General features: G+C 43.2%; 4 protein-coding genes across 6 annotated transcripts; 1 reads left to right on the top strand and 3 right to left on the bottom strand.

Moving 5' to 3' along the window:
* Positions 1-9,871: 9,871 nt before the first annotated feature.
* On the bottom strand, positions 9,872-157,793 carry EIPR1 (EARP complex and GARP complex interacting protein 1). Of its 2 annotated transcripts, XM_075269117.1 has the most exons (9): positions 157,655-157,793; positions 129,936-130,019; positions 125,534-125,666; positions 86,852-87,008; positions 53,978-54,077; positions 36,423-36,559; positions 21,324-21,491; positions 17,368-17,535; positions 9,872-10,447 (listed from the first exon to the last, which is right to left on the bottom strand). In XM_075269117.1, the coding sequence occupies exons 1-9, from the start codon at positions 157,694-157,696 to the stop codon at positions 10,273-10,275; spliced, it is 1,164 nt and encodes a 387-aa protein (XP_075125218.1). In that variant the 5' UTR covers positions 157,697-157,793; the 3' UTR covers positions 9,872-10,272. The 2 variants fall into 2 exon arrangements, with proteins under 2 accessions (XP_075125218.1, XP_075125219.1); XM_075269118.1 differs by lacking the exons at positions 125,534-125,666; positions 129,936-130,019; positions 157,655-157,793 and adding an exon at positions 93,275-93,332.
* A 120-nt stretch (positions 157,794-157,913) lies between these two features.
* TRAPPC12 (trafficking protein particle complex subunit 12) lies at positions 157,914-238,278 on the top strand. 2 transcript variants are annotated; one of them, XM_075269110.1, is made up of 12 exons: positions 157,914-158,012; positions 159,440-160,626; positions 174,116-174,232; positions 186,297-186,410; positions 188,248-188,386; positions 196,416-196,528; positions 198,227-198,299; positions 216,862-216,935; positions 228,130-228,228; positions 234,829-234,938; positions 235,770-235,857; positions 237,870-238,278. In XM_075269110.1, exons 2-12 carry the CDS (start codon positions 159,445-159,447, stop codon positions 238,110-238,112), a joined length of 2,352 nt encoding a protein of 783 aa, XP_075125211.1. In that variant the 5' UTR covers positions 157,914-158,012; positions 159,440-159,444; the 3' UTR covers positions 238,113-238,278. The 2 variants fall into 2 exon arrangements, with proteins under 2 accessions (XP_075125211.1, XP_075125212.1); XM_075269111.1 differs by having other exon boundaries at positions 157,962-157,985.
* Positions 238,279-250,509: 12,231 nt separating this feature from the next.
* On the bottom strand, positions 250,510-263,157 carry ADI1 (acireductone dioxygenase 1). The gene is made up of 4 exons (XM_075266797.1): positions 262,985-263,157; positions 255,642-255,761; positions 253,137-253,316; positions 250,510-252,128 (listed from the first exon to the last, which is right to left on the bottom strand). The coding sequence occupies exons 1-4, from the start codon at positions 263,102-263,104 to the stop codon at positions 252,009-252,011; spliced, it is 540 nt and encodes a 179-aa protein (XP_075122898.1). The 5' UTR covers positions 263,105-263,157; the 3' UTR covers positions 250,510-252,008.
* Positions 263,158-268,271: 5,114 nt separating this feature from the next.
* RNASEH1 (ribonuclease H1) lies at positions 268,272-281,428 on the bottom strand. Its single transcript, XM_075269126.1, has 7 exons — positions 281,331-281,428; positions 275,864-275,907; positions 274,874-274,964; positions 274,165-274,219; positions 272,932-273,016; positions 269,371-269,495; positions 268,272-268,461 (listed from the first exon to the last, which is right to left on the bottom strand). Exons 1-7 carry the CDS (start codon positions 281,366-281,368, stop codon positions 268,384-268,386), a joined length of 516 nt encoding a protein of 171 aa, XP_075125227.1. The 5' UTR covers positions 281,369-281,428; the 3' UTR covers positions 268,272-268,383.
* Positions 281,429-288,358: the final 6,930 nt, after the last annotated feature.

The raw sequence follows: 288,358 nt of genomic DNA on the forward strand, positions 1-288,358 counted from the left end.
TCGTTTTCTGAAGATAACAGAAAAGAAAGACTGTCAAAGCACAAAGAAGCCATCACACTCGCTTCAATTATACGTGTGTAGCCTATAAAGCACATTCAGCTCTCAGACAAAACCTGAGAAATTAGGCATGAAATAATATATGACACATGAAGAGGCGAGAACAAGACACATGTCCCAGATAGGAGTTAATGTTAGAGTACAAGCACCTTTATGCTTACGGAATGAAACAGAAGCCGCCGTTGCCTCCTCAGGAGCATGATCAATGAAAAACATCTGAATGTATGCGCTATACAAAGCATCAAGGGGAAATCAACCCTGAAGGAAAGATAATAAACAATGTGCCGGAAATTATGTGCAGTATATGTATTATTAGAGTCAAGTCCGCTGCGACTCCTGGTCACCACAGATTTAGGCGGTATAGAAAAAGTTTTAGGCCGGCGTAGAAGAAAGGCTGCAAAGTAAGAATGCTTTCAAAAATAAAAGAAAAATCAAGTCAATATTTGGTGTGGAGGTGATGTTATGGCGCCCACAGAGCCCTGATCTCAACATTATCCAGTCTGTCTGGGATTATATGGAGAGACAGAAGGATTGGAGCAAGCCTACATCCATAGAAGATCTGTGCTTAGTTCTTCAAGATGGCGGGAACAACCAACCTTGCCTAGTTCCTTCAAAAACTGTCTGCAAGTACCGAGAAGAATTGATGGAAGGCAAAGGTCACACCAAATATTGTTTTGTGCGTAGATGGACAACAGGTGTAATTTAAGGTACAGAGAGCACAGCTGAAACAATGGAGGAAATGTCATGGACCAATGTGTAGGGTCATCACAGTTATGGTTCTTTGGTCAAGTATGAACAGGTAAACTTATTTGCAAAGATGAAAAGGTCATGCTTGGTCAATAACAGGATGTCACACAAGACAAGTTAGTTGGTAAACGCAGGTCAAGGTCAATACATAGGAAATACAGTAACACACCAAAAAAACCTGGACATCAACATCAAAAGTCGCATTACTGCATTGACCAAGCAATGACTGCACTATAGGGTGACATTTATATCTCAATTTTTACGATAATGTTATCAATTGTGACCTCTTGAGAATGCGTCGGCAGAAATGGCGGTCTAGGCCAAGATGCTGTAAGGTGCTATAGTCTTGTCAACAAGTTCAAGTCTGCTCCTCATCCTTAGGCTCTCCCTCTTCTCTTTTCATACAAGTACGGTGACAGCATATGTCAGAGAATACCCCTGACATGTACCTCCGACTGAAAACAAGACATGAACAGAGCCTAATTTGGATGTGAGTGGAGCAGGCCCTGCTGTGCAGACAGCGTACCAGACGGCCAATATGTGCTCAAAGATACCAAAAACTCATTTGCAGAATTTCAGTTTGTTCAGACAAAAATACCAATTTGAATAGAAATGGTTTACTATTTGTGTATTGTAGCTTATGATGCTTATTTTATTCAGGTCAACACTCAATGATTGTCCTCAGAGTTATAGCAGATCTAGGCATAAAGATATACACCTTAAGTAGTCTTCCTGCGCTCCCCAACACAGACCTGATGTGCATGTGTTCTCAATAAGGAGAGGGCAGTAAGTGGGTGCCAGATATTTTTGGGTAGCCTAATCTACCCCAAGAACACAAGGAGTGGGTGTTGACATTTAGCATCCTGTATCCTTCTTTCCTCCAACATCACCTGTCCTTTGAGTTGAGAGGCCCTCAAACACGTCCCCTTTTGTCCCTCCTCAGGTCAGCTTATGGGCGCTGGGGAGTCTTATACGTGTCGTATTATCTTGGATACATGTCTTGTCATGTATTTTATCTTAGAAATCAAAATCAGCAGATTCGGACAACTTTTGTCTTACTTAGGGTTGAGTGATCGTGATCGGAATTCCGAACACGATCTTTTTATGTGGGATCGAGATCGGTGATCTTTTCCCACAATGCTTTGCTTAGCTTTCACACTGAGTATACGCTGTATACTCAGTGTGAAGGCTCCGCTGCAGTTCCATAGGAATGAATGGAAGTAGCCGGCACACAGCCTTAACCCCCTGCGCGCCGGCTGCCTCCATTCATTCGAATGGGAGGCTAAACTAAACATCTCTAGCAGCTACTTACCTCTAGAGATGGCTGCTCCGGTGCGCTCCTTCTTCTTGCCTCGCTGCCCTGCCTCCCAGTGTTTAAAGCGCTAGGTAGGCGGGGCTTGTGGCTTAGGAGAGTTTGGGCGGGTACAGGGTGGGGAGACGTGACGTCTCCCCTCCCAGTACCCACCCACACTCTTGTAACCCGCCCACACTCTCCTAACCTGGCAGGAAGGGGGCAGCGAAGGGAGAAGACTGCAGCGTGGAGCGGCAGCGAGGACAAGAAGAAGGAAGGCACCGGACCAGCCATCTCTGTAGGTAAGTGGACACCAGGAGGGACTAAGTAGCCAGAGGATTAAAAAAAAATCCTCTGGCTACTTTAGTGATTCACTACACAGCGTGGATTCTAACAATTGTTAGATTCCATGCTGTATAGTGAATAGGATTGCTTTTAAAATCCGATCTCCAATTAATAAAAAAATCCCATTGACTTGCATTGGGATCGGAATTGGGATCGAGATCGGGTTCGAATGAAAAATGATCGGAAATCGGATTTTAAAATTGATCCTGAAAAGTCAAGATCGGCTCAACCCCAGTCTTACTGTATATGCATCAAGGTCTTTAGTTAAATCTACAATAGTAACCAAAGTGTTCGTAGCATGGAGCCCACTGACTTTGTGGGGTCCACGCCAAACCCCATGGCCACCTTCAACTGTGTTGGTGTCTGCAGGACACCAATACAAGTAAAATACATAGTAGAGGAAGAAGCCACTATGTTACTTGGTAAAATCTTCAGGTCTGTGCGTACAAGGTGCGGTAGCAACAACTAAGACGTCTACTTCCGAGAGTAGCAGGCACGAGGACATCTCTGCATTGTGTTTCAACTCAAGGATGCAGATGTCTTGTAGGCTGTAGGCCTGAAGTGTCTTGTGGCCTACAGGTTAAAGCCGAAAACGCAATGAAAGGAAACAGAGCGGTGACTCCATACATCAGAGGGTTGGAGGTAGAACAATTGTTATTTTATTATTTTCACATTTGGGAACATTATTTACATCTGACGGCAAATGAGGCCTTATAAATATAATGGGAATTAGGTTAGGTCATCAATAAAAGATCAGTGGAGGTCCAACATGTGGAATCCCCACGGATCAGCTGTTTCAATAGACCATGATGCATGTGCAAGTACCATGATCTCTCAAACGTGACTGTACTGCAAATTTTACAGAGATAGGTCACAGCTGGGAGAAATGGTCGTGGTTGTCCAGACAGAAGAGACGGGAAATTGTGAAGGATTACAGTCAGAGACATCGCACGTAAGTCACTAAATGTAACTGCTCTGTATGGTCTGCAGAGCCCAGTGGAGAGCTGATATATACCACTATATGGTTGGGGGTCCACTTGTATGTATTTGCCCCCCCCCCTCCCATGCTGAAGTCCCAGCTGGCCTCACAACAGTAACCTTGTAAAGCCAAGTCATGCACGGCTCTATTCACAGGTTATTAGCGTGGTCTGTAGTGGTCGGCTCTCAGAAGAATTAGTTCTCAAGGCTTATTGATCGCTGTTACCTACAGCTCATCTTTTCACACATTATCAAGGTCAGCTCATTGAAGCATGTTATGTCTCAGTAATAAAAAACAGGTATACATGAATTCACACTTTATATAGATTTAGTAATAAAACAACACATTGCATTAAAAACAAGAATTTTACTGCAATGTCATAAATGTAACAAGTGGGTTTTGTGAACAAGCCAAAATAAGGAATGCAAAAAGTTACTATTAAAGGGTCACTCCCTCCTAACAATGGTAGATCTTTAGGATGGAAAGGGTTGCAATGGGGAAAGGGGGGAAGGGGGGGGGGTAGCCTTAATTTTTACTGTAATGGGAATGCCATAAGCATGCCATGGAATTGATTATACAAGTTCTTAGCATCTGTTAATAGTCACAACTGCACTGATCCCCGCACAGTTGTAATATTTTCTCTAGCCCTCACCATTCCTGAGCAACAGGTGCGGTTAGTTTTTTAGCATGATGTGCTATTTTTGGCTAAATTTACATGTGCGCTGGAGTCTCCATTGCAGAAATCGATGGAGGACCTTTCTCTCCGCTTTTTTTTTTTTTTTTATACCTGAAGGACCCCATTATAGTCTATCGGGTCTTTGGGCTCTCAGTCGTTCGGGTCTAATGCTGGACCCCAATGTGGGAGAGCAATGAACAAATGTGAACCTAGCCTAAGCTCTGTAATGTCAGAAGGGCGGTGTCAGGCAGGGGGCGGTGATTCAGAGGCAGCCAGTGTCAGAGCTCAGAATTACACCCCATGTCTGTACCTACCTGACACCACCCTACTGACAGTACAGAGCCTAAATACCATATCAGGCACCAAAACTAACAGCACTAATTGGTCAGGAATGGTGGGGGCTAGAGAAAAAAATTCCACTTGTGCCAGAACCAGCAGAGCACCGCCTAGTAAATGATTTAAAGAACAGGACTTGTTGGAGGTGATGAAAGATCTTCCTTAAGGAGAGATCTAGGCTTTGCACTTTCAGTGATCACAAAACAGGGAACCTCTGTAATGCTTACAAAGGGGTAACCACTCTTTTTTCCACCACCTCTATGTCACGATCAGCATAGACTGTAACATAAAGGAGTTAAACCGCTGGGAAGGGTTGCTCTAATCTCCACCATTAGAATAACAGCACCACTATGGCTGAAAGCCGCACTCCTGCTTTTCAGTCTATGGGTCAGGACATATAATTTGCAAGAGGACTGAAAGCCGTTCATGCCAAACTACAGTAGAAGGTAGATCAGGAGACCTCAAACTTCATACAAAGCCATTTAACCCTTACACAATGGCAGTTTAGCAATATTTCACACCTTTATGCAGACATGCTTTAACTGGCAGAAAACTGAACCTACCAGGGATGTTCCCGGATTACTCTTAAAGGTATAAATAATGGGGCATTTTTTCTTTCAGATGAACCGAGCTCCATCTAGTGCCACACGTTCTCACCGACTGATTTAATGGGGAGGTAACAAAGGCCGCCATGAAACTATAACCGCTATCACTATTTAACCATCAGGGGCAGTACAAAGATGCAGCTTATTTGACAGCACACATTTTGCACTGGGGCTTATGAGTCCAATGGCTGGTAGCCTTCCTTATGCCAGCATACAGGTAACTTTCAATCACTGTGGGGACTGAGAACAGAGTTAGATACACTGCAAGCTATACAGTCTTTTCCTACAAAACTACTGTATATATCCTTGCTCATCTCACTTGACTGCAATGAAGGTTTTATGCTTGGTTCACATTTATATTGGTATTCCGTCCGGGGGAGTCCGCATGGGGACCCCCTGAACGGAATACCAAACGGAATTGCAAGAGGTGAATGCACATGGACCCTATAGACTATAATCGGGTCCGTGTGCTTGCTGCGCGTTGCCCGCACGAGTCATGCGGACAGGAAAGTAGATTGTGAACTACTTTCCTGTGCACATGATCCCTGTGGAGATCTAGCGGCAAGCAGATGGACCCCATTATAGTCTATGGGGTCCGTGTGCTTTCACTGGCACACTGCTTGCAGTTGCGTTCGGTATTACGTTCTGGGGGGTCCTCATGAGTCTGGGGCTCAGCTGTAATACACGACAGAGCCTACAGACAAACAGAGGCGCTCTGCTAACGTCTGTTTTAATACATACTATTAATAATATATTCCTCTAAATATCCTAATTCTAAAGCATCTCTATTCTATGCTGTTCCTCTAGTAACCCTCCTAGAAATGTATGAATAAATTGACAGCTGGGTGTGGCCCTCCATAGCCTGATACTGACCAATAGGAATTACCCTTGCCAGACAATGTAGAGACACACCCAGTTGACAAGAAGAATGGTAATGTCTACGTGACGATTTCTAATAGGAATAACAGAGGACTGGCACACCATAGAGGAATAGGTAACAATGCTCCAGAATTGATATTTCATGGCGCATACAGGTATTTACTGGAACAGATATGTCAGAAGATGTACATGGGTATGTCATTCCTAAACTGAACGTGCCTGAATGTTCATCGTACATTTAACTCAAGTTATAAAAGTGGCAACTACATAAATAACATATCTAGATATAGTCCATAGAATATAGAATGAGTTTATTTCCTTTGTAGCAGCAGATGTGAGAGGCATTTCTGACATTCAGCATATTCCAATAGAGTTATATACATATAGTAAGTATACCATTTATTAGCAAAATGAAGATGGTAGTGGATGAGCCAGACAGTGTATGTTCATAGGGCAATATTGGTGGTACAAGCTTACATAGTAGGAGTTATACATATATACAGTACAGTACAGACCAAAAGTTTGGACACACCTTCTCATTCAAAGAGTTTTCTGTATTTTCATGACAATGACAATTGTAGATTCACACTGAAGGCATCAAAACTATGAATTACCACATGTGGAATTATGTATTTTACAAAAAAGTGTGAAACAACTGAAAATCTGTCTTATAGTTTAGGTTCTTCAAAGTAGCCACCTTTTGCTTTGATTCCTGCTTTGCACACTCTTGGCATTCTGTTGATGAGCTTCAAGAAGTAGTCACTTGAAATGGTTTTCACTTCAAAGGTGTGCCCTGTCAGGTTTAATAAGTTGGATTTCCTGCCTTATAAATGGGGTTGGGACCATCCGTTGTGTTGTGCAGAAGTCAGGTGGATACACAGCTGATATTCCTACTGAATAGACTGTTAGAATTTGTGTTATGGTAAGAAAAAAGCAACTGAGTAAAGAAAAACGAGTGGCCACCATTACTTTAAGAAATGAAGGTCAGTCAGTCCGAAAAATTGTGAAAACTTTGAAAGTGTCCCCAAGTGCAGTTGCAAAAACCATCAAGCGCTACAAAGAAACTTGCTCACATGAGGACCGCCCCAAGAAAGGAAGACCAAGAGTCACCTCTGCTGCGGAGGATAAGTTCATCCGAGTCACCAGTCTTAGAAATCGCAGGTTAACAGCAGCTCAGATTAGAGACCAGGTCAATGCCGCACAGAGGACTAGCAGCAGACACATCTCTACAACAACTGTTAAGAGGAGACTTTGTGCAGCCGCAGGCCTTCATGGTAAAATAGCTGCTAGAAAACCACTGCTAAGGACAGGCAACTAGCAGAAGAGACCACAAGGAATGGACATTCGACCAGTGGAAATCTGTGCTTTGGTCTGATGAGTCCAAATTTGAGATCTTTGGTTCCAACCACCGTGTCTTTGTGCAACGCAGAAAATGTGAACGGATGGACTCTACATGCCTGGTTCTCACCGTGAAGCATGGAGGAGGAGGTGTGATGGTGTGGGGGTGCTTTGCTGGTGACACTGTGGGGGAGTTATTCAAAATTGAAGGCATACTGAACCAGCATGGCTACCACAGCATCTTGCAGCGGCATGCTATTCCATCCGGTTTGCGTTTAGTTGGACCATCATTTAATTTTCAACAGGACATTGACCCCAAACACCTTCAGGATGTGTAAGGGCTATATGACCAAGAAGGAGAGCGATGTGGTGATACTCCAGATGACCTGACTTCCACAGTCACCAGACCTGAACCCAATCGAGATTTTTTGGGGTGAGCTGGACCGCAGAGTGAAGGTAAAAAGGGCCAACAAGTGCTAAGCATCTCTGGGAACTCCTTCAAGACTGTTGGAAGACCATTTCCGGTGACTACCTCTTGAAGCTCATCAAGGGAATGCCAAGAGTGTGCAAAGCAGGAATCAAAGCAAAAGGTGGCTACTTTGAAGAACCGAGAATAAAAGACAAATTTTCAGTTGTTTCACACTTTTTTGTTAGGTATATAATTCCACATATGGTAATTCATAGTTTTGTTGCCTTCAGTGTGAATCTACAATTGTCATAGTCATGAAAATACAGAAAACTCTTTGAATGAGAAGGTGTGTCCAAACTTTTGATCTGTACTGTATATATATATATATCTATCTATATATCCTTTGCCAGTAATGCCCTAACTGCAGTGCCAGAACCCCTATGGTGGTGCCCATAACTTTTACATTGACCGTTTATATACTTGTACATTCCACCAACTAATGCTGAGTAGAGGTGCATACACCATGAGGAGAGGTAAGAACTTTGCCCCAGGCGGCATCCTTCCCTGACTGCATGGGGTGGGGAAGGGGAGGCAGAACTGTACACATATAAGGTGCATTTGTGCACTTTACCAACTGTAACATCACCTGCCCGTGGTTGCTGGAGGTGAATTTATCACACATTTTTCATGACACCTCCCAAGGCACTTTTCACAAAAGTGGGTGAGGTTTTACATGAGAGCTGTGTCTTCCATGGACCAAGGAATTTACAAAAATGAATACCAGAAACTGCAGTTGATGATAACACAAACCCATGCCACCATATTATTATCAGCAGTGAATTTGGGACCTAGTGTATGTTCCCACAAAGGAATTTGCTTAGAGAGAAAAAACTTTCTTCAGGAATTTTGAAGTAGATTTCGGAAACGTATTTTGAAAACTACTCCAACTGCTTAAAAACTCTCCAAAATCTGCCTCCTATTTACTTTATTAGTACTTTCAGCTGGAATCCAACTGAAGAACGAGTAGGATGCTTCTTATTTCTGCTAAGGGTCCATTCACACAGTTTTTTGGTGCTGATTTTGATGCTGAATCCGCATCAGAATCCACATGGAAAAAAGCCTCCCATTGACTTTAATGGGTTCCGTTTTCTGCTAAAGGAACCCATTGAACTCAATGGGAGACCATTTTTCCACGTGGATTCTGACACGGATTTAGCATCAAAATCAGCACCAAAAAACTTTAGCAGAAAAAGGAACCCATTTTAGTCAATGGCTAAGGCCCCACATTGCGGAAAACCAACTTTTTTTGTTGCAGATTTTGCTGCGGTTTTTTGAGCCAAAGTCAGGAGTGGATTAAAAGGGTATTCCCATAACTCTTGTTCTGTAGCCTCCAGGCTCTGTGCTCTCTTCACTTCCTGGATTTCTGGGCACATTGGTGGGCGGGGTTTCACTTGCTCTGCTGTTATGTTTGCAGTCAGTAATGAGGGATTGGTCGTAAATGCATTACCACAGTATAAAGCTGATGTGGAAACTGATGTAGCAGAGCTGGATTTGAGTCAGCTTGCATTACATACAGAGGTAACGGACTCCTTATCTCAGCCCTTATCAGCCACAATCAATTAAACTGGCTGATAAGTGGAAAAGCTGAATATAGCACAGTGATCACGGAGCTCACACCTCCCCCCTTCCCTATCTGAGGAGCTCCTTTGCTTGTCATCCAAACCTAGCAGTATCGATAGGATGCTTTTCATGGGACAACCCCTTTAATGTAGAAGTATAAGGGCTTCTTTTATATTTCCCATTCCTTTTGTAGCCATCATGGCTTTGGCTCAAAAAAAAAGGAACAAAATCTGCAACAAAAAAAGCTGCATTTCCGCAACGTGGGGCCTTGGCCAATGGGAGGCTTTTTCACCACGTGGATTCTGACACAGATTCAGCATCAAAATCAGCACCAAAAAACTCTGTGTGAATGGACCCTAAGTGAAAAGATAGGGTATCAGAAAAAATCAATCTCCCACTGAAATAAATAGGAGAAAGATTATAGGTGTTTTTTGGAATGGGAGCCAAATCACAGTCCAGAAATATATTGTATATTGCTTAAAGGAAATGTACTCTTATTTTTAAAAAAATTAAATCTGTTATTTTTAGGGTGTGAATATATCCTAAAAATGTCAATCCTGATTAAAAAAAAATTAAAAAATTTGCCCATTTTTAAGCACTACACAGTATATTATCTGGCCCATGATTTATCTCCTCCTCCACATAGCTATAATTCACACATCATCATCATCTTGTACAGTATATACAAAAAAGTTTCCATGTGCCCCATAGCCTCATCAGATACACCCAGTTTCCGATGACGGAATAAAACCAAATATCTAGATGACAGACTTAGCTGACATCTATTTCATTAGGATAGAATATCCCTGTGTCTGAACACAACAATCTAAAAAAGGTCAGGCCCGGCCCAAGATGCGGTCATTTATTACAAAGCTCTCCAATAAACAAATATAATAACACATTTCAGATGCTCGTCTCTCGAGTCTCCAAATTACAGGAAATAAGCTGTCAGTGACATGCAATCACTTCAGCGAAAAGCAAACGAACAAATTACAGCAGTATGTTATATTTGAGTGCTCTTGGGACTCGGTTAATAACCAGCCTTCCATCATAACTTAAGGAAGCAAAGAGCCAGGGGTCTGCGGAGGACCATTCCACGGCATACACACTGTCTTCATGCTCTTCGTAGGTAGCTATTATACTGTCCTGGAGAGGCTCTTTTGTTCTAAGAGGGAAACAAGAAAAAAACAATTAGCCGAAAGGAAAAAAATTCAATGTCACGTACTTGTCGAATGTGTAATTATAAGCATGGAACAAAAATGACAGCAAGTCTCAAACATCATCGGGACATCCTGAGGTCATCAATCTCGTAGATGCTTTATACCCATTGTCTTGTATTCAGAAGGAGAATTTTCATTTGCTTGGGCACTTTAACCTGATTTATTAGAAGAATGGATGGCTGGTGATAAAAAGTTTTAAAAAATATCATCAGAGACTGTGGAAAAGATCAAATAGTGTACTTGCTTGGACTGTGCCACGCTCCTAGGAATAGTCCACTGTGCTTCATGTTTTGAATTGTTTTGATATGCGCATAAAGCTCACAACTATTCCCTGTGACCTGGGAAAGAAGCTGAGCTCTGGGATATATAGGGTTATATGATAGAGGAGAGAAGCTGAGCTCTGTGATATATAGGGTTATATGATAGAGGAGAGAAGCTGAGCTCTGTGATATATAGGGTTATATGATAGAGGAGAGAAGCTGAGCTCTGTGATATATAGGGTTATATGATAGAGGAGAGAAGCTGAGCTCTGTGATATATAGGGTTATATGATAGAGGAGAGAAGCTGAGCTCTGTGATATATAGGGTTATATGATAGAGGAGAGAAGCTGAGCTCTGTGATATATAGGGTTATATGATAGAGGAGAGAAGCTGATGTTTGTGATATATAGGGTTATATGATAGATGAGAGAAGCTGAGCTCTGTGGTATATAGGGTTATATGATAGAGGAAAGAAGCTGAGCTCTGTGATATATAGGGTTATATGATAGAGGAGAGAAGCTGAGCTTTGTGATATATAGGTTATATGATAGAGGAGAGAAGCTGAGCTCTGTGATATATAGGTTATATGATAGAGGAGAGAAGCTGATGTTTGTGATATATAGGGTTATATGATAGATGAGAGAAGCTGAGCTCTGTGATATATAGGATAATATAATAGAGGAGAGAAGCTGAGCTCTGTGATATATAGGATTATATGATAGAGGAGAGAAGCTGAGCTCTGTGATATATAGGGTTATATGATAGAGGAGAGAAGCTGAGCTCTGTGATAAATAGGGTTATATGATAGAGGAGAGAAGCTGAGCTCTGTGATATATAGGATTATATGATAGAGGAGAGAAGATGAGCTCTGTGATATATAGGGTTATATGATAGAGGAGAGAAGCTGAGCTCTGTGATATATAAGGCTATTTAGTAATTATAGATGAGCAAGTGAGAGAGGCCCAAATAATTCCTGAATAAAGACTGAATACTCTATACTACCGGGAATATTCCACAACCTAACACGATCTAGTATGGCATACAAAGTAAATCACAATCATTTTAGCCAATATAAAACCTCCACACAGTGTAACTATGATAATACCCATCTACAGGGAAAGGGAAGACATATTTATACCAGGTAGTGACAATCACTGATGGAGTTAGGCTGGATTCACACTAGTGCTGGAGTCTCTGTAGGAGACTCCTCTGCTGAAATTGTCTAAAATCGGCGGGGAGAAAAGTCCTGCGAGGAGGACGTCTTGCTCCACCGGTTTCAGTGTAAGTCTGCGGAAACTGTGCGGACCCCATTACAAGCCTATGGGATCCGCAGGTTTCTGTGTGTAACCACTTTTTAAGCAGATAGGGTTTCAAGGGGGTTTCCCCCTTGAATATGGTTGGCTCCCCTTTGTCTTATCCTGCCCTACACAGGCTACCTGACAGACCAGGGCCTTATTATATTAACTGATAATTTGGGAATGGTGGGAACTAGAGGAAAAATTCCAACCTCGCTAGAATCAGTGGAGCAGCAGCTATTAAATGATGTAAAGGGCTGGTGAAGGTGCTGAAAGGTCCTCTTTAACCACTTCTGGGCGGCACGTTAGGTATATTTGTCTGGGTAGTGGTTTTCTTGTTCTGCAAGGATGTACCAGTATGTCCAAGCAGTTTCAAGGAGCGGTACGAAATCATGCAGCTGCTGAAATGGGAGACAGCTTTAACTATGGCTGGAACTCCCATAGATAAGCCAGGGAAGAATTATTACCGTCCCTGCCTTCCCGATCGCTGTGTGCAGAGCATTCAATGAATGCTGTATACACAGCTATGGTCACCACCATGATGCGGCTGCCCTCTGACCCGGCGGTCACGCGATCTGCCCGGGATCAGAGACTGTTAGAGCTGCTGGTTCCTACGGGATCAGCTCTATAGTTATGGGCAGGAGGCTCTATTCCCCCTGCAACTGGGGCTAAATGTACTAGTCCCAGTTACAGGAGAGATCACCCTCCCCTCCCCCCCCCAAAAAAAAAATTGTGATCAGGTGTTAAAAAAAAAATTAAAAAAAAATAGAAAATTAAAAAGCTAAATTTAAATAATTTTTTTTTAAAAAAATTAAAATAATATGTCAACAACACACCCTTATTAATGGTTGTAGCCCCACCCCCGACGACGCTATACAAAATAAATATTACCGTAACGGAGAGGAAAAAAGCTTTTATAAAGTTTTTTTTAATAGTGCTTTGTGCCATTAAATTAAAAGAAAACGAATAGTGAAAAACAGACCCGTTTTTTCCTACTTTTTTGTTTATATTTTCCCAGATAAAAATAAAAAAAATTAAAAACACATGCAAAAGTAAAAAAAACATAAAAATACAGCCCTGTGTGTGACCAAAACAAAACAAAACAAAAAAAAGACAGAAATTAGTTGAATAACTCAAATCTTAAAAATGTTACGGCCCTCAAAATGGAACATACAAATAAAAATGAAAATCTATCAGATCCTGATCCACAAATTGGCCCGGTACTGAACTGGTTAATGTCCTATTTCCTTGAACATCTTGTTAGGTAGAAAAACAAGGAGAAAACCATTATTTTCCAGGTTTACACCAACCATACATTCTGTAACACATGAACATATGTCAGATTCTAACCCCTATAATAAGGCAATTACAAAGTGCAAATGTCGATTCTTTATATTCAATATACTGTATACTCCTCATCTCTTACAGTGTCATGTTGCTTAGGAACTAAGTGTATAGTGGCCCTGGTAGTTCTGGTCTTCTGTGACCCGATCCATACCACTCCAGTATGGATTGTGAATTTACAGATACACGCTTAACACCTTCATTTCCGCCTCCAAATTGCACATGGACTGAAAAGCAATATATTTCAATTTGTACAATTGTGAACAATTGGGAAAGACTTTTGTATGGGTATGATTCATTCCCAATTTGCCTAAATGATGATATTCCTGGCTGTAAATACTTGATTTGCACAATATATAATGACTTATAGAGAACTTTTTCACCACCTCCCCCATACACAATGCTTTGCATCCTTCAATAGGTGTCGCTCAACTTATTCTGCCGCCAGTTGGAATTTTTTGTCTAGCCCTAACCATTCCCAAGCAATCAATGTTTTTACTTTCAGCACAATTGCGCTCTCTGATGTCAGGTGGGCACCCCCTGTGTTTCTTTTACAGCCTAGGACAGCCCACTTGACAATAGAGAACATAATGATTGCTTGGGAATGATGGGGGTAAGGCCTCATTCACATCTGTTTTGGTAATCCGTTCGGGGGAGTCCGCATGGGGACCCCCCGAACGGAATACCAAACACACTGGCAAATGGTGTGCAGTGAAAGTATATGGACCCCATAGACTATAATGGGGTCCGTGTGCTCTCCGCACGCTGCCCTCATGGAACATGCAGACAGAAAAGTAGAAAATCACTGCAGACAGGACAGGAGCCTTTACAAAAGGCTTCCGGCTGTCATGACAATGTGATGTCAGCCCTGGAGCTTGCTCCAGGGGCCGGCAATCATCGGCAAAATGGTGGCGCCCACGCACTGCTGGGAAAATGGCGCCTCGCATAGCTTTGATCGAGGCGCCAGAAGGGTTAATGCTTGGGCACTGACCGTGGGCATCAGCGCATGGTGTCTGTTGTATGAAACAGCAGACACCAGATGGCTATAGCGGCCACCTTAGTTAAACACCCGGCATCTTCCATACTAGTATGGCGGATGTCGGGAAGAGGTTAAAGCGCTACAATTCCCATGAAACCAATTTCATTAAAAAAAATCATGAAATGCTAGACCACAATCCACAAAACAACAACTCGGTGGCTACCCAAAGAAACATATAGGGCAGACATCTCGTGACAGAGTATCATAAACTCATATTGTTTTTCAATAATGTCCAGTAAAGAGAATATGGCCGGACACATCTGTAGTCCACGCCAGTCTCACTACTAGAAGCCGATGAGAAGGGTAAGAGAAATACATTTATAGCCTGCTGTCATTGATTTTAGTTTGTTCTTAGCATTATGGTAAAATTCCCATGTTAAATACAGTGTGAAATTGTTCCAAATGCTTTGTCTCCAATGTCTTCCTTTGCGAGTATTTGCAAAAACATTTTGGTTATTGGGCTTTATCGCGGCTTAGAGCTGTTCCGATATTAAAACTCTGTGAAATGGGCAGGCTTGTACGCATGCAGCGTCTTATGCCGCTACCTAAATCTCCACTTTTCTTGACATTAGCAGAGATTGAATCTTTTCAAAGAACGCTTTATCAAAGCCCTTACATGGCAGGATTTACCTCATGTCTGAGGCCACATTTATTCGGATTTGCAGCAAATGACGCCATTGGAATTGTATTAAACCAGCGTGTATTAAATGAGGTCAAAGATATTCCATACAAAGTGACATAGAAATAATCAATAGCTAACAGGCCATTATTTTTTTTTTCCTTTTAATATATGAAAAGCTTTCCTGATACTAAGCGATGCAGGTTAAGGAGGGTTGTCCGTTTTGGAAAATCTCCTTTTTGTTCGCAGTGTCCGCAGATGACAGACTGATCGTAGGGAGTCCCGCGGCTGGAAGCCCTGGCGATTGGCTGTAATCTGTTAGTCAACTTGGCAGCAAGTGCTTAATTTCTCTGCAATATCGCCACAGGGAAAATGAAGCATTACACAGTATCTGTTACATAGTCACTGACATCTCCACAATCTATGCATAAATCAATAATACAAGCAAATGTAAGAAACTGTGTAATACATCGTGTTACGGAAAAATGTTTGTTTCTTAGAGTGTAACTAAACTTTGGTACAACCTTTGATCATTCTGGCAGTACACTGTCTACCAATAAGTATTTGGACACCCATGCGAATGACGATATCTGTCGGGTCACGCCGTCCGCCGTTAAAGAGGACCTTTCACCACCTGGGGCACACGCGGTGTTATATACTGCTAGAAAGCAGACATGGGAAAAATATGCAAATCTGTCTCCCAAGATGTAAACAGGGAGACAATGCCTCTGTTATGCTGCCCTCTATAGCAAGCACCCTGAACATCATGCCCGACTTCCCAGAAGTCTTCACTGCATAATGCAACCGTAGCTGAGAAATTGATTTGGTTATAACCTCGCATCATGCAGTGAAGACTTCTGGGAAGTCGGGCATGATGTTCAGGGTGCTTGCTATAGAGGGCAGCATAACAGAGGCACTGTCTCCCTGTTTACATCTTGGGAGACAGATTTGCATATTTTTCCCATGTTCCCTTGCAGTGGAGCAACTATGGCTGTATAAGTCTCCACACACCTGAGAAGGTGGTCCCTCCCTAAGGATAGACGTTACCCCCATAATATAGAAAGCAGACAGTGACTGAATTCACCGCACTGTTGACTTTCCCATTCTGTGCCTCCGGTGAAGAGCTATTGGTGCCGGTACCGTAGCTCTTCACAGTCAGAAGGGCGTTCCTGACAATCAGTCAGGAACGCCCTTCTTCACAGCAGCACCTATAGCGCTGTACTGTGAGAGCGGTGAGGAACGCTTCCTACCCTCCTGATAGTGCTCATCCATAGACGAGTACTGGGGGGGGGCTTTCTTCACCATACTGCAGCTCAAATTTTTATTTTATACTATATTCTGTATGTTCTTTCGTACTGCAGAATATGTAGGACAGATGTAAGAATCTGCTCACTGCCACGTGATTAAATCAATAGTGACAACATCAATATGTTATTCAGGACAAACACATCATCTGGAAAAAAAAGTCAAGAGACTGGGACAAAAGGCTTTGTAAGATTACAATATTAATGGCCTATCCTTAGGATACCCTTAGACTATCAATATCGGACCATTCTGACTCCCAGCACCACCACCAAGCAGTTGTTTGATGAGCGGTGTAGCATCTTCATTGCTGACAGACACCAGAAAGCTGTACACCTAGTAGTGACTGCTGTGGGTACTGCAGCTGTATCCCGTATAAACATCCCCAGGTTCAGCTGATTCAGTGTGGAAGGTAGGATTCCCAATTAGGACTCCTGATTAGATATTGATGGACAATTTTAGAGAGAGATCATCAAATTGCGATCTTGGAAAGCCCAATTAAATGTGTACTCCAATCTCCAGGCTCATATTTAATCTTGTAGCCCAAGTTAACTCGAGTGTTTTATCCAATCGCTTTATCTATCTTGCACTGTGTTTTGAGTGTTTACTACTCGCTGCATAAGTTTCAGACCACCATTGCTATCTAGCAGCAGTGGCTAGGTTAGTGACATCATTCCATGGTTAGAGCCACCTCAGTTCTCTTCTTTTCACTGTGACTGACAGCGAATTCCAGTCTCAGGAGCCTGACCTATAAAAAGCACAGACTAAGCCAACCTACCAACTTGTCACTCAGAACAAAACGTGGAGAGGAGAGGAGACAGGAGAGCGGATGAAAACCTCAGATGAGAAAACCCCTTTAATGTAAGACTTCCAAATAATTTAGTGTTTTCAGGACCATATGTAAATAATGTATACCGTGAATGTGACCTGCAAAGGTGAAGATCCAACCCAAGAAGGCAAACCATTCAAGTACAAGTAGTTAGCAATCTTTCTTTCTTAACTTACCTCTCTTCATGTTGATTGTCTTCTTGGTCGCTTAGATCTTCATCATCAACAAGGTGTCCAAATGGCTCAGAAGAAATGGAGACCATGTTTGACAGGATTACACGACTGTCACTGCTCCCTGTCAAGACCAACTGATCATGGGAATGGTTGTACCTGACACTCCAAACCCTGAAATTGCAATAACACCAATAAGTATATTCTCCCATAAGATACAACATTGGGCACAGAGAAACACACATGTACAATGCCGAGCAAATGGTCCTATTCTAATCAATACAACATGTCTCAGTAAGGCTGGATTCACACTTGCTTTGGGGACTCCACCACAAAATCCGCTTAAAATTATTGGAGTCAAAAGTTCTGCAAGGAAACTGGGCAGACCCCATTAAAGTACGGGTCCTCATGTGGATCTGAAGGATGAAAATTGGAATGCTAGTGTGAGCCTAGTGTAAGCTAGGTAACCTAGTCTCTCCATGCCAGATATCAAACTGGGTGGGAGATTGCCCATTTTTCTTTTTCAAACTCTGGAAACCCCTAAAAAAAATAATTTCTGGGGCGACCTTACAAATATATATTTTTTTTTTACCAAAAGACAAAAAACGTCCTAAGGCAGCAGATAATGTTGCATGAAGTCATACAGACATCTTCCCAACCAGAGAATCAACATCCCGTAATGGATTTCCAAGGCACTGCTATTGGGAATCACTTATCTAGGGGGACACTTTATCTGGGAATGACTATTTCACTGACTTCTTTAGAAACAAAAAACAGAGTCACACGTACTGTTGCCTTATAACAAATGAACCCTTTAAGGGGTTGTCCAGTAAATATTTTTTTAAAAACTCCCAGTTTATTTTCTGGTAGGCAGTCTAGTGTTTAGACAGTATGTGACTGCACAGGCCAGTGACAGGCTCCAGTGGGAATATGATTGGCCACCTGGAAGGGCATTGTAGGGACCAGAAGGGTGAGGTTGGGCTGGATCGGGGGCGGTCATAGTTACTTTATTATTATAATTCAGACCTAGCAATTTTTAAATGTATTTAATAGATAAACCATTTAATTGCGATCAAACCAAGGCGCAAATTGCCTAAATTTTGCATTTGCTCCCAGTATTTGTGCTCTTATCCTTCACATTTTCAGGTTTTCTTCCACATTTTTTGTGTTCTTGACATAGGGCTGTTAAATTGTGATCCCATCTAGAGACAGGGGCCGTATGGTGGGTGAGTATACAGTTTGTAGAATATTTAATGTAGAATTTTAAAGTAGAATTTAAAAAAAAAAATAAATATCTGAAAATAACCCGTTTTTATTATCTTGAATCCCGAAGCATCCCTTGCATTTCTGTTTATAGCGACCCTATTCTTCAAATATACACGGTAAAAATAATGATTTAAAAAAAAAAATCCATAGTATGACATGTGTTAAAAATATTTTTCTTACACTCAACTGTGTGAGGTTTCCATAGAAACCCCCGGCTGTACAAGGCCCTGGGGAGTCGTCCATTTTGACCTTCAAGACAGACACATCATCTGCTAACGTCTACTGAAAGAAGCTCCGAATCCTCATTTTATTGGAAATAACCTAAATTATATTATTGGATGCATTCTGGAACAACTAAAAATACTATAAGGCAAGCAGCCATTTTTGCTATCATATTAATCATACAGTGATATCCTTCTTAAAAAAATTGGGTTACCTTTATTTTTAATGTTGAACTTCACGATGATATCTTAAGTGCAATTGTAAAGTAATAATCAACTGAAGATAATATATATGTAAGGTCAATGGGCTGACCCTGTAGTACCTTTCCCAACCACTACACAGTGTACAGAGTTTTGCAGTAGGTGCAAACAGCTGATCTACAGGGGTGCCAGGAGAGGGATCCTACTCTTGGATGTGCTATTGGTGACCTATTCTAACAATAGATAGTTATACGCACACAAGTCTTGAATGACCCCTTTAAAGAGGACCTTTCATGTCCTCAGGCACATGCAGTGTTATATATCGCTAGAAAGACGACACTGCGCTGAGATTCGGCTTTCCCGTTATGTGCCCCGGAGCTGGAGATATTGGCGCCTTCCTGACAGTCTAACTGGGCTATGATGAACTTTGGAGCAATAATGCCATTGCCATTGGTCCATAGAGGTAAATGTCTATGCCCTCCATGACCCAAATATTTAATATATATATTGACAAAAAAAAGCTACATCTCAGCAATGGAGGGACTAGCTGTTTGTATGTATGGAAATCTTTTCAATATGCCAACAAAATGGTCTTCCATTGTTCTCCTCTTCTCTAGAATGCTCATGCATAACCAATGCAGGCATAGAGATAGAGGTTTGTGATTGCATCTGGACCTTGGAACATGAAGGGGCCCATAAGTTCCCCCTGCCTCTTAGGAGGCAAGTACTATAGATGACATGTCATATTTTAGATGGAGATACAACTAGAGATTTTGCACAGAGCATCAAGAAACACCTCTGGGTAGGGACTATTAGACCTTGTAGTGTACCTCCAATTTTAAAACAACTTTTCACAAATAAATACCGTATATACTCGAGTATAAGTTTTTGTGCTGAAAAAGTGCTCCTCGGCTTATACTAGAGTCATTACGGTAATTTTCTGCTAGCACGCCAGGAACGCAGTGCGGGCAGTGCGCGGCAAGCCCACAGACCCCAATATACTCTATGGGGCCTGTGCGTTTGAACTGCACAGCACTTGCAGTTGCGCTTGTGTTTCGTCTGTAGGGGTCCTCATGCGGACATTTACGGATGGAACACAACAGCATGTGTGAACCGGCCCTTACAGACCCGGCATCCGGACCCGGCATACAGACACCGGGGCGGGTGCCAGGGCCGCAGCATCGCCACCCCCAGTCCTCAAGCTCAGGGAAGGGGCAGACAGACAACCAAAACACCCCCTCCCCTTCCCCAGCAACTACTGCATCCAAAAATTCTGGCCAATTTAATTTTTGAATTTTTCCAGTAGCTGCTGCATTTCCCCCCTAGGCTTATACTCGAGTCAAAATTTTCCCAGTATTCTGTGGTAAAATTAAGGGCCTCGGCTTATATTCGGGTCGCCTTATACTCGAGTATATACGGTAATACAGGTGAAAGTAAAAGACTGTGTAATATATCTTATTGAAGAAAAATGCTTCTTTCTCCATTTATCAACCGCTTTCCTGCCGCTCCCTTCACCTAGACTTTTACTACTAAGAAAACCTGTATCCAAGATGGAGATGAACTGTCACAACCTAACACCCAAAAATAGATAACAGACTGACTGATAGGAAGGGGAAGGGAGGAAAGCAGTCTGACAAATGGAGATAAAAGCATTTTTCATTAATAAACTATATTACAAATTTCCTATATTCATTTATATTATTAATTTTTGAAAAATTGCTTTATAATTGGTGGTGCACTTTAAAGCATTGGCTATAAATAGCCTATGCTTAATACTCAATACTACCAAGTGAGGAGCCATAGCGAGTCATGTTCCATCAACGGTTGAATTTTACGGGATATTTCAACACAATTTTATGCCATAACCTTTTTTGGGGGGACCAATAAATAAGATGGAGTGTTGAATGACCAGTGTAAAAACCCCGGTCACTACAAATATACCCATCCCCTCTCCAAAGATACAATATTAGCCACGTGTACAATAATCTGCACTGTAAATTTGGATATTGTGTAATATTGTAAAAATTGCATTGAAATCCATTACTGCCATGTAGCATGTAACACGCAAGTGGAAGAGACACGTCCACACACTGCGTCTCCTTCTGCTAATCCGTCTAGTTGTGTGTTTAGTCTATTGTTTGCTAAAACACATACGTGTTGAGTTTGCTGGGCTGCCATCTGTGCCTATATCTAAGCGGCATGATGTAAATGGAACAGCTTGCTTTGCATACAACAGAAATAAACACTGTGAAACAGAAGCCCTGCAAGTCGTACCAATGAGAATGTTCCTCTAGTGTTTTCACTGGCTCATTAACATTCCTGGTATCCCAGAACTTCACTTTGCAATCATCTCCACAACTGGCCAAGTAGTACTGTTTGTTGGGATTGAAGTCAAGGTCCCGAACCAGCTGTCCATGGGCATTGTCTATGCAGTAGATCTGTCTGGAAAAAAACAAACAAATCACTTTGTGTAACCTGTGCCATCGCTAACAATACACAATGAAATTTCTCCAGGAAGCGTATCTGGCACCGCCAAGGCTGAATTGAAGCCAGGCATGAAGAATGCAAAACGTCTTCTTAGAATATGAATCATTGTTACATTTTAATTATTGAGCTGAGTTACAAGTGAAAGCCCCCACTGCATGGCCATAGAGTCTAATATAGCGGATATTACATGATGTATACCAGGACCCATTATATTAACCTAGCGTGCGGATAGATAGGTTAGGGTCATCTGCATCAAATAGTGGTTACCCCTTGTGACTTGGTGCCAAGAGATCACTGCTTTTGTCTTTGGAGCAACAAAGGTAACACCATTTACTGCTTTGGAGCAAAGACAATGCTCCCATTGCTCAAAAGAGCTCATTTGCATATTGGCTAAAATGTTGATATCTTGGCAAAGAAGGCAGCGATTCACAATGGGAAAACACTGTTAATTCAGATGATCCTAACCTATGTATATGTGGGTTGGGTTGACTTGTTGTGTTCTGGTGACAGACTCCCATTAAGGGGCTGTATACTTAATTAGAAATGGGCTTTATGGCGTTGTTCACAAATCAAGTCAATATTGTGAGGACAAGGTGTGACATTCATGACAAGCACTTTGTGATTTCTGCGCCATTTTATTCCCTAAAGGAAAATATTGGGGCAAATTTATGGAACCATCGACACCAGTTTTACTGACGCAAAAGGTGAAGAAAAACAACCCATGCTCACCTGTCCCCGGTGCTCCAGTGTCTTCAACCAAAGTCTAGTCCTGCCGGTCCGGAGTCTTGGTTCGATGGAAGTCTCCACCGCACGTGACCACTGAAGCCAATCAATGGCGTTAGTAAAAGAGTCAAGACGTAACTCGCAATGTCACCTGTAATGTCCTGTGTCCTTTCCTTAGGTCGCTGACTGGCCTCAGCAGTCACAGGTGGTGGGGACTTCTGCTAAAATAAGACCCTAGAGCAGCAGGACTAGACCCTGGTGGGAGACACAGGAGACCCGGGAACAGGGGACAACCCCTTTAGGGCCCCTTCACACGGTGTAAGCGTGCCGCTCATTTAGACACGTATACACGTGTCCGAGTGCAGCGCTTCAAAACAGAGCCCATTGATTTCAATGGAAAGAGCACGTATATGCCGAAAAAAAGTAGAGGCCACAAAAGGATATGCTCACATGTTGCACGCAATTCTCAATCAGATTACAGTACCAGAAAAGTGAACTAAATCTGATGTATGCACTACAGAAAAAATCTGCAGCGAAAAATGACCTGAGGTACAAATTTTAAATCTGCAATAAGTCAACGCAAATAGTGAAATCTGCAGCAAATCCAGAGGATTCCTGCAACTAATCTTTAGAAAAACCACAACATTTACTCCTGTGGGAACATACGTTTAAAAAGGAATAAAAATATTAAAATGGATTGCCTGTATGAGGATAGTCTTGAAGACAGATAAAGGGGTGTAGGGAAAAAAAACAAAAAACTCCCCAGTGTTACCAATGTCTACCAATCCGAAAATATCAAAAGTGAGTATCTGGCTAGTTGTTCTCACCTGCACTAGATGTTATGCAAGACTAGTGGAACAGGGACCATTACACTAGTGTGCAAATTTCTGTGGCAGGCAGGAAGGAGTTAACTGCATCGTGTTCCCCCTTCCTTCACAGAAAATAATACGATAGTAAGATATTTTAGAATTTCGGCTATTCCCGACTCAGTGTGAGCAAAGACAGAATTTCCCAGACAAGGTCAAACCTGTGCTTTGAATGAAATAAAGGAAACATAAACCCTCAGTCAAAACCGCCATAGACTTCTCAGCCCTCTCTATGAAGGCCTTAAAGGAGCAGTAAACCTGCACAGAGCTTGTGAGCGCTGTGTAAAGTGCCGATTTGTCATGTCTTATATTAACAATATAATATCGCATCTTATGGTTACTCGTTTTCTGAAGATAGGACGCTGATCCCGAAATACATTCTGCTTGTTATATTTGGAGTCAGGAAAGAATTTTTAGCCTAATATGGGTCATTTAGTATCTTCCACATGGAAGTTTTTACCTTCTTCTGGATCACTATTGGAGTATGGGTTGGACTTGACAGACCTAGATGTTTTTACCAAAATCATAAGTTATCATATGTAGGTAACGATATACATACATTGAGGCCTATCCTATCCTACTAATATTATAAATGTGAAAGTTTGTGCGTTGGATGTTTGTTACTCTTGCACGCAAAATAGACAGAATGGATTTGGATGAAATCTAGCACATAGATAGTGTGGACTCTCGATTAAACATAGGCTACTTTTTATCTCGGTAAATGACATGGCTTCACGACTGTTATGAATTTATATTCACATACTATATTAAACTGCTCTTGGCAGCAGCTGATAGAGCCAAATCTGTTACCTCTCTATGTAAACAAATGGATAACACTGAGTCCATTCTGTAAAAGCAAACAGAAGACTCTGCATAAATAAGTCTTCTGTGTCCTGTTGAGGAAGGAGGGGGAGACACAAATACAGAAAGTCAGAAGCAGACTCTGGACGTAGCGTGTTCAGACACTGACTTGTGAAAACACCTTTAATACAAATTGGAAGCTTCCCAATTTTAAACATGTCGAGGAAATGAAAAATCGAATTTGTTGCAAATTCCCAGAAAAAACAGAGCTATGAAGGTAGCCAGAAGTTAACAGACTTCTACTCAAGTGGAGCTGGCGAGGATTGAGCAAGCTAGGTGTCAGCTGCTCTTAGACCAGACGAAACGCTGGAGCAGACAGATCAACAATGCCAACAATATGCTCGTTATATGGCGTCCCAGAGAGCTGCTGAGATGCCGGAACAATCACAGGTACAGCGCAAGGAACAAGTTGAGCGGCAGGCCAGATTGAGAGCTGCTAAAACACAGGAGCAGATCTTTTCAGACCCCAGAGTATAATAATCGGAGGCCGACGGTGGGTACCAACATAATAAACTATGTTACTTACCTATCTCCACATCTGCTGCAGTTCTTGGTGGTGTCGGCCATCTTCAATGAAGTCCAGGACGTCACATGACCTGGGACGCAGGCTCGGGTCATGTAACCTCAGGGAGAGTCACAGAAGTAGGCCCGAATCTGCCCGGAGAGGTAAGTAACACGGTTTTTTATGTTCCCTTGCCTCCCCTGAACCCCTGATCATTATATATGAGTATAATAATAGTGTTTGTGTGGCCCGTGGCGACACTTACCGATCCCGGTCACTGCCAGGATCGGTAAGTAAATAGGGCCCATTACCGGTTGGAGTAACTCCAGCCGGTAACGGCCTATTAAGAAAAGAAAAAAAACGCAGCAGTAGCGGATTTCGCCGGGCCCCCTAATGTCCCGGGCCCTGTGGCAGCTGCTACCTCGGTGATTACGCCACTGATTCCAGCACAAATTCCTACGTGTGAACAGCCCCTTATACATATCACCTAAGGGGGATTGTCTCAGACTACTAAAGCTCAGTGTGCATAGAGTAGTCTTAGACGCTGCAGGCCATTTTACAGCAATAAAGAGGGGGCTGCGCACTGGATTAAAGGAGAGTGGATACCAGGAATTATATGCAATTATAGTGATATTAATATTACAAATTGGAGCGTCACTTTAAGGTTTGGTTGAAGAAAATAGCTTGAATTTCCAAAGGCTATATACACTCACCGGCCACTTTATTAGGTACACCATGCTAGTAACAGGTTGGACCCCCTTTTGCCTTCAGAACTGCCTCAATTCTTCGTGGCATAGATTCAACAAGGTGCTGGAAGCATTCCTCAGAGATTTTGGTCCATATTGACATGATGGCATCACACAGTTGACTCAGATTTGTCGGCTGCACATCCATGATGCGAATCTCCCGTTCCACCACATCCCAAAGATGCTCTATCGGATTGAGATCTGGTGACTGTGGAGGCCATTGGAGTACAGTGAACTCATTGTCATGTTCAAGAAACCAGTCTGAGATGATTCCAGCTTTATGACATGGCGCATTATCCTGCTGAAAGTAGCCATCAGATGTTGGGTACATTGTGGTCATAAAGGGATGGACATGGTCAGCAACAATACTCAGGTAGGCTTTGGCGTTGCAACGATGCTCAATTGGTACCAAGGGGCCCAAAGAGTGCCAAGAAAATATTCCCCACACCATGACACCACCACCACCAGCCTGAACCGTTGATACAAGGCAGGATGGATCCATGCTTTCATGTTGTTGACGCCAAATTCTGACCCTACCATCCGAATGTCGCAGCAGAAATCGAGACTCGTCAGACCAGGCAACGTTTTTCCAATCTTCAATTGTCCAATTTCGATGAGCTTGTGCAAATTGTAGCCTCAGTTTCCTGTTCTTAGCTGAAAGGAGTGGCACCCGGTGTGGTCTTCTGCTGCTGTAGCCCATCTGCCTCAAAGTTGGACGTACTGTGCGTTCAGAGATGCTCTTCTGGCTACCTTGGTTGTAACGGGTGGCTATTTGAGTCACTGTTGCCTTTCTATCAGCTCGAACCAGTCTGGCCATTCTCCTCTGACCTCTGGCATCAACAACGCATTTCCGCCCACAGAACTGCCGCTCACTGGATGTTTTTTCTTTTTCGGACCATTCTCTGTAAACCCTAGAGATGGTTGTGCGTGAAAATCCCAGTAGATCAGCAGTTTCTGAAATACTCAGACCAGCCCTTCTGGCACCAACAACCATGCCACGTTCAAAGGCACTCAAATCACCTTTCTTCCCCATACTGATGCTCGGTTTGAACTGCAGGAGATTGTCTTGACCATGTCTACATGCCTAAATGCACTGAGTTGCCGCCATGTGATTGGCTGATTAGAAATTAAGTGTTAACGAGCAGTTGGACAGGTGTACCTAATAAAGTGGCCGGTGAGTGTACGTGCATTTTTACTATAGAGGAATATCTCTAGCGCTTTGTGCCTTCTAAATACGCTAAAACCATAGACCTTGGTAAACAGAAAAAAAGCAAACACATTGGAGCAGATAATGTACAAAGACAAACATATCTGCAATTCAGGATTTCAGGTTAAAGCAGGACATACATATCTGAATATAAAAATCTCCCCCCACTGTTAAGGCAACAGCCGCTATAGCAAAGATCTGTCTCCTCAGTTTAGTGATAAATTACTGTGTGCAAAGGGGATAATCGCTAGCTTAAAAAAGCTTGCACAGACCTCTGTTGCTATAGCAACGCATGTGTATAACATCACTCCGGCACTTATCAAAATCACAACCAGGACTCGGGGAAAAAAAATAAATAAAAAAAAGTCTTCTTTATTAGAAGCTCTAAGAATGTCGTCTTATGACGGTGTACACACATAATAATCGTATCCAGAAATGAGAGCATCTGGCAGGATTAGGGGCGTAGCTGGGGGTGCAGCGCTAGTCGTCAATGCCAGGCCTCAGACCCCGAGAGGCCCGGGAACATGTAACGCATACCACTACTCTAATGGCACAGGGTAAAAAGGGACCCTATTATAGACTTTTCATCGGGGTCCTGGGATTTCAAGCTACGCCTCTGGTTACTGTAATGGGGAGGGGGCAAATAATGTGCCTTCGTTTTATTGCACTGGTTCATTAATACAAAGCCGCCTTATAACACTCCATATCTGCGCCTCATTAAGGGCTCATTCGCACATGAACAAAGGGGCGGATTTTGACAGCGGATTTCGCTTCAAAATCCGCCCCTTTACAATGGTGGTCTATGCAGACCGCCAGGCTTCTTTTTTCCACTAGCGGCGGGCTGCTGCTAGCGGAGAAAAGAAGCGACATGTCCTTTCTTCAGGCGGAAGCCGCGGCGCGCTGGGCCGCGGCTTCCGCCTAGCGGCAGCACCCTCCTATGTCGGCTCGTTCATTTGAGCCGACATAGGAGGGGAAAGCCGCGACCGTGGTGGTCGCGGCAGGCGGGTTTTGACCAGAGAGAGACGCGGCTCACCGCGTCTCTCTGTGTCAAAACCCGCGCGGGCGCCCCACGTGTGAACGAGCCTTAAAGGGGAATTACTGTTACAACAAGTTACCCCTCTGTATCCAGAGTGTGTGGGGATGTAACTACCGAGGTAGCAGCGGCAGTAGCTGCCACAAGGCCCGGTTACAGTCGCTACCGCTTCAATTTTTAATAGGCCGTTATTGGCTGAAGTACGTCCAGAAGGTAACGGGCCCCATTTATTTACGGATCCTGGCAGGTGCCGGGATCGGTAAGTGACGCCTCAGGTGGGTCGGTGTCTTCAGCATCGATCTGGGGGGCCCCATGTCAAAAGTTCGCCACGGGGCCCCGCCATTCCTAGTTACACCACTGACTTTACTTCAGCTAGCTCTGGCACTCCCATTGAAATTAATGGCGGGGGATGTCTATCCTGATCCACCCAGTTCTCCTGGCTGGTGTGGATCTCTACGATCAGCCATTGTTTTTATTGTTTTTTTTTACACCTGTAATTCGATGTTGACCATCTGACTGTGCAACCACAGTAAATTTAATTGAGAAAGGGTATTTCATCTTTATGAAGAAATCCTCAAGCCTCTGCTTAAATGGTCACTAACTTTTCAGATTATTTTCAGTTCATAGAGCATGCGATACTGGACCAAAATGTAATACACTTTAATTAAAAATATGGCCACTTTCTGTCTGAAAAACCGCTATAAGGCTAAGGCCCCATGTGGTGAGCCGCAACCAAAAAGCACTGCGGAAAAGACTGTGTCGAAAACGCATCACATTTTTTTCCACAGTGCTTTTCACAGTTACGCTAGGTTCACACCTGCGTTCTTCTTTTCGTTCTGTGCTTTCCGTCTTCTGCATGCCAGAAGACGCAAAGCACAGACCGGGTCCGGCCGTGAGCGGCGGTGAGCGTTTTATGCTCTCCGCCGCGAAACCGGATTTTTTTATCCGGACACAGAGTACTGCATGTCCGACTCTGTGTCCGGATTATAAAACCCGGTTTCGCGGCGGAGAGCATAAAACGCTCACCGTCGCTCACGGCTGGACATCTCTCTCACCCATTCAAATGAATGGGTGAGAGAGACTCCTGCAGGTTTCCGTCTCCTGCCTCTGTTTTAGGCAAGAAACGGAAACCTGCAGTATGGAGTTCACAACGCAGATGTGAACGAGCCCTAAGTCCGCAGAGTTTTCTTCTGTGGACTTTGTCGTTATTATATCTATATGGAAACAAGAGCTTTTCCGCAGGTATATGTGAGGTTTTTGAAATCGCAGCAATTCTGCTGCGGATATTTTTCTGCAGTGTATGGATGGGATTAGCTAGAATCCCATCCACTTTGCTGGTACTGTAAAGGGTGTGTTCAAACGCATTTTTTTGCAAGCAGATTTTGACGCGGAATCCGCCTCAAGATCTGCCTGCAAAAACATCTGCCATTCATTTCAATGAGAATCACTAGAAAAAAAAAATCACTAGTGGGAAAAAGAAGCAACATGCCCTATCCGCCCGTGGATTCCACGGTTGAATCAGTTGCGCTTTCCACGGCTCAAGACACCCTCCTGCTTAAACCCATTTATTCATGCCTAATCAGGCCTTACCCTAAAATGCTGCGGCCAAATTGCAGTCTTCTCACAACATGGGGCACCGGCCTTAAAGTTCCTGTCATTAGGTGTATCCCTTCAAGCTAGTTTGCAGTTCACTCCTTGTTGCTAGCCAAGGTCTGTCCATAGATACATTAGTTATCAAGACTGTTTCACAGTGAGTGGAAGGAGTAGGGTTTGGTCTCTTCATACAGATTTATTGTCTTCATAGCTTGCATAAACAAGCCTGCAAACTGTGCTGAGCAAAGGACTGAACATTCTGCACATCTCACAATGTGATAAAAGTCTTCTTATGTACTTCTATCTAATTTTGTCAGCTTGCGTTATGTCACAAGAAATATTATTCATAGACACCAAGCAGTATTTCTGACTGTGTTCAGAAGATTTGTTCCCTGTATTTTAGCTGCATCATGCCTGTATCTGCAGTTCAGTGTTCCTGGATCTCCTGTATTATGGTCACTTGGGCTTTTATCAACTGTTTGTATTGTACAGTTTTTCGTGGCAGAATTACACATAAAGAAACCAGTAGTATGAGTAATGGATAGGGGAGGGGCAGACTGCTCCATCTTGTACACGTCCACAGCCTCAGAGACCAATGCGAAATGTTCTATAGCCATAAAGACACCATGCTTATACTTCAATAGAACGGGCTGCACAACAGGAACCCATCTATAATTCATCTTTTCACGTCATTATTGGAAATATGCACATATTGACTTTTAAAGGGAGTTGGTCATGCATAGGGTTCTGGTGACAGACTCCCTTTAAAATCCTCTACAGCTCTAGTGCTCACATTTGCCATTTAGAAGAAATTGACAGATATGATTTATAAAGGTGCTCTTATGGATAAGTTTACATAAAAAATATACCACACGCCAAGATTATACAGCATGGAATGTTCCATGAACCGATTTGAAATAACAGATCAGTTCTTGACAGGATTTTAACACATCAACACCTTCATTATGGCAAGTAGCCAAATTGAGTAGCCCCAAGGCTAATCGGTATGAGAATCTGTGGAAGTATAAACTGTAAAACTGTGCCAGAAATTGGGATTTCTGCTGTGGATTGCACTGCAAACACAAGTGAAAACTGTGTTGCCCTAAGCGTATGTTCAAACAGAAGAATTTGGGGCTGATTTTGAGGCCAATTCTATGTCAAAATCAGCTCCAAATCCCATCCAAAAAAACGATAATGAAAAACTTAACATTTATTCTAAATCTCCCTATATTATAAAAATGAATTTCTGTCTGTCTGTCTGTCTGTGCTCTAATGCGAACCAAACGACTGGACCGATCTTCACCAAATTTGGTACAGAGACACTTCAGGTATCCGGGAAGGTTTAAGACGAGACTCCAACTCGCTCGAACGTACCGTTGCTGAGATACAGCATTTCAAACACAGTGCCCCCCCCCCTTAGCCAATACAAACCTGCAAGACTTTCACTCATATTCCAACTGCAATACACACAGTCACTCCACATGCACAATACAACACTGATATCCAAACTGAGATACACGCATCAGAGGATTAGATACACAGATCAGCACACAGTATCACACACCAGAGGATTAGATACACGGGTCTGCACACAGTCCCACAAACCAGAGAATTAAATACGCACTTCTGCACACAGTTCCACACACTGAAGGATTTGATACACGCGTCTGCACACGGTTCCACATACCGAAGGATTAGATACGCGCGTCTACACACAGTTCCACACTCCAGAGGATTAGATACGCGCGTCTGCACACATTTGTACACGCCATAGGATTAGATACACGCGTCTTCACACAGTGCCACATGAAAAGGATTAGATACGTGCGTCTACACACAGTTCCACACGCCGAAGGATTAGATACGCGCCTCTTCACACAATACCACACAGGGAAAGATTAGATACGTGTGTTTGCACACAGTACCACACTTTGGAGGATGAGATACATGCCTCTGCACACAGTACCACAAGCCAGAGAATTAGATACGCGTCTCAGCACACAGTACCACATGGGGGAGGATTAGATACGCGCGTCTACACACAGTACCACATGCCATAGGATTATATACGCGCGTCTGCACACAGTACCACATGCTGGGGGATTGGATACATGTGTCTACACACAGTTCCACACACTGTAGGATTAGATACGCACCTCTTCACACAATACCACACAGGGGAGGATTAGATATGTGTGTGTGCACACAGTACCACACTTTGGAGGATTAGATACATGCCTCTGCACACAGTACCACAAGCCAGAGAATTAGATATGCGTCTCAGCACACAGTATCACACGGGGGAGGATTAGATACGCTCATCTACACACAGTACCACATGCCATAGGATTATATACGCACGTCTGCACACAGTACCACATGCCGGGGGATTGGATACATGCTTCTACACACAGTTCCACACACTGTAGGATTAGATACGCACCTCTTCACATAATACCACACAGGGGAGGATTAGATACACGTGTCTTCACACAGTTGTACACGCCATAGGATTAGATACACGCGTCTGCACACAGTACCACATGCCGTAGGATTAGATACGCGCGTCTACACACAGTACCACATGGGGGAGGATTAGATACGCACCTCTTCACATAATACCACACAGGGGAGGATTAGATACACGTGTCTTCACACAGTTGTACACGCCATAGGATTAGATACACGCGTCTGCACACAGTACCACATGCCATAGAATTAGATACGCGCGTCTACACACAGTTCCACACTCCAGAGGATTAGATATGCGCGTCTGCACACAGTTGTACACGCCATAGGATTAGATACACACGTCTGCACAGAGTACCACATGCCGTAGGATTAGATACACACGTCTACACACAGTTCCACACTCCAGAGGATTAGATATGCGCGTCTGCACACAGTTGTACACGCCATAGAATTAGATACACGCGTCTGCACACAGTACCACATGCAGTAGGATTAGATACGCGACTCTTCACACAGTACCACACAGGGGAGGATTAGATACGTGTGTGCACACAGTATCACACTTTGGAGGGTTAGATACATGCCTCTGCACACAGTACCACAAGCCAGAGAATTAGATACGCGTCTCAGCACACAGTATCACACGGGGGAGGATTAGATACGCGCCTCTTCACACAATACCACACAGGGGAGGATTAGATACAGGCCTCTGCATACAGTACCACATGCCAGAGAATTAGATACGCGTCTCAGCACACAGTTCCACATGGGGGAGGATTAGATACGCGCATTTGCACACAGTACCACACGCCAGAGTCATTAGATACGCGCGTCTGCACACAGTTTCACTTACTGGAGGATTAGATACGCGCCTCTTCACACAATATCACATGGGGAGGATTAGATATGTGCATCTGCACAAAGTACCACACCAACAAGAATTAGACACTTGCATCTAAACACAGTACTACACGGGGAAGGATTAGATACAGCTTTACTCCAGGTATCCATAACAACTGATCACAGGTTTTTCACTGACATCCAAAATGAGATACACATAATCACATGACGCTTATGGACATACACACAAACCACATACAAAATACACCAGTGCAAAATTGGACAATTCTTATGGGGCCACTACACAAACATAAAATGTAATATACCCGTGCGAAGCCGGGTCCTCCCTCTAGTATACTATAAAATCGGAGTAAAAATACTCAATGTAATGACGTTAATGCTAACTACTCTTGGCAAATTATTTGGTCACGTGCTGCAAAATCCTTGACTTGTGTGGCATTCAGGGAGACACTATACAAGCTCCTTATGCAGTGGTTCACACTCCCTGAATCCCACAAGTATACTGGAGGCGCCTCTCTGGGGTTAGCACGCTCTACCAGTCCTCTGATACTTGGATTCTGGAGGGGGATCAGGGGAATCACCAATAGCTTGTTCATCCAGGGCGTTCCCCTTGATCCTCTGACTTAGTTACTCAAACAGCCCCCTTCGACAGATGGGTAAGAAGTCCATCCGCTTATTTCTATATCTTTGCACAGCAGCCAAAACTCTAAATTGCAGTCCTTGCCCACCCTTACCCCTTTGGACACCGATTTTATAGCCAGGGTTAAGGATGTACGCAACCTGGATGGAATACGTAACGGCCTCTCTGAACAACACTGTCCCCGCCATTGATGCTCTTTGGGCCTCATGGGAAACTTATTGTACATTGTAAAATTTCTGACATCTCTGTAACCGTTCTTCCCCTCTCCTGGTTCACTGCCCTTCCTTTCTTTTCCTTGTATATTCCCATGTGTGTGTCCTCAGTCCTGTTTTTTTTTTATTGTTTTTTTTGATGACTGCCCATTCATTTGTTTTACTGTATAATGCCTTGTCTATTTCACCATTCTTTTTTTTGTTAGAACATTTTTTTTTCAAAAACTCTAATAGTAACCACTGAACTCATTATCTGCATCACATTGAGTATTTTTATTCAGATTTTAGAGTTTATTTAGAACTAGCTGTACCCGCGACTTCGTCCGCGAACCCTCCATCCTTGCACGAACCATGTGCAGCGCGGCCTGTTAGCTCCCACTTCCTTTTCTTGTGGCCGCCGCGGGTCCATCCCATACCCTTGTGTGGCGGGACCCCACAGCTTCGCTGCTGTGGCCCCGACTCCCCCCCTAGCAGCCACCCATGCCCCCGGCTCTCCCCTCACCTCCCACCTGTGCCCCCCCCCCTTTAGAGCCTACAGTGACCTTCCACATCGCCCCCCGGCCCCAACAACACCCACCTGTGACCCCAGTCACCCTCCCACCTCCCCCTTCAACCTGTGCAATTGGCCTCCCTCCTACTCATCCTTGGCCCTCTGGTCCCAACCCCCCCCCCACCAAACAACCCCCCCAGGGGCCCTCCCTAACCCCCAGCACCAGAACCTCCTCCAAACCGCCAACCCCATCCTGAATCTGACTCTCGCACTTGTCAATGGGATTCAGAGACAGATGCAGGATATGAAAAAAAAAGTGCCCTGTTTGTTCTTTCTGTGGATTCCGTGGCTAAATAAGACACATAACCTGTGACACGAGTCTCAAACTGAGTAGTGGCATTGTTGGCACACAGGGCCGGAAAGTAGAGAAGAAACTAAGGTGAAAGAATGTCTTAAAATCCTCTTCTCTTTCCGATATGTGAATGGTCCCTATGGGCGCATGTTCATAGGGAGGAGCTGTTTTTGAGCTGTAAATCTGGAGATGGATTTTTTTTTTTTTTTGTATAACCATTCAAAATTTGCTGTGGATTTACTGCAGTTTTCACCCCTAGACTGAAAGAAGTCAAATTTGCAAAGAAAATCCACAATAGAAACTGCCATGCTGTGGATGTAAAAATCAATTTCCATATGGAAAATCTCTGCAGCATGTAGATGAGGTTGTTGAAGTCTCATGTTCTTTGCTGGCACTGTATTACTTCTGTGGATTTTCGGTCTGCAAACCCTTAGCTAATACACTACAGGTGCAAGTGGCCGTAATATCATGTGTTGCAACTATGGGCAGACGAATGGGAGCTCCAGCATAGACAGTTAATAACATAGATCAAAATCTTACTGGAGAATTTCAAGCTCTGCTGAGAATCTTCCAAATTTACTTTTAGGGTGCAAAACAACTCATGGAGGTGGTCACAATACAACACTAATGATCATCCTAAAGCAGCGGTTCTCAACCTTGCTTGAGGTACCGAACCCTCCAGTTTCATATGCACATTCACCGAACCCTTCTTTAGTGATACACAAAATGAAGCGTGCATAGGGCCTAGGGTTCAATCGAACCCTGGTTAAGAACCACTGTCCTACAGTCTGCAGGTCTCTGCTGCCTCAGCTTAGATCAGTGGTCATGACACCAGCTTAAGAAGGGAATGAGCTGTAAGCCACAGCAATATAACAGTCATATCAATCTTGAAAAACATCTAAATGAACCCATTGGCACTTCTTTGAACAAAGAATTTTTTATTTTTTTTTAAATACAAAAACAGCCTCCAGTAACAAAAGTATAACTGGTCTGTTGAGGTTCTGGTATTTATGGACCCCTTCCATCAACTACCAACTCTCCTACTAGCCACCGCGCTACTCATTCCAGTACAGCTGGAATTTTTTTTTTTTTTTTTACTCTAGCCCCCACCATTCCTAAACAATCAGTGCTCTTTGTTTCAGCATTCAATATACTCTCTACTATCAAGTGGGCGGTCATCGGCTGGAGCAGATAGTCTGGGACTGCTCAACTGACAGCAGGATAACCAACGTGATTTTGTTCACATCGGTTATTTCTTTTTGGTTCTTATAATATTTCTGAGGTTCTACATGTAATTTCATTTGGACCAAAAATTTTCGAATCTGAACTTCTATTATTATACTCCTAGGTAACTTCAGACCTCAGGGTATTATAAACAGAAGTCCGGGGCAGTTATCAAATGTAAAAAAATAGTGTTATTCACATCTCCTAGGCTCTCTTTGGGGCTTCTGACTGATGTCAGGGTCCTGAGGCCTGTGATTGGGCCTCAGCGATCACAAGGAGTCGTGACGCATAGACGCAATAGACCCAATCACAAGCCTCAGCGATTCCGGACGTCAATCTGAAACGCCGAAGAGAACAGAAAGTCACGTCAGATCCCAGTGCCTCGGTTCTGCTGAATTTGGTCTGCTGAGTTCGCTCAACACATACTCAAACTGTATAAGGGGTGTGGTTTAAAAAGGTCATGACCTAAATAATCGCTATTAAGGTAAAATGCCCGATTAATCAAAATATTGATTTAGGCCATAATCGCCCCAGCCTAGTAGAGAGCCCAATTACAACATGTGGTAGTCAAACTAAGCACTGATTGCTGAGGAGCCATCGTGGGGCTAGAGGAAAAATTCCAACTGTGCAGGAACTCAAAGAATTCAGGTTGGTGGAGGGCGTTGGTGAAAAGTTTTCTTTGATGAAAATTCATAAGGAACCCTAGCAGGGGCACTGAACACTTGTGCGTACGGTTTTACCAAGTACTTGGGTTCTCAAACGTCTGGAAAAAAGTGAATGGTTTATCAATATACTATATTTGTACAGCTCTAAGGGGCTGTGTGTAGTGTCGGACGTCAGAGTTCTTTTTCCTTTACAAAAGTGATCAAACGTTGACAACTACATTTTCTTTCTTACACTCAGAATATAGATCTGTGGAAGTATTTTATTCCATTTATTTCTAAATGAAATGTTGTAGCTTGAGGCACGGAAAATTGCAAAAATCTAATCAGAACACAAGAGGCCGGATACTATACGAAGGCAAGCATTTTCGAGAGTCTAAGCTCATTGACTGTCAAGTTTATGTCCTGAGTACTTCTTGTGAGCAACAAGCTCATTTATTACCTCATACTTCTGATGTCCCAGCCGCGGATGGCCGTGTCGTTGGCTGTAGCAACTTGGGTACAATTGTGGTGAGGGCTCCATCGTCCGGAAGTAAATTTCAGCTGCCCTTTCCCTTCTAATGTCGCAGAACTTGAGAGCTGAAGAAGAAAAAACAAACAGTGTACCAAGTGTGGCTCAAGAAGAAGAGAACAAAGGGGTTGGCCAGGCGGATCCCTCCAGGGCCCTATAACGTTTTTTTTTAGCATTAGACTTAGGCTATATTCACATCTATATCCACATTGAGGAATTTGGAGTTTATTTTCAGGCAGAATCTGCTTCAAAATGGTGTCCATCAGGAGTCTGGAATCTTTCTACCATTCAATAGGAGTCATGATGGACACTTTTTCCAGTGGCTTGAAAAAGCTCAATCTGGTCATGGTTTCCATGGCACGAGGTACCTGCTTGTTTAGTCCCATCATATATGAGGCTAATCACCAATAAAGTGGCAGCGGAAAGCCAAATCTCAACTTCAGCTCTATGCCACAGATTCTACAGGGTAGGATTTTGGATTGGATTTTGAGTGAGAAGATCATCTCAAATTCCTCTCCATGTGAACATACCCTAAACATTCAGCGTATGAATGTTGTGAAAAAACTTTGCTAAGAGGTTTGATTAAAATCTCCTAAGGGCGGGTTCACACCTGCGCCCGGTCTCTGCTTTCAGGTTTGTGTCTTCTTCCGAGAGAAACTGGACAGGGGACGGAAACCCGCCGATCAGTTTTCAAACCTATTCACTTGAATGGGTTTGCAAAGTGACCGCCCGTGAGTGTCTTGTGTCTCTCCGTAGCAAAAGTTTTTTTTTTTCTAAACCGAACACAAAGTCCTGCATGTTTTTGTGTCCGGTTAAAAAAAACGTTTCCCCGCGGACAGGCAGTAGACGCTCACAGGCGGTCACTTTGCAAACCCATTCAAGTGAATAGGTTTGAAGACTGACCGCCAGGTTTCCGTCTCCTGTCTAGTTTCTCTCGGCAGAAGACGGAAACCCGAAAGCGGAGACCGGGCGCAGGTATGAACCCGCCTTAACTGAGGCTGGGCTCACATCTGTGTCTGGTATGAACCCGCCTACAAACCGTTTTAAGAGAAAAATGGTTTGGAACAAAAAATATTCCAAACAATTACACAATACGGATACCCCAATCCGTTTTATTTACACAGATTCGTCAATGGATGTCTATTCAAAAAAATCAATGGGTTTTAATCTGGACAGTTCGAAAACAATTTTTGAAGAATATATTTGCTGAACGCAGAAGTGAACTGGGTCTTACAGTGAAGTGCAGGCCTGTGTGTCTCCATGGTTACAGACTACAATCAAGCCCTGTGTAGTCTGACGCTGCTATCATAGTCTCTTGTATCATGCTACTGTACTTTACTGTATGCAAGTGCCTAAGAAATATTGGCAATAAGAAATATTCGCAAGGAGGATTACTAACGGATTATACCGCACTAGGTCTTTTTGTAGTCTATGAAACTTAAACGGATTCTATCATTAGAATTGCATATTTTACTACTAACACGTAAGAATAGCCTTAAGAAAGGCTATTCTTCTCTGCGCCACCGTTCCAATGATATTCCCGGTTTTCTGCATATGCAAATGAGTCTCCAGACAACATAGGAGGCGATCCTCCTGCGTTCAAACAGCACTGGGGTCGTCCTCTGTGCTGCCTGAAGACGGTAGTCAGCTCTGCGCATGTCTTGTTGGCCATTTTTCTGTGGCCGCTACAAGAGTGAAGGCGATCACCGGAAGAAGATGCAGGAAGACCTGTGCGGCTGCAGAAGAAGAAGGGCGTCACTGGAGAGTTTTCAGGCAACAAAGAGGATGCCCCCTGTGCTGTTTGAGCGCAAGGGGACCGCCCCCTGTGCTGTCTGGAGACTCATTTGCATATTACCAAAACGGCGGCGCGGAGAAGACTTCTAAGGGTAGGAGAAGAATAGCCTTTTATAGCGATAGAATCCTTTCAAGACACATGGGCCTGCGTAGCATCTGAAGACAATAAATGGTGTGTATTGACAGGTACTCAAGATTTGCAAAATTGTTTCATTTTTTAATTTTTATTTTAGATGGACCATAGCTGAGAGATAGACATAGCCATAAAATTAGAATATCCTTTTGTTTGGAATGCGCTGCAGTATAAAGAGGTACATCAAAAGTCAACGTGGGGGCAGAAACAAATTAAAACCTGATGGAGAGCACGAAAAAAAAAGCCAGTCACAGTGATTTATGAACACGAATCTCAGCCGGCAGATAACCCATGCATTCAGTGATCTTGGCAGAGTTACCCGGGTAATGTTTTCACAAGGATGAACTGTTCTTGAATGATCTACGAGGCACAAATATGCTTTCCTTCAAAACCAGGCACGCGTGTCTACATGTTCGAACTCCTCTCCCTGAGCCTACAGCGCCAGCCAGAACCTTTTTTTTTTTTTTTTTTTTTACCCTCCCCATACGGAACGCTGATGATTTGCAGTCTATCATTAATAATACAAAGCAGCATTGCAACCTGCCATTACGAAGAAGGATTGCCATGCCTCATCAAGTAAATTGACATAATGTGACATTAGTTTAAATGGATTTAGCTTCCAGTGCATTCATTGTGCTTTAATTAAATGCAACTTGCTCTGACACTGCCCACCCTCTTCATTACTAGACGTCTGAGCTGTGAATGTGTCCTGGAGGAGATGGGTTAGAGACTATCATATACCAGCCGCAGCATATAATGTGTTCACACCAAGGGCCACGACGTTGGATTGCTCGGAATTTCTGACAGCTTCTTGTCCTACAAGAATTCCAATTTTTTTTTTTTCTATTAATCGCACCAATTTTTCCATTTTCTTTTTTGTTTACTTTACTTTTTTTTTCCTATTATTGTAAAGGTGACACAAAGAAAAAAAAAATTGGAGATAGTATGAACTTGGCACATTGTCATTGCATATCGACAGTAACTAATAACAGCAACAACAATAGCACATGTGCCTAACAAGAAAGCTGACTTGGATGTACTGTGAATTATGTGGCGGTGTCAAGATCATCAGTGCTTGAAGTGTGAGATTTTGTTTTTCCTTCCACAAACCAGAAGCTCGGGGAAAATAAATGAGAGCAATGCCTGCTGTAAGACTTGGTGTTTACATGTGTTAAGGAAGCCTTTAAGAAATGTTTACATAATTGGTTCCAAATGAGTTGAAGAGCTGGATCCTCATGAGTATTCGTGCAGCCCACGATATAACCAGATCAGTCCAAAGACTACTGATATTTTTAAGACGGCCGGTATTCAAACATGATGGACGACCAAATTTATCGTGAATCCTGGTTAGGCTCTGTTCACATCTGCACTGTGGTTTGCATTACAGAAGTAGGGAAGTATAATGTGAATGTCAGAACCCAATGTACAGAAAGATAGATTAGGGCCACTTCAATCAGATGGGGTTTTCCCTTGTAAATTGGTGCCTCCATTGCCAAGATATTGACATTTTTGTCAATATGAAATTTAGATCTTAGGCCCGGTTCACATCTGCGTTCAGGGATTCTGTTCCACTCTCCCAGAGACACCAGAGTCTTTGGGGTCCGCAGGTTTCCTAAAGTAACCGCTTTTTTATGCGGATTAGGTTTCTGTATGGGGGGCTCCCAAGTGGACCCCCGAACGGAAACCCATGAACAGATGCGGAGGAATAATGAGGGTGTTATCACTCATTTCGAGCAATGAGAACACCCTAGTTCTTCCAAAGGGTTCATTTGAATATTGACAACAATGGTGATATTTCAGCAATGGAGGCAGCGATTCACAAGGGGAAAGACCATTTGATTCAGCTGAATCTGACCAATCTATCTGCAGGGCCGAGTTGATATGCTGGATTGCGGATTTGTGCCATTGTGTTTGCCATGTTGGGCTCACATTACTTGCATTAATATGCTATGAATATGTATATATGGTTAGTAATATATTTCTGCATTTGTCTCGGCTCAGTGGGTAGACACATTACCTTATTTAGGTCTACCATATTGACATTACTGATAACATACGGCCGATTTTTGCACTTTATGCCCACTCACTCACTCTTAGGTTGAACGTGAATTGGTGGAGGTCATGAAAGGTCCTCTTACCATATTGGTATCTAACCATATAAGTCAGTCTGTTTTCTTGACCACTTGCCAGTGGACACAACCATAAATGCAGAAACTTTGTATAGTTTAGGAATGTCAGAAACGCAGCCATGATTTCCTTATTATAGAGACATTATCAGACAGGGACACTTCACGTACGAGAAGATAAACCTGCCAACCAGCTTCTCAGAACTCTCTGTGTGCACTTTGCATTAGTAATCTTACCTGCACAGGAATGGACCAGCCTGCGGACAATGTGCAAACAGTAGTTTGAGAAGTTGGTAGCTTTTCTACTGCATTGAAGAAAGAACTTAAAATCGGGGGAACCACAACATAAAGATTAAAAAGGAGGCACCAGGTATTTTAACTATTATATATCCATTGTACATTTTTTACTGTAAACTGGAAGATCACTTTAATTAATGATATGTTAATTTGGAATGAAAGGGGTTCTCTGGGGTTATAAGACCAATGTCCTCTCCATTGGATAGGTAATCAATTGAAAATCCATGAGGATCAGATACCTGGAAAACCCTTCCCAGAATGAGCTGCTTAAATCTACATCAGCACTCCACGAGTGCCACTTCCACTTTACAGCCCATGTGATGCTAGGATTGGTTACATGACCTGTTCAGTCCAATTCACAATACTAGAAGTAAGCTGCAATACCAAGCACAGTGTTTGTACGGCACAATGCTTTCTTTCCAGTGCCTAGGCCACAGCTTTCATATGAACGCTGATTGAGTGTTGGATCCCTGTTGATCTTCGATTGAGGACCTATCAAAATCTTATAAGCTTGGAGAAACCCTTTAATAATGACCATCCCAATTCCAATTGAAACACACCAAGCTTTCCCAAGGGGGGGACCCTTGAGCAATGTTTCACTCCAAGGGCCAACCTCCATTGCCATTGTAAAGAAGCCGCAGGTTTACTATATTACTGAAGGTGGAAAACAAATTCAGGTAGCCATATTTTCTCCCTCAAAAACATTTTTCTGGTGGACAGCTTAATGTGCCACCCTGCCAAGCTTCTTTGGGATGGGTAAAATAATTCTGAAATTTCTACAGTAAAAGTAATGGCTCTATGTTTGGGTCATTAGACCCGTAGTTGGGATATGGTTTATGGTATGGTTGTAATCCAGTTCTTATAATGCGGACAAATTTTGACCATGCAAATCCAGCCTAAAGATACTGGAATCCTGGTTTCTTCTGTTCTTCTACTAAATATATTGTGGCCTCTGCATGAATCAGATGAGTTCTTACATCAAATACTGGGGCAACTAACTGTGTGACCATTTTTAACACCTATCAGTTTTGTAGTCCAGTCAAACAAGACATCCGTCACGCAGTGCTCATCCAAGACAGATGCCAATGGATAGGTGTAAATAAATCCTTATAATAAGTTTATGGCGTAACTATCTACTAGCTCGTAGTTTTGAGCAGAAAACATTGCCAGTACTGGAGGGACATTGTAGGGGGCTGAATTTTGTCTTAAGAATACTGGGAAATATCATTTTATACATAGACACTACACTGCGGGGTCTGATGGCAGGTTTCTAAATGTTGTCACCCCTGCAGAGAGCCTGATTCACGAAGTAACAGATGAAATTCCTGGCTTACGGGGTTTATGGAGATCAGGAGGGAAGAAGAGAGAATGTTTTTGTAAATGCTCCGTGGTGTTAGCTTTTCAAACACATTTATTGCAGGTTTGTTTCTATCATCTACAATGGAAAATTGAGTTTCCTAACCTTAAAACGTTTCCTAGCTTTTGTCTAGCACAGGATGGCGTCTAAGCCTTGTATACTTGCATGCTGGCTCTCTATACAGGCTATAGGTTTTGGTGTTGCATTTAGCATTTCTTGAGGTTCCTGTTGTTTTTTGGTTTTCTAGAGCGCATTTTCAAGTATTCTGAACTGCCCCAGTTCTGTCAAAGTCACTTCCCAGCGTACTAGTGAGCTACACGGGTGTGATGGTACAATATACATGATAGTACACTTCAAGGAGTATTTCAGCTATTAAAATTCAAGCTCTTTCTATATGACAAGTGTTAGATTAGGAGGGTTCTGACTAGAGGGACCCCTACTGATCATTGAAATAAAGGACCCAACATGTCCATACTGAGAGCTATATAGAGAAGCCGTCAGTTGTTCTATGCAACCTTTTAGAAGGGGGAAGGGAATATCCAAATAGGTCTTCCTTGGTGGAAAAGGGAAACTTGCTGTAGCACCACTTTTTGGAAGATCAAAGTTTGGAATTCTTGAAACCTAGAGGCATAATCTGGGAATAAAGTCAAAAGGAAAAAGAACCCATCCATAGACAGAAGCTTCGATGTAATTCCCTCTCATTAGTGCTAAACAGGGCTTTTGCTGACTGGGTTAGGGATCCTACATGTGGATAAGAAGTAGGGTTGGGCAAGTAATCAAAAAATAACCAAAATTGATTATCAACCAGGATTATTTCAGTTCAGTTATTACAATATTTGAAGTTTCAATTGGACCAAGCATGTCTAAACCGAAACTGATACTATTATACTCTGGGGAGGCCGAGCGTTGGTGATCAAATATGAAAAACAGTGTTACTCACCTGCCCTGGACTCCAGTGGCTCCCTGTTCCTTTTGATGCGTCTGCCTGTTGTCAGTCACATGGTTCACTCAGCATTGTGACGCTTACATTTATGTGTCACTATGCCATATGATACTGAGGCTAAATGACAGGCCTCATCGGTCCCTGATGTCAGCCAAAAGCACCAAAGACAGGGAGTTGAGCCGGAGCACCAGGAGAGGTGAGTAACACTGTTTTTTTTTTTATGTTTGTTCACCTCTGCTGGGTCTCCACTTATTATATTCTCAGGTCTCAAGAGACCCCACAATATAATGGTAGTTTCAGTTCCACTATATTCAGTACATTGCAAACTGGTCTCTTTAGAGGCAATTTCTCCTTAATGAGACATAACACCCCTTCTGATCCTTTTTGAGAGGTACACTCTTTTTGTGCCTACCAGTGAAATGCCATTTTACATTCCTTTGTTGTTTAGACTTAACTTTTATAGAGAACAATAAATAAACATATTTTTTTGCTAATACCTTTAAACTATCCATAAAACAACTGGTTTACAATGGTCTATATTAAGCTTTAAGGATGCAGCCTAGTTTGGGACATGAATACTAAGGCAACTTCTTGTTTTTTCAATCTACATCATTCAAAATTCCATCAGTAATGCTAACGAGGGCTATTTTTTGTAACAAGTTATATTTTTTAGGGTACGTATAATGTTTTGTTTGGCTGTTTATTAATGTTAGGGGGAGACTGCGTGAAAAACAGATTTCTGTTTCCATTATTTTTTTGCGTTTTACAACATTCCTTTTTGTTAAAAATGACCGTAATTATTTTCAGTTGGGTCACTATAATTACAGTAAATACATGTTTATAGGTTTTTTTTTTAATGCTATAGCACTTTAAAAAAAATAAAATGAAAAAAACACCCTATATAGTGAAATATAAAATTAGTTTTGGACACCATATTCTAAGTTTTTTTTTTATTTTTTTGCTAAATGATCTGTAGGAGAGTTTTTTTTTTTGTGGACGAGCTGTAGATTTTATTGTTGGTACCACTTTGGTACATACAAGTTTTTGATTAATTTATATTTCTTTTTAGGGGACATGACCAGAAAACAACTTCCCACGCTCGTATACAAGACTTCTCCCTAGTTGCACCACTTCTCTGGAATGCTCTACCCCGGACAATCAGATTAATTCCCAATTTCTACAGCTTCAAGCACAAATTAAAGACACATCTTTTCAGACAGGCCTATCACAATTCTTAATGTAAACCCTTCTGTACCGTCATTAGAATTCCCAAAATTTAACCCTCCTCTGTCCCCGCTCCCACATTACCCCACATGATATGATGCCATTGCAGGCTAACTCTATATGTCCAAGCACCATCCACATGTTAAAGGACACGACTGGTGACGGCTCATACAGTTTTATGTTTGTGTAGTGACAGTCACCTCTATTACAAAATTGTCTGACCTCTGTATAAGCAATACCGCCCCTGCTACCTCTTGTGTCACCCCCTCTACCTCATAGATTGTAAGCTCTTGCGAGCAGGGCCCTCAGTCCCAGTGTGTGAAATGACTTTTTTTGTAATGTATCTTTCTGTCTGTACTTGAACCCTACAAATTGTACAGTGCTTGGGACTTGGACATGCAGTTCACTGTACTTTTCAAGAAATGACTGCTAGGTCTTGTTTACAGCAGAGCATTCAGGGAGTTAAACATATTGGATTTATGGAAATTATCTAAAAGAAAACTGTATTTTTTGGCCATGACAATCACTCTCAGTGCAGGCTTTATTTCTAGCAACAGAATACAGAGATTTTTAAGTTTTTCTTTTAGACAATTTCATAAATGATCTTCTCACAGCTCCTATGCAGACAGTGTCTACTACATTTTTATACAGGCCTATGTGTCTTCATGGTTACAGACTACAAACAGACCCCATGTGCAGTCTGATCTGCAGTCACGCCTACTCTCTTATTATATAGTTGTTTGTTTTGTGTATGTATATATATATATATATATATATATATATATATATATATATACATATATATATTTGAAAGGGGTCAGGGAAAGGTATATAAGTGTCACCAGCTGAATGTACATATTTAATAACATTCAGTTCCCTAAATTGTAATTCCCATTTCATTTATTTTTTGTTATTTTGTTGGGGGTTGTTTGGTGAACATTTTATATTATACTTCGTTACCGTATATACTCGAGTATAAGCCGACCCGAATATAAGCCGAGGCCCCTAATTTTACCATTTAACTTATTGACTCGAGTATAAGCAACAGCTACTGGAAAATTTCAAGAATTAAAATAGATACCAATAAAATGACATTGACTGTGTGGGTTACTGATATGTGAGAGACCTGGGGGTAATAATTATTACATTAAACATCATTAAGGCATTTTATTATTACCTCCATATGTCTCTCACATATTAATAACCCTTGTATGGGGCACAAAGGGGTTAATGTAAGGGACATGATGGAGTTAACTGCTATTAATGTGAGGTACATGGAGTTACTAAAACTAAATTAATAACCCCAAATGCCTGACATTACTAGGCAGAGTAACCCCAGTATGTACCTGTGTGTTTTACTTTCACTTCACTCTCATCTTCCTCTCCTGGATGCAGACACAGGGACAGGGACCTGCCTCCTCCCGGGCACAGAACTGCAAGTGAAGGGGGGAGTGTCCTTTTATCATTAATGTAGCAACCACTGAAGGACACTCCCCCTTCACCTAATGTATGCAGGTTATTGCAGTCTGTGCTGCCTGACTCGAGTATAAGCCAAAGAGAGCTTTTTCAGCATAAAAACTGTGCTGAAAAAGTCGGCTTATACTCGAGTATATACAGTAACCTATCTAACTTTCTTCTAATAAAAAACAGGGTCTAAAACTCTAACTTTGCTGCTGCCAGGAAAAATCTGTACACATTTGTATTGTCAGTATGTAGAGCTGTAGCATTTGATTCACTTCAAATGGCTTTGGCTCCTGTTTTATGCAACCTGGACAAATGGTTCATGTATCATATGAAAGCTGAGATTGAAAATTACATTTCTGAATGGTTTCTGGTTTTTAACTAGCTGTTTTTTTGAATGTTAAAAGCCAAGAAACTTTCATACAATACCAGAACCATTTTTCTAGGCTTTATAAAACAGGAGATATAGCCTTTTGAAGTAACCCTCGCATCTTTGGTAAATGCTACTAGATAGTGAATTCAGTATGGGTGTACAGGGCAGACTTTCCTTAAATTGTAATTACCACTTCATTTATTTTTTATTATTTTGTCAGGAGTTACTTGGTGAACATTTTATAATATACTTAGTTAACCTATCTAACTGTCTTCTAATATAAAACAGACTATACTATTCACCCTAACAACCTTCTACCTGAGCTGCTGCCAGGAAAAATCTGAACACATCTGCTGCCAGGAAAAATTTGTACACCTCTGTACACTTTACAGCCAGTGTTCTATTAAAAGTAATTTAGACAGGTTAATAAAGTATAGTGAAAAAAATGTCTACCAAACACCTCCTGACACAAAAGCAAAATAAATAAATAAATAAAAAATATCAGAATTTCAATTTCAAATATAAAATTTTCACCCCACCCCACCCCCCACCTACTCCCAGGAACACCCCCAAATAACCTACTTTAGTGTGAATTTGCTTAACACTTCCCCTTTTCAGCTCCACTCAGCCAGATTGCTACAAATCAGGATTGCTGGCATATAAGGATGTGCACTGTGATCCGAATTGTTTAGAATTCTTTCTTCAGGGGCATTTCAGCTTGTAATAAACTACGTTTCCAATTTTATTTTAAAAAGGGAAGCAATTTTAGTGATAAAAAAACAAAAAAACAAACATACAAAGAACCAGCACTTTCCAGGGCTAAAAAAATCTTCTTTTATTGTTCCATCCACAGTAGGTAAAACCAGCAGTATAAACTATCCAAACAAAGCACCCCATTCCTTTCTGATGCGTTTCTGACTCACACTGAGTTCATAATATTGTTTTTACCCCCTGTGGATGGAACAGTAAAAGAATATTTTTTAGCCCCGCTAAGTGCTGGTTCTGTTTATTTCGTGTTTATCCAGCCTTCGGATCGTCTTTTTGACCTGTGAACTTCAGAGATGATTTGACTTCTCTTCTATAGAATTCTATATCCTATTTTTATTTTCCTTAATATTAATGATAAGCCTACTTTGGACATTGTTGCCCTATGTGCAAGAAGGAACTGGCCATTAACAGGGCATACAATTGTGGCAAGTTGACTTTGGGATCTGCCGTCTCAAAACTTGACCAAGTTGGTTCACAGAAGATGTGTCACAATGTCCATTCGGTCTAAGTGAACAAGCCCATGGAATTCAGAAACCAGACACTAACTTTGACTGGGGTCTTGTTTTTACTATCCTGTTACTGATATACGGACAGGTGATGGAGAGGTAGGGTAAACCTCCCAGACCAAGAGGTTGGTAGATAATGGAAGGGTGACTAGGTCTTGACAAAACTAAAATTTAAGTAGATCTCAACTACATCATCTCAAATTTTGACCAAAGCAAAGGTAAGCACATCTTGAATTATCTTGAATTTCCTAAGACGTAGTTAGCAATTATTTCCATTGGATCAATAAACACATCTAGCTATGATCAATGGTGCACTGAAGACAAGAGACACTATAAAACATGTAACCACAGGATCAGACTACTTATATACGGTTTACCTAACACGTATAGAAGGACTAATTTTGGGACAAAAGGCAACACTTGGGCATTTCTCGTCTGCATACTCATTCCATAAAGGTCTACCTAAGTTACACCCACTACGTCAGTGCTCGGTATCTTCACTCTGTGTATTGGATTATTGCCTTGACACAGGCACCATGGACTGCAGAATACAGACTGGACTCCACCATTGCCCAGTGTTTAAACACTGTTAAACCATCTCCAGGCTTGGCCTTGGATTACTATCGTGTGACCCAGTTATCGGTTGTTTCCTCTACAGACTATCTCAAGCTTACATTAGGCTTCACGCTGTTCTGGATTGCAAACATTCCCAGGGGTCATTTCAAAGGTTGTTTACGGTTGCTAGAAAAACTTCCCGCTTTGTGTATACTTTCATTTCTTGAGAAAATCATAGTTAAATGAAACCCATAACATCTAAGATGATGTTCACACTGTCATCATTATAAACAGAAGCCCTAGCACCAGAGTCAATAGAGCCTTAGATGTTTCATTCATTTGTATGATGTCGACCTGAATCGACCGTACCCTGGATCCAAATGGCAAGCGGTGGAGATGACTTCTAATGGGGGTCTCTTGAGGTTTTTGTTGTTTTGAAGGCAGAAATAGCATTGCATGTGGTGGTACTCTGATGGAGGTGTTACACAGCAAAGTAAACAGTTCACAAAGTGACAGATTAATGCAAACCCAAAATATCCAAGTAGGAGTCAACTAAGGCTGGGGTCACGTCCACATTGTCATTTTAGGGTTTGTGTTCCGTCATAGCAGCAGAAAGCCAAAATGATGGTCAGATATGTAAAATGATGGGCAGCAATCGTACCTGGCCAAGTACTCTGACACATAATGGGATCTGTCAGGGGAATTATCTGTCATTTCAACAGAAAATATGGTGCGAGACATGATATTTTTGCCAGCAAATATGATGGAATCTGCAAAGGAGCAGATGTGAACCAGCCAAATATACTGGCGATGATTGACCCCCATAATCTCGTGCTTCAAAGGCCAATGTATATACAATATAGATTAATCCCAAACTAATTTCCAGCAAGTTAAACATTATAATAGGAGTTATCAAGATTCGAACATTGATGACCTATCCTTTGGAATGCCCCAAATATTTCACCGGGACAGTGCTGCAGTATCCAAACTCGCTGCTACAGTATGTACAGTGAGTGAACATACATAAACAATACCGCAAGCCATGATGTCTTTGGACTGGTGTCGCACTCCCGTAGATTTAATATTGATGGCTTATTCTAAGTATAGGCTATCAACATTAGAAACTGGATAACCCCTTTAAACTAAAAATCAAAGGGGCAAAGGTCTTTGTGGTTGCCCTTTAACCTCATGTTGCAGCGGTGGAGTCGGTCCAACAAACCCCCAACTCCTATATTTTTCCACAATCCGACTCTGACTGCTTCGTAAATGGCTGACATCCATGGTCAGTTAAAGTTGGAGACCTCCTCTAATTCACAAAAAAGTTAGTGTCTGAATTCCTATGAAAGTAAATATGACAAACTAAACATCTAATTAATTATAGAATATCAATAAGTGCATAATATAATTAAAAATATTTTCTTTATATTGAAGCTGGAATGTTTTTTTTTAACCGACTCCACCCAAATCCGGCCCTGACTCTGACTCCACAGCCCTGAGTGGAAACCTAATGGTAACTCCTCACGAGGTGGATAATATCAGTCACCAACTTAGCAGCAAAGCATGTCATCCTATTAATATTATATCCTATTAATATTATACATGTGAAAAGTTTGGATGTTTGTGGGTTTGTGTGTTTGTTCCTCAATCACACCCGAACGGCTGAATGGATCTCCTCGAAATGTCGCATACACCTACATATTGGCCAGGAAGGGGTAATAGTCTACTTTAAAAGTGTCTCACTCACCCCAAAACGCCACCGAGACCCTCCAAAGTTGTCTCCTGCTCCGCTGTCGGCCAGGGCATGACGTAACCGCAGAGACTTACACTCAGCTGCTATTGGTGCATGCCGGTGTGTGGGCAGGATAGGGAGCCAGCACAGCGGCCCATAGGTTGCTGCCGAATTGTGGGCGTGGCCAGCACATGGAAACCCATCGCTGCACATGGCGGCTGCCAGCATCTCTCTGAACACTGCTGACATGCCGGCCGGCCACACATTGCGTCAGGCTGGCGTAGCATGCAGCAGCGCATCCAGCCCCAACAAGCCCAGCCGCACCTACCAGCGAACTGTGCAGCCGGGAACACAGACGCCACGGGAAGTACCGCACATGCTCACTGAAGCTGCGGCCACAAGACACACACCTCCCCAGTATGTAAATGGTGAGTGCTGCGGGAATAGGGATCGGCGGGATGCTTAAGGGAGGGGGTGGTGCTGGTGCTACGGGTTACGAAGGGGGCCGGGGGTTGCGGGTTTGGCAACAAAGGGCAGAAGGTAAGTAGGGGGGCCCCCCACGGCCCTTTCCTTGCGGCTGGCGCGGGCCCCTCCCACAGCATTGTGGGCCGGAGGTGCACCAGTGGGGCCCCGGCCCACGATGCTGTGGGAGGGGCCCACGCTAGCCGCAAGGAAAGGGCCGTGGGGGGCCACGGGCGGCGCTACCGGTGGTTCGCGCAAGGGTGAGAGGACAGCGGATGAAGTCGCGGGTTCTAGCTAGTAGCATATAAGAATCAAGACTTGGTCTTGGATTTGGCTGCAGATCTCCTTGGATTTTTCCCTACTGCACTGCAAAGTAATGCAAATGATCTTATGGAAGATGATAATCTGCGGTGAGATTGATATAAAACAGCGTATTATGTACTGATTTTCTTACAGATTTTTTTCTCCTCCATGAGGACTGGGTTTAGAAAACCCCATCCACCTGTTCTGTGCTGTCAATTGCTGTTGATTTGCAGTGTGGAATCTTCAATGCAAATCCACAGCAAATCTTCAATGTGTGAACATGGCCTTAGTTTGACAAACATTATCAAAAATCCAATTAATATGCGGAAGCCTTCCTGTTCTGATTGATATCGCAGCTCCCAGCACTAGTAGCACAATTGTATTTAGAAAGTGTGGTGACTGTCACACCGCAGACCAGCTGACTGCTCCATCATCTCTGGGGAAACACATTTCACTCATCTCACAGACAGACTGCTAGAAAATGCTAATTTTATTTCAATCTGTTTCCACTTCTGCTATGAAAGTATTTTTTGTCTGTTTGAAAAATTAATGAGAAATTCTCACCAAAAATTATTTCAGATGCAAGGGAAAAATCCTTCCTCGATTTACATATGTAAGGATATTATTGTCTTTTCTTAGGACTGCCAAGCTTCATTGAATTGCTCTCCCGGTACGCGGTGAGGATATGCTTCATAAGGCAGTCCATTTCTTCCAAACATACGTGTAGATGGGTGCAAAGCACAAATTAATGGAGCAAAACAAAGAACAAACTGGCTTACTTAACCTCTTGTACTTAAAAGCCACCATTGCCATAGAAACACATGACTTTTACATACGTCAGTACCTACCTTGAGTTAAAAAAAAAAATTGCACTGTCTCAGTTAGCAATCTATATTTCTTTATTTATTTTCAGACCCCGATAGGAAGTTTTAAGCCACATCCTAGTCTCCGAAACAAAAATATATAATGATCGATGATCCGCCTATATTCAGCAAATTGGTTTGCCTGTTCCGGCGTTTCGGTAGCTCTTAAGCTGTCCTGCTGCTGAACTTGTTCCTCATGCCGTGACTGTGATTGTTCCGGCATCTCAGCAGGTCGCTGGTGTTGTTGGTGTTGGTGATCCGCCTGCTCCAGCGTTTTGGCAGCTGTACCCCGTGATTGTTCTGGGATCTCAGCAGCTCGCTAGGATACCATATAATGAGCGTGTTGTTGGTGTCGATGATCTACCTGCTCCGACGTGTCCATAGCTGTCAAGCTGGCCTGCCACTGAACTCGTTCCTCACGCTGTGCCCGTGATTGTTCCAGCATCTCAGCAGCTGTCTGGGAAGCCATATAATTAGTGTGTTGTTGGCGTCAATGATCCCCCTGAGCTCCGCTTGAGGAGAACTGTGGTGACTTCTGGCTACGTTCCTAGCTGTCGTTGTTTTAGAATTTTGCGACAAATTAGATTTTCTTTTTCCTGACATTTTTAAAAGTAGCAAACTGCCAATTTGGATTAAAGGTGTTTTTTTTTCCAGTGGGTTATGGAGCAGATCAGATAATATGCAAATGCATGTACAGAATGGACTGAGAGTTAGCTGGGTGTTTACACAGAGAGATAACAGAGAAGTTTTATCAGCAATCTCCAATTAACTGAGATAAGCTGCTGCCAAGAGCAGATTAATATAGTATATGAACATAAATTCATAACAGTCGTGAAGCCATGTAATTTACCGGGATAAAAAGTAGCTTATGTGTGAATCGAGGTTACAAACTATCTATGTGCCGAATTTCATTCAAATCCGTTCAGCTGTTTTTGCGTGATTGAGTAACACACAAACTTTCACATTTATAATATTATATTAATATTAATATTATTATATTATATATTATTTTATAATGTTATATTATATATTATATTATATATTCTTAGTAGGAAGGATAGGATATGTACTGGGTGTGTGGTCTGTGTGTCCAGGATGATGCTTTATTCAATAACTATTTTGTACAAACAGCTTTGTCCCCTTGGTGCTGCCAGACACTGATGCAGAGGAGTATCACCCTCACCCCTATGAATTTGCCGTTAAGGGATTTGCTTTCTCTTCCTTTACACTTAAACACAGTTTAGATCTCCATACACACAGGTAAATACAGTAGTCTGGAGACTAGTAGCCCTTGCATCATAGTGATCTATATACAGTAGGCAGGGAGATCATTATAGTACATCATTATGATGCAAATAGTCAAAGTCTATGTACTACATTCAGTCCAGGAAATGTGGGCAATATATGGTCCAGATTTTCTGGACAGCATTTGCCCATGTGCATGTTGACTTAGGATTTTTCTTTTCCTCCTGCACGCAGTCTTGTGAGTGCTTCTTTTCTATCTACAGCCTGTGTGATCTGCTCTGCCTGAAGACATGGATGCCACCCCCATTTCCACATTGATCTGCTGTAATCTTCCTCTCTGCTGCTATCTGTAACACTGGAATCAGGGAGGGGTAAAGCAAATTGAGCCAACAGACATGACAGAACTCTGCTTCCTGCACTACGTCAAATGCAGCAGGACAGCCAGCTAGGTGAAGGACTTAACTAGACCCAACACAGCCATGATTGTGACTAGTGTTACATTATTACGGATGTTTTCTCCTTTAACTGAGGAGGTACTTAATATTCCCCATATTTCTTGAACTTTTGGAAAAATATAAAAAACAACTCTAATAATAAAAAATAAAAATAACGAAACAAACAAAAAATCCCTAATAACTACTGCCCAACTGTGTACAAAACCATAGAAATTCACCAAACTATGTCAGATATATCAAATTAGATAGTAGACAATGGAAGACATAAATATCAATTCTATTTTAGGGTTCTTTTGTGTTATAAAAGAAAAACAATGATCCTGACCATAAGAAGGTCACAAGTTCAGGTCAAATACTGTGGCCCTTTCATGGTTTTATTTTGGATAACACCACTTCTAGCTACCCGCTGTGTAGGTAACACAGCTCCATTCTAGTTAACGTGGCTGCTGCAGGTCCCTGAACAGCTGGAGATGTAGCAATATGCCATTACTTTCTGTGATAGGAAAACCCCTTAAAAAGCGTACAGTATCTGTCTAGAAAAACAAGCGCAAAATCACTTTGATAATATGTGGAATAAAAGCTGAAATTCTCAGCAGCAAGAGTGCACTTTGTCACAAGAAAGGTAGCTCACTATTCTACTAACTGGCCCAAAAACAGCATGGAAGTGGTTTAGACGTGATTTTGGCTGTGGTAGACTCCCTTTAAAAAAATACAGGGTAATGTACACAGCAGCCTGAATTCTGCAAATAGTAGTGACGCTGAGATTCAGTGGATCAGTGAGCTACTATAAATAAATCTAGAATCCCCCTGCCGACTCCCACCTTTATTCAAGCGACATGACAAGTGCAACACATATAGAAAGTACAAATCTAGCTTTATAAGGGTTATTTACCACAGCTTTGGTAGAGCTTTCTTGTAAATCCCAGATCATCAAATAGTTGTCGGCCAAAGACATCACTTTTTTCCCATCGCCCAGTGGTTCCCAAGTGACACTAGAGGAAATAAGGACAAATATGTAAGGCACAGATATGTTGAAAAAATAAACAGATGTACACTATAGATATACTGTGTATCTCTTCTATATATAAAAATGAGTTTCTGTCTGTTTGTTCTTTATGCGCAGCCAAACGATTGGCCTGATCCTCACCAAATTTGGCATACAGGTACATCAGGTGTCCTGGAAGGTTTTAGACTGGGTCTAAGCTCTCTAGGACGTACCGTTCCTGAGATACAGTGTTCCCAAACAATGACCTGCATTAGTCAATACAAGTCTGCAAGTCTTACAGTCATATTTCAGCTGCCATACACACGGTCCCTTATCAGCCTTTAGATTTCCCATTCTTTTTCAAGCCACTCCTGACTATGGCTAAATCTGCACAGCAAGATCTGCAACAGAAACAGCTGCAACATGGGGCCTTACTCTTAAGGTAAAAGTACACAATGTAAAAAGCTTTGTATGTAGCATTTTTTGTATAATTTTTTTCATTGTCACATTGTGAAAGCCAAAACGTTTTTTGTTTTTTTTTCAGTCTATATACCTGCTTGAGGGCATGTTATTTTTAAGATAAGTTTCTTCATTTTGGGTTTCCTATAACTCACGGGTACTCAACAGACAGAAGACGGTCCAAACCCAGACTTCAGCCAACAGCTGCCCAGACTCCATAATAACACTGACAGTGGACAGGAGAAAGACTGATCTCCCAACCTTTGACCCTTCTGTACTGATGTGCAAATGTAGCAAATGTCCCTGTTGTCCACACATCTATCCTGTGGATAGGCCATCAGTATGAAAAAAACTACTTAGGGCTGGAAAACCCCTTTAATAAATAATAAATCTTAGTAGTATATATTAGATTTATACATGGATGAAAAACATGGGTACAGTTTTGCATTATTATTTAAGATAACCTAGATGGTACAGTCGTAATTTACAACAGCATCTAAGGGGTTAAATGCCCAGGATCAGAAAGGATAGCAATACCATAATCTTGGAAAACCATTTTAATTAAGAAATTAATTTCAGTAACTTTGCATATTCCAGTCTCATTTATGTGAAATCTAGGCCAAGAAAAGGTAAAAGTTATTTTTTCTAGAAGTTTTTGTAACTCTAGTATTTTCATTCCTCCTGATTGGTACAAGGTAAAATCTAGATGATGAAGATTGTTTCCTGTAGAGCTATCATAATCTTCAGTATAGGAGTCTCACATATCAATACACTGTAGTGATTGGGGACCCTGCTCCTCGGTGACCCTACTCCTCGGTGACTGATGTTCTCCAGTCTATGATTCCCATAACTCCACTGCTCCAATCACACACAGTTCTCTTCCCTTTATAGAATAACACAAGTGCACAGGTCAGCACTCTCACAAGATCACAACTCACATTCTAAAAAAAGATGTGAACAGAGTGCGGTAGGGGCAGGTAACACTACTCCCATTAAGTTAGGAAGCGTGTGGATGTGCAAAAAAAAAAGTTAAACTTCTAAAAAATAAAAAAATAAAAAAAAGTTATATCTTATTGTGTGGAGTTGTACTTCTAGTTACAGGCCTAGTCGCCAACCACAAAGTGTTAATTTAAATACCATCACCTTATGGGTCATTTATACTAAATTTTATCGGATACTATATTTCCTTATGCCCTTTATTTTTAGAGTCCAAATGTATTATTTATTTAGTGCAAATGTTCTAATGATGTAGAATATTAATGGTTAATTCTGCCTTGGTCAGAGCTTAACTGCTGTAGGGGTAAGACCACACAGTCAAATGGGGCAAAGGGCCGAAATGCCACAAGATTTTGAAGGTATCTACCTGCAAAAGAGGGCAGTCATATGTTACCGCAGGTGGACAGGAGATTGCATGGTCTCACGCTAAAGTTGTCCATACATAGTAGATGTGTATCGGCCAAACCTCCATATTGTGATTGGACCAGATGAACATCTAATGTGTATGTGGCCCTGATACATATTTGACAGTCATCTAATAAGATGCACACAAGATGATGGTCTAGTGTCAATTTCAATTGACCGATTGCTTTGTTCTCAGGGGTAAGCTGCTGCCAAAGGAGTCTGGTAAGACCTGTAGGTCAATGAGAATTCGGCTGACAGTTATCTAAGGAAAGGTCCACACCTGTCCCTGGATAATGTTTGGGGATTCCGGCCCCCATTCTGCTTGAAACCCGGCACAGGTGAGTACATTGTATAGCCGGTTTTAATCTTCAGATCTCTCACTCACCATGATTTCCTTGCAGCTCTTGCTTTCCATTTGTTTCAGGGTTGATTCCAATGCAGTTCCTAACCTAGGCTTGTCTTTGATGCTCTTTTTATTTGTTCTCTTAGATCTCCACTTGGTTCTTGTTGCACTTCCTAGGATATTGACCTCTACATTGTTCCTGACTATGACCCCTCTTTAGAGGTATTCTTATCTTGCGGACTATGGTAGAGGAATCCTAGCTAGATTCTACTTATATTTATCTATTTATTAGGTTGTATCAACTCTTGAAGTTATCCCCGATGAATAGGATTGCTAACAGACTGCTGGGACCCCCACAATCCTGAAATCAGGGGTCCAGTCTCCCTGTCTTGATGGAACAATAAGCTGAGCATGCGCCCATTTACTTTCTATGGGAGTGTCGGAGATAGTCAACTACAACGCTTGGCTATTTATGGTAGTCCTGTAGAGAATGGAAGTAGTAGCTGGGTAAATACCCCATCTATCGCTCCATCAGAATGTCAATTTTATGGATCGATAGGGGTTCCCTTGTTCGGACCCCCATCAATCATGAAGTTGTCCCCTATACTTTCGATAAGGGATAACTTCAAGAGGTTGGTACAATTTCTTTCAGCAATATTACCACTTTGAGATTGCTCTTGAGATTGGAACCTAGGGATTCCCTGTCCCTGCAGTCCAGATACAGGGGTTAATATATAGGGGTAAATACCCAGGAAATTCCTTACAGGGGTTGTCCCATGAAAAGCATCCTATCTATACTGCTAGCTTATGTGGATTTAAGACTTTTCCTAAATACATTGCTTTATCAAAACTGCTTTGTTTGGCTGCTATCTTAATTTATTCACTTCATTGTTGACACTGCGTTTCTATGGCAATTGGGCTTATCTGCTCATTTCCCAAGTGATGTAGCTGCCTGATCTCAGGGAGGGAGGGAGGGGCTGACAAGCAACGGAGTTCCTCAGATAGGGGAGGGGGGAGGTGAGAGCTCCGGGATTACTGTGCCATCTATCTTCAGCTTTTCCACTTATCAGCAGGTTTAACTGAACTTGGCTGATAAGGGCTGAGATAAGGAGTCCGGTACCTCTGTATGTAATGCAAGCTGACTCAAATCCAGGTCCGCTACATCAGTTTCCACATCAGGTTTATACTGTGGTAATGCATTTACAACCAATCCCTCATTACTGACTGCAAACATAGCAAATAGCAGAGCAAATGAAACCCCTCCCACCAATGTGTCGAGAAATCCAGGGAGTGAAGAGAACACAGAGCCCTGCAGGCTGCAAAACAAGAGTGATGGGAATATCCCTTTAAACTCTGCACCTCTGTTTTGCCAGAATTATTTAGAGCTTTTATCACTAACACTGCCATAACAATAAGTTTTTCTATCTCTGAAGAAGACAATTGATTGGACGCTACCTACTCATTTCCGTGATATTACTGCTCAACCTCATTGACTTTTATTAAGCAGCCAATATGAGGTCCCACGAAAGGTCAGTCAGCTAACTACGTGGAGAAAGCTGCTAAATTATGTAATTCTGGAGGGACGGAACTGCTGTACTAATGAACGTCTCAGAAGACTTTTTGCTTTAGAAATCCAGACCAGTACCTGACAGACAGAGGATTGTCACATAAACTTAAAAAAATAAAAAATAAATAAAAAAAAACATGATGTACTGAAAAAATATTTCATTTAGAAATGACTATTCCCAAATATTTGACAGACCGATGACAGATGCTCTTTTAAGTGGTTTTCTACATCTCACAAACCTCTCACCATTGAAATAAATAGCCTTTGAAAAGCCAAACTTTTACATGGCTGTTTACAGTGTGCTCGCCTCAAACCACTTTACACCGAGATATTGACCTATGTCATGATCAAAGAGAATCGCTGTTGTCATAGATGGAAAATTTCAAAATGTCTAAAATTGTGTCTATTCATCTACGTTTCTACGTCCGAGCAGTCTTCTTACTTAGTCATCCTTGTGTTCATCCTCTGCAGGTGCACGTCTTCATCTTGGCCTCCGGTTACACCCGGTCTGTTATATGGCTCCCGGTGGAACCTATTGATTATAGTGGCGTCCCCTGGGATTCTGACGTAGTTTTGACACCCTGCAGTATTCTTGCCAACAAACACGACAAATATGCCAATGATGGCTCTGATGGCGATGTGAACAAAGGGGGAATTTACTAACACATCAACACCACAAAATTGGCAAAGAAGTGGCACATTTTTGGTGCAGGGCAATTTGCATCAAAATTTGTGCCTTTTTTACCTCTCTTGCTACTTTATATAAAAAGTGGGCAAGGTGGGGACACATCGGCCCATCAGATTTACTATAACTCACACCAGCAAGCTATGCTAGAGTCTCAGAAAAACTCTATCAAGGAGAAACACAGTGGTTCCGTGGTTAGCAATGCAGCCTTGCAGCGCTGGAGCCCTGGGTTCGAATCCTGCCAGGAACAACATCTGCAAGGAGTTTGTATATTTTCCCCTTGTTTGTGTGACTTTCCTCCCATTCTACAAAGACATACTGATAGGGAAAAATGTACATTGTGATCTACATTAAAAAAAAAAAACAACCCACATGAATATTGAGTGTAGCTGATAAATGTACCATCTCTTCCATGAGAACGACACCCTAGAGACACACTAGGTTTTTCATGCACATGTATGATTAGGATTTTTTCATCCACATGTATGATTTAGGGTTTTTTTCCCCCCATTTAAAAGGCCACTAATTTTTCAGACTACTTAGTCTCATTTAATTCATCATTCTGGACCAAAATGTAAGGCACTAGAATTAAAACTGTGGCTGCTTTCTGCCTGAAAAACCTGTCTAAAGTTCCTGCCACTAGGTGGGTTGCTTCTAGCTAATTTACACTTCATTCCTTTGTTAAACGGGAAAATGATCCATAGATACTGTGAATCCATCTTGCTTATCTAATGTAAGTGGAATGTGGGCAGTTCTTTTCTCTCTTCACGCAGTGGATGGAGAGGTGAGGGGTTAAATTTCCTCACAGCCTGCACACACCTGTCTGTAAACTGTTGCTCTATGCAAAGGAATGAAGATTCTGCAAATCTCACAGCTTACAATGCAAGAAAAGCCTATCTATGTACTTGTATCTACTTCTGGCTAATCGTGAGGACACATCCATCACAAATTCTAGCCTTGATGTCAGTGAAAACAAAGACTAAGAATGTGCCCAGAAAACTATAAACCATGGGTGGGAGTAGAGACTATTCTGGGCCCAACATTTCAACAATAGGTCCATCAGAAATCAGTACCGACGCCGCAATCTTGCTAGTACAATTTGCCACCAAGAAAGTAATTTACTAAAGTTTATGACATCAGACGTGAACATCATAGCAGTAAAGAGGCATGAAATATAGAATATGACATGATGCAGCAGTGGGCAGGGTTATGGCTAATGGGTGGTCGCTGAGCTCCACCTGGATGCTCTTGAGATAGAACAATCCATATTTTCCTCCTCTCAGCTTGCTTCCTGTCAGCGTTTCAGTTGACTATCCAGCCAACCGGGGGGACTTTTTTTTTTTAATTTAATGCACTGCAGCAGGAAAGCACTCTTGTGGAAAGACAAGAGCATCCTGGATGGCTAATTCTCTCTGACTGATTTATAATTTGCGAAAGATGATGTGACCTTTAAAACCCGCCAGGCTGTTCTCGCTGCCGCTGTTTTCTCCTGAAAATGCTGCTGATGCTGTTCACAGGATTTCCACTGAGTGCTTTCTTGCTCTAATTTATCTTCCTGCAAAGGATTTTAGTGCCTGCTGTCTCTCCCTGTCTTGCTGTGCTTAGACCGTGCATATAAGCAGAACACGGCTTCATCTTTCTTCTGTCCTTAACAGCCTCAGTTTTTACCACACTTCACAGCAAGAAAAGCACTGCTGACGTACTGGCTCATTTTACTAGGGTAGTTACCGCCAGAAACCAATTCCTTATCCTCGCCACCCCCAACTTTATATAGGTCACCGGCGCTGTGTGCTATATCTGGCAGAGGTAAATGGGGGGCTTAAAGGGATGTAAAAATCCGACATGGAAAGCTAATAAAAGTGCTGTCTAAAATAGATCCGCTAATACCATTCTCACATATGTACATAAGAACTTCTGGAAATTGTCAGAATTGGAGATGTGTGACATAAAGTAGTTCCCATGGTGGCAGACATTTTCTAGGACCATTAAATGTAGTAAATTAAGCCCTTACCCAGCTTAAATAGGACCTGTCACCTCTCTGAACATGCCTACTTTACTAAATACTTGTATTTCCTAGAAAATAACAATTCTGGAACGTAGTTTTTTACAACTCGGCACTATGCTGTTCCTCTGTTATTTCTCCTAAAAATGTTAGAGCTAAATTGACAATTAGGTGTTACCATTCCCCTTGTTTAAAGGATGTGTATATACATGGTCTGACACTATCGGCTCCCACTGGACTACCATATATACTTGAGTATAAGCCGACCCGAATATAAGCCGAGGCCCCTAATTTTACCACAAAAAACTGGGAAAACTTATTGACTCGAGTATAAGCCTAGGGGGGAAATGCAGCAGCTGCGGGAAAATTTCAAAAATTAAAATAGTCGGAGTTTTTTGGTGCAGTAGATGTTGGTGCTGGGGAAGGTGAGCTTGAGGACTGGGATTTTTTCCCCCCACTTGGAATTCAGTCTGGCTGAATATTGGGTATCTGCAGTGCTCCTATTAACCCCTTCCCGATGGAACAGGAGCACTGCAGATACCATATATTCAGTAGACCGGGCATTTTCAGACACAGGGATACCTAATGTGTATGTGTATCACAGTAAATTTCTTTTGTATGTATTCTAGGGAAAGGAGGGATTTAGAACTTTTATTTTTTTAAAGCTTCTTTTTTTCCCACTATTTTATGGGAGATTCTATACATTGATATTGCAGCTGGTCATAGACCACCACCTAAAAAAAAAAAATATATATATATTTTTTTTTTTGCTGACTCGAGTATAAGCCGAAGGGGGTTTTTCAGCACAAAAACTATGCTGAAAAATTTGGCTTATACTCGAGTATATACGGTATGTAGAGAGAACCCTATGTTGTAACACCCTGATATCACCCTGATTTCTACAGTGAATGATACATTAGAATGCCCCAAAATTGCTGTTTACTTGGGAGAAAAGTATTTACAATAGCAGACGTGCCAGGTCATGTGATAGAAATGCCTTAAAAGGATTTTCCATCAAGTCACTCCAGACCTACCATGTTCTGCAGCGAGATGGTTCCATTCATTTTCATGTGGTTCTGATGCAAGTATAAAAACAAGACTTCTACAAAATAGTCAGCTTGAGGTCCGAGCTATTGAACCCCCCATTACTTGATCTGCCATCAATGTTGACCATGTTGGTTGTCACGTTGCCTTCTTTGGGGAAAATAACACTAAAGACAACTGAATACACAGAGGACAAACATGTTTTCTCCCATAAAATTACAATGCTGGAGCATTTTTAGAATGTTGCATTGTCCCATTCATATCTTATTCCTCCTGGAAATGTATATAGAAATGGACAAGTGGGTGTTACCATTTCCCTTGGTAATGAATAGCTCCCACCACACTCTAGCATGGTCAACAAAGACAGAACAGCGTCAGACTGTAGGTAGGTGGCCCTCAGGGGAAAGGGACCCACTTAGCTGTCAATGCCATGCTTTTCCAGGACTGACGAGACAATGTAAACCTATAACACAATACGCCCCAGAATTGTTATTTCATCGGGAATATGTTACAGTGTCACTGCATTTATTATTAGCTATGCAAGTAATCCAAACTGTTATTGCTGATGTTGTCCTCCATGTCTAGCACCTGTACCCATGTTAAGTACCCGCACCCATGTCTATTTCCAGTTTCTGTAAACAGTGCAGAGATCATAATACTATATGTCATTTCTTGGCACTATTAGGATGAGGTCACCAAAGTCCAAAAAGCTGCAAGAACTAATGCTAAAAACATTGGAGAAGGTAATAGGGGCATGGTTAACTGAGGCCTGGTTCACATCTGCGTCGGTAATCCGTTCGGGGAATTCCGCATGGGGACCCCCCTGAATGGACTATGAACGCATTGGCAAGCGATGTACAGTGAAAGCACATGAACCCTATAGACTATAATGGGGCCTGTGTGCTTTCAGCACGGTCTCTGCGTGGAACATGCAGACAGAAAAGTAGTTCATGATCTACTTTTCTGTCTGCATGACTTGTGTGGAGACCGTGCAGAAAGCACACAGGCCCCATTATAGTCTATAGGGTCCGTATGCCTTCACTGTACATCGCATGCCAATGCATTCAGTAGTCCGTTGGGGGGGGGGTCTCCATGCGAACTCCCCCAAACGGATTACCGACGCAGATGTGAATGAGGCCTGACTGTGAGTGATGGGGGGGAAATAGGGTTAGTGTATGACAGAGGTGGGTATAGGGGGCAGATTAAGTGACAACAGGGGCTGCTGTATGGAGCAGATTATGTGAGAGGTAGAGAAGGAGCAAAGGAGACAGTAAAACAAGGGGGTGGCTCTTTGGTAAATCTGAAGCCACATGGTAGTTCTCAAAAGTATCTGGAGGCGGCAAAAAAAAACCAAAAAAAAAAAAAAAACCTCCCGTTTACATAGAAACCTATGCTAAATAAAAGAAGTCACACTGTTGAAAAAGGGAAAAAGCAAGATAAGGAAACACATTGTGAGTAGGCAACCATTACTATTGAAAAGATGATTCACTATAATTCAGACACTATGATTCAAGTGCCTTTAATAAACTATTTAATAAAACCGACATGTCAGAAATTTCAGCAAAGATACTAATAAAAACCTGCACGAAAAAAAAATCACAACTAGCAATACTTTTTATTTTTACACACACAAACCAATGTGAGCTGAAAAATCCCTGTAACGTAAAAGCACAGCAACGTCTACATTGGTTCCATTCACTGACCTCAATACTTGATGCTTCCTTTTTTTCTTTTTGTTACTTTACATAGGTTAAATGAAATCTTACTCCTATATAACGCGTGCATAAAGTCTAGAAAGTCACACATCTACTCGGAGGTCACCTTGTATCAGTGTCTGGCCATCAGCACACATTATTTTGCAGTAGTTGCTCCGCTCGCACAGCTCCTATCAGGAGACCTGCAATTTACTAGGTTCCCAGCTGTTCCTTCCATAGACGGCACTTTAACACACCGCCGTTCCATTTGCTCCTCAGGACTGAATGAAAAGCATACTGATTGGATCAGTCACACGTATTCCTCTGCCACACATATTCCTTCAGTCGTTAACTTTACCGAAAATTACATACAAAGTCTACCAGGCTGGAGAACCTAAACAAATATAGCAGAGGAGGAGAGAGGGAGAGGATGTAATTCAGTCTGGATTTCCATTCCCACCATGTGCATCCTATCTATGACCTTTTTTCAGCGAAATATCATTCAAGACTCAATACTGAGCTGTCTAATATTACCCCAACTTAATCCATAGTAAAAGCTGCATGCACAGAGCTTAAAGGATTGTCCCATCTCAAGGATCCTATCTATACTGGTAATTTATGAAAATTGAAGACTTTTCCTAAATATATTGCTTTAGAAATTCTGCTTTGTTTGCCTGCAATGTGACCTTATTCCTTCCATTGTTTACATAGTGTTTCTATAACCACGGACCTGGGAGATAGGACAAGTGACGTCACTTATTCAGTGCTGGCAGGACAATCCATTCAGCTAATTGCAGTTTGCTGATAAAGTCCAGCCCATTATCGCTCTATGTCAACACACAGATAAAACTGAGTCCATTCTGTACAAAAATCTGAAGATTATATGATCCTGCAGAAGTGTTGTTTGTCCTGTTCAGAAGGGGAGGGGGGAAATACAGGAAGTGAGAAGCAGACAGTGCAGGCAGCCTGGCTGAAACACTGAGATGGGAAATTCTCTTTAGGCTAAGGCCCCACGTTGCGGAAACACATCTTTTTTTGTTGCAGATTTTGTTGCATTTTTTTTAGCCAAATCCAGGAGTGGATTGAGCAAAAGGGAGACATATAAGAACTTCCTATGTGTTTCCCATTCCTTTTGTAGCCATTCTTGGCTTTGGCTCAAAAAACGTTGTTGTTCTGACTCATATTCTTATTTGTTAATAGTGCTTTTAAGGTACCCATAAACATAAAAAAACATTACTCACCCTTCCCCAGACCTCTGCTTCCAGTTACAGTAGGTCATTTCCACCAGCTGATGTTAGCAGTAACATCCTATCCCATATGTGCTAGGTAACTGCTGCAGCTAACCACATGCCTCAGTGGCACGTGAGTGCTGTTATATGCGGTTCGTGAAGTGGTGGCCACTGCAGACTGTGTGTGACTGAAGCGGCCACCTGGCACAACAGCTGGTGGACTTTTAAACTGAAGAGTGGAATTTCCACCACTGGAAAGGGAGGACAGGGGTGACGTGAGTAATGGTTTGTACACTCATCCTCATATACAATCGGGCTATAACGTGTTAGTGGTTTCAGTGGTGAATTAGCCATGGAAACCGTGGCAAGATCAAACAGGACATTACTTTTTTTTAGCATGCTGCATTGCCCTTCACTGCCTTTTATCGAAAACAATGGTAGGCAGACTTCAGAAGAAATATGGAGTTGATTTTCAGGTGATATCTGCCTCAAAATCATTTCCAAATTCCTACAAATTCCTCTGTGGGAAAAAAAAAGGGGGGCATAATAATCGATGGCATTACAGGATGTCATGTTTTTTCCATTCTTTTGGTCCTGCAAGACACTAAATGAACGGGCTTATCCCAATTTCCCAATGAATGAAGTGTAACAATATAATAGTATTCCAAATTGTTCATTTTTTAACAAAAGCAAACAAGATTGTCTGGGGTGAACTAAAATAGTTGCCGGTCTGAAGACACCCTATAGTATAACAGATGGAGCTCAAGAGAAGTGCCAAAAGTAAAAAAACACTCATACTCACCTTCTATTATCTCTCTCGGTGCACCATGCAGTATCCGGCGATCTTCTGGGAGCTTCATGACACTCAGTGAGCCCATGTGATCGCTGGTGGCCCATTCTCAAGCCTTAGCCGTGGCCCCAGACTGATGATGTAATAGAGGACATCACAAGGAGAGTGCCAAATGCCATGAGGCAGCCCAAGAGAGGTAATGGACGAAAAGAATGAAACCTCCCCTGGGTCTGCCTTTATTACACATTGGGGGTTTTCCACTTTGATATGTTTGTCTTAGCAGCTAGACATTGGATAGATAGGTTCCTAGAAGCCCTAGAAGTGTCCTACACTATTCTACATAAATTTGTTCATCCTGAAACGAGTCGGGACCCGAACCGACAAATCCAAAATGAATCTTGAGAGGTTTGCCCATCTCTATTCTTCGACAATTATTGGTTGACCAATGTAAATCGGACATGTCTACAGCTATATCCTATCAAAATGTTCAGAACAGGGAAAAAAGTTGACAGCTTCGCGGATGAAGTCCCATTACAAACTTTTCTGCACCTCTATTATATAAGTCATTTCAAAGGACTACCGAGGAGGATCCTACTATACAGCTGGCTCAATATGGAGGAGGTTCAACAAGCTAAACATTTAAATGAGGTCAATGAGAGAGAATGTGCATTATGGCCTTGTTTACGGAATATTTTATGGCTGGATTTATTTTAAGAACACCTCATCGCTGAACCAGGTGCAAGTCATTACGAAGTTTCCTGTATAGTTCCTGGCAATTAAACATGGCTGTACACTATGCTTTATGTTCACGCATTACAGAGATGTACCAAGTGCTAGAAAGTTACATTTCCATAAAGAATTGAACATAATGGTCCGGTTTATTTTTGCACCTGTTCTTCAAGGACAAATATAATTTACTTAAAAACTGAGTAAAAACCTATTACCACTGTTCAGAGCCACTTTTTGTTAATTGGATCACAAAATATCACTTAAGTCCCATGTTCTGTAAGTTCTGATGCCTCCTTCACCCCTTATGACGTCCTGTATTGGTGACTACTATGGGTACACATGTACAATGAAAACACCACCAACAATAGGGACAGATATGATTAGTGAACTTAAATATCTGTGTTTAGAGCACAGCTCCAACTTTCAACATCATTTTAACCTTTACATCTAAAGATAGTTTATTAAATCTTTGAATGCTTTAAAGAGGACCTTTCATCACCTCGTTTGGCTCCAGTTCTTAGCATCTGTTAAAGGGGTTATCCCATCACAAGGATCCTATCTATACTGCTAGTTTATGTGGATTTAAGACTTTTCCTAAATGCATTGCTTTATCAAAACTGCTTTGTTTGGCCGCTATCTTAACCTCTTCAAGACAGAGCCTAAAAGTACCTAGATGACCAGGCCTCATTTTTCAAATCTGACATGTGTCACTTTATGTGGTAATAACTTTGAGATGCATTAACTTATCATGGTGATTCTGAGACTGTTTTCTCGTGACACATTGTACTTCGTGTCAGTGGTACATTTTGGTCAATATGTTTTGTCTTTTATTATGGAAAAATAGGAAATTTGGTGAAAATTTTGAAAAAAATGCAGTTTTCAAACTTTGAAAATGCATGCCTTTCATGTAGAATGTCATACTACCCAAACTATTTCATAAATTTAATTTACATATCTCTGCTTTATATTGGCATCAAACTTTAATTGCCCTTTCATTTTTTTTCAGATGTTATAAGGCTTACAAGTCAAGCAGTAATTTTCCAAATTTGTAAGAATTTTTCCAACACACATTTTTCAAGGGACCAGTTCAGTTCTGAAGGGGTCTTGAAAGGCCTCTCTAATAGAAACCCCCATAAATCACCCCATTCTAAAAACATCACTCCTGGAAGAATTCAAAACTGCATTTAGGAAGTTTCTTAACCCTTTCAGCATTTCACGGCAATTAAAACAAAATAGAGGTCAAATTTACAATTTCAATTTTTTTTTCACTAATATATTCATTTAGCCCTAGAATTTACACATTCACAACGTGTTAAAGGAGAAAATGCATTCTAAATTCTATTAAGCAATTTCCCCCAAGCATGAAACTGTCCCATGTGAGAAAGTTAAATGATGTATGGCCACACTGTAGGGTCCAGAACAGAAGGAGCGCTATTGGGATTTTGGAGGGGAGATTTTGCTGGAATCTGTTTCAGGCACCATGTCGCATTTGCAGAGCCCCTGAAGTGCCAGAACAGTGGAAACCCCCCCAAAATGACACCATTTTGAAAACTAGACCCCTCAAGGAATGTATCCAGGGGTATAGTGAGCACTTTGACCCTACGGGTGTTTCACAGATTTTTTTTACCATTGAGACATGAAAATTTAAAATTATTTTTTTTCTGATATAATGTCACTTTAGCCCACAATTTTCCATCTTCAAAAGGGGTTAAAGGAGAAATTGCAACCCACATTTTGCTACACAATTTCTACTGAATGCAACAATACCCCATATGTTCTGGTATACTGATATACAGACACATGGCAGCACTCAGAACGGAAAGAGCGCTAATCGGGTTTTGGAGGCCAGATTTTGCTGGAATCATTATCAGGCATTATGTCCCATTTGCAGAGCCCTCAAGGTGCCCAAATAGTAGAAACCTCCAAATTGTGACCCCATTTTAGAAACTAGACCCCGTGAGTTATTCATTGAGGGATATAATGAATATTTTTACTTCATAGGTTTTGAAAAAATTTGCGTCAAACAAAAATTTTTCATATTTTTTACACAAAAGTGTCATTTTAAAGGCAGTTTTTTTTCCCCATAATGCATGAAAATGAAGAGAAACACCCCAAAATAGATGTCCCCATTTCTCCTGTGTTCAAAAATGTACACTTTGTGGCCCTAATCCTATGTATGGATGCACGCTAGGGCCCAAAAAGGAGGGAGCACCAACTGGATTTCAAGACACAATTTTTGCTTCAAAATGTTTCAGGCCCATTGTGCATTCAAACAAGATTTGAGTTACCAAAACAATTGAAAACCCCCATAAATGACCCCATTTTATAAACTAGACCCCTTAAGGTATTCATGAGGGGTACAATGAGTATTTTGACCCTATAGCCGTTTCACAGATTTTACTAACCTTGGGATGTGTAGGATACAAATTACTAAAATGTCCCTTTATCTCCAAAGTTTTTATTTTCACAAGGGGTTAAAAGAGAAAAAGCCCCCACAGTTTGTTACACAATTTCTCCTGAACACGGCAATACCCCATATGTGGCCATAATCTGCTGTATGGGTACATGGCGGGGCTCAGAATGGGAAGAGCGCTATTTGGCTTTTGGAGGGCAGATTTTGCTGGAATACTTTTCAGGTGCCATGCTGCATTAGCGGAGCCCCTAAAGTACCAATACAATGCAAACCCCTCAAAAGTGACCCCATTTTAAAAACTACACCCTTCAAAGAATGTATCATGGCGTATTATCACTTTGAGCCTAAAAATTCTTCCCAAAAATTAATGTACAAAATGAAAATTGAAATTTTTAAAGAAATATGCCATTTCGGTGCCCAATACGTTGCACCCACTTTGTGTTGTCAGAGACCTGCACTCCTAAAACTATTACGTGGGCCATCCCGAGGGGCAAAAAATGATATATGTGGGTGTAAACTGCTGCTTGGGCACACAGCAGGGCTCAGAAGGGAAGGAGCATTGCGCTTTTTAGCTTTTGGGGTGAAGATTTAGAGGGACCCTCTGGGCGCCATGTTGTTTTTGTAGAGCCCTGGAGGCGACAGTAAACTGGAATTCACCAAGAAGTGACCTCATTTTGTAGGGGCATTTTTAGGGTCTCTGCAAATATGATATGGTGTCCAAAAACGAAGAATCTAAATCTGCACTCCAAATGCACATATTGCTCCTTCACATCTGTGCCCTGCTGTGTACCCAAATGGCAGTGTATGCCGACATGTATGACACTGGTGTACCCCAGATAACGGACTTAATGCCATATGTGGGTAGAAATGGCTGTTTGGGCACAGAAGGGAAGGAGCGCTATTTTGGTTTTTGGCGCACAGTTTGGTTTTAGGACACCATGCCACTTTTGCAGAGCCCCTGAATTTCCAATAAAGTGGAATCCGCAGACATGTCACCGCATTTTGGACACTACCCCACTGATGGGATTTATGCCGGGCACAACAGCTTTTAGAGCGTTCATTTCCGATACAAGTCGGGCACAAAATATTAGGCACTGAAATGACGGATTCCTGGAAAAAATTGTTATTTTTACCTTTCACAATCAGCTGCGTATTCATTTATGGATAATAAGTTATAGCAACACTTGGGGGTTAAAAATGTTCTCTGTACCCCTGGAGAAATCCTTCAGGGGTGTAGTTTCCAAAATAAGGTCTCATATCAGGGGATTCCACTTTACTCTGCAAAAGTGTCGTGGCATTAAAAAACCAAAACCGTCTGTGCTCCAAAAACCAAACAACCCTTCTGTGTCCGGCTGTGCCCCTATATCAGTTTATACCCACATATAGCATTACGTACAGTATCCCGGGTACACCAGCGTCATACATGTGGCATAAACTGCAGTTTGGGCGCACAGCAGGGCGCAGAAGGGAAGGAGCGCTATGCGGCTTTTGGAGTGCATATTCAGATGTTTGGTATCTGGACGCCATGTCATGTTTGTAGAGCCTGTAAGGTACCAGAAAAGTGGATTCCCCAAAGGAGTCACCCCATTTTGAAAACTGCACCCCTCAAAGAATTTATCAGGGGGTGTAGTGAGTATTAGTATCCCAGACGTGACTGCACAGCGGATGGCGAAGAGGGAATATATAAGCTGTGCGGAGGACATTACAAACACCAAATTCCCTACTATGTCCCAGTAGCTCCTATGATTGGGGGAGTCACTCTGGGGGTCATTTCTGGTGTCTGTTCCCTCATAAGCTCTAAATCTGGAGTGTCCGCTGATACTCGCTCGCACAGCTTAAATATTCCCTTCCTGCCGCAGCCAGTTCTATTCTAATGATTTTTCCTGCTGATGTGGCCATATAAGGGCTTGTTGTTTGTGGGATGAGATGCATTTTGTAATTACACCATTTTTGGGTGCCTACAATTTATTGAATACATTTTATTAACTCTTTTTTTGCTGGATTAAAAAAAATAAAATCAATTCTGGCATTGCGTTTTACCTTTTAAATTTTTCGCCATGCAGCGTACCTTATAAGTAATATGTGGCCTTTATTCTGCGGGTCGGTACGGTTACAGCATGCAGCATACAGTATAAGTAACATTTTATCTTTATTCTGCGGGTCGGTACGGTTACGGCGATACCTCATTTATATTTTTTTATGCGATACTAATTCTGCAGAACAAAAACACATTTGGGGACAAAATCAGAGATTTTTGCATCGCCATCTTATGAGAGGCGTAACATTTTTATTTTTCAGTTGACAGTGCTGGTTGAGGGCTTAGTTTTTGCGGGACAACCTGTGCTTTTTATTGGCACTGTTGTGGGGTGATTATGACTTTTTGATCACTTTTTATAGCATATTTTTTTTTAGGTGAGATGGCGAAAAAGGACTACTTCCGACGGGTTTTTTCCTTTTTTTTCCCCGACGTTCACCATGTACATTGAATATTGTTTCCGTTTTATTGTACAGAATGTTACGGACGCGACGATGCCAAATATACATTGTTTTTATTAATTTTTAGGTTTTTTTTTATATAATTCATTTTCTATTGAATAAAAATGAATTTTGGGGGCTTTAAAACTTTATAAATTTTTTTCAAACACTTTATTATTTATTTTTCACTTTTTTTCACTTTTTTTTCACTTTTGTATGTGTCCCTTTTAGGACACTTGATTCAGCAATGATTTCATTGCTGAGTCAATGTTACAGACTGGAGACACAGGCTGCACGTGTCTCCAGTCTGTAACAGGAAGCCAAGCGATGTAGACGCATCGCTTGGCTTCCTTAGTACCTGGCAGGGTCAACCAGGTAACGGGGGGCTCATGCAGCCAGGGGTCACTGGTCAGACCCCAGGGTGTATGTTTTACATATCGGCACCCCCCGATCTCCCCGCGGGGGGTGCCAATAACATCGCAGAACCGCTTCAGTTACACTCTGATCGGAGACCAGCTCCGATTGGAGTACATCGGGCACAGTGTTAGCTATAACATATAGCTAACACCTGCTACAACAAACTGCAACAAACTTTCCTTGACATGGCTGCTACATGATCGGGACCTGAATCTATCAGGTCCTGATCATGTCTCCGTGGACCCCAGCAGCTATTAACGCTGGATCCACGGAGCTCCGGACCCTTGGGGAGACCCAATCCCCATTTTAAAAGGGTCAGTTTATAAACGTCGGCGCGGCACAGAGCCCAAGCCGCGCCGACGTTTATATACAGTGGGCCGTTGTGAAGCGGTTAATTTATTCACTTCATTGTTTTCACTCCGTTTCTATGGCACTTGGGATTATCTGCTCACTTGTCAAGTGATGTAGCTGCCTGCTCAAGGGGAGAGGGAGGGGCTGGGAGCAGCTCTGAGCTGTTTAAGAAGCTCCACTACTTAAATGATACCGATAGAGGAGGTGAGAGCTCCAGGATTTCTGAGCTCTTATCAGTCGGTTTAATTGAATTTGACTGATAAAGGCTGAGATAGGGAGTCCGTTACCTCTGTATGTAATGCAAACTGACTCAAATCCAGCTCTGCTACATCAGCTTCACACTGTGGTAATTCATTTACTACCTATCCCGTGCAAGTGAAAACCCTCCCACCTATGTGTCGAGAAAAGCAGGAAGTGAAGAGAGCACAGCAGCCTGCAGGTTAGTGGACAAGCGTCATGGGAATACCCCTTTAAGGGCTCATTCACATATGAGCCGACAGCGGAGGGGAAAGCCGCGACCACGATGGTCGCAGCACGCGGGTTTTGACCGCGTCTCTCTTGGTGTCAAAACCTGCGTGGGCAGTTCACGTGTGAACTAGCCATAATAGTCACTGCTCCACTTATTCTGGTACAGTTGGAATTCTTTCTCTAGCCCTCACCATTCCCGGACAATCAATGCAGTTACCAAAATTACCTGTGGTTGTTTTTCAGGAATGGTGGGGGCTAGAGAAAAAATTCCAACTGTGCTGGAATCAGTGGAGCGGTGCCTTTACACAAATGCTAAGAACTTGAATTGGTCGATAGCAGTATCAGGGTTTGTGTTTAGCAGGATGAGTTGTGATCTCTAATGGTCACATTTTGGGAAACATATGAATGAATTTTTTTTATTTTTTTTTTTTTTTTTGGGGGGGGAGATTAATGGGGGAAAAGCCTGCAATGTAGCCACTGCATTTTGAGATATGTTTTCTTGGAATTCACTGAGTGGTACAAGAGGCATGTGAACATTATTCTGCATCCCGTTACAAAAGCAACTTTATGCAGCTTTTCAAATGTTTTAATACTTTTATACTAAATATTTGTTTTTAAATATTCTTGGTGTTACTACACTCTGATATATATTTGTTTTTATTTACTTTTTGTTTCCATCCCTCTATAGGATTGTATTTCTTGATTGCTTATTTGATACACTGTACAGCGAATGTATTGCAGTGCATTCAACCTGTCAGTGTATCATTGCAAGGTGGCCCGTTAACCTTAGGGTGGGACCTAGGGTGTGACATATTTCAAACCTGGGGGTCATTATTAGTCCCCAAGCTTTCTCGGCAACTCATCAACGTTCTTTAATAACGTAGTGGGGTTCCTGTGGTTTGCAAAAGGAGTAACCCTACTTCTATAAAACCACTTAGCGAAGATATTACAATCACTATTGACCACATTTAAATGGTTAAAGGGCCAAGATCAGAGTTCATGAACAAGACTTCCAAACAGCAGAGACCAGACATGGCGAGGATGATGCAGCAGGGGCATTAAAAAAAGATGATCAAATCTGCACAATATAAGTCTACGGAGAAAGCCTCAAACCAGAAAGACATCTGTACTATAGAGAGGCAGTTTTCTTTCACAACACAGATTGACTATTAGGAATTACTATCCAGCCTTCTCCTGTTAGTAATGAGTTATTTAAAGAGGACCTTTCATCAGACCGGGCACATGTAGTTTTACATACTGCTGGAAAGCTGACAGTGCGATGATTCAGCGCACTATCGGCTTTCCCGATCTGTGCCCAGTGTAAAGCGCTATCGGTCCCGGGACCATAGCGCTTTAGTGTCAGAAGGGCGTTTCTGACCATTAGCCAGGAACGTCCTTCTGCCTCGCGGCGCCTATCGCGCTGTACTGTGTGAGCGGGGAGGAACGCCCCCTCCCTCTGCTCACACAGCTCGTCCATAGACGAGTATTATCAGGAGAGGGAGGGGGCGTTCCTCCCCGCTCCACAGTACAGCGCGATAGGCGCCGTGAGGCAGAAGGAAGTTCCTGGCTAAGTGTCAGAAACGCCCTTCTGACTGTAAAGCGCTACGGTACCGGGACCGATAGCGCTTTACACCGGGCACAGATCGGGAAAGCCGATAGTGCACTGAATTCAGCGCACTGTCAGCTTTCCAGCAGTATGTAAAACTGCATGTGCCCGATCTGATGGAAGGTCCTCTTTAATACTTTAGACAGCCTCATGTCTCTGTCTTTATCTTCCCCTCTCCATACACTTCATTGTAAACTAAACTGCTTGTGTATTGATTATGAATCAAAATTAGAGATGAGCGAGTACGCTCCATAGAAATGAATGGATGCACCTGGTACTTCCGCTTTGACGGCGGCCGGCCGCTTAACCCCCCGCGTGCCGGCTATGTCCATTCATTTCTATGCGAGCATGCTGTTCGGATCGGCTGATCCGAACAGTACTCGCTCATCTCTAATCAAAATCACTAGGATAAGAAGGTAAGACAGGAGTCTTAAAAATGCAGGCCCTTTTCTTGTTATTCTATGCACTCAATAGAAGCAGTGCTATTTTACAATGCATTGCTGGTAGTCCAAGACCCCTAGGGGTTCTAAAAATTGTTATTAAAAAAATAAAGAAAAAAAAAAAAAATTAAAAATTCAAATGACCAACCCTTTCCGTAGAAATAAAGTATAGAAATAAAGTATAGAAATAAAGTGAAACACATACACATTAGGTATCCCTGTGTTTGAAGACGTTCAGTCTACAAATTATTTTTTCCATACCGTAGAAGGGAAAAAAAAAAATCAAAAGAGCCAAGTCACTGTTTATTCGCTGCTTCGCCTTTTATAAAAATTAGAAGAAAAAGTGATCAAAACAATAGACCTTCCCCAAAAATGGGGAATTATAATATAATAAAAACAATAAAAGCACATATGTCCATGCGAAAAAAGAAGACTCTGTATATGGAGCTCTGTATACGAAAATATACAAAAGTTAAAGGTGTTAGAATATGGAAACTTCAAGAAATTAGTCTTTTTTGGCAAATTTAATTATTTTTTTTTTTTTTTAAAGAGTTAAAAGTAAAAACAAACAAACAAACAAAAAAAACAAGTTTGGTATCTATGGAATTGTACTGACCCATAGAATACAGTTGACACGTCACTTTGGCTGAACATTGAACACCATAAAAATGAAGACTATAAGAAAGTCGAAGTCAAATTTTCCAATTCCACCCCATTCTGAATTCCTTTCCAGCTTCTCAGTATATGGTATGGAATATTAAGCGGAACCACCACGAAGTACAATTGGTTACGGAAAAATTAAATGCTCCTATGGCTCTATGAACAGAAAAAAACAAATTATGGGTATAATGTCACTCCTTAAGGAGAGACCACCTATTAGGTGTGTGGAGACTTATACAGCCATAGTCGCTCCACTGTAAGGGATCATGGGAAGAATATGCAAATCTGTCTCCCAAGATGTAAATAGGCAGACAGTTCCTCTGTTATGCCGCTCTCTATAGGAAGCAACCCTGAACATCATGCCCGACTGTCCCAGAAGCCTTTACTGCATAATGTGGGATTTTTGCCAAGTCAGTTTCTCAGCTACGGACGGCCGTTTCGGTCTGATTGGACCTCGTCAGCATAGCGTAGACATTATCCCCATAATCTGGTCTCTCAGACTCTCACTTCTACCAAGTCAGTTCTCTCTACGCTGCGCTGACGAGATCCAACCAGACCGAAACGGCCATCCGTAGCTGAGAAACTGACTTGGTAAAAATCCCACATTATGCAGTAAAGGCTTCTGGGAAAGTCGGGCATGATGTTCAGGGTGCTTCCTATAGAGGGCAGCATAACAGAGGCGCTGTCTCCCTATTTCCATCTAGGGAGACAGATTTTCATATTCCTCCCAGAAAAATCAAAAAAGTTAAGGGGTTTGGAAGGTAACGAGTCCAAAACAAAATTGGAAAACTGAAAAATGGCTCCGGAGGGAGGGAGTTAAACAAGATTCTGTCTTCAGAACTACATGTCTCTTTTAGAAATGCCAAGAAACAGCAAATCCTGTGTGAAATTTCTGCTCCAGACTGTCTGGGATCCACATTTTCTAGGTATTCTAGATCTAAGCCTATTAACACGTACATTTCACAAGGTGTCTTAACAACAGAATTTAACACTGTTAGCTTTACACCTAATTGGTAATGAACAGTTTGCTTTTTAGGCCATTACGCACTTACGATAAATATGGAAATAGAGAGACGTTACTCATACATGTATATTTACAAATAGCGTAAATAATTCCATCCGGGGACCCTGTAGGTGGGCCGCTCTATACCGAAACCCCATGGAAAGGAACATGTCATATGTTAACGAAAATCTGCTCTAAATTTCTATTTTTTCTTAGCTCTATTTGCCATCTGCTGAAGTCCATACCATTTTCACCTCTCCACTTTCATTTCGTATCCAGATGCTTACGGTAAATTATCACCTTTTATTTCGCAGCCTTCATTCTCATCAACTAACTCCTCTCGATTCGTTCCTTGCTCACGGATAGCCGTAGAAATAAGATGTCCTATTTCTTTTCCAGTGTCCTGAGCAAACTCCTTGTGCGGTCGATGCGTGCAACATCACGGCTGCCTATTAAGATGTAATTTATCATGGGACCAATCAGTGCAAGACCAATGTTCTTGTATTATAAAGGCTTATGTAGCCTTCAATTACCATGACAGTGGGGAGAACATCTTTTTAATAAAAGAGTTATATCCAATCTATTCATTAATTCTGAACTCAAGTAACTTGCAAAGTCATATCAAATGTTGAGGAGCACGGATTTATCTCCGAATTTGTCACCGTAGCCACAAACCGCAATATTAAAAGGTTTATTACCATCTTAGGCATTAAAAGTATAACTACAGGGTATGTGGTAAGTGTCTACTAAATGCGGGCCCCACGTATATTCAGAACAGGGAGTCCTCAATCCCCAAATCACCTGCTGAGTCAATCGCGAGGCGACGCACCAAAGTGGAAAGTGAATGAAATGGTGGTCCATATATGCACAGCCTCTTTCCATTCCATTGTTAGCACCTTTCCATTCATTCGTTGCCTCTAGGCGGTAGCTGGCAGCAACCTCTTCAGGATGGCCAAGGATTAAAGGACCCTGTGCTAGTGATAGCAGAGACCCATATCTATCAAACATTTAAAGGGAACCTGTTAGTGCTATTTGGAGCAGTAAACCAATCACAGGTCCTTGAGGGCTGCAAATAGCCTACTCCTATCCCTGTTGGTGCCTACATAAAAAAAAAATAAAAAAAATAAAACTTTTACGTTATACAGTATTTGAAAAAGTCTGAGCACTGTGAGAAAGTGACAGGCAAAGTGCTGAAGTCCCATTATATCAGCCCCTGATTCCTGACTTATGTGTGGTCCAGGGCGGGTGTGAAATAGGCTTCAGTCCAGGTGTGGGTCATGGGCTCATTACTGGGCCATAAGGCCCTGCTGAAGGCTGAAGAGCCTGCACGTTAGGGCAGGTCCAGGGAGTGAGAGGAGGAATCTGGGTCTGTCCTGTTACTCTGAGACTGGTGAGACAGTGTTGCACTTATTTGATTGTTCCTGCGGTTGTTAATAAACCACACGTATAGTTAATTACTTTTTAGTTAGTTGCTCAGACGAGCAGGATTTCGTTTCTTATTGTTTTGCCTGTTTTATTTCGAAACAAACCTGTTTCCTGCATATTTTGTGTCCTTGTCTTTGACTGGTTGAGTCCGCACCACTGCTGCTACCAAGCTACCTTCCTCATAGTATATATATATATATATATATATATATATATATATATATATATATATATATATACATACACACACACTTTACATGCTCACCCAAAGCAGCTGAAGAGCAACAGAGCTCTGATATAGTAAGAATTAACCACTGCACAACTGCATGGACAACAAAAGGTACAGAAGCACCTTGGAAACAAATATAATAACTATATACCAGAATTTAGGTCACTACCATTTTCGTTTAGTCCCTCTGGTTCTGCCAATAGCTGCTAAATTAATAGACTCCCACAAATGGAAACCCCATCCATTAGTAAGATCCGCCAGAGCATCCATTAAAGTCAATGCATGTCCTTTGCTTCTGACGGACAATACAATGCTTCATTTTGTTGAGGACATGAACTGCGGTTTCCCTGGCGATAGCAGCTGAAGAGGGGAAATTGGCTCCTAGTGGCGGAACCCCTCCTGTGATCAGCTTGGCTTTGGGGGACCCTTTATTTCAAAAGGGGTTATATCTACAATGTAGCAACACTTAGCAGAATAAAACCACGGGAGACAGGAGGAAGACACAATGGATTTATCTTGCTTGACTATTTTGAAATCAAAAGAGCAGAAATCCATTTCTTTGACTTTTTTTTTTTTTTACTTAAATCAGCAGAAAACCTGTTTTTTTCCACTTCCTTCCACCTGATGATTTAAATGGCAGCGTCTGAACAATGCTGTTCAAGGAGAATCAGAGACGTTGGCTATTAGTAACGGTGCCATCAACTCTGATAGCAGAAATTCACTAAATTGTGACAATCTTGCGCTGAATGGCATTGATGCAGGGTGGCAAATAAGGATATGTGGGAAGTGACCTGCATTCAAGGTTAATGATTCCACCGATACCTTTCCTACAGCTTCACTACTACTTAGCCTCCATATGCTCATGTATAAGGAGTCACTAAAGAAAAATAATGGAAATTTCTACATCTGGGACAAAAATAATTCGGCAGCGTTTTGCTTTTCGATACTAAAAGAATATAATATATTCTATTTGTCGTAACAGCATGACCCTACTCTCCAGTGTATTTCACAGGTAGAAGCTACATATAGCAAATTTCTACAACAGTGGCCGCAAAAAATACCATTAGTTATTAAAGGGGGTATTGCACAACAACAATTCCAGCAAGCTGAGAAGTTCCCAAGGATTATGAATTGCACCTACAGAGTAATATAAAGTAGTATTATATACCGCCATTCAAATGAATGGTTGCACGATAATACGCGGACTGCCTGACTACTTATTGTTAGGGGCAATTTCGATCACAGAAGGCACCATAGAAGGCCGACGGATAGGCACAATACTCGATACTGGATACTGTATGTTCTTATTAGTCTTTTATACACGCAATGAAAAAAAAAATCACCAAGGAGTTGTTGGAATGGAATTAATCTTTCTATGGGTGAATGCAATGTTTATATATAATATATATATATATAATTACAATATTAGAATTTAAGAAGTTTATTGGGGGAAACTGTACAATTGAAAAGAGAGTTGAGTACTTTGCTGGGCTGCCTATAGCTTGGTACAAGTTGAGATGAGGTTGGGCATGGAGATATATAGACTTCATATTGAATCCTGCGCCACATTTGTTCACAGATGTTATAACTGAGTCTGTAGATCCTGCATGCTTGTAGGTTGCGGAATCTGGCGTCCCAACTGGTCCATAAGTGTTCGCTAGGTGATAAATCTGTGGCAGGCCATACAAGAGACATTCCTGGAAAACCCTTGCGAGGTAACACACGTGGCCGCAGGATGTCCTGCAGATATATCGCTGAGCTGGGTCCCTTATATTACCACTAGGGGTGACTTACTGTTGGATGTGATGGCTCCCCAGATCATCATACCAAGGTCAGGGCATTCTCTCACTCCACAGCAAAGGCAGGATTGAAGTTTTCACCACAAGTTCTCCATACTCAAACCTGACCGCCATTGCATCAGAACAGAACCTGGATTACTCGCTAAAGACAATACAGTCCAAGACGGTAGCAGAGGAGGTTCCTTGTCACAGCACTATTGCAAAGAATGACGGACACTGGCGGTCAACGGTAGGACATGTAATGGGTGCCATGGCACCAAATTTCCTTCTGCTGACTGTCTGCTGAGTGTCTAGATGATGGACAAGGAAACAGTGGGAGCTGCCCTTGCTTGTCTGCAGATCAGACAATCCTCTATACTTTTGGTCTGTCTTGCTTGTCCAAAGCCTTTACACCATGTTCTCCCCTAACCACTGCTCCCAACACCTCTTAACAGCTAGGTCAGAATAGCCTAGATAATGGGCAATTCATCGAAACGCCCATCCTGCTTAGTCCAATGACGCTCCACCTTCCAAAGTCTGTCAACTGGACAAACTATCTTTGAGTGTGGCCTGTGTAGCAGCAACGATCTCTCACCAACGGGTACACTACCCAAAAGTAGTGTAGGCAGTAGAGGAGAGCACTTGAGGTCTTCTTTTGGCAAGACCCAGCGTCTAATCAGACTACACCTATATTTAATTAGAGATCTGTCGCTTCTTTCAATGCATGTATGTAAACGCACAAACTTTTTACACTCAACTCCCACCTGCAATTTCTTAGTTGGAGTGAGATTATCACCATGCTAATGTTATGGAAGGTCAGAGTGTATAAGCCTTTGCAAAAAAAATAAAAATCCCTTGCCAGCTGCAGCAGGGTTCTTATTGTCTAGTATTTTACTTTACTTTGCTGCATTCACTTTTATTCTATATTCCCAAAGGTCTCTCTACCACATTTACAATTGTTACGTCTACATTCTGTTACAGACAGAAGCAGCTGACCCTAAATAAATAATCCCTTTGGTTAGATCATAGACTTCCATATATATCTACAATTATCATACCATTTTAATTTTTATGACATAACTGGGCTGATGCTTGTGAAAAGAATCTCTTATAGACATGGACAAAACCCAATGTTCTCGTCAACACGGTGATGGGACTTTGCCATTGCTTGTATTAATCTACTCATACGCATCAAGAAGTCCTCATAGACATTAGATTATTCACCAATCCTTGGAGACACTAAGCTAGGAAGGAAAAAGAGATTAAGGCTGGATTCTCTCGAAGCTTTACATTTTTCATGGTCATATTACATCCGAGGGGCATCTGTTTTGACGGATCTCTCGGTGTATTAATGAACTCATGAAAACGGACAAAACAATTGGTCATGTGAATAGCCCGCATAAGCTGAACTGGACACCTATCTCCATTGCACATGGCCGTGTCCTAGAGTCTTTTACTTCATGTATGGTGTGTGGCTGTGTGATTGTTATTTGGTTTATTTATTGTAACAGCTAGTTCTGGTTTATCAGGGATATATCAGACTTCACTGATTGATGACATTCTAAGGATACCCCCTTTTAAAGGCATTTTCCAGGCTTTATAATAGATGACCTATCCTTAGAATAGGTCATCAATTAAAGATCGGCAGGGATCCAACACTCAGGCCCCAGGCAGATCAGCTGCTTGGAAAAGCTACAGCATTCAGGTAAGCACTGAGGTCTCTTCAGTACAAACCAGCAGAGCTCATTCACTTGAAAGGGACTGGAGCTGCGATCAGGCCATGTGACCATGATGTTACAAAGTGTATAACATCCATTTCGATGAGAACATGGGGTCCTGGATGTCGAACCCCCCACATATCTTTAATTGATGACCTATCCTCAATTATGTAAACAATTTAAAAGTCCACGAAAGCCCCTTTAGGGTCAGTTCACACGTGAAAACCGCCTAGCTTATTTGTGCGAGGTAAAAAACCTCGAGGAGTTTTTTTGACGCTGTTTTTTGCATTCCACGCGGTTTTTGACGAGGTTTTTGACGCGGTTTTCGCTAGCGGTTTTCGCTAGGGTTTTTTTTTCCTATATGTGCTATAGAAACTGCAGGCGAAAACCGCGCGGTTTTTTGCAAAAAACCGCACGGTTTTGTGTGCAAAAAACCGCGCGGTTTTTTACCGCGCGGTTTTCGCCTCCCATTCACTTCTATGCAATTCTTCAGGCGTTTTCCGCCTGAAGAAAGGTCATGTCGCTTCTTCAGGCGGAAAACGCTAGGAGGAAAAAAAAAGCTAGTGGTCTACATAGACCACCATGTTAAAGGAGAGGTTTTTGAAGCGAATTCCGCTGTCAAAAACCTCCCCTTTGCCCACGTGTGAACTAGCCCTTACTTAGCTTGTAGGAGACTATCAGAATATTATATCATCATCATCTCAAGGTTCCTATGAGCTGCTTCTTAGATCCCTAAAGTGGCATTAGGCTTTTCGCCTTGACTTTATTTCTGTGGCATTACACAATACCTTAAAATAGCCAAGTGCTTGGTTCTCTTTGAAAACCTGTGCGAGAGCAGAAGATGCCGCTATACTAAAATGCCAAATGACAACTAAGAACAAAGGCTCCGGCTCACTCCTGGGAAAAACCTCTACCTGCGAATCTGCAAGGATCAGAGCAGCTGTAAGAATAACTTAACCTACATAGAGCACGAGGCTGCCCCCTGCACCCCTACAGTCACCCAGCATTTCTATACAAGCTTTATTGCAGGGTAATGAATTATTGCAAGGTCTTCAGCAGAATTATCACTAGCCCCTGACTACTGATGTAAAATATGATTTACACTAAAAGGCATTAGTGCACTCACCTCTGATCAGATAGGCATGTATAGCTGACGTATGCCTGGTCGCAGAGGCATAACCTGAAGTTCCTGGGCCTCAATGCAAAATTTGTAATAGGGCCCTTACCATCCTTGTGTCATTGAGAATACTGGGGCAGAAGACCTTTGTGGCCCCTTAGAGTCCAGAGCCTAGTAATGACTGCGGTCTCTGTATCCTCTGCTACAGCATGGTCCATCCAAAGGATAAAACTGGATGTGAATTGGTTTAGAATGTGAAATATAAGCAAATAGAACTACACTTTCTTCACAAACCTGTGTCACCTCTGCCATGTCAATGCTCATATATATATTTGCAGCAGATGTTTCCATTACTAGTGACCACAGTACAGTTACAGAATACTGGTGACCAAACAATTTGTTCGACTTAAAGTGTCCAAACACTTTCAATAGCGTTTGGCTGAAACTAGAGATAAGCGAACACTGGAGGAATAGGTTTCAGCTAGAGATGAGCGAACACTGTTCGGATCAGCCGATCCGAACAGCACGCTCCCATAGAAATGAATGTAAGCACCTGTGACGCCGGACGCAGGCAAAGTCAGCATCACAGGTGCTTCCATTCATTTCTATGGGAGCGTGCTGTTCGGATCGGCTGATCCGAACAGTGTTCGCTCATCTCTAGCTGAAACCTATTCCTCCCAACTTCCCCATATACATGCGCACTCGACTTGGTCAAGTATGTGTGGGTTCTGGATGAGGAGAGGGAAGCACACTGCTGCAGATACTGCCGATATCAGCTTACTTTATATTAGAGTAAATCTCTTAGGGTAAATTCATGGAAGGAATATGCTGTGGATTTGCGGTAGATTAAGAATTACTCTTCATTTTCCAATGTAGATTGTGAGCCCACATAGATGTCACGATGTACATTTTTCCCTATCAATATGTCTTTTTGGAATATTGGATGCAAATCCATGCAAACACGAGAACATACAAACTCCTTGCAGATGTTTTTTTTTGCGCTTGGTGGGATTTGAACACCAGGACCCCAGCGCTGCAAGGCTGTAGTGCTAACCACTGAGCCACCGTGTGGCCCCCTCTTCTCACTTCCTGTATTTCTCCCCACCCACGTTGCTGAACGACACTATGAAGTATCACAATACTTACGCAGATCAGATAATATTGACATACTTGTAAAGAATGGATTCAGTGTCATCTGTGATTTTACATAGAGAGATAATAGACTGGACTTTATCAAGAAACTGCAATTAACTGAACTGATTGTCCTGGCAGAGTAGTGAGTGACGTCATTTATCCTGTCTCACCGGTCTGTAATTAGGGCAACGCTGTCTAAACAATGGGAGAAATAAGTTCACATAGCAGGGAAACAGAGCATCATTTCTAAAGCAATATATTTAGGAAAAATCGTCAATTTACAAAAGCTACCATTATAGATAGGATCCTTGAGATGGGATAACCCCTTTAAGGTCCATTTACTTTGAGTGCCGTGGGTGCAAGCACCGACAGTTGATATAATACAGCGATAGGGGTTCATTTACACAGGATGACATTAAGTACATGGGGAGAGAACGGTTTCTACACGATTCCATGGATTATTGGCAGCACATCCCTGTTCACACAACATTACGTGCTGCCAATAATCCTGCATCTTTTATGCCACGGGCATTCGGCCCGTACACAGCTGCTGAAGCATGTGGCTATACCCCAAACTAGGCCAATTATAAATGCTTGTCCCAATAACAGGGCATTAACTGCAATGTGCTACGGCTAAGATCGTTACATAAGTGCCGAGTAGTAAATACACGATAATACACCTAAATCATCAATTACAAGGAATAAAAAATGACGCACATGTGGAAAGGGTTAATGGCTCATGTAATCCCTCCCTGCTGGGAAGCCAAGCTGTAAACAGGACGCTGTCTTTCCTAGTACTGGCCATTAACAGTGACAAGAGGATGAGATATTTTAAAAATAAAATAGGACAGCAATAAAGGGAAACCATAGGAACAGCAATGTGTTCTCGCCAATTACTTTGCTGCTGGGTCTTTTCCTGTTGCCCGCTGAGCAAGATTTTTAGTCTTTTTTTTTTATTATTTGTTGGGAAATTCAAACAGAACAGGTAAAAAATGTCACCGCCAGGTATGTGCCTGCATGATCCTACTATACACCTGGGACTCCGAGAGCAAAATCCTCCTCGTGTCATTAGTCTTCTCTGTTCCAGCACTGGTGTGAAAGCCAAGAGAGATCAGAAGCATTGTCTAAGCCGGGAAATGAGGCCACACAGAGCAACAGTCTGAAGGGAGGATACAACTCATTATGTGGCGGGTATCAGAGGTCATGGCAGCGCCAGTCACCCAGATAGAATTATAACATTATTACAAATGGGGCACCGCACACAGTGCCCCCCACCCTCCTGCTCATGGTGTAAAGGGCACCATTACCTTGTTGTACTTTTTGTACACTATACCTATGCTATTCATCACATAAGTGTAAAAGGTACATGTATTGTATACATACTGTATGCATGACCAATGCCACCAATGATTGGCATGAGGTCTCTGTTGTGGGCTGGAGGCAAATACAGTTGAATGGATCTGACAGTAAGGCTAAGGCCCCAACGTTGTGGAAACGTTGCTTTTTTGTTGTTGCAGATTTTGTTGCAGTTTTTTGAGCCAAAGCCAAGAATGGCTACAAAAGGAATGGGAAATATATAGAAAGTTCTTATACTTCTCCCTTCTGCTAAATCCACTCCTGGCTTTGGCTCAAAAAATCGCAACAAAATCTGCAACAAATAAAGCTGGGTTTCTGCAACGTGGGGCTTTAGCCTCAAGGAGTTTTTCAGATAGGTCATCAATATCAGATCACTGGGTTCTTACACCCAACACCCTTGTGAACAGTTGCTGATACACATAGAATGGGGCAAGGAGCAGACGAGTAGTGTGTATTGGTCAAACTAGGGTGTTGCAGATCAGCTCCTGTTCAAGTAAATGGAAGTTAAAGGGGCTCTATCAGAAAAATCATGCTGCTAGAGCCCCACATATGCGTGAATAGCCTTTAAAAAGGCTATTCAGGCACCGTAAAAGTTATATTAAACTACCCCCCCGTTTTAAACTAAAACCCTAAAAAAGAATATGATCTACTTACGCATCGTGCACGCTGGGCGGGCATTCAGGGTGTGTCTTCTTCTTCATCCACGCCTCTTCTTCCTCCGATGTCCTCTGGTCCCGTCCTCCTCCGGCGCTCGCGAACTGACACTGATATAAAAAAAATGGCCTCAGCGCATGCGCAATAGCATGCGGCTTCTACTACGGCTACTGCGCAGGCACCCAGGCCATTTTTTTTTTTATCAGCGTCAGTTCGCGAGCGCCAGAGGAAGACGGAGCCGGAGGACATCGGAGGAAGAAGAGGCGTGGATGAAGAAGAAGACACACCCTGAATGCCCGCCCAGCGTGCACAATGTGTAAGTAGATCATATTCATTTTTAGGGTTTTATTTTAAAACGGGGGGGGGGGGGGGGGGGGGGGGTAGTTTTATATAACTTTTACGGTGCCTGAATAGCCTTTTTAAAGGCTATTCACGCATATGTGGGGCTCTAGCAGCATGATTTTGCTGATAGAGTCCCTTTAAGCTGCAGTAACTCCATTCAGCCACTACACAGAGAACAGAGCTGTCTGCTTCCTGCTCCAATCTCTGTGCAACAGCTGCTGAGAACAGCTGATCAGTGGGGTGCTGGATGTTGGACCTCCTCTGATCCAATATTGATCACCTATCAGTAGGATAGATCATTAAAGTGGTTTTCCGGGCAGAAAAATAATAATAATTTTTCAAAAAAGGTCTGTTAGTACGATTTATAGGTTAATAAGTGCAAACAAATACCTTTAGCAGTGTTATGAGTGATTTCTGGGTTTCTCTGGGAGCTCCTGGCATCTTCTGCATTTGTTTACTTGGGTAGCTTCCTGTTCTGTCTTCCTACAACTACCATGAAGCACTGCGCTACACTCAGAGCTGACTCTCATCCCTCCCCCTCCCTGATTTCCTAGCTAGCCCGCCCACTACTAGCCCTTCCCAACTAACCAACTCAGGAAATTGTGTGAGTGCTGTGACCTCTTCACTATTTACACTACATGGCATTGGTTTCCTAGAGGTTGTACAATGTGAATCCGGCCTTGTCCAATTCACTTCTGTGGGGTGTAGCTGTAATTGCACTGCATGGCTGTCATGACTCTGATAACATCGTGGCATTCACATGAGTTCCCCTTCACACAGCTCTTTAGTGGGGGCCCCACTGATCTCTTATTAATGACAACTCCTTTAACTGGGATATCCATTTTTGACATAATATTCCAATGAAGGAGTCTGTCCCCACTGTATCATAACAGGGGGTACTAGTGCAGCATGGGTTACCCAAGACGGCTATTATGCAAGGAACAGCCATAATACTGAACATATTCATGGAATTCTTTGAAGGTGCGGTGCGTGACGAAAGGGTTCAGAGCACCCTGACCCTCCCCTCCTGTCCTACACTGTGCTTAGCACAGTAATACTAGTCTTACCTAAAGAGTTCCTTTAAATAAGACTAACTCTGTTGAGTGGCAAGCATTATACAGGAATCGAAACATTAAGTGTTCTGCGGTCTACTGGAGAAGTAATCCATTTGGCTATTCCTATCCCATTACTCTCAGATCACTCTTGTAAAGCTCTTCAAGAAATATGCTGTTTGATACGTGCAGATTATTACCAGGCCATATTGCTTTGGGCGTCGTTGTCAAGGTGACACAGAAGCTCCAAGGTTTGGGTGTTGTTTGATGAATCATCGGGGACTTCATGACTACCTGCCTGCAGTTCTTTTGGTATCCTCCACACCGCCGCACAAGATGTGACTTTGCTGTCTGAAGCTGGAAATAAAGAGAGAAAAAAAAACTCAGATCAGTAGATGTAGCGCAACACTTGGAACGACCGCACTCACAAAGCACAGGAGCCATGCACAGCTGTTGCTTGAAATATTTAAGGCCTTATTTTTTAATAAGCGGCAGAATGCAGAGAGGAGATAGAGGGGAAAAGCCTGAAGTCGCCAATCACGTCTCCGCAGAACTCATAATTTGCATATGTTTAACCCAGTTTCTCCATGTTCTGAAACCAGTGCTCATGTCTTGATGAAAATTTAATTCTTCTTTGGGGGGGAGTTGAAGGGGAACCGAATTCCCAACCACCATCCTTATTTTTGTTATGCAAATGAAGGCGGTTGCTAAATTGGCTCTTGTCAAGCAAATGGTTTTTGTAAGAGTTATAACTCAATTACTACCTGTATAGCAAAAAAAAAGAAAAAAAAAACCCTCAAACACACACAGTATAAATTCTGTACTCTGTATGACATTGCATTTCGGTTGACCCTTCTCACTGTGTGCACAGCACAAGAAGAAAAGTGATCTCTTCATAACAGGAAGTGTCAGTGCCATTGCAAAGCTCTAGGGCCTAGGTGAAAAGAAGGTTTGTTTAATGTAAAAAGCTACATGGAGAATTTATTCTTTTCTTTTTTTTTTTTTCTTTTTTGGTAGAGTTGGAAGGGACCTCAAGGGCCATCGGGTCCAACCCCCTGCGAGTGCAGGTTTTCCTAAATCATCCCAGCTATATGTTTATTCAGATTCCGCTTGAAGATTTCCATTGATGGAGCGCCCACCACCTCCCGTATTCGTAAAAACCCCCCGGAAAAAAGTGTTTTTCATATACCAATGTTTTTTCCCCTACCAGTGGTTCTCTGGGCCTCACTGGTCTCCATTTACCCAGCGAGACCTGATGTGTTAATATCACTATAACCTGTATATTGTACAATTGTGGCACAGATGAGACATGTAGGGTGGTGTAGAGAGATTTTAGGGAAAAGGTTAAGAGAGAAAAGCATATTGTCACTTGGTGTTTGGTTAAAGATATATATATATATATATATATATATATATATATATATATATATATATATATATATATATATATATATACACACACACACACACTTTATTTACCTACTTTACTTCCTTTTAGTATAAAAAAGGCTCTAAAGGCCACCCTAGCAATGCTCTAACTGTGCAAAAGATACAGCTCATCCTGCACACACAGAAGGGAGAGTCATCATATTGTACGCTGGTCTTGATGTCCCATACACCAGTGTAAAGAGTGACTAAATTATTAGGTGCACCCTCTGAGTGTCCTTGCACCTACATAAAATATACCACTTTTGGGGTGTAAATTACAATGAATGTGGCACACAGCCCCCGTCCACTTTTGGAAAAGCAGCAAAGCAGAGGCACTTGGTACTATCCTAGTCATAACTGACGTTAAATAGCTGTATATCATCAATTTGGAACTATTTTACCCCCAAAAAAGTGGTGTAACTGTCATGATGCGTCTTCTACCCACTATATACAGATGTAGGAGTTGCCTGGGGGAGTGTTTCACTATAAATAACTGTATGTCCAGTTTTATATCACTTAGAACAGTAGTTCTGGTGTCATGTGAAAGCAGATCAAGATTGAACTGTATATAAAGCTCTCATTCCAATGATATTTACCTAGCGATATCTCCATTTTTTTATAGTTAGAACCACTATCTTGGTATATATAAAAGAACTTGACTGGTACAGTGATAACCTCACTGGTATAAAAGCAAAGATACAGCTATTTTAGGCGAGACCACCCCCCTTGCTAACTGCTACATCTGTACATACTGGCAATACACTATTAGGCAGATTTATTGAACTGTCTTAGAACGTCCCTGCATTCGTGTACAAATCCGTTGGTAAAGAATCAAGACGACTGACTGGACAAAATCTTTAAAACTCAGCAAAAATGTTGAACTACTTATATTTACATGTTTAATTTTTAATTGTCTACAAAGCTAAATAGTTCATGGTCATGTGATATATACGGTCCATGGTCATGTGATATATACGGTCCATGGTCATGTAAAATATATGGTTCATGGTCATGTGATATATACGGTCCATGGTCATGTGATGTACACACAGGTGCACCGCTCGTCACCGGGCAGATGTCTGATTACTGTGCTGTGACTATAACAAGCTGTGCACCCGTGTGTACATCACATGACCATGGACTGTATATCACATGAATATGTAGAGATCTACAGAACCATGAGGCATTGATACAAAGAGTATATGGGAATATTGGATAATGTTCTATTATGCAAACAATAACAGCTGTCTCTTAATATTGGTCTGAAACTGGAATCTTCTTTAACCTCTACCGCCATTATAGAAGATTATACAATGTCCTTCAACATTCAGTGAAACAGACTGGATATCAAATTTAATATCTAATCCGTTCAATGAATATTCCATTGTGCGAAACAACACATTTTATCATAGAATAATTCCATACTATTCAACTAACACATATACACTATGTGATCAAAAAGTATCCGGACACCTGGCTGAAAATGACTTACAAGTTGGTGGCGCCCTCCATCGGTAATGCTGGAATTCAATATGGTGTTGGCCCACCCTTAGCCTTGATGACAGCTTCCACTCTCGCAGGCAGATGTTCAATCAGGTGCTGGAAGGTTTCTTGGGGAATGGCAGCCCATTCTTCACCGAGTGCTGCACTGAGGAGAGGTATCCATGTAGGTCGGTGAGGCCTGGTACGAAGTTGGCGTTCCAAAACATCCCAAAGGTGTCCTATAGGATTCAAGTCAGGACTCTGTGCAGGCCAGTCCATTACAGAGATGTTATTGTGGTGTAACCACTCCGCCACAGGCCGTGCAGTATGTACAGGTGCTCGATCGGGTTGAAAGATGCAATCGCCATCCCCGAATTGCTCTTCAACAGTGGGAAGCAAGAAGGTGTTTAAAACATCAATGTAGGCCTGTGCTGTGATAGTGCTACACAAAACAACAAGGGGTGCAAGCCCCCTCCATGAAAAACACGACCACACCATAACACCACCGCCTCCGAATTTTACTGTTGGCACTACACACGCTGGCAGATGACGTTCACCAGGCATTCGCCATACCCACATCCTGCCATTGGATCGCCACATTGTGTACCGTGATTCGTCACTCCACACAACGTTTTTCCACTGTTCAATCGTCCAATGTTTACGCTTCTTACACCAAGCGAGGCGTCGTTTGGCATTGACCTGTGTGATGTGTGGCACCCAATCACCTGACCACGTGCAAAGTCCGTGAGTTCTGCGGAGTGCCCCATTCTGCTCTCTCACTATGTCTAATGTCTACTGAGGTTGCTGATATGGAGTACCTGGCAGTAGGTGGCTGCACAATGCACCTAATATGAAAAACGTATGTTTTTGGGGGTGTCTGGATACTTTTGATCACATAGTGTATATACACATTATATTAGAAGTGAATATAAGAAATTTTGTACTATATCTCATCAGAGAAAAATGCTACTTTCTTCACTTACCAGGCTCTTTTCCTGCTCCTCCACCCTCTCTTCTGAGCGGGTCACTGACACATCTCTGCTGCAACTCACTGAAGTATCAAATTGCTTGTGCACATAGAAGTCTACGTAGAGGGGATGAGGAGGAGCCACGTAGTGAGGTAGAAAAGAATACAGATAGAGAGGCTGCAGCAGCTAAACTGGAAGTTTTCTATCTCGCCCAACTACTTTATTCACATTACTACTGGTCAGTAGTTCTCTATAACAATCTTTATTATAGAACTGCTACTTCTGAACCAGGGAGGGAGTTTGGGAGCAAAAAGACCCTATTTCCCCAAATACTGTAAATGGAAGACATTACTGTAATTAACCTTCACCCACCAGCTCAAGAAAAAAATTCAGCCTGCAGAGGGAAAAACTACTATATACAAGCCATATAATGGCCAGAAATAGTGTCGACCTCATGTACACACATAAGGCAGTTTTCCCTGAATTTTTGTTTAAAGGTTAGGTACAATTTAGCTTCACATCTGTGCATGGGTTTCCATTCAGGAGGTCTGCTTGGGGACCCCCAAATGGAAACCTAATCCACATAAAAAAGAAGTTACCTTAGGAAACCTGTGGACCCCATAGGCTATCATGGGGTCCATGTGGTTTCTATTCACTTTCCACCCAAAAAGGGAGAAAAATGCGGAGAGAAAAGCACTGCTTGTAGTGCTTTTCCGTCCTCATTTTTCATACGGAGAGGGGAACAGAATCCCATTAAGGAGTACAAGCGCTGATTTGAACTAAGCCTTAAAGAGGACCTGTCACTAATTCTAAAAAGCCCAATGACATACCATTCAGACAATCTATTCATCATTGGGTGTAGAAGATATTGGTGTTGAAACTAACGGCACTGATATCTCCAGCATCTGGGCGCATACTGGGAAAGTCGACTGCACTATATAATACCGCACATCTCTGAGGATATGACAGGTCCTCTTTAAGAGCAAAAATAATACAAACAGCTTCCCTACCCCAAATCCTGGAAAACCATTAGAAAAAAATCTATGTAAGACTAATCTGTTGTCCGCAGGCTGTCTGGGTCATTTGCTATGTAGGTGTAAATAAATGGTCATATAAGAACTAGAGAAACAGTGCAAACATTTATATCTAGTAAGTAGACATCTTTGGCTTCTACAAGCACTATACCTCCCTGCATCATTAGTTTACACAGTCACATTAATGTGACCACCAGTCAAAATCCAGAATAACCACATTTGTGGACCGCTGTGAGACGTGCAGGAAGAGAAGGGATATTGTGATGATGATCACTGGGATGTTGAGCCATGCCGACTCTAGTGCCGTGGCCAGCTGCGCTAGGTTACGCGGTTGAGCATCCATGGCGCGAACAACCCGATCGAGGTGGTCCCACAGATTCTCGACTTGGTTCAAGTCCGGGGAATTTGCTGGCCAAGGGAGTACGGTAAACTCATCCTGATGCTCCTCGAACCACGCACGTACAGGGTGAGCTTTATGACACGTCGCATTGTCCTGCTGGTAGATGCCATCATCCTGAGGAAAAACAATTCGCATGTAGGGTGAACATGGTCTGCAAGGATAGATGCATACTTGTGTTTATCCATTGTGCCTTCCACAATGATGAGCGCACCCAGATGACTGATGACACGCGCCTTCTGCGATTGGTTATTTAACGTTGACATCAAAAGTAGGCGGTGGTCATATTAATATGACTGGACTGTGTATTTTGCTTACTTATATAGCGCCATTGTATTCCACAGCGATTTGCAGGGATATTATCAACACTGCCCCATATAGGGCTCACAATCTAAAGTCTTTATCTTCTATCTATGTGTCTTTGGAGTGTGGGAAGAAACCCACACAAACACTGGGAGAATATAAAAATTCCTAAGGCCCGGTTCACATCGCGAATGGAAACCTAATCCACATAAAAAAGCAGTTACCTAAGGAAACCTCCAGACCCCTTAGACTATAATGGGGTTCGTCTGGTGTCCGAACAAAAAATGCGGAAAAATGCTTACAGGACTTTTCTATCCTCATTCTTCATGCAGAGAGGGGAACTGAATGGCCCGAACGCAGATGTGAACAGGGCCTTACAGATATTATCCTTGGATTCAAAATCCAGGACTTCAGCGCTGCAGGCAACACTGCTAACCACTGAGCTACCGTGTTGCTGCATACCTCGCCGTCCTCCCGTATAATACACAACTTCCATAGTGTCTCTGGTATTATCATCAATCTCCCAAAAAAATATCACCCCGTATGAGCGCAAACGTCACCCGCCATGACAGATCTGCCCAGTATTTGATCCCTTTTCACCCGTCTTTACCAGAACTATTAATATATGCCTTTCCTTCTTCGTTTTTCGCCTATGTCTAGCAATGCATCCATCACGAAATCCCCCGATGGAGCAAGTGGCACAGCAAATACCATCGCCGGCCGGCGTTGAGAGCGCAAGTCACGTACTTTATAATAATGCTGAAAATGATAATTATGAAAAATGCTTATTGCTGGCTCCCACCATGAATTAGGAATAGGAAGTGGAAGATTTGGACAAACATACAGTGGTACGCTGCCCCCCCCCACCCCCACCCCCTTTATTTCTTTCGCTCCGGCAGAAAGGATTAAAGGGTTTTGTGTTGAATATTCTACATGAAGAATATGCTGGATAACCGGCCTGGATCCTGATTATAGCTGTGCGGGGACTCGTTAGCTGGCATTACCACTCACAGCTGTTCAATCATCCGCCTTTTGTTCCTTACAGCCCCTCACGCTGGGTAACCCTATGACTGCCAGACGCCGCACCGCTCAATGCATTTGTGGTCTGGAGCTCTTGCAGAGCCGGCGGGGTGGCGGAATGCAAGAGCTAAGCAATTTTCTGTCAATGCTGTCTAATCTTATCCACATTACAGCAGTGAGGGGTGGATGGCAGAGCGGCACTCCAGTTTATACAAAGAGCAGGTACAACACACTGTAGATTTCTATTTCTTTTTTCATTGCAGTGTCTAGACGGGGGCTGTTATCAAGAGAGGGGAAAAAAAAATTGAATATCTGATAATGCACGACAGGTACGGATCTCCATACTGTTCTGAGAGCTATACGTGAAGCAGAATACTTGCTGTTCAACTAGATGTAGATTAGTGCGGGTGGCGAGGAGCAAATCTATATGTAGATTTAATGCCATTTTAAAGCAGCAGGTTGCAAAGGGTTAAGCAAACTATCTGATCCTCTTGTACTATCTATCTATCTATCTATCTATCTATCTATCTATCTATCTATCTATCTATCTATCGGCTACTATTTGGCTTGACCACCCTTCAGAGGAGGAATCCTGGAAGTGATGATACGGCCCCCACAGAGCCCTGATCTCAACATCATCCAGTCTGTCTAGGATTACATAAAAAGACAGAAGGATTTGAGAAATCCTACATCTACAGAAGATCTGTGCTTAGTTCACAACTTACCTGCTGAGTTCCTTCAAAACCTGCAAGTGTACAGAGAAGAATATATAGAAGAATACAGTCCTATGAAAAAGTTTGGGCACCCCTATTAATCTTAATCATTTTTAGTTCTAAATATTTTGGTATTTGCAGCAGCCATTTCAGTTTGATATATCTAATAACTGATGGACACAGTAATATTTCAGGATTGAAATGAGGTTTATTGTACTAACAGAAAATGTGCAATATGCAATAAACCAAAATTTGACCAGTGCAAAAGTATGGGCACCTCAACAGAAAAGTGACATTAATATTTAGTACATCCTCCTTTTGCAAAGATAACAGCCTCTAGTTGCTTCCTGTAGCTTTTAATCAGTTCCTGGATCCTCGATGAAGGTATTTTGGACAAACAATTCAAGTTCAGTTAAGTTTGATGGTCGCCGAGCATGGACAGCCCGCTTCAAATCATCCCACAGATGTTCAATGATATTCAGGTCTGGGGACTGGGATGGCCATTCCAGAACATTGTAATTGTTCCTCTGCATGAATGCCTGAGTCGATTTGGAGCGGTGTTTTGGATCATTGTCTTGCTGAAATATCCATCTCCGGCGTAACTTCAACTTCGTCACTGATTCTTGAACATTATTCTCAAGAATCTGCTGATACTGAGTGGAATCCATGTGACCCTCAACTTTAACAAGATTCCCGGTGCCGGCATTGGCCACACAGCCCCAAAGCATGATGGAACCTCCACCAAATTTTACAGTGGGTAGCAAGTTTTTCGTGTAATGCTGGGTTTTTTTGGATGCCATGCATAACGCCTTTTTGTATGACCAAAAAACTCAATCTTTGTTTCATCAGTCCACAGGACCTTCTTCCAAAATGAAGCTGGCTTGTCAAAATGTGCATTTGCATACCTCAGGTGACCCTGTTTGTGGCGTGCTTGCAGAAACGGCTTCTTTCTCATCACTCTCCCATACAGCTTCTCCTTGTGCAAAGTGCGCTGTATTGTTGTCTGATGCACAGTGACACCATCTGCAGCAAGATGATGCTGCAGCTCTTTGGAGGTGGTCTGTGGATTGTCCTTGACTGTTCTCGCCATTCTTCTTCTCTGCCTTTCTGATATTTTTCTTGGCCTGCCACTTCTGGGCTTAACAAGAACTGTCCCTGTGGTCTTCCATTTCCTTACTATGTTCCTCACAGTGGAAACTGACAGGTTAAATCTCTGAGACAACTTTTTGTATCCTTCCCCTGAACAACTATGTTGAACAATCTTTGTTTTCAGATCATTTGAGAGTTGTTTTAAGTAGCCCATGATGCCACTCTTCAGAGGAGATTCAAATAGGAGAACAACTTGCAATTGGCCACCTTAAATACCTTTTCTCATGATTGGATAGATCTGGCTATGAAGTTCAAAGCTCAGTGAGGTTACAAAAACAATTTTGTGCTTCAGTAAGTCAGTAAAAAGTAGTTAGGAGTATTCAAATCAATAAAATGATAAGGGTGCCCATACTTTTGCACCGGTCAAATTTTGGTTTAATGCATGTTGCACATTTTCTGTTAGTACAATAAACCTCATTTCACTCCTGAAATATTACTGTGTCCATCAGTTATTAGATATATCAAACTGAAATGGCTGCTGCAAACACCAAAATATTTAGAACTAAAAATGATTAAGATTAATAGGGGTGCCCAAACTTTTTCATAGGACTGTATATATAGAGAGCACAATTTAATTTGACACAACATAGGTTAAAGCGATTCTATCATTAAAATCACATTTTTTCAGCTGTGTAAGCGGCCATTTTTCTTGTGGCCGCGGGCATGCGCAGTCTGCTCTGCCCGGGGCCTAGAAGTTTGAACCCAGCTCCGGAAGAATATGCGCAGAGAGGCCGTTCCTGAAGAAGATGGAGGCGGCACTGGAGAGTTCTCTTGCAGCATTGGGGACACACCCAGTGCTGTTTGAGTGCTGGGGACCGCCCCCAGTGCTGCAAGAGAACTCATTTGCATACAGAGGAAAAACAGGATTTCTACTGAACAGCGGCGCGGAGAAGACATCTAAAGGTTGGAGAAGAACAGCCTTTCTTAAGGCTATTCCTATGTGTGATCGAGAAAAAAATGTGAATTAAATAATAGAATCCCTTTAAAATGATACTCTTCTACCTCGACTCCTTGGCTTAGTCAGTGCATTCCCTGTTCCCTCTAGTGCACAGACTGCTGGGGCCAGAAGTACAGAGGGTCAGGTGATTACCGTGGCCAATCATTAGTTTCAGCAGTCACGTGCTGAATAATGGTGAAGTATTAGCAGTAATATCACCAGTTCGTGGACTGGAAGGAAGAGGAAGCTCTGCCCCTTAGCACGGACCAGGGTTAGGCGAGTTTCATTCCTATTTTTATTTTACCTCCTGGACAACTCCTTGAGGCTAAGGCCTCACATAGCAAATCGCAGCCAAAAAACGCTGCAGAAAAGTCTGTGATGGAAATGCATCACGTTTTTTTTCCCAAAGGGGTTTTTACATTTAGTCCCCAGTGGTTTCTGCCCCTATTATACCTATACGGAGAATGCCAGCATTTTCTTAAGTATAAATGACATAATGCAATTTTCAAAAACGTGAGTGTTTTTGAAATTGCATCTTTCCTGCTGCAGATTTTTTTCTGCAACGTGTGGCTGGGATTAGCCAGGATCCCATCCACTTTGCAGGTAATGGAAAACACAGTGTTATTTGCTGAAGTTTTTCCGCCATGTCCAAAACGCTACATTTTCGCAAATTATTCCCATCTGTGCAAAATGCAATCAAGACAGGAATAACAGGCCGTAAGTCCGAACCACCAGGATGGTACTTATGGAAACAGGTTGACAACACTGCATTGTGCCATTTCTGTAACTCTCATTCACCTTCATGGTAGTTACAAAAACAGCATAGCGCGGCACCGATCACCTGTCTACGTAAGTTCTGCACTGATGGTTGGGTTTTGCTGCTAGCCATTTCAGTCTCAGCAGTGAGAAAACAGAGACAGGAGAAACCTATGAACAATTTTACACGGTTACAGAAAACCTAAAAATGTACCTAGACTTTTGACTCCTTTCTGTGAAACCCTGGACTTTTCCTATTTCCTTAATCCCCAAGAAATCTATATACTGCTTTTACTAAGTATAGAGAGGGGTGGGTTCTTATATACAGCAGGGAAAAATGAGACTAGGGGTTCACGTCAAACAGATAGATCTTGGGCATTGTAAAACCTAGAACAGTGCTTCAGAGAGAAGATTCTCAGCTTTCAAATGACACCAAGATAGCAGTTCTGTATTGTTTCCAGAGACATCACCAGGTGAAAACACAGCAGGAACTAAGAGCAGCTGCATATACATAAGCCAATTCTAAGCATGTTCTCTGACAAGTAGAACAGCAATCTTGGTGTCATCTGAAAGCAAAGATATCTGGTGACAAGGAACTTGCTCTTGTGGCCTAACTTACTACTAACTAAATTAGAGAACTTCAGGTTGTCTCCCAAATCTTCTCCCTCAGATATGTCCAGCTACCGACTAACTCAAAGCCAGCCCAAATTTACAATTTTCTGAGGTTACATCCACTATGTTCACCCCTGATGTTATCTGACTGAAACCTGTGAAGTTGCAGTATGGCACCATACCTGATGGAAAACCACCCGTGATATCACAGAAGGTGTAGTTCTCTTTCACATATTTATTGAACTACCCGAGTACCTACATCTAAAGCTGGGCTCCTATCAGCCGCGTTCAGTCCATTTTTTCGTTCCATCGTAGGAACAGAAAAATAAAATAGATGGTCAAGACAGATCTGACCAATGACGGACACCAATGGAGAGATCCCTTTGACTATAATAAGATCTAATAGGTATCTGTTATGGACCCATTGATTTGATCAAAACAGAATATGTGATGGAACCACAATTGTGGTACCCTAACTGAACCCAAACTATGTTGTTACATTGGATTACCACACTTACACATTCATATGTACTGCAAGCAATTGTACCGATCGTTGTATACCTATCCAAAACTAGTTGTGTTGTCACAGAATGCTTAGAGACGTCAACCTACAAATGTCCTTCACTGGGCAATTCACAAATGGCAGACTGCAATAAAAGTGGTAGTTACTTACCTTCCTTCCTGCCTCCTCCCGTCAGGTTGCGTCATCAGCAACGCATGTGCAGTAGTTCATCAACTCGGGCATGTGCAATAGACATCCCAAGTGATTGTGCGCTATTACGCATGCGTGAGCTGCCTGGCAACGTCAAGAAGGTGGCTGCTGGCTCTGAAGTGGGCCCACTACCTAGGCAAAAGGGAGGGAGAGTGTTTTTTAAAGGGAGGGGGCCAGTGAGTTTGAGAGGGAGGTGTTGTGATGGAGATCTAGGACTCTAATGATGGCTGTTGAGGGTGTGGTGGATAAGCTAGCTAAGGAAACAGGGAGGGGTAGTGTGTGAGAAAGGGAGGGGGTCCGTCAGTGAGAGAGGGAGGAGAAGTGAGGCATCCTGGAACTTGTAGGAAACACAGAAGAGGAAGTTATGGGTGTAAACAAATGCAGAGGATGCAATGAGCTCACTGAGAACCCCAGAAATTACTCAAAACACTGATAAAGGTATTTGGTGGCATTTATTTACCCATTAATAGCACTAACAGACCTTTTTTAATTTTTTATTTTTTTTTGCCCAGAATACCCTTTTACGTGAAACTCACTTGTTATGTCACAGCTTCCTATGCTGAAACCCACCTATGTTGTTTCATTAGTTTAACACAATTATGAGATCACAAATGCTTACCAAAAATTGTTGTGATGTCACTGCAGCTTATCTGACTGATATGCACTTGTACTGTTACAGTATATTACCTGTTTGAAACCCACTTGTTATGTCACAGGAGCCTATCAGACTAAAACCCACTAGTGATAATACAGCATCTTAATAAGCGCACAATTTTCCTTAAGGAAACCTCCCTTTGGGGCAACTGACACAGAGTTTTCGAGTGAGGAATCCGCATCAGAATCCGTGCGGAAAAACAGCCTCCCATTGACTTCAATAGGTTCCTTCTTCCACGAGCTCGGCTTAGTCCTCTTGTGCACCTTCACATGACTGTGAGCCACATGGCATCTGTACAGTTTAGCAGCATTCCCCTTTCTTCTCTATCTGAGCCAAGAAGATTTGCTCACAACATGTCTGTACAAGCTTCCCATTATTCCCAGCCTGTCCGTGTCCCCACACATAGTAATCGCGCTTCCTTTTGTGCCACACAATCCCTCTCCGACTATATGCCCCTGAGCAACTTTTGGCATAACATATTCTCCCTTCTGACAGTGAAAGGCTGTGTTTCATAAATCTTCACCTCCTGTCTCACTCTAGTGCACCAGAGGGCAAAGGAAATACATTTATGATATATAGAGCACTGGGATATCAAATGAAATTGCAAAGGAGTTCAAAGAAATGTAATCAGCTTTATAGTGGTACGGGTGACCTGTGATCCCCAATAGCTTATGGGCCCATTCGCAGTTGCAATTCCAAAAGTTACAAAAGTGCTTATAGTTCCTTGGCCTGGGTGCAACTGCATCTTCTGCAAGTTCCGCAAGTTACCCCCCTGTTCACTAATGTGACACACAATACTACAGAATACACAAATGCTATATACATCGTATACAATAAATAGAGCCACAAGGCACTGAATTGCCTTACTCCATCTACCAGGTGTAGACAGTACCTACAGAACGCACTGAGCCCTGCACTACCCATGAACCCATTCTAGTTAATAATTTGCTTGTTTGCTCATTCCAATCCGTTGGCACCTTTGCTGTTCCTCTCCCGTATTTAGCCGTGTGGGGATGTACACCGCTATATAATAATAATAAGGTGAAGAAAGCCGCTATTGTGTGCGCTCTCATTAATATCCCCTCGCAGCCGCCCTGGATGAACCTACACAAGTACATGTAGCCAAGGAGCAGGCTCATTGCAGGATGCATAGCACGTGTGCAGAGCGGATATTTTCGCCATAGGATAGCTGGTTATTAAGGACGGTTGTCTTAGCGTCGGAGACAAGGTCATGAGCTGTAGCCGGTAATTTATGGGCATCTCGAGCATTGATCCTAGTGTGAGCAGCTTAACTACAGGTATGCGTAATTGTGTCTCCAGCTGTACATTGTGACTGTGCATCAGCTGCTACATTGTACACATGGAAAGATGAAAGGATCGCTATGCCGGATACATAGAAGAGGCTCGGTAAAATGTAGATCAAGCGACTTTTCCTTTGGCGGCCATGTGTCGTCGTCCCCCTCCCTCCTCGACACCCCTTCACCCACCCACCCACCCGTCTGTAACCTTGAAATTCAACTTGCAATGCTTCCTACATCCCAATGCCTGCAGACATCCACACTGGAGCCGTAAGGAGCAGAGCTCAGGCTTTGATCTGCCATGGCAGTGCGTGGCCAGCTGGCTGCGGTTAATCTGTTGCCCAGGGAACGACTAGTGAAGTGTATACTTCCTGATACAGCACAGGAGGCACTCCTGCGCCATCGCCACACGGCATCTCGCTGTGAGGAGCTCAAGTGCTGGAACTGCTATAGCTGCAGCACAGCTGGTGCCCATTAATGCTCCCTGTGTGACTGGAACAGGCAGCCAGCTTTAAAAAGCTCATTCTTTTCCATTGACAAACCAAGGGGCTTATTATTCCCCCCCCCCCCCCCAATCCCCCCCCCCCCCACCTTCCTTGTAATGAGCAGCAAACCCCACGCCTGGCGGATTGAAATAGCAAAATGCAAAGGATTTCATGATTGCTTGATTTTTTTTTTCCCCTCGTTCTCATCAGCAAAACACAACAATCACTAAAATGAGATGTGGAAGAATTTATAGCGGAGGAAATTTGGTAACCGGGATTTAATGTGGATTATGTTTAGTGCAGGGGGACCATTATTTACGCACTGCTGCTAATTCACATCATCAGGCCTCTTCCAAGCATGAGATTCCTACCTCCAGCCTGCATAGGAATTAAACACCTCGTCCCAGAAAGCCCCCACCTCCCCGGGGCACAAACAAAAATAACCTGCAACACGGGCGCGTCTACGGAAAAACATGGCAGACAAGATAGGCTTTGCTACGCTAAATAATCTTTGCTTCTAGATCAACCTAAAAGCCAAAAAATAAAGAATTATCTTGGTCTGAAGGATACTGGAAAACGGTCATGACTTCTGCAAAATACTCATCGAAGAAAAACTCAGACGAGTATCTTGCCTGTGGAAACCACGACAGAATACCTGAGACACCTTTTGGTGTAGTTTACGTATGGATTGCACGTGCTGATCAGCTCTTTCAAATGAGGTTCAAATGTCGCAACCTCAAGGAAGACCCTGAAGCCTCAGAGATATAGGGCCAATAAAAGAAGAGACAGGAAAGGCCTCCCATTGATCACAATTGTAGGCAGATTGGGGTGTTTTTAGGAGCAGATTTTTAAAGGGGTTTTCCCACGTCGCATACTCACCAGTCTTCACTAATGTAAAATCTTCTTTCTTCTTGGTTTCTTGCATCATTTGGTGGGTGGGGTTTCACATGCAACCTGCCGTTTAGCTCCTCCCCAAAATTAGTATGTAGCTCCGCCCACCGCATAGCGTGATCCTATGGGGCGGCTGAAGGGCCTGTGATGTCATCAAAGGTCCTTAAACACTATATGCACAATATTGGACTATGAAGTACAGGCAGGAGCAACTCCATACTGTGTTACATACAGAGACTGCCTGTCTCTGCCATAATGAACACAATTGAATTAGCTAGCCTGATAACTGGGAGAACAGAAGATGTTCAGAAATGAAAGCAGCTCCTCTCCCCTATCTGATAGCAGGACCTAGGTCATGTGGTGCAGACACAGGAATAGCTAGATACACAGGCTGGCTCCCGTGCACTTAGTCCCTCCCCCCTCCCCCCTGAGAGCAGCAGATACATCACTTGACTTTTGAGCAGATAAGTCAGGGCTGTGTCAACATTGAATTGAATAAATTAAGATAGTGGACGAACAAAGCAGTTTTACTGAAGCAGTGTATTTAGGAAAAGTCTTACATCCACATTAATAAGCAGTATAGATAGGATCCTTGTGATGGGACAACTCCTTTAAACAGGAATACTGCGCTGATTTTTGATGTTGAATCCGTCTCAAAATCAGCCTCCAAAAAAGCCTCCCAATAGATTTCTATTCGCAGGCTGATTTTGAGGCGGATTCAACGTCAAAATCAGCGCCAAAAAACTCAGTGTGCACTGACCCAAAATCGGCTCCAAAAAACACACCATGACTTCCCCTTGAGGATACGTTCACACAGAGATTTTTCTGACTCAAAATACACCTGAAATCGGCCTCCTATTCAACTGAACCAATCTGAACAGAGGAGCCAGGGTAGGTATCACTTCTTGTTATTTTATCCCACCCTCAGTCTCCTGTGGCTTCACCATTTATCCCCTTGAGGCTGAAGCCTCATGTTCTGAAAACGCTCCATTTTACAGTACCTTCAAACTGGATGGGATTCTGGCTAATCCTATCCACACATTGCAAAAAAATGTACAGCAGAAAAACACAGCATGTGCAGAAACACTGTAGTTTTCCATATAGGTAATATAATATAAGCAGCGAAAAGCGAAAGCGCAATGAAAACCGCTGCAGAAACAAAAACGTGATGCATTTCCGCTGTGGGGGTTTTTTTTTGCGGTGTCTCTGGGGCCTTAGCCTAAAGAGGTATTTCAAGATTAAAGGGGTTGTGCAGAACTTTGAAAACATGGCTGATTTCTCATTTTCCTTCTTAACGAATGTGAGGTCACTTCCTGGAAAGAAGGAAATGAGCCAGGTTTTCAACTCCTGCACAACTCCTTTAAAGGGGGTTATGCCTCAAAGACTAGTTATCTTCTTCTTATAGTATAGGGAGATCATGGCAGTCTGACTACTGAGAACTCCGTTGATGCTGAATAGGGGGCACTTGACAGCGCTGGACTGGATATAAGCATGCCCTGTTTGGCGGGATGGATCACAACTTCAATTCACTTCAATGGAAGCACCAAAGATAGCCAAGTGCTATACCTCAGCTATCTCAGGCGCTCCCATTGACATGATTGGGAATGTCAATGCATCATATCTAGTAAGGCGCCCACCTACATTCAGCCCGGCTACAGTTACGCTGGGTTCACACCTGCGTCTGGGGTCTCCGTACTATGGTTTCCGTCTTCTGCATGGCAGAAGACGGAAACCATAGATCGGGTCCGGCCGTGAGCGGCGGTGAGCGTTTTAGGCTCTCCGCCGCGAAACCGGATTTTTTTATCCGGACACAGAGTACTGCATGTCCGACTCTGTGTCCGGATTATAAAACCCGGTTTCGCGGCGGAGAGCGCAAAACGCTCACTGCCGCGCACGGCCGGACAGCTTTCTCACCCATTTAAATGAATGGGTGAGAAAGTCTCCTGCAGGCTTCCGTCTCCTGCATCTGTTTTATGCAGGAAACGGAAACCTGCAATAAGGACCGATGACGCAGATGTGAACGAGCCCTCTGACGTAATTCACAATGGGGTAAACACCACCGTTATCAGGATCAGGAGGAGTCTCAGTGGTCAAACCCTGCATAGCCATAACCTACCTGTAGGATGAAAAGCATTTATGACATATATATGAACAGTGTGTACCAGAAAGAGCAGAAAAATACAACAGGTCCGACACTTTTGAACAATGTACCCCAGACTGGGCATGGTTTTAACTTTTTGTGTCTGCTTATTTTGCAGCAAAAATTGTAGGATTTTTGATGCATGAGCCAAATAGTCGTCCCTTACAGCCTAGACTACAGGATTCATAGTTTACGGGCAAAGTGCGACAGTATTGATAGACATGGCCACTGTACAGTAACTGCGGATAGTATAGCAGCTGAGCCCCTTTCACAAGAATGGGAATGAGCTACACACAGGCCATGCAACAAGCTAATGTGACGTCATGGACCTAAGAAGTGGAATAGTAAAAACTCATTCAAGCCATTTATATGCTATTGCAGTATACACTGTCTACCAAAAAGTATTTGGACAGCTGTGGTAGAATAGAAAAACAACATTTCTTCCTATCCAATAGTTGGTAGAACCCAGCAGATGCTTCTTTATGGATGGTATTGAGTGACACAATACTCCCGGATGCCTGGTGACACTCCTGGTGTATGTGAGCCATCGGTTGGGTGCGGTTTCTCTGGCCAGCACTCGTCGGTCTCTATCTCCCAGTTTCGGGGGTCTGCCAACTTGGGGCACATTTCGACAATCACTGTTCACCTTCCACTTCATAATCACATAGGCCACTGTTGATTTTGGGTAATTCAGTTCGCTTGTTATGTCCCTTAAGGATCGACCATTTCTGTGGTAACCCACAATTATCCCTTTCTCGAAATTGGGCAAATCTGCACTTCGTGGCATCTTACATGCAACTAATGGCAATGACCTAATGCCAGTGCTGTTTCCTATTTAACGGTGGAAGGCGCGACGTACATCAAGACCGCAGGTATCTTCATTTGTATGGGTGTCCAAAAACAAGTGCGGTCACAAATTTGGCTAATAATCAACAAGTCGACAAGTCAAGAGATGCCAGGAAAATCCCTTCAACCGATACAATAGCCAAAATCGTCAACGCTAAATTCTAAAGTGACGTGTTAAATTTATGAAGGTCTTTTTGTCCAATGCGCATTAAACAGTATGCGACCAGCATTTCCAGTTAAATGTCTAATATCCAAGAAACTAGCGGCAGCAAAATATGATATTTTATAAGGCGTTTGTCCTTGTACGGTATGTTATAATGCTGAGAAATGCGGCCATTAAGAATCTTTTACTGTAGAAGCTTTATAGGTCTCAAAAATAAAAACCAGGACTTGTAAAAGTTACAATTTAATGGGTTATTGGAACTGGTTTCAGCTACACTTCCATAAAAAAGAGCACCCATTAGCCCTTGTAAAGTCAACAAGCTCAGCTCTTTGCTGACGCACCGAAACAAAAGTGGGAAAACTCCTGTGCGTGACGGAAACTTGTCATGTGCTGAAGGCCTTAGGACAAAGGCGGATCAGCAGTTTGGATCAAAGTATGAACCCATTCATTTATTCAGTTCTATGGGTCCATGCATACAACTGTAGTCTTTGCAGTTGTGTGTCGGGGCAGTGATGAAGGGACAGGTCCTATACGTGTCCGTATTTGCACCTCTGTCCATTTAGCTCTCTGTATGGGTCAGTGAAAACCATAGAGTACAGGCGGATTGGTATCCATACTGAAGAGCAACAACATACTCAATCCCTATATCCCGATTTGATATGGTTAGGCTGCCCACACATTCCAAGGCTATGGCGTTGGACAGCCAACCTACCGACTCTGACTCTTCCATAAGTGACTGACAGGGGCGTAACTACCATAGAGGCAGCGGAGGCGCCTGCCACAGGGCCTGGGCCATTAGGGGGCCCGGTGACAGGGGCCACTATTGGGGATAATACTGTATGCAGGGGCCACTATTGGGGATAATACTGTGTGCAGGGGCCACTATGGTGCATAATACTGTGTGCAGGGGCCACTATGGGGGATAATACTGTGTGCAGGGGCCACTATGGGACATAATACTGTATTCAGGGGCCACTATGGGACATAATACTGTGTGCAGGGGCCACTATGGGGGATAATACTGTGTGCAGGGGCCACTATGGGACATAATACTGTATTCAGGGGCACTATGGGACATAATAATGTGTGCAGGGGACACTATGGGGGATAATACTGTATACAGGGGCCACTATGGGACATAAGGGACATAGGCCACTAAGGGACATAATACTGTATGCAGGGGCCACTAATGGACATAATACAGTGTGCAGGGGCCACTAATGGACATAATACTGTGTGCAGGGCTTACTAAGGGACATAATAGAGTGTGGAGGAGGGGGTCGGTCGAGGTCTTCGGTGTCAGTTGGGGGGCCCATGCCAAAAGTTAGCCACGGGGCCCCGCCATTCCTAGTTACACCACTGGTGACTGACAACCATGGTCAGACACAATAAAACTCCTCAAGTTCATGAAAATTGCCCAATGGGAAAAAAATAGGTAACAAACTATATGTCTAATTAAACAAAACCAATACTTATAGAATAGAATTTGCTCAAATTATGGCAACAAAGTCTCCAGCAAAATACCCCTCACGATAAATCTCCTCCCAAATCCTCAATGTCTGCAGAAAACCTGTTATAGTCATCTACATTTTGGAATATCTACACTGGCCCATACAGTATTGGAGTTACACCGTTGAAGAGGTTTCTGACTTATTGATGGTTTCCAAAAATAACCTGGAGAACTGTGAAGGTCTGGAGTCAGGGCTAGTTTTGGGTGGAGCTGGAAAAAAACAGCCAACTCCAATTTAAAAAAAATAAAACAAATGAATTATTTTATATTATACTTTGATCAATATTGTAGAATTAATTTGATTTCTATTTTGTTGTAGATGTACTTTTATAGAGTCAGTCACAGGTTTTTTTTGTGAAGAAGAGGAGCTTTATTCCAACTCGTGCCACCGGGCATTTATGATGGTGTCAGAGTGGAGTTGTGGGAAAAATAGAGGAGTCAGCCTTGCCCTGGTGAATACAGCCCCGGACTATAATGTACTGGGTGTAATAGTTCACTTGGGGAATGGAATTTTGTAAAATTAAAATGCCTTTTTTGTTAAAATCCCCCCAATATTTCTGCCTTTTGCACAAGGGGTATAAACACAGCCCTCTACAAAGAAACACTGTTAAGCAATTTTTTATTTTTTTTTTTTTTTTTTTTTTAAATAAAACTATTCCCAGAAAAAACATGTCCTCCTTTCACCTATAAATCTCCTGGACATAAGGATCATCTCAGTTCAGACTACACCCTAATATTACCTGACAAGTGTCACGGACTATAGCTAACCATTATGATACTGTTAAAATCTTTATAACTACCTGGTTGCAGGCCAAATTTTGCTGAACAAGTATGTCTTTTCACACAGTACAGAATGCATTAGAGTCAGATTATAGGAAGGGAAGAAGAGACTTTTGCCCCGGGGGTCTCTCACCACTCCCAATTCAACGTCATTAGTAGAGCAATGTCCTATATATAGTATGAAGTCCACGGCTCTAAGAAATTGGTCAACAGCACAGTCATCTGCACAGTACCACTGTAATCCCAGAATATCTGCACGGTACCACACTAATCCCTTGGCCATATGCACGGTACCACACTAATGCCTTGGCCATATGCACGGTACCACACTAATCCTTTGGCCATCAGCACAGTACCACACCAATCCCTTGGCCATATGCACGGTACCACAGTTATCCTGTGACCAGCTGCACGATAACACACTAATCCCTTGGCCATATGCACAGTATCACAGTTATCCTGCGACCATCTGCACGCCCTAATCCCTTGACTAGCTGCACGGCACCAAGCTAACCTCTTGACCATCTGAACCATGCCACACTAATCTCTTGACTATCTGAAACGGTACCACACTAATCCCTTGGCCATCTGTATGGTGCCACAGTTATCCTGTGACCAGCTACACAGTACCACACTAATCCCTTGACTATCTGCATGGTAATACACTAAACCCATGACCATTTGCACGATACCTCACTAATCCCTTGACCATCTACACCAGAATTGATATGATGGAGAGAAGGAGAGCATATTTCAAAGAAACCACCGACTGAGCTCTGAACTTGCAGCTCTGTAAGCAAGCATGTAAGAGGGAGCAAGTCTAACACAGTCTTATAGAAATCATACAAGATCATGATGCAACTTGAACCTTTTCAGATGATATATCTTAAATTCAAAACACCGGTGTATACTTTTTCCATGACAAGGGTGCACATACCCTTTAGAGTGGACCATCATTTACACACCATTACCTAAAGGGACATCAGAACCTATCCCCACATATAGATAGGTTAGGTTCATCTGAATTAAACATTGTTTCCCCATTGTGACTTGCTGCCTCCATCCTTGAGATTTCACCTTTTTATCAATATGCAAATGAACTCTTTGAAGCAATGAGGTTTTTGCCATTGTTCCAAAGTGATATGTCACAACGCCCTAATTGCTCCAAAGAGTTTGTTTAAATATTGCCAAAAAAAGTCATCTCTGGGCAATGGAGGCGCGGATTCACAAAGGGAAAACTCCATTTGATTCAGGTCACCCTAACCTATCTATCTGTAGGGCAGGGTTGATATGCTGGGCTGAGGTGATGGGGTCCCTTTAAGAAACTTCTGGAAATACAAACCATGCTATTATTGTGAATACCCACAAATACTACAAAAGGGAAACTCCGTACTGACGGGGTCAGGGTAGGGAGTCTTAGCACTTACCAAGATTGCCCTCAAAGGTCGTATACAAAGCTTTCCATTCAGAAATGATAGAATTTCCACATGAAGATAAAATATAAAAGTTCAAAGAAGATCAGCTCACACATACAGTAGGGGAATCCTGCGAGGTGGAACCCAGAGATACTGTAGATATTGTAAAGTAGACGTCCAGCATTTGGCTCCATATTCAGCCGTATAGTTCTTGATCATAGGTTACGTATATGATGTGTTTATGTCATAAAGGGAATAATATAGTGATTTGTCTAAATCAGAAAAAATTAAGCGCTGGAAAATGGTCAGAGCCCCTAAGCAACTTATTAAGAAAATACACCTATTAATTACCTATAAAATAATTTATCTCACCAGGAAATAAATCTCACTTTGTTGGGAACCAGGTTTTTATATCATTGTCTATTAAATAGGGCCTTTTATTCATAAGGGAAATCTCAAGGCTCCCTAAGAGCAACTGGTGGGAAAACAATGGATGGCAAGCCACCAAATAGTGTGGGGCTCTTATATGCCTGGGCCGCTTTCAGTAGTACCACCTTTGCCACCCTCAAGGAGGTCATGAATGTGAGTTCTGGACAGTTTCTATGAGAACAGTTTTTGGAGGGCAATGGCGATGGTTGGTGAAGGTTGAATGACATAGTGAAGATCTACGGGATAACTACTCAGTTCAAGACCAGCCTCAAAATTAGCTCCAAATTCCACCGTACGAACAAGCCCTTACATGGAGATGACTAAGACATGAGTTTGCAGAATCAAATCAGGAGACAAAAATATATGGTTGCTCAGGCAGAAGGTCAGAGCAAGCAGAGGTCTTACAACATGAGGATCAAGCAGAAGAGTCCCATCTTTACTTACCATGGAAACATCAAGTATTGTACCTCCCTACTAATCGGTTTTCCCCACACTAAACTTTCTCCTCTATAATCTATCCTGGATTATTCCCCTCTCTGATCAATTGAAATCAATGGGAGCCGCTCAGGAGTTTTTCCCGGGAGCCATTTCTTCCGGCTCCCGGAAAACAGAAGTGAGGTGCTCATTCCTCAGGCTGAGTCGCCTCGCAATTCGGCCTGAAGACACTCCCTCCTCCGGACTAGGCCCATTCATGGATGCCGATGCAGCGTACTGGCTTTCAGTCACGGCTACCTGGCTTTTGATCTGGAACCAAAAATCAAACCAAAAATCGCTGTGTGAACTTGCCCAAACCCTATATTAGAAAAATGGCTGGGCCAATGTATAAATACTATTACTAGAGATGAGCGAGTAGCAAAGATTCGATTCAGAACCAGCGTTGATTGGCCAAATGCTATACAGTGTATAGCATTTGGCCAATCAATGCTGGTTCTGCAGGACGAGTAAGGGCCGGTTCACATTAGCGCTTGCCTCCTGAACGGAAGGAATCTGCAGGAGGACTCCACCCGAACGGAATACCAGCACAACTGCAAGCGTTGTGCAATTAAAGCGCATGGACCCCATAGACTATAATAAATCATTAGTGCGGGCAGTGCGCTGCAAGCACACGGACCCCGTTATAGTCTATGGGGTCCGTATGCTTTAACTGCACAGCGCTCCTCCTCAACACTCCTCAACTACACTCCTCCTGCTACTCGTGGACTTGGTGACTCTCCTTTAGTCGAATAGCGGTTTCCCCTGAAACGAGCATTTTTTCCCATAGACTATAATGGGATTCGATATTCGATCGAGTAGTTGAATATTGAGGCTCTACTCGAAATGAATCTCGAATCTCGAATATTTCACTACTCGCTCATCTCTAACTATTGCCTCTTATGTCACCCCTTCTACCTCATAGATGGTAAGCTCCCACAAACAGGGCCCTCACTCATATTGTGTGAATTGATGTATTATCCTGTAATGTCTCATTTTGTCTATACCTGTACCCTATGACTTGTAATCAGTTGTGGAATATGCTGGCGTTATAAATAATTAAATATTAAATTATTATAAAAGGAGTATATATGTGCCAGATTGCAGACTGAATAGCGGAGTCACATTTGTACTATCCCGACAGCGTGCTGACAAACATGACGGGTGCTAAGTGTGACACCAAGATGGTGCCAGATGGTTCAAAGAGCTAAAAACAACCAACTCAACGCTGTCTTTTGGCAAACTGGTAAAACAAAGATGATGAAAGTGACCATTATTGCATACATGTCTACTACACATATTCACGATCTGCCTGACTATTTGGTGCAAAATACTAAAACCACTGACATACTAATAAGTGTAGAGATCAGAACAATGATAGGAATCCTACGACAACCCACAGAGTTTAGGTATGTGCTTGAGCAGATTGCTGAGAGGCATTACGAGACTTCAGAGTCAGAACAGCTATTCTTTGATTAAATCTTAAAAAGTGTGTGAACCTTTAATGAATGATGTTCAATCAACCCGTAACAAGGGAAAAACATAGGACCGATACATATTAGCCCCCAATGACAGCCCTTGAAATCCTAGTCTTACTAAAATATTCTCCTCTCCTACTATAATTAATTTCTGCTTCTCACCAGGAGATGCCATCTCTATGATCCAGGCAATCTGGATTCCCATTAATTGGAGAACAGGTCTCGATGAATTCCTGACATTGTTTTTCTAGAGAAAAAAATTCTCTCTCCGCGATATAATTATATACTGCTGGATTTGAGGATGAAATTACACGGGCGCCATACAATGTGGGTATTACGAGGCTTCAAAACCCAACGTATCCGTCACACTTGCTAAATTTAGCCCCCCAGATCATCCATATTGCTAACAGCTGCGCCTATGGCTTGTTACCTCTACATACCTTGGCACAGTAGGTAGGCATCTTAAAAGTGAAAATAATAATACATAAAAACTGCACAAAACCCTTTACTTTGCATTAGTACCCCTTTCCCGTTTCAAAAATTCTTTGTTCTCGAGCCAAATTTTCTCCATTCCAACCATTGACTTTGTAGATGAGCCCTTTGTGCAGCTCATTATATCAAATGCTTTTCAGAAATCCACTTAAATTATATCCACGGGTTCTCCTTTGTCTATCGGCTTGACAATATGTTCAAAGATCTCCAGTGGATATGTCAGTCGTGATCTCCTTTTCAGAAATTCTAACTTGTACATTTCTGAATGTTTCAGAATTTTGATCCCTGTCAAGGTCTGTCCCATCTTCCCCTCTTAACTCAGAACAATGTTACTGAGCCCATCTTTGGCAAGTTTTCCTAGACATTTTTCAGGCCGAGACACACACACGTATTAGAGATAGTGAAACAAGACAGTAAGGGCTAGTTCACACGTGGGCAAAGGGGAGGTTTTTGACAGCGGAATTTGCTTCAAAAACCTCTCCTTTAACATGGTGGTCTATGTAGACCACTAGCTTTTTTTTTTCCTCCTAGCGTTTTCCGCCTGAAGAAGCGACATGAGCTTTCTTCAGGCGGAAAACGCCTGAAGAATTGCATAGAAGTGAATGGGAGGCGAAAACCGCGCGGTAAAAAACCGCGCGGTTTTTTGCACACAAAACCGTGCGGTTTTTTGCAAAAAACCGCGCGGTTTTCGCCTGCAGTTTCTATAGCACATATAAGAAAAAAAAACCCTAGCGAAAACCGCTAGCGAAAACCGCGTCAAAAACCTCGTCAAAAACCGCGTGGAATGCAAAATACAGCATCAAAAAAACTCCTTGAGGTTTTTTACCTCGCACAAATAAGCTAGGCGGTTTTCACGTGTGAACTGACCCTAAAGAGGTTTTTTTTCCCCCAAGACTAAATTTAGGATAAATCATTAAAGGGGTTGTCCAGCCAGGAGACATTCTGAGCTGAGCATGTTATGAAATGATAAAAGTTGTCCTATTCAACTCGCTGACTTTCCGGCAACTCTGGTTGTGACACTCCTGGATCCCTACTGATCTTTACTTCGTGCTGGTGCGATTTCTACATCTGCACCAAGTATCTGTCTGTTGCAAATCAGTCTACAAAACTGACTGGCGTGTATTTCGTTTCTGGCATATAGGGCTTCCCATGGTGTGCCAGAATTATTAAGGGACCTCTGATGGCAGTGTATGGATTTGTCAAAAAAACTAACACGGGCATACCATAAGCTGTCTTTTTTGATGGATACTTCAATGGACATCTGTCAAAAAAAAAGCAAAAAAAAACAAACATCGTTTTCGTGCATCATTTTTTTTGTTTTTTTTATACCTCCCACTGGTCATCAGTCCTCATTCTGAGCATGCACACAGAAGAACAAAGGAGGGAAACATAAATTGCAAAATGGACACAGATTATCATCTGTTGGTGTCCATTTGTGTCCACCTTTAATAGACCTCAATGTTATAAAAAAAAAAATGGATTAATTGCTGCCTGTCATGTTTCCTTATTTTTTAGATGGAGAAGTGCTGAAAGTTAGTTTACGGGGCCACACGGTGGCTCAGTGGTTAGCACTGCAGCCTTGTAGCGCTGGAGTCCTGGTGTTCAAAACCCACCAAGGGCAAAAAACCATCTGCAAGGAGTTTGTATGTTCTCCCCGTGTTTGCATGGATTTCCATCCCATATTCCAAAGACATACTGATAGGGAAAAATGTACATTGTGAGCTCTATGTGGGGTTCACAATCTACATTAAAAAAAAAAAAAAAAGTTAGTTTACGTCCAAAAAAGCAGATACATTGCAGTAACGTTCCAAACGCACATGGGCAGATGGTGTTAAAAACTCAGTGAGATTGGGGGTAACACTGTGGCTCAGTGTTTAGCACTGTAGCCTTGCAGCACTGGAGTCCTGGGTTCAAATCCTGCCAGAGACAAGATCTGCAAGGAGTTTATATGTTCTCCCCGTGTTTGTGTGGATTTCCTCCCATTCTACAAAGACATACTGATAGAGAATGTACATTGTGATCCCTATATGGGGCTCACAATCTACATAAAAAAATCAAAATTAAAAAAAAATCAAAATTAAAAAAAAAGTTTTTATGATCTTTTCAATGGATCACAAAACCGGATTAGGTATGGAGACGTCAACGCAGATGTCAACCCAGCCTGATAGTGACCAGCAGGGGCCCAGGAATCATCAGAACCAGAGCAGTACGGGATCCATGAGGTTAGTATTACTTCTACTTACTTCTAAAGAATTTCTCCAGGCTGGGCCACCACTTAGGCTGAATAGTGAAGTGACAGGACATGCTTGACAAAAAATTGTCATGCAACTCTGGTGTCACGTTGTGACTTATGACATCCTGCAACAGTTGAAAAAAAATCCAAACCTGTTGGATATTGATTCCATGTCGCAAGTCACATGAGGTGTCTTTTTGTTTTTTTATTTACCATAAACTTGGGACTGTGACTTGGCTGTGTTTTTGCAGTCAAATCACAGCTCTAAAAAAGTTGTTGCCAAGTCACACAACGGCTTTAGTTGTGAGAGGTCTGTGCAACTTTTTTTGAGCGACACGTCACCATTTAGCCCTGGCCTTAAAAGGAATCTGCCAACACCAAAATCCATTCTAAACCCTTTAAATTCTGTAGTTGGATCAGTTAGTGGAATAGTGAACCTACCTTTCTGTGCCTAAATACAATCTACTTAGGAGAAAACCAATCTCTATTCTGCATAAGAATGAACTGTTCAGGGCTGGGGGCATGGCTACGCCTGAGTGGCCACCAGTCTTTACCTTGGTTCACTATACATCAGGTCAATCCTTATATTACTAGACAGCACTGGATGGCAACCACAAACGAAATCGGGTGGTCTGGCCGCTGTAGCCGTATCCTGAGTGCAGTAAATAGCATGACTCAATGGTCTTAATATTTTGTGCACTGGCGTAAAAGGGCCCTTAATAATTCTATAAGCGTTACAGGATTTGGTAAAATGACATAGTGGAGCAGCTTTGGCTAAAAATGTGACACTGCTTCGCCTGTATAGGACAGTGGAGATGAAACAGTCAATTTACCCTACTGACTTTTTTTGGTTTTAAAGGATTTTTTTTTTTTTAGAATTCGCCGCCAGGTCTAAATCATTCCTGAAAAAGGTACAAAAATGTTCAGCTCACCCACAGGTTGATTTCAGACATCGGCTTTTCAATGGTTAAATTCTTCGGGGTGCACGGCAACACACTCTATTCCTTGAGTGTAATATCTCCACGGCAAAAACAAATTTCTCCGGCAACTCTCTGATGATAAAATATAACTTTTAATCAGAAAACTTCATAGAATGACAAAAAATTTGATGTTGATCACAAAATAAAGAAAAAAAAAAATAAATAAAATGTAAACCCCCTAAAAACCGCAGACGCGTTGCGGAACCATCGTTCCTTCCTCAGCGCGTCTGCGGTTTTTAGGGAGTTTACTCTTTTTTTTTTTCTTTATTTTGTGATCGACATCAAATTTTTTGTCATTTTATGATGTTTTCTGATTAAAAGTTATATTTTATCATCGGAGAGTTGCCGGAGAAATTTGTTTTTGCCATCTAAATCATTCCTGTGTTACAATATGATAAATGTTTTCCTCTTCCACTTTTTATTTCAGACTCCATGGCTTCATGCACATTGCGCCGATTTTGGATAGTAGCCCACTGTAACGGGATCAGTCAGTGAATAGAATCATACTAGATCCCGCATAGTTTCCTGCTGCTCTATAGTGTCTGGATAAAAAGATAATACTGCCATACACTGACAGTTAAAATAAAGAGGCAGAAAGGCAAGTTCTACATAGGAAATAAAGTTGATATTTGGGGAACGCATCAAACTGCTTAGATAGCCATCCCTTAATATAGCGCTCCCCATGCAGAACTAGAGTGAATTTCAAGTCACTGTTGGGGGCAGGGGGCATGTTTCAGTACGGTAGACTGTGGGTAGAGTAATTGAGGACGGTCTTTTTGTTCTGTTTGTATTGATTTTTTTTCTTTTTATGATACAGAAAGGAAAAGCAGAAACAGTAACAATCCGCAAGTGAATGCAGGAAATATGTTATAGCTATACAATGGTAAGACGAGTCAAGGCTACTGTAACATAACAAGTAATATCATGGTCTGTACTTGTTTACCAGAGGACAAGGCTCTAAAAAAACAGATATCTAACATAAGTAACCTTGAATACAGTGTCGCGTCCGTTTACACATTAATAATGGTGGAGAGTTAAAAAATAAATAAAAAGTATAATGTAGTAAAGTTTAACTTGGCCTATAACACATTAAAAGGGGTTAACCGGGAATATAACATTTATCGCTGCGGTCTCTACTTACTAAGAACAGCGCTGTACATTGCATATCTGAATGGGACCGAGGTACACCATGGCCATGTGACCAAAGCGCATGATGTCAGTGCCTGAGACGAGGAAGTGGAGCTCAATATCATAGTCCCTGATAACCCCTTAAAGGAGCACCTATCACCAGGTCTGAAAAGCCAATTGACATTAACTGGGAGGCGTTGTCACCCTGAGCATTTTGGTATTTTGTTTATCCAAATCCGTTCAGCTATTCCAAAGATATAAGCCCTTTTAGTGTTGATGCCACTTGGCTAGTATAACCTAATCTGTATCAGTAATAAAAGGGCTTATATCTTTGGAATAGCTGAACAGATTTGGATAAACGAAACACCAAAATCCCCATGGTGAGGGCACCTGGTAGATGTAGGTCATTGCGCTTTTAAGACCAAATGACAAGCCTTTTTTAATTATTATTGCTGAAAATTATTAAATGGGTTGTCCAGGCAAAAATGTTAAATAGGCTGAGAGAGGTATAAAAAAAATAAAATAAATAAAAACCATACCTGGTGCTCCAGTGCGGTCCGGCCCTGTCCGTCCATTGTAGTCACTGTCCCATCAGGCCAATCAGCGGTCTCAGCGAAGGACAAATGACATCACTACCTGTGACATCCCGGGGTGTCTTCCTGAGGCTGTTGAGGGATCGTCACAGCCTTTAGGAGCTTCACTTCAAGAAGACACCGGAGCTTCAGGTCCAGACTGCACTGGGAGGATTCCACAGCACCATGGACAGCACCCAGTCTATTTATAAAAATCAAATTTTTTTCCTGGACAACCTCTTTAAGGATGGCGTTTCCTAAAGGGACCAACAAGTGTGAAGCACACCCGATTTATCAAGAGGCTCCAGCCTCTTGCCGAAATGGAAATCTACGACAGTCGAGAACTAGGATTAAAAAAAATATGCAAATCTATTCTTCAGGATGTAATTAGGAGAATAGTGCACTCTGTATGCCGCCCTCTAGAGGGCAGCTTCCTTAACATCATGCATGACTCAGTTGAAAAGTCTACTGTCATGATGCGGATTTAATTGACAAATTAGTATTTCTATTCCAAAAGGAACAGATTTCCAGGAATGACTTGTAAGGGCTCGTTCACATCTGCGCCCGGTCTCAGTTATGCAGGTTTCCGTTTCCTGCACAAAACAGAGGCAGGAAACGGAAACCTGCAGGACTGTTTCTCACCCATTCATTTGAATGGGTGAGAAAGCTGTCTGGCCGTGAGCGGCGGTGAGCGTTTTATGCTCTCCGCCGCAAAACCGTTTTTTTTCATCCGGACACAGAGTCAGACATGCAGTACTCTGTGTCCGGATTCAAAAATCCGGTTTCGCGGCGGAGAGCATAAAACGCTCACCACCGCTCACAGCTGGACCCGGTCTGTGGTTTCCGTCTTCTTGCAGGCAGAAGACGGAAACCACAGAACGGAGTGCCGAATGCAGGTGTGAACCTAGCGTCAGTCTCCGTACTGCCCATGTAGGCACACACTCTCCCTGATGTGTACGATTCCCCTGACCCTAGTCAGGAACTAGTGTAGAATTCCTCTATAACTCACGTCAGAAAACTTACAACAAATATGTTGGGTTGAGGAGTTCCTGCCCGGACCCGCTCAGTTCTCTGCCCACATTCCTGGAAAGTGATGAATGAGAAATCGAACAGAGGACGTGTCAAATTTTATGGTGCAAGAAAAGGCCTTTTGCCAATGATGAGACACATTATCACCCATCTATAGCAGAAATATGACGCAGATGGGATAATACATTCCCCCACATTTTCTTTTCTCAGTCATACAACTAGTATGACCATTCACTAAGGTATGTTTAAATTTCTTTACATGTCACTTACTGTATCTAGCGCTATCAGCAACTTTGAGAGCTCAAAACTGCTGACAGACACCCTTTAAATATAGTAAGAACCTCTTCTACGACACCTACATTGCAGTTTTTACACTTTCTTGTGTCACAGTTTTTCCCAATTAAAGTGAATGTGAAACATACACTTTAAAATACAACTAAATTGTGACAGATATATGCTGAGCAGACTGTAAAAAAATGAATATTTTTAATATCACATTTTGTGACTATTCCATATATTACTTGAACTTCACCAGAGTAACATGTCAAACTCAAAGTCCTATGTGCTGCATTTAAACGGCCGCTAACTTTTAAGACAACTTAGTGTCATTTAATAGAGCGTGTGATTCTGGTTCAAAATTTAATGCACACCAATTAAAAATGTGACTGCTTTCTGCCTGAAAAACCTGTCTAAAGAGAGCCAAGGTCCATCCATAGAGGCATTATGTAGACAAGAGGGCTTCACAGTGAGAGGAAGGGGAGGTTCTTTTATGAATTTACACAGTGAATGCCAATGAGAGGGGCTGATTCTCCTCACTGCCTTCACATACACATATGCCAACCGCTTGCTCTGTGCAAAGGACTGAATATTCTGCAAATCTAAGTTTACAATGTATGAAAGGTCTTCTTGCACTTGTATCTATGTCTGGATGCTTGTGTAGTAACAGATGGGATATTATTCAAAGAAAGCGAGCAGCTTTCCTGATTGTGCTCATAGATTTTTTTTTTCTTGTGTTTTATCTGCTTGTCTGCGTGTAGTTGCAGTCTGGTATTCCTGGATCCCCCATATTATGGTCACTTGGGCTTTCTCAGCTATTTGTTTACTATTCTACAGTTATTCCTGTCAAAATTACACAAAGAAACCAGTAGTATGAATAATGGATAGGGGAGAGGGGTATACTGCTCTTTACTGTACATGTAAACACCTTTATAAAAGCAGAAGGGATTTTTTGGGCAGTTTGCTGGTCTGGAGCATTCAGGCATATGTTAACATATTGCCAAGGAGGAATCACATCAGCAATGATCTTAGAGAAGAAATGTTGAGGATCTTTAACATTTAAATCCAACAGTATAAGGCCATTTTTAAAAAATTTGAAGTCCATCATTGTACAATGAGAAAGATTATTCACGAGTGTAAAACACTCAAGACAGATGACAATCTTCACAGAAAATTCCCTCATGGTCAGACTGCACAATGTTCAGAGATTGCAAAAAATCCAAGAGCAATGTCGAAGACTCTGTTAGCATGTTATAGGGGACCTCTCACCAAGTACTTAATAAGTTAGGACACATGTGCACATAGTGTGTCATTCGAGCAGGGCTCCAATGCTCCGTTCAGATACAATAGAGCAGGTCCAAGATGGAACACTAAATAGGAATGACTTTTTAACTGAGTCATGCATGATGTTAAGGATGCTGCCCTCTAGAGGGCGGCGTACAGAGTACACTGTTCTCCTAATTACATCCTGGAGAATAGATTTGCATATTTTTTACCTAGAATCCCTAGCGGAGCAGGAATGACTTGTAAATCTCCGTACTGCCTATGTAGACACACACTCTCCCTCCTGACCCTGGTCTATAGTCTCTCACTCTGCCAAATCAGTATCCCTGCGCTATGCTGAGGAGGCCCAATAGGCCGAAACAGCGCTGTCCATAGCTGGGAATCTGTTCCTTTTGGAATAGAAATACTAATTTGGCAATTAAATCCGCATCATGATATTAGACTTTTTAACTGAGTCATACATGATGTTAAGGATGCTGCCCTCTAGAGGGCGGTGTACAGAGTGCACTGTTCTCCTAATTACATCCTGGAGAATAGATTTGCATATTTTTTTACCCAGAATCCCTAGCGGAGCAGGAATGACTTGTAAGTCTCCGTACTGTCTATGTAAGCACACACTCTCCCTAATGTGTACGATTATCCCCTGACCCTGAAAAACATAAGGCATTCAGATGTCATCCAAGTGTGATCAGAGTGCCTCCTGTTAACAAAATTGGAAACGTGCATGGGGCCTTAGCTCATTTGATTGCATCTGTTCAATTTGTGTTTCATTACTTAAATCTGGCCCCCCCGTTCATAAGATATGGTCCCCAAGAAATTTATATGTAAATCAGCTATGATTTAAAGTTACCACCCACTTAGCGAATAAGAGCTAATTTATATATAACCTATCAGGGGGTATATCTTTTGAGTAGGTGGATGGATGATTAAAAAAACAACACCAAATTATTCAGACACAAAAAAACCTATAATAAACAAACAGTGTCACTCATATCTGCTGGGCCTCCTGTTATTATACCCTGAGTATATTGGTAGTTTGTGCGTGGCAAACCCACAAAATTTCCGATTTGAATGAAGCCTTATTTTACTACCATATATAAGTGATCACTACTTGGAGGATACTCGGTTGGGACATTTTCTCACCAGGGGGTACTTCGATTAAAAAGGTTGAGAATCATTGCCTAATCCAATAGATTTCAAAGATGATGGACTTTCCTTTACTTATGACTGTACCAAATGCCAAATGAAGTGATAGAACTCTTTCCTACCAAGGCATGGGAGTGTTTGACCGTTATTGTTGGAGCCAGCACATAGTGTAACGGACATTAAAATCTACAGTATGAAGACAAATAGATGGTTGAAGGTCTACCTTGCAAGGAGTCCGTCATTAGATCATTGCCATCATCCCGCAAACCTTGCAAAAGCTACTGTATTTGAGCTTAACAAAAGATTTTGCTGTCAGGGCGAGCATGTACTAATTTAAGAAGTGCAATGATCGGACATCTAACCTATCTGTAAAATCTCAAATTTGTGACAGCCCTTTATTAAGCCACGGGCTAAAGATACATCTCTGAAGGCCTACAATTTCTAAAGATAGGGGTTGCCGGGCTATATTTGGAATTAAATGGGAATCTATTCTACAGGTCGTACAGTACTAATGTGTGTCACATACAATTGAAGGTCTGTTCTTGGCCTCTTGTTTAGGGGAGCAATCCAATCTTATGTTGTTCTTTCTATTCCCATCAATCTGAGAATATTGGACGCAGTGTGTAGTCTAGAATTTAAGGTTTGATGCTTTTTAATATATCAACTGTAGAAGAGACAATGGGGGGGGGGGAATATTAATTAATTTATTACATTGCCCAGATGGCACCAATTGCCCCTGAATTATTAAAAAGCTCTTCCCTCTTAATAATTAAGGCGTACCCCCATGCTCACAAAATGAAGTCTACTCCAGTCTGATATAGTAAATTTCTTGGGCCAAGGCAACGATGCCATGGGTCTTGGTCTCTGCTTCACTCCACCCAATTTTGTAAAATGTGCCACGTTGTGGCAAAAGGAATGACGTGGCACATCTTTGGTGCAAGCAAGGGCAGTGCACCACAGATGCGTCACATGTATGTTTTGTTGGTATTATATGCTATAGCTTTGGGCTAGGCCTGTGATGTCAGTAACATGACACAGGGCTGCCAAGGCCACAGGGGTCACGTCCCACTAAAACACATCATCATTGGCAGATCCAAATAACGTTTTGCAGATAACCCCTTAATCAGAACAGATTTTCATACTGACCATCTTTTTTTGAAAGGTAGCCTGAGTGGTAGCCTCAAAAGGAAAACAACATGAAAAAAAACAAAGAAAAAAAAAGTAAAAAAAAAATCTGATGCAACTAATACATAATGTTAATTCATTATTATTATATATTTCTGGAAAACCATTAATTTCATGTCGCTGTACATAGGAATAGGGTTTACATAAATAATACAATACATACATAGATACATAATACAAAAATAAATCAAACTTCGTCAAAACTGGTACAATGGGAGAGAGGGCTAACAATCTATAAAGGGAAGGAGACAGTAGGTGAGGGTAGAAGATGGTGGTGTGTTGGCAGCAGAGTTAGTGAAGCATGTAGGCTTTCCTGAAGAGTTCGGTTTTCAGGTTGGTCTTGAGGATTGTGATTGTAGATCAGGGGTAGGGAACCTTCGGCTCTCCAGCTGCTGTGAAACTACAACTCCCAGTTGTAGTTTTGCAACAGCTGGAGAGCCAAGGTTCCCCACCCCTGTTGTAGTCAGTCTTATATATCACCGTATCAAGTTCTAGAATATGGGGGAATGTGCTGAAGTAATCTTATAGACGGTTGTGTGAGGAGTGGATAAAAGCAGTATGAAGGAGGAGGTCTTGTGAAGATGGAAGGTTACAGGTGGGAGGTATTGGGAGATAACGTCAGAGATGTATGGAAATTTAAAGGGATTATCCAGGGAGCCTTTTTTTTTTTTTTTTTTTTTTACCCATTTCTCCCAATTAATTTTAGACACAGCACCTAGGGGTTCGGGGTTTGTTCACATGATTGATACCAAAAAACAGCATCGGTTGCTCCTCCCTCTTCTCACATTTTTACCACTAGTTACTTGTGCCAGGGGGGATTTGCTTTATTAAATACTGCAAGCCCCCCGCCCCACAGCACAGGTACCTATTTGTGAAAAAAGGAGAGCTTGGAACAACCTGGAGGGCTGGGTGCCGATTCCAATCACACGATCTGAGTTCGGAACCAGCCCGAAACTCACTGGTCTGCTGCATAAAAGCTCCAAAGTAAGTAAAAGCTCAAGGGCTTCTTAGAGAACCCAACACTCCAAAGACATACTGATAGGAAATTAGATTGTGAGCCCTATATGGGGTATCTATAAAGGGCTGCATGATATGATGGCGCTGTGTAAGTAAGAAAAATTCTAATAAATAATAATAATGCTGTGTATGTGTAGTAACAGTCATGGCCACTGAAGACGCCGCAGTACTTGCCTGAATGATGTGGCATCTTTAGAACAGATGATCAGTGCCACAAGGCGAACCCTAACTGATAGAATATCCATGGCCTATCCCAAGATTAGTTCTTCAGCGTTAAAATCCCAGAAACCCCAATAAGCAGTCTTTATTGGTTATTGCTATTCAACTATATAATATGTATAATAAATCCACACAAATGTTAACAAAAATGGATGAAATATTTAAAATCTGAAATAATATCGCATCAAAGAAACATAAAAAATAAATGAAGACAAGACAATTTGCCAAGGAAGGATTGCTTTACTACATGTTGTGAATAATGAGTTACCTGGTAAACCCCCATCTTCACAGCTATGAAATAAGCACTATTTTTTTTTGTTTCTCCTGGTTTGAGGCGTCGTCTGATTCTCATTGTTTAATTTCCTAAATACTCGGTTCTGGAATGATCTACAGTCCTTTTGGCATTTCACCTTCCTCAACTGAATAATTTATCCTAGTCAGTGGGATATTAAATCCAGCCTGCCTCATGAATACTGAGGTGAAATATTCTTTCAGGCTGTTGGCAAAATTGACCTCATCTGTCACAAAACTTCTCCCGCACTCGCTGGGGCCATCTCGCTCCTTGTCTACACCAAGAGCTTCTTCGTCATTATGCAGTGGGTATTCTAGGCGCTCGCATAACCTTATTGGAAAGGAATGGATACAAACCCATTAAAAGCTCAAAGAGAATTTTATATATTGCAAATTGTGCCGGCATATTAAAGAAAAGCAATACAAAAAAAAGAAGAAAAAATTGCCGCCGAAAAAAAAAAATAATGTCTAATCTTGTGAATCCAGAGATGAAGGTTTGGGTTGCTTTTTTTTTTTTTTTTTTTTGGGGGGGGGGGGGAGGGTTGATCACGGTCTGTGGAATTTGGTCAAATTGACCTCATTACAGACCAGACATGTCTGTCAGGTTACATATACACAAGGATAAGGATGGGCCATACTATTCACCTAGATCAACGACACATAGATAGAAATAAAAAGTGGAGTATATTTGCAGAAAGTGGCGAATAATCGTCCATAATTACCTGATCATACCATACATGTCTAGTTCAGTCATCAATAAGAAAAAAAATTCCAACATGGTAGAACACTGCATCTGTGTAAATTGCTATTTGCATATTTTTTTTTAAAAAAAAAATTTAGTTTTAAATTTTTAAAGGTTAGCCAAAACTATCAATATAGGAAGTTTTAGACCATTTATATCTTACATGTAAGGCCAATTTTAAATTTTATGACCAGGGTTTTTTTTTTTTTTTGCTTTGTTTTTTTATAGGCTCACAATGCATTCAATTTTTTTTATTTAAAAAAAAAAAAAAAGGGGGAACACTCACCTTATTGGGGCCTCAGTGGTTGGCTGAGCAGTCACATTTCTGATTGGACAATCCTTTTAATTTTTACTGGTCAGATTACCCCTATAAAAGGAATCTGTCAGCAGAACCTAGCATACCAGTCCTGCAGATAGGTAAGTTAGGGTGACCTGAATCAAATAGGGTTTCTCTCTTATGAATCGAGATATGATTGTTTTTGTCAATATACGAATGAACACTTTGGAGCAATGAAGGCGCTGCCATTACTCCAAAAAAGAAAGCGGCAACGGCGTTATTGATCCAATAGACTGACTGAGTCAAGTGGCCCAAATCTATATCCGTGGAACTGGGTTCTACTGACACACTCCCCTTAGGACCCAGTGGACTTCAGGACATCCAGCAGTAAAATACAATCATCTGAAGCCCGGTTCACATCTGCATTCTGGTTTTCATTCAGGAAGTCCATTGGGGAACCCCACGAATGGAAAAGTATCCGCATAAAAAAAAGCTGTTACCTAAGGAAACCCGTGGACCCCATAGAAAATAATGGGGTTCATATGGTTTCTGCTCAGTTTCCACACAAAAAATTTCATGTAGCTAGGGGAATGGAATGGCCCGAATGCAGACGTGAACCGGGCCTTAGAAATATTTCTACGTAACTTCAAAAATCTGTCAATACAGCATATAAAATAGAATAAAAATAATGAACTTTGCGCATAAACATACTTTGTTTTGTCTATAGATCATCAAATTTCTTTAGTTTCAATGTCATCAGTCAGTGGGAATCCAAATGTCTGTATGTTATTTGCAATTATGCAAAGCAATGTATGTAATTGTGTAATAAAATTGTAAGTATCTAAAGCATACCTAGATAAAACATAGTATTCATAAACTAATTGCACAGCGCAAGTATGTCCGGAATAACATTATTTCTAGCTTTTATACAGCTTATAGTCTGCATAGTTTTACCATGAAGGCTCTATCTACAATTGTCAGTTCTCCCTGAGCTGTTGGATGGAGTCTAATTTCTAGGATGTACTTCATATACTACACACAGAAAGAAGAAAAGAATCCGCTCTATAAGTCTCACACCCACAAGCACGGTCATACAGAATGTTATAGAGAAGAATCGAGCTGTATTGATGTGAATAAAATAGTCCTTTAATAGTCCCACCATGGGGAAATTCAGAAAAGCACACAGTCTCGTCTGTGCATTTGTTTCTCTTCTCACTCCTCCCTGCTTCCCTCTCTATAGACTTCTATGATGAGCTGTAACATGATACCTCTGATCTTCTCCCCATCTTCAGTAGAGATTTCAGAGTAAAAGTCAGTTTAGCAGGGAGGGAAAGGAGGAGCACAACAGTCAGATACAATAAGTGGAGAAATAAGTATTTTTCTCTAAATTATATTACAGATTTTTTTATTGAATGTACGGTCCGCAAATTGCTGATCAGCAACACTAGTTGGTGATTGGCAACATAGACTCCGCAGACGTCCGTGTCCTGCCGCACTTGCCCATAGAGTTCTATGCAGTCCGTGCAGTGTCACAATTCATGGCCATTATGGACATGTCCTAAAAATAAAATATCCGGTGGTATAAGAGGCCACATTGAATATAATGTGTCCGCAATTGAAAACCCTCAATTGTGGACCATTTGTGGACTTACATTACGGCTGTGTAAGACCAGCCTTATAAACTAACTTCTCTACTCATTGGCCGAACTTCCAGTTATCACCATCTTCACGGCCCTCCGAAAAATTTTCCTGAAAGGTCCAAACTCCTACAGTATATATCCACACTTGCATACTGTGCTATTTTTTTACTAAATTTTTTTTTCCTAAAAACAGGCCATCTTTTTATCTCGATTTGCTCATGTATACATTTTAGAAATAATCCAAATTAATACTATTCATCATCTGCAGTTTCATTACAATGCAAATTAGATAGACTTACTCTTGTTGTAGCAGGTTGCGAGCACATTTTTGTCTGCTGGGCTAGCGCAGATTTGCCAGATTTCCCCCGCATGGTGCAGTAGCACATTCTTATTGATGATATTATTCTCATCGTCAAAGTCTATAACGTGGATCTAGACATATGGAAGCATAAATTTATGAGACTCCCCCATCAGAAAAAAACACAAAGCACAAAAAACAAAACAGATGAACGCAGAAACAGAATTCATTAATTTGCCCCAACTGGGAAAGTGATGAAAATGCATAAGAAAAATAACTTCTTGAAAAAAAAAAAAAAATACAATTAAAACCAGAAGAAAGAAAAAAACTCAACAAATTACCTAATGATGAGAAATAAAAAGTGAAATGGTAAATATAACATCTTCATTTCCTGAGAAATTAAAGGGGCTCTATCATTGGGAAAAGTCATTTTTAGATAAGCACACCCTTGCACAGTCTTTAGAAAGGCCATTTCACACCTACCTTTGTATGTAAATTGCCTCAGTAGTTTTTGAATAAGTATCTATGTGCACCCTCTGCTATTCTCTATGTGTATGAGAGCAGAGAGGCTGCTGTGCTGATGACCGGGGTGCACAGAGAACGCTAATTAGCATATGAATAAAAACGTCCTCATTCAAAAACTACTGAGGCGATTTACACACAAAAGGTATGTGTGGAATAGCCTTTCTAAAGGCTATGCAAGTATGTGCTTAGCTAAAACTGACTTTTCCCAATGATAGAGTCCCTTTAATTCCGTGCATAATATTGGAAATGACGGTGCAACGAAAACTCATCTCTTGCATAGCGTAAAGCAAATTCGGATAAATCTTTGGAGTAAAGAGTTTTCCAATGTCTTTGGCCCCAATAACAATGGCTTTTTGATGTACTTGTCACCACTCTATATATGTCATAGAAATGATCTGTGGTCACTAGTATTTACTTGGTACAACTAAAGCTGGTAAGAAGTGGGTACCATGCCTTATCGGATAGAGATTGGTACAGGGATTTATTAGACTGACATGCCCTGCTAAGAATACTGGGTAAGGAATATGCAAATAAGATCTCATTGGAGAAAATGAGGAACTTTCTCCTAGCGCTATCTATTGGAAGGTAGGGCCTTATAGATCAATACCTGGTTTTTAAAGAAATCTGAAGGCATACCATCTTCTAAGGATTCAGCTAAGAGTAGTTGTTGGGAATAAAGAACAGACATTTAGACTGCAACTGTCCTATCCTTTTGTTTTACAGTAATAAAGATCTGTGCACAGAGCTCAGAATTAATTTTCTCTTTGTTTAATACATATGCACTGCCCGATCACACTGAGCCGACATGTGTATGGGTAAGTTGGGTAAGGTAGATGCCTATAGTGTACAGCTGGCTTAAAGAGGACCTTTCACCACATCCAACTACCGATCTATACAATCAATTACTAGGTGCTGTTCCATTGATTCTGGCACAGTTGGAAATTTTTCCTCTAGCCCCTACCATTCATGAGCAATCAATGCGGTTAAAAGAGGTGCGATTCTGAGCTCTGACACTGGCTGACTCTGATTGGAGATCTGAATCAGGCCCCCTGCATAACACTGCCCACCTGACATTACATTAACAGATCAGGCACCAAAACCAACTGTGCTTGTTGCTCAGGAATGGTGGGGGCTAGAGAGAAACTTTCAACTGTGCTGGAGTCAGATGTTAAGAACTGGAATTGGTGGATGTGGTGAAAGAATCTTTTTGAAGGGACATGATTTGGGACACTAAACCAAACACAGGTTTTTTTTAAAGAGGAATGGATTTGGGCACATGTGGTGTTATACACCACTAGATATTCCCGATCAGTCCCGGTACCGTAGCTCTTCACAGCCAGAAGGACATTTCTGTCACTCTGTCAGGAACGTCCTTCTGCACAGCAGCGCCTATAGCACTGTACAGTGTGAGCGGGGAGGAACGCCTATCTCCCTCTGCTCACAGTACTCATCCATAGACGAGTATTATCAGGGAGGGAGGGGGCGTTCCTCCCAGCTCACACTGTATAGCGCTATAGGCGCTGCTGTGCAGAAGGACGTTCCTGACAGAGTGTCAGAAATGTCCTTGTGACTGTGAAGAGCTACGGTACCAGTACTGATAGCTCTTCACCCGGGACACAGATCGAAAAACTGACAGTGCACTGAATTCAGCGCACTGTCGGCTTTTCAGCGGTATATAACACCGCATGTGCCCAAATCCATGAAAGGTCCTCTTTAAGGACTGAGGATTTATTTCTCAAATATACAGTCCTATGAAAAAGTTTGGGCACCCCTATTAATCTTAATAATTTTTTGTTCTAAATATTTTGGTGTTTGCAACAGCCATTTCAGTTTGATATATCTAATAACTGATTGACACAGTAATATTTCAGGATTGAAATGAGGTTTATTGTACTAACAGAAAATGTGCAATATGCATTAAACCAAAATTTGACCGGTGCAAAAGTATGGGCACCCTTATCATTTTATTGATTTGAATTCCCCTAACTACTTTTTACTGACTTACTGAAGCACAAAATTGGTTTTGTAACCTCAGTGAGCTTTGAACTTCATAGCCAGATGTATCCAATCATAAGAAAAGGTATTTAAGGTGGCCAATTGCAAGTTGATCTCCTATTTGAATCTCCTCTGAAGAGTGGCATCATGGGCTACTCAAAACAACTCTCAAATGATCTGAAAACAAAGATTGTTCAACATAGTTGTTCAGGGGAAGGATACAAAAAGTTGTCTCAGAGATTTAACCTGTCAGTTTCCACTGTGAGGAACATAGTAAGGAAATGGAAGACCACAGGGACAGTTCTTGTTAAGCCCAGAAGTGGCAGGCCAAGAAAAATATCAGAAAGGCAGAGAAGAAGAATGGTGAGAACAGTCAAGGACAATCCACAGACCACCTCCAAAGAGCTGCAGCATCATCTTGCTGCAGATGGTGTCACTGTGCATCGGTCAACTATACAGCGCACTTTGCACAAATAGAAGCTGTATGGGAGAGTGATGAGAAAGAAGCCGTTTCTGCACGTACGCCACAAATAGAGTTGCCTGAGGTATGAAAAAGCACATTTGGACAAGGCAGCTTCATTTTGGAAACAAAAATTGAGTTGTTTGGTTATAAAAAAAGGCGTTATGCATGGCGTCCAAAAAGAAACAGCATTCCAAGAAAAACACATGCTACCCACTGTAAAATTTGGTGGAGGTTCCATCATGCTTTGGGGCTGTGTGGCCAATGCCGGCATCGGGAATCTTGTTAAAGTTGAGAGTCGCATGGATTCCACTCAGTATCAGCAGATTCTTGAGAATAATGTTCAAGAATCAGTGACGAAGTTGAAGTTACGCCGGGGATGGATATTTCAGCAAGACAATGATCCAAAACACCGCTCCAAATCCTCAGGCATTCATGCAGAGGAACAATTACAATGTTCTGGAATGGCCATCCCAGTCCCCAGACCTGAATATCATTGAACATCTGTGGGATGATTTGAAGCGGGCTGTCCATGCTCGGCGACCATCTAACTTAACTGAACTTGAATTGTTTGTCCAAAATACCTTTATCCAGGATCCAGGAACTGATTAAAAGCTACAGGAAGCGACTAGAGGCTGTTATCTTTGCAAAAGGAGGATCTACTAAATATTAATGTCACTTTTCTGTTGAGGTGCCCATACTTTTGCACCGGTCAAATTTTGGTTTAATGCATATTGCGCATTTTCTGTTAGTACAATAAACCTCATTTCAATCCTGAAATATTACGGTGTCCATCAGTTATTAGATATATCAAACTGAAATGGCTGTTGCAAATACCAAAATATTTAGAACTAAAAATGATTAAGATTAATAGGGGTGCCCAAACTTTTTCATAGGACTGTATCTATTGTAAAGCTATCCATGACTGCTTTTAAAACAAAAACAAAAAAAAACCCTTTATAATATTGCACTCATCACTGGTGCTCCTGGCGCATGCACTGTCCCTCAGTGAAATCAGTGCTGTACGCATGCACACTGAAGCTGAGATGTACTTGTCTGCTGCCCATGTTTCTGTTTTTCCATTTGCTACCCGTATGTTTTGTGATAAAAGGTCTGCTGACTTCCTGTAGAATGCTGTCTGTAAGCCACAGACATGCCCCCCGCCCAATTTCACACTGAATACCTGTTCTAAAGATAGGCCAACCTCTATTTATAGCTTTGAACTGAGGAACCAAATTACGGAGTTTTTGGGCAATCTTGAGTATCCTGCAAAAGAACCCGACCAATACATATCACACAACCAAATATAAGAATAAAAACCATCCAATATAGCGTCTACGACCATCGCAACTGAATCCTGTAGCACAAGTAGATAAATTATCAATGTAAAAATTCTACACTAAAAGGAATCTAGGTAACTTACCTGGTTATCATATCGGAGAGATTGCGTTCCAACCAGAAATCGGATGGCATCTGTTTCTGCTGTCTGTGCCGTGAGAGCTCGGGCCTACAAAAAAAATCAAAATAGTTACTAAAGCAAATGTAACAAGAAAAGTAAACCAGTAATACAAGAAACACAAAGCAATAAAAAAAAAAACAAAAAACATTTCATCCGTCGTTTAGACTTTGGATCTGTCCGGATACTTTGTCACAGATTCTGAGATACCTGATGGGAATACAAGCCGCACTATTTTTCCCATCAAATAGATGGGCCCCTAGGCACTACCTGACAGAACCCATTGTAAGTCAGACGGCTCTATTGGTGTCAGTCATTGGATGATCTAGAATTTATGGTTTCCAATATAAGGCAGATTCCACCTCAAAAAACTCTGTGTGTACCCTTACACCACCGTCCTGACAGGTTACGCCAAAGTCTACACTGGAGTGAAATTGTGAAAATATTTGTATAGGACATCTCCTATTTTTACCAGTTTCCATAAGAAACTCAACTCTATGGTGGATCTATGAAAACGTGTCCCAGACAGTTGCAAAACGGTAGCGAAAAATAGACAATTTTGTCCATTTTTCACAGCAGTTTATACCTGGGGTTGTCTGAATATGGCCTAACCCTACTAGCATTTTTCCTTGTCCTTTCCAAGGTTTGGACCGGCCACCAGCATATTTATAATGTTGTACATAGTTTGCTGTATTTATGTTAGGTTCACAACTGCATTGGGATTTCAGTCCTTCTGACCCATCAGAGGACCAAAAGAATGGAAATCCAAAATGTTCTATAATGGATACAAGTGGAGCCCAAGGGACCCCATTGACTATAATGGGGTCCATTGGATACCCATCCTTTTTAACTGAAGGGAGCCGATGTGAATGTATACTTATCTTCTGCTGTTGAGTAATAGGTTATCTGGTTCTCCAGTTACATCCAGAGCATCTCTTAAAGGGATCCTGTCACTCAGACATTATTTTTTCTAAGTACCACGTCGGAACAGCCTTAAGAAAGGCTATTAGTCTCGTTGTCTTCTCCACGCCGCCGTTCGCCTACAATCCCGGTTCTTGTCGGTATGCTAATGAGCTCTCTCGCAGCACTGGGGGCATCCCCAATGCTGCGAGAGAACTCTCTCCAGCGCTGCCTCCTCTTCAGCCTCTTCTTCCAGCAGTGGCTTGTAACTTCTAAGGCCTCAGGCCTTAGGCAGAGCATGCCCACAGGCCACGAGAAAATGGTCGCTTCCAATACTGTGCAAGCGGCCATTTTCTCGTTGCCTGTGGGCATGTGCAGTCTGCTCTGCCCAAGGCCCAAGGCCTTAGAAGTTACAAGCCACCACTGGAAGAAGAGGCTGAAGGTGACGCTACTGAAGAAGAGGAGGCCGCGCTGGAGAGAGTTCTCTTGCAGCTTTGGGGACGCCCCCAGTGCTGCAAGAGAGCTTATTAGCTTACCGACAAGAACCAGGATTGTAGGCGAATGGCGGCAGGGAGAAAATGACGAAAGGTAGGAGACGAATAGCCTTTCTTAAATTTACTACAAAAACTGCAAAGATGACGAAAAAGTAAACATTGTAGGATGTTATAAGATGGGACCTTAAGTTGATCAAACTCTATACACGCCATGAGTGGGTAATCTATGCCACCATCATTACTGCTCCGTATTCCCCATACACCAGCCTCACCCATTCCAATCGCAACATATTCGGGTTTTGCTAAGAAAACTTCGCCTGCAGCGAGAATCGTTCTATTAAAAACTGATTAACCCCATTTTAATTGCTACTTCATGTAAATATACGGAACTTGGCACCAATATAAAAAGAAACATACTCCACATTACTGATGTTATTCCTACAATTAAAGATTTCGCATAGAAAAACATAATCACAGGATGCAGGATTTTCTCAGCTCTCCAGAGAGTTACTTCCAATTTCACATTTCCCTTTGTAGTGGGTTTTCTTTTTTTGGTTTAATTAACAAACATTTCTGCAAAACATCCCCAGTCTGACACCCCTCCCCCAACACACGCCTCCTTGTTATACGGTAGGAGTTCTGCTAATAAAATGCACCGCTACCAAGGCTATAGTGCAAGGAGTACGGAGGAAATGCACGACATGTTTTTTAAATATAGAAGTTTACATGAAATGTGTGAACAGTTACCAAATTAAACGTCTTTATTCATTAGAAACCCCATTGTCCAATAATCTTTTAGAGTAAGAGGTAAGATTGAGTGATCGGGATCGGAAATGTTCGGATTCTGATCGGCGATTGAGTAAATTTCACGATTGGAATTCCAATCCCAATCTTTCACGGCGGGATCGAGGTCAGAGGTTATTTCCCACAAGGCTACTGGGTCAGCAAAAGTGTACTGAAGACTGAAGGTTCCCCAGAACCATGAAGGTATACACTGAAGTAAAAGTGGTCACCTATAAAGTCTCATTGGATGTCATAATGCAGGTACACTTCTAGGACTCGAATACAACAGAGATTTTGGCCATATTTTCCCCTGAAGTGTACACCAAGACTTGGGCTGATTGAAGAAGCACTTGTTGTGGGTCCTCCTGCCAGGAACTGATCTCAAGGGCTTGTATCTTGCTGCTGGAAATCCTCATGTTCACCTGTTCTTCACAGGGGGGACTCAATGTAAGAGTTTACACTAACACCCATGGGCGATCCAGTGGTGACTACAATTATATACAGGGATTTCTAGCACCTAATGCATGTTTCATATGTGTAGTACCTTGACATGTGCGTGCATTGTCAATAAAGACCCAGGAATGAGCTGCTTCCAAATTCCTCTGGAAGAAGTCTATTTCTCGTGAGAACAAACGGATCAGGCAAGGTAAGTATATTAGGTCACGTTCACACAGAGGAATCTGCCTTATTTGCAATGGGAGGCTGAGATTGGAGCAAGACGTTGATCCCAGCAGATTCTACGTCTTAAGAATGCGGATGTCTTGGCCAATCCAGCTGCCAAATACAGCAGAGAAAAATGAAGAGGAATACCCCTTCATTCCCCACCATGTGAACCTAGCCTAAGGATCGTGCCTGGATTCTTCTTTTCCCTGATATCAGCCACTGAGCAAGAGGTGGGAATCGGACTCCCCTATACACATCAGATGGTATCGGTGGTTTCAGCTGATGTTGGTCTAGTGTTCACAGATACCTTTGCAATTATAACAATCGATCGATCTAGGTGTCAGCTGAGTAGACTACAAAACAAAGGAGATCGGGAAGTAGAAAGGCCATGTCTCCTTGAGGAGACATTGCTAAACATTCCTGGACAATTGCAAGTGTAACTGGTTGCTGTTCATAATGTGACTGTGTTTGGGCCTGAGAGATCAGCTCAGCCTACTCCAAGAAGTCAGGGACGATTTTCTTTTATGTTAGCGCCTGGAGAAGGTTAAGGTTTATGGTTTGACTTTGGTGCAACCTTCAAAATACACTAGTGCAGGGGTAGGGAACCTTTGGCTCTCCAGCTGCTGTGAAACTACAACTCCCAGCATGCTCCATTCACTTCCATGGGAGTTCCCAGAACAGCAGAGCCAGTATGCATGCTGGGAGTTGTAGTTTTGCAATCGCTGGAGAGCCGTATGTTCCCTACCCCTGCACTAGTGGAAGACAGCTTAAACCTGTGTTGTGCTGAAATTATTGGGGTGTCATTCCGTCTAAACCAGGAAAGACGGCGATCCCCAGAGCTATTCCCTCTGAAAATCTAAGCCAAAGTCGCTGTCCAGCCTTAGACTAAAGGTTTGTTTGTTTTTCACTACTTGGACAGGGTGACAATAGCGTTATTTGGGACACTAAATTACCGGTCCATAAGGACCTGTGGGTGGTTTAGTATCTAAATGGTCTGACGGGTTCCCTTTAAAACACCTCAACAGGTTTTTTCATTGCAGACACTTGAGTCCATAAGATAGTGGAAATATTTTAGGGGTTCCAACAATGAGACTCATAAGAATAGGCAACCACATATGCGCCCCTTTAGGTAACTTAAATGGTAGTGCAAAAGAATGGCCACCACTCCATTTGCTTCTATGAGACTAGCAGAGATCACTGTTGGCTGTCCCATATAAGGCCTGGTTCACATTTGCATTCGGTAATCCATTCGGGGAGTCCGCATGGGGACCCCTCCAAACGGACTACCGAACGCATTGGCAAGCGGTGTGCAGTGAAAGCACACGGACCCCATAGACTATAATGGGGTCCGCACGAAACATGAGGACAGAAAAGTACTTCACGATCTACTTTCCTGTCCACATGACTCGTGCGGCGCATACAGACTCCATTATAGTCTATGGGGTCTGTTGGCTTTCACTGCAGACCGCTTGCCAATGTGTTCGGTAGTCCGTTCGGGGGGTCCCCATGCCGACTCCCCGAACATACTACCGAATGCAAATGTGAACCGGGCCTAAGAGAAAGGAGCCGTGGACTCATACGCACACCACTGTTCATTCATTTACATGGAGAATTCAGGAAAACTTCTGAGCCCTCGCTCTCATAGGGTGTCCTGTAAGAGGGATAAAGGTCATTGTTCTGAAAACCCTTTAAAGACCTTAAGGCTCTGGTGTGGCTGTCACCTTTGCACTTTCTATTGTTAACCCCTTCAAATTAAAAACCTTGGTATAAAGGAAAGTCCAATAAATATTCCAAACATGGCGTGAAAACGGTTTCCTAGAATTCAGCTCAGTGGGATATGGCGGCCTACAAGAAATGCTCCTGGTGCCCAAGGTGTAATCCCTACTACTTTATGGTAGCTCCTCCATGTTATTTTTTTTTTTAACCAGACACAGAATAAATATAGTAATCTCAGTACCGAGGCTTAAAGAATCAGGGATCCGGAAGAACCTTACAATCCGGTACTGAATCAATTCTGCGGGTTTGCTACCGGCAGGCCCTGGAGATATAAAGGGAAAAAAAAAATAGAAAGAAAAGGGGAAAAAAGAGGAGGCAGCACAGACTGTCTCTCAACACGGCTTGTCAAAGCCTCACACTTTTTCACCCTCCCTCTCCTTGTACATCAGCCTCTGATCAGAAAAACAAAAGCTGTCTGAACCCTACTGAGACACGTAAGTGGTATCAGACATGAAGCATTGGGGAGCAGCCTGCAATCCTACTGCACAGTCTAAGACCGCACGTCAAAAACATGACACGCTAAGAGCAAACGCTGGCAGAATATTAACATGCAGAGGCCGATGCCACATGCTGATCCACACACAGCTGCAGCGAGTGGGCTAGACAGCTATCGTGCATGAGTGGGGAATAATAATACTGCAAGGTAGCCATCAGAAATAATCCAAAAATTAAACAGCAAGTCCCTGTAGTCCTTTTATTATCGGAATTACTCTGCACTGCGAGTAGTAGAGCCCTACAAAGATCTGCAGGTATGCCAACCTAAGCTTTCCCTGCAGATCACGTCATTGGTCGGAGGAACGCCGGATTACCATAATCTATAATGATGGAGAATGCAAAGCCAACCAGGTAGGATCTCTCATCACTTCTTATTGTATAGGATCCATAATATACTGGAATTACTATAGTGCTTAAAAGTCCGAGGTGCCCTTTATAAGGTACCCGTGGTCTCACAAAACTTAACCTTTGATTCTGCCCCATCTTTCAAGCCACACAACCAAGCCCACCAAACCTTTTTGTGATCTATACTTCATAAACATCTCTCACTTCCTAACCAGGATTCTACAAAAATCCTAGTCCATGCCCTAATCTTCTATCTAAGCTACTACAATATCCTTCTCTGTGGCCTACCAGATAACCATCTTGCTCCCCTTCAATTGACCCTTAAAAGGGATCCAATCCTACTCTCCAGTGCCGCCTCCATCTTCTTCAGGAACAGGTCTTCTTTGCGTCTTCTTCTGGTGGTGGCTTCAAACTTCTAGGCCTCAGGGCTAGGTCAAAGCCGACTGCGCATGCCTGCCAGCCACAAGAAAATGGCCGCTCACAATACTGAATAAGCGGCCATTTTCTTGTGGCCTGTGGGCATGCGCAGTCGGCTTTGCCCTAGTCCTAGAAGTTTGAAGCCACTGCCGGAAGAAGACACAAAGAAGACTTCTTCCTGAAGAAGATGGAGGCGGAGCTGGAGAGTTCTCTCGCAGCATTGGGGATGCCCCCAGTGCAGTCTGAGCGCTGGGGCCCGCCCCCCGTGCTGCAAGAGAACTCATTTGCATACCGACAAGAACCGGATTATATACCAAACGGCAGCCCAGAGAAGACATCTAAAGGTAGGAGAAGAATAGCCTTTCTTGTGCCTTGTAGGCAGAAAAAAATTGAGTTTTAATGATAGGATCCCTTTAAAGGAGTTGTCTAGGAATTTCAGGACTTGGGCACGAGGCTGGGGAAGTTGAAACCTTAAAAAAAAAAAAAAAAAAAAAAAAAAAAGCAAGCTCACTTATCCTGGTTGATGTTCGATTTTGGTTACTTCTTTGATCAATTGCCCATCCCTACCTTGTACTTTAAATTTCACAATAATTTCTGGATCTCCAAACTCCTACATGACACCAAGACTCTCGAGTCCCAACGGAGGGCAAAAGTTTGGTCTGAAAAAGTTATTAGCTCGTGTCAGCCAAATTTCCATCTGTAGCCAGTAAGCGCAAGATAGTAGATTATAGCAAAGGCCAAGTTACTTTTAGCATAATGCAACAGATTTGCTGATATGAGCACAATCCATGAGAGGGAAAGCCTGCACGGATGAAAGTCAAATCTAGGTCTACTATTTTACTACAAGTTAAATGTTCTCCGCAGAATTATATAGCCCTCAAAGGCGCACTGCTAAAAAACACCTTCAAAGAAACATATGGAGGCTCTGCACACGGATGCTTACCTTTCTGTTTTGTGATTTAGCTCCCCACATGTTGCATGTTAACCTACTGGGCCCAGAACACTTTGGTTTCTAGTTATTTCTAAAACCTTCTGGTTTGGCTCAAAAGTGTTGTGCGAAAATACACTGAAAAAAGTAAAGACTCTATGGCAGATGAGTTTCTTCTCCGCATGGTTTCTGTAATCCATGAAAAGATAGGACAAGCACGACCTGCAGGTCTGTTCTCATAGACTCAACTCACGCACGGATGTGAAGGGTCGTACCCACAAAATCCAAATGGGAATGTCAAAAAAAAAAAAAAAAAAAGAATGCAGATATGTATATGATTTAGACAACAAATGGATTCATATAATAGGAAAACATAAAACAACGTATTTAGGAAAAAGAAACATAATAAAATAAGAAAAAAAGCGTCTTTTGGATAGGACTTCAATACAAAAAAATTCATTTATGGCCAGAAAACACTTACCGAATATACTTGAGTATAAGCCGAATTTTTCAGCACAGTTTTTGTACTGAAAAAGCCCCCTTCGGCTTATACTGGAGTCAGCAAAAAAAAAAAAAAAAAATTATTATTATTTTTTTATTTTTTTTTTTTTTTTTGGGGGGGGGGGGAGGGGGGGAAGTTTATGACCAGCTGCAATATCAATGTATAGAATCTCCCATAAAATAGTGTGGGGAAAAAAAAGAAGCTTTAAAAACAAATTAAAAAAAAAAATAAAAGTTGTAAATCCCTCCTTTCCCTAGAATACATATAAAAGTAGAAAATGTCTGTGAAACACAAACACATTAGGTATCCCTGTGTCTGACAGTGCCCGGTCTACTGAATATAGGGTATCTGCAGTGCTCCTGTTCCGTCGGGAAGGGGTTAATAGGAGCACTGTAGATCCCCTATACTCAGCCAGACTGAATTCCAAATGGGGAAGAAAAAAAACCCCAGTCCTCAAGCTCGGGGAAGGGGCAGACAGACAACCAAAACACCTCCTCCCCTTTCCCAGCACCCAGCATCTACTGCACCCAAAAACTCCGACCATTTTAAATTTTGCAGTAGCTTTTTGCATAAAAATTTGCAATGTTTTCTCTTGCCACTTTTATGAAGGGAAGCATGGCGAGGAACATGGGCAGGGCCATCGGCCCCACCAGATTTATGATCATTTACACCAGTTTACAGGTGTAAACAATGTCTAAAATGTACGCCACCAAAAGCATGGCCCAGAAGAGGGTGCCTCGTCGTAAATGGGGCACAACCTCTGCTGGCACAGAAAATATGAAGGCTGGAGATTATAAAAATGTGACAAACTAAGCCACCAAATAGATAGTATAAACTTAAGCTAGAAAATAAAAAGCTGCACCAGATTAAAGGAAACCTTTCAGGCGGATTTGGGCACTAAACCACCCACAGGTCCTTAGATCTTTTGTGCCCATAAGCCTTTCAACTTACCTACAGATGAATCTGGTAAGTCTCATCAGACTCATCTCTGGAGATCCCGACACCTGCACAATTCTTCAATGAAGTTGAGGACGTACACCCCAGCTTCACCACACAAGTGCTAGAGGTACAGGGCATGCTCACTGAAGCCGAGGTGTACTCTTCTGGCGTCAGTGAAGAACTGCACCAGCACGAGGAGTACAGTGGTGGGGTGAGTATAAAGTATTTTCATATGTATTGCACACATGGCTTTATAGAAGGGCAATTTGGGACACCAAACCCCCAATCCCATAAGAGTCTGTGGGTGGTTCAGTGTCCCAAATCACTTTGACAGATTCCTTTTAAGTGCTAGTTCACACGGGGCAAAATGGTCAGGATTTTGACGTGGAATCCGCGTCAAAATCCTGCTCAAAAAACCCGCCTCCTATTGAAATCAATGGGAGCCAATCAAAAGTAGCGAGCTGCCCTTTCTTCAGACGGAATCAGCCGCAGACATCTGCCTCACGACACCACCCTCCGGACTAGGCCCATTCATTTGGGCCTAATCCGGAGCGGAAAGCCGTAACGGGATGCCAGTGCACTGCACCGGCATCCCGTCACGGCAGCCGTGACATAATGTGTACACGTGGAACCCCGTGGGAACTAGCCCTAAGACTGTCTAATCTAAATCACTGTCTACATATTAGGTAGTGCACGTAAATGTGTCCCTATATAACAACCTGCTCAGCTCCTCCAGCTCTATAACATGCAGTCTGTAGACTGTATTGCACCGAATAGATGACAAGTTGTCTGTAAATGCAAACTATCTGCAAAATTTAGGATTAGAACGACGTACTGTTACCCTTCAGTGTCTTTGGCACAATGGATTCCATACTTCAGAATAGGAATTTATGATCTGTTTATTAAACTATTATAATCCGGTACACTCTCGAAAATGCAAATAATGTGGTAAGGAAGTAAACCAAACAAGTCTTCTTCAAGGTACATCAAGCAGGTCAATGGTAGGAATTCAACAAAATCATTGAGAATGTTCAGAACAAGGTCACACGCAAAGAACTAGCATACGCATAGACATCGGCCTTGAGTCTCATTCTTAGGTTTGTATTCCAAATGAAGTCTTAAAAACTCAACATCTCAATCTAAATAAATAAATAATAATCTAACCCAACCAATGTTCATAGTGCTATGCAAATGGAAGATAACATACCGACAATAGCCAAAAAGTAAATAAATTAAAAAAATAAAGCATAGCAGACTCAATGCAGAACAAATCAATTGCGTTGCGAATCCAGAGTTGAACACGTATTTCAATGCCAGCCCTAGCCCCAGTGCCCAAGGATGAAAAACATGGATTTAAAAGAACACTAAATCTCCAAATAAATTACAAGGTAACAAAAATAAAGCAAACTCGCACCTATTTCTTGGTTAGCAGGTAGCTTTAGAATGTTACGGGAAAAGTGTCTTTTAGAAAGAGCGCCTTTCCTACCTTGACTTTTTCCATGTCTCCGCTTATGTATCAAATAGTGTTTAAGGGGCTATTCGATTAAAGTAAAAAAAATAAATAAATAAAACATAAAAAAGGCACAAACATAACTTGCCATTTCCAGGTCATCCACTCCAGGACCAGAAGCCCGGTCAGCTCTGGTGACAGAGTGACCGCTGACGCAAGTCAATCACATGCCATCCGAGGCGATTACCGGAACAGGAGCCTTATACGAGAATATCATTAGTTATTGATAACAGTGTTGTCTGGGCTGCCAGTGCTGGAACTGAGGACCTACTAATTGTAAGGGCTCGTTCACATCTGCGTTGTGAACTCCATAGTTCAGGTTTCCGTTTCCTGCCTAAAACAGAGGCAGGAGACGGAAACCTGCAGGAGTCTCTCTCACCCATTCATTTGAATGGGTGAAAGAGATGTCCGGCCGTGAGCGTTTTAGGCTCTCCGCCGCAAAACCGGGTTTTATAATCCGGACACAGAGTCGGACATGCAGTACTCTGTTAGTAGAAGGATCCAGCGTCACCAGGTAAGTAAAATATAACTTTTATTTTTCCATTTAAAAGTTTACAGCATTCCAATTAGATGGCAAACATATACGAATGGAGAAACACTGCTACGCGTTTCGGGACCTTCCTCGTCCCTTCGTCATGGCATACTGATTTTTAGTCAACCTGAGGCTTTTATACACTAATTAAAAACACCCCACGCCCATAAAAACTTTTAACCCCATACGGTAAATATGTTTGCACATCTATAACCTTCAACAAAATACATATAAACAAAGTCCCTTTATTCATTAAGTTTTGTACTCATGTTAGCCACATTATTTATACAACATTACTTTTATAGTCATAACATATAAACACCTCCTTTTATATTGAATCTATCATATTATATCATACTCTCAATAAGATGTCGATCTCTACCAAAAGATCCCTCCGTCTCAATTCAAATTGCACCTACATAGGCTCCTATCATATTCTTAATTATATAACCCAAGGCTATCTGTATATAAATGCCTACCTTTAGACTGCAGTCAGTATGAATACACATCGACTTCCCAACTTCCACGGTTTGTTGCTATGTTGTCCGATCACGTGACTAATACTACCCCTCCTTCCTGTCACATGATCGGACAGACTGAAGTCATATACAATGTTATAAATCTCATATGCTGACTACAGGAATGTATCCACTTCTAATCTACACTCCTCCTACAGAGGTAAAAAATTGTTTTGAACTCAACCATTTTTCAAGAATTATATATTGTACTGGTTGAATCATCGCCTATGATTTTAATAGATGTATGCTAAGTCAGAGCGAACAGTGTTATCTATGTGTTTACATAGAGAGATAACAGACAGAAATTTATCAGTAAACTGCAATTAGATGAACTGATTGCCCTGCCGGCAGAGCAGTAAGTGACATCACTAACAGTGAGAACAGTGGGTGACATCACTTGTCCTATCACACAGGTCTGTGGTTATGGAAACGCTGTGTACAGTTTACATAACAGGAAAACAAAGCAGCATTTCTAAAGCAATATATTTAGGAAAAGTCTACCAGTATAGATAGGATCCTTGAGATGAGAATACCCTTTTAATACGGAAAACAGAAAATTTGTCACCATAAAAATAATTCACACACACACAAAAAAAAACCACACAAAAATTATTTCAATAACCTAAAGAAGATAATATCAGAGCCCTGAAAACTGCATGAACTAAAAAAAAAACAAAAAAATGTTGTGAACCAGGAAAAATAGTGCAGTACTGGAAGCAGGCAGTGGAAGAAATAAATACAAAATCTTACAGAACAATGGGTAACCCAGACAGATTTTATTTGTTCCTTTCATTAGGTAGTTGAGAAACATGTGTATAGTAAAATCTTAGAAAATGTATATTAAGAAAATATGAACAGACTCAGGCTCTACGCGATCACATGAGACCTCACATACTGGCTCATGGAACAGTTTACCAAGTCGAGTGTGACATCTAAAGACTTTAAGCAGATGTGATTGAGTTCTTTCATTTGCATGTTAATCACAGAAGTCGTCAGAGAAATGTGTATCTTCCCGCATGTGTACGGGCTTAAAGGGAATGTGTCACAAAACATCGCCTAATATTAAATCAAGTTTTTAAGAGAAACATTTAAGAAATTTTGATGAGCTTTCACATATATATATATATATATATATATAGATATATATATATATATATATATCTTCTGCCCGCGACTTCGTCTGCGGGTTGTTTTTGGTGATGAGCCGCTTATAATTAGCCAAATGTGGTTGGCGGTGATGCACCTGCGTCCGCGTGTTGGCTCTGTTACATCTGTGCATATGCACAGCAGCCCCAGCTGTATGCACGTCCGTATGCAGAGCAAGCTGTGGTACTGCGCTGCCTCAGTCCGGCTACATCGGGCAATTTGGATCACAGGGGTTGTGTTGTCTGAGTGTCCTATCAGCGTCTGTGTTAACAGTGTATACAGTAGTATATAGAGTACATACAGTATATACAGTAGTATATAGTGGTATATAGAGTAAATACAGTGTATGCTTTCACACTGTCCGACTACCTCCTGTTTAGCTCCGCCCCCAAATTAGCATGTAGCTCCGCCCACCACATAGCATGATCCTATGGGACGGCTGAAGGGCCTATGATGTCATAAAAGGTCCTCATTCGTGCTTAACAGTCATGTAGTGACGTGATTTACCGGGATAAAAAATAGCCTATACGTTAATCGGGGTTCCTATCTATCTATGTGTCAAATTTCAGCCAAATCCGTTCAGCCGTTTTTGCGTGATTAACACACAAACATCCAAACACACAATAGGATAGGATGGAGATATATATTTTATTTATGTATTTCTTAGTATTATATCCTGCAATTTTCACTCTGCACAACAAGCCTAATAATATAGGTAATACTTGAAAATTCTGTAGGGGTTTTCTTCGCAGCATTCACCTCATTTACATAAAAAACAAGACAGAAAGGGCTACAGTAGAATATCACACCTCTATAGATAACACCCCTGACTCATTGACAATAGATGATGTTACAGTTTATCTACTCCCCCCACCCTGCACAGGGCATGCTCTATAAGTCTACCATATACCTCAATGAACGGCTCCAGACTATTGCTGCCTATGGTCATTACTATGCTGTAAAGCAGATCACTAAATGTTGTTAAAAACGACTTTTAGTCACCTCCAATTCTTTTCATTCTTAAATAGGGCACCACTCCACTGATTTCAGCGCCTTAATTTTTTTTTTTTTTTTCACTAGCCCCCACTCCATTGATTTCAGCGCTTTAAGATTTTTTTTCCCACTAGCCCCCACTGTTTCTGAGCAATCAGTGCAGTTAGTTTTGATGGTGGTGTCAAGTTGGTGGTGTCAGGCAGGTGCAGGCAAGGGGTCAAGTTTCTAAGCTATGACACGATCTACCTCTGATTGGAGATTAGAGTTACACCCTTTTGCCTGCTCCTGCCTGACACCACCCACTTGACATTAGAGAGTCAAGTCAGGATATGAAGCACTAAATCTACCAGTACTGACTGCTGGGAAATTGTGGGGGGTAGAGAAAAAATTCCAACTGTGTCAAAATTCATGGAGTCGCACCTATTAAATAATTTGTTGGTAGAGGTGGTGAAAGGTCCTTAAGGCAAAGGACAAGATTGGGGAAGATGGCAGCCCCCATAATTCTGTATAGAAAAAGAGAATAAAAATAAATCTACAATATGATAATAGAAAAAAAAATTATTAAAAAAGTTAAACATTTCATTGGTTTTAATAAATAAATAATAATAAAAAATGAAGGAAAAAAAAAAAAAGGCTCAATTCACATAAGCATCAGGGATTTCATTACTAACCCAGTCACGGGATAAGGGTTCAATAATGAAGGACACCAGTGCCGAAAGCCAAAATTTTGACTCCACTGTGAACATTCTTTCAGTGCTCCAAAAAACATACTTTTATTATTTATTGAAAATCGGCGCCCAGCACCACATGTCGTGCTTCAGCTCTATAAAAATCTATAAAAACACAAGAAAAAAAATAAAAAGAATAGAAATGACAAAGAGATCTGAGGAGGCAAGTATGAAGTAAGAGAGAGCTAAGAAAACATCATTAAAGAGTAACAATGAAAACCCATCAACATGAAACTTTATTTGGGATGGCAATAACCCTACAAGCATCTCGAATATTAGTCTGTTATGCAATTTAATCAAGGAAAGAAGCCATTCAATCAATTCGGCGGCACATCCCTGACCTCTCCGCGAGCGGCACAATCACCACCGTATCAAATCTACTTAATCAACAAGTGTTTTCACCATAGAAAAATAGATAGATGGTTCTCTGACAAATAACATGAGCAAGCTCTCTTTAATGGGTCACTGGGTTTATGCTGGAGGCAAAGGGCGAGATGAGTGCGAGTAATCTTGATTTCCACGTTATTATTCAGTCCGCATCTCCGGCAGACACTACACATAGAACGGTGAGGGGTCTCGCACGCTGCTAGCTACTTCAATATTGATCACAAGTGTCTGTACAGTCGCCTTTGTGGGGTTTTTTATGGAGTAATTACCTATTTTAAAGCTGCAGTGATGTGCTTGTAGTAAAGAGGAATAATACTACATGTTAGGCCCCATGGACATGAGGGGAGTGTGTCGTCCAAAAGGGTTCTGATGCTCTGATCCACTCTGTAGGACATGGAGCATGTCCTATCCAGCTCTGTGACAACAGAACGGAGCAGAACGCCCCCATCGAGCAACATCAGAGTGCCTTCAGTTTAAGTGTAACTAAACTTTAGGACAACGTTTGATTTTCTGGCAGTATTTGTGTCATTAAAGGGGTTGTCCCATCTCAAGGATCCTATCTATACTGGTAGCTTATGTAAATTGAAGACTTTTCCTAAATATATTGCTTTAGAAATGCTGCTTTGTTTGCCTACTATGTGAACTTATTGCTTACATTGTTTACACAGCGTTACTATAACCACAGATCTGTAGGACAAGTGATGTCACTCGCTCACTGCTCTTGCCGAAAGGACAATCCATTCAGCTATTTGCAGTTTGCTGATAAAGCCAAGTCAGTTATCTCTCTATGTAAACACATAGATAACACTGAGTCCATTACAGTCTACAAGCATGTGCATATTATCTGATCTGTAGAAGTATTACGATACCTCAGTGTCTCGTTCAGCAAGGGGGGGGGGGGGGAACAGTGCCGCACCTCCCATGAGGCGACCTGAAGCGAGCGCTTCAGGCGGCGCTATGCCAGGGCCTCAGGGAGGGTGGCATTTTTGCTAACCTAAGCCAGTCCAGGACAAGCTGTCCTGGACTGGCTTAGCACAGAGCGGTGGTTTGGGGAGGCCACTGGAGCAGCGCTGCTCTAGCAGCCTCCCCTCACGCTCAGGCAGAGCGCAGGCAGTCTCCGGGCCTGCTCTCTGCCGGTGAACTGCGCTAAGCCCCACCCCCTTCGAGTCGCCACGCCCTCTCCGCTAAGCCACGCCCCCCTCCCCCGGCAGGGGGGGGCAGCTTTCTGTACTTCGCCTCGGGCGGCAAAAGGAGCAGGTTCACCCCTGGGGGGAAATACAGGAACTGAGAAGAGGAGACTGCAGGCAGACTGCTGAAATGAGTAGAATGGAAAACCCCTTTAATAAATTTTGTAATATACTTTATTAACAAATTTTGTCTCCTTTATGTGAAATCCTGCATTTTTTATCTCTTTCCCCTGGCTTCTATATTGAGAGCTGCCTCTCACTGAATATTACGGGGTATGGAGTACGGGGGTCTGTAAGATGTAGATAAAATGAGGGTAGGAGGGGGTCACTTCAAACAGTTATATCTCAGACATTATAAAAGGTATAAACTTGTTTTTGGTTTCATATGAAAGAGGAGATTTTTTTTTCATGTGACTCTGTGCTATCTAAATTATTTCCAGAGATATCACTGATTAAAAACACAGTTGGGATTGGGATTTTTATATCATGTATATTATACAGCAGTATAGAAATATCCAAACGCCCATCGTGTTTTCAAGCAGTGATATCTCTGGAAATAATTTAGATATCACTTCTCTTTCATAGGACACCAAAAGCAAGTTTATACATTTTATAATAACTGAGATATAACTGTATGAACTGACCCTTCCCCACCCTCATTTTCTTTACAATTTACATAGTCCAATGCTCCAATACATAGTAACATTCAGTGAGAGACAGGAACCTCTCTCAATACAGAAACAAGGGAAAGAGTGAAAAAAAAATACAGGATTTCACAAAAAGGAGCCCAAATTTGTTAATAAAGTATGTTAAAAAAAAATCTATTAAATGACACAAATAATAATAGAAAATCAAAAGTTGTCCGAAAGTTTAGTTACGCTTTAAAACATCGGAAACCCTTCGACCTGTGCACATGGTCATGTGTATGAGGACTTAGGCACTGTTCACACTAGCGCTATGGTTTGTCAAAGCCATTTTAAAAACAAGAAATCCTAAAGGATCTCTGATCTAAAGGTTCATTATTCAGAAAGTGAAAACTAAATTTTAGATGGACATTTGACATCTCAACCAACTTCCCCAGTCTGTGAACTTAAAGGGGTTGTCCAGGATATACATTTTTCCGTAGGGAAACTAGGGGAGGTGAAAATTTAAAAAGGAAGAAAAAAAAAAAAAAAAGACTCACCTGTGCCCAATGCTTCGGTGTGCCCTACTGTTGTCTGGTCCATTGACGCCCTCATGCTTCTTCCAACAAAAGTCCTTGCCTCATGTGGACCATCAGTGGCCTAAGGAAAGGCACTGGGACATAACTTGCATACTTTACCTGTGACGTCCCATATCCTTTCCTTAGGCCACTCATTGGCCTCAGCAGTCACATGCGGTAAAGACTTCCAGCAGAACAAGATCCCCACAAACAGCAGGACCAGATCCTGGTGAGAAACACCAGGGCACCCAGGACAGGAGAGTATGTTTGGTTTTTTTTCCACCTTCCCCACCTCCTTGCCAAAAATTGTATATTCTGGACAACCCTTTAAGTGTTATTTGAAAAGAAATATCATTTCTGAATATGGGTGTACTTTATTTGCATCAATTTGGTGTGTATTGTCTTGTGCCAAATTTAAAGGGATCATATCATTAAAATGCTATTTTTCTGACTAACACATAGGAATAGCCTTAAGAAAGGCTATCTACCTTTCGATGTCTTCTCCGTGCCGACGTTCGGTAGAAATCCTGGTTTTCTTTGGTATTCAAATGAGTTCTCTCACAGCACTGAGGGCGGTCCCCAATGCTGCGAGAGAAATCTCCAGTGCCGCCTCCATCTTCGTCTGGAACGGCCTCTCCCCACATCTTCTTCCGGCGTTGGGGTCAAACTTCTACGAATGCGTAGTGCACATGCCCGCGCCTTTTTTTTGTGGCCGCTTATGCTCTGTACTCTGTTGACCTACTTGTGTAAGCGGCCACAAAAAAAATGGCCACAGGCATGTGCAGGCCTGGTGGCAGAGCCGACTGCGCATGAATAGAAGTTTAACCCCAGTGCCGGAAAAAGACGCGGGGAGAGGCCGTTCTAGGCGAAGATGGAGGCGGTGCTGGAGATTTCTCTCGCAACATTGGGGACGCCCCCAGTGCTGTGAGAGAACTTATTTGCATACCGAAGAAAACCGGGATTTTTACCAAACGGTGGCGCGGAGAAGAAATCTGAAGGTAGGAGAAGAATAGTCTTTCTTAAGGCTATTCCTATGTGTTATTCAGAAAAAGTTGCATTTTAATGATAGGATCCCTTTATGCAGCATTTACTTATTATTTATTGGCACCAAGTCATCAAGCTGTATTTCTGTTCGGCAAATAGGTGTGGTTTAATTGGAAAGCATCTTTTAGCACATCCATTAGTTGTGACCTTTTTTTTAATGAAATATAGCACCTCTTTCTGTACTTAGAAGTCCAGTGGGTGGTTCTAATCAGTCACTGACCGCTATCTTTCCATGCAAAATCATACAGGGAAAGCCATCAATCAATGAGTGATTCCGCCCACTTGACTCTTAAGCCTAAATTTCAATCAAAAAGTTTCCTCATATGCTGACTCTTTTCTCACAATGCTATATGTTAATCTGCTCAGCTCCTCATGCTCTATAACATACTACCCATAGACTTGAGTGCACTTTCCATGTGACCAGTTCCTTTTACATACGGTAAGTATGATAGCCACCATCTATATACTATTATTACCCTGCCTGTTGACAGATTCAGATCTTCTAGACCCAGAGAGTTCAATGCAGTAGTATAAAATATCCAGTTTCCCAATTAGTTTCTTGAGAAGTAACTGGAGCCTTAAATTATAGTTTCTACGACCTGGATAAAATCAATTACAAAACACACAGCCTCGGGCACAGAAACCTATCCCTCACGTCACAGAAGAGACAAAAATATGGCAACACAAACCACACAAGCACGGCATAAACGACAGAAAATGTCATATTTTATCTTTCCAAAGAGAAGGCAAAGGCGGCAATTTGGGAGTCTGGTGCAGTCATTTAATCACCCCAAACTTTCCCGAGAAGTTCGACTTTACTAAACATGAAACCCATCCAAATGTTAGTCCCAAAGATACAGGTCAACTGGGAATCGTCGGTAAACAAGCCACCGAAAACAATGATATCACGTAGCTAAAAAAAGCCGCCATCCAAGACTCCCATGCATAGAAGTGTCTGGCTTCTTTACAGCTCCTCTCCGACACCGCGCTCAAATAATGGTGTGTAGCGGGGTATTTTATTACAGGCTTAGTTATGGGACTGATAAAATTACACCCTAGGTGTTATAGAATTAATCTCATAGGTAAAAGTGAAGATGCTAATAAACCACCTGAAATAATTTAGCTTTCCCTACATGAATCCAGGGAAAATAATTGCTTAGAAAGCAGCTGATCCACATTGAGCCGAGTATTTTGATATAGCGAGACGCCTAACAAGCAGGTCTCATAATCTGGAGTTAATTAGTGCCGTATCGGGACGGCAATGTGACATGAATAGGATGAGAAGAGCTTCTGCGGGGAAGACAAAGCAAACACGGACAGCGCACATGTTACATAGGACACGCACATTTATATTACTCAACAGAATTAAAGGGGTTGTCCAGAATTTTTTTTTTCGGGCCAATACTTGGGATAGGCCATAAATATTTAACCAGTTGAGGGGAAATCACTGTCCCATGCACGGATCAGCTGTTTGGGGCCACTTTTGATGGCCATACTATACTGTATGGAGATAGAAGTAGTTGGTCTATGCCCTGTACAGGGGCCAGGTGCAATAACTGCAGCTCAGTTCCCACTGAAGTCTTTGACATCAATCCCACTAGTTCCCAACCCAACCATTATTAGTTGCTTACATGCGGGGACCTAAACGATCACACAGTTATGTTAAACCAAAATGATCAACCAATTCACAACTAAGAATCCCACGTAAGCCATTGAAATCATAGCCGTTTCCATTTTGGTTGACTTTCAACTTGGCAGCAATGTGGCTCAGTAGTGTGTATGACTCTGTGCCTGTATGTCCTCCAGACCATGCCTGGGAATGCTCCTGGTGAGATGGTATCCTGGAGGATCTTCCACCAGATCAGGATCAGGGCATTGTTGGGCTCCTGGACAGTCTGTGGCACCACTTGGTAGTATTGGATGCAATGATTTATAATGTTCCAGAGGTTCTCAATTGGATACAAGTCTGGGGAAGCTAAGGCTGAGTTCACACAGAGTTTTTGGTCAGGATTTTGAGGCCGAATTCGCCTCAAAATCCTGACCAAAAAGATGGCTCCCTTTGAAATCAAAGAATGGACATGCTCATTCTTCAGGCGGATTGTGCCTGAAGACACTCCCGACTAGGCCCACTCATTTGGGTCTAATCTGGATCGCAGTGCACTGCACCGGCATCCAGTTATGGTTGCACCGTATTTTGGACTGGAACCGTTCCGGACCAAAAAAAACCCTATGCCTAAGGGCCAGTCAACGGCATCTATGTGTTGGGAACTACCTGCACACTTGGGCCACACAAACCAGGGGACTGTCCTGGAAAAGTAAGAACCGAGAGCCCATTACACCACAGTAAGGTCTAATTGGCCATGCACACAACAGAGTCCTGTCCGGAAAAATGGTCTGTTTGTGGGGACTATTTCTAGGACTGAACTCGGCCATAGTCAGTTATGATGCAATGAGCTCCCGAACAGCTTAGTCAATAATGTACTGAACTGATAGATTGGATGATGTAGTGAATTCAATGCATATGCCAGAAATCAGTGCGGGAAATGTGGCCTACACATGGATGGGTTCTCCCCGATGGGATTCAGTCGTATTTACGGCCACCTACAATGGCTCTGAGGAATTAATGCCCAAAACGTTACCACTGATTATCAGATGGGGGTTGTAGGACCCTCCGAGGATTTCTTCCCCAGCCAATCCTTGATTGAGGAGTTCATGCTGGTTGATGTTTCAGCATAACCTTCATCACATGTGCTCAGTGTGAACCTGTTCTCATCTGTGAAGAGAATGGGGCACCAATGGCAGACCTGACAATTCTGGTACTATCTGGTGACTGCCAATGAAGCTGCAGGGTGCTAGGCTCTGAGTAAAGGTGATACTAGAGGACGTCGGTCCTCCTGCCATCCTCATGCCGTCTGTTCTTCACAGCTTAGCTAGAAACATGTACAGGCACCTGTAGCCTGCTGGAGGTTATTTTGTAGGACACAGAGCTCCTCCTACTTGTCCATGAACAAAGGAGCAGATGTTAGTTCTGATGATTGGTCAATGCCCTTCCAACATCCCTGTCCAGATCTTCTCATACAGTCCTTGTCCTGATATCTACTCCATGCTCCTCCTTGTAACGGCACATATGGATGTGCCGCTATGAGGCAGTGGGCTACCCGTACAAGCATGAGCTGCAGGTAAGCCTTATACTACCAGCCGTGACACAGGTACTAGCAACATGCAAAACTAGAGAAGAATCAGCCAGGAAAGGGGTTATCTTCGAGTCTCTCCAGAGTCCCTGTTGTTACTTTAAATTGCCCCAAACAGGTAAAATCAATTCACAATCGCTTCTGCTTCCTAGGGGAACTATTACAGTTACTGTTTTTACTCATATTAACAGGTCTTGTGTGTCGTCGGATCAGAAGTGCAATGCCACAACAGAAACCATGGCAGAAAGAGTTTAGGCAAAATATTCCTCAGATTTTTCTAATGAATACTTTGCAGAAAACAACTTTAGGTCTCATGCGCACAACCGTGTGTATTTTCAGCGTGCTATTTTTTTTATTGCTAGCACAATGCAGCATTTCTATGGACCTATGCACACAAACATTATCACCGACCCCATGTATGGGGCCGTGACCCTGGGGCAAAACTCAGGACAGGTCCTATTACTGTCCATTTTGTGATCCGGGCTCACAGAAAAAACAGTGAAGACACACGGATGCCATTCATCTGCCGTCCATACTGTTGAATCACACAACCCGGCGACAGGCACTCAACGAAAATGCAAAACTCATGTGTTAGTGCCAGTGGATGGGGAATTGCACTCTGTTCACACAGTTTTCTTGGAGTCGATTTTGAGACTTTTCTGAGTCAACCTTTTTTTTTTTCAGCACTTGTCTTTTCAGCTAGGTTGGTGCCCCTGTTTATATAAATGGTGAAATAGTAATTAATCTGATGACCAGGCAGGCCAAGGAAGAGTTGCGATCTGGCAGAGACATTCCCTCGAAACCCTTAGGGTAAGTTCACACAGGGATTTTTGGTTAGGATTTTGAGGCCATATCCGCCTTAAAATCCTGACCAAAAAGACGGCTCCCATTGAAATCAATGTTGTTCCGGCTCCCAGAAAAAGAAGCGGCATGCTCATTGTTTCAGGCGGATTCGCTTGAAGACGCTCCCTCCTCCCGACTAGGCCCATTCATTTAGGCTTAATCCGGAGCGGAGTGCGCAAGTGGATGCCGATGCACTGCACCGGCATCCAGTCGCAGCTACCCGTATTTTGGCCCGGAACCTGAGGCGGCCACTGCCTCAGGTTCCGGACCAAAAAACCCATGTGAACTTACCCTTAAAGGGATTGTCCAGGATCATTTTTTTTATTTTAGGAAGGGGAAGGCGTATAGAATAATTAAAAACCATACTCACCTGTCCCCAATGCACTGGAGCATCCAAGGACAGGCATGTATGTTTTTATTTTGTTTGTTTTTTATCACCTTCCCTAAACAAATTTAAAAAACAAACAAAAATAAAAAACTATCAAAAAACAACACCTCTTTAAAGTCTGAGGCCTAGCATTATCTTGCTGAAAAATTCCAATGGGAAACCCTGGATGAGAAATAACGCACACGGCCGGAGGATTTACTGTTAGTGTCTCAAGTATCCCTACTAGGGGTGAAGGACTGTTGCGTGCGACGACTCCCCAGATCATCACACCAGCAGCTGGGGCAGTGTGCCGCTCCACAACAAAGGTAGGGATGAAGCGCTCACCACAAGGCCTCCATATTGTTGTCAGATTCCAAACACCAGCCGGATTTGATGCTTAAAATGGTACAATTCGAGTCCATAGCAGTCCAGGCGCCTCAATCCCAACACCACTGAAAACAAAAGCGACTTTGTGGCTTTGGAAGGAATGAATAATGGAAGTAATATTTCCTTCTGCTAACTGCCTGGATATAGTCTGGGCAGCGACAGAGGTGTGTAATGAAGGTGCCGCCTTTGTCTGGATGGTGGGAGCAAATTGTGCTTGTCTGCAGATAAAATCATCCTTTATATACTGCTGGTCTGTCCGGGCCATCTGCAGCTCACTCGCCGTGTGTGTGTCCTCACATAACAGATGGCGGACAATTCAGCAAAATGATCATCCTGCTTCTCTCAGTTCCATGATGTGTCCACTCCCAAAATGTGTCAGAGAAGCAAAGTGTCATTGAGACTAGCAGTTAGGCTAGGTACATATCTATATTGGAGTCTCTGTAGAAGACTCTGCTGCCTGATCCCGCCTGAAAGTGACAAAGAGAAAAGGCCTGCACGGTTTGGGGTCCCCGAGTAACCACTCTTTAAGTGGCTAGGTTCAACATCTTTTGAGACCCCATGTGGACCTAGCCTTAACAATCTCTCACCGGGAGTTATACTACCAAAAAGTAGCTTCTGAGACGGGCCCACTGTAGACAAATTAGAAAACAGGAAAAATCATAAAAGGGGAACATAACATTTGTCTAAGTAGTGACATGACTAAATAGCACGATAATATAAGAGGTGGGCTACCAAAGCCCAAAGTGAAGATTACACATCTATAAAGCCCATTGCAACTATTTTTAAAAGGTTTTTTTTCCCCCCTCAGTAACAGAACCGCAAATAGACAAAGGAAAGACATTTTGGGAAAGTGCATACAAAGCCCTATAAGTTAATATGTGTAGGTTAATGTGTTATTTCGTGCTGATAGACTCCCTTTAATAAAGTGTCAGGGTCTGGGGTTGCTAGGCGGGGTGGCATAGACACACAAGTCCAGTTTCTTTAGTCCAAAACAAAGGTAGAGTTTATTTTCACTCAGTGCAGCAACAAAAGGAAACAATACAAAAATAAATCCCTGCCCGGCTAGGCTCTAACTAAACATAGAATAGGTTACCTCACCTAGAATAACAGAAATCCAAAAGCCAGTAGAATCATTCAGGACACAGCTCCATAAATATGACCTCTCTGTCATCTCTCCAGCCCAGAACTGCCACAGTCTGCTGCTGGAGCAACTTCTTAAGCCTAGAGATGAGCGAGTAGTACTCAATCGAGTAGGTATTCGATCGAATACTACGGTATTCGAAATACTCGTACTCGATCGAGTACCACTCTCTATTCGAATGTAAAAGTTCGATGCAGAACCAGCATTGATTGGCCGAATGCTATACAGTCGGCCAATCAACGCTGGTTCTTCTCCTACCTTTAGAGGTCTTCTCCCTGCGTAGCTTCCCCGCGGCGTCTTCTGGCTCTGAATTCACTCTGCCAGGCATCGGGCCTGGGCAGAGCCGACTGCGCATGCGTGCTTGTAGTGCGGGCATGCGCAGTCGGCTCTGCCCAGGCCCGATGCCTGGCAGAGTGAATTCAGAGCCGGAAGACGCCACGGGGACGCTGCAAGGAGAAGACTTCTCGGAGGATCCAGCCCGACCCTCACTCGTGGACTTGGTAAGTATAATTTGATTGAACATTGCCTACCCCTGAAACGAGCATTTTCCCCCCATAGACTATAATAGGATTTGATATTCGATTCAAGTAGTCAAATATTGAGGGGCTACTCGAAACGAATATCGAACCTCAAACATTTTACTGTTCGCTCATCTCTACTTAAGCCTCCTTGACGAGGAGACTCTCTGCAGCTGAGTCGCTGCCGGAACATCCCCAAAGTGTGGACTGGAGGGGGGTGGAATGACAGGTCCCACTACCAATCCTACCTGTCATTCCTAAAAATCCAGCCCAGTAACTGCAACTCTGAAATAACCCTAAGCAGACAGAATTATCTGCTGAGAAACATTCCTTCTGGAGTTTTTCATCTCACTCACCTTAGTAGTCTGGGTGAGATGTACACCCCCTCCATTACCTGACCAGCAATCGGCTTACTAAAGGTAGTGTGAACATAACCTAATAGTATAACATGAGGAGCAGGTCCTTACCAGACTAAAATATACTTTTACAATACTGTACCTGTATTGCTCACAGCTAGTCAGGGCTTATCTGACTGAGTAGTGGCCATTGCTTGTTACTACAACCCAGCATGACACCTACACTGTGCACAGAGATGTCTGCTGAATAACTGAAGCATTATTTTTCCATCGTGCCAGAAACGCCCTTTATAAACTTTCCAAAGAATACCAAAGTTTTTTTACTGCAATGTAATGCTTTGCAGGTAATGTAAAATTCAACTTTTTTTTGCCAAGGAGTTTCTGCCACGGAAATGTGGGGCCCACCCAGTCTGACACTGATCATAGAGAGATGCATTGCATTAAGAGATTCACACTGGAAACCATATGATACCCGAGTCAGTATTTTGCACGGTTTCCACTATTCTGAATAAGACCCATACACAATGAGCATTGTGCAGTTACCTTTATTGTTGTGCTATCCATTGCGCATCCGCGTCAAACACAATGTTAGCAACTCTCTAAAGGGGCATCGCCATCTTTACTCATTTATGGCACATCCGTAGAATTTGCAATAGTAAATATATATTTCAAATAATATTTGAAAAGTGTCCGGCCGTGAGCGCCAATGAGCGTTTTATGCTCTCCGCGGCGAAACCGTTTTTTTTAAACCAGACACAGAGTCGGACATGCAGTACTCTGTATCCGGTTTAAAAAAAACGGTTTCGCCGCGGAGAGCTCAAAACGCTCACCACCACTCACGGCCAGACTCGGCATAACAGGTTTCCGTCTACTGCATGCAGAAGATGGAAACCTGATAACGGAGTCCAGACACTGGTGTGAACCCAGCATAAGCGGTCATGTATCTGTACAAGGCGAACAACACTAATTCTGCCCAGTATATGGCTTATAGTAAGAATTTGTTTGTATTAGTTTTCCTTCTGTAGGGTCTGTCTCTAAATCTCCCTTTTCTCTGGGCTAGTGAGTAATGACTAGCTGTTATGATGTCTCTCATATACTGCACACAGTAAAGAAGAGATCCCGATTTATCACTCAATAGCGCTTCCTCAGCAGCTGTAGCACACAGGACGTTATACAGCAGTGATGAGCGGTGTAGATGTGAATTCTGAATTCAGTGTACTGTTGTCTTTCCCGTTATATGCCCGAGGCTGGAGAGCTTGGTGCCGATAGTTTTGGCACCGATCTCTGCCCACCATCAGAAGAGCGTCCCTAACAGTCTACCTGGGTTATGAGGAACTTCCCCCCAACTATACTCATCCATAGCCTTGTACTGGGGGAGCGTTCCTCACAAGAGCGTCCCTTACAGTTTGGCTGGGTGGTAAGAAACGCCCCCTCTGACTGGACAGAGCTTTGGACAAGTACAGTCAGGGGGGCATTCCTCAGAACCCAGCTAGACTGTTAGGGACGCTCTTCTCATGGTGGGCAGAGATCAGTGCCAAAACTAACAGCACTTAGGGGGCGTTCACAGTAGCATCAGTGACCGACAGCTAGTGTCCGATGCTAATGTCCGTGCGAGATTTTAGCATCGGACACTAGCTGTCGGTCACCGACGCCAGTGTGCACACCCCCTAAGTGTCCGTTTTTGGTTGTTTTTTTTAAATCCTACATAGGATTTAGCTGGCCGCTTGAAAAATCGGACATCTTTGTAAACGGACATTTAAGGACACCCACGGACAGTAAAGGACACTATATGGTGTCCCATTTAAAATAATACAAATTGTAATGGACACAGCTAATGTCCGATGCTAAAATCTTGCGCCAACATTAGCATCGGATACTAGCTGTCGGACACCGACGCTAGTGTGAACCCCGCTTTACTGTCCATTCTTTTTTTTTCTTTTAATGTAGATTGTGAGCCCCACATAGAGCTCACAATGTACATTTTTCCCTATCAGTATGTCTTTTTTGGAATATGGGACGGAAATCCATGCAAACACGGGGAGAACATACAAACTCCTTGCAGATGTTTTTTTTGCCCTTGACGGGATTTGAACATCAGGATTCCAGCACTGCAGTGCTAACCACTGAGCCATCGTGTGGCCCCTACTGTCCATTTTTTCAAACGGACTGAAAAGTCCCGCATATAGGATTTTTTTGTCCGCTTGAAAAAACGGACATGGTTGTAAACGGACACAAGATAAAATTCCATTGAAATGAATGGAAATTGCAAATGGACCAGCTAGACACTGCTGAGCGGACACCAACAGTAGTGTGAATGCCCCCTTACTGTGACAAAGTGTAATCTTGTAAGGAATTTCAACTTTTATTCTATATGCAAATGATCTGTTTGGTGCACCTTGGGCAGGCAGACCTGCTGGAGCACCCATTTTGTTTATTGGCCGCTGTAGATCACTGACCATGGTACATGGCAATCTTTCTATTTTGGGGGCCGAACTAAGGGGCAGCTATAAAAGAAAATGGGTGATGTGGCACCAAACAGCTTACTTGAATATGCAACAAAACTTGCATTTCTTAGCAACAACACTGCACTTTGGCACAAAATGCATGTTCACTATGCCAGTAACTAAATCTACAACCGTGTGTAAGAGGTTTAGGAGAGATTCTGGTGATAATAGACTCCCGTTAAAGGGGTTGTCCAACAGTATACTATTAATGATCTTTCCTTGGGATATGTCTCACTCCTGACACCCTGTCAATCAGCTGTTTGCAGCTCCTGCAGTGTACCAGAACTAGCACAGCTCCATACCCATGTAACAGATGGGAGATTGCTGCAAGTCCCATTGACGTGCTTGCAGTAACATTCTAGTGAGTTGCAGAGCTTAGGCCACCTCAGGCGGTTTGTGAAAAGCGAACATGAGATTCCCATTCTCCCAGCAGGTCAGGTTTACAGAAGTATTAGCAGTAAGTCCTGAGGATCTATGATGGAGCGCCGCCACTCACAAGGAAACAAGCGCCGGATTCCTATAATACACCGAGACTGGCACAGATCACACAAGAGCAACATCACTTGCTAATATAATGGAGAGTGTCAGCTAAATGTTGTGCTTATTGTACAATCCGTCTTGGATCCTGAATGACAAGATGTATTGCCGTCCAAATCTGCATACACAATTCTGCAGGCTTCAGAGCTGAAATCCCTCAGCATTCCCAGAGCTAGTGATTGGCATTGTGGTAAACATAGTTTATACACCAGACACTGTATACTAATGTCATGTACGAAAACCCATAGAAGCTCAGCTGTCTGTTTCCAATAGCAATGCCTACATTCAAGTGTCAACACGGTGACATCTCTGTAACATCACGTCATATACATATACCAATGCCAAAACACAAACCTGAAACTCCAGCCCGTATATAACAGGTGCATCGTCCTCCATCCCCGGTCCACTTGTCAGTTCACTGTCAACACCTTCTGCGTTACATTCAATGATCTATTTTGACTCACTACGGCTTCCGTACAATCTCATCTTCCTGTTTCCCGAGCTTCTGTAGTGTGTAAAGAAAGTTGATTGAATTTCACTTCGCGAGAACTACGCTTGCGCGCGGCACTCACGCATGCGTATAGGCGCCGGGTTGGGAATTTGACGCATGCGCGTTGCTCTAGCAAGGTTTGGCAGATTTTTACGCCTGCGCAGTGACAGCCGGTATCATCTGAGTGTGACAGAGGTGGGCGAGAGCGGTGCGAGGTGTCAGGTTGGTTTGGAGCCATAGTGGTCACTAGTAGCCTGGTGTTCTCTTGTAATGTAACCTTTGCTGTATGGCTTTTTTCCAGCTGACATATTGTATGTGGGATTTTAAAGAGTTTTCCTGTTTTCTATGAGTAAATGTTGGTTATTGTTAAGATTAAAGCTCTGGTTGTTTTGTACATTGTGTTCACTATTGTATATTTACTATTGTAAAGATCTCTGCTTCCTGTCAGTGAATGGAGCTTCCTGTCAGTCGTGCAGTTGTCTGGTTTCATTGAAAAATTAGCCACAGGCAGCCGATGGGTTAATGAAAATAGGGGGGGGGGGATGTACCACCTAAATGTGCAATGCGCAGTCTCTGCTGATCCCAAATGGTGTTTGTCGACAGGGTGAGGGGTGTAGCTATAGGGGATGCAGCAGTAGTAGTCACTGTCTGGCCTTGGACCCCGCGGGGGCCCCAAAGTGCCCTCCTCTACATAATATATACCCCTTACTAAAGGGCACAGGGTAGGTACAAACTTAGCAATGGGGCCCAGGCGCTTCAAGTTGTGTAAATAACTGATGAATAAAACTTCCAGCGCCAAAAGTTGTAGAATAAAACTTCACTTTTACTTCATGCGATTAAAATTGTATACACAATGGATCCATATAAAGATACAAGAGCATAGCTTACGCGTTCCGGGGCTGCAGAATATGCCCCTTACTCATAGCTTCAAGTTGTGCCTTTGGATGGGGCTACATTGGTGGTGACACATTATAGCTGGGGTACATTGTGACCACTCGATAGGGGATAAGTGTCAGATGATGGGGGTCCAACCTCCAGGCTGATGGGACTGCAAGTGCCAGCGGCTCCATAGCAGTGAATGCAGGCATTTACACAAGCTCATTGACACTCCATTCACAAGGGGGATGTATGGGAACCTTTGGTCTCCCTTTTTCCTGAATTCAGGGGGACCAGGCAGCGATATAGATATGAGTTGTGTTCTTAAGGGGTTAAACAGAAATTACAGCCTTTTTTAAGAAGATGTAAGGTACAAACAAAAAAAACCATGCTATCCTATCCCCGGCGCTCTGTCTGGCCCAGCAGCATCCCAGGACTTGTTTCAGCAGAAGTCCCTGCCACAAGTGATTGCTGAGGACACTCAACGGCTTAAGGAAAGGAACGGGGTGACATCCCGGTTCCGTTCCTTAGGCCACTGATTGGCCTCAGTGGTCACATGTGGTGACGGCTTCCACCGGGACAAGCCGCTGATCCGGATAGCGGCCTGGGACACTGGAGCGTCAAACATAGGTGAGTACGGTGGGGGGGGTATTCAATTTGGTCATTTAATGTAGTTATTTCATATGCACACATGGTGAGGCTCCTGCAATTAGACATACTGTGTGTTTGAGCTATTTCTGTCGCCTCATCAACCATGTTATTCTTCTCTTTAGGAGAAATGGAAAACCCTGATACCAGCCCTGAAAAGGAGAGGACCTCCTCCGTTAATGCAGCCGAATCAGACCCCACTACTGTTGTAGGACTCTCACAAACCAATCCCTCTGAAGAACAAGAGGAGATTCTCCTCCAAGATGAAACCATCGATCTTGATGCAGACACCTTTGGATCTGAGGAAAATGTCACCCTATCTGAAGATTCAGGCAACCTTCTGGACAAGCTAAATGAGCAAATGATGGAAAGTGTTATTATCTCTGACTCTCCTAATGTCAGCGAGGATGATGCTGGAGATGTCGGCTGCTTACAAGACATTGTGGACGAGATAGAAAGCAGTGAAACTTTAGGACTTGAACGGGTTACGGAGGAGCAGGTAGACAGCAAGAATGACACAGAGCTTGACATCAGTCCTGAAGCCTCAGAGACATTGACTCTGACCAGTGACTTTCTCCAACAGCAGGATTTACCAGTGGTGGAAGAAGAAATCCTGGATGTACAGACACAAGGAGAGCACAAGGAAGAACTGGTTTCTCCAATTAGTAAGCCATCACCAGCAGAAGAGACCATCCCAGTCTGCACCATCTTCAGCCAGTCCAATTCACAGCAGTCATTTCTAGTCCATGATGGCTTTGAATCGCAGATGGTTAAATCGCCCAGTTTTGGTACTGAAGTGAGAAGTGCTGCTAAAACTCAAACACATGTGGTCCAGCCCAGTCCGAGCTTGAGCAACTTCTTCTCGGATAACGGCAGTACCAATTCTTCAGCCGCAGACTTTTTTGATTCCTTCACCACTTCATCCACATTCATCTCTGTCAGTAATCCAAATGCAGCACCGGGTGCCCCAGAACGCAGCCCAGCACCCATAACTCCAGACTCCACTCCATCCCAGGACCCTGCTGCTGTTAGCTTCTTTATGGGGAATAAGTCCCTTGATTCGAGTGGGGCTTCAGTGGAAGTACCACAGTCCCCAAAGCCGTTCTCACAGATTCATAGTGTGTTTGCTGGAAGTGATGACCCCTTTGCCACGGCTCTTAACATGAGTGAGATGGACAGGAGAAATGACGCTTGGCTGCCCTCCGAGGAGACCAGGAACATACTCATTTCTGTAGCCACTCAACAGTACAACCCTGTGTTTATTGATAAGGAGAAACTGACTATGCCAGGCTTGCAATTTGATAACATTCAGGTAAGCAGATTGGCACAATCAATCGTATTGGAAAATTTCACCAGTTTTTTTTTTTTTTTTAACCGCTATAAGGTTGAGCCGCTGATATACTTTTCTATAGCCATTGGACATTGAGGTTATGTGACTGGTGGATGTGACCCAATTGTGACTATAGAGTTTACATACATCCATGGGTTTTCAGCACCAAGGGCTTTGAGCAGAATTAAAGGGGTTGACCAGGGAAAAAATGGACAACCCTTTTAACGGGTGAATGTAAAAACTGCATACTCACCTGTCCCCATTGCTCCAGGGTCCTCTCCGCGCCTCTTGGTTCATCTGCTCCGGTGGGTCACATCTGGTGTGCTGAAGCCACTGATTGGCCACAGCAGTCCTCAGGTAAAGGACCCGGGATGCCAGAGGTATTCGCATTCAGGCCCTTCGCTGCTGGGCCTCAGCCGTCGTGTAGCCTCAGACCCTTCCATTGCTGAGACACCAAAACTGTAATCTGTGTAGTAACCTATTGGTAAAATACCAGTAAGTGCTCAATTCACCTGTAGTAAGACCAGTGTAGAATGAAGCAGTGACGCTAGGTTCACATCTGCGTTCTGGTCTCCGTTCTGTGGTTTCCGTCTTCTGCATGCAAAAAGACGGAAACCACAGACCGGGTCCGGCGGTGAGCGTTTTATGCTCTCCGCCGCGAAACCGTTTTTTTAAATCCGGACACAGAGTACTGCATGTCCGACTCTGTGTCCGGATTAAAAAACCCGATTTCGAGGCGGAGAGCATAAAACGCTCACGGCCGGACAGCTTTCTCACCCATTCAAATGAATGGGTGAGAAAGACTCCTGTAGGTTTCCGTCTCCTGCTCTGTTTTATGCAGGAAACGGAAACCTGCAGAACGGACACCTGGGCGCAGATGTGAACAAGCCCTAGTAGTAAAATCAGTTGGCTGTGTTTGTCGGATCCTTAAAGGGGTTGGCCACTTTAAGACCATATTCAGTTATTGTTTAAATAATAAAAATTTTCCATTATATCTCCTATAACAATTCCGCACAGTTTTCTATATCTCTGCTTTCTGTCATTCATTCTGCTTACTCTGAGTGGATAAAAATCAGTCCATGGTCATGTGATGGACACACAAGTGCGGTTGTTTGATTACTGCTCTGCGACTCTAAAAAGCTGTGCACCTGTGTGTTCGTCACATGACCATGGACTGTATATCACATGACCATGGACTGATTTTTCTCCCCTCAGAGTAAGCAGAATGAATGACATAAAGAAGAGATATAGAAAACTGTGGGGGACTGAAAAAGAAAGTAGTTGGGAAAACTCTATTAAGTTTTATTATACAAATAATAAGATTTGTCTCGTAATATTGGTCTGAAAGTGGCCAAACCCTTTAAAAGGAGTCTGTCACCAGAAGCCAACATATCAACCTAGCCCCGCAAGGCAATAATAATAATATGTTTTATTTATATAGCGCCAACATATTCCACAGCACTGTACTAGGCAAGGGACTGATCAGGCAAATGGGCCGAACAGAGAAAAAAAATTGAAGTTGTAGTTTAAGGGTCCAGTTACACGGAGGAAAATGGTGAGGAACCTGGTGTGGAATTTTTCACACTGAAAAAAAGCCTCCCATTGATTTCGATGGGTTCTACTACCTTTTTTTTTTTCCCACTAGCAGAACCCATTTAAATCAATGGGAGGCTTTTTTTCAGTGTGGAAAATTCCATACCAAATTCCTCACCATTTTCCTCGATGTGAATGGACCCTAATGCCCCACCAGCAATGGCCACACACATTTTAATGTCCTCTTAGCAGTGACCCCACTACTTACCTCACTAGTCCCAGGTGCGCTTTTTTATTCCTGCTTTAGACACACGAATGTAACAGCAAAGCACCGAAGCAGGGAATGAGCAGGAGGTGCCAGGGAGCGAAGAGGTAAGTATCACCATTGAAGCTGTCCCTAATTTGTAGGCTGCAGGTTTGCTCTGGAAGCTTTAGAACTGGGTGGGGTTCTTTTAGGCATAACCAGGGAGAAGGCCGTGAGCCACAGATTGCACCCACAGGGCCTGCATGTGGCCTGTGGGTGCATGTACTGTATAAGACACCTGGGTTAAGAACACCAAAACCAAACAGTGTTTTTTCCATGTGAATTGGAGCCTCTGCTCCCAAAATATTGCAGGTTTTTGTCTTTATGCAAATAAGCCTTTTGGAGCAATCTGGAGTTCCTGCTTACCTCTTTGGAGCAATGGCAGTGCCCTCATTGTTCCAAAGACCTCATTTGCATATTCACAATAATCAGCAATATCCGATATGTTCCTCTGACTGATATATATCACATATCAGATCATTGAAATTATTAAAGGAGTTATCTGGTTTCTACAATTGATGGCCCATCCTTAGTTCTGTGTAATCGGACTCCAGGTATCCCGAAACAGCGCGGCTCTAAGCATTGTTTACTCACCGAACAAACTGTAGGGGTCCTAGGTATCAGATTGCCTATCCTAAGGTTAGGGATCAATTAGAGAACCCGAACAACTCCTTTTACTCATACGAAGGCATGGTCATTTCGAATAGCACACTCCCATAGAAATGAATGGAAGCGGCCGGCCACTTAACCCCCTGCGTGCCGGCTGCGTCCATTCATTCCTATGGGTGCGTGCTATTCGAAATGGGAGTTTCGTATAGTACTCGCTCATCTGTAATGGGAAGATTACCTGCTACTTAACTTCTTTTAAGTCTTGCTCCTTGACTAAGAATTTCGGCTCCCCTATCCTTTTGTTCTCAGAGAGTTAAGCTTTTATCAGAAGTGTCTGACAGTAGCTTCCTCCCCTCTCCACATTTAGGGGACATGATGGTGCAGCCTAGCTGAGGGTACGTATATTAGGGACGGTTTCTCACACAGTCCCCAGTATACAGAGCTGCCTTATGTATATGGCCAGCATTAGGCTAGATTTACATATGTACTTTTAGAAATGAATGAAGAAAGCTGCCCATGTACAACCATAGCATCACTTGTCATGTAGGATCAGGGGACCCATGTTCTGGAGACACTGACCTATTAGAAATTTATGGCATAACCTGTCTGTTTTTCTTAGAAACCTAAGGGCTAGTTCACACGGAGTTCAGTGTGTACACATTCCATCGTGGCTGCCGCAATGGATTAGGCCTAAATGAATGGGCCGGAGCCTCGCGCCGCGGATGCAATGGCTGATTCAGCAGCGGAATCCGCGGCAAGAGAGGGCAGCTCGCTTCTTTTTTTTCTGTTAAAAGCTAGCGGAGAAAAGAAGTGAGTGGCTCCCATTGAAACAAAGGGAGCAGCAGATTTTGAGGCGGATTCCGCATCAAAATCCTCTGCCAACTTGACCCGTGTGAACTAACCCTAAAGTGGAGGCTTAACATGAAGGGAATCTCCATCTTTTCACCGCACAAGAACAGAGTGGCACATACACAATATTGTTCCTCTTTGGCACTGAACATATAGTACCATACTGTACATGTGCCTTACAGCCCTTATTAGCACAAGCTTACTAGAAAAAAAGCGATAACAACAGCCCTGGGTGGGGTCGGGGTGTTTTAAATAATGGGCCGGATTTGAGTTCTATGGGCAGCTCTTAAGCTCTTGTGAGCAGGGCCCTCAGTCCCATTGTGTGAAATGACTTTCCTTGTAATGTATCTTTCAGTCTGTATTTGAACCCTAAAAATTGTACAGCGCTGCAGAATATGTTGGCGCTATATAAATAAAATTTATTATTATATTATTTATTTACTTCTGCAGTTTGAAATGAACAGCATCGCCAAGCTCCTGCTGCCGCCTGGTGTCCTGCAGGAGCATGGCGATGCTGCGGGCCCCGACACCCGCCCTGGTGTTTGTATGCTGGGTCCGGATGCCGGGTCTGTAACTATAATGGTGCCACTCTGCTGTACAGCGGTCGCCATAGCTAAAGCCTGCGATCAGAGATTAGAGTTACAGTGGAGATACCCTCCGGAGATGTTCCTCCCCCCCCCCCCCCCCCAACAATCCTCAATAGTAATGTATAGAACCTCCCATAGACGGCAATTCGCTTGTATTGCCGTCTATGGGACTTGCAATCAAATGGTTGCAGGTTCAAGTCCCCTAGGGGAGCTAATAAAATAGTGAAGAAAAAAAAACGTTAAAAAAATATAATAAATAAAAGTTTTAAATCACCCCTTTCCCTAGAATACATATAACGTTGGGTTCACACCAGCGCCCGATCTCCATTATGTAGATTTCCGTTTTCTGTCAGCAGAAGACTGAAACTGACATTCAGTGACCGCCCGTGAGCGTCTTCTGCTCTCCGCAGCGAAACCGTTTTTTTTTTTTAACCAGACACAAAGTCCTGCATGTCCGACTTTGTGTCTGGTTAAAAAAAACGGTTTCGCCACAGAGAGCAGAAGACGCTCACGGGCAGATACTTTTCAAACCCATGAATGGGTTTGAAAACTGCTTGCCGGTTTCAGTCTCCTGCCCAGTTTCTCGGGCAGAAAACAGAAACCTGCATAATGGAGATCGAGCGCTGGTGTGAACCCGCCTACAAATTAGATAATTACTGTGAAACACAAACACATTAGGTATCCCTGTGTCTACTGAATATAGGGGATCTGCAGTGCTCCTGTTCCGTTGGGAAGGGGTTAATAGGAGCACTGCAGATCCCCTATATTCAGCCAGGCTGAGTGCCAAGTGGGGGAAAAAAAAACAGTCCTCAGGGAAGGGGCAGACAGACAACCGAAACACCCCCTCTCCTTCCCCAGCACCTACTGCACCCAAAGACTCCGACTATTTTAATTTTTGAAATTTTCCAGTAACTGCTGCATTCCCCCCCCCCCCCCCTCGGCTTATACTCGAGTCAATATGTTTTCCCAGTTTTTTTTGTGGTAAAATTAGGGGCCTCGGTTTATATTCGGGTTGGCTTATACTCGAGTATATACGGTACATTTTATTTATATAGTGCCAACATATTCCGCAGCGCTGTACAATTTGAAGGGTTCAAGTACAGACAGAAAGATACATTACAAAGAAATAGTCATTTCACACAATGGGACTGAGGGCCCTGCTCACAAGAGCTTACAATCTATGAGGTAGAGGGGGTGACACAAGAGGTAGCAGGGGCGGCATTGCTTATACAGAGGTCAGATAATTTTGTAACAAAGGTTACTGTCATTACACAGACATAAAACTGTATGTGCTTTCACCAGTCGTGTCCTTTAACATGTGGATGGTGCTTGGGCATATAAAGTTAGTCTGAAACGACATCATATCATGTGGGGTTATATAGGAGCGCAAACAGAGGAGGGTTCGTTGAAGGGTTTACATTAGGAATTGTGATAGGCCTGTCTGAAAAGATGTGTCTTTAGTTTGTGCTTGAAACTGTAGAAATTGGGAGTTAATCTGATTGTTCGGGGTAGAGCATTCCAGAGAAGTGGTGCAGCTCGGGAGAAGTCTTGTATACGAGTGTGGGAGGTTCTGATAATAGAGGATGTAAGTGTTAGATCATTGAGTGAATGGAGAACAGGGGTTGGGCGGTAGACAGAGATGAGGGAGGAAATGTAGGAAATTCCGGTTGTGTGCATGAGGCCTTAATCTATATAGAGGTAGCTCCCCTTAGTCTCCCTTTCAACAATAAATATTCCTAACTGGAGAGTCTGTAATATGCTGCAGACTTTTCTACTGCAAACCTGGATAGAAAATTTGTTGCATATGCAGTTAGTGTGAACATACCCTTACAACTGTTATCATATCTGCACTGTAATAAAAGTATATGCCAGATATGTTATGTTCGGACTTACTGCCTATGTATATAGTGAGTGATGTTTAATCCTTCAGAGAGGAGCTGTGCGCAGTTTGGATCTGATATATGACAGCAGTGTCATTGTATTATTTATGAGCAAACCCTGTAATCCTGCCCCGTCACTATTCCCTTATTGTCTCCGGACAGTCATGTCCTGCGTACGGTAATGTCACTTAGCTTGTCATTAGTCTCTAATTCCTATATCCTGCCCTGACGGCAGGCCAGGCAGCAATATCGCAGAGACTATTTCCAGCCTAGGGTGAATGGTGACATGGACGCCTCATGCTATCTAGTGAGAGTCTGAATGAGTATATGTTTGTACAGGAATCGATTTGTCACCCACTGTCACACATTGTTAGAAATTGCGCCACCTGAGTTCTTGAGCCGACACAATCACGGCTTACAACCTATAGAGGGAAAGCGTCTGGACGCCAGAGTCTTGGCAATTTTCTCCCTGCTGCGGGGACTAGACAATAAGGGGCATAAGAATTGTGACTCTGCCGCTGGTTGTCATCAGACAGAAGTGCCTTCTACTGAAAAGTTCTGTAGTATCACCTGAAAGGGTTAAAAGCTGGGGAGGGGGCCAAGAGCATCCAATGTACTACTCCAACCCCCCCAAACTGCAATTTCTGAGGCGCCATCCTGCACCTTCCTACGTTGATCAGTGTAGAAGACTGACGTAAATGTTAAAAGCGGTGAGATAGACTGTAACCCCCAAGTAAGAATGCTTGCGGAAGTAAAAGGAGATATATATTAGATAGATAGATATATATATCGCACTTGCCTATAACTTTTGCACAGCACTGTAGCTGCCAAGTCAACACTCCAGTCCTTGATGTACGCCACCGGTTGCTACCCCTGCTGATCAGCTGTACGTAGGGGTGACGGTGTCATTTGCCCCATCATGTGATGACCATTTCTAAGAATAGGCTTTTAATAGCGTGAGCCCAAATAACCTGCACTAGAGGGATTGTATTATATATTAGACATGGCGTCGGTATCGGTGTGTCCCTGCGCACTCTGATCTCATCAGTGCAGACAGTGTCAGGATCTGTTAGGACCTACCCTGTTGACAAGGGCAATGGTATTGCCCAATTATCAGACTATACATAAGGTTCCAGGAGGAACAACAGAGGGGCAGCACAATGTAGAGTTATAGGAAAAGATGCTCCAGAATTATTTGATAATGTAGTTTACTAAGCAGATATGCCGAGGGTGGTGACAAGACCCCCTTCAGTTGATACACTTCCCCTTGGGATAGGTCATCAGTTGGGAAGTACAATTCCCAGGACCACATGGATCACTGGTGGTCAGGTCACATCACGTTCATTGGTCACATGTAGTGATTGAAGCTCAGTCCCATTCAAGTGCATTGGCTGAGCTGTGATAGCAAATGTATGACACTGTGCTTGGTTTGGCTTTGGGTCCTGGGTATCAGACCCTGCTTGCCTTTAATTGATGGCCTATTCTATGGATAGGTAATTAGCCTGGAAGCCCCTTTACATAAATCCAGTCCACACACTGCAGGAAAAAAAACAAAAATCTATAGCAATAAAATGTGATCTTTGATCATTTCTTCGATAGCCACCCCCAAAACCTGAAGCGCAAAATCGGCTGATTTTACAAAAACCTGCTTAGATCAAGTTCACACCTAGTCAGGTTTAAAAGGATCCTATCATTGGATACCCTTTTTTTTTTCTCCCTAACACATAGGAATAGCCTTAAAGGGGCTCTATCAGCAAAATTATGCTGATAGAGCCCCACATATGCGTGCATAGCATTTAAAAAGGCCATTCAGGCATCGGTAATGTTATATTAAACTACCTCCCCGTTTTAAAATAATATCCTAAAAAAAGAATATGATAATCATACCGTATCGTGCATGCTGGGCGGGCATGCACGGTCCGACATCATCTTTAGCCACGCCTACATCATCTTTCTTCTTGCAGCGATGACCTCGGGTCCCGTCTCCCTCGTCTTCTTCTTCCGATGTTATTGCTTGTAATCCCGCGCCGACGCAGTAGCAGGGGAACAATAGCAGGGTAACTGAGCATGCTCAGTTCCCCTGCTACTCCTCAGGTCCCGTCTTCCTCGTCTTCAATCCCGCGCCGGCACAGTAGCAGGGGAACTGAGCGTCGGCGCGGGATTACAAGCAATGACACCGGAAGAAGAAGACGAGGAAGACGGGACCCGAGGGCATCGCTGCAAGTAGAAAGAAGATGTAGGTGTGGCTACAGATGGCGTCGGACTGTGCATGCCCGCCCAGTGTGCACGATACGGTATAATTATCATATTCTTTTTTAGTGTATTATTTTAAAGGGGAGGGGGTAGTAATATAACATTAGCAATGCCTGAATGGCCTTTTTAAAGGCTATTCACGTATATGTGGGGCTCTATCAGCATAATTTTGCTGATAGAGCCCCTTTAAGAAAGCCTATTCTTCTAATTTAGATGTCTTCTCCACGCCACCGTTCGGTAGAAATCCCGGTTGTCTTCGGTATGCAAATGAGTTCTCTCGCAGCTCTGGGGGCGTCCCCAATGCTGTGAGAGAAATCTCCAATGACGCCTCCATCTTCTTCAGGAACGCCCTCTCCCTGTGTCTTCTTTGGTCCTGGGTTTCAATCTTCTAGGCCTCAGGCAGAGCCAACTGTGCATGCCCGGGCCACAAGAAAATAGCCACTTACACCAGCTTACTGTATAAGTGGCCATTTTCTTGTGGCCTGGGCATGCGCAGTCGTCTCTTCCCGAGGCTTAGAAGATTGAAACCCAGGATGTAAGAAGACACAGGGCGGGGCGTTCCTGAAGAAGATGGAGATGATGCTGAAGAGTTCTCTAGCAGCACTGAGGACCGCCCCCAGTGCTGCGAGAGAACTCTTTTGGGTACCGAAGAAAACCAGGATTTCTTTTGAACAGCGGCGCGGAGAAGACATCTAAAGGTAGGAGACGAATAGCCTTTCTTAAGGCTATTCCTACGTGTTAGTCAGGAACAAAAGAGTATCCAATGATAGAGTCCCTTTAACACCAGCAAAATGAAGTCTTGGGCTGAGGCCACATGGGTCGGGTCCACTGCGGTATGTGTGCAGCCGATGTCCTGCGTCAGACTTGACCCACGTGGCCTTGGCCTAGGACTTGATCCTGTTGCCATCAGACTTGACCAGGTGTGAGTTTGGTCTAATGAGATTTTTGTGCAAATGTTCGAGTCTCTTTAAGAATGCTAATTTGGTTGGCGGTTTCTCAGCCGTACATAGCCAGCCTTTACATGAGTAATGAAGTGTAATATTCTGAGTGACAGTGATAAACTGATCGGGGCAGAGACTGTCTCGCACTTCCCAAGCTGTTCGTATAGAAATTCTGCAGCTCTGTCTCGTACTGTCACTGGAGTACACTCCTCGAACTCTTTATATAGCAGGAGAAAAGTTTCTGTCAGCAGAATTTCCTATACAACCTGTCACCGAAAAAGCACAAATTCTACCTTTCACTGGAAAACTTCGACTTTGCTGCAAGTTCTGCCTTACAGACACTTTGTATGTAGGGGAAGAAACTGCTGAAAATCCATATATGTATTTTCCACTCGCTCTTTGATGGAGGCTTAGATTTAGTCATCGCTCTGTCTGTCAGTTTCTAGAGAAGTTAACTATTCAAGGGCTTGTTCAGAATTTGTTTTCAGAAACAGCGCCTGTCCTGCTTACAGGTTGTACGAGGTATTGCAGTTTACTACCATTCACTTCAGTAGGGCTTACGCTAGCATTCGGGTTTACGGTCTTCGGATCCGTGCTTAGGGACTCGAAAAGTGAAAATCAGTGATTAACTGAGGTCCCTATAAACTATAATGGTGTTCACACAAAGTCTGCGGAGAGAAAAGTTCTGCTTGCAGGGCTTTTCTCTCTGCGTCTTATAAACGGAATGGGGGACGGAGTTCCTGAATGGTCACACAACACTAGTGTGACCCCAGCCTTATCTGCAATACCAGACGCAACACATGGTCAGACGTGGCGCTGTTTCTGGTAGAAAGCAGCCATGTTTTTTCTAATCCTGGACAGTCCCTGTAAAGAACAAGCACTGATGTCACAAAATCTACTTCAAAACAGATTTAACCACTTAAAAGGAGTCTGTCAGCAGTTTTCACCCCTGTAAACTGGTGACAGTATAAGGAGAACAATGTAGTCATTTAGGTTGCAGGACCCAAAAAAAACAATATTTGCATGTCACAAGTGCTAAGGCGTCCCCTTATGTTCGATGGCCTGGGCTCCCCGCACAAAGGGAGTGTGTGAGACCGTGATAGTGAGCTCCTCTTCTTCTTTTGGGGCCAGTGACATTGTATCCATTGGTCACATGGCCATGCTGTAGCTCAGTCCCATTCAAATGACCAGGGCTGACCTGCTATACTAAGCACAGCCACTATGCAATATACAGCGCTGTGCTTGTAAACTATTCAAGAGGCCGCAGCCATTGTTATGTTAGTCCTGGACAATTCCTTCCCAGCCAGCGCCCTCTTCTCTGAGCATCCATTGAGGATACCACATGGGGCGCAGGTGGCGGATTTTGGTCCTGATTTTGACGCGGGAAGCCGCGTCAAAATAGGGCCAAAATCCGCCTGTCACGGCTTCCGACAGTCGCAGCTTCACGCTCTGGAGTAGGCCCAAATGAATGGGCCTAGTTGGGAGGGTGCTGACACGAGGCGGACGCTGCGGCTGAATGAGCCACAGAATCCACCTGAAAAAAGGGCGGCATATTGCCGCTCACGGAAAAAAAGTAAGCTACTGGTCTACATAGACCACCATTGCAAGGGGACAGATTCTGCCGTGGATTCTGTGCCAAAATCTGCCCCCTCTTGCCCTGTGTGAATGAGCCCTAAAGGTGTGGGCAGGCTAGAATGCTTTTCAATGCAGGGGCTGCCTTATTTTTACTTGTAAATTAGCACCAGGGGCATTAAACTAGTTTTCTGACCCCCAGCACCCCCATGGATCATCTCTTTGAAGTGGCAGGGGAACTCAGTGTCACATTACTTTCAATAGTCATTTGGCCTGACTGCAGATCAGCCCCATTCAAGTGAATAGGCTCCGTAATGTAAGGCAATTTGTTTGGTAAGTATTGAAGAGGCTGCAGCAGTCACCTGAATGCAGCAGCCACCTCAAACAGCTGCTCAGCCTGGGGCCCAAGTGTCGGACATCTGCCAACTAAATATAGGTCTTCAATGAAGAAGTCCTGGAAAACCCTTTTAAAGTGTTCCATATTTGTTTGCCCTTCTGTCCCTGTGTGCTCTACATGATGCTGACAGAAATTCTGAGAGGATTCCCTTTAAGGGCCATCTCCATATTTTAGTGAAGGGTGCTCCTGCTCCTCATGCCTGTGCCATCATGAATTTAAAGGGGTTTGCCGGTCCCAAATTGATCTTCATACTGATGACCTCACCACAGGACTGAGCTGTAGGGTGTAGTTTGTAGGTGTCAGATAGAGGACAGGTAGAGCGCCCACCACCTCCCCTATACAAGTAATAGATGCAGTGCAGCAATCCCGTTCACTGTATAGCAGGGGTTCCAAGGAAATGTCGCCCTCTTCCTATTATTTGGATAGGGGCAGTGCTATAAGGGCCAGCCATCCTTATGCAGTTTCCAGCACCCAAAGACTGTTGCAACAGTGTGGGTTTCATATGTAGGACCACAATAGGTCACACACTGATGACAGATTTTTTTGGATAGGGCTTAATATAGGGCTGAAAAATGCCTTTAAGCTATTGAGATAGTGGTCGAATGTTGTGATCCTTTATTCTCAGTTCTCCCTTACACAGCACTCATTGAACATCTCTGTATCTGTTGGTCATGATGGTCAGGTAACTGATGGTGTGACCACTGGGGTTCCTATAGCAGGAGATTACTACTGGGTCTAACTAGACCTGGTACGGCCTAAGACTACTATTATCCATGTACCATCTCTGCTCCGTTCCTTTCCTGTAATTAGCCCATTCCGCAACATTGACAGCTAGCGGACTGACAAAGTACACATTCATGGTGATAGTTGTCTCTTTAACCCTAGAACGCATGACGTTAAAAATACATAAATTTTAACGTATTGGGGGCCTTTTATCCCCCATGCAAATAATATAGAAAAACACACTTAAATTACTTTCACAAGTTTATTTCAAAATTGTAAATTGAAATCTGAATAGTGGGCAAAATTTTTATTATAATGGAGCAAAAAGTTAAGCATGCAGGCCTAAAAGGCCCCAGGTATGCGTTCTAGGGTTAATAGGGCAGATTTCAGTCTGTGCAGAAGGCAGCTGGATATAGGGTGAGGTTAGGTTTCACCTGTGCGTCCATCACATGACCACGGACTGTACATCACATGACCACGGGCTGATTTTTATCTACAGGGAGACAACAGGATAAATAAGAGATAAGGTAAGATAATCCTTTAATAGTCCCACATTGGGGAAATTTCAGAATGACAGCAAGCAGAGTTCTAGAAAACCAAGAGGATTTGATACAGAAAGTATATTGGAAAATTCTATAAGTTTTCATTATATAAACAATAACATCTGTCTCTTAATATTGGTCTGAATTTGGACAATCCCTTTAAAACCTACCTGCAGCTATAATGGAGATTTCACAATGCAGCTCAGTCCTTGTGTGATGTCCTCTTCTCCAAAAGCTTGGCCTCCTTTCCTCCAAACTTGTCAATGTGGCTTAATTTATCAGGAGGAAGTTGTCTGCTGTCTTGTCTCCTTGTCCTTACAGTAATGGAGAACTCTATACACTACATTTTCAGATCTCATTACACCCCCTTTATTTAAAGGGATCCTATCATTCAAACACATTTTTTTTCTCATTAACACGTAGGAATAGCCTTAAGAAAGGCTTTTCTTCTCCTACCTTTACATATCTTCTCCGCGCCACCATTCGGTAGAAATCCCAGTTTTCGTCTGTATGCAAACGAGTTCTCTCACAGCACTGGGGGCGGTCTTCAGCGCTCAAACAGCACTGGAGGCATACCCAATGCTGCGAGAGAACTCTCCAGCGCTGCCTCCACCTTCTTCAGGAGCGATCTTCTTCCGGCCTGGGTTTCAAACTTCTAGGCCTCTGGCAGAGCCAATTGCGCATGCCCATAGACCTCAAGAAAATGGCCGCTTACACAGCAGGGTGGGCCAGCATAATTTTTTTTTTTTTTTTTTTTTACATTTTAGTCATACAATTATTGTAAAATGGCACTTCCTGTTGTGGACGTTCCTACTAATTATGTAGTATCTTAGACCACATGTCTATCATGATGGACCCACCCGCACAATTCAATAAAGTGAACCTTCTCACCTAATATTTAAAAATCTCATATGCAGAGAGGTTCTTTCCATTAGTTGGACCCTTATGACTGATCATGTGCTCCTATAGGAAGCCATTTGTTAAAAACGACCTTATGTTGAAGGGGGTCTGTCACCAGGACCCTATATAGGTGCTGGGTACAAGATCTAGGCTGAATCTGTCTTCTTCCCCTTCTGGCAGCTGAAAGTACAATTCGTTCCTACTTGCTCATTGACTGGACGGCCCATTGCTATACACTTTAAACACCAGTTGGTGCCATGCTAGGATGGTTGTGATTTTTTTTTTTTTCTGCATGTGGAATATTTCTGATCAAAGTGTATGATATGTAATGGCAGGATCACACTTTTGTTGTGAATACTGATCATATTTTACCTGTTTCAGGGTGATGCAGTGAGGGAACTTATGCTGCGCTTCCTGGGTGAACAAGCGGCCATGAAGAGACAGGTCCTCACCGCCAACTCTGTAGAGCAAACCTTCCTGGGGCTCAAGCAGCTTCTTGTAAGTATATGTCGTCCTGTTACTATTAGCTTAGATAAGAGGACGGGTTATAGCTAGGTGAAGGTTCTCATTTGTATTAACATAATGTATGTCTGCTAGGAAAATAATATACCAAAGAAAGTTATGCCCTACAGGTCAATGATTTCACTGACCCAGCTCCCTTTCTGCAAGGATGATATTTAGCTTCTCTCTGGGTATATGGTAACTCTTATTATCTCTGCCTCACTTTTATACACTTTAAAGGCCTTAAGGGACAAGGGGATGTGCCTTTAGTAAGAAACGGTCTTGCTTAGTGTGACTGTGAGGAGGCTTAAAGAGATTGTCCCATCTCAAGGATCCTATCTATACCAGTAGCTTATGTAAAGTGAAGCCTATTCCAAAATATATTGCTTTAGAAATTCTGCTTTGTTTGCCTGCTATGTGAATTTATTCCCCCCCCCATTGTTTACACAGCGTTGCTATAACCATGGACCTATAGGACAAGTGACGTCACTCACTTCTCTTTCCGGCAAGACAGTCCATTCAGCTAATTGCAGTTATCTGATAAATCCCAGTCTGTTATCTCTCTATGTAAACACACAGATAACACTTTGTTCGTTCTGTACAAGAATCTGCAGATTATCTGACCTACAGAAGTAGTATGTGTCCCAGTCAGCAGGAGGGGGGAGAGATATACAGCCTGGCTGAAAGGCTGACATGGGAAAACCCCTTTAATGGAATTATGCTTAGTTCACATAAGCACCATTTTGTCCCTTCTGGTCTGTTTGAAGACCAAAAGAATTGAAAAATGGCCAAAATTGGATCTGTTCTATGACTGACCTGAATGGAGGGACCCCATAGTCTTAATTCGGGTCAGTTGGGTGGCCTTTTTTTAAAACTGAAAAGTCAGTCCTGCAGCATGGTTTCGTCCATTGGATCTGATGTGTAGGTGCAAAATTCGGTGCAAAATTTTGACATAAATAAAGCCATCGAATAGCTGCTGTAAACTGAAGGGTCTAAAGATGCATCAGAATAATAACGCACCTTGAGACGCTTAGATACATCTGAAGCATCTTTAAACAACTTGTAGATACTTTAGAATAAACCAGTCTTCTGGATCAGGGATAACTTTTTGTTACTGTAATTCCCTTTAAGATTTTTGATAGCACAGAGTGTTACAATCCAGTGAGATGCATCATGGGAAATGTAGTTTGTCAACAGATTCACTGCATTTTTCATCTTGGGAAACAGATTTGCCTATTTTCCCCATAATCCCCCAGTGGAGCGAAAACGGTTTTGTAAGGCTCTTTACGCCTGCGATGGTGATCTCTCCTTAAGGACTCGTTCACACGGCGGCAGTGGGGACGGTTTTTGACACAGAGAGTGACACGGGAGCCGCGTCACTCTCGGGTGAAAACCCGCCTGCCACAACTACCGCGGTCACGCCTTTCCCCTCCGTAGCCGGCTCAAATGAATGAATCGAAACCGAAGGGTGCTGCCGCTAGGCAAAAGCCACGGCTCAGCGCGCCGCGGCTTCCGCCTGAAGAAAGAAAAAATGCAATCTACATAGACCACTATTGTAAAGGGGCGGACTTTGAAGCGAAATTTTGCTGTCAAAATCCACCCCTTTGTTCACGTGTGAACTAGCCCTAAGGAGTGATATTATCCCCAGAAGAAGGAGCTGCAAGTAAAATAACACAAAGAAAAGAGTGCACATGGGAACAGTGAGGATTTAGCACTTTTGTGGATGGATTTGCAGATAATTTTTGGTAGCTGGATAACCCCTTTAATTATTCCTCCTGTTTTTATGTCATATCTGAGTGATTTCAGTCCATACTTTATACACAAGCAGGGTCACTTTAAAGTGGAGTCTATGGAAAGGGGAGGAGAGACAGAGATATGAAGTTAAATGAGTCCCTTCTGTCAGGAAAAGGCTGGATAGTAATTCAGGATTATCCTGTTGTGCTGTGAAAGAAAACTGTCTCTCTGTAGTTTAGATCTCTCTTCTGCCTCTCTCTCCTATCTCCATAGGCTTCTATTGTATAGATTTGACAAATGGCCAGAGGAAGCAAATAAGTGAAGAAAAAGGTCTTTTTCTTTAAGAAAGAATATTACAAAGTTGGTCTTCACTTGCACTATAGATTTGTGTAAAAATACGTAAATGTTTAGTTATGTTACTGGATTTTGCAACCCTGCCTTACAATGTATTTCACTTACTTGTATAGCGCCATCCTGTTCTGCAGCACTTTACAGACATTTTCAGTCACCATCCCATATAGGGCTCACAAACTATGTATGTATGTATGTATGTATGTATGTACCGTATGTCTCTGGAGTGTGGGAGGAAACCAGAGTACCAGAGCAAACCCAGGGGGAACATACACACGCCTTGGTTGAATTTGAATCCAGGGCTCCAGTGCAACAGTGTTAATCGCTGAGCCACCATGCTGCCCATCTCAAAAATACACAGGTGGTGACTACATGGGGAATGATAAAGCATACATATTCCATGGAGTAGCGGTATACTATACTATGTATGTATTTCGTGTTCTATTTAGGTGCCTTTGACTGACTTCTTTTTCTCCTCTAGTCTTTTTGTTCCAAACAAGGCAATGTGGAGTTCAGCTGCTATGCGGAGGGCTGGAAACATACAGTGTGCAATAAGGGGAGCTATGAAATATTAAAAAATCAGCTTTGAGTCGTGAGAGCGTGCGGGTATACAGTGACCTGGATTTGATGTTTGCTGTATTATTGTGAGGCTCACCGCTGTGTATAAACATCATCCATTTATTTGTTCCGTGCCCTATTTTTTTTTTCCCCGCTGTTGTCTGGTGTGCACCGAGCCCTGCTGCGTTTTATACACTCATTCATAATCCGGAGGCAGCTGCAGCGTTTTCTGTAGTATGTATTGAAATACCGCCATCATTACTACTTGTGCGCTACTTTGACTTTCTTTGCCGCTTCATTCTTCTTCTTGCCATTGTAATGATTGGCGGTAAGAAGGTTTTTGGTTCCCCTGATCAAAAGAGGCTGGTTTTGTTAAATGTATCTCTTAAAGAAATACTCTGGACAAAACTTAAATAAGCTGTTATACTTAAGACTGTATGGTATGACGCTGGGATTCATGTCACACACCCACCCTGTAGGGCAAGATCACATGGCGGAAAATGAAGAGGAATTTAAGGTGGACCTCCTCTACGCATTTTCCATCCTCCTACTCCTCATAGCCTGGATGAATGAGCTTGATCTATGGACTGTCTTGAGTCATGGAATCCGCAGCAAGATGGAGCAGGAGGCTTATTTTTTCAGCTTCCTGCTCTGATCTGGAAGGCTGAAAAAGGGTGGTATATGGCGCTGATTTAGAGGTGAAATCTCCCTCAATCATCAGATTTCACTGTGCGAACACGCCCTTAGGGTAAGTTCACAAGTAGTTTTTTGGTCAGGATTTTGAGGCCGTATGTGCCTCAAAATCCTGACCAAAAAGACGGCTCCCGTTGAAATCAGATTTCCGCCTCAGGTTTCGATCCAAAAATCTCTGTGTGAACTTACCCTTAGACCCTGTCTGCTCTTCATCAGTTCAGAGTAGAGTTACTGGATTGCTAAATGAGTTGGCATAGACAAAGCACAGGGGACTATTGTTTATCATTGAAGAGACTCATTGGGGTATTGAAACTTAATGCTCCATGGAAAAAATATTCTTATCCTGCCAGGTTGGTAGAGTCAGTAGGCCAAACCACAGACTCCAATTCCTTCACAGATGGCTGAAAGCCAAGGTGAGTCAGAAGTCGTAAACCTCCTCTAATTCACTAACAAAACTGGTGATATAATTCCTATGAAAATAAATAGGTAACAAATTATACATTTAAAGGGGTTGTCCAGGCAAAACTGGCCATTAAATATATTATTTAAATAGTAAAAACTTTTTACTTACCTTTCCTTGATGCTCCGGTGCCTCCCAGCGCAGTCTGGTCTTCTTTGTTCAGTGTTGACTTGTGGCAGATGTCTCAGCCACACATGACCATTGAGGACAATCAGCGGCCTCAGCAAAGGGCACGAGATGTCACTGCCTGTAACATTATGGGCCTCTCCCTGAGGCCTACTGAGGGATCCAGGACGTCACAGGCGGCGAGCAGTTTCACTCTTAGAAGACGCCAGATCAGGAGCACTGGACTGCGCTATGAGGACATCGCTGCACCAGGGACAGGTGAGTATATTTTTTCTTCTGTTTTTTTTTTTTTTTTTTTTTCCAACTCTCTCCGCCTGTATAAAAATTTACAATTTGCCTGGATAACCTATTTAATTATACATTATTCATAATTGTTTCCAAAAAAATTAATTTAATTCAAATTTTTTTTTTTTTTTTTTTTTTAAGCCACAAGTTGGTAACATTTTTCTTCTGACCCCTCAGCCCTGCACTCAGCAATCTAGAAACCCTACACTGTCCTCGGAAACGGTTCCATTATGGGTGACTCAGATTTTATTGGTGTAAGCCCAATCAAATTCTAATTGTGGAGAAGTATTGCTGAGTCCTGCTATAGTGAACGTTGCGATACACCTTAGAATAATGTCAGGCGAACCTGCCGACCAACTATTGTGTATTGGGGTGTCAAGGACATGATGGCGGATGTTGGGGATGAAAGAAAGAGCAGGTGGTTGGATTTTCGTATTCCCGAAACTTTTGTTAACAGGGGAGATGGGCTGCCACCAGAGATGTCTCTGTCATGGAGAACACAAGCAAGCTTGGCTGAACAGGGTATGCATGTGTACGGGGGGGCTTGGGAGTGATGGCTGTTCACTCCTTGGGCACTCAGATGTATAAATGGTGTATGACTACTTAAAGGAGCTGTTCAATTTCTTTGTTGAAGTATCTAATCGTCGAGGGACTGAAAGACGACTGGCTACTATACAGTGTATACTATACTCCACAGTGTATAATATACTCCACAGCTTCAGCTCTGTATATTATATAATCTGGCCCTGAAAAGCTGATCTATGCGGGGGCTGAGAGTTGGTTTCCCCCTCCGTGGTGGTTCTATGGTCGGCAGAAGACAGATACCTGTGACACTGCTAATCCCTTCTTCCTAGTAGATGGAAGGTAATGAGTGCTTTATCTTACAAGTCTATATTAAGTAACCGCTGTGAAGCTTCCGATGATGTCCTGCGCTTACATGTGGTGGGGAGGCCATCGTTTCCTACTTGGACAGAGAAGAGCCTGACGATAAAGCTTTCCCATCCAGCACGTTTCCGCATATCACGTGTTAATCACCCATAGATGGATCTGTCAAGCTTAGAAGGGTCAATTGCTGGGTTGGCGCTGAGCAGGGAATAGACGGCTGCAGCGGGCTGCTAAAAAGCTTTTAATGGTATAATGGAGAATCTGCGCACTCTCATTTCTATAGAAGAGGAACACCTCGGGAAGGGTTAATAAATGCATTTTGCAGAGCTGTGCCAAGGTGCTGTAGCGGTGTAATTTATGATGGAGAAGAATGTCATGGCTGCTGGAGGAGGACATTTTAATCACCTTAATGGTGTCACATGTACAGTTAATGGCCCCCTTTGAGTCTTTGTTTCTGGGGAGGGAGTGCGCACAGGTACTATTAGCAGTGTCTGTGGAAAATGTGCCGTCCCCGTGCAGGAAGGAATGAGCGGGATTGTAATTCCACATTTCATTTGTAGTCGAAAAAAAATGCTGGTTTTGTATTTTTTTTATGAGATTTTTTTTTTTTTTTTAAAGGGTGGCATTATATTTTGGAATCTTATGGGTTTTTTTTGTGTTTTTCATGATCAGAATATTTACTTGCAGTATATTTTTTATATTTTTTTAATTTATTTTAGCAATGCGAAGGTTAGTCATTGACATAGGTTCCTAATCTTGTCCTCATTAGTATAGTGGTACGTATCCCGGCCTGTCACGCAGGAGACCGGGGTTCGATTCCCCAACGGGGAGGCTATAACTTTACTGAAATTTCCCCACTGTGGGACTATTAAAGGATTATCTCTCTCTCATCTGCTATGGCTGATCTAGTCACCCATGTCTAGGACCTGCCCCCATGTCTAATATCTGGGCAATTAACCACAAAAGCATCAAAATCGAAAAGTCATGTCTATTAGCCAACATGAATTTGCGCATCTCAATTCATTTAGTTTGGATATTTTGCATTCATGCCGTCCTGTCTTGGGCTACATTCAGATTTCCAAGTTGCAAAACAGTTGTAGTACCGGAGGGAGGATGGGGGTAGATATAATATGTTCCGACACTGTGGAGTTGCAAGTCCAAAACCACTGACACCGACTCCGGTTTTCCATATTAATTCTTTATTCATTCCTATGAAAGTGAATATGCAACAAACGGTACAAAAGTTGTAAATCCCTCCTTTCCCTAGAATACATATAAAAGTAGAAAATGACTGTGATACACAAACACATTAGGTATCCCTGTGTCTGACAGTGCCCAGTCTACTGAATATAGGGGATCTGCAGTGCTCCTGTTCCGTCGGGAAGGGGTTAATAGGAGCACTGCAGATCCCCTATATTCAGCCGGCTGAATTCCAAGTGGGGGAAAAAAAACAGTCCTCAAGCTCAGGGGAGGGGCAGACAGACAACCAAAACAGCCCCTCCCCTTTCCCAGCAACTACTGCACCCAAAAACTCCGACCATTTTAATTTTTGAAATTCTCCAGTAGCTGCTGCATTTCCCCCCCTCGGCTTATACTTGAGTCAATAAGTTTTCCCAGTTTTTTGTGGTAAAATTAGGGGCCTCGGCTTATATTCAGGTCGGCTTATACTCGAGTATATATGGTAATGGAAAAAAAAAGTAATTCATCATTATATTTTGAAGCCAGAGTTGGTAACATTTTTTCCAAAATTGGTCCCGACCATGATTACTACTGCACACTCCTGATATTCAACTTATCTTCACCTGTAGGTCCAGATAGTGTTGACAAGAGATGAGCGAGTAGTATTCGATCAAATACCTCGCAGCCATAGGAATGCATGTAAGCGGCCAAAGACCAACAGGTTAAGTACATCAAACATTCACTGTGCTTAACCCCTCGGTGTTCGGCCGCTTACACGCATTCCTATGGGAGCGAGGTATTCGATCGAATACTACTCGCTCATCTCTAGTGTTGACATCAAGCTGTCTGCTTTAGCGGTAAGGCAGCGGGGCTAATCACAAGCAGCGCCAAAATTTTGCTAAATCTTAGTCACATTGGGCATCATTTTATCCGCCGTCTATGGCGCTGATACAAATTCGTTATCTTGATACCTTTAATGATATGATGTTTTTTTCATAAAACTATATTGTTTAAAAAAAAAAAAAAAAACCCTGTTAGAACATTACGACATGGCACACATTATATATGAGGGCTCAGTGCTGACATTCCCTTGAGGCTTATAGTTGGCGGTGAAGTAGTTTTAAGAAATAGTTGGTATGGAGTAGATTGAGGAGTTTCCCAAAAAAATATGGAGACAGATGGTCGAGGATGCAGAGCCAGCATTCTGTTCTTCTCAATTTGGAGAGGACTTACCGTACCTGAAGAGGAACAAAAAGGTGGATGTCGATAGAGAGGAAATTAGAGACGCAGAAAAGTGAGAGAACATGAGTGGATTAAAGCGATTCTATCATTTAAATGACAATTTTTTTTATTTTTTTTGTTTGTCCCTAACTCGTAGGAATAGCCTTAAGAAAGGCTATTCTTCTACAGGCCACAAGAAAATGGCTGCTTACACATCTTACTGTCATCCCAAAGCCTAGAAGATTGAAACCCAGGATGGAAGAAGACGCGTGAAGAGGCGTCGCTAGAGATTTCTCTCACAGCCTTGGGGACGCCCTCAGTGCTGTTTGAACGCTGAAGACCGCCCCCAGTGCTGGGAGACAACTCATTTGCATACCGAAGAAAAACTGGTTTTCTACCGAAAAGGCGGCACGGAGAAGACATCTAAAGGTAGGAGAAGAATAGCCTTTCTTAGGCCAAAGCCCCACATTGCGGACGGGACCCACATCTGGGGCAGAGGCCCATTCAAGACCACCCATATGTCAGAAACCTGTGTGCCTGTACATATATATATATATATATATATATATATATATATATATATTCATATATATAATGTATATACAGAGAAAGAGAGCGGTTTTTTTTAAATTCAAAATGAAATTCTATGTGGCATTGAATCCTTTACGATGACAGACATAGCAGCCTTTTGTCAGAGCTATATGTCATTATTTCGCAGCGTATGCCTCCAACTTTAAGCAAAACAATACTAGAGCCTAAGGCACTGTTCACATTAGTAACATGGCAGCGATGCCAATTCTGTCTTATAATTCATACTGACGAATCGTGATGGATCCCATTATTGGAGTCTGTCAAGTTTTTGTTGGGTTTCTTGTATTTTTGACAGCAAGACAAGTGCTGCAGATTTAAAGGTAACCTGTTAGCAGGTTTGGGGACACTTATCCTTCTCCAAGTCCTTATGCATTAGTGATCTAATGGTTCTTACCTGCCTATGCCAAGTCTGCCTCTCCTGGGGTTAATTAAAGCGTACCTCCAATTATATTATAAGATCACACTTGAATGTAATAAACTTTGTACTATATCTTATTAAAGAAATCCATTTCCTCCTTCACTTATTAGACTACTCTCTTCTTCCTTAGAATCATGGAGTCCAGATCTCTATTCATCTTAGATACAGAAGTCTATGGAGAGGGCAGGGGGACACTGTTTCTTGATTTATTGCCTGTTCTCTGCAGTGGTAAAGTCTTATCTTGACACCTATCAGTGTTAGAACTTCAACACTGTGCATATCATTTGCCAGTCAATCAGATTTCACACGTTGCGGAAATGCCGCTTTTTTTTGTTGTTGCAGATTTTGCTGCTTTTTTTGAGTCAAAGTCAGGAGAAGCTTGAAAAGGAATGGGAAATATAAAGGAGGCTCTTAGACATTTCCCTTCTGTTTAATCCACTTCTGGCTCAAAAAAAAAAAAAAAACACAGCAAAATCTGCAACAAAAAAACCAATCTGGTGTTTTAGCTTTTAAAGGGAAGTTTGTCGCCAGAACCCAGCCCCACAGATACTTAGGTTAGGATCATCTGAATCAGACAGTGTCTTTCCTTTGTGAATTGCTGCCTCCGTTGCGAATTCACCATTTTTGTCAATATGCAAATTAACTCGTGTCACATTTGGAAAGACCCTCATGGCTCCAAAGAGATAAGCGGCAACGACCTCATTGTTCCAAAGAGCTGATTTGAATGTTGGCAACAAACAATATCTCTGCAATGGAGGAAGTGATTTACACTGTGTGATTGTACCTATCTGCGGGGTTGGGTTCTGGTTGACAGACTCCCTTTTAAAGTAACAAGGGAGCGATGATGGGTTGCTGGTGGTGATACTGCCACATATCCTATGCCTGATGGTCGTTGTGGGATTTTTCTCTGTTCGGTTCAGATTGCCGCGTGGAGCGCCTACGGCATGGGTAAGCGCTTTCATGTCCTGGAATGACTGGTAACACAACAGATGCTCGTACAGAGCTCCATTACAGCAGGATAAATCACCATTCCCCCTCAGCAGCCATGTAAAGAACACGGCCTTACTCTGCCTGCTCAAGTAGAGAATTTCACATTTCATTTTTTTTATGCAATTTCACATAACTTTTTGCAGCCACATAAATTTCTCCCACTTCTAGGTTACAGGTATACAAGTTGCACTGTAGAGGATATACACACACTGTATATACATAGACAATGAAGATACAAAGGGTGTTTCCAATAGACCAGTGGTTCTTAACCTTGTTTGAGGTACCGAACCCACCAGTTTCATGCACATTCACCGAACCCTTCTTTAGTGATAAATCAAATATGATTTTTTTCCAAATTCAAGACATAGGTATATGTCTTTTTACTGGTGCACAAAATCAACCGTGCATAGGGCCTAGGGTTCCATCGAACCCTGGTTAAGAACCACTGCAATAGACATGATCATTGTATAGGCAAAACAAACTTGTCGGTCATCGGCTTGACTGGGCATGGTATTGTTTGACTGGTTTCCCTTCTATTATTTCTCTCCATAGCAGAGGGAAGTATATTATCAGTGGCGGTATATCCAGGTTTTTTTTTTCTCATTCGGGGGGGGGGGGGGGGTGTTGGCTTTTGGATAGTCCATAAATAGTTGAGGCTGACACCGGACCCTACAGGGATCAACTGGTCAGGGGAGCACCCGGTCTCTACGAATAGTGGATGGAGCCAGATACGGAAAGCTCTGTGCCCTGTATAGTGATCGGGCGCCATTAATGCAGCTCAGCTCCTACCAAATGTGACCTATCCTGAGGATATGTTATATATAAAAAGCTCTTGTGGTCTATCTTGGGAGATGGGTTCAAGAGGATTTCTGATTGTATAGGAGGAAGGATAATTGAAGAAAGAAGCATTTCTTCTAAGAAATATTTCAAGGTTTCTTATATTTGTTTGAACTTTTGCTTTATGAAAAGTTAGTGACCATTTACTATAGTGACACTGAAAATAATTGTGTGTATGTATGCTTATAGTATTATTATTTGAAGTTTATTATTATATTATATAGTAAGCAAATTAGTGACATTACGTATTTATAAAAAAAAAAAATATATAAAACTAATTGGCTTCCATTGTAATAAAATATTATATTGATGTCTACTTACCTGACAAAGGCCAAAAGTTTACACTTTGGACCTCTTTTGGATGAGTGGAGCCATATGGGTACAGTTACTATATACCCTGGAAGGATATATGCCAAAGTTTGGCTCACGATGTGATGCTGAATATATAAAAAGGACTGCTGTACATATTAGGCTAGCGTCACATCACCTTTTTACTATACTGCTATGCATCTGTTTAAAAACGAAACAAATAGAGCAAAAAAAAAAAAAAGTATTTTTCAACTTAAAAATTAATAAATCTATTAGATTATATTATATAGTTTATAATAAATATATATATATATATATATATATATATATATATATTATAATTTATTTATCAGAGTACTGGCTTAGGCGGCATTCACACAACCGTGTACGTGTCGCCGGGCCGTGATTAAATGGCACAGGCAGCACATGGATGTCATCCGTGTTCCACCCGCGCTTCCACGACTTTGTTCATTTGGGCCAGTGAGCACAAGCGGCCAAACAGACAGGAATACGATTTTTTTTTTTCTTTTAATGCCTACATTGTCCTAGTTCCTGTCCCACCTCCCCTGCATAGTTATTGGTGTAAAAAAGCGCCAGGGAAGGTGGGAGGGGAATAAAATTTTTACTGCATATGTCGCGTGGTATTCAACAGAGTACGAATATTTCGAATACCGTAGTATTCCTGAAATTTCCCCAAGGTGGGACTATTAAGGGATTATCTTATCTTATTCGATCGCATACCTACTCAATGGAATACTACTCGCTCTTCTCTGTACATGATGTCTTATTGTTTAATATGTGCGCATCTCTCTCTTTTTTTTCTTTTTTTTTTTTTTGTAAAACAAGAAAAAGATGTCTGCCATGTTTTCCTGTCTTTTAGAAAAAAAAAAACCTGCTTTTTTGTTTAAGGGGTACATGAGCGGTATAGTAAAGCATAAGCCCTGACCGGCCCCAGACTGAGGTGTTTTTATTCCATGCTATGGAAGGACTTTCTTTCGGAGCCTCCGTCCATGATTTATAATGTTTGACTATAAATGATATTTATTAAGTAAAGAATCCTCCAGTTCTCTCCGTTCTTTTATTAAATTCATTTCCAGGCGTCCTCCATTATCTATGCAGCGTGTGGCTGCTTTCACCCTCAGTAAAATTTAGGCCATTAACATCTCTGCAAATGAAGGGGGGTTTACTGTGTCTAATATTGTTGGTGTCTTGTGCTCGCTCTAAACAGCGCCTCATGCTTGGCTTCACTTACTGCCTAATTATACGTACAGCTTTGACAAATGACATCCCTGGCTTTTCTGGCCATCTTTACTGACCTTGTCATCATTACTGATGACTAGATCGAGCCGCTTCAAGCAAATGAAGCAGCTGAGCGTTTTATTGGCATCATTTATTAGTTACCATCTTCTGTTCTCTTCCCACAGAATAGTAAGAATTGGCGGGCTGCAGTCGACCTGAGTGGGAGGCTTCTCAATGCCCATGGGCAAGGGTATGGCAAGAGCGGTCAGCCGACTAACCACACCACTGACTCGCTGCAGGTGAGATTGCTATTTATTGCTTGGCCGACTGGTTTCAATAAAGCACTAATTTAACAAAGAATAATGGAGCGACCGGTCCGGTCCGAGCTGTCATATCTATGCCGTGTGCTAGGATCTTATTGTTTAGGAGAGGACGCTGCTCCATAGTCTTCCTGTGCTGGAGGTCCTTTTTAATGATGTGGCCCTCAAGGGTAATGGTTCATAGCGTGTGCTTTCCTTAAAGAGGACCTTTCAAGTCCTCAGGCACATGCGGTTTTATATACTGCTAGAAAGCCATGAATTCAGCGCACTGTCAGCTTTCCCATTATGTGCCCCGGGGCTGGAGATATCGGTGCCGTTACTGATCTCTACCCACTGTCAGAAGGGCGTTCCTGACAGTCTAGCTGGGCTGTACTCGTACTCGTCCATAGCTCTGTACTGTCAAAGGGGGCTGCCCTTACCGCCCAGCGATGACGCTAAGCTGTGAAGAACGCCTCCCAGTCTATGGACGTTGTATACAGTCTATACTGTGTATACAGTGTATACAGTATATAGTATCTATACTGTGTATACTGTCAGGAACTCCCTTCTGACAGTGCGCAGAGATTGGTGCCGTTATAACATCATCGATATCTCCAGCCCGGGCGACATAGGCTAGTCTGTTTTCTAGCGGTATATAAAACCGCATGTGCCTGAGGACCTGAAAGGTCCTCTTTAAAGGGGTATTCCTACCAAGATGACCATATTATAGTTTGCAGTCAATTAAATATATTGTAAATATATGAGAAACAATTGACAATGACAACTTTTCTTACACGTGGGACTTATCCTTAGGATACGTCATCAAGAATTGTAGGCCAAAACCCCCTTTTAAGTGTATATAGATGGCACAGAAATTTATGGCTGCTTCTCTATATGCTGTGCCCCACCTGGCAGGGATTTGAAAGATGGGTTATTCTTAAATTTACAAAAAAAAAATGGAAGGGTAAGCCTAGAGACATCCCAGCTAGGTGGGCCGTCTTGTCCATTCGGTGTTCCTCTTAGTTTCCTGGGTAAATCTACTTGCATGTGACAGTTTGGCGCTTGACATAGCCTCGCTATAAACAATATAACAATAGCGCCACCTGCTGACACTGATTGTAATCACAAGTTGCCCCCCCAGGAAATCTGTCTGGGCAATTTGGGACAAAGGCCCTTTAGTGACCTAAATCACTCTATTATAAAGCCATCCATGCCCGCTATAAAAATAAAAAGCTTTATACTCCCCCCTACCCTATGGTGGGATTGATCGTACAGCCCTACTACCTGTACTGTAGCTGTAACATACCGTACACCTGTATATCCATCACATGGGCAGAACATACAACATTACTTAACTGTACAGATGTATAACCGCAAGAAGAGATCTTAGAAACTGGGGAATGTATTTTTTTTTTAGGGGGGGGAGTTGCTGTTTTTTGGGCCAAATCCAAGAGTGTCTTCAACTGGAATGGAGAATATATAAAGGAAGCTCCTATTCTTCCCCCTTCTATGAAATCCACTCCTGGCTTTGGCTCGAAACAAACTAAAAATACTGGGTACTGACCGGAGCTGATGCCCCGCCCACCGGAGGGGCCAAATGGGCAGGTGATTTTAAGGTGTGGCTGTTGGTTGTCACAAAGGTGTAGGGATTTGGCCATATGTGGTTCAAAACAGATTGTGTTGTATATTTAGGTGGAAGTAGGTCTATTAGGAGGTATTTATGACCATCCATCAAGAGGCAAATGATACTTGGGACGGTCAAGACACACAAGAGTCCTGTAATGGTGAAGAATCCGTAGTAATGGCCGACCTAACCAGATATCTATGTGTCTTCCAGCTCTGGTTTCTCAGGCTCTCCTTGTTGGTGAAGCTTGGACTGTTTCAAAATGCCGAAATGGAGTTTGAACCTTTTAAAAACCTCGACCAGCCAGATCTGTACTATGAATACTACCCGCACGTGTACCCGGGGCGCAGAGGTAAGCCACTAAATGTCATGAAGATGCGCAAAAGTCACTGTTGGGAGTCCAGTGGGAAGGTTGGGATGATGCATGGGCTGTCAAACAGGCCAGATATGATACTCAAAGTTTTCTAAAAATCAGTAGCAGCCTGTACTGCCCATTTTTGGGTTTGGTTTGTACAGACCTTGCCCTCTTTTGGGCTGGGGCAAACTGAATGTGACTGCAACTTTGGGACAATCACTGCAAATTCAGGACTGTTGGCAACTGCGGGGGATGCACGGACGTGTCATATGAAGGGTGCGCCTGAACATACCCAGTACATGTAGACTTAACACTGGGGGCAGGGCCTAGTTTACATTTTAGAATTTCTGTGTGCTCTGATAGGGAGGTAGATAAATATATATATACCTTTATGGAGGAAATCTTCGTTACTCGCACATTCCTCACCGAGAGGTGAAATAGTCCCGATAATAGCAGGAGACCTCTTTCTGTCACTTTCATACTGCAGGGGAAAATCTCCTTCACCTAAAGTGCCCGTCTGGGAGCCATTGGCTTTTCATTTCTTCAATTTGCATCTTCCTTCCCTTATAATTACTAGTTTTCCCCGTCTGCTTTTTCCGAGCGCTGCACAAGAATCATTTCATTCTCGGCTCTCTCCCATTCATGTGCAACCTTCAGCTATTCCTCTTCCTGACAATTCAAAGGCTCAGTATTCATGGCGTGTGGTACAACAGAAAGTCATTTCTGTCTCGCTTTCTTACTGTAATTCCTGACTTCTTGTTGTTTCTCGGAGTGAATTATCTGATACCATAGCTACCAGCAAACTGGTATAGTATGATTCATCAATTGTAATTATACTGTAATATTCTACAATTCCCTTTTAACTTCTATCCAACGCTGTGAGCCTCCTTTCTTAATGGGGTTAGGCTATTGCAGACACTTATTACGTAACCTGTGGACAGCAGTGTCTCAGATCGCTAGAAGTCGGACCACTTTGACCCCAACAATCAAGGGGATGGGAGCCAGAAAGTCAGTCCGCGTCGTCATGTCATGTCAGCGTCATGTGAATTAAAGGGATCCTATCATTGGATACCCTTTTTTTCCCTCAATAACACATAGGGATAGCCTTAAGAAAGGCTATTCTTCTCCTACCTTTAGATGTCTTCTTCGCGCCGCGGTTTGGTAGAAATCCAGGTTTTCTTCGGTATGCAAATGAGTTCTCTCGCAGCACTGGGGGCGGTCCCCAGCGCTCCAACAGCACTGTTGGTGTCCCCAATGCTGTGAGAGAACTCTCCAGACTTCTCTCGCAAGCATTGCTGTTTGAGCACTGAGGACTGCCCCCAGTGCTACAAGAGAACTCATTTGCATACAGACGAAAACCGGGATTTCTACCGAATGGCGGCGCAGAGAAGACATTTAAAGGTAGGAGAAGAATAGCCTTTCTTAAGGCTGTTCCTACGTGTGATCGACAAAAAAATGTGACTTTAATGATAGAATCCCTTTAAGGATATCCCTACGTGTTATCGAGAAGAAAAAAAAGGTTATCCAATGATCCCTGCACCAGTGCGCTTGCATAACCCCCCCTCCGTTCACGTCTATAGGGGATTCCAGGATCACAGTTTCTAGAAGCCCCATATACATGAATAGATCACCAGTCGCACAAGTACACTAGCACTTAGTTTACATGGAGGATGCAGATTTTTGGGACCTGGCTCTCCTGATATTGGGGTCTTTGTAGATAAGGGATGAGTGTTTGTAATGGCAACACCCCTTAAAAAAAATGGAGGGGAATGTTTGTAGGACATCTAGTCAAATAGTGTTTTTGTGTACTATTGAGGTATTTTATGGGGGGGGGGCAAAGAACTTCTGGTACAAAGACTATTGTACCAGAAAGGGGCTAAATCTGTAAAAGGGGTTAATCACTTTCTCAAGAAATCTGCAAAATGCCGTAAACTGGTGGGTAACTGGTATGGGAAGCCATAACATCCCTCTTTTTTTTTTTTTGCAGCAGACCAGTTCATGCCATTCTCCCACTGCCTTTTAGGTTTTTGGGTAAAAAGTGATTACTAGTGGATGCCACATCCATAGCAATCAAAATGGCGGCATTACACGGTTTATCCACTGGACGGATTCCCCAGTTGCGTTCTCTTTTGCGCTGGAAGCATGTGCTCAGATACATGAGGCAGAATCTCTTAGAAAAGAGACAGAAAATGTATAGAGATTGTATCGAGACTTTTCCAGTTCACGTCCATCCTGAGCACAATGTCAGAAGTAGGGCTTAGCGTTGAATGGCGTGGCGGATAGGAAGTCAATATATAGATTGTAGGGGATAGTAGTAGTGGGGAGCAAGATGGATGACTGACAAGCACATTCATTATGGATAAGAGTTTAGGATAGACCAATGACTATTGGCAGCGCCTTTGACGTTACGTCAATGAAGACGTAAATTAGTATTTCTGTTGTGTCTTGGAGGTGAAAGCATCAGGTATCTCAGCACTTCTAACGGTAAGCTAAAAGACAGCCTTTGTTCACTAAAAGCAACTTTCTCTTCAGAATTTCAGAGTTATTGAAATCATACTTTTATGTATAGGATTGGAAAGTCTTACATATTCATAGCCTGTCCTTAGGATAGATCATCAGTATGTAACCAGGGGAGTCCAACACTCAGGACCCCCACTGATCAGTTGTTTGATGAAATTATAGCATTCGCAAGTGCCGTGGCTTTTACCCCGTTCTCATGGCGTCACAAAGGGATGTGGTTGTAATACCAAGCACTGCCTCTTGTACGTATGGCGCTGTGCTGGTATACAATGGAGTGACTGTGGCACTCGCCCGAACTGGCAGGTGTTGGACCCCCAACCATTACACATTGATGACCTATTGTAATTGTGTTAGATCATCAATATGTAAGTCCAAGAAAATCCCTTTAAGTACCCCCTGGTCTGATTTTAGACACACAATCTTTATTCTAACAGTTGGTGGTCTGCTCTTAGGGGTGTCTTGCAGCAGATTATTTCCCTTTGCACATTGAAGTAGAAATATGGAGGGTTTGTGTGTTCATGTAAACAGTTTCCACTCCTTAATCTTGGCTGCCATCACCAGCCGCCATACTACTACTCCCAGCAAGTGCAGCCACCAGGTTACATTTACATGCAGTCTGTGTTTCTCTGGGCTGCTATGCATATACCCTCCCTCTGCTGCTGCTGGATCTACCCATAGCATAGGTGCACCACCCATCTAAGTTACTGTGCACACCTGCAATCCATTCCCAAAGTATCCGAAGCGTTTACAAGTCTGCTTCACTAGCTACTCCCTGCCTGAGCAATATAGGTTCACAGGTTTGCTAGTTCCTGCAAGGGTATCTGCTGGATTGTCCTGCATTCTGACTGGTTTCCTGTATATTGACCTCTTGGCCTGTTTTTTTAAACTCCGTTTCTTTCTGATTCCTGTTACTGACCTTGGCTGGTCTTTAACCACTGAATCCATGTCGCTCTCCTGACCTTCGGCCTGTATTTGACCCCTGGTGCTACACACTAATGTCTCTGGGGCCTTCAGCTAGCTGCCACCTATACTGGCATCATAAAAGGTAGCAGCCTGGTATTCTGGGGGTTACACCATGATGGGGTGGCTACTTATACAGCTCCCTTGGGAGTGGCCCAAAGGCAAACAGTCACGTCCCCAATTTGCTGCTTGTTACATAACCTTTTCTTTTTGTAGGATTTTACAGAATTACAGGTTATGATTTTTTTTTTCTGCTTTCATCTCCTTGTCTCCCTGCGGTAACTTTCTGCTCTTGTCTTGTTGTGTTCGGGGTCTCTGCGCCGACATGTAAAGCTGACCTTTGTCCCTCATGAACTCTTATGACGGAGCTGTCGCGGCACATCGCTCATTGTTCTGCATGGCAGGCTCCTATCTGCGGGCACTAATTAGGATGCGCGGGGCCTTGGTTGCGGCAGGACTGCGAGCTGCCTTGGGTCAGGTCTGCCTCTTCAGTTTTGTAATAAAGCCCCTTGTGTTTCCTAGCGTTTTATCATTACCCAGGATGGCATTCTGCTCACATGCCCTGATCACACGCTGCATTGTCTTGGCTGCCTCTAAAAATATCTCTTCTGAGCATGGGGGGTGGGGGGAGATCCCGGGCGATCCATTTCCATTGCTGCCCTATTATATGTATTTGTAGGAAAAGGAACCTTGATGGTATATGGCTGCAGAATTGCCTCTGTGAAATGGAGTAAGACAATGGCCTAAGCTTGGAGGAATTCTGCTTTTATACATTGGAAGTGATCTGCTATAACCTATGTATTACTGATGTCCATTGCAGTGCTTTCTGTATATACCTCTGGAGGTGGATTGATGAGCCCATCTCTGGTCGTTCCAAAATATTACCCGAGGTCTGTCCATGCCAAGATCTCTGGCCTTCTTAAGGGAGATAATATCCTTTGTCTGCAGCAAGTGGAAGCATAATGTGTCTAGACGTACCCATAGAGAAGCCATCAGTTAAGGGCCAGGTCCACCTTTGCCAAATTTTCTTTTATTCTCTTAGCGCGAACAGAATGAAAAATGAAAGCGCTTTTTCATAAGTCTTAATTAAAAACGTCCTACCGTTTATGTCTCTAAAGCTCCTGTGCAGACTGTGCGTCTCCATTGTAACAGACTACAAACATGCTCTGTGTAGTCTGATTCTGGGATCCTGCTTTCTTCCATTTGTCCTCTCCTTCTGACTAACATACTGAATGTAAAGGGGGTATTAGTTTATTTTATTTATCTTTAATGTCGATTAGACTTTACTTGGGGATAGGCCATCAATATTAGATCTGTGGGACCTCCGAGGATCAACCGGCTTGTATCATGTTGTACCTTTAGGTACTGCAGTGCTGTCCCATGGACTTCAATGGGGCAAGGCTGAAGTACCTAAAGCTGCAGCTATAATATGTAGGATCCGTGAACAGCGCGGCGCTTGACATGTAAACATAACTGGGATCCTGGTCACCCTGGAACTGCTGATCTTTGGAGATCCCGGATACCAATTATTGGATCCTCACAGTTCTCATATTGATGGCCTGTCCTAAGGATAAACCTAAGGAAAGTGAATAATCCCTTTAAGGGAGACAATTACTGAAAGTATGAGACTGCAAAATTGTCTTCCCAGAATTTTTTTTTTTTTTTTTCTTAAATGTAGATTGTGAGCCCCACATAGAGCTCACAATGCACATTTTTCCCTATCAGCATGTCTTTGGAATATGGGATGGAAATCCATGCAAACACGGGGAGAACATACAAACTCCTTGCAGATGGTTTTCTGCCCTTGGCGGGATTTGAACACCAGGACTCCAGTGCTGCAAGGCTGCAGTGCTAACCACTGAGCCACCGTGTGGCCCCTTCTTCCCAGAATTTGTTTGCTGTCTGTTACCGTGGAGATGTATAGTCCGCAGAGGACTGTAGAATAAAAATGTTAGGAACTTTTTTAATTATGACTTTGTTGTTTTTAAAGTACCCATACTACTTAGAGGGCGTTCGCACTTGCGCCTGTGTCCACCCACCGGGTCTCCGTCCTATTCCCCAGGGAAATTGGGTAGGGTACGGCTTCCCAGTGGTCAATTTTAAAACCCGTTCATTTGAATGGGTTTTTAAAGTAAACCGCCAATGTCCGTATGCGGCCTCTCCGCGTGGAAACCATTCTTTTGGATGGACACAAAGAGCTAGTTCACACGTAAAAACCTCCTGGCTTATTTTGGTCCTGAAAAAAACCGCTTCCTAATTAGGAAGCTTTTTTTTGACATTGCCAAGCTTTTTTTTGAGCTTTTTTTTGTAAAAACCGCTTCCAAAAAAAGCCAGGCTGTTTTCCCCTCCCATAAAGTGAATGGGCTGAAAAAACTGCTAGCGGTTTTTTTCCCACGCGGTTTTTTGCAAAATTTGGTAAAATATGGCAATGGTTTTTGCCTCCCATTCACTTCTATTGCTTTTTTCAGGCGGAAAACGCCTGAAGAAAGGTCATGTCGCTTCTTTTTTCTGCTAGCTGAAAAATAACTAGCGGGGAAAAAAAGCTAGCGGAAAAAAAAAGCTAGCGGAAAAAAAAAGCTAGCTGTTCACATAGGGCTCCATTGTAAAGGGGCTGATTTTGAAGCAAAATCCGCTGTCAAAAAACTCCCCTTTGCCCACGTGTGAACTAGCGAGAGGCTGCAGAGGGACACCAGCAGTTTGCTTTAAACACCCATTCAAATGAATGGCTTTTAAAACTGACTGCCGGGAAGCCGTCCCTTATCCAATTTCCCCAGGGAATAGGACAGAGACCCGGCAGGCGGACACGGGTGCAAGTGTAAATGCCCCCTCATAGTTATTACCAGCAGGTGGCGTACCTTTTGTCAGTCCAAAACAGTATTTGTTTCTGTGGTCACCACTAGGTATTGTGTTTGGTTCCTGTCACCCTTACAAATCAGCCCCCTTGATCGCTGTCTACTAAGTTTTTGGGAGAATGGACGTACAGTGTTCTAGAGTAAAGAAATGGAGCTCTGTACTGTTACAAGCTATGTACACCTTGGGGGCAACACTGTGGCTCAGTGGTTAGTCTACAGCTTTGCAGCGCTGGAGTCCTGGGTTTGAATCCCACCAGGAACAACATCTGCAAGGAGTTTGTATGTTCTCCCCGTGTTTGCGTAGATTTCCTCCCATTCTACAAAGACATACTGATAGGAAACAAAAAATGTACATTGTGATCCCTATATGGGTTGTCCTCTTATAAATAGCTATGTATCTCCATGGCTACAGACTACAAACAATACTTGTGCTGTCTGACCCCTTCATTCTTCTCCACACTCCTCCAAGCCTCGTCACATGCATGAAGCCTCATGGAGGGGATTTATCAGGAACAATGTTTTATGTTATAATGGGGTCCGCCGTGTTTTCTCCAGTTTTACGCTCTAATTTCCAATTTTAGGCGGAATCTGTGGCAGAGACTCCAACACCGATGTGACCCTTATCTGAGTCGTCTTAGGGCTAGTTCACATGAGGCTAGTGACTGCGTACTTTGGTCCTGATTTTGGGCGGGAAACCGCGTCAGAATAGGACCAAAATGTGCCTGCTGCGACTATCGCGGCTTGCGACAGTTGCGGCTTCCTGCTCTGGAGTAGGCCCAAATGAATGGTGCTGTTGCGAGGTGGACACCTAAAGAAAGGGAGGTTCGCTTCTTTTTTTCCATGAGTGGGAGCATACTGCTCACGGAAAAAAGAACGCTATCGGTCTTCTCAGACCTCTATTGTGAGGGGGCGGACTTTGAGGTCGATTTGGTGTCAAAATCTGCCCCCTCTTGCTATGAGTGAACAAGCCCTAAAACGCAAACAAGTGTGTTTTTTCACGGCTAGCACACTGACCCATTATTTTCTTTGGTCTCATACATGCCTGTTACATGTATGGGGCTGTGACCTTTGGGGCAAACAATTCAGGACAGGTCCTATTCCTGTCCATATGGAGGCCCCGGCTCACCGAAGGAAGTGTTTGGAGCTGTCGAGGCACAGATATCATCCATGTGCCAGCCATGACATTTCACCATGTCTATGTGCACATAGCCTTTCCCGTTAATGGCTTAACAGCCCCAAAAGTTAGTTTGTGTACCCGCAATTTTAGTTTCTTCTTTTGCTTTTTTTTAGCCATGCGAATAACTTGACCATGTGCCATCATGAGAATCTGCATATACAGTACATTGACAGTACTATATTGGGACCTGAAGGTCTACACAGGCAGTGTACCATATATAAAAAAGCAGGCGGCACACCAAAAATTGTGAAAAAAGTGAAGGAGGTTTATTGCCTCATACTGTGACGTTTCGGCTCCAAGAAACAGGCTCTTGGAGCAGTATGAGACAATAAACCTCCTTCACTTTTTTCAAAATTTTTGGAGTTATATTGAACGGGACAAATCCTTTTTCCATTGGTGAGCACCCTATGATTAGACTGGTGCAGTCATATATTTATTTTGTGTAGTGTATACTGTATATGCATTAAATATATCCTTATTTCCTATGCACAGTTTTCATTCATTTCTCTATCTCTAGGCTCCATGGTTCCTTTCTCAATGCGGATTTTACACGCAGAGCTGCGCCAGTACCTCGGCTGTCCTCAGGAGACTCTTGACCGGCTGCACAATATGAAGACCATTTGTCTGAAGGTAAGTCAAAAGTGTCTCTCCGAGATATTGATCATTGTAAGGGGAAAGACTGTCTCCCTAAATGCTTTGGATAGATGGATTGCTGGATGTTTGCAGATAGATGGATATTCTCATATAAACCATTTATGGCCTAGCCAAAGTAACACACTTTAGGTTTCCCATTTCTCAAAGGGATTGTCTTTCACTGGACCCTGCACAGTAATGGGGAAGGGAACCTAAATCGCACTACTATTTTGTTTTTCATATGACGCTGGGTTCACACCTGCGTTTGGGGTCTCCGTTCTATGGTTTCCGTCTTCTGCATGCCAGAAGACGGAAACCATAGACCGTGCGCGGCGGTGAGCGTTTTAGGCTCTCCGCCGCGAAACCAGATTTTTTTATCCGGACACAGAGTACTGCATGTCCGACTCTGTGTCCGGATTATAAAACCCGGTTTCGCGGCGGAGAGCCTAAAACGCTCACCGCTGCGCACAGCCGGACATCTCTCTCACCCATTCAAATGAATGGGTGAGAGAGACTCCTGCAGGTTTCCGTATCCTGCCTGTGTTTTAGGCAGGAAACGGAAACCTAAGTACGGAGTGCCGGGCCGCAGATGTGAACGAGCCCTGATGACAGACATCTCTGATAATTGAACTTGTTGGTTTATTTTTGGTCTTTATTCACATGACCTTTTTTTGAAAGGCTATTTTAAAACCCCTGAAAGTCTATGGGTGTATTCACATGGGCGTTTTTTAGTGTGTGTGGGGTTAATCGTCAAAACTGACAAATATTGGAGTTTTCACTTTTTTGGATGTCTGTTCTTACGGTCCATTAAAAAAACAGACTTGTGAATACACCCGCACACTTTTCTGAGGTTTAACATGGACGTGTGAAGTCCTGGATCCAAATAAAAATTATTATTAGGGGCACGTGATCCAGGGGTGCATGACATCATCCAGCGGACCAACAGATGTGTGTTTAAAAGGTGTCTGCTCAGTAGAAATAAAAAGCGTGATATGAACAGTCCCTAATGCTTGAAAAAGTGCCCTTTACTCTTGGGATAGTTTTATGTACTTGCAGAGGTGTGAACAGAGCCCCATGAATCTGCAGCAGATTTTTTTTTCTACTGAAAAAGTGCCCCATGTGGGACATCTCATCACTGATGTAAGATTTTTATGTTTGATAATTACTGATCTTTAACTCTTAAAGGGATCCTATCATTGGTTACCCTTTTTTCTCCCTAACACGTAGGAATAGCCTTAAGAAAGGCTATTCTTCTTCTACTTTTAGATGTCTTCTCCGCGCCGCCGTTCGGTAGAAATCTGGGTTTTCTTCGGTATGCAAATGAGTTCTCTCGCAGCACTGGAGGCGGTCCCCAGCACTCAATCAGCACTTGGGGCGTCTCCAATTCTGCGAGAGAACTCTCCAGCGCCGCCTTTATCTTCTTCTGGAACATCTCTCTCTGTGTCTTCTTACATCCTGAGTTTCAATCTTCTAGGCCTTGGGCAGAGCTGCCTGCGCATGCCCGGGTCACAAGAAAATGGCCGCTTCTTGTGGACCGGGCATACACAATCAGCTCTGCCCGAGGTCTAGAAGATTGAAAGCCAGTAAGTAACAAAGTCTCCCCAGGAACCCCTTTAATCTTGATAACCTTCTGTGGATTTGCCATTGCTTGTCGCTGATCCACTTCCTCTCTCATTTAGCTATGTCTTCTTTCAGATTCTCGACAATCTAGAGAAAGGTTTTGCAGAAGATGGAAGCATGATCACCATGACCAACAGTAACCGACAAGGTAAGCGGACTGTTTAGGACTCCACCTTGTTATATGCTCTGGAATTCTATTCACGTACAATGTAACATGACAAGTAGTAGTGATTCGATGAGGCACATGTCCTAGAAATGAACAGTGACTTTTGTCAAATATTACTTCTTCTCAGTATGTTCACTGTTTTAAGGAATTTTGCAGGCAAAAATGTTTTGTTTTGTTTTTGTTTTGTTTTTTTGTTTTTTTTAAAAAAAGGTCCATTAGTGTTATTAATGGGTTAATAAGTGCACCCATATAACTTTAGCAGTGTTTGAGTGATTTCTGGGTTTCTCTGGGAAGGCCTAGCATCTTCTGTATTTGTTTCCATAGTGTGTAGCTTCCTGCTGCAATGCATTCTGGTAGCTGTAGGCTCTCACACTATCTCCAGCTCACTCTTTACCCCCTCCCTGTCTCCCTAGCTATTCCTCCCACTGCTAGCCTTTCCTAACTCACTCATCCCACTCCCCCTTTCCTACTCCCTCTCCATACTCCCCACTATTATACTTTACCTGTCTTCTTCCTTCTTCCGGGAACGCGTTGCGCTGTGTCCATACCCTTCAATACTTCTATGTTGCACATGCTCCCAGCTTTTATTGTTGGCTTCAGTGCTTCTATTGCACATGCGCGCGCCAACGTCATCGGAGGAGGAGGAGCAGTTCCCCCGAGGAAATGAAGCCCAGATAGGAAGAAGATGGGTAAGTATGATGGTGTGGATGGGAAGATGAGGAGTAGTGGTGATCCATTTCTGGAAATTCTGAAACTGATCGTCAACGGATAATCCGAATATGTCCCCGGGGTGGTCAAATGACCGCCTCAGGAATATGGGTAACTATACATTTTTGATAATCAATTTTATTTAGAAAGTAGGAGGGGGGAGGGTGTTTAGATTATCGTAGGATTTTAGGTTATCCCGGACAACCCCTTTAAGGTTAACTCCGTCCAAATCAGATTTAAAGAGATATACCAACTAGAACCATCCTCAGGATGGGCATCAATATTAAATCAGAGGTGGTCTGACACTCAGCACCAGCTATGTAAAGGGGACACAGTGCTCACATGGTTGTCATAGCCTTTTCAGGGCTGACACCTCCCAAGGATGTCCCAGTCTGAAGCTGCTGTGTGGCTTATTACAGTTTCCGCATTCACAACCATTTTATGGCTGGCTGGAAATCCCTTTAGATATTTTTTTTCCAAAGTCAAGCACACCGGGATCCAGTAAATTAGGATTCGTGGTGCTGTTTGGATTTCCACAAAAAAGACCTGATTTCTTGTTGGTCCTTTGTGTGTGACATGAGGAGGATGGATGTCTCAGTCATTTCTCGAAGTTGGTGTGTTGAAAGCAGGAAGATGAGCAAGCATAAGGATCTAGGCAACATTAATGATGGCCATACAACTGAATCCAAGCATCACTAGTCAGTCAGGACTTGGGGTGCGTACCCTGAATTCGGTGGTTAGTTTCTACCAAAGGTAGTCTAAGAAACTAGCAACAGGCTCATTGATGCACATGGGATTAAAGATAGCCCATCTGGTCCAATCCCACAGAAAAGATACAGTTACACTAAGTTATGGCTAGCTATCATGGAAAGATGGCAGAACACACGTGCATTGCAGTTTGAGGTCGGGATGTCAGATTCTCACAGATCTAATATTAATAGAATATTAATAGCCTATTCTTAAAGGGGTGGTCCAGACAAACCTTTTATATTGTAAATGGGCTGGAGGAGGTGTCCTCCCAGCGTGGTCTGGTCCCTTCTGCTGGGTTGTCTTCCCAAAGTGAAACTGCTCGCAGGCTGTGACGTCCTGGATAGTTTTATATGTTAAATAGGCCAGGATAAATCATACCCGAAGAAACATATCTCCTTTTCTATAAATCATACCCGCCTTTCATCGGTGCCTCCCAGCGCAGTCCGGTCCTCCCATTCCATTGCTGTCTTTCTGCGGAAGTCCTTCCACACATGACCACGGAGGCAGAGACCCCGGGGACGTCACAGGTAGTGTTGTCACATGTCCTGACTTACCTCAGTGGTCATGCGTGGCAGGGACTTCCGCCAGAAGACAACAATAGAATAGGGGCGCTGGTGAATGGTGGGTATGATTTTTTTCAGGCCCTATTTAACATATAAAACTTTTGCCTGGACAACCCCTTTAAGGCTATCAATATTAGAAAGTAGATTACCCGTTTAAACAAGTAAATAGGTCTTGAAGGTGATATGTTGGAAAATTTGGAAATATTGGCAAGCATACGGATTTCATAGGGCCAACTTTTAATGGCTACTTGGCTGCGTCACGGCATACTCAAACAGGAGGGTCTCGTGGGCTTTTCGCATATTCATTGGTTAGTACCTACCAAAAGTGGTCCAAGAAAGGCTCACTCGAGGCTCATTGATGCACATGGGATTAATAAAGGCTAGTTCTAGTCCAGTCCCACAGCAGATCTATGGTTATGCCAAGTTACTGCATGCTCACAGAAGCATGTGGGAACACACAGTGCATCACAACTTGCACATATGGCTGTGCAGCCCATACTGACCTTTGTTTAGGACATCAAATTCTTACAATGTGCACATGACTAATATATCTGAACCATGGCGCAATGATAGATGGTGGTCTGGTCTGATGTATCATCTTAACGTTTACATAACTTGCACAGTTGGGTGCTTGTGTCATTTAACTGGGGAAGAGATGGCAGCAAAATGCACTGTGGAAGACTGTAGGCAGGTGGAGGGAAGGTAACACTACGGACAATGTTCTGCTGGGAAAACATAGGCCCTGACTTTCATGTGGAAGTTACTTTGACATGAACCATCACATTGCACAGACCAAATACAACCCTTCATGGCAGCAGTATGTCTGCGGCTTCTTTCAGCAAGATAATGTACAGTATCTTGGCAAACTGCAAAAATTGTACAGGAATAATTTGAGGAACACACACAAAAAAAAAAGTCCTGACCTTTGACTTGGCCTCCAAATTCTCCAGAACTCAGTTTGATAGAGTGTCTCAAGTGTCAGAAAAACAGGTCCATTCCATGGAGGTCACACTTATAGCAAACTTATAGCAATTGCAGGATCTGCTTCTAATATCTTGGTGTAAGATATCACAGGACACCTTCAGAGGTCTTGTGAAGTCAATGACTCAATGGATCACGGCTGTTTTGCCAGTGTGTAGGGTTTTTCATCCCTTAGTAGGTGCTGCTCCACTGGTACTGACACAGATAGAATTTTTCTTCTAGCCATCACTGTTCCTGAGTATTCAGTGCAGTTAGTTTTGGTGTCTGATAAGCTAACTAGACTCTCTAATGTCCAGAGGGTGATATCAGGCAGGAGCAGGCCAGGGTTCTGATTGGAGCTCTGAGACACGCCCCCTAGCCTGCTCCTGCCTGTCACCACCCACCTGATATTAGAGAGTCTAGTTAGCATATCAGGCACCAAAGCTAACTGCACTGATTCCTCCTGTACTGATTCCTCCTGAACAGTGGGGGCTAGAGAAAAAATTCCAACTGCGCCAGAATCAGTGGAGCGGCACCTATTAAAGAATAAAAAGAGTTCAAGTTGGTGGAGGAGGTGAAAGGTCCTCTTTAAGCAGACGTAGAGCCTTGTTTTCTATCTCGGTGTATGTAACTAATGAAGCATTCCTGTAAAACGCATTTTCGTTGCTAACAAAGACTTATGAAACCTATTTCAAAGTTTGTGTTTCTCAAATATGGAGAGCTTTATTACTAGCCCCTTGGACAAAATGAGTCCCCGGCTAAGCAGTTTGTTTCAGACTTATTTTTCTAGCTCTCTGTTCTGACCATTTAAGTTATTTCAGCACAAGGACCTTAATGTTCCTTTTTGTGATTAACTTTTCTTTCTGTTTCTCCAAAACCCCCAAAATCCCATCTGAGCTGTTAATGCATTTACTCTTAGGTAGTTTCGCAGATTACAAGATGGTAAAAATTAACCATTTATAATATGGTGCCATGCCCCCGTGCGAGCGCGTAATACAGATGGACTGCTGGGACGAGAGAGGGCACATAGAATGATAGATCGGAGAGCCAACTACAATAACAGTCTCACCCACTGAGAGTCACAAAATAGATTGGAAGTCATTTTGGAAGACTTGTGGATTCAGAAAATGAGTTCTGGGTCAGCCAAGTATGGAAGGTCAATAAATTCTCTAGGCAAGTATTCCCCTTGTAAACCAGAGGCTTAGCGTAGCTTCAAAATTGAAATCTGCGGTGCATATATCTCTGATGTTTGGTTATAAATTATGAAACATCCTTCTATCCGAGGTCCAGTTTGGCCAGCCGTCACTTAAATCATTCTGCACAACTCATCCTTTAAGAACATAGTAAAGTTTAAATGCCAGGATGGGTGATGGGGAAGGAGGGGGGGAGGGTGGTTGGGGCTTTGCCGCTTCCAAATATCTCTTCTATCTAATTGGGAAAATTGCCTCCTGCATGTTAGGGAACGTTTGATGGTTGGAAGGCTGCCTAAGAGATATTTTAATTTAGATGTGATTTATTGAATGAAACTTGAGCATTAGCGACTGGGCTGGAGTCTAAATCATACAGCGGGACGGAGCTCCATCTGCATACAAATGTTAGGAGAGAGGATCTGTAGAGGGAGATGTACCTGTACCAGCTCCCTGTACGTGCAGCGTTATTAAAGGGGTTTTCCTAGAGGACATAACTCTCTGATGGCTGGGGGTCTGAGTGCTGGGACCACCAGTGATCACAAAAACATGGCATCCTGTATTAATAAAGCAATGCTTTCAATGGGTGACAATCGGTGGGGTCAGTTCTAGAGGAGGGTGTGTCTTCAGGCCAAATCGCGAGGTGAAACAGCCTGAAGAATGAGCACCTCTCTTCTTTTTCCGGGAGCCGGAACAAGCCAGCTCCCTGAAAAAACTCCCGAGCGACTCCCATTGATTTCAATGGGAGCCATATTTTTGGTCAGGATTTTGAGGCAAATACAGCCTCAAAATCCTGACCAAAAAACTCTGTGTGAACTTTACCCTAAGTGATTCAATGCCAGAGGTTTGCTGTGGTAGTTAGGGGCCTGTCGTTGTATAGAACGCAATAGACAGATGCAGAGCTTTAGTATACAGGTGACTGCATGTTCACCTCCTCTATTAGGACTGTGACTTGTAAAAAAAAAAAAATGTTTTCATTCATTACTTAACCATGCAGTTCTACAGTTTTATGAATGCCAAAATGGTCCAACTATAAAATAGCTTGCCCTGCAGTAACTAAGTCCTCACACATAAGTCAGAGTGTAACAGCAGCAATTATTTGAGTGTCTTTTCTAGACTCTCTTCATAGACTAATATGGAGAAAGTAACTGTCTGAAAAGTGGAGATGAGAACAGATTTCTTTAATAAGATACATTACAAAGTTTCTTATATTAACCTGTACTAGTCATGTATGAAACATTGTTTATAACTTAAGTACCACTTTTAGCTTGTCACTTTAAGAAGCCACGGTCTTATCTCCTGGTGAAGATGTATGGGTGAATACATTGTACAGTAGTAGGGACATAGTTAGAGGATCTTCAGCCTCAGGAGAGACATTTAGTCTACCATCCCCTTTAGCCAAATTTCCTTACGTATTGTTTTTCAGACTCCAATAACCCTCTCAGCATGCTAATTCCCCATCCTCATTACATTAACATCTCAGGAGCTACAGCTATATCAAGTGCATCTTCTGCAGCCACAAGGTTCAGTTTTCCACCAACTGGGAGTTGGTCAATATACCAGAAAACCTAATGTTGTAATTGTCGTTCCTGTATTGTAGCAATCCATTACACCGATCGTAAAAAAAAAAAAAAGGATAAAAACTAAAAGTGCTGCAAAAACAATGAAGCCTTTCTCACAATGTCTTATCCAAGCTACAGCGTATCTTACAATCTTTTCCCTTTGCACATTTTCTTTGCTTTATTCAAAAACCCCACTAAATCCAATGCTCATTGTAGGTAAAAATGTACCTAGGACCAATTGTTATAGCTCCCCTAGTGGCTACTCCAAGCAATCAAATGTTATCTTTGGAAAATGTGCCCACCACTCAGAAGATATGGGATTAAATCTGCACCAAATCAAATGGAGCTGCAAGTGGGTATTAATTCCCCTTTTTAGTAATTTGTTACATAGCATGTAACTTGCAAGACATTCTCGCTTTGACTAATGTTGGGGTTGGAGCTTGAAATGGTGGCTTAGTCTGAACGCTATTTAAAGGGGCTCTATCAGCAAAATTATGCTGTATGAGCCCCACATATGCACTCCTAAGCCTATTTTAACCCCCCCACCCATTTTAAAATAAAACTATAAAAATATATATGTAAATCATACTTTAGCGTGTATGCTTGGCGGTGATCCACGGTCCGACGTCATCTTCTGGCACGCCTACTTCTTCTTTCAGCGACGCCCTCCGGTCCTGGCTCTTCCCCGGCTTCATCGTCAACTTCTTCCGGCGGTTCAAATCCAATTGGATCAAATCTGGCGCGTGCGCACTGCTATTGAGAAAAATGGCGCTGGAGTGTGCGCAGTAGCTCCGGAGGGAGCGATACTGCGCACGTGCCGGATTTGAACCAATCGGATTTGAACCGCCGGAAGAAGATGACGATGAATCAGGTGAAGAGCCAGGACCGGAGGGCGCCGCTGAAAGAAGAGGAAGGCGTGCCAGAAGATGACGTCGGACCGTGGATCACTGCCAAGCATGCACGCTAAGGTATGATTTACATATATGTTTTTATAGTTTTATTTTAAAACAGGAGGGGGGTTAAAATTAGATTAAGCGGTGCCTGAATAGCCTTTTTAAAGGCTATTCACGCATATGTGGGGCTTATACAGCATAATTTTGCTGATAGAGCCCCTTTAAATTGATTTTGCGGTCCGTGGATCCTCAGGGGCAGGGACATTGTTGCCATAACATTAAAACCAGGCAGGTAACGTGAAGACTCACTTCTAAAAGATTAGGTCCTGGAAGCAGGAAAAATAGAAAGACACAAGGGTCTGTGCGACTGGCATGGGCAAAATCGTAATGGCTAGATAACTGGGTCAGCGTATCTCCAAAATGGCAGGTTATGTGGAGTGTCCTTGGTATTCGGTGGTTAGGTCAAGGTGTTGACTTGACCTTCAAATCACGGTCCAATCTGTGTGATGTACCGGAAAAGCGAGTCCAATAGATGGAGACCCATCCTAATAACTTACAGGACTGCTATTATCTTGGTGCCAGATACCAAAGGACACCTTCAGTGGTCTTCTGGAGTCCATACCTTTACCAGTTTAGGGGTGTTTTGGTGGCAGAAGGGAAACCTATGCAATAATGGTCAGGTGGTTTTAAAGCGGTTTTCTAAAACTGTTGATGTAAGCCATGAAAATTATGTTAATGGAGTCGGATTCTCTGTACTCCATCCACCAGCTGTGTGAAGGCAACTGAAACTCTGTTTTATTCACTTCAATAGGACAAAGCTGTAGTAAGATATAGTACCAGGCACAGCCAGTGGTTCCTGGTTTAAAGGGAATGTACGAGGTTGTTGATAGAATAGGAGATTTCATGATTCAGTAATGGGGTATTGGTTCCTGATAACGGGGGACTGGTTTCCCTGCTCTGATGGTCACTGCCACTCCTTTCATTTTCTAGGAGAGTGCTGGAGAGAACCCTGTAGCCGGCCACCTCCTGAGAATGACTAGAGGTTAAGGACTAGAGATGAGCGAACAACGTTCGATCGAGTACATGTTCGATCGGATATCAGGTTGTTTGAGATGTTCGATTCTAGTCGAACACCAAGTGGCAAACTCACTAAAAATTAGATTCCCCTCCCACCTTCCCTGGCGCTTTTTTTGCACCAATAACTGTGCAGGGGAGGTGGGACGGGAACTACGACAACGGAGGCATCGAAAAAAAAAATCGGAATAAGTAATTGGCTGGCTAATTCAGGTGACCTCCAATTTATACGAATAGTGGATTTAATATCCGGTTCATATGAGACTGTGAACTATGCGACTGTGAGACAGGGAAAGATGTACTGGCAGGGTTAGCTAGGGATTACCTTTATTTAGGTGGGAATGTTACTCACCCAGCTCTTTGGGGCTCTATCTGGTCGGGATCCCTGTCAGCTTGCGATATGCGGGAGCTGACTTTTTCCCATAAGAATGCATTGACCAGCATTGATTGGCCGAATGCCATACAGAGTACAACATTCAGCCAATCAACGCTGGTTCTGCTGGAGGCTTGTCTCTGAGGAGGCGGAGTCTAAGATCATACCAGAATGGAGACTGCTGTGGACTGATCTTAGACTCCACCTCCTCCGGCAGAACCAGCGTTGATTGGCCGAATGCTGTACTCTGTATGGCATTCAGCCAATCAACGCTGGTCATTGCATTCCTATGCCGAGATGTAGCAGTGCTGGCCATGCGCTCAGCTCGACTTCACCGGAGATGCAGCCAAGCTGAGTGCACGGCCAGCACTGCTACACCGGAGATGTGAACCCTGCTGCACACTCAGCTCTGCTGCATCAGAGATGCACTGATGCAGCAGAGCTGAGTGTGCAGCAGGGTTCAGCGAACACTCAGCTCTGCTACATCTCTGATGCAGCAGAGCTGAGTGTGCAGCAGTGTTCAGCGCATCTTTGATGCAGCAGAGTTCACATCTCCGATGTAGCAGTGCTGGCCGTGTGCTCAGCTCAGCTGCATCTCCGGTGTAGTCGAGCTGACCTCGGCTACACCTCGGCATAGGAATGCATTGACCAGCGTTGATTGGCTGAATGACATACAGAGTACAGCATTCGGCCAATCAACGCTGGTTCTGCCAGAGGAGGCGGAGTCTAAGATCGGTCCACAGCAGTCTCCATTCTGGTACGATCTTAGACTCTGCCTCCTCACAGCGACAGAACCAGCGTTGATTGTCCGAATGTTGTACTCTGTATGGCATTCGGCCAGTCAACGCTGGTCAATGCATTCCTATGGGAAAAAATCAGCTCCCGCATATCGCAAGCTGATACGGTGTAATACAGTGACTTGGGCATGTTAGATGCCCCCAGTCATGCTTCCCCTGCTGTCCCAGTTGCATTGCAGGGTGTTGGCATAATTTCCTGGGGTGTCATAGTGGACTTGGTGACTCTCCTGAGTCGAATAGTGGTTTCCCCCTAAACAAGTATTTATTCCCCATAGACTATAATGGGGTTCGATCGAACAGTCGAATATTGAGCGGCTACTCGAATCGAACTTCGAACATTTCACTGTTCGCTCATCTCTATTAAAGGGATTCTACCATTAATCTACCTTTTTTTCTAATGAACACGTTGGAATAGGCTTAAGAAAGGCTATTCGTCTCCTATCTTTAGACGTGGTCTCCGCCGCGCCGTTCCGTAGAAATACCGGTTTTAACCGGTATGCAAATGAGCTCTCCGCAGCAATTAGGGCGGGCCCCAGCGTTGAAAGGCCGATGAGCGCATTCCCATTGTTGCCCGAGAGCTCTATCCTGCGCCGCCTCCTTGTTCTGCAGCAACTCCGCCTCTTCTGGCTTCTCTTGCTCTTGTAGTTCTAAACAGGAGCATAGAGAGGCCACCCCAAAATGACCACCGGCCGGCTCCTGTATTGAACTGCAAGAGCGGCTACCCAAAAATGGCCGCCGGACATTTTTGGGTAGCCGCTCTTGCAGTTCAATACAGGAGCCGGCCGGTGGCCATTTGTGGATAGCCGCTCTTGCAGTTCAATACAGGAGCCGGCCGGCGGCCATTTTTGGGTAGCCGCTCTTGCAGTTCAATACAGAAGCTGGCCGGCGGCCATTTTGGGGTGGCCTCTCTATGTTCCTGTTTACAAGAACTATGTTCTATGTTTCCTGAACTACAAGAGCAAGAGAAGCCAGAAGAGGCAGAGTTGCTGCAGAACAAGGAGATGGCGCAGGAAAGAGCTCTTGGGCAGCAATGGCGATGCGCTCATCGGCCTTTCAGCGCTGGGGCCCACCCTCATTGCTGCGGAGAGCTCATTTGCATACCGGTTAAAACCGGTATTTCTACGGAACGGCGCGGCGGAGACCATGTCTAAAGGTAGGAGACGAATAGCCTTTCTTAAGGCTATTCCAACGTGGTAATTAGAAAAAAAAGTAGTTTAATGGTATAATCCCTTTAAGGACGCATGCCTGACCTGTCATTCCTTTAGGATGGGCGAACCCTACCCCCACTCTCAGGATTGTGGGGGCCCCAGTAGTAATACCACCACCGAACATGAAGTTATTCCCTATCCCATTGATAGGGATTAACTTAAAGCTTGCTACAACCTCTTCAATAAAGAGCCATTGGATATTATGCTTGCTGGAACACCATGGACCATTTGGACAGCGATCATCAAGGGTACCAGTAGTCAGTACCCCTCCATTTTTATGGAACTTGAAATCCATTTAAGCTGCATGCACATGACCATACAGGTTCTACTGTCTGCAAATATAGATCCGTAAAAAAACCTGTCAGTGTTTCATCCACAATTCCGGATCTGCCAAAAAACTTGTATGATCCTCTACCATGGTCTGTTCTGCAAATGCAGACAAAAAAATAGGATGTGCTTTATAATTTACTGTCCTCCTCTATGACAAGACTGCAAAACATGCGGGTCCATACTTTAATTTGCAGTTGCAGATCGGATCTACAGTCATGTGCATGAGGCCTTCGTGTTCTATCTGATGGATTGTCAGGGGAGAACTAGATTACTCAGACGAGATAGATAGAATCATACAGACTACATAAGAATATTGTCTCTTGTCATTGGACGTTCCATCCATAAAGAATTCCCTGTTAACCTCTGCAGTGCTGAATGACCTCTATCGCACTGGATTGGACTAGGACTTTGGTTATTTCTAGCGCTCTATTGATAAAATCCCAGAGAATCCCTGTTAATTTGGCCATTGTTTGCAGCGTACCTGTGTGTTTTACAGAACAATGGAGGGAATGTGTGGAGCTGGCAGAAATCCCTCCTCCTAATAGCGGCTGTTGATGTGTGGCTGGCACGCTGGCTGCTCCACATCGGCTATTCCTCTTCTCTAGGCCTAATTAGGAGCATGCTTGAAGTGGTGGAGCGTCTTCTGGTGAGACAGGGACATTTTGCAGGGAGACGCTGTGATGGGAAGGTCACGCTGAAGGAGGGGGCAGCTGAGAGCAGAACCTCTCAGACACATCACGGCACACTTGGCTGGCTCCGAGCTGATGGCTGTGAAACGGCTTTCTCTGCATAATACTCGGACGTTTCCAGACCGCTCTTTTCTCTCTCCGTAGATTTAAAATCGATGCTGTTAGAGTTCTTCCTCCTCGCTGTCAAGCGCACACTTGAGATTTCCATTGATTTTTAGCACGCTGCCGTTAATGATGTCATTTTTTTCATTTTATGCTATGAAATAATACGCCACTTTGTCTCTGTCATTTCAATTTCCAGTCTCTCTGTCATGAGCTTTTAGCATTGGCGCTGCAACCTGCAGCATTGTAAGGCCCTGCGTACGCTGTATAGTTGTGGTGAAGGAGTATACATTGAAATACATTTGATTTTTCTGTATTCTCCATGTTACGGCTGCAAATCACAACTTGGATTTATGGAGACTGGCATTACACACGCCAGTCTTGATCCCCTGGGAGCTGGAGTGAAGAAGTGCGTAATTCTTCAAAATGAGTCTGTCAGCAAATCCCAGGATATCAGCCCAGCCCTGCAGACAGATAAGTCAGGGTCACCCAAATCACATGGTGTTTCACCTTGTGAGTCAGGGAGATATTTCTGTGTATGTCAAAATGCAAATTAGTTATTTGGACCAATGGCAGCGCCCTCAGGTCTATTTTACACTTTGTTCTCCTGTCCCGCCTGTCAATCACATACGATACTTTCCGGCTAGCCCTGACCCCTAGGGTAACCCTTAAAGGGACTAAGTCTAATGTGTCCTAAAAGATCAGCCTTGTTCCCCCTTCTCCTTACAGTACTGTGACTGACTGTAACAGGAGCCTCCATGCTGTGTCCTTTCTGTAGTAGGATGAAAGTTTAAAGGGGTTGTCCAGGGACCTCACGTGTCCTGGTGTTCCATTGTATAGCCCCATTCCCCTTTTCCTCCTGTGCTTGACTAAAAACTAAGGGTAAGTTCACATGCGTTTTTTGGGTCAGGATTTTGATGCCGTATCCGCCTCAAAATCCTGACCAAAAAGAGCTGGTCAGTTCTTTTTTCCGGCATCCGCTTGTTCCAGCTCCCGGAAAAAAGAAGTGACATGCTCATTCTTCAGGCGGAGTCACCTCATAACATTCGCCTGAAGACACTCCCTCCAGACTAGGCTCATTCATTTGGGCCTAATCTGGAAGGGAGAGCGCGACTGGATGCCAATGCACTGCACCGGGATCCAGTCGCAGCTACCTATATTTTGGACTGGAACCTGAGGCGGCCTCCACCTCAGGTTCCGGTCCAAAAAACCCCGTGTGAACTTACCCCAAGAGGTTCACATAATGGCTGAGACCAATTATGGGTCACAGCAGTCAGTGGTAAAGAAACAGTGACATGACTCAGATATGTCACCGATTCCTCACCAGCGACTGCTAAGGCCACTGCTTGGTCTCAGCGCTCATGTGAGCCTCCTGGCAAGGGAGGGACATAGGACTAGGACTATGTAATGGAACTTCGGAAGACGCGAGTATGACTTTTTTCTTGTCTATTTTTTGTTTTACATTGACCCCGGCTGCTCATGGGTAGTTCATGGACAACCCCTTTAAATCCTACCCTCTTGCTGCCTACCAGTTGAAGATGGTGGAAACCAGCAGGACATTACCCCACGACTGTGCCAATATCCTGCAGATTGACAACTGTATCTCTTGTTTACGACTGTCACTCACGTCCAGGTTTAGTGTTCCTTTAATCCCCTGACGCTAAATCTATGACTCTTAAACAGAGCTGCAGTACAGCAGTGTGAATGGAGCCTATCCCTGCCATTGTCAGACGTAGCATCTGCGTTTTATCAGGCAGCGGAGGAGTTAAAGCGCTGCCTGGATCCTTCCGGGAAGGTAGAAATAGAGGAAAAGGCGAAGTGACAGCGTTGCCTGAGAACATTTGATAAGAGTCACACTTGCAATTACTTGTAGACACCTGCACCTGGAATGTGCACGCGGCCCTGACTCCAGATATAAGCTAGTGTCTAGACATAGCCGGTGGCGGGGTGCCTTCTGACCGCTACATGCCTCATTCACTGCCAGCCTGAGAAAGGAGGTGAATACATAGGGGGATATTTTAGTAGAGAATAGTGCAGATGTGCTGCGAGTAATTAACCGTGATTGACATGAAGCCGGTTAGACAGTCAATGGGAAGATCTAGTTTCTATGGTGTGTATAGATATGGCGGTAAACCGTCTCTTATTTGTACGGGGTCTCCAGTGGACGGGGCGTTTATTGAATGCAAATCAGGTTTGCAGGCCAGACGCTGAAATATTTTACACATTTTGACCTGTGAATTAATTGACTTTATCATTTTTTACATTCATTTGGCCTTCTGTTCTTATTATTTTACATGTCACACTATGTTGTGCGGTCTGACCAGCCATTACCATATTTCTTTGAAAGGTATTTACGTGGAAAATGGCTGTTTTTACCTTAGTGTAGGCCACGATGGTTTGCTCAGTGCTTGTCTGACCACTGGGACCCCTCCCGGTTAGCACAGTTATGGGGCTGCAGAGCCCACCTGATTAGGTCAGTGCTGTAATACCAGCCATGGCCACCGGCACCCATCATCTACTGCCATAAAGATGCAGCACTTGCAGAAAATGCTGTGACCCCTTCATTGTATTATTCAACAAGGGTCTTAGGGGTTGGAGCACCTAGTAATAAAAATGTTGGCCTCCTCTTATGTTGTTTTATAGTATACGGGTAAGTTCACACAGAGTTTTTTGGTCAGGATTTTGAGGTCGTGTCTGCCTCAAAATCCTGACCAAAAAGACAGCTCCTATCGAAATCCGTGGTAGCCAGTCAGAAGCGAGGTGCTCATTCTTCAGGCCGTTTCACCTCGCGATTCGGCCTGGAGATACTCCCTCCTCCCCACTAGGCCCATTCATTGGGCCTAATCCGGAGCCATAATTTGGACTGGAACCTGAGGTGGTCCAAAAAAACCCAGGTGAACTAACCCTTAGGCTGAGTTCACATGGGGTTTTTTGTTTGTATGTTTGTTTTTTATGTAGATTGTGAGACCCATATAGGGCTCATAATGTATGTATTTCTTTTTTCCTATCAGTATGTCTTTGTAGAATGGGAGGAAATCCACACAAACATGGGGAGAACATACAAACTCCTTGCATATGTAGTTCCTGGTGGGATACGAACCCAGGACTTCAGCGCTGCAAGGCTGCAGTGCTAACCATTGAGCCACCATGTTGGCCCACACGGGGTATTTTGGTCAGGATTTTGAGGCCGTTTCTGCCTCAACGGTCAGTTCTTTTTTCAGGAACAAAAAAAACTGGACATTCTCATTCTTCAGGTAGAGTCGTCTCGTGAATCCTCCTGAAGACACTCCCGACTAGGCCAATTCATTTGGGCCTAATCCGGATCTCAGTGCTGTGACTGGATGCCGGTTCACTACATCCAATCGCAGCTGCCCCGTATTTTGGACCGGAAACCTGAGGCCGCCCTGTGTCAAATTCCAATCCAAAATACTCCATCTGAACTCCACCTTAGACTGAGGCCTCACATTGTGGAAAATCTGAGGTTTTTTGCTGCAGATTTTGCGTTTTGTTTTTTTTTTTTTCTTTAGAGCCAAAGCCAAGAGCGGATTAAGCAGAGGAGAGTAGTGTAAGAGCTAAAAATATTTTTTTTTTTTTTTACAAAATCTGCAGAAAGAAAAAAAAAAAAGATAAACTCTTTTGTCCAACTGGTGGCCTCAGCATTAAAGGGGTAAATCCTACAGAGAGAATAGCCATGGCATAGTCCGATCACTTTATGTGTAGTTAGGACCCCACCTATTCTGAGAATGATGGGGTTGTAGTGCTGGATCTGTTCTCACCCACCCCACTGTACAGAGAACGCATCTGCCCTTGTCACATTATTGGAGCCGGGCTGCAGTCCCTTCATTCTCAGGATCTGTGGGGGTCCCTGCACCGGAGCAACACAAAAACACTAGCAATCACTTTGGGGTCCGCTCTGGTAATAGAATAATGTGAACAGTTTGTTTGGATAAAGAATCTAATGATTTGCCCGTGGCTGAGAGGCGGCTTGCCTCAGCAGAAACCTTATTCCAAGGCCCAGCTAAATTCTCCACCGCACCCAGCTGTGAACCACATCACCATGTATGTCTTTTTGAGCTGGACACATTCAGTCTGCATGTTGGCCATATGTCCCAGACTGAATATTGTCATCTATGATTCTGTGAGTCGCTGCTTTACCTCACGTTTATGGCCTCATTCTGTAATTCTGCTTTCTATATGGGACCCTAGTCCACGCTGAGGCCCTGGCCGGCTTACTAGGATTCTGGGACTCTTGGTCCCTGGATGATGATCAGTCCAAGAGCTAAAAATCCTTCATATTGTGGCCTGAATATTTCCTTCTGTAATGGGCCTACCTACATTTTTTCCTGTTCAGCTTCTATACAGTTTTAACTGTCCCATGTGAATTCACCCGAATAAGGGAACGGTAAAATACAGGAGTCAAAAGAATAGATAGATGCTCAAGGATTGTTATATCTTGGACAATACAGGAAGCTACTAAGATGGGATAGGTCATCAGTTAAAGATGGGCAGGGGTCTGACACCGATGCCCCCGTCTGATCAGGACGCAGCTCAGCCCATTCACTTAAATGTGATATGTCATGGCCAGTGAATCAGAAGTGGAGCTTAGGGTGCATGCACACTACGTAACGCCGGGCGTGTATGAGAGCCGTACACACCGGCATTACAGCAGACTGCCGAACACTTCCCATTCACTTCAATGGGAGCGCTCGTAACAGCGGCGTTTACGAGCGCTCCCATTGAAGTGAATGGGAAGTGTTCGGCAGCCCTGCTGTAATGCCGGCGTGTACGGCTCTCATACACGCCCGGCGTTACGTAGTGTGCATGCACCCTTAGAGGGACACTGCTAATGGTTTAAACAGCTGAACATGGGGGTCCCGGGGGTCGAACCCAGCCAGATCTTCAAATGATGACCTATCCTAAGGTTGGATCATCCATTAAAAAGTCCTGGAAATCCCCGAAATCCCCTTTAATTCTTGTGGGTTTGAAAGCAGATGTCAAACAAGTATATATCATGGATAATATTTTTGGCCATGTATTATATATCAGGTCATTCGTCAGAGTGCGATTGTAATCAGACACGGCTATTGCCTTATTGTTTGTGGCCTCTGGGTCCCCCCAAGGATCACAAGAAGGGGGGAGCAATGTCGGTGGTTAAATTGCGAGCTGGTCAGGCTTGCTCAAAATCTATAAGGCTGGCAAAGCCAAGTGCTATACTCTATAGCTACCGCCATAAGTTCCATAAAGAGTATACGGAGCAGTAGTGTGCAGGCATGACCCCTGGTTTTCATGAGCACTGGGACCCCCTTGGAACAGTAAGTTATATTTCTAACCTGCATTATGAGATACGGCTGCAGATATGGAGACACTGAGCCTTACCTGGGTATGTATAACAGTCTGGTCCAGCAGCGGTAGGAAACAACCATTATAATATAAGAACTGTGACTTTTTACCTATAGGTTCCATCGCAGACTCTAAATGTATCTCTTCCGTTTCACATTTGAGGAGAATAAGACCCTCGCCATACACAGAACATAGCAAAATCCTGTTTAGTTAACAACCGGACTATTGTGAGATAAAGTGCATTACAGATGGTAGTTGTTGTAACCATTGGTAGGAAGGCAAATGCAATTCTTCTCTATTATTATGTTGCATTTATGTTTTTAATAGCTTATAAGTATATAAAAAGATTCTATAAGTCTTATATATGCTGCAGATAACAGTACGTATATGCCTGGGCCAGGGTAAAATGGTACTGACGGCACATAATAATAATATAATACATTTTATTTATATAGCGCCAACGTATTCCGCAGCGCTGTACAATTTGTAGGGTTCAAGTACAGACAGAAAGATACATTACAACGAAAGTCATTTCACACAATGGGACTGAGGGCCCTGCTCACAAGAGCTTACAATCTATGAGATAGAGGGGATGACACAAGAGGTAGCAGGGGCGCCATTGCTTATACAAAGGTCAGACAATTCTGTAATAGAGGTGACTGTCATTACACAAACATAAAACTGTATGAGCCATTACCAGTCATGTCCTTTAACTTGTGGATGGTGCCTGGACATATAAAGTTAGCCTGAGATGGCCTCATATCATGTGGGGTAATGTGGGAGCGGGGACAAAGGGGGGTTCATTTTAGTGAATGATGTCCGTGTGCTGCCACAGACCCATTCACTTCATCTAGTGACTGCTGGCCTGATATAGAACCTGGATGGAGCTTTGCCTCAGGCACATTGCCTTATACACTGTCCTGTGATAATACATGGGTGTGTGTATGGGGTCATAGAGGTGAATGGGTCATGATGCCCTAGGCTGTATGCAAACAACCGAATGTGCAGCCCCAAGGGTCTTACGATGCTCCATTCCAATGTGTGTGTGTGTGTGTGTCTGTGGACAGATAGACAGATAATATATAGTATGTGTGTGTATATATGTATGTGTGTGTGTATATGTGTATATATATATATATATATATATATATATATATATATATATATATATATATAATACATAACAATGATAACTGGTGATCCAAGCAAGATGACATTGGAAGTGGTCTCGCCCCAAGAGCTTCCAGTCTAATGAGAGATCCTGCGGTGCGGGGTGAAGGTATGTGCAGATCGCTGGGCTGGAGGATGTGCTGTAATCTCGTGCACCAGTTCGTTGCTGGTCCCATCAGCACCAAGAAGATTAGTGAGCCTCTTTGATCTCGTAACATTGGCAGATGCTTAGCTCTATGTAGGCTGCCAGCTACAGAACAATAGGGGGATGTAGTTGAGCTCAGCGGTTTCTCTTGGGTTTCACGCTGCCAAAAGCTGACAACTATATGGCTCAGACGCCCCCATCTCTGTCTGCGCAGGCATTACAATAATTCCGAAATGCCACCAGCATCCACATCTCCTGTTTGCCTCTAATATCATCTGGTGCACGCTTCCTTATATGCATGTTAATGGTTTTTACGACACTGAAATTTTTGTCATTATAATTAGCATTTCAGCGAGGAAGCCGGGAAGGTTGCTGATGGTTTTGCATGGCTGCATCATTTATGCAGACTTCCTAATCCGTGAACTATTCGAGCCAGTCCCTCAGTGAAAAACGGGGTGGAAAAAAAAAAAACATGAGCGTTATATTTTTTCTTTTTTTTTCCCTTCTCTCTCTCTCTCTCTTTCTCCTTTTGTCTTGACTCGCAGCCTACAGAGTATTAAAAATTCTAGCCTGAAACCCAGCAGTGTTAACAAGGGGGATCTTATAAATCAGAATTCATAGGACCAATGATTGATGGCTAGAAAGAACCTCTAATTTATTTGTGCACATTCACGAGCTGATCTTATTTTGCAGCCTCTGTTCAGCTGTGGAGGTCACGTCTGGGCCGGGTGATGTACTCCATGGCAAACTGTCTGCTAATGATGAAGGTACGTGGGCGGCAGCAAACTGCAGAGTTACCGTATATACCGGAGAAGAATGCCAAGCGTATGCCGTCTGGCAGCACATATTGGGAATATGGAGAAACCGCACTCCTTTACATGGATTATTCTATGAATTTTTAAATTTTTTATTTTCATTATGTTGCATATTATTGCTGCTTATTTTTTCACCTCTTATACTGATTGTTTGCTTGGTTTTCTCTAGTTTTATAGATCTATTTATATATTGCCTTTATCTTTTGCCCCTTTTAGGCTGTGGCCACACGTTGCAGAAAAGCTACATTTTTTTCAATGCAGATTTTGCTGCAAGTCAAGGCCAGGAGAGGATTTACCAGGATGGGAACATATGAGTGAATTATTCTATAGTTTTTATATATAATTGGCCCAAAAAATGCAACAGAATCTGCACCAAAAGATGTAGGTTTTCTGCAACATGTGGACCACGTTGTGGAAAAGCAACTTTTTTATTGTTGTGTTTGGAGCCTAAGCCGAGAATGGCTACAAAAGGAATGGGGCATATCTAGGAAGTTCTTATACTTCTACATTTTGCTCAATCCACTCTGGGCTTTGGCTCCAAAAAACACAACAAAATCTGTTCTTAAAAAAAAAAAAAAAAAAAGTGGCTCGGCCTTAGGGGGCTTTCACACTTGCACTCATTGTCCAGTTTGTGCATTCTGCCCTGGCGTAACTGGACAGAGGATGGAAACATGGTGGTCAGTTTTAAAAGCCATTCACTTGACTGGGTTTGCAAAAGTGACCACCCTTGTGCGTCTTCTGCCTGTCCCCGAGGAAACTTTTTTTTTTTTTTTAGCTGGACACAAAGTTCTGCATGTCCGACTTTGTGTCCGGCTAAAAAAAAAAATGGTTTCCCCGCGGACAGGCAGAAGATGCACACAGGCGGTCACCTTTGCAAACCCATTCAAGTGAATGGCTTTTAAAACTGACCACCATGTTTCCGTCCCCTGCCCAGTTTCACCAGGGCAGAAGATGGAAATCCAGCGGAATGCAGAAACTGAACAAGTGCTGGTGTGAAAGGGGCATTGGACTGGTTTTCATGCAGATTTTTGCTGTGAAGCCATGAGTTGATACAAAAGGAGTGGGAAATGTAAAGAAAGGGCTCATACTTCTCCTGATAGACAACATTTCTGGTGTTGGGTCAAAAATAGCATCAAAAACTGGACAAAAACCTGGATGTGTGAAACCAGTCCTAGGTTAAGGTTGTGGAAACACAGCTTTTTTGGGGGGGAGAAGTGTGCTGCGAGAAAAACTGTACAGTACCAGCAAATTGAATAAGATTTTGGTTAATCTCATCCACGCACTGTGGGGAAAAACTGTTTTTTCCCTGCAGCGTTTTTTTTTTTTTTTTTTTTTTTTAAAGCTGCGGTTCACTGCAAGGGGCCTAACCTTAGGCTGAGGCTACACATTGCAGATTTTGCTATGTATTTTTGCTGAGTGATCTCAAAACAATTGGGAAAAATAATGGAGACCCTTCTCCCATTCTGCTAAATTCACTTCTGGCTTTAGTGCAAGAATAGCAACAAAACGCAGTGTGTGGCCCCAGTCTTATTCCTTTTCCCAAGTCACTACCATCAGTGTGGTCTCAAAACAAAATGATAATTTGATGTTCCCAAAAACTTGGTGAGCAAAATTTAGTGCAAAATACAGCACTGAAAAAAGTAGTGACATAGGGCACCATGCAACTGAGACTTTAATGTTCTCTCTCCCTAATATAGTTTACAATTGCACTTATCTGGTTAACTAGCAACCAGGGCTGTTCCTTTCCAGGTGACTACCAGCACCCTGCATAGGTACTAAGTGCAAAACTAGAGAAAATAATTCTAATATTTATTAAAATAATAATTTTTTTTTTCTGTCTTCAGGTAAGTATTATGAGATATTTAATAAAATATGTGTTACATGTATATGTGATAGATAATATGTACCGTATATACGTCTCCAGCCTTTCCTACTCCTTTTATAGGTATGTTGTATCCTAGTGCCCATTCTCCTCATAAAGTCTTCATCTACTAGACAGTCCCGTGCATATTCCCCTTCCTAGTATTTAGGCCCGAGTTCCTCGAGACTGCCAGCCTTTGCCTTTTCACATGCGTCCTAAAACCTACAGCCAGTCCTGACCTCTACTGGCCATCTGTGGTAATGCCATATGTATACTAGAGGAGGGGATTATTGGTTGCTCTTGTTGGATGGTCACTGATGGCACCTGCTATCAAAATTCGCTTTTGGGGCCAAACATTACAGTAATGACGACTGTATTTTGAGCTTTGTTCTTTAATTTCCTCCCAAAGGTATCGCCCCCTCCCTCTGTGTTACCCATCAGAATAGCTGCCTATGAATATTATCACAGGCTCTTCCCCTTTTAGAAGGGGCAGGTTTGAGATAACTGTATAAAAGGAACAGTTTTTGTAGTCCATCGCAACCAATCACAGCGCAGATTTCATTTTTCAAGATCACTGTGAGATGTGGACGTGGTCCTGTGACTGGTTGCTACACAACTAGAGTTTCGGATTTCCGACATGAAAGTGAGGTGTTTCACGCCACGGACTCTGCGACAAGATGGCGCAGGACACTTATGTTTTCAGCCTCTTGCTCCGATCTTTGTCTCCTATAAAAAACAATGGGAGGCGGAATCTGAAATTAGCGCCAGATTCTTCCGTTAGCTTACCCAAAGATGCCCTTCACATCACGTTTCTATTATCTGTTTGGAGAGGAGGAGAGGGTCATGGTATATAACTTTATTAACATTGATTCTATATAAATGATGACCATCTGCTTTTTAGTAACTTTTTTTTTTTGTTGCATCCCATAGGCCCCAGTGTAGAAGCCCCAACATTTTACAGTCACTGCATAGTGAATGGGATTTTAGCGAATCCCATCTGCACACTGCGGAAAAATATGTGCAACGAAAACACTGCGATTTCCAAAACTGTTGCACTTTTGGAAATCCCAGCATGTCAATTATACCTATGGAAACGCCAATGGCTTCCCTATAGAAGCAGAAAGTCTGCAGAGGAAAAATGTGCAGAATTTTTGTGAAAAGTGCTGGTGGATAAACTAGGATGCGTGGCCAACGCGTTTTTCCCCCACTACGCTTTTCTGCTGCGCCCTGCTATGCGGGGCCTTAGCTTTGAATGGGTTATGGTAATTAAAGTGATGGTATAAACATGACGTGATTGGCCCCTAAGATGCCATATATGCTGATATCTGACTGGCCTGTCATGTTACCTATTGAGCAACAATAAATATGATTGGTCAAACCTCTCAAGCTCCACCCCTTAGACGCTTCAATAAGCAAGTCTGTTAAAGCCATTTATATATGGAGTATAACTTGTGATGGCGTTTCAATGGGTTATTTGGGGACTTTGCTTATGTTTAGTAGCTGGCTGAGGTCTGGTTCACATCTGTGTTTGGGATTCCATTGGTGGAGTCCACTTGGAGACCCCTGAACGGAAACCTATGCGCATTAAAAAGCTAAGAAACCACACGGACCCCATAGACTGTAATGGTGTCCACATGAATCGTGCAGAGAGAAAAGTCCTGCAAGCAGCACTTTTCTCTCTGCATGTTTCATGTGGAAACTGAACGGAAACCACATGGACCCCATTATAATCTATGAAGTCCACTTTTCTATGCACATAGGTTTCTGTTCAAGGGGTCCCTAAGCAGACTCCCCGAATGGAAACCCAAACGCAGATGTGAACTGGGCCTAATACACACTGAACATGGAGAGGAGGGAGAAGATGAGTTGACTTGGTTCCAATCACATGACCCTGAGTTGGAACCAGGCCGGAAACTCTGACAGGAAGTATAAACCAAGCCCCCGGATATCGGTTTCAGTTGGCAAATGAGATATATCTATCTATATATCTAACATAGTTATTAAAGGGGTTGGCCACTTTCAGACCAATATTAACAAACAAATGTACAATAATAAGATATACAATTTTCCAATATACTTTCTGTATCAATTCCTCACGGTTTTCTAGATCTCTGCTTGTTATCGCTCATTCTGTTACTTCTGGAGGATAAAACTCTGACCATGGTCATGTGATTTACGGTTAGAAAAGGACTAGAATGGTTTTCCCTCCTCCGCCTGTGGTAACAGAGTCAGGTGGCCGGGGACATGGGGAAGATATAGGAAACCCACCGGAGATGCGATTCTCATTTTATTATTGCTCTTTTTTAGTACTTATCTAGCTTTACAGACTTGGATACGTTTTTGGAGTCTTTCCCTTGGAATATAAGGGTTAATGGCTATAATCTCATCTCCCTTGTGATCAGGATTATGACGTCTGTGATACAAGAGCCGAGTGTTGTCATGTAAATTGGTGGCTTATATAATATGTTGACCCTGGATAATAGAGGTTCATAGAGTAGTATTTATGGAAGGCCGGGGTATTAGTGGCTAAACCAAATTACTCACATTGTTACTCGGAGGATTTACAGGTATTGAAAAGTACAAGACAAGATAGAAAATAACCTGCTCGTACGCCAGCCTCACACAGGTATATAGGGCTGCATATTATTGATGTAACATCCCCAACCCTGTCCCCGTCCACTACTACCGAGCCAAGGTTGGGTGCAAGTATGGGGAAGGGTCCATCCACATGGAGTAAACGCGCGTTCATTTTGGCAAAACACTCGTGTAAAGAATACACATGTAAAAATAAGACTTCCATTGATTTCAATGACATTTTACACGTGTATTTTGACGTGTAAAAAAATGTCATTGAAGTCAATGGGAGACTTATTTTTACACGTGTATTTTGCCAAAATGAGCGCGTATTTACTCCGTGTGAACGGACCCTTAGACGGACCATGGGGAGTCCCATTTTACATTTCAGGACTGAAACTAGCAACGTATGTTAGCACCCGTCAGCCATAACATAAAAACCTGGGGAAGTGAATATCATTGACTTACCTCCTGACAATGGCATCGGTCAAGGCATATTAGACAGCAAGCGCACAGGCAGTTCTTGAGGGTGAGGTGTTGGAAGCAGGAAAATGAGCAAGCGTAAGGGCCAAATTGTGAGATCACAGCATCCCCAAAACAGCGCTGGATCACACCCCTATACAGAAAGCTGCTTAAGACCTAGGCCCTGAGTAGCAAATTACAGCAAAAAAATACAGGGCAAGGCCTTGCGTTTTTCATAGTTCGTTTGCTGCATTTCGCATTTTTGCACATCCCCATGAAAGTCTATGCAGAGAACACAGCATTTTGCAATTTTAATATTCTGCATTTTTTACAGTGTTTTGTTTTGTTTTGTTTTTTTTTGGGGGGGGGTGTTTTTTTTTTTGTAGTGAGGATGAGATCAAATAAAATCTGATTTAGTTTGCTGGTACTGTAAGTGCAGTGTTTACATAATGTGGAACCTTGGCCGATAGACGTTCTACAGGTTTTTCTTTTTTTTTCCTTTAATGTAGATTGTGAGCCCCATACAGGGATCACAATGTGTATATATATATATTTTCCTATCAGTATGCCTTTGTAGAATGGGAGGAAACCCATACAAACACGGGGAGAACATACAAACTCCTTGCAGATGTTGTTCCTGGTGGGATTCAAACCCAGGACTCCAGCGCTTCAAGGCTGCAGTGCTAACCACTGAGCCACCATGTTGCCCCGTTCTCCAGGTTTTTCATACCTGCATGTAAATTTCATGCCACAGCTACAATGGGTCCTGACTTTGTACACTAGGCCTTAGTGACGGCGTGTTATAGGTGACACATGACTATGACAGCCAGTCATTAACTGCATTGATATCAGTATGGACAACGTACTGAAGCTAGAATCTGGCTGCCCACGAAAATACAGAAAGTCCCCTGTAACACCATGCACCAAAAAATGTGCCACTTTTAGCATTCTCCAGCCTGCTCAACACTTTTCAGAGGGGTGGGCAGCGGACAAGGGGGGTTGTTTACTATAACCAACACCAGAAAACTGGCAAGAGAAATCTACGCCAGTCCCCCGGGGTGCAAGCGCCAACCTTAATAAATTCTTCCCAATGTTTTTTATCTGAATCTGTAAAGGGGTATACACATCAATATCCATCAGTATAGTAGCATAAACCAATACATATACATTGGTATACAGGTGCACACAAATGCATATACATTGGTATATAGGTACATACACAAATACGTATGCATTGGTATAAAGGCGCACACAAATACACATGCTTCAGTATAGGGACATGCGCAAATACACGTGCATTGGTATATGGACATAAAAATTACCTATGCACTGGTATAGGGACATATGTATTTGTCTGTGCCCCTATACCGATGTGTATCTACTATATGGAACAGTTTTCCTCTTCTTTGCTTTGCCATCCCTCAGTGACCCAGCTCTCCGCTCACTATAGGCCAAGGGGTTCATCACATTTTTGCAGTCTTTATGGAGAACACTATTTGAAATTCCACTTTTTTTTTCCTTTGTGACCTTTTCACATGGCCACTCAGTTCTATATCGGCGGGTCAGGGCGCTGTCTGACAACCACCTTCACTGCTAGGGATTCATGGATTTTTAATTGAGAACTAATTGGTCCAGGTAATCTCTATCTGGGCCGCGTTTTATGTGTTTTAATTTTTTTTTTTCACGTCGGACCTGGTATAATGTGATAGTCAAGGTGTGTTTAGTTGAAAGTATTTCCTGACAATTGCAGGTCTATGTGGATGCTTTTGTTGTCTGGGCAAATATGGATTGCAAGTGAACTTGTGCAGTTTGCTGCCATCTAGAGGTCATTAGTCTTATTGCAGCTTTGCAGTCCATGATGGGCTGAAATGGTTTATTAGCACTGAATGTGTTCATCCAACACTTTAGATTTGGAAATTCTCCACGGCAGCCTAGTGTAACCCTGCGTAGTAAGAACACACAACAGCTCTGCAGGACTTACTATCAATAGCTGTATGGAAGTTGTATTGGACAAGGAAATTTTGAGTAATAGAAATAGACTTGGAGATCGTACCCTTTAATGGGGTTGTCCAGTTCCAGAAAAAAAATGTTATTTGTGCAATGAAAAGTTTTACAGTTTTCCAATATACTTTCTGTATACATTCCTCATGGTTTTCTAGATCTCTGCTTGCTGTCATTTACTGTTTACTTCCAGTCAATAAAATCAGTGCATGGTCATGTGATACACAGTCCATGGTCGTGTGATACACAGTCCATGGTCGTGTGATACACAGTCCATGGTCGTGTGATACACAGTCCATGGTCGTGTGATACACAGTCCATGGTCGTGTGATACACAGTCCATGGTCGTGTGATACACAGTCCATGGTCGTGTGATACACAGTCCATGGTCGTGTGATACACAGTCCATGGTCGTGTGATACACAGTCCATGGTCGTGTGATACACAGTCCATGGTCGTGTGATACACAGTCCATGGTCGTGTGATACACAGTCCATGGTCGTGTGATACACAGTCCATGGTCGTGTGATACACAGTCCATGGTCGTGTGATACACAGTCCATGGTCGTGTGATACACAGCCCATGGTCGTGTGATACACAGCCCATGGTCGTGTGATACACAGCCCATGGTCGTGTGATACACAGCCCATGGTCGTGTGATACACAGCCCATGGTCGTGTGATACACAGCCCATGGTCGTGTGATACACAGCCCATGGTCGTGTGATATACAGCCCATGGTCGTGTGATATACAGCCCATGGTCGTGTGATATACAGCCCATGGTCGTGTGATATACAGCCCATGGTCGTGTGATATACAGCCCATGGTCGTGTGATATACAGCCCATGGTCGTGTGATATACAGCCCATGGTCGTGTGATATACAGTCCATGTGATATACAGTCCTTGGTCATGTGATTGATATACAGTCCTTGGTCATGTGATATACAGTCCATGGTCATGTGATATACAGCCCATGGTCATGTGATATACAGTCCTTGGTCATGTGATATACAGTCCATGGTCATGTGATATACAGTCCTTGGTCATGTGATATACAGTCCATGGTCATGTGATATACAGTCCATGGTCATGTGATGAACACACAGGTGCACAGCTCATTATAGTCACAACACAGTAATCAGACATCTTCCTGGCTCTAGGCTATTCCTACATGTCAACGAGAAAAAAATGTGTTTTAATGGTAGAATCCCTTTAAGCTGTTCTCTTGCTCCTTATCTTCAATCTTATCTACATAATACTTGACTCAATAGCCAGCCTTATACACAGAACTCTATGGAAAAAGGAGGGTTGAAATGACAATGATCCATCCAATCAGAACACAGCAGCTGCACGGAGATCGTGCAGCTGCTGAAACTGGGAGCCGACTGTAACTTCAGCCGGAGCTCCCAGAGAGAAGGCAGGGAAGATTTATTCCCTTCCCTGCCTTCTTGATCGCTGTGTATACAGCGCTCAATGAGTGCTGTATACACGGCTATGGGCGCCGCCATGATGCGGCCGCCCTCTGACCCAGCGGTCACGTGATCCGCCGGGTTCAGTGTCTTACAAGAGCTGCTGGGTCCTACAGGACCCCAAATCAGCTCTGTAAGTGTAAAGAACAGTGTGCAGGAGGCTGGATTCCTCCTGCAACTGAGGCTAAATGTAGCAGCCTCAGTTATAGGGGAAATCAGCCTCCCTAACAAAAAAAAAAAAAGTGATCAGATGTCCCGAAAGGTCTCTTATGACCTTATGGGGACACCATCTGAAAAAAATTAAAAAAAAAAAAAAGTTTTTTTTAAAAAAAAAATACGCTAATAAAACGCCGTTATTAAAGGTTATAGCCCCACCCCCGACAACACCATACAAAATAAAAATTACCGTAACAGAGAGGAAAAACTATTTTATAAAGTTTTTTAGTAGCGGTTTGTGTTAGTAAATAAAACATAAAGTGAAAACCAGACACAATTTCCCTCCTATTTTGTTTATATTTTCCCGGATATAAAAAAAATTAAAACACATTCGAAAATAAAAACAACAAAAATAAAGCCCTATGTGTCCCCGAAAAAAGACGCAAAAATTAGTTGACTGAGACATAAGAAAAATGTTACAGCCCTCAAAACCGAACATACAAAAAAAAAAAACGAAAATGTGTCTGGTCCTGGACCACAAATTGGCCCAGTACTGAAGTGGTTAATAAAATATATTGCAAAGTTTCTTATATTCACTTATACTATTGAGTTTTGCAAAGTTGTTTATAACAGGATGTACATGTAAAGTATAGTGGTAAGCTATGGAGTTTTACATACATATAAAGAAACCTCTCCTTACCACAGCTCCGCACACTGGGTAGTGGCTGTGAACGGTACTGCAGCACTGCTCTCTTCTTAGACAATGCATTACCTTATTGGCGAGCCCACTTTTCGCTAATGATGTCATCAAGGCTTGGAGAGATTCCATTCTCCATATCCACCTCTGAAAAAGGTTTATAATTGGTTGTATATTAGTGCGATGATGGGCCCATTATGCCTATAATATCTGCGGATCACATGGCAGACTGGTGGGTGGTTAATAGGTAGAAGGTAAGATGTAGCGCTCACTTCCTCCGGTAATTTCACAATGTGCCAGATCTTCGAGGGTCTTAATCTCTTTGTAAAGTAAATCCACATCACATGTTAAATGAGCGCGGAAAATGTGGAATTTTCTCATTTAAAATAAATAACACTATTTGCAATTTGTGTAGATTTAAGAATTAAGGATATTAGCACGACACAAAAAAATATCCCCGTACAAGATAGTCAGAGAGTCCGCCACTAGATGATGTAAAAACTGCAGGGATATAACATTTGTCTTCAGGCCACCGGGCACTAGACAACACCTCTAAGAGGTTACCACAGGAGACGTCTTTAGTATGTGATCATTGAGAAATACACAAATAAGAAATCCCAGTGCTCAGGGCCTGAGAGCTAAGTGATAAGTATCCATCCTATGGGACTGGTCTGTACATACAATTAGGCATTGTATGGGTGGTATGGATTCTTTATAGATCAACTGCTTGGTGGTGGACACTACACCTTAGGCCTCATGAACACGGCCGCAATTGTGTATAAAGGTACAGGCCCATACATTTCAATGGGTCCAAACACACCATAGGTTTTACAACTACGTTCCCAGATTCATTTAAGAACCTCAAATACTGGAGCAGGTCCTCTACCTGTCCAATCGCAGCTCAGCCCATTCAGTAGAATGGATAGGTGACTGAAGAACGCGGATGAGCAGTGGATGCCATCTTCAGTAGTCTGCAGAATACACACCATCATGTGCATAAAGCCTTATCGCTGAATCTTCTCACCCCCTAATATTACAGAAGTAAACTGCCCCCCCTTTCCTTTTTTTGTTTCTTGGATTTGATCCCCAGATCATAGTTTGGCGATCTCAGGTCATGCTGTGTAATTTAATGAGAATAAAGTGATAGAAAAACCATCGCTTTAGCTTATGCACTGCAGCAAACGGGCGCAGAACCAGCGCTGATCAGCACATATTGTAGGCGATCAGTGGTCATTCAACAAAATCCTTTAGTGTAATAGACTTGGTGATTTTAATAGAATGAAAGGATTGGGCAGTTCGAGTTCAACATGCCTGATCCTTTTCTTTTCCTGAGACAAAGAGATAATGGCTCATGGCTGTTACTGAGTCCGGGGACGCTCACAACGTATTTGAGGCAACTAGAAAAAATTTTGCACTTGATTAAGAGCTATACAAGGCTTGAAACGCATTGTGCTACTGTACTACTGTCAAATAAAGGATTCAATATTGGTTGTCCAGCTATTGTGGACCAGTGAACGTGGTCTATTACTTCCAGCCTTTTGGCCCCTCTTCCCTTTTCCTCTGCAAGCAGAGAGAGAATCCCCCCACCAGAGGCGTCTACACGCTGCTTCCCCCACTCCATACATTATATATGCTTGCTCAGCCAAGCAGGGTATGCATGTGCATGCTTGTGTCGGGGGTGATGACTTTAGCTCTGGCCAACCTAATGGGTATGACCAATGGCTAATGAAAGGATCCATAAACAAGGGAATCCAGGATGCCGATGGCCATTTGTACAGTCCATTGACCTGGTAGGACCTTTATGTAGGCCAGCAGAGCTCCCCCATTGAGTAAGGCCATAAAGCCGTCTGCAGGTTGTCCGCCTAGTGTATTTAGTGATGACTTCTTGTCTCCATGTACTAATGCCCTGTTTGCTTTCCCAGGACTACGTTCTGGCTGTAGACGCCTATCACACGGTTATCAAGTACTATCCGGAGCAGGAGCCGCAGTTGCTGAGCGGCATCGGGAGGATTTTTCTTCAGGTAATTGCAGTCAATGCATTTTCATCCCTTTAGTGATGTGGTCATTAAATAACATGAAATATTGGACAAGAAAAAAAATAACCCACAGGGGACCTCATTTGTTTTGGTGTTCATCCTGTAAATTGGACATTAGAATTAGTAGGTAATGATGAGTTGGTCTGGAAGCGTGTTGAGAAATGATGTGAGGATGGCAGAGTGTGCGCAGGTAGGGGGCATGGGAGAGCGAAGACTCCCACCAGAGAATGAGGGGGGGTCTGGTCTACCGTCTTACAGGAGAGTGTAAGCCCAGGGCTTAGGAAACAGCGCTATAATCCCCTTGTCAGAGCTATTCTAGTTTCTTACACTGGTTGGCATATCAGTCATGACAGGTGTCCTGAATATCATGTGTTACTGTGTGAATGCAATAGGCCTTCAGCTGAATGTGACCTTCTTGGCTGCACTGGGCCATACAAGGCCATCGTCTTTAATCCAAGAGTCCAGCTTCTGAGCGCTGGCCCACATCTTCACTGGCTTTGGTTCTTCTTATGTTTATTTCTATACGGTTTTCCTTTATTGATTTGGCACCGGCTTTTAACAATGTGTTCTTCATGGATGAAGAAATTTGCAGTATCCAAAATTGCCACAAAAGTACCTGGAGAAAGTGTCTGCTCAAAGATGTGGCCCTACTATCTTACATAAACTTCTTGTAGGTGGGAATACTGTATTTGGAGCCATGCACAATCCCCTCCACATTTCCAGTTCTGAATCAGCAACACCTTCTGCCCTGATTCTGCCTCCCATTGTTTTCAATGAGAGACAGAGATCGCAGCAGGAGGCTGAAAAAGTAAATTTCCTGCTCAGTCTTGCCGCAGGTGCCTCAGTTGGTTTATCCGCGGAGTCCATGAGACTCCCTATTAGGCCCATTCATCTGGGACTAATTGACAACGGAAAGCCGCGACCGAATACCGATGCACTGCATCCCGGTGGCCACAAAGTGGCAGCAGAAGATGAAGAGGAATTCCTTTCTTCCAGAAGAATAAACGCTTTAAGGAAGACCTTTCACCAACTCCAGCTCTTTTCATTCTAGGGGCTTTCTGGACCCAAATCGATTTTCCATACTGATGACCTATTCACAGGATAGGTGATTAGTATGTGATCTATGAGGGTCTCAGACCCCACACAGATCAGTTATTGCTGCAGTCTTTGGGTACTGGAAGCTGCCAGTGGACAGGCTGGTCCTATTCAAGTAATAAGAGTATATGTTCAGTTCCTCAGAGGCTCCACTACACAGTGGACGGAGCTGCTACACTCTTATTACATGAATAGGAGCAGCACTGCACGCTCTACCCGGCATCCTGGAGGCTGCTGCAACAGCTGATCTGAGTGGGGCCCAGGTGTCGGACCCCCACAAATCACATACTAAAGACCTATCCTTATATATGTAACCATCCCCTTATTCTTCACTTACTGATGTTGCCACATTTGTGCTGTTATACGATTAATGACGAATGCTTTATTAATCTCACAAACTGATATTAGGATCAGGGGATAATAACACTCCTTAGGGCGTGTGCACCTTTGCAGACATATGGAGACTTACAAGCCATTTTTGCTCCACTGGGGGATTATGGGAAGAATATGCAAATCTGTTTTCCAGGATGTAATTAGGAAGCCAGTGCCTCTGTTTGCTGCATCTTCTGGTGTCTTTTTTATGGGGGGTGGAGTATAGAATACATAGCTGTCATGCAGTCTAATACATCTGTGAACTGGAGACTCAAATTAACACAATAATAAAAATATGGTGACACTTAAGTGGAATAAAGAACTACAAGATTGTGGGATCTCGGATGTTAGGGCTGTTATCTGTGCCTGTGGTCAGGTTCGATCTGACAAGACTGTGTGATTTCATGTCTGACAACTCCTGCAATGCGATAGGCACATCTCTCATTGTGGCAGCAAAGAACTGCAATATGTCACCCACTTGTCAGCCAGTCAGCGCTATCAGTCCGAACCTGATGAGATGGATACAGCTTAGCAATGTTTTATTTTCTCACAATAGATATCATCACTGTTGTTGTTGGGTTCTTTGGTTTTGTAAATTGTATATTCTTGTAGGATGACATTGTATAAGACTTTTTAGGGTGGAAAAAAATATTGTTACGTTTATGAAAAAAAAGCAGGTTTGTAAACATAGGCCATATGGAAAAAAATGGATTAACTACTTCCAATTCTACAAAAAATAAACTTATTTACCTGAGGGTGAGGCAGCTCTTTATTCCCCCCTCACAGCAAGAAGTCTCAGCACATGATCAGGCACCAGTCAGCAGCTGATACAGGTAGACAGTCATGTGCAGTTTGAGTATGGCTCTTCTTCTACCTTTTCTATATTTTCTTTCTTTTCCTACTTGCTGGTTTGATGTAAGAGCTTGAACCAATCAGATCTATCTCTACCTTTGCATCATGCAGTCTCACATGCACACTAAGAGAGAAACTGCAGCTGCATATCCCCTCTTACTTGTCTATTGGGAGCCAGAAGACTACAAAATACTGAACAACTGGAAAGATGTTTTCTAAAGATTTGTATAGTCACATGTACCACTGCTGTAGCCAACAATGTTCCTATATATACGCATAGTCCTTGGGTATCATTACTTAGATACACACTGCTACAAGAGATGTCCAAACATTGCTGAAGTTGTAGGGCTACATTCACATGACCTAAGTGCAAAATAGCCCTGAGAAATGTCCATTACAGTGTATGGAGGGATCCGTAAAAATGGACAAAAATAGGACATGACTTCTATTTTGACAGTCCCTGACAACGATCATGTCAGTAGCCCCCGGTCACTGACATTGAAGTTAATTGTAATGCGGCCATTAATCACTAATCCTGAATTGTGTGACTGTAGCCTAAGAGGATATTCAGCCGCAGGAAATTTCATGTAAATTTTGGTGGGTTCTCACCATTGAAATTCTTGCAAAATTTGCTGCACTTTGTTGTCAAAGGAAAACGGATCAATATAAAAAAAAATTGGGATCTGTTTGTGTTGTTTTTTGGGAGGGGTTTTACATGATGGCCAACTAAACAGATCTGCTAAACGGATGTAAAAAAAAAAACATGATGAGAATAAACCCTTCACCTCATTGAAAAGTCTGATTTGTGTGCGACTCTACAGCCTCATGTATCTTCTGTAGATTTTATGTCAACAGAAAGGTCCTAAGCCTAACAGCCATGCGAGCAGGGAACCGAGTTTATCACCCAATGCAGTCACGTGACATTTGGAGTGTCATCCGAGAGCATTCTGGGATCTATGGGGGCTTCCCATCCATTCCATTCAATAACACAGAGCAGAAGAGGACCTGCTGTATAGTCATCCATGTTATTGGAATGGATCTGGAAGCCCCATACATGTGAGCGCGCTCAGATGACACTCCAGTGGTATCCCACTGTATTCTGTGATAATCTCTGCCCCAACTTGGATGCAAACTAGATCGTGTGCATGGACCACATATCAGCTCTGAGTATAATGGCCATATCTGATGCTACAAGTCCATGTTTTCAGTATGGGACAGTAGTCCAAGAGGGAGATGAGATTGCTATGATGCTCTGAGTCCAGGTCTGATATGGCCGATCTCAATCTCTGTATTTCGCAGGCCAAATAAGCCTGGATGAAGCTGACTTGAACCTGCTGTATACAGAATTTTTGATCTTGGGGACACATCAACATACATTAGCATGTGCACAAAGGAACAAGCAAGCAGGGGTCAGGCCTAATAGTTTGGGAATTTTCTGCCATCTATTGGCCTTCTTGTGCATTTCCTTATTAGCTGTGATTTCTTCTCCGGAGCTCTCGGCATTCACTAGAAGCTGAAGACAGGAGAACTTTGTGCACTACTTATTGGCTCATTAATCGTGGATGTGGTGCGGGAAACCTCCTGCCGCTCTCTAATTCAGGCTGAAATGATTGAAAGTGGAAACTGCTTTACTGATTCCTTATCTCATAGGGCTAGCTTGTTAATAAAGGCTTCTTAAACCAGTTCATTCTTCTTCCTTCTGTGGCCCCTACTTGTCTAAAGGAAAGCAGATACTACCTCCGGTCCTACAGTACGTGTGACAGAATATTAAAGGAACAGTAACCCAGCAATAAGAGAGGGAAACGCTAACATAAAACCTCTGTGACGGCTTCTGCAATGGTATACGGGCCCCCATGCGGATAGGTGTACGGGCATAGACTTGGTCAGTATACAGTACGGTATATGTCAGACCACACTGCAGCAGTTTAACCAATGGAAGATGTTCAGGTTAATTCTGCTACATCTGTAGATCATCTGATCAGTGCTATCACCCTGAGCATTTTGGTGTTTTGGTTATCCAAATCTGTTCAGCCATTCCAAAGATATAAGCCCTTTTAGTGTTGGCCCTGTCCCCAGTTATTGCAGTTGATGGACTTGTTCCATCGATCTCAAATATTTTCCTGTGAGATTGATGGAGGAGGTGGGTAGAGTGACCCCAGAGGCTGAAGACCGCCTCAGATCACATGATCCTGGGAGTCGCGGCATGGCTGGAACCCCCGAGTCTATCGTCTGCAATAACCCAAGACAGGTAAGTAAATGTACAACCCCTTTAAATCAACCAGGTAGTAACACTGTGGTTTCTCAGAGGGCAGGGTCTCTGTGTACCATATACCATGCAGTGTTCCCGCCCACTTGACAATTATATCCTGATTTGCATCAACACTAAAACGGCTTATATTTTTAGAATGACTGCACGGATCTGGATAAATAAAATGGTCAGGGTAATGGTGACTATTAGATCAGTGCTGCCATTATAGGGACGTGCACCTGTATTACTATGCTGCTGTAACATGCTGAAATTTCCCCACTGTGGGACTATTAGAGCATTATCTTATCTTAAACAGTATAAAGCTCCTTATTACCCCCATACACACTAATAATGCCACATTAGAGCCCCTATACAGTATAACGCCCAGTTATTACCCTATACATAGTATAATGCCACATTAGTACCCCAACACACAGTATAAAGGTTCCTTAAATTAGTGACATTGACCCTCTCAACTTCATTTGACCAACAGGGAAGGTTAAATTAAAATGAGATCTATATTATTATATTCATGAACCAGGAGGAGCAGGATGAAATAAAATCATCTTTGTATTTTGTAGAGTGTTCACATTTAGAACATGGGATAAATGGGGTAAATTCATGTGTCAGATTTGTTGCAAAGAATTCTGCAACTGAGAATGTGCCCTATACCACTGAATGGGGAGGGTTTGGCAACAAACAGGCGGATTCCTGCAAGATCCATTATGATAAATTGGACAGCTGCAAAAATGTGTGTGTGTGAATGTGTACTAACATTACAGGGGAAACCTCTGTATTTACAAGGAGGAAAGGGAGAGCTGGCATTTGTTCTAAAATACAAGACGAAGGGAAATGTCATCTTCCCCTCCACCTGTATATGAGAGGATTACAAGCAGAAAATATTTCTCATCAAACATCAGAGTCTGGATTTAATGACTTCTAATCCATGTGATTCTGCATTGGGCAGGTGCCGCTTGTTTGCCTTCCCTACACTACTAGTAATTCAGTCTTGTGTTTAGTCTTCTCGCTATGGATGTGACGGCACCTGAAATCTTATCCTGTGTGAATCCATTTATTTGAAAATCTAAATTCACACCTTGCATTTTTATTGTGCTTTTTATAGGCATTAAAAACATTTTTAAAAAAAACAGAAAATAGGAAAGAATACAAGAGGGACAAAGTGGTTTTCACAGAAAGGAGCCAAAATCCATGACTAAAGTATATTACAGTATTTTGTAATGTCACAAAAGTTGTTCTAAAGTTTACGTATGGTTTAAAGGCTCCACCAGCATCAATTCCACCACCTGTATAGAAAATGGTGAACACTAAAGGGACTTTTCACCACCCTCACCAACTCTAACTCTTTGCATTCTACAATAGTCGCTGCTGATTCTGGCACAGTTGGAATTTTTTCTCTAGCCCCCACCATTCCTGAGCAATCCTTACTGTTAGTTTCAGTACAGTGATGCTCTTTATTGTCAGGTGGGCGGACCTGGGTTGGAGCAGAAAGTCAAGTTCTGCCCACCCGACAATAGAGGGTATAATTGTATTGAATCTAACAGTATTAGTTGCTCTAAAACAGCAGGCACTAGAGAATAAAAATTCCATCTGTGGCAGAATCAATGGAGCGACACCTATTGAACTATAAGAAGAGTTGGAATTGGTGGAGGTGATGAAAGGTCCCTTTAATATTCACCAAGTTCTATAGGGTATCCTCAGAATAGGGTTAGACAGGTCCTTGACTAAGTACTGCTACAAGAGAAAGCAAATCTCTAACAATAATTTGGGAGAACCTTTCAGCAAGTGTTCAGTTTCCCTGCAGCGCCTCTGCTGGGGAAATGAAACATTACAAAGCATTGTGCAATGTAAGGCTGTGCTGGGTCCTCCAGAGTTAGAGATGCTTTTTGTAGCCTCTCCCCACTACATGATGGTCCTGTGACTCTCTTTTTCGTTTTTTTTATTTGTTTTTTTTCCAAAACCCCTTTTACACTTAAGCATTGCCTTTTTCTTTCTTTCAGATTGGAGACATAAAAACGGCTGAGAAGTATTTTCAGGATGTAGAGAAAGTGATCCAGAATCTAGAAAGTAGAGATGAGCCGCCGAAACAGATAATGGTTCTGATGAACAGGTGGGTGCGGGGTGTATATGGGGCTCCCCAAAATCTTATTCCTGCTCATTCCACTCTAGAACAACTTGTCAGGTTGTAAATGCACATTGGGGTCTTTTTGCATTTCACTAAGTATATTTCTGGATCTCTCTTTTTAAAAGGACTGTCAGAACCCGGCCCGATAGATAGATAGATAGATAGATAGATAGATAGATAGATAGATAGATAGATAGATGAATAGGGTCACCTGAATCAAACTGTATTTCCCCTTGTGAATCGTTGCCTCCTTTGCAGAGTTTTTATGTAGATTGGGAGCCCCATACAGGGATCACAATGTACTTTTTTTTTTCTCCTATCAGTATGTCTTTGTAGAATGGGAGGAAATCCACGCAAACACAGGGAGAACATACAAACTCCTTGCAGATGTTGTTCCTGGCGAGATTCAAACCCAGTACTTCAGCGCTGCAAGGCTGTAGTGCTAACCACTGAGCCACTGTGTTGCCCCTAGTTATAGCTATTTTTGCCACTATACAAATGAGCTTTTTGAACAACAAAGGCATTTACCTGTTTGGGAGCAATGACAATGCCTTTATTGCTCCAAAGAGCTAATTTGCATATTGGTAAACAAAGCTATATAGAGGCAACAATTCACAAGGGGAAAACAACATTTGATTCAGGTGCCCCTAACTTGTCTGCAGGGCTGGGTTTTGGATATTCTCCCTTTAAGGTCATGCCGTGACCTAATATTCAGCGCCTCTATGTGCCAACATGACTTCCATTTCTGCTTCTCCCTAGGCGAGTGACTAGTAAACCCTCACGACTAAGCTTGTTCTTGCTTTGTTTCCCTTCCAGAGCTTTTCTTCACCTTGGTCAGAATAACTTTTCGGAGGCTCACAAGTTCTTCTCAGAGGTTCTAAAGTTGGACCCTACAAATACTGTGGTAAGATGAGCGCGGTTTCTAAGGCATCAGTAAAGATAACTACATGGGTTATAAGTACAGATGTAGCAAAATTTAAGTTGACACAGTATGTATCTGCAGCGAAATGTCACGTTTCGTGTGTCATGCAGGAAAGTCAAGATAAACATTGTTACATCTGTATGTACTGTGGCCTGATCTCCTGAGAATATAGAAGCAACAGAGGTTATCTGAAGGGCTTATCAGGGAATACAGATCGAAGATGTATCCTTGTGGTAGGACATCAATATGCACTCAGTGAGGGCGATGAATAGCAATGAACACAGCAAATAGGACCCTACATGAACGTCTTGAGCTGCAATACTAGACATAGCTGCGTGTATGGGCACACCTATATGCTTAAAGAGGTTGTCCAAGGAGTTAAAATTATCTTAAGTCATCTAGTGGATTCTTGATGATGGACCCGGAGTTGTGGCCGGGTTCCAACCTCTTGGTCACGTGATTGAAACCAGACCCCTGGGTTGCTTTACTATAATCTGTGAAATCAGGGGAGGAAGGAGGGGGCAGAGTGACCCAGTGGTCATCATCAGGAATCCTTCAGATTTAGCACTTGTTAGAGTTCGAAAGGTCCTGACTAGAGATGGGCGAGTACTACTCGAAACTCCCGTTTCGAATAGCACACACCCATAGGAACGAATGGACGCAGCCGGCAAGCAGACTTAGCTTAACCCCCTGTGTGCCGGCCGCTCCCATTCATTCCTATGGGTGCGTGCTATTCGAAATGGCCATTTCGAGTAGTACTCGCTCATCTCTAGTCTTGACCCCACGGATCATAGATACACCAGTAATAAGATTTACTTTGAAACTACCGTATATTTATTATTGTCTTCCAGACGCTAATGCTATTTAATAATCTCTTGAATTAGCACGTCTTCATTTCCTGGATTTCCCACATGTCCACATTTGGCTTCCTACTACTCATATCTCCTACCGACAAACTGACGAAGGTCTTCTAGACCGAAACGTTTTTTGTTAAAATAAATTTTCACCTTTGGAAGCATACCCATTGAGTGCCGGAAATTTCTTTGGTTTTACTCTTGAATTATTGGTTATCCCCGTTCCCCTATAGGTGCCAATAAACCCTTAATAGTTGTCGGTCAATTACTTGGTTGGTCAACTTGTATTCCTCCCGACTCCCCAGGCACATACCTGCTCACCATGCCCAATCCTTCTTTCCCCTGAAGTCAATGCAGGATTGAGAACCCCTAATACAGGTGCTTTTCTCCAACACTTCTCATACCCCGCCCCTGCAGAGCCATTCCAGTTATTACTCCTAGGTGCAGTATTTTTCTTATAGATAAACAGAACCTGAACAAGCAGGGCTATGGAGTTGGAAGAAAATGACTAATTCCTGGCTTCAAAATAAACTGATTATATTATACAATTAATGAGATTTACAGTTTGTTACATTTCTTTTTTGTGAATTAGAAGATCTTTACCGCTTTTGTCTGACCGTAGCTGTCAGCCGTTTATGAACGCTGTGGAAAAATAATGTCTGATCAGAAATTTTACCTTCCAGCTCCACACCCCTGCTGATAAGCTTCCTGCTTGTTCCAGGATCGTAAATGCACAATATAATGCTACAAATACAGACAAGCCCTGTATTGTCTGCTTCCATGTCCTGCTCTGAGCAGCAGTATTTTATTTCATGGCCTATTTTAGAATGGTATATAGCGCCACCACTTCTACAGGCTGTGGGTGGTATTGCAGCTTAGAATCATTGCAGCTTTCATCGTGCTGGTTTCATTTATAATTACCTAAAGAACAAAGCCGGTCTAATTCATCGCCCTCCCGTTGTTCATTAGCTCCTCACATCCCCTTACGATTTAACAGACAAGGGTTAAAAGAAACGTTTCCCGATGCGGTAGGGAGAAGCGGGCAAGGACATGTAGCGGCGTGCCGCAGTCAGCAGCATTGATGAGGGTATCGATCTTTGCTTTATTGTTCCGTCTCATTCCCAAACTGTTATTTTCCAGGCAAATAACAATGCTGCAGTCTGCCTGCTTTATTTGGGCAAATTAAAGGAGTCCCTCAGGCATCTGGAAGGATTGGTTCAGCAGGACCCCAAACACTATCTCCACGAGAGCGTTCTCTTCAATTTGACAACTATGTATGAGCTGGAATCTTCCCGCAGTATGCAGAAGAAGCAAGCTCTGCTGGAGGCGGTAGCTGTCAAGGAAGGTGACAGCTTTAACACTCAGTGTCTGAAGCTGCTATAATTCCTTTACTGCTACATCTCCTCTCGGTGAGAAGAGACTGCAAAATATTCCCCGTGTACATATTTCTGCTTGAAAATGTAAATGTTATTCCGAGGTTAAGTACAAGAATGTAATTGAACGTTCGGATTTTCTTCTACGCTCTGAATCTCCTCAATAAACATTACGCAGTGTCGTCTTTGTATGTTTACATGCTGCGCGCGCTTTACCTAGAAGCGGCTGGGCGTCCTGTGTTTGTCTTCAAGCCCCTGTGGGTGAAGGTTAAGTACGTACAGAGCGGGTCATGTAGGAATCCATTAGTGCGACAAAAATCCTATATTTAGAATCCCAGTCACAGAAGGAAGAGGCCAAGGCTTGGTCAGTATCTACAGTACAGCCCTTCTTAAGGAGGCCGAACATATTAGACAAGAGGTAACAGAGACTGAGAAGAGTGACCATCTAATACCTCAACCCCATCACAGGCGGCTGAGAAATGAAGGTTTGGGGTTTTCTTAAAGGGACCTAGCCCCGCAGATAGATAGCTTAGGGGGTCACCTAAATCAGACAGTGTTGTCCCATTGTGAGTTGTCGCATCTGTTGCCAAGATATCAATAAGTAAATGAGCTCTTTGGAGCAATGAGGATGTTGTTCCACAGGTAAGCAGAGGCCCTTGTTGCTCCAAAGAGCTAATTTGCATATTGACAAACTCTGTAACAGTCACAAGGTGAAATCACTATATGATTCAGGTGACCCTAACCTATCTATCTGCAGGGCTGGGTTGATATACTGGATTATTGTAACAGACTCCATTGAAAGGGAGTCTGTCAGCACTATATTGAGATATAAACTAATCCCAGTATCTTGTATGGCTGTCAGCACAGATTACAATGGTGTATTTCTTATTCAGGACCGCTGCTCCGTTCTTACAAAAATTCTCCTTTTATCCCTATTCAGATAAGCAGGAAAGAGCTGTATGGACATTGCTTTCCATCAGTGGGCTCCACTATCTGCTGCTCAGCTCAGCCACCGATATTTGATTGAGATCTCTCTCCTCTGCCTCGGCACACAGTAATAACTGGACTGTGCATGTCTGATGGCGACATCCCGCTCCCATCTGGACGAAGCTTCCTTCACCTCCGGGTGCAGCGTCTCATCATCAGACATGCACAGGGCTGAGCAGCAGCAGATGGTGAAGCAGTTTTTGTGCTGTTTTTGGCACACAGGAGTGGATACAAAAGGGATGAGATGTGTAAGAGCGTGACTGCTACTTTTTCCTCTTTTGTGTCCTTTCCAGTGTTTTAGTGAACAGCTGTATGTGTGATTTAAGCCTTAGGCTGGGGCCCCCTGCCCTGGGTTCACACTAGCGCCCGGAGTCCGTTCTGAGCTTTCCGTCTTCTGCATGCAGAAGATGGAAAGCTGTCAGACTGGGTCCGGCTGTGAGTGCCGGTGAGCGTTCTATGCTCTCCGCCGTGAAACCGTTTTTTTAAACCGGACACAGAGTACTGCATGTCCGACTCTGTGTCCAATTTTTTTAAAAAAACGGTTTCGCTTTGGAGAGCATAAAATGCTCACTGGCGCTCACGGCCGGACATCTTTCCACCCCATTCAAATGAATGGGTATGAAAGAGTCCTGCAGCATTCCGTCTCCTGCTCAGTTTTGTGCAGGAAACAGAAACCTGCATGAACGGAGACCGGGCGCAGAAGTGAACGAGCCCTGAGTCGCTATAAACTGAGGTGAGTTGAGGTTTTAAACCCACATCATGTGAATCATTGCTGCAAATTTCACCCACAAATACTGAAAGCTGCTACCTAAAAACAACCAGATAGGGAAATTCAGGAGTGCTCATCCCATGTGGCAGTGGCCTTGCTGATCTCTATGAGATATTAGTTTCTGGCATCTCTAGGAAACTCAGGTCAGTCTAAGGCTTAGGTCATGTGCCGATGGGAAAATCTGCATTTTTTTTTTTTTTTTTTTTGAAGACTTTGCTGCGTTTTTGTTTTTTTTCAGCTAAGTCAAAAGTGGCTTCGAAAGGAATGAGAAATATATAGCAAGCTCTTATACATCTCCCACTGTACTTCTAGTATTCAGAAGAACCCCCCCAAAAGAGGGTATCTATTGAAATACATAGGATTATGGGAGGACAGCGAGGGGTGATGACTATTCTTTACGTTGGCAGTCTGTGGTCAGGATCTGTGGGACCTTCCGGAATAACTGCGCACACACTGCATCTTGTTTTGTCCTGGGTTATCGCCCTCTTAAAGGTGGATTACATAAGGCTAGTGAAGATCATATCTGAATGAGCTCATGAACAGGTTTATTTTTATCTGGGAAAGGAACATCTAAATCTTCCACCTCTACCGCCGTCCCCTGTGCACTGAACATGAAGCATCTTACATCACATTAATATATCAGACTTGTAAGCTATACTTCAGAGATCCTCAGTCCTTGTACACTGGCGGAATACATAATATGTTCCCACTGCAGCTTCCATGTCTAAGACCATTTCACGTTGTGCTTCTGGGCTCCGCTTTGTCTTCTATAATTCATGGATTATTCTCTCACTAGCTGAGCGGCCCGCTCGCTTCCAGGTGTGCACACGTTCCCTGGTTGTATCACGCCATTGTTTCCTTCTGAGTGCGCCGGTAATCACAGCGGAAGGTTTGGTGTAAATGTGTCTCTACCTCGGCACATATGAGAAGATGGCGGTCTCCTTAGACTCGGGCTCATCCATTTCATCCCAGATCTACTGATCATTAGTGAAAAGCTTCATCCCCTCCAGAAATCGCTCCTGATACCAAATGATGTACTCTTTGAGTTTGCAGCGGGTTAGCTGCTGGTGGCGAACCTGCTGCGAATTGCAGTAGCATGGAAGAGTACGGGATTTCAACAAATCTTATCCACACATTGCGGGAAAACAGCGGCACAAAGGGGGAGATTTATTAAGGAAAAGGTGCCAAAATTCTGGCAAAATTTGCCAGATACTGCGCCACGTTTATCAAGTGCCTTAGATAGTTTTTAGACACTTTTCCAATGTGCAGAAGAGGGACATGGTCTATCAATAAGGTTTGGCCTAAGGTGCGCCTCCATGCGCCAGGAACTTCTAAGCCGACTAGTAGGAGGTCTAAAGTTAGACTAGACAGTCTGAGGTCCGGTTCACATCTGCGTTCGGGTTTCCATTCACGGAGTCCGCTTGGTGACTCCCTGAGCGGAAACCTATACACATTAAAAAGCGAAATCTGTTACCAAAGGAAATCTGCAAACCCAATAGACTATAATGGAGTCCATGGAAATCTATACATGTAGGAATTTGGCTTAGATATCCATTGTAATGGTGGAAAACTTGCCGAATGAGGCTGGCGAGGTGCAGATCGGGGTTTGAGACACGTTTGAGGCTTTGTGCCTCTACACCAGTTTTCTAGTGTAGTAAATCTGCCCCAAAGTGTTTTGCGCTGTGGGTATAAAATCTACACCATGTGTATTATTGCTCCAGATTCCATGGCAAAATCGCTTTAGTCTAAGGCCCCGCCTAGCAAGCTGCAGTAGGAAAAAACGCTGCAGAAATTAATCGCATTTTATCCGCAGCATTTTCCTTTCTGTCCCTTTTATACCTATGCAGAAAACGACAACACTTCTGTAGGTATAAGTGACATGCTGTGCTTATTGTTAAAAAAAAAATTCTGCAATGTGGGGGTGGGATTAGCCAGAATCCCTTCCACTTTGCAGGTACTGTAAAATGCGGCATTTTTGCCAGCCTTAGCTCATACCTCATACCTCCCAACTTTCGAAGAACAGAAAGAGGGACAAAATGTGTGGTGCGCTGTAGCAAATTTAGTTCTGCCCACTTTTATGTTGACTCTGCCCATTCTCACTCATTTTTCATGTCCCCCCACACAGTATAACCCTCCGGCAGTCACCTGTACACTATATGTCCCCACATTATAATGTTCCCTTCCATCTGTGCACAGTAAGAAGCCCCTCTCCTGGTGCCCCAGTTTAAACTGAGGGAAACTAGAGGGGACATTAAATAGTGGGGGTAGTTGGAGGGGGACAATAAAGTAATGGCAGCTGAAGTGGGACATTAAACTGGGGGCAAATAGAGAGGGAAATTAAACTCAGGCAGCTGGAAGGGGACATTTGTGAAAACAAAGAATCAGGCATATTGAAATTCAGCATGTCTGATCCTTCAGGGTAGAGTTGGCACAAACCTGTGCACATACAAAGTGGGCCAGTCCCACCAAATTTGGCAGATTCTGACATCTTTACTCTTATGGGCACCTTTAGGCTCTATTCCCATGGAGTAACGCGCCGCTCATTCTGACACGTAAACACGTGTCAGAGGGCGGCGCTTCAAAACAGATCCCATTGACTTCAATGGGTGCCGGCTTACGCGCGTATCACATTGAAAGCAATAGGTAAAAAACTTCCCATTGAGTTCAATGTGTAGCGCACGTAAGCCGGCACCCATTGAAGTCAATGGGATCTGTTTTGAAGCGCCGCCCTCTGACACGTGCTTACATGTCAGAATGAGCAGCGCTTTACTCTGTGGAAACGAAGCCTTAGACTGACCACATTGGTTTTGGGTTCTGATCTTGGGTTTTTGCAGCTGTGTGTCCAGGCCATAGTGACTGTGGCAGTATTTATGTGGTTCTGTCCAGTCAATGCAATGTATGGATCAGTAAAAGCAGGGATGACACTCATATATTCCATGCCATGTGTTATCTGTGCTGTCTTTACTGTTCCATACTAAACATTGATCATTGATTTTGTTCAGTTTTTGATGTAGCGTTAGCTCCAAGAGGTGAGATGTGACTTTTTGGGTTTATATTATTATTGTGGTGCGGAGTTCAGGCGCAATACCAAAATCAGCCTGTAAAGCACTGTGTGAACATACCCTGAGGCTGCCTATATAAAAAGCACTAGAGCGCGGGCACCCTAAGGATTATGCTGTTACTGATGGCACTTTCTGTACTACTGAACGCAGAGACAAGAAAAACACATAAACATGATGTTCATATTGTAAGGTTATTAGGTACATGACTATCTGTAATATATACGTAACCTGTGTTATGTGGCAAGGTATCTTCATAGGGACTTGTTTATACAGTATATCATCTATATGGTGGTGTATAGAGATTGTACACTCCTCAACTATGAAACTGCAGCAACCAGAACATTGTGCAAATTGAGGAAGTAGCCGGTGTTGCGAAGATCTGCAGATGGTCAAGTTTTGAAGCCTCCAATATGTGTCATGTGGGAGGGGTAGAAAAACTAGATTGAGAGCAAAGATTTTTAACCACATGTATCAAGTGACGTGTAAAGCCTCCTTCCTGTTCACTGATGTGCCAGATACCGTCTCTTTTCGCAAACTGAGAGGGACAGAATCCTTGAACTGACAGACCTTGGATTATCACTCCAGATCACTAGATACCTAGTCCAAGATGTCAGCAATGTTCAACATGCACGTCAATAAAAGTCTTCTACCCTATAAACTATTCTCCTGCTCCCACTCACTTTACTGTAGTGAATTGGAATAGCCCCTACACAGTGGAAGGAGCAGTGAGCTCCAAACCAGTACACTGTAGTTACATTATTACGGCTGTTGATATCAGCAGATCAACTGCAGTGCCAGGTGTTGGACCCCGCCAATGTGATATTTATGATCTATTCTAATCATAGGTCACGTAAAAGAATATATTTTGCCCCCAAAAAACTGAGTCTCATTTCACAGAACATATGTAATGCACTTTAATTAAAAAGTTTGTTGCCTTTTGCCTGAAAAATCCTCTCTAAAGCTCCTGCCACTAGTTGTCTACCTTCTAGCTAATTTGCAGTTCACTCCCTGTTACTAGGGAAGTTTCATCTCCATAGATGCAAGACGGGTTAACAGTGAGAGAAAGGGAAGGTTCTTTTCTCTCTTCACACAGTGAATGTATTCAATGGTATATAATCTGCTATTGAACCCACCTCTGCTTTGCTGTCTGAATTCTCCCTTCGATCATCTGCTGTAATATTCAATGGTATATAATCCTGTATTTCACCTCTGCATGATTACTGAACTATATCCTAGCATTTCATCCAGGCTGTATATTTTTTGCATTTCCATGTCTTCTTATCTGCACTAGTGTCAGTCTTTTGATCATCAATGATTTTATTGCTGTTTCTGGCCAAGTGTTTACTTGGATCCACACTGCCAGTCTCCTCATGTGTCACAGTTTGTAGATTAATTAGTTAACGACTTAAATTAGTGCTAGTCTGAAGCTGTGCTTTCCTATATAAGTAGATATAGCTTATGGGGTGCATCTCATATGCGGGGGCATCTCATCTGCAGCATGCATCTTAACCAAATTGCATCTTAACCGAAGTGCAGATTTACCAAAGCGCACTTATACATGGCACTTAAACAGGGCACAAAACAGGCTAACCATGGCAGAACACCAGGTAAATTTCAACCTAAAACAACAAGTTTTACCACATGGTATCCTGTAGCTGCACTGTCTCTTACTATCTTAGCCATTGGCTTCCTGCAGATCTCTCCTCCACCTCCACCACACGCCATCCATATCAGTCCCTCTCTTCTTCCTTCTCCCATGTACAGCTCTCACGCACTTTTCACACTCTGTAATCACCCCTTTACTTCTTTTAGCAGTGACACCAAACATAAGCGCCCACATAAATCCCTGAACCACCTTCTGTCTCTGTCCATTCTGCTCCTCCTAGCTGCTGGGGACATCTCTCCTAACCCCGGCCCTCCTTCCTTCACTAACACTTCTCCCTGCACACATAGAAGGCCTACAAACCTCATCAATATTTACCGTGTTCCTTCCCCTCATCTCTCCCCTGTCTCTTTTAACTGCTCTCTCTGGAACGCCCGCTCAGTGTGTAACAAACTAGAATACATTAATGACTTATTCCTTAGCAAATCCCTTGGCCTGCTCGCCCTTACTGAGACTTGGATCCAGCAGTCAGATACGGCCTCCCCTGCTGCTCTGTCTCATGGTGGCCTACAATTCGCTCACACCTCTAGGCCTGATAATAGGCAGGGTGGTGGGGTAGGATTACTTCTGTCACCGCAGTGCATTTTTCAGTCCATTCCCCCGGTCCCCTCACTCACATTCTCCTCATTTGAAGTCCATGCTATCAGACTTTTCCGCCCACTCTCCTTACATGTAGCCGTGATCTACCGCCCACCTGGCTCACCCTACCAATTTTTGGACCACTTTGCTTCTTGGCTTCCCCACTTTTTATCCAGTGACATTCCTACCCTCATCATGGGTGACTTTAACATCCCTATTGCCCCCCTTCACTCCTCGGCTGCCTCACAGTTTCTCTCATTAACCACTTCTCTTGGTCTCTCACAATGTTCTTCTATCGCCACACATCTAGATGGTAACACGATTGATCTAGTCTTCCATCGACTCCTCACAGTCTCTAAATTTTCTAACTCTTCTCTGCCGCTCTCTGACCACAACCTTCTATCTCTCACCATCAGTGCTCTCTCCCCTTCACAAGACGCCCCTACCCATCACACATATAGGAACTTGCGTGCTATTGACACCCAGCACCTCTCAGATACTCTACAGTCCTCCCTGTCCCCCATCTCTTCAATCTCCTGTCCCAATCTGGCCACCAGTCACTATAATGAAACCCTCAAAAATGCATTGGATGAGGTTGCTCCCCCCTCCACTCGTAAAGTCCCACATAGGAGGCAGCAACCCTGGCACACGCCACAGACACGATTTCTCCAGCGATGCTCTAGGTGTGCCGAACGTCTCTGGAGAAAATCACGTTCACCTGCAGATTTCCTCCACTTCAAGTTTATGCTTAAAACATATAGCTCTGCCCTTTACCTCGCCAAACAAGACTATTTCACCGCCCTCATCTCTTCTCTCTCCAGCAACCCTAAAAGGCTTTTTGAAACCTTTCACTCCTTACTCACACCCAAGGAACAGACGCCATTCACAGACCTTAGTGCTGATGACCTGGCCATGTATTTCCATGATAAAATTGATAAGATCCGTCAGGAAATTACTGCCCAAGCCCCAGGTGGCATTGACTCCCACACCTACGATAGTACTGATCCCCTCACCAGCCGCACTTCAGACTGTCCATTCTCATCTTTTGAACCTGTTACAGAAGAGGAAGTCTCCCAGCTACTTTCTTCATCTCGCCCCACAACCTGCAGTAGTGACCCCTTCCCCTCACACCTTCTCCAATCTCTGTCCCCTGCTGTCACTACTTACCTTACTAAAATATTTAACCTTTCTCTCTCTTCTGGAATCTTCCCATCCTCCTTCAAGCATGCTGTTATAACCCCGCTACTGAAAAAACCCTCCCTGGACCCATCCTGTGCTGCTAACTATCGACCCGTCTCTAACCTCCCCTTCATCTCTAAACTTTTGGAACGCCTGGTTTATTCTCGGTTAATCCGTTATCTCTCTGCTAACTCTCTGCTTGACCCCTTACAATCTGGTTTTCTGCGCTCTGCACTCTACTGAAACAGCTCTCACAAAAGTCTCTAATGATCTACTAAAGGCTAAATCCAATGGTGACTTCTCTCTTCTTATTCTTCTGGACCTCTCTGCAGCTTTTGACACTGTTGACCATCAACTTCTCCTCACTATGCTCCGCTCAGTCGGCCTCAATGACACTGCGCTCTCCTGGTTCTCCTCTTATCTCTCAGACCGCACTTTCAGTGTATCATTCGCGGGCTCTGTTTCCTCCCCTCTTTTCCTTGCTGTTGGGGTTCCTCAGGGCTCGGTCCTCGGCCCCCTGCTCTTTTCTCTCTACACAGCCCCCATTGGACAAACCATCGCCAGATTTCAGCTTCAGGTACCATCTTTATGCTGATGACACCCAATTATACACATCTTCCCGTGACATCACCCCTGCACTCATACAGAACACCAGTGACTGTCTCTCTGCTGTCTCTAATATCATGTCCTCGCTCTATCTGACACTGAATCTCTCTAAGACTGAACTACTACTGTTTCCACCATCTAACAGATCTGTCCCTGATATATCCATTGCAGTCTCAGGCCTTACTATAACTCCTAGGAGCATGCCCGCTGCCTCGGGGTCATATTTGACGCAGACCTTTCCTTCACCCCTCATATTGAATCACTCGCACGTTCATGTCACCTCCAGCTCAAAAACATCTCCAGAATACGCCCTTTCCTTACCAGAGATACACTAAAGACACTTATTGTCTCTCTGATTCCTTCTCGCCTTGACTACTGTAACTCCTTACTAATCGGTCTTCCCCTTACTAAACTCTCCCCTCTACAATCTATACTGAATGCAGCGGCCAGGCTCATCTATCAGGCTAGATGCTACAGCGATGCCTCTGGTCTGTGCCAGTCACTACATTGGCTGCCTATTCATTATAGAATAAAATATAAAGTTATTACTCTCATCCACAAGGCTCTCCATAAAGCCGCACCTCCCTACATTTCCTCCCTCATCTCTGTCTACCGCCCAACCCGTGTTCTCCGCTCACTCAATGATCTAACACTTACATCCTCTATTATCAGAACCTCCCACGCTCGTATACAAGACTTCTCCCGAGCTGCACCACTTCTCTGGAATGCTCTACCCCGGACAATAAGATTAACTCCCAATTTCTACAGTTTCAAACGCAAACTAAAGACGCATCTTTTCAGACAGGCCTATCACAATTCCTAATGCACAAAATTGTCTGAACACTGTATAAGCAATGCCGCCCCTGCTACCTCTTGTGTCACCCCCTCTACCTCATAGATTGTAAGCTCTTTTGAGCAGGGCCCTCAGTCCCATTGTGTGAAATGACGTTCTTTGTTATGTATGTCTGTCTGTATCTGAACCCTATAAATTGTACAGTGCTGCGGAATATGTTGGCGCTATATAAATAAAATATATATATATATATATATATATATATATATACACACTCACCGGCCACTTTATTAGGTACACCATGCTAGTAACGGGTTGGACCCCCTTTTTGCCTTCAGAACTGCCTCAATTCTTCGTGGCATAGATTCAACAAGGTGCTGGAGGCATTCCTCAGAGATTTTGGTCCATATTGACATGATGGCATCACACAGTTGCCGCAGATTTGTCGGCTGCACATCCATGATGCGAATCTCCCGTTCCACCACATCCCAAAGATGCTCTATTGGATTGAGATCTGGTGACTGTGGAGGCCATTGGAGTACAGTGAACTCATTGTCATGTTCAAGAAACCAGTCTGAGATGATTCCAGTTTTATGACATGGCGCATTATCCTGCTGAAAGTAGCCATCAGATGTTGGGTACATTGTGGGCATAAAGGGATGGACATGGTCAGCAACAATACTCAGGTAGGGTTTGGCGTTGCAACGATGCTCAATTGGTACCAAGGGGCCCAGAGAGTGCCAAGAAAATAATCCCCACACCATGACACCACCACCACCAGCCTGAACCGTTGATACAAGGCAGGATGGATCCATGCTTTCATGTTGTTGACGCCAAATTCTGATCCTACCATCCGAATGTCGCAGCAGAAATCGAGACTCATCAGACCAGGCAACGTTTTTCCAATCTTCAATTGTCCAATTTTGATGAGCTTGTGCAAATTGTAGCCTCAGTTTCCTGTTCTTAGCTGAAAGGAGTGGCACCCGGTGTGGTCTTCTGCTGCTGTAGCCCATCTGCCTCAAAGTTCGACGTACTGTGCGTTCAGAGATGCTCTTCTGGCTACCTTGGTTGTAACGGGTGGCTATTTGAGTCACTGTTGCCTTTCTATCAGCTCGAACCAGTCTGGCCATTCTCCTCTGACCTCTGGCATCAACAACGCATTTCCGCCCACAGAACTGCCGCTCACTGGATGTTTTTTCTTTTTCGGACCATTCTCTGTAAACCCTAGAGATGGTTGTGCGTGAAAATCCCAGTAGATCAGCAGTTTCTGAATTACTCAGACCAGCCCTTCTGGCACCAACAACCATGCCACGTTCAAAGGCACTCAAATCACCTTTCTTCCCCATACTGATGCTCGGTTTGAACTGCAGGAGATTGTCTTGACCATGTCTACATGCCTAAATGCACTGAGTTGCCGCCATGTGATTGGCTGATTAGAAATTAAGTGTTAACGAGCAGTTGGACAGGTGTACCTAATAAAGTGGCCAGTGAGTGTATATATAATGTAGACGGGATGGGCTGATTCTCCTCACAATCTCCTCAATCCTCTGCAAACTACATTTGTGTTATTACAGATGAGATATTAAAACAGCTTTCCTGACTGCTCTTTTCCTATGTCATGTCTGCATGTATTTGCCCTGTATTTACAGTCCATTGTTCATGGATCTCCTGTATTATGGTTGCTTGAGCTTTTCTCAACTAATTGTTTGCTATTGTACAGTTACTTCTGGTAGAAGTACATATAAAGAAACCAGTAGTAATAATGGATAGGGGAGTGGCAGACTGCTCCTTGTTGTACAACTATTTGTTTGCTATTGTACAGTTACTCCTGGTAGAATTACATATAAAGGAACCAGTAGTAGTAATAATGGATAGGGGAGGGGCAGACTGCTCCTTGTTGTACAGCCCCTGAGACAAATGCAAAACGAGCTGCAGCCATAATGTGATTATTAGCAGCAGAGAAACTGATAGGACATCATGTATGAAGGCTTATACCATCCTAGTACAGACTGCACAGCAAGAACCTGCAGATAATTCAACTTTTCATGAAAACTCAGATACCCTTTAAGTCCTTTTGTATAAAGACAACCTAGGGGCTCTGGCACCTGTATCTGGCCTTTCATGGCTCTTGCAGACAGGAAATCCCCAAGCACCAGGGATACTCTCAGATTGGCAAACTGCAGTGTACATCTGGGACAGTGAATGTATGCTGACTAGCAGGTCAGTGTGGGCTTGCACCCGAGGGAAGCGTGTCATCTTGGCAGTAGTTTCCTTCTGTGAGCTTGGTTGTTGCTGTGCCGCTCTGCTGGATTCGTTCTACTATGGATGTGTTTGCTTGGGCTGAGGGAGCATCAGCGGCCATTGAGTACATACAAAAGTATCTGTCATGTTTTTTTTTTACTTTAGAGTCAATGGGAATGAACAGAGACTAAGGGGGCTCCATCTGCATCAGTTTTTCTACCAAAGTTTATATCCACCACTGCGATGCCTAATATTAGTGCCCAGTTACAGCCCCTCCATCCTCTGAGGTCTGCTCCTCCTATAACATCTAGTAGTAACACTGAGCATGCTCGACCAGCAGACGGAACTACCGGTCATAATTCTGGCCAGTGAGCTATACACTTCATATTTTGGGCCAGTGATTTATCTGGGAAACTACTGAGGATGTCTTGACTTTATGCCACTTACTTTCTCAATAGTTTTTGTATTCTGGGATACCCCTTTAACTTGCTCATCACACAATACACGCATGAAAAGGTGAAACATGACTCAAAAAAATACAGCTTTATTGTAATCATTTTATGGATAGCATTTCACAGCAGGAGGATTACTTGCCCGGTCTGGCACTTGTGCAGTGTCAGAGAATTGATATCGATTTCAACAAAGACATAGAGGAAAGTGAGGACTTATCACAAAGTAATTATGGCAGGGCGCGACTCCAGACAGATCTCTGTATCCGAGGGCACAGGGGCCACTGGCTGCAGTTCTTGATCACTCTCTCACAGAACAGTGACCCTATAAGAGCAAGTGGTTAGGAATGGATAGGCCATCATTTTAGGTGTCCCCAATTTTTACTGTTCCCTATTTGCCAAAATTGGTGAGGATAGAATAGTATCAACACGCTGCTTTCATGCACTCTCCATCAGGGGACCCAGTACTTCCAAGTAGAGATGAGCGAACACTGTTCGGATCAGCCGATCCCAACAGCATGCTCCCATAGAAATAAATGGAAGCACCTGTGACGCCGGCCGCCGGCAAAGTCAGCGTGCCAGGTGCTTCCATTCATTTCTATGGGAGCGTGCTGTTCGGATCGGCTGATCCGAACAGTGTTCGCTCATCTCTACTTCCAAGAGATCCAGTTTACATGTCAATTGAAGGAATGACCTTAAAGGAAATGTCCAAACACTGCCCTCTGAACATAGCCTAAGGCGGACGACCGATGTGTAAAATTGGACATCAGCAATATCCGTGAGGCCCCCACTTTCATGGGGTTTACAGATCCTTCAATAGATTGAAAATCAGACATGGCAAATTGATCATGTAAGTAGCCACATTTATAGAAATGGAATTTAATGCAGCTGTGTGATGGCCATTAAAAGAAAAATGGCGCACGGCCATGAACATTGATTGTGTGAACAGATTTCAACTCCGTATCAGTCCGTATATAGTGTTCAGTATAGTATTAGTATAGTGTGTTGAGCGCTAACCTATTACACTACTGAGGTGAATAATGGGTTCAGCCTGCAACACTGCACCTATTGTATTTAGATGACATGTCCCCTTTAAGGCACGCAACGCAAGGTATAATATACAGTATGCAAGACGTAAGACAACCCTGACTGCAAGGCACTATAAAGAGTGGACATCCATATCATCTAGACCAGATTTGTTTAGATTACAAAGACTTGTTAGGCCAGCTGCACATGGGCTTTTTCGGTCCCAAAATATATGGTCCTTATATCAGCTGTATTTCCTGACTGCATTTGGCGCAGGGATACGGACTCACAGAAGGTGATCTCTGAGGCTGCGAGTCCTTGCCTCACCATGGGACTGCTCTACTGTTATCATAGTAGGATAGTGCTCCTGAAATGACAGAGCAACTTACAACTATGAGCGACTTTGTGTCAGGTCTCCAGACACATTGTAGTCCTGGAAATATGGCTGTTATTTAGGCCGCATTTCCCGGACCAATGAAGCTTGTGTGCAGCTGGACCTAGAATCATGAATTATATATTCAGTAGTTAGGATATATCATTATACTGAGACTTTTATGCCGTCTGAGCTAAAAATGTAAGATATTTGGTGCGAGCCTCAAAATCATCTGCAGGCCGGTTATACGGGGTCCAGACCGGTTCTCCAACAAAGAGTCTCATCGCTTTCACATAGTTCTAGAAAGAAGAGAAAAGAAAGATGTCAGCACAGTAACAGTAAATACGTAGAGCTACATAAACATGACCATAGTAGTTCTTACAATCCGTAAAAAAACAGGTCCACATCAATATGTCATCCACAATCACAGACCCACAAAATGACTCCTATGATCCCTACACTGAGCAGTAAAACCTTTGGGCCATAGCAATTAATGGGTCCATATACTTTCAGAATTATATATTAGTTGTGTGCATGGAGTCTAAGAACAATCATGCTATGACCTTTGTGTTAAAACATACATGAATCCAACCAGGATTCCCGGGGTTCTCCCGGTTTTAAGGTCCCCTTACCCAGTCACCCCATAAATAGTCACCATTTGCAGCACAATGACATCACCTTAATTCAGTGAATATTAATGAGGAGGTTGTCTGGAGATCCTCTATTAAAGTTTAGGTATCTGTGTGTAATTGAACCCAAGACACGGAGTATGTCAGACTGTTACTATACTAACTGAGCCACAAGCTCTATTAGTTTCAATAGGAGGATCTTTTCTTATACCAAGTTGCAAATAATATTGTACTACCTAATGTATCATATAAAGAGAGATCTCTATGTACCAGTACACTGTATACTTACAAATATATTTTCTATGTATACAACATACTGGCATATACAGATATTTCACTATATATACATATGCAGGGAAAGGAAAAAGCTTCAGTATATATTCAGTATTGGAAGTATTGTAAATAAAAATGGTGCAATTATTTTAATTAACCAATAATCTGGGGTCTACTATAATTATATGGGTCTGGATATATGTAGCTGTACCCTAAAGGCCACTCCTGAATCACTCTCTGAGGGGTTCTCCCAGATTGATATCGCTGACTGCCATGAATAATAATCCAGAAGACACCATCACCATCTTCACACGCTCCTGCTCTTTTACTAGGTGCAGTAACACAGAGTACGGGGCACCGGCCTACAGGTAGTATGCACCCAAATGACACAACAGTACCACGCACCTTCTCATCCAGAGTAAAGCGGTGGTAGATGCCGGCAGGGAGTGTGATCATGTCTCCTTTCTCCATGGAGATCCTAATCCAGCGCTCCTGCTTGTCTCGCACATCAAAGTATCCGCTTCCTTCGAGGACGTAGCGGATCTCATCATCCAGATGCAAGTGTTCTTCATAAAATATCTTCAGCTGGAAGATAATAAAAAATTACACATTTTTAAAGTGCAAAGTTTTATGAATCTTTGGGTATGTTCACATGGAGGAATTTGGAGCTAATTTTGTGCCTCAAAAATCATCCTTCTTTCATTTCCATGGGAGGCAGGTGCTGATGTTTTAGGGCCCCTTCACACAGCGTAAGCGCGCCGCTCATTTAGACACGTTTGCACGTGTCCGAGCGCGATGCTTCAAAACAGAGCCCATTGATTTCAATGGGAAGTGCGCGTATATCGGCATATACGCACGCTTCCCATTGAAATCAATGGGCTCTGTTTTGAAGCGCCACGCTCGGACACATGTATAAGTGTCTAAATGAGCGGCGCGCTTACGCCGTGTGAAGGGGCCCTTAGATTGGATTTGTTTGGATTCTGCCCAAGAACTCTCATTGAAGTGAATGGGAGGCAGAAGTTTACCATCTGGCCCACGTGGAATTTGACGCTGAATTTGCTATTTCAGTGGTGGATTCCACGGCAGATTCTAAAGCGGACTTGGTAAAGGGAAAAAATTCTGCTTCTGAATTCTTAAAGCAGAATTTTTCACCTACTACAAATTTTGATGTGTGAACTTACTGTAAAACAGATTTCCATAGCCCTGATAACTAGATATGGACGTAAAGATTATCTTATGACAGCAAGTACAGAGACATGGGGTACGAGGGACCTCCTGTTCAGGATTCTCATCAAGTAGCAGCTACAAAGAGTATCTCTTACTCTGGAGGACTCCGCATGTCCATGTATAACAGGGACAGTCCGGTAATTTCATTAAGAATGTGTAATGCCTCATTTTCCCTGTGGTGGTGCTGCAGGTAAATTATACTTGCTGTAAGGTTCCCCTCCAACTAAATGGGATTGTTTAAAGGAGACTTCCTTTTTAAGTACATGCTATTGGATGGGGTCCTGTGTAAACTGGGCCTACAATTTTCAAATCTAAAAATGTGTATAAACACCCCAAATAATGATCAGGGTGAACCATAACGTCTTACATAAGTCCTATATTAAGTCAAAGAATTACAAAGAAACATTTTGGGCTAGTTCACATGGGGGAAAGGAGGCGGATTTTGACAGCGGATTTCGCATCAAAATTCGCCTCCATACAATGGTGGTCTATGGAGACTACTAGCATTCTTTTCTCCGCTATCGGCATGTTGCCAATAGCGGAAAAAAGAAGCAAGCTGCCCTTTCTTCAGGCGGAAGCAACCTCCGGTGTCGGCCCATTCATTTGAGCCGACTCCGGAGGGGGAAGCCGCAACTGCGACGGTCGTGGCAGGCGGGTTTTGACCCGAGAGTGACGCCACTCCCCGCGTCACTCTCGGTGCCAAAATCCGCCCCACCGTCCCCCGTGTGAACGAGCTCTTAGTAGGGTAAGATCACAAGGAGGAATTTAGATAAGATTTTGAGGCAGTTTTTTCAATTTGTAAGAAGGTTTGTCACCCAGCTTTTAAAGGGGTTAACAAGTTTTTAAAAAACATGGGCCAAATAACAGGATACATCAGTACACAACATTTCCTAATATGCCTCCTGTTTAGATCCGGCACTGTTTATCTGATTTATTTTCAGGTCAATGACCTCAGAGTGACATTTTGTTTGCAAGCTTAGTAACCCCCTGTAAGCAGTTCAGCCAGCAAACGAAATATCACAGCAGTAAGTGACTTTGGATGTGGGAGGGATTTATTACCTGTTTTTTCACAGCAGGGAAGAGGGGAGAAGGGAAGGAAACACAGAGCGTAAGAGCAGGCAGATGCATCATGGGAAATGTAGTTTGCCCACGGATTCACTGCATGTAAATTAACAGTGATACAAGGAGCAGCAAGTAAACTAAAGCCAAGCAAAGGCTGCACAAGGGAACAGGGAGGATTTAGAGATGTATTTTTGGTAGCTGGATAACTCCTTTAAATACATTATGTTATAGAGTAATACATTTGTAACGCAGTATGAAATATAACATGGAAGGTTTACTATACAAGAGTCTGGAAAAATGTGTGACCACACTTGTAGTTATAATGGTGACCATACTGGTTGTCACACAGCTTTCCTAGATACAGAAAGAACATAAAAAATTACATTTTACAACAGATTCTTCCATTTTACAGCTGTCAATCATGCGCCGTTTCTATGGAAGACACAGTAAAATGATATCTGAATATGTATATGATATATGAATATTATAATATCAGGAAAACATCTGAAAATCTCATTGAGAGAAGTGAAGCTGGCGGTTAATGCCTGGTGTATGGGACGCATCATGTCGCTGCACCTGCAAGCTGCATCCTCTCCACTACAGCCAAGGACAACAATTTACCTTCTGCTCGTAATTGGGCAGCGTGTCTTTATGTATGGTGATTATATCCATCCAAGAGTAATTATTTTCTTTGCGGATCTTGGCCAGCTCTGGATCCGTCTCGTAATTATCAGCATCCAACTGGTGAGGGAAAAAAAAGTGCAAACATATGTATTACTGTGAACACGACAGAGCGACGCGTCCAAATATCGGCTCGGTGACAGATGTTACTGGGGGAGCAAAAAACAGACATAATAAAGGAATCGCCACCAAAGGCCCGACATACTCCTATAGGACAACGCTTAGCACATTTCTTCCAAAGATGTCTCGCAGCGGATGAGCTGATCATTATCATTTGTCTACGATATATTATTAACCACTTGTGACCTGGGATGAGACTTGGTTATAGCGCTAGAATTTTCCATAATATGCAATATTGTAAATTTATTGATGGGTATTAAGTAGAACGGAAGGTTTCTGTGTGTATATTATTTGGGGCTCATCCAGTAAAATTTATCCCAAAAGTATGGCTGGCGTTATACAGCAATGTTAGTAATTGAAGTGAATGGCTTTGTATTGTTATCCTGACCACACTCTCAGAAGAAAAGCAATAAAATGAAGCATCGTGTCAATGCAACTCTACTCACATTACTGTCATGTGCTAAAGAGGACCTTTCACCTTCTGGGGCACATGCGGTATAATACACCGCTAGAAAGCCAACAGTGCGCTGAATTCAGCGCACTATTGGCTTTCTCGTTCTGTAGCCCCAGGTGAAGAGCTATCGGTGCCGGTACCGTAGCTCTGCACTGTCAGAAGGGCGTTTCTAGCAGTCAGTCAGGAACGTCCTTCCTCACAGTAGCGTCTACAGCGCTGTACTGTGAGAGGGGTCATTGCTTACTGCCCAGCTATGACATTGAGCGGTGAGTAACTCCCCCCAGTACTCGTCTACACGTTCCTCACCCCTCTCCCAGTATAGCGCTATAGACGCTGCTGTGAGGAAGGGCGTTCCTGACTGACTTTTAGAAACGTCCTTCTGACAGTGAAGAGCTACGGTACTGGGACCGATATCTCTTCACCCGGGGCACAGAACGGGAAGCCGATAGCACGCTGAATTCAGCGCCCTGTTGGCTTTCTAGCAGTGTATAAAACTGCATGTGCCCCAGATGAGGAAAAGTCCTCTTTAAAGGGCAACATGGCAACACAATATAGGCTTAATTTGAGCACGTTCACATTTGTGTTGAAATGCCAAAATGCCAAATTGTCTAAAATTGGAGACAAATAAGTCCTGAAAGCACAACTTTTTCATCCAACAGTTGGTACATTCTTCTGTCACGCCTAGCACATTGACCCATTATTTTCTAAGGCCCCATATACATGCCCAGGGCAAAACTAAACATAGCTCCTAAACCTGTCTGGGCAGCCTGGGCTCACTGAAGCAAATCCCAGCATAGGGAGAAATTTGTGTGAATGTAGCTTTAACTGGGGATCAGTGCGTCAGAGAAGACATTGTTTTTTTCATGCAATCAAAAAAAAAAAAAAAAAATTATATATATCTATATCACCTTTATAATGAACTAGCTTTTACCCGCGACTTCGTCTGCGGTGATTTGAGAATTGGGCGGACACAGACGTGTGAAACTGTAAAAGTGCTTTAAAAAGTTTGGTGGGCTAGCAAATGTGATGTGCTGTGTTGTATTGTGTATGTAGTGATACAGACAATGTGCTGTGTTGTATTGTGTATGTAGTGATACAGACAATGTGCTGTGTTGTATTGTGTATGTCGTGATACAGACAATGTGATGTGTTGTATTGTGTATGTCGTGGTACAGACAATGTGATGTGTTGTATTGTGTATGTAGTGATATAGACAATGTGATGTGTTGTATTGTTTATGTAGTGATACAGACAATGTGATGTGTTGTATTGTGTATGTCGTGGTACAGACAATGTGATGACAATGTGATGTGTTGTATTGTGTATGTAGTGATACAGACAATGTGATGTGTTGTATTGTGTATGTAGTGATACAGACAATGTGATGTGTTGTATTGTGTATGTAGTGATACAGACAATGTGATGTGTTGTATTGTGTATACAGACAATATAGTGGAAAGCTATATGTAAATGTGAGTGAGTAGAGTGAGGGCTACTCCTGAGGTGACAGTAAGGAGTGTGCAGGCAGGTTGAGGCAGGAAATGCCAGGCAGTGTGTGTGAGTCTATAGCTGGGGCTAGGAGTCCTGCTTTTGTGAGTCTCCTGCTAGGAAGCCATGTTGTTTAGTGGCACCAAAAGTAGCCTGTGACTCAATCCTAAGGGAAAACTATGTTTGTGGAAAATTGCACGCAAATCCGTCCAGGCGTTTTAGTGTGATTGAGGAACAAACATCCAAACTCACAAACATCCAAACATCCAAACACACAAACTTTCACACTTATAATATTAGTAGGATTTATTCTGGGAAGACCGATGTCACCCCCCTAAACTGAATGGCCAGATTCTGCCCACATTCATGTAATGTGTACCTTATGGAAAGTAACGTCCATAGGTCTGAAGCCATTCATATGAAGGCCACAAACATAAAAACCCCTTCCAAATGTACAAGGTTTCTCTGTCTTTTCTCTCTCATGTTTTTACAAACTGTTTTGCCTTTTTAGATATAAGCACTGAACCCTTGGGTACTGAATTATTCAACTTAATGGTGATCCATGAACACATTACCTGTGTAACGTGTGGATGTGTAAATGGGATTCCTGCTAAACACATTACAGTCAGTAGTGGTAACAGAGTGTATCTGGGGTGCTAGGACGGTGTTGGGGTGTGATTTACACTCAATTTACAACCTGCGTGGAGAGGGAGTTCAAGATTCAATAAGTGGAGAGAATTAACCCCCCGACAGCTGCACTCACATCACGTACTAGGATGAGCTGTATAAGACAAGTATAGGTGGAGGCTTTTTTTGCCATTTTAATGGAATAACTACTCTTATACTTTTCCTCCAAATTGCAAAACCTCTTTAAAACCATCAAATCACTTTGGGAAAATTATCACAAGGTCTATGATACCGTTTAAGAAGCGGCAGATTCATCAAAATAGTAAAAAGTAGAAGTATTTCCCACTGCAAACAATCAGATCAGGGCTTTTATAGGGCCTCAGCCAAATAAGGGTAAGTTCAGATGGAGATTTTTGGTCAGGATTTTGAGGCCGTATCCGCCTCAAAATCCTGAGCAAAAACTAAGCTCCCATTGAAATCAATGGGAGCCGCTCAGGTCGTTTTTCCGGGAGCCGTTTCTTCCGACTCCCGGAAACAAGAAGTGAGGTGCTCATTCTCTAGGCCGTTTCGCCTCGCGATTCAGCCTGTAGACACACCCTCCTCCGGACTAGGCCCATTCATTGGACCTAATCTGGAGCGGAGTGCGGAGCTGGATGCTGGTGCAGTGCATCGGCTTCAGTCACGGCTACCTGGCTTTTGATCTGGAACCTGAGGTGGCCTCCGTCTCAGGTTCCGGACCAAAAATCTCCATCTGAACTTACCCTAAGGCTTTCCCTAGGATTGGTCATTAATATCAGATTGATGGTGTTTGATACCAGGACTTGAAGGGGTACGGTGCTCTGGCAAGAGCTGTGACCTCTTCACTGTATACAAGGCACAGACCCATATACGGCTTAGTAGCTTCACCTAAGATTGCAGTTTGCTCCCATTCACATACAGCAGTGAGCTACATAAGCATCAAGTGACTGATAGCAATGACAAAAAGACTATATTGTTCACCCAAAAGGTCACAGATCCTTCAATCATGGGTCTGACCCCCAGTGATCTGATATCCTAAGGGCAGGCCATCAATATCAAAGTCCATAACAAGCCCATCATATGGCAGAAGATGGTTATAGGACCACTAAAACTGGACCGTTAATGGGAATTTTTGTAATGTATCCTAGTCATAAGTTGTCTATAAGAGACAACAGAATAGAATAGCACGCCAGTACTATTTGTTAGCACAATAGTTTTTTGGGTGACATAATGGCCAATAGTCACTCAAACCTCCCTAGTATACGACATACTGGAATCTCGGAAGCTTTGGAAACCGTCAAGTCACACATAGAATATTTTTATATTACACGGCAGAGAGTGCACGTCTCATCCGGAGAGTGTTGTACATGTTTATAACGCCCATTTTATAAGGATTTTGTTTTCCTTGCTGAATAAGTGTTAAGGAAAAAATAAGCGCCCTCTCTGCATGTGGTAAATTTCTTATTAATTCAAGAAACGGTGCCCTAATAAATAAGTTTCCTTGACTCTATATTTTTTTGTAATATATTATTACAGCAAATTTCTGATCGTTCTCCCGTTGCGCCAGACCTGCGAGCAGAATCCAAATAAATTGTTGTTTACTAAAAAAAAAAGAATAAAATAAATGGCAAACAAGCGAATCCTTATTTCCCGTAGAACATTGCTGGAGTCCATGTTCATCTTAAAAATTACCATGTGAAGAAAAAAAAAAAGTTGCGAAAACCTGGGCAGTAAATTATGACAGTGCCATGATGCCAGGTAACCGGGAACTCCAGCTAATGAGGCATCAAAGGCAAATTCATTTATGCAATGTGGTCGTTCACAGTCAATTACTCTGCATCCTGAAGCTAAAAGAAGAAGGTCGGTATAAATCACCGAGACGTTCCACGCAGGATTCTGTCTTTCTACCCTGGAAGAACATTTGTCGGATCGCTTATATTTATGATCAGTTTTGGGGGGTTATTTGCATTGGACGAGTTTTATTTTTTGTCCGTAATCGTTCCCGGGTGTGGAAACCAGGAAACTATTTTCGATTTCAGTGTTTTCAGAGTCGCCCAACTATGGAGCCATCAGCCAACATGGCAGTCTTCAGTGACTAATAACCATCTGGTAGGTTTTTCGCTCAATTACCACGTATGGGTCCTTTGATGCTGATTTTGCTGTCTATGGCCATGATAGTATGGAGAAGATAAGGTGAGCGCTACCTTGAGTCCTGTGCAGGGGTGTAACCAACGCCATTGCTGTTGTAGCACCTGCTATGGAAATCATGACCTTAGGGGGCAGACTGGCCCCTGGCTGCATTTTGGTTTTGTACGAACACCATGACAGAAACCTGTACGATCCTTTTAGAATCAATGGCGTCCAATGGACACCATAGAATTGATCTTTCGCCAGTATTATTTTTAGTTATTCTGGTCCTATAACAGAACAGATAAACTAAAACTACAGTGCAGAAGTAAAAGAAGCCATACAGGGTCTGCAGCCCACGTCATTGTTGGCTTCTTGCACAGAGTAAGATATGAGGCTAACACAAACCCCTATACAGAAGTCATGGTCTTCTGATCCCAGCAGACAGCCATGACCCCTATCAAAGTTTTACAACAAAAAAAAAGTTGAAAAGAACATTTTGCACTTGGAATCAGTAATGAGAAAAATACTAAATGTTACACAACTGCCGAAACTGCAACAAAGCCAAAGCAAATAGCTGTAAGTGAACGGGTTCATATATTCATGTCTGTAACAATACCGTGCCTGACAAAAGTTCTGTCGCTTCTCCATGTTGAGGAATCAAAAGCTTATAAACTCATTTAGAAATGACTCATATGAAAGCTGAAATCGTCCCAAATGGGGTTTTTTTGTGAAGAAAAAAAATTGGCTTCAATGGCGAAATATTGATCATTTAATGAACACAGAAAGGTCAGATTTTGGCAAGACAAAAGTTTTGTCGCCCACATAAAGTAATGTGAAAATCAAACCAATAATTCAGTTCAAATACAAAGATATCTTACATAACACTGGTGAATGAGGTTGTGGTGCTGTTAGAGACATATCTAATATTTTGTGTGACTTCCATGAGCTTGAAGGACGGCATCCATGCATTTCGACAATGATTCCTACAATTTATTAATGAAGTCATCAGGAATAGCAGAGAATGCAGTCTAACATGTCTCCCAGAGTTCATCAAGATTCTTTGGTTTTGTCTGCCAAGCTTCCTCCTTCATCCTACCCCAAACATGCTCAATGATGTTCATGTCTGGTGATTGGGCTGGCCAGTGCTGGAGCACCTTCATCTTCTTTGCCTTGAGGAACTTTACTGTAGAGATGGATGTATGAGATGGAGCATCCTGACAGTCCAGATGGGAATGCCCCTCCTGACAGTACTTTGTGTAGCGCTATACTGTGAGAGGGCGTTCCTTACCGCTCAGTGTCATCAATGGGTGGTAAGGAACGCCCCCTCACAGTATAGCACTACACAAAGTACTGTCAGGAGGGGCATTCCCATCTGGACTGTCAAGAACACCCTTCTGACAGTGAAGAGCTATCGGTAACGGCACCAATATCTCTTCCACCGGGGGCACAGAATGGGAAAGCCAACAGTACACTGAGTTCAGTGCACTGTCAGCTTTCTAGCGGTATATAAAACCGCACGTGCCTGAGGAAATGAAAGGTCCTCTTTAAGGATGCAGGATAGGACTCATCATATTCTCCCTCCCAGTCTTCCAAAAGTCATAACTTTTTTATGTTTCCGACTACTTAGCTATGTGAGGGCTTATTCTTTGTGTGAGAAGTTGTACTTTCATTTGCCACCATTTTGGAGTACATATAATGTTTTGATGGGTTTTATTTATGCTTTTTGGGGGTCCATGTGAAATAACACACAGTTCTATCATAATTTTTTGTATTTTGATTTTATGGTGTTCAGTCTGCATTACAAATTACGATTACAGCGATAGTATCATATTCATATTGTTATTTATTACGTTTCACCGTGTTTACAAATGTCATTTTCTGAAGATGAAGGATTTTCCTGGGGTCACCGTGTCCTATAACTTTCTTACTATACTATTGACTGAGATTTGTCAGGGCTTTTTATTTGCAGGACAGCTTGTACCTTCTATTGATACCAAGGTTTGGTGTGGGAGTTTTTAATCCCTTTTTATTGTTATTATTTGATCCGTTAAAGTGATGACCAAAACATGATGTGAACAGTACCTATACCATGTATAAGTTTCCACATCCAGTGTGAACATGCCCTTATAGGTCAACTGTCAGTTTTAGACTTCTATCCAAATTAATACAGAGACAAAGGCATTGCCCATAGCAACCAGGTCACTACTTTCATTTTCTAGAGTCTAGGAATAAATGAGAGCTGGAATTTGATTGGTTACTAAGGATAACGCCTCATCTGCTTTGATAACTTTCTGCCAATTGGGTAACATCCAATAACTTTCACAGCCAATCAGAGTCCAGCTTTTATTTGTTCCGTTCAGTGTAGTACATGAAAGGTGAGTTCTGATTGGCCTCTCCGGATAAGGCTACTTCTCCTTATGTAACAACACGTGTTCGCGGCTCTCACCTTATACGAGTGCACTCCCAGCTGCTGCAGCTCCTCTTCTGACACGGGCTGGTTCGGCTGCAGCTGGTGCGGTTTCCTCTGATCCTCCTCAGAGTCATCCATGTACCAGGCCTGCACCATGGTGCCCAAGATCCAGTCACACACACAGACGATTACAGGGGTGAGAGTCAGAAAACGCCGATAATCGCCCCGCCCCACCCCACTCACAGGCTCCAGTCACTGCAAATAGCGGAAGTGTCGCCGCTCACAAGCAAGCCGCCATTGTGTTGGTTGTTATTTCGCAGCGCCGGAAGTGTCGCTGTCCAGGAGCTGAATGGCCATGATATTGGTTATCAGTGTTACTTTCGTCTATAATACATATGCTCTCCTAGGTTTAGCCACAGATATAAGACTGGATAGGCAGCTGGTGTATACATCTGTGTATATGTCACTGTGCAGTGTGGTTTGTCCCCACATACACTGCAGAGGATCAATGTACACCCCTGCAGGACCGGGAGAATGCAATCTGTTTCCTATCAAAAACAATGGGACTATTACATGCCCATTTTTGGCACCTATTTTAGAGCAGAAAACCCTTACAGATATGTTTATGAGCTCTGATTTTTGACATATTGTGATGACCCTTAAAAGGTCCATTGGGTCTGTGAGAGGGATCTAGAAGCCTGCAGGTGCCAGTACCTGGATGGAATACTGGATTGGAGCAGGGTGACAGCGCCCCCTGGGGTATGATGACACACAACTCTTTCCCGCCACAGGAATTTTTCAGTTTTCGTTTCTGACTCACTGACTTCAAACTTTCTATAATTCTTTTATTTTTCCGTTCATAGAGCCGTATATGGGCTTCATGTTTGTGGTACATATTGTATCGTGTAATATTGTGTATGATGTACTGGGAAGGCGGGAAAAAAATCAGAATGTTGTGGAATTGGAGAAAAACTGTGTTTGTGTGACTTTCTTATAGCATTCACTGTACGGACAAAATAACATTAAAGGCATCCTATCATACAAACGCTTTTTTTTCTGAGTAACACGTTGGAATAGCTTTAAGAAAGGCTATTCGTCTCCTACCTTTCATTGTCTTCTCTGCGCCGCGGTTCGCCTGAAATCACGGTTTTTGTCAGTATGCAAATGAGTTCTCTCACAGCACTGGGGGCAGGCCCCAGCACTCAAACAGCACTGGGGGCGTTCCCAATGCTGCAGGTTTCAAACTTCTAGGCCTTGGGCAGAGCAGACTGCGCAATACTGTGTAAGCGGCCATTTTCTCGTGGCCTGTGGGCATGCGCAGTCGGCTCTGCCCGAGGCTTAGAAGTCTGAAACCGGCACTGGAAGAAGAGGATGTTGCTGATGAAGATGGAGGAGGCGCTGGAGAGTTCTCTCGCAGCATTGGGGACGCCGCCAGTGCTGTTTGAGCGCTAGGGCCCACCCCCAATGCTGCGAGAGAACTCGTTTGCATACCGACAAAAACTGGGATTTCAGGCGAACGGCGGCGCGGAGAAGACAACGAAAGGTAGGAGAAGAATCGCCTTTCTTAAGGCTATTCCGACATGTTACTCAGAAAAAAAAATGTTTGCATGATAGGATACCTTTAACCCCTTACAAAAAAAATCAAAAACTTTGCAAAAATACATTTCTTGGAGTCACCATATTCTGACAGCAGTAAATTACTGTGATTTATTTTTATTACATTTTTTATGAGCAAAAGAGTAAAAATAAACCCAACAAAACAGCAGTTCAGCTCTTTTGATTTTTCCCGCTACAGCGTTCACCATATGGGCAAATTATTTTTTAAAAGTTTGCAAAGCAGTGGTTTTTTCGGACAGGGATACCGTATGTGTATGCATTTGACAATAATAGACAAGTTTTCTATGTGTTCTAGGGAAAGGGGGGCATTAAATTTTTTAAATTTTGTACTTATTAGATCTACGAGGGCTCTTGAGATCCAGGGTGTCCTGACTCAGGTGTATGGGAGAGTTGTCTAGGCATGCTTTGGGAAAAGTGGGAGAAGACAAGCTGTGACATCATGTTTTGTCAGTAGTGGATGTAATGGGCCAGTGGTCCTCTTCATTTTCCACAAATCCTCTATCCTCCACCTCTTGGGTTACTCCGGCCTTATCAGTGGGGGGTTTTTAGCCACGGACTCCACAGCTGAACCACCTGCAGAATTTGTAGTAAGATTAAGCCAGGCTTATGTTGTCCGTGTCCTGCCACTGATGGGGGCTGCTGTCCACTGCATAACCAATGGCAGATTGCACTCTGTAAATAAGGGCTAATACTGCCAGATTTGCATTCGCTATGAGTAGTGTGAGCCATGCCAGGCTGTGCCAAGTGGAGAAGCAAAGAAAAATTGACATTTGTATCTGTAATAACTAATGCAATAAGTCCAATGTGCTACTTGAAGTCTCCAGTGTGCTCATCTTTTATACCTTCTTGTCCTGGTCAGAGAAGCTCTGTGTATAGACAGGGTAAAGCCCAGGACTCGCATAATGCTTGCAGACGTTGAACCCAGGGCTCCAGTGTTGCAAGGTCCAAAGACATAATATCACACTGAGCTGCCCTATTTATAAGCTAAATTCCCTATTTGTATGTCTTTGGAGTGTAGGAAGAAACCCACACAAACATGGGGAGAACATACAAACTCTTTGCAGATATTGTCATTGGCTGGATTTGAACCCAGGATACTAGTAGCTGAAGGCGTCAGTGCTAGCCATTGTGCTGCCCACCACCTATCAGCTAGTATCAGAAGTGAGCAACACAGCCATGTAAGTGCCAGCAAACTAATACTACTAATGGTAATTTCTAGAGAAGGATATGGAGCCAGGGCCACACCTTCATACAGGCCCTATAACAGCTGCATGGACGGCCTCCATTAAAGGCGCACTACTGTCCCTGACTGAAAGCCTTAAAGGGGTATTCCCATGTACATGATCATATCTATATTTGTAGATAATTAAAAGTAAAACAGTTTTGTAAATATAAGTAATTAAAAATTCTGCAAAGTTTTAAAGATTTCCTCTAACCATCTTAGTGGTGACAGTCTATTATCTTGATCGGATGCCAATGAATACGACCACAAATGCAGAAACTTTCTATGGTCGGGGACTTGCCAGGAACCCAGCTATGACTTTCTTATTGTAGCTGGTTCATCAGGCAGGGACACTACATGTATGAGAAGATATCCCGGCCACAATAAGGAAATTGTAGGTGACTTTCTGACCTTAGGCTGTATTCACACAGAGTAACGCCAGGCGTTTTTTGTGTGCTTTTTGCACATAGCGCCGCGTTAACGCCGCGCTATTTTGCGGTGGCGTTGCCCGGCGTTAACGCGGCGCTATGTGCAAAAAGCACACAAAAAACGCCTGGCGTTACTCTGTGTGAATACAGCCTTAGAAAGTTTCTGCATTGGTGGTCGTATCCACTGGCAACCGAACAAGACAACAGACTGTGACCACAAGATATTTAGAAAAAAATCTTTAAAACTCTGCAAAATGTTTAATTACTTATATTTGCAAAAATGTTTAACTTTTATTTATCTACAAATTTAAAAATAATTATATACAAGGGAAGGTGGCAGACTCTTAAGAATGCTTGGGTAGCCACTTTTGTTTTGGTAAGAATACCGTATTTTCCGGACTATAAGGCGCACATAAAAACCTACGATTTCCTCAGAAATCGTAAGTGCGGCTTATAGTCCGGTGCGCCTTATATATGGATGGAAGCGGCGGCAAAGTCTGCGTGCCGCTTCCATACATACATAAAAGGCACCGTAAGGGTGCATTCACACTACGGAACGCCGGCGTGTATCACAGCCGTACACGCCGGCGTGACAGCAGGGCTGCCGGACACTTCCCATTCATTTCTATGGGAGCCGGCATGCGAGCGCTCCCTATAGAAATGAATGGAAAAAAGCAGTCCATTCATTTCTATGGGGTGCGCTCGCATGCCGGCTCCCATAGAAATGAATGGGAAGTGTCCGGCAGCCCTGCTGTCACGCCGGCGTGAAACAGAACGTGAAACTTACCGAGCGGTGCAGGGCGGGCGGGCATTCAGGCCTCCTCTTCCTCCGATGTTCCGTCCTCCTTCTCCGGCGCTTGCTGATAATGGCCTGGGCGCATGCGCAATATCATAATGCTTCTACTACGGCTACTGCGCATGCGCCCAGGCCATTATCAGTTCGCGGCGCCGGAGGAGGAGGACGGAACATCGGAGGAAGAGGAGGCCTGAATGCCCGCCCACCCTGCACCGCTCGGTAAGTTTCACATTCTGTTTCAGGCTTTTATTTTAAAACGGGGGGTAGTTTAATCTAACTTTTACGGTTGGGCTCTATCAGCATGATTTTGCTGATAGAGCCCCTCCTCTCCTGCCGAGCGCTTCCAATAGAAGCGGCTGGCACGCGGGGGGTTAAGCGGCCGCTGGCAAAGTCTGCCTGCCGCCGCTTTCAATAATATATAATGCGCACCGGACTGCGGCTTATAGTCCGGTGCGCCTTATATATGAACCGAGACGGACTATAAGGCGCTCATGGGCAATGCGGCTTATAGTCCAGTGCGCCTTATAGTCCGTAAAATACGGTACGTCCCTTTTGGTGCGTGCCGCTCTAGCAGACCACAACAGAAGTAATTTACCAGGCTCAGGGGGACAAAATAGTGATGTAAAAGTAGCCGGACAGGGTCTAACAACCCCATTTACACTTCTTCTTTAGGTGCCACTTATGCCGCACATACACATATAACTATAAATAATAATACCTGTTACATGATGATCATTCATGTGTAATGAGGAGGTAAAGCTCTATTCACATTAACACTGCAAGTTTGTGAGAAGGTTCATCGTATCTCATGGAAAAAGCAGCACAGCCTGCAATATTATTCCTCCAATCGAAAAGATGGATACTAGGACATTAAGGCTGAGGACCCACGTTGCAGAGACACATCTTCTTTTGTTGCAGATTTTGCTGTGTTTTTTGAGCCAAAGCCAGGAGTGGATTGAGCAGAAGGGAGAAGTATAAGGATTTCTTTTGTAGCCATTCTTGGCATTGGCTCAAAAACCTGCAACAAAAAAAGCTGTTTTTCCACAACTTGGGGCCTCAGTCTGAATGTCGATGGGGTTGGGACCATTGTACTTGGCCCTTCCGATGCAACAGAGTCATTTTCCAGGCTCTCAGGAGTATTCGTCCTCAGATATGACCATTTCACAGTGGAACAATATTACAAGGCAGGGATCACAATTGTGAACTTTGAACTGTAAAATTTATTACAACAAATGTTAGAAAAACAGGTGTCAAGGTTGTACCTAAAAATACCTCCAAAGTATAGAAACACAGAACATGAACCTTCAGAACAGTTTTGCAGGTCTTATAAAATCAACCTTAACACAAACGAGAAAAGAAGACAATTCTTTTTCTAGCTTCTTGCTCCCCCCTTTGCCAGCTGGTCCGCCATTTCATTTCCATACTCGCCACGGTGTCCTGGCACATGTGTCTGCAACAAAAAGAGAATGGAACAGCGATTCCCTCCATTACATAATGCTGGGTGTAAGGTCTTCTCACTGAGGCACATTGAGAAAAAGTGTCAGTCGATCCATGTAAGCAACGCAGCTCAGTCCTTGCACACAGATGAATGGCCTGTGTAATGAATATACTGTACAGCGGGTGACATGGTGACACCTTCACATGTGACAGACGAGTCAAGCAGCTCTTAGTGCACTACAGAATTCAAGGGGTTTTCCAGGCTTAGGAAACACATGATCAAGTCTTGAAGAAGACAAGAAAGTGGTAGTCACTGGCAATGCACAAAGCTGGATTTCTGGGGCAGCAAAATGGGAAAATCACATTCTGGTCCTTCATAAACACATTATATCACACAAATAATATCCAGTAGCTTAATCCCTCTGACATACCAATCAATGGTTATTGTGGTTAGAGCAAACCCTTCCCCCAACTCTTTCTGAATGTTGGGCGAGCGCATTGCTCCATTCATTTCAATCGGAGCAGTGGAGATAGCCAAGTACAGTATACTGAGCAGTGGGGGTCTGAGTGGTTGGATCCCCAATGATCTCGCATATGGTTTGTTACTGTCTATCCTGCGGGGCTCCGGCCTCCTAGACTGGGGTCCTACATCACCTTACTAAGTACCCCAGTGCTGCCATGGGATAACATCTGTTAGGGAATACATGGATGACTGTAAAGCTACATTCACAATCTAGCAGAAATCCTGCAAGCCTGATAGGATTTGTCAGCTGATATTCTGTGAAAAAATAATGAAGACTCCATTTGTAGTCCATGGGGTCCCTCGTGATCAGTTGCTGTCCATCAGAAGACAGACTGACTTCCGTTGCAGGACCAGAGGAATGGAGATAATGGTGTACACGCAAACGTAGTCTTATCTTACCCATGTGACATCAAGGCCTTCACATGCCCTATCAAGCCTCTGAAATTCTTCCTTATTGACCACATCTCCACCATCGTAGGTTTTCCAGCCATTTTCCTTCCATCTTGGCATCCATTCTGTCATACCTAAATTATATCCAAATTAATTGAGTGGTTACAGATGCCACGGCACATTTTATTTAAGCACACGCTAATCATTATTTTTTATGTTCTGATTTATCAGGCATGTTCATACTTCATTGTTGTGTTAAATTAAAGGCGTGCGTCAGAAAAGCTCTGAGACCATCCACCAGGAGTATCGTCCTCTGTCAGCGGTATGTATCCTCACTTACCTGTACAGTATAGCCCAGTACACTGCTTTAGGACTTGTTTGCACGTCCTAAACCCAATAGAAATCAATGGATCCGTTTTTAACTGATGTAAAATGGATTGCGTCTCCTAAAAATGGATCAGTGGGTTTAGTCAAAAAAGAAAGACCAATGAAATGCATCAGTTTTATTAAGTCAAAAACTGATGCAAAATGGATGACACTCGGCCATCAAAAGTGAAAACGCCACTGAAAACAGAAATGCAAGGTAGACCATTAGATCCATCAAAAACATCACTGTCACGAGCATAAGTCCTTAGGAATAGTCCTGACATACACTTCTGATAAAAGCACAAGACAAAAGATTTTAAGCATACCTTACAAGTCTTTTTAGAGGCATGCTGTACTTTCTTACATTTGTAAGATTCATTTTTAGGGCTTTTTCTCTATAGAGAAATTGGAAAAAAAACCTGAAAATCCAGACAATATTACCACAAACTAATAAACCTGCATGTTTAACTAGAGCCTATAAAGAGGACCTTTCATGTCTCTCTGCACATGTGGTTTTATATACTGCTAGAAAGCCAACAGTGCACCAAATTCAGCGCACCCTCAGATTTCTCGTTATGTGCCGCGGGGCTGGAGATATCAGTGGGCGTTCCGGACAGTCTAGCTGAGCTGTGAGCAATGCCCCTCCTTCACAGCTTAGAGTCATCGCTGGGCAGATAGGAACATCCCCTCTGACCGTACAGAGCTAAGGACGAGTACTGTCAGGGAGTGCGTTCCTCACAGACCAGCTAGACCAGACCTGGGCCCCCGGGCCACATCCGGCCCTCTGACTGATTCAGTCCGCTCGCACAGCTCTGACTAGGGAGGCATGTCTCGGGGGCGTGTCTTAGTGCCGGCCAAAGATGGAGATGTGGAGCGTGTCATAAAGTACTGAGAGATGTAAGGTGAGCTGCAGGGTGGAGAGAGAGTGTGTGTGTGTATATATATGTGTGTCTATGTGTGTGTGTGTCTGTCTACATGTGTGTCTGTCTGTCTGTCTATGTGTCTGTCTATATGTGTGTGTGTGTGTGTCTATATGTGTCTGTCTATCTGTATGTGTGTCTCTCAGCAACCTAGGGGCAGAGATGGAAGGGGAATGGTATACTAGGGCAGAGATGGCAGATGGAGGGGGGACATGAAACTGGGGGAGAGATGGAGGGGGGGGACATGAAATGGGGAAAATAAAGGGGGATATGAAACTGAGGGAGAAATGGAGGGGCATGAAACTGGGGGTAGATGAAGAGGGCACTTAGACTGGGGGGACATTAAACCGTGGAGGAAGCTGTAGGGGGACCTGTCTGCCTCTAGTTGTCCCCAGTTTAATGTCACCCTCCAGCTACCCCTACGGTTTCATGTCTCCTTCCAGCTTCCCGATTTTAATGTCCCCCTCTAGTTGCCCCCAGTTTCATGTCCCGCTCCAGCTGTCAATTTATTGCCCCCCTCCAACTACCCCCACTGTTTAATGTCCCCCTCCAGCTGCTCCAGTTTCATGTCCCCTGCAGTTTCCACCAGTTTATACTGGGGCACCAGGAGAGGGACTTAATACTGTGGGGCAGTTGGAAGGGAACATTATAATATGGGGACATATAATGTACGGGTGACTGTAGGAGGATTATACTTTGGGGGGGCACATGGAAAGATGATTGGGAATGGGCGGAGTCAACGTAGAAGTGGGTGGAGCTAAATTTGCCATGGCGCGGCCCTCTAGCATAGTTTCAATTTCTTATGCGGCCCCATGGGAAAATTAATTGCCCACCCCTGAGCTAGACTGTCAGGAACACCCTTCTGACAATGGGCAGAATGCACCCTTAAAGTAAAATTTGGCTGCAGCTTTTTTGGCCCCAAAAAAGTACAAATCAGCAAAAGGAGTGTTTGAAACAATCAAAGAATTAATAGGTCATATACGCTGCAGCCGGCTGTTATATTCTACAATATGTGAATTTTAAACTGTACTATATAGAAAAGGGTTTTGTTTTGTGATTTGTTTTGCAGAACACAATATGGTCTGAGTATGGACTTTGTTTTCTGGTATTTTCCCCATAGGTTTCTCTAAAGTATTTAAAAACACCAGAAATAGGATATTTTACATGCTATGTGTAAAATGAGGCAAAACTAGTGCATGTGAAAGAGACCTAGAAGAGTTTTCTCAATGCCTACAAAACGCTTCTCCCCACTGGGGTAAGGGTGTGTTCACATCTGTGTTGTTTGATCTGTAGTTCTGGTTTTCTGAAGGACCAGAAGAATAGATGAAACCGTAAAATGGATCCATCTAATGACGGACTGAAGGGGATCCCAAGGGACTCCATTGGCTAGAACAGGATCTGTCAGTATCTGTTATTTTTCCTCTGACATCGCTGGATGTATGGGTCGAGCATGTAACACTTTTTCCTGTCTCTTCAGACAATGGGCTCCTACATTGATGTGAACGTAGCCTAAACTGCCAGAGAAAATGCAGAAGAAACGGCCGTTTCAAATAGTACTCGCTCATCTCTAGCAATATCCAATCTCGGAGATTGTGAAATTACCAGGCATATGTACAGTATAAAAATAAATAAATACATTTTATTTATATAGCGCCAACATATTCCGCAGCGCTGTACAATTTGTAGGGTTCAGATACAGACATACATAACAAAGAACGTCATTTCACACAATGGGACTGAGGGCCCTGCTCAAAAGAGCTTACAATCTATGAGGTAGAGGGGGTGACACAAGAGGTAGCAGGAGCGGCATTGCTTATACAGTGTTCAGACAATTTTGTAATAGAGGTTACAGTCATTACACAAACAAAACTTTGTGAGCCGTCACTAGTCGTGTCCTTTAACATGTGGATAGTGCTTGGACAACTATGTTAGGCTGAAAAGGCATCAAGAACGGAAGGGTTAGCATTAGGAATTGTGATAGGCTTGTCTGAAAAGATGTGTCTTTAGTTTGCGTATGTATATTCACAGATGTCTGCACTGTTGTACCAAGCAAGCCCTCTTGTGTCTCCGTTTCCTCAAGGGTTCTAAGTTCTCATAAGTAAGGGCCCTCACGCCTATTGTTTGATGTGTTCATTTTTTCTTGTCACATTGTAATGTCAAATCCCATCTGTTCATGTACCCTCTGATTTGTACAGTGCTGTGGAATATATTGGTGCTATATAAATATAATTATTACTATTAATAATAATAATGAAAAGTCTTTCATTTAGGTGATCCTTCTTACCCTTGACGGTATATTGGCTGTCAGTATGAATATTAACACTAGTAATATTGTTGTCACGGGCTTGTTCCACCGCCCTTGTGGCTGCCTAAAAAAGGAAGACCAATGTAAGTTTTACAACTGAATTATTCAAGCTTGTTTGTTTGGCTAGATGAATCTTCTCCAGAGTCCTGAAAAAGCAAAGAGTCTGTCACTGCCTACTATTGAAAACAATATGAAGCAGATTCTGGAAGAAGGTGGAGAGGAATCCGTTTTAAAATCAGCTCCAAATACCACCCTTATTCACTCTCTATATGACTACTATAACTGCCGTCCAAGTCTAACTGTCCTCCTTACACTCTCTCTTCTACAAACTAAACTGACATCTCTATCTATCTATCTCTCTCTATCCATCTATCATATCATATCTATCTATTTATTATATTTATCTACAACAGAGATGTCTCCAGTCTGTGCTAGTTGCTGCACTAGTTGCCTGTCAGCTACAGAATACAATATAAACTTACCCCCCTCATCTACATACAGAGTTCTCCCCAGTGCTGCACCTCCCTCACCTCTGGCTAGCTTTCTACTGATGCCCTCTGTCTTGCCTATGACCCGAGACTAACATCTATAATGAGATCCTCTCAGTAAGCCTTCACCCGCGTTGCGCCAGTTCTCTGGAATGTGCTTTCCCGGACAAGCAGATTAGCACTCAGCTTTTAACACTTCAAGCACCCCCTAAAAACACATGAAAAGTTCTACAATTTCCCAATATATTTTCTGTACTAATTGCTCATGGTTTTCTAGATCTCTGCTTACTGCCATCCTTTGTTTACTTCCAGTGCATAAAATAAATAAATAAATCAGTCCATGGTCATGTGATGGATACACAGGTGCAGGGCTCGTTACCAGACAGATGTCTGATTGCTGACATGTGATTGTAACGAGCTGTGCACCTTTGCGTCCATCACATGACCATGGACTGTTCATTATTCAAACGATAACTTCTGTGTGGACTCTGTACAGATCAGCCGTTGTTGCGGTCACTTTTATTAAAAAAAAATTGGAACAGAGCTGCAGCCCCATCCACTGTATGAAAAATGCACAAGGTTCTGGAAAACCCCTTTAAGACCTTTTGACAATGAAGTGTACATTAGCTCATACACAGTTGTTTACATATAAAATAATCATAGTGTTTTTAATCCCCTAGGTATCAACATAATGATCAATGCCAAGGGCATAAAATATGGGTACCTGAAGTTCTGCCCTCTGATTGGTTGGTCTCCCCTCCAGTTTTCCTGATTCATTTCTGTAAAGCCAATTTTAAAAACACATTTACACAAGGTTTACACCACCCACAAAATATTACTATAATGATCGGAGGCCCAGGGCAGGTGACAAACATAAAAACCAGTGGTACTCACTTCTGTGGCTAAAACGCGACTCCCTGCTGTTTTTGGCCCTCTTCAATGACATCACAGACGTGGGTTACATTGGCATCATTATATGTCCTAACACTGGCCCGAACTATGTGACATCTGTGATGTCACTCCAGAGGCCCAAAGACAGAAAGGAATCACATTGGAACCTAAATGTCTAAAGAGACCATAGCTGTATTTGTTGTGGTTTGCCCCCAAAATACTCTTACTAATCCCCACTCCTGCTCAGAGCCACTTCCCTTTCTGCCCTGCGGGAGGCCCCATGTTTCCCATATCATATCACCCACGTCGTCGATGGGGAGCACTGAAGGGCAAAAGGGGATGCAGGGGCATTCATGAGCAGGAACAAGGATCAGTAAGTAAATCGGACCCATTACTTGCTGGGATTACTCCGACAGGTGACGGCCTATTAAGAAAAAGCAGAAGGGGCCCCCTAACATCGAGAGCCCCATGGCAGCCGCTACAGCATTACTTATGCCACTGGTCAGACATTAGTGTGAACAAATCCCAAGACATATACTTACAGAGGATGATTAGGACCCCAATAAACGCCATATCCGCCCTGAGCTTGAGATCTCCCATTGCGAATGCAGCATCCGTCAGTATAGGCCACGGCTGGTTTTCAAAATGAAGATTCAAAATATGTAAAATATTTCAGAAACTGGTTATCATGGTAAACTACTATTAAAGGGGTGTTCCCATAAACATAATCATATCTATATTTGTAGATAGACAAAAGTTAAACATTTTTTGCAAACACAAGTAGATAAAAATCCTGCAGTTTTAAAGATTTTCTCTATGTCAGGGGTAACATCTTTTGCTTAGATCAGTTGCCAACAGATAAGACCACAAATGCAGAAACTTTCTATGGTCTGGGACTTGTCAGGAACCCAGCCATGATTTTCTGATTGTAGCTGGGATATCATACAGGGACACGACATGTATGAGAAGATATCCCAGCCAAAATAAGGAAATCATGGTGGATTTTCTGACCTTAGAAAGGTCCTGCATTCATGGTTGTGTCCACTGGCAACTGATCAAGACAAGACTGTGACCACAAGATATTTAGGGAAAATCTGGCAACTCTGCAAAGTGTTTAATTACTTATATTTGCAAAAATGTTTTAACTTTTATTTATCTACAAATGTAACAAAAGTTATGTTCACGTATTCCTAAGTATACAGTATGATCAGACATCTGCGTTCTCTTCCTCGCCTTAGCTATGTTTTATGACATTATGTATTTGATAACAGTAAGTTTAACCAGACATGCAGGACTTTGTGTCCAGTATAAAAAAAAAAAAAAGTTTAGCCGCGGAGAGCACAAAACGCTCGGCCGGACACAGTCTGACAGGTTTCCGAAACCTGAAAACGGAGATCGGGTGCTGGTGTGATCCCGCCCTAACATCTGTTCTTACCCTTGGGGAGATCAAGACAACCTCTTCTAAATTTCTGTTCCAATACTAAATGTTGTCACTAAGAATATACATCTTATAGCATACAGCACTTTCATACCTTGATCCCTGTAACCTCCAGATGAAGAGTTGTTCCCACGTTCCCTGCGAATGTTAAAAAGAAGTGACATATGCTGAGTTACATGTATAAGGGCTTATTCACACTTCCGTTATTTATGGCTGCATGCTGTTCGGTGCTCTCCATGGACAGCACAAGTTCCCACTGCATGTTATAGGCATATGCTTTATTCCATGGACTAATAGAGAGAATGCACAATTTTGGCCCATTTTGCGGACCCTACACGCCCTGGTACTTGGTCTGTAGTCATGATCAGCTGACAATGGACCATGAATGCAGGAGCTTTTTATGGTCTGGGACTTGTCAGAAACCCGGCCATGTCCTTATTGTGGACAGATTGTCAGGCAGGGGCAGTACATGTATGAGAAGATAAGCTGCTCACAATAAGGACATCATGGCTGGGTTTCACACCATAGAAAGTTTTTGCAAAAGACTGTCACTAATAAGACGGTTAGAAAAATATCTGCAAAATTTTGTAATTATCTATATTTACAAAAATGATTACCGTATTTTTCGGACTATATGACACACTTTTTTCCCCCCAAAATCTGGGGGGAAAATGAGGGTGCATCTTATAGTCCGAATGTGGCTTCCTGCAGCAACAGGAGCGTGGCAATGCTGCAGGTCCTGGCACCTGTGCCGGCGTCTAAAACACTTCCCGGCATCCACCATTCTATTGCCGGGGAGGGATTGATGCCGGGTCTGTAAGAATAATGGCGGCCGCTATACGCTGAGGCCAAAGCTAATGCCAGCAATTAGAATGCTTTCTAATTGCGGGCATTAAAACTTAACCCCCCCCCCCTTCCCCCCATAGTGTAGAATACACCCCATACCTTTAAAGTTGTAGGCCAGCTCCTGTGCGGCGAGGTCGCAAGAGCCAACCTGTTCTGGTGACAGCCGGGAGCCAACTGAAGGCTCCCAGGGCTGTCACGGCTATATAACTATTGCGGCTAGTCTATGACCAGCCATAATAGTAATGTAGAGAATCTCCCATAGACGGCAATACACTTCTATTGCCGTCTATGGGACTTGCAATCAAATGACTGCAGGTTCAAGCCCCCTAGGAATCCTTGTGTCTGAAAATGCCCGATCTACTAATATTTTTCAAACCGACGGGTTTTTTTTCCACCATTTTGCCTCTAATTTAAATAAAAGGTGAACTAAGCAATAGACATTCCCCAAAATGGTATAACTAAAAAGGACATCTGGTCCCGCAAAAAAAAACACCCTATGGATCTCCGTACAGATGCAGGGTCACCTGTCAATGTGGCCTTGCAGCTGTTGCAAAACTACAACTCCTATATAGTAAATATTTTACCATTTTTTTGCTTCAAAAATTTTTCCCCTATTTTCCTCCTCTAAAACCTAAGTGCGTCTTATAGTCCAAAAAATACGGTAACCTTTGAATGTATGGAGGAGATTATACAAAATTTCATCCTTGGTACTGTAAAATGCATTTTTTTCCCACTGCGTTTCCATGACAGCCACGACTGCTATGTTTCCACAATGTGGTACCTTAACCTAAGTTTGTATGTGGCGCAAATACCACAGTTTGACCGCTGTGGAAACAGCGTGGGAAAAAAATCAGTGTTTTACAGTCACTGCAAGGTGGATGGGATTACAGAGAATGTCATCATCACCTAGCGGAAAAATATGTGCAGTAGACACGCTGAGCTTTCTAAAACCATTGCGGTTATGGAAGTCACAGCGTGTCAATTATACCTACAGAAACGCTAGCGGTTTTCCTATAGTCATAAAGGAGGCAGAAAGTGTTGCCGCTGCGGTTTTTCTTGGAGCACTTTTTTGTAGTGGAGCCTTAGGCTAAAGCTACATTTAGGGGCTAGTTCACACGGGGGGCGGTATAGTGGGTTTTGGCACCGAGAGTGACACGGTGAGCCACGTCACTCTCGGGTCAAAACCCGCCTGCCACATCTGTGGACGTGGCTTCTCCCCCTCCCAGAGTCGGCTCAAACAAATGAGCCGACCCCAGAGGTTGCTGCCACCAGGCGGACGCCGCGGCTCGCCAAGCAATCCGCCTGAAGAAAGGGCAGCTCACTTCTTTTTTCCATGAGCTGCAGCATGCCGCTCACGGAAAAAAGAAGTCTGGTGATCTACATAGACCACCATTGTGAGGGGGCGGATTATGACGTGGATTACGTGCCATAATCCGCCCCCTCTGTGCTCGTGTGAACAGGCCCTAAGGCCCCACGTGGATACGCAGCAGAAAAAAGTCTACACTTTACAGGCCCAGCAAGGGGAATGAGATTTGGATTATTCTCATCCACACATTGCAGGGAGAAACGCATTGTGAGTATATTTCTGAAAAATTAAACATCTGAATTCTTGTGGCAGATTTGAGAGTGTTTTCCCTAAATGTAATAGGGGAATATTTGGTTAGCATTGTGGCCTTGCAGCTATAGTCCAAGATTAAAATCCATCCAAGGACAACATCTGCAAGGAGTTTGTATGTTCTTCCTGTGTTTGTGTGAGTTTACTCCTGTTTCCTCCCGCACTCCAAAGACATACTGATAGGGACTGTAGATTGTGAGCCCTATATAGGACAGTGACTGACTATATCTGTAAAACGCTGCGGAATATGATGGCGCTATACAAGTAAGCAACATAAATAAATAAAAAAACAGAGAAAAACTCAGGGCTCATTCACATCGGCACTCGATCTCCCGTCTTTCGGGTTTCCGTCTTCTGCAGACAGAAGATGGAAGCCCGACAGACAGTGACCGGCCGTGAGCATTTTATGCTTTCCGCGGTGAAACCGTTTATTTTTAACCGGACACAAAGTCCTGCATGTCCGACTTTGTGACCGGTTAAAAAAAAACTATTTTGCCACGGAGAGAGCAAAACGCTCACCGCCGCTCACGGCTGAACACTTTCCAAACCCATTCAAATGAATGGGTTTGAAAAATGCCTGCAGGTTTCCGTCTCCTGCCCAGTTTAGGAAACCTGCAGAATGGAGGCCGGGACGTAGATGTGAATCCGGCCTAAGCTACGTGGCGTCTTAGTCCTAGGGTATGTTCACGCAGAGTTTTTTGCAGGCTCCCATTCATTTCAATGGTAGTAAAATGGCAGTTTTTTTTCCTCTCTAGCTGATTTTTTCAGATAGAGGAAAAAAAAACTATCAGGTGAAAATGGTGAAATCAATGTGAAGCAGAAAAAAACTTCAAGCGTTTAAGTCCCGCGTCCCACGGTCCAGAAACGCCACGGGAAAAATCACGGCGTTATACAGTAACAGCAAAGTCCACTTTGCAGTGAAATCCTCATCGCAAACACACTGAAATTTCCAAAACCAGCGCGGTTTTGGAAATCACAGCATGTCAATTATATCTATGGTAACGCCGGCGGCTTTCCCATAGCTATAATTGCAACAGAAAGTCCGTGGAGGAAAACTGCATGAACTTTCTGTTTAAAGCACTACGAGAAGAACCGCGATGCATTCCCGCTGCGGTTTTTCCTGCAGCACTTTAGTGCTGCAGATTGTCCCATGGGGCCTTAACCTAGATGGAAGTTTCCAGGACCATACGGGGTGTGGTGGAGCAAAAAACTGCGGCAAAAACCATGTTTAAAACCACATCATGTAAGAAAAAAAAAAAAAAAGTGTAAAAAAAAACTTCTCCTAATTCCTGAAACTGATTTTTTCAGCTTGCAAAAAACTGTGTGAACATACACATACATACACGGAGTTTTTTGGTCAGGAATTTGGTCAGGAAAAATCCGCTTCAGGAAAATTCAAGAGGCATTTTTTTTAAGCGTTTTTCAGGCGTTTCTGCCTGAAATAAATCAATGCAAGTCAGTGGGAGGTTGAAAATCTGCCTGGTGTGTTTTGAGGCGTTTTTTGGAGCGTTTTTATTTTTGGGTTTTTTCCTCCAGCACAGTGCATGGACCTTGAAAAAACCACTAGCGTTTTTTCCGCCTCCCATTGGTTTTTGCAGACGGAATCCGCCTGAAGAAAGGTAGCGGTTTACATAGGACTCTATTGTGAGGAGGCAGATTTTGAGGCGGATTCCGTGTCAAAATCCACACCATTTTGCTCCGTGTGAACTAGCCCTTAGGCTGCCTTCACACGGAGTAACCGCTCCGCTCATTCTGACACGTAAACACGTGTCTGAGTGAGCAGAGTAAAACAGGCTTTTTTACTTATTGCTTTCAATGTGATACGCGCGTATCACATTGAAAGCAATAGGTAAAAAAGCGCCTCCCATTGACTTCAATGGGTAGCACGCGCAAGACCGAACCCATTGAAGTCAATGGGATTCTGTTTTACTGCGCTCACTCTGACACGTGTTTACGTGTTACTCCGTCTGAAAGCTTCCTAAAACACACATCTGGTTTTGCTGTATTTTCTAATAATTTTTACCTCATGAAAAACACTGAAACAGGTAAAATTACTATGTAACCTGCTTTCACCGCACCCGAAGCCCTGGCCAAATCACCTGTATTTTTTTCGCAGTGAAGTTTGGAAAAGTGCTGCGGGAAAAACCGCTATACGTTACTACTGCGTTTTTTTCTGCATAGTTTTTTTTCTGCCACCTGCCTGGTTATCAGATACATCCTTATCTCTGTATCGGCTCCTCTCCTAGTTTTGGTTTACAGATACTGACAAAAATAGTGGTGTGAACATGGTCTAACCACAGGTCGGACAGATTTTTAATTTGCGCCAGAAATCTAGCGGACATTTCCCTCTAGTTGCTTGGCTTTCCTCATGAGACATATTGCTCCAAATTTATTACTGAACTCTGCCATTTTTTATACTAAATGCTTTATGTGGGCGATAAAATGGGTCAAATAACATAAAAATTTATTAAATTCGGGTTAATCTTGTTCTGTGCGACAGAGCAAAAAACAGACGCGAGAAAGGGATAAATATTCTCCATAAGATTACTTTTTTTAACACTAGTAGAGATCACATAAGGTATAAGGAGAATTGTGTCTACTATTGTGTGAATTGTGCCCAGCATTGCATGAACCACCTTTGGTAAATGTGTGCAGTTTTAATGCCTCCTTATTAGAGGACTCCATTTCTGAGGTATCCTATTACTAAATGAGGCTCTGAGCACCATAAAGCCTGAATACAATGGGGGACTCAGCGTTACAAACTATTTATTTTCACATCCTCATTTCTATGTACAGCTTAATATCAAACTATGAGGTGTCGTGCGGCCATTTTGTGCCCGCCATCCCCTCAGCGCTCGCCATTAGCTAAGCGTGGGCGGAGCCTCTTGTTTCCCGCCATACATTAAGCATCTTCTTGGCGCAATGGCGGAACCTCATATGACGCAGCTACAATAAATGCTTTGCCATCTATAAGAGGAGACAGTCCGGGGCTGACAGTGACGGTCCTCGGTCACCTATAGCAGAGACACCTACTGTAGTGTAATAAATAACTAACACTCATCCTCTATCCCATCCCCGCATATACTGCCCCGCTCCTCACCAGCTCCTATAGGATCCGGACTGGCTGCGTCTGGACATGGCGATGAGTTATGAGGAGAAGACTTGTGACTGCACTGATGCCCCCCTGAGAGGCAGACATTAATATAGGGCGGATACGGAGTCACACGGCTGTGGGTGGGCTTAGTGCTGGCCTCTCATCTGCCTTCATTTACATACAAGCAGATGCCAAGTCTGACCGACACAAGACAATGGCTCTGCTCTGTATCATAATGTCTAGTGTGTCCATAATGTAGGAGGGGCCCCCACAGGACACATTGGCCCCTTCTAATGCACTGTCAGGAGGGGCCCCCACAGAACACATGGGCCCCTTCTAATGCACTGTCAGGAGGGGCCCCCACAGCACACATGGGCCCCTTCTAATACACTGTCAGGAGGGGCCCCCACAGCACACATGGACCCCTTCTAATGCACTGTCAGGAGGGGCCCCCACAGCACACATGGACCCCTTCTAATGCACTGTCAGGAGGGGCCCCCACAGCACACATGGGCCCCTTCTAATACACTGTCAGGAGGGGCCCCCACAGCACACATGGACCCCTTCTCTTCAGCTTGCCCATAGATATCTGCCCTGAAATGATTTGGGCTGTATTCAGATACTGCAGGTGACTTCTGAAAAGTTCATGCGGCCGCAAAATAACGCTGCGTATACGATCCTAACTCCCATTGAAATGAATGGGAGCATTTTGAGCGCGCCATCTGCCGTACGTGTATATGTGCCAGGTTGCGCTCCACGTTACATCGTGTGAACGCACCCTATGGGCGTGTTCACAACTGTGCCTGGTTTTTTTGGGCGTCTCTCCTCAGCTCCTGTCCTACACCCGGTATACTGTAAGTAGCGGCTTCTGAGCTCCTGTCCACCGAGGAGCCACCACAAACAACCCAGCGGTTCTGTATTTTCTTCGCCATGGCGCGCACAGACCACTTCCCTGGCGTCTTTGACACCAGGTGAGGAGCGGGCATGGACGCCATTACATAAGACATGTTACCTCATGATTGCGGATAACATAGGATATATATTGATTATTATGTGATCTGTGATTAGTGCTCTGACTGGAGAAGACTCTAGTACCACAGGGTGGCGGGAAGTGACAAATGGCGCCCGACAACTTCAAGTAGACGGCAGAGATTATAAGGAGTGAACATGTCTAAGGACTAAGAGCTGCACTTAATATAAAATACTGTTTTAACTGACTTGTTTCTTAGCTCCAAAGACAAGATCAGTGACTAATATACTGTAAGTAATGGGATCTCCTGTAGGAATAAGAAGAGGAATACACAAAAGGACATCTTCATCCACATGACATAATGTTACTGGGCATATAAGCTTATATACATGAGGATGGGTGCAGCCAGTGACATTGTTAGGGACAGGGGTACAACTCAGTGTGATCATAGCCTTTACTGCTGCAGTAAGCTCTTACATAGAAATAGACTCCTGTGAACATGAACATTCTCTTAGGGCCCGTTCACAAGGGCACAGAGGGGGCGGATTATGGCACGGAATCCACATCATAATCTGCCCCCTCACAATGGTGGTCTATGGAGACCGCTAGAGCTCTTTTTTCGACTAGCGGCATGTTGCCGCTAGCGGAAAAAAGAAGTGACGTGACCTTTCTTGAGGCGGATTCCACCTCAGGAAGGAAATAGAAGTGAATGGGAGGCGGAAACTGTTTTTACCAAAAAATGCTCCAAAAAAAAAAAAAAAACACTTCAAGGTCCAAAAACCGCTTCCGAATTAGGGAGCGTCTTTTTTCCAGACCAAATTTTGCCACACGTAATTCACGTGTTAACTTAGCCTTTGACCTCATTCACAGGTCAGCAAAAGCAGTGCAGATGACTAGAGATGAGCGAACACTGTTCAGATCAGCCGATCCAAACAGCACGCACCCATAGAAATGAATGGAAGCACCTGTGACGCTGACTTTGCCGGCGGCCGGCCGGCATCACAGGTGCTTCCATTCATTTCTATGGTTGCGTGCTGTTCGGATCGGCTGATCCGAACAGTGTTCGCTCATCTCTACAGATGACACATGGATTGGTATCTGAGGTTTTCACTGACCCATACATTAAAATGTATGGTCCGAGCTGCAAATATGGACAAGACATGCTCCATATTTTGCGTCTCTTTGCTATGGCCTGGACACATGGCTGCAAAAACTACAATGGTGTGTATTAGCCCATAGAAATGAATAGGTTGAGGGGCAACACAGTGACTCAGTGGTTAAAACTGTAGCCTTGCAGTGCTGGAGTCCTGGGTTCGAATCCCACCAGGAACAACATCTGCAGGGAGTTTGTATCTTCTCCCTGTGTTTGCTTGGATTTCCTCCTATTCTACAAAGACATACTGATAGGAAAAAAAAAATGTACATTGTGATCCCTATATGGGGCTCCCAATCTACATTTTATTAAAAAAAAGAAAGAAATGAATAGGTCTGTACTTCTATCCACAGTGTGTATGGGGCCTTAACCCATTACTGATATGTGCCATAATAGTATGGCAGATGTCAGGTATTTAAATATGGTGGCTGTTTGGTATTATACTGCAAAGACCCAACGCTAATGCCCACGATTAGTATCCGCACTGATTGTGGGCATTAAGGCCCCCAGCGCCTTGGTCAAAGTTGTCCAGGGCACTATTTACCTAATATTTTGGGCAGGATCACTGGTGTCCGTTGTACGCTGTGTTCACACCAGCGTTCGGCAGTCCGTTCTCAGGTTTCCGTCTTCTGCATGCAGAAGACAGAAACCTGTCATGCTAAGTCTGAGCGTTTTATGCTCTCCGAGGCAAAAAGGTTTTTTTTAAACCAGACATAGAGTACTGCATGTCCAACTCTGTGTCCGGTTTAAAAAAAACGGTTTCGCCGCTGAGCGCATAAAACGCTCACCAGTGCTCACGGCCGGACACTTTTCAAACTCATTCAAATGAATGGGTTTGAAAAGATGCGGGCAGGTTTCAGTCTCCTGCCCTGTTTTGTGCAGGAAATGGAAACCTGCAAAACGGAGTCCCGGGCGCAGATGTAAACGAGCCACTAAACCCCGGAGAAACTGGACAGCAGACAGCTTGCAAGTGGTCAGCTTTAAAACTCATTTATCTAGCCTCTCCTCCTGGAAACCTTTTTTTTTTTTTTTTTTTTTGCACGGACACAAAGTCCTACACAAATGTAGGACTTTGTGTCTGCGGACAAAAAACAGGTTTCCAGGCGAAGAGGCTGAAAACGCGCACTGGCGGTCACCTTTAAAACCCATTCAAATGAATGAGTTTTAAAGCCGACAGCTCGCGAGCCATCTGCTATCCAGTTTCTCCGGGGTTTACAACGGACACCTCGGGGCAGACAACAGCGGCAGTGTGAATGCTGCTTAAGACTAAGGCACCACGTTGTGGAGCAACGCGGCGGTTTTTTGTTGCATTTTGTATTTGCTGCAATTTTTTGAGCCAAAACCAGGGGTGTAGTTAACTGAAAGGGGAACGTCTAACAGCTTCCTTTATATTTTCCATTCCTTTTCACTCCACTCTAGACTTTGGCTAAAAAAATAAACCGTAAACTCTGCAACAAAAAAACACTGCATTTCTGCATTGTGGGGCTTAGCTTAAGGGCAGGTTCACATCTGCGCCCCGGTCTCCACTTTCAGGTTTCCATCTTCTGCCGCCTCGAGATGGAAACCCGACAGTCAGTGTCCACCTGTGAGCATTTTGTGTTCTCCGCGGCGAAACCGTTTTTTTTGTAACCGGACACAAAGTCCTGCATGTCTGATTTTCTGTCCGGTTAAAAAAAACACGGTTTCGCCGCGGAGACCAGAAGACGCACACGGGTGGACACTTTGCAAACCCATTCAAATGAATGAGTTTGAAAGGTGACTGCCGATTTCTGTCTTCTGTCCAGTTTCTCAGGCAGAAGATGGAAACCTGAAAGTTGATGACCGGGTGCAGATGTGAACCCCACCCTAAAGAAGTTTTCCAGTAAGTATTTTTTGTTTTTTTAATCTTTGTAGGGTTTGCTGTACTTAGTGGTTCTCGACTTGTTACAACCATACATCAGAAGTGATCAGAACAGTAGACGACCCCCAGATTGCTCCATTTCCTCTTCGATTTTTTTGATTAGTTAGCTATGTTGTGGGGTGGCTTTATTAGGGTAAGTTCACACAGAGTATTTTGCTCAGGATTGTGAGGCCGTATTCGCCTCAAAATCCTGACCAACAAGACAGCTCCCATTGAAATCAATGGGAGCCGGTCAGGCGTTTTTTCTGGGAGCCGGCTTGTTTCGGCTCCCGGAAAAAGAAGCGAGACGCGATTTGGCCTGAAGACTCTCCCGACTAGGCCCATTCATTGGGCCTAATCCAAGGCAGAGTGCGCGACTGGATGCCGGTGCAGTGCACCAGCGTTCAGTCGTGGCTACCCATTTTTTGGAACGGAACCTGAGGCCATTTTTGGGAGGCCGCTCTTCTCTTACTCTAGTAATTCAATACAGGAGCGTACTGCGCAGGCGTCGGAAGTTGGACCAACAGAAGAAGACAGAAGAGGCGGGGTTTCAGCTGAAGATGGAGGTGGCGCTGGAGTGAGCTCTCGGGCAGCAGTGGGGACGCTCCCATCGCCGTTTGAGCGCTGGGCCCGCCCCCATTGCTGCAGAGAGCTCATTTGCATACCGGTTAAAACTGGTATTTCTAAGGAACGGCGCCACGGAGACCACGTCTAAAGGTAAGAGACGAATAGCCTTTCTTAAGGCTATTCCGACATGGTAATTAGAAAAAAGAACCGGCATGCCCTAAATTCTTGTGGATTCCACGGTTGAGTCAGCCGCGGCGTCTGCAGCTCGAGACTCCCTCCTGATTAGACGCATTCATTTGGGCCTAATCAGGAGCGGGATGCTGTTACACTGCATCGGCATCCCATTGCAGCTAGCCACACTTAAAAGTGACATGGCAGAAACATTTTCCACTGTGTGAACTAAGGGTGCTTTCTCACGGAGGAAGTTGGCGCTGATTCTGGCGCGGACCCTGCGTCAGAATCAGCGCTGAAAAAAAAGACTCCCATTGACATCAATGGGTTCCGTTTTCCGCGCTTTTTTTTTTCAGCGCTGATTTTAATGCAGGGTCCACACCAGAATCAACAGGCCCTAAGGAACCTTGTGATATTATCTGCAGGGTCGAAGTGCGTGATGGGCTCAGTAGATTTTAATATGAGTGTCAGATACCTGTGACAGTAGGAATGAGATCAGACTAGCAAACAAATTGATAGACTTTACGACATAGAGCTGACTTGAATCTAATCCTCCTCCTAAGTTGGGACCAACGACTAGGCAGCAATGAGACCACTGACACTCACCTTGCCTTGGACAACATTGATTGTTCTCATCATCGTCAGACCTCCCCACGGCCACAAAAACACCTGACATCAGACCATAGGACTTCAGTGTGAGATGACAGCAGCAAGGTGACAGCCACTTCTGAGACTGTGCGATCTTACGGCTGCGCTTGCTCCTTGTTTTATTGCACATAGCACTCTATACATATAAAGGCTAGTTCACATCTGCGCCCCGGGTCTCTATTATGCATTTTTCCGATTCCTGCCCGAAACTGGACAGGAGACGGAAACCTGCAGTCATTTTTCAAACCCATTCATTTGAATGGGTTTGAAAAGTGTCTGGCTGTAGCTTCTTCTGCTCTCCACGGCAAAACAGTTTTCCCCCTACGCCCAACAGCAGCACAACTGGGGTATTCCTGCCCCTATGAGCTGTTAGGACAGGTGGAATTTTTAATTACCTAACAGCTTTTGACCTCTATAAGAGGCCGGAAGACCTGCTCCTCCCTTGTGTTTTTTTCTGTCCTGTGGGACAGGACAGGTGGTCAGGGGGGGAGCAGATGTTCTGACCTCCTATAGGGGTCCACTACTCTCCCCCACCGCTACCTGACAGCAGAAGATCTTTTTTCTGGACATCCTCTTTTTTCAGCAGAGGTCCCCTTCTCCCGGCGGGGACCCTGCCGGCTTGTGCACGCTCCTGTCCGGCTGGCGCGCCGGGTCGGGGCTTTCCCCTAGGAACGCTAGACCTAGGAACCTTTCTCAGGTTCCTCCGGTCCGCCGTCTAATAGGGTCCGCCGCACATGCGCAGTGCGCGGGTCTCGCGGCGGACGGGAAGAGAACAACCCCTAGACACGAGCATTGCACGGTAGTTCGGGAGGGGGGTCCCCCGGTCCTGGGGACCATACCTGGGTCAGATCCCCCTCCCCCTGTCTTCTCCCCTCCCCTTTTTTTTTCATGAGATTCTGGCTCCGTTGTAGCCCCTACCCCTTGGGCGGGGCTCCGGGCAAAACCCCGCCCCCTGGCCTATTTAAGTCCCCTTAGAGCTTCAGTTAGTGCTTGTCGCTCCGGTTGCAAGCACATCAGTTGGTGAAGCTCCCTGGTCAATTTCTGTGCTGGAGAACTGTCTTCATTGACTAAGGTTTGGTGGACATGGCCGGGGGGGGGGGGGGGGAGAGGTTGGAGAGTTGCATCTCTGAGTGCAGTAGGTAGTTACTGTATCCTTTTTCTTCCTCCTCAGAATGTCTTCTTCTTCCTCCACTGTTCTGCCTAGAAGGAAGGCTACTTCCAAAGGGAAGCATCTGGCGTGCGCTTCTTGTAGAGTGCCGCTGCCTGATGACTCCCAATATCGCTTCTGTCAGGGGTGCAGGGCCCCCTCTGTTGAAACAACTCCCATGCGAGAGATGGTGTCCTGGGTGAAGGGGTACGTCCAGGACTCCATGAAAAGAATGGAAGCCGTCTCCCTGGCCAAGAGGCCACGGCTGGATTGCGAATTGTCCCTGCCGCCTCTGGAAAAGCTGCGCCTCAGGGATGTGGAGTCGTCTTCTAGTACGGAGAAGAAGGAGATTTTTCCCCTGGACAAAATGTCCAGAGTATTCAAGACCCTAAGAATCAGAGACCGGGAAGGCGGGGAAGGCTCTAGCCGTAGGTCTCGTACCTTCAGGCCCTCTTCGGAGATGCTCCGCCTGATGGAGGGCGAATGGAGGCACCCGGAG

The sequence above is a fragment of the Leptodactylus fuscus genome, chromosome 3 (assembly GCF_031893055.1).
Source record: "Leptodactylus fuscus isolate aLepFus1 chromosome 3, aLepFus1.hap2, whole genome shotgun sequence".
NCBI classification, from domain to species: domain Eukaryota; kingdom Metazoa; phylum Chordata; class Amphibia; order Anura; family Leptodactylidae; genus Leptodactylus; species Leptodactylus fuscus.

Bases quoted from the DNA above. Each gene is read 5' to 3' on its own strand.
- EIPR1 (XM_075269117.1), bottom strand. From the start codon at position 157,696: ATGGAGGACGATGCACCTGTTATATACGGGCTGGAGTTTCAG. The intron at 54,078-86,851 runs GTAATAATCTGC...TATTTCCTCTAG, and splicing joins GCCCAAAGCAATATGGCCTG to TGTCACTTGGGAACCACTGG. The intron at 36,560-53,977 runs GTAAATAACCCT...TTTCTTCTTCAG, and splicing joins AAAGCTCTACCAAAGCTGTG to CTCTCAAGTTCTGCGACATT.
- ADI1 (XM_075266797.1), bottom strand. From the start codon at position 263,104: ATGGTGCAGGCCTGGTACATGGATGACTCTGAGGAGGATCAGAGGAAA. The intron at 255,762-262,984 runs GTGAGAGCCGCG...TTCCCTCACCAG, and splicing joins TGGGAGTGCACTCGTATAAG to TTGGATGCTGATAATTACGA. The intron at 253,317-255,641 runs GTAAATTGTTGT...ATTATCTTCCAG, and splicing joins TGCCCAATTACGAGCAGAAG to CTGAAGATATTTTATGAAGA.
- TRAPPC12 (XM_075269110.1), top strand. From the start codon at position 159,445: ATGGAAAACCCTGATACCAGCCCTGAAAAGGAGAGGACCTCCTCCGTT. The intron at 174,233-186,296 runs GTAAGTATATGT...CTCTTCCCACAG, and splicing joins TGGGGCTCAAGCAGCTTCTT to AATAGTAAGAATTGGCGGGC. The intron at 234,939-235,769 runs GTGGGTGCGGGG...TTTCCCTTCCAG, and splicing joins ATAATGGTTCTGATGAACAG to AGCTTTTCTTCACCTTGGTC.
- RNASEH1 (XM_075269126.1), bottom strand. From the start codon at position 281,368: ATGTCCAGACGCAGCCAGTCCGGATCCTATAGGAGCTG. The intron at 275,908-281,330 runs GTGAGGAGCGGG...TAACATTCGCAG, and splicing joins TCCGGATCCTATAGGAGCTG to GGAACGTGGGAACAACTCTT. The intron at 268,462-269,370 runs GTAAGATAAGAC...TTTTTGTTGCAG, and splicing joins AAGGCCTTGATGTCACATGG to ACACATGTGCCAGGACACCG.